The 288,358-nt window shown below is 39.7% G+C and overlaps 6 protein-coding genes across 35 annotated transcripts in view; 4 read left to right on the plus strand and 2 right to left on the minus strand.

Moving 5' to 3' along the window:
* The first annotated feature begins 24,502 nt into the window (after nucleotides 1-24,502).
* SYTL2 (synaptotagmin like 2) lies at nucleotides 24,503-144,244 on the plus strand. Of its 18 annotated transcripts, none has more exons than XM_044258385.1 (20): nucleotides 24,503-24,585; nucleotides 74,210-74,729; nucleotides 91,832-91,983; nucleotides 93,613-93,745; nucleotides 104,780-104,861; nucleotides 105,763-105,877; nucleotides 107,484-108,287; nucleotides 113,325-113,393; nucleotides 120,200-120,313; nucleotides 122,310-122,363; nucleotides 123,631-123,678; nucleotides 126,636-126,730; nucleotides 129,785-129,904; nucleotides 131,384-131,553; nucleotides 132,647-132,749; nucleotides 134,834-135,004; nucleotides 137,262-137,340; nucleotides 140,404-140,503; nucleotides 142,081-142,286; nucleotides 143,178-144,244. In XM_044258385.1, exons 2-20 carry the CDS (start codon nucleotides 74,617-74,619, stop codon nucleotides 143,321-143,323), a joined length of 2,874 nt encoding a protein of 957 aa, XP_044114320.1. In that variant the 5' UTR covers nucleotides 24,503-24,585; nucleotides 74,210-74,616; the 3' UTR covers nucleotides 143,324-144,244. The 18 variants fall into 18 exon arrangements, with proteins under 18 accessions (XP_044114320.1, XP_044114321.1, XP_044114323.1 ...); XM_044258386.1 differs by having other exon boundaries at nucleotides 120,200-120,301; XM_044258388.1 differs by lacking the exon at nucleotides 129,785-129,904 and having other exon boundaries at nucleotides 120,200-120,301.
* A 4,399-nt stretch (nucleotides 144,245-148,643) lies between these two features.
* CCDC89 (coiled-coil domain containing 89) lies at nucleotides 148,644-150,098 on the plus strand. Its single transcript, XM_044260710.1, has one exon. It carries the CDS (start codon nucleotides 148,683-148,685, stop codon nucleotides 149,793-149,795), a length of 1,113 nt encoding a protein of 370 aa, XP_044116645.1. The 5' UTR covers nucleotides 148,644-148,682; the 3' UTR covers nucleotides 149,796-150,098.
* Nucleotides 150,099-164,167: 14,069 nt separating this feature from the next.
* CREBZF (CREB/ATF bZIP transcription factor) lies at nucleotides 164,168-169,924 on the plus strand. 6 transcript variants are annotated; one of them, XR_006385645.1, is made up of 4 exons: nucleotides 164,168-165,562; nucleotides 165,772-165,849; nucleotides 166,928-166,996; nucleotides 168,782-169,924. XR_006385645.1 is itself a non-coding variant. In XM_044258395.1 (2 exons), exons 1-2 carry the CDS (start codon nucleotides 164,490-164,492, stop codon nucleotides 165,785-165,787), a joined length of 1,089 nt encoding a protein of 362 aa, XP_044114330.1. In that variant the 5' UTR covers nucleotides 164,168-164,489; the 3' UTR covers nucleotides 165,788-169,924. The 6 variants fall into 6 exon arrangements, 1 of the variants encoding a protein (XP_044114330.1); XR_006385644.1 differs by having other exon boundaries at nucleotides 165,772-166,996; XR_006385643.1 differs by having other exon boundaries at nucleotides 165,772-166,207; nucleotides 166,928-169,924.
* Nucleotides 169,925-173,328: 3,404 nt separating this feature from the next.
* On the minus strand, nucleotides 173,329-181,903 carry TMEM126A (transmembrane protein 126A). 2 transcript variants are annotated; one of them, XM_044258398.1, is made up of 6 exons: nucleotides 181,785-181,903; nucleotides 180,371-180,491; nucleotides 179,540-179,665; nucleotides 176,054-176,247; nucleotides 174,188-174,302; nucleotides 173,329-173,567 (listed from the first exon to the last, which is right to left on the minus strand). In XM_044258398.1, the coding sequence occupies exons 3-6, from the start codon at nucleotides 179,629-179,631 to the stop codon at nucleotides 173,375-173,377; spliced, it is 594 nt and encodes a 197-aa protein (XP_044114333.1). In that variant the 5' UTR covers nucleotides 179,632-179,665; nucleotides 180,371-180,491; nucleotides 181,785-181,903; the 3' UTR covers nucleotides 173,329-173,374. The 2 variants fall into 2 exon arrangements, with proteins under 2 accessions (XP_044114333.1, XP_044114332.1); XM_044258397.1 differs by lacking the exon at nucleotides 180,371-180,491.
* An 18,270-nt stretch (nucleotides 181,904-200,173) lies between these two features.
* On the minus strand, nucleotides 200,174-206,935 carry TMEM126B (transmembrane protein 126B). Its single transcript, XM_044258424.1, has 5 exons — nucleotides 206,767-206,935; nucleotides 203,343-203,464; nucleotides 202,143-202,336; nucleotides 200,979-201,090; nucleotides 200,174-200,512 (listed from the first exon to the last, which is right to left on the minus strand). Exons 1-5 carry the CDS (start codon nucleotides 206,845-206,847, stop codon nucleotides 200,332-200,334), a joined length of 690 nt encoding a protein of 229 aa, XP_044114359.1. The 5' UTR covers nucleotides 206,848-206,935; the 3' UTR covers nucleotides 200,174-200,331.
* Nucleotides 206,936-208,610: 1,675 nt separating this feature from the next.
* Nucleotides 208,611-288,358, plus strand: part of DLG2 (discs large MAGUK scaffold protein 2) — a 2,052,576-nt gene continuing 1,972,828 nt past the window's right edge. The window contains exons 1-2 of one of the 7 annotated variants that reach the window (XM_044258404.1): nucleotides 208,611-208,842; nucleotides 223,421-223,552. In XM_044258404.1, coding sequence (XP_044114339.1) covers nucleotides 208,824-208,842; nucleotides 223,421-223,552 — 151 coding nt within the window. In that variant the 5' untranslated portion in view covers nucleotides 208,611-208,823. The remainder of the gene's footprint in view (nucleotides 208,843-223,420; nucleotides 223,553-288,358) is intronic. The other 6 variants (XM_044258405.1, XM_044258399.1, XM_044258400.1 and 3 more) reach the window with 6 other exon arrangements.

The following is a 288,358-nucleotide window of genomic DNA, read 5'->3' on the forward strand; positions in this document are numbered from 1 at the left end:
AGCAGGAGAACTTGAGATTTCTGAGGGAGAGATTGCGGGGAGGGGGGGGGGGAAGGAACAGAGAGATTATTTGATATATTTTAGTGTCTGGAAAATCATAACAATAGGTGTTTGACAAGTCCAATCAAGCATTTGAGTAGATTCCTAGGAAACTTTGCAACTGAAAATAACAAAAAGATTGTTAATTCCTAGAAAAACAAAAAGTTGTTCAAGAAAGGAAACATAATCATAGTAATCACCTGCCTCATCAGTATAATATTTGCATGCTTTTTTATTATACAAAAAGGGACTGATGATTTAACCCGAAGTTGGAAGGATGGGGGGAGAATAAGTAAGGTCAGAAGTCGTAAGAGAGAGCGCCTGGGTGGCTCAGTGGGTTTGGCCTCTGCCTTCGGCTCAGGTCATGATCTCCGGGTCCTGGGATCAAGCCCGCATCCGGCTTTCTGGTCAGTGGGGAGCCTGCTTCCCCTTCTCTCTCTGCCTACTTGTGATCTCTTGTCTGTCAAATAAATAAATAAAATCTTAAAAAAAAAGTCGTAAGAGAACTAAATTCTCACTGACTTGAACAAGAAATTGATTTATGTTAAAAGTGGTATTTCACATTAGTGAGAGAAAAATCTATTTAAGAAAGCATCAGAATTTCCAAATGTAATCTGTTAAAAATAATATTAAAATTATATGTGTTAATATAAAATCCAAATTAAAATAAATTAATAAACATTAAAAAATAAGGGCTCTTAAAGTAAGTTTGGAGTAGGAAGCAGGAGGCAAACTGCAAAAGCCATAAAGGCAAATGATGGACAGATTTGACCTTGAAACAACAAAGAATATAGATGTGAGTGACAAGGATCACCACAAATTAAGTTAAACAGAAGCAACAAACCTGGAAGAAAATAGGCACAACATATTTAAGAGAGAAAGGATTAATGCTGTCTATCTATCTATATAATTTCTAGTAGTTCTCTGTTCTTTTTTTAAATCTATTTGATTAGTCAGTTCGTAAATACCTTTTTTGTTTTGTTTTGTTTTCAGAGGTAGAATTTAGTGATTCATTAGTTGTAAATAATGCCCAGTGCTCATTCCGTCATGTGCTGTCCTTAATGCCCGTCACCTAATTATCCCATCCCCCCCCACTCCTTCCCCTCCAGCAACCCTGTTTGTATCCTAGGGTTAAGAGTCTCTTAGGGTTTGTCTCCCTCTCTGATTTCATCAGACTTTATTTTTCCATCCCTTCCCTGATGATCCTCTGTTTTGTTTCTCAAATTCCAGATATGAATGAAATCATATGTAAAATATCTTGCTTCTTAATTATACTTTTGATGTTCTCATTTCTTTTTTGTTGTTGTTGTTAAAGATTTTATTTATTTATCTGACAGAGAGAGGGAGAGACAGCGAGAGAGAGGGAACACAAGCTTGGGGAGTGGGAGAGGGAGAAGCAGGCTTCTCGGCAATCAGGGAGCCCAATGCAGGACTCGATCCCAGAACCCTGAGATCATGACCTGAGCCGAAGGCAGATGCTTAACGACTGAGCCACCCAGGTACCCAATGTTCTTATTTCTTTAAATATATCAAAGGAACTTATTTTATATTCTGAATCTGATAGTTCTAACCCTACCTGCCGTCTCTGCAATTCTGACTTCGGTACACTTCATTGTTTCTGCCAGTGCCCGCTCATGGAAGCTTGTTTCATGTCCGTGGGGTTTTGATTGGGAGTTCATGTTCATTGAAAGCTTATATGGGTGAACTTTTAATTTTTAAAAATTTTTAAAAGATTTTATTTATTTATTTGACAGAGATCACAAATAGGTATAGAGGCAGGCAGAGAGAGAGAGAAAGAGAGAGAGAGAGAGAGAGGAGGAAGCAGGTTCCCTGCTGAGCAGAGAGCCCAATGCGGGGCTTGATCCCAGGACTCTGAGATCATGACCTGAGCTAAAGGCAGAGGCTTTAACCCACTGAGCCACATAGGCGCCCCTGGGTGAGCTTTTTAAAAGATGTTTTTTTTTAATTTATTTTTTTTTCAATTTATTTATTTTCAGAAAAACATTATTCATTATTTTTTCACCACACCCAGTGCTCCATGCAAGCCGTGCCCTCTATAATACCCACCACCTGGTACCCCAACCTCCCACCCCACCCTGCCACTTCAAACCCCTCAGATTGTTTTTCAGAGTTCATAGTCTCTCATGGTTCACCTCCCCTTCCAATTTACCCAAATTCCCTACTCCTCTCTAACACCCCTTGTCCTCCATGCTATTTGTTATGCTCCACAAATAAGTAAAACCATATGATAATTGAGTCTCTCTGCTTGACTTATTTCACTCAGCATAATCTCTTCCAGTCCCGTCCATGTTGCTGTAAAAGTTGGGTATTCATCCTTTCTGATGGAGACATAATACTCCATAGTGTATATGGACCACATCTTCCTTATCCATTTATCCGTTGAAGGGCATCTTGGTTCTTTCCATAGTTTGGCGACCGTGGCCATTGCTGCTATAAACATTGGGGTACAGATGGCCCTTCATTTCACGATATCTGTGTCTTTGGGGTAAATACCCAGGAGTGCAATTGCAGGGTCATAGGGAAGCTCTATTTTTAATTTCTTGAGGAATCTCCACACTGTTCTCCAAAGAGGCTGCACCAACTTGCATTCCCACCAACAGTATAAGAGGGTTGCCCTTTCTCCACATCCTCCCCAACACATGTTGTTTCCTGTTTTGTTAATAAAAGATGGTTTAAAGGTGATTTTTTTTATTTTTCCTGGAAGTTTGCTTTTACTAACCTAAATACCCGAGAGCATTAAGTAACCCTGAGCCACTTTGGAAAATATTTAGATATGATGAAGTGTTCTTGTGCTACACAGGCAAGTAGGTTCTGGTTCCAACCCTGCCTGAGGATTGAGCTCGCAGTTGCCTCAAGGAAGACATTTTTCCCTCCTTCACTTCCCACTACTGTGTGAGTGGCTTTTCCATAAGTACTCCTGCAAATCAGATCATGTCACTTCCCCTGCTTAAAAAAACATAGATCCACTCATTTCTTGAGTCTTAGCTTAAACATTACTTCCTTATGATTGCCTCCTCTAACTGCCTGCCCCCAAACTAGATCAGGACCCCAGTTCATGCTCTTACAGAACCTCCTACTTCTCTCCATAGGCATTCATAAGAATTGTAATTGATTATTTGTGTAATATTTCAATGAAATAGTAAATTTCTTCATCACTGGCTATAACTATGATGTTGGGAACCATACCAATCACCTCTACTGTTGTATCTTCAGCATCTAACTTAGGGTCTGGTGTGTATTTGTTGAATAAATAAAAAACAAATGAACAGTTTGGGAATATTACCTAGTGGAGCAAATCTAGTACCCAGCTCCATCATGTTCTAAGACATCTCGAAGTCTCAGTTGCTCAATAGTAAAATAGAATTGATAACACTTACCTCGTGGGATTGTTGTACGTGTTACAAATGGTATATCTAAAGAGCTACAAAATGGCCCTTGGCAATGATAGATATTCATTAAGTGGTAGCTTTTATTATTATTTGTCAGTTATTTCTAAGTTCTAGGGAATTCTGCCAATCTGTTATTTTCAGCATACAGTAGCCAATTCAAATAAGGAGTAATGTAAAGAACTTTTAGCCCACAATGAATCACTGGATCAATATGATAATTAATGGGTTATTCAATGGGAATATCCAATGGGAATTTGGATTTCAAAATAATATACTTAAAACTCAATAATATTGCTTTCAAAAGTAAGTCAGCATGATGGTTTCATGGGTGCATATATATGTCAAAATTTATTAAGTTGTACACTTTATTTTTTTAAATATTTTATTTATTTATTTAGAGACCACATAAACAGGGAGAGAGGCAGAGGGAGAGGGAAAAGCAGGCTCCCCGCTGAGCAGGGAGCTGGACGTGGGGCTTGATCCCAGGACCCAGAGATCATGACCTGAACCAAAGGCAGACTTAACAGATTGAGCCACCCAGGTTTCCCCTAAGTTGTACACTTTATATATGTCAATTATCCCACAATAGGACTATTTTTTAAATAAAAAAATTAAGCCATCACCAATAAGTGGAATGAAATGCAGGTAATAGCTCTATTATTTAGGATGGAGTTTGATTCATTTCACTGTTTATTTAACCAAGGATCTGTCTTTTTTCTTTTTTTTACTTAATTTAAGAACAACTTAATTGTTTCTCACATAGTCCTTTTCTTTTCATTGAGAGTTCCACTACAGTTTGACAAAGGTCAATGCCATCACTGCTGCAATTCCACGCCTCAAATGTAAATATTTGGTGAAGGTTAATTTTGCTTTAACCGTAGAAAAGGAAATTAACCTCCATTTCAGAATGAACTGTTTTTGAAATATTTACATTTATAGTAATGCCCTGAAAAATATGCATAATGCCACTTTTTTAAAAAGCTGGCATCCTTCACAGATCTGACTGATGAACTTGGGCCTCTTTCTGAAGAGTAACTACTTCAGTATACAGTTAATGAAGGGTGAGTGTCCACACATTCAACCGTGTATATCTGTTCCTGCTAAGACAGCAAGAGTCAGTATATCATTTGCTTATTAACACCTATCTAGTACAACGTAACTTTGTGTCATTGGTGTTATTGAAAGACCTGTGGACAAAACCCCAGGGCCTAGATCTGTAAGGTGATCAGGAACAGGTGTGGGTCAGCTAGGAGGAGATACTTCTGTGAATTTGGTGAGAGAGGTGTCTTGGTTTGAGATAGAATGTCTTGGTGTGTGTTTCCCCAAAAGCAGACTTAAGACAAGAACGTGGGTTGCAGGTAGTTTATATAGGAAGTGATCTCAGGAAGCGCAAATGAGGAAGTGGTGGAAGTGGATGGGAAAGGGAGAAATGCCAGGAAAGGGTGATGAATGAGTGAGTTCCTGCTATGTAAAACTGGGGCATAGTCTCACTAGGGACCGTTTGAGGAGACACTTGAGCAAGCTCCAAAATTATCCCACCAACAGATAGCTTGAGCTGGAGTATATATATCTGCAGATTCATGTCCTCATTGTTTGAAGGATGACTTGAAAATGGGCATTAATTACACACACACACACACACACACACACACATATGAGCTGAACAAGCTCCTGTTGGCTAAAGAAAAGTCCTCAGACAGAGATACTAAAGAGATGCAACCCATTGAGATAGAAAGCTGGTTGGGCGCATGGAAACTGCCTACTGTAGGAGCCAGTGGGCTCAGAGATTGGATGAGGGAGTATGAGCTGGTACATCAACGTCATCTTCTACACAGAGGTTTTGGGATCTTGATGTGATAGAATAGCAACACTAGGTGTTCATGAATGTGTAGCAGCATGGTTAAAGCCACGGGTTTATAAATTCTGGAGGAGAAATTTCCCTTCACCGCTTTTTTTCCAGAGTGAAATAATATTGAGGAAATGCACAATTAACTGGTCAATTCAGTAGACTCTTCAGTTGTTTTGTATCCTGTAGATAGGTGGTTCAGCTGTATTAGCACGATCTGGAAATCTGTTAGGAGTGCAAATTCCCAGGCCCCAACTCAACTCTATTGAATCAGAACCTCTGGAGGCGGGATCCAGAAATCTGTGACAAGCCCTCTAGGTGATCCTGATACACACTCAGCTTGGGGAGCTTCAGCTGGAGACAACCATATGCTGTCTGATCTTAGTTGGGCATGTAGCTGGACAAATTATGTCATCTTTTTTTTTTTTATATTTTATTTATTTATTTGATAGACAGAGCTCACAAGTAGGCAGACAGGCAGGAAGAGAGAGGGAGAGGAGGAAGCAGGCTCCCTGCAGAGCAGAGAGCCCGATGTAGGACTCGATCCCAGGACCCTGAGATAATGACCCGAGCTGAAGGCAGCAGCTCAACCCATTGAACCACCCAGATGCCAAAATTATGTCATCTTTATGGGTCTTTTCCAATATATAAAATGAGAAGTTTGGAGTAGTATACTGGAGTTTCAAAAAAAATTTTAAACAGAGGAATACTTTCTTCCAAAGAAATTTTACTTGGAACATAAGTATATGAGACAGGAAAACAGAGCTCCTTTTTTAGAGAAGATGTTATTTATCTATTTGAGAGAGAGAGTGTGTGTGTGTGTGTGAGAGAGAGAGAGAGAAGGAGAAGGGGAATGGGCAGAAGGAGAGGGAGAAACAGAGTCTCCGCTGAGCAGAGAGCCCTACATGGGGCTCGATCCCAGAACTCCTGGATCATGACCTGAGCCAAAAGCAGAGACTTAACCGACCGAGCCACCCAGGGGCACAACAAAGCTCCTTGACTGGGCTATGAACCCAGGATCCTGTCTTCTCATTCTCCCTATGGTGGCTTCCTAAGCATCACTATGGATTTGTGGGGCTCTAAGAAGTGTAGTTTGAGAACCACAGCAACAAGAAGACCTTCAAGGGGTCTCTACGATATGATCTAAGACATCAGACAGACTTAATCACAGTTTACCTGCTGATGATAGCTCTGAGATAGACCCGTGATCACAAACCTTGGATTCAAAGCCTGGCCAAACCCCTCCTAGTTCGGTGACCATGAGCAAGTCTCAAAGCTCCCATGGCTTCCATGGCATCCTCATTTCTAAACTGAAGTTAACGCTAGTTCTTGTCATATCTGCCATACAGGGCTGTTGACAGGAACAAATGAAATCTTGTATGGGAATATACTTTATCAGTTACTAAGTCCTGTCTAACTGGAAGGAATTATTGTGGGAGAAATTATCCTTCCAGGTAGTTTTCCTTTGTAACTGGTGCCAAAGATAAGTAGAGATAGAGAGTGTAGATAATGAAATAGTCTGTAGTTTCTCCTGTATCTTCGAGGGATGCAAATGTAATTTTCCTTTTTAATTAAAACCTGTTTACCAGGAAGTGTCATTTTAAATAAAATGATGCTTAAGCAGGGAGTTGAGTTACCCTGTTGACTCATTCTATAAAACTTGTAAAAATAATGTTTGGGTTAATACTATCTGAAGAGATAATTAGGGGTGCCTGGGTGGCTCAGTCAGTTAAGCATCTGCCTTCAGCTCAGGCCATGCTTCAGGGTCTTGGGATCACGCCCTGCATCAGGCTTCCTGCTCAGTGGGGAGTCTGTTTCTCCCTCCCTCTGCCTACTGCTCCCCTGCTTGTGCTCTCTCTCTCTGTCAAATAAATAAATTTTTAATAAATAAATAGATAGATAATTAGTTCTTCTTAACAGTTTACTGCTCACATACTAATAGGAAGAGCCAATTTTGGAATATGTTGACTTAGCATTTGTAGCTGCTTGCACACTCAGAAAAATTTTAGTGCATCATTACCTCATATTTATTTGGCTTTTAAAAAAAATCATCAAATGGGTGTTGCAGGAGAGATTCATGCATCTACAACAGAAACACCCGAGATACACCAGGTAGCATGTTTTATGGCTGTAGTTTGTCATCAGCGAAGTTGTGAATAATTTCTTCTTTTTTATTAACATGTAATGTATTATTTGTTTCAGGGGTATGGGTCTGCGATTCGTCAGTCTTATACAACTCACAGCACTCAGCACAGCACATAACCTCCCCAATGTCCGTCACCCAGCCACCCTATCCCTACCACCCCCAACCCTTCCAGCAGCCCTCAACTTGTTTCCTGAGATTAAGAGTTTCTTATGGTTTGTCTATGGAACTTTTAGAAGATTCTCTACTAGTAGTGTCAAATACAGGTCCAAGTGTTAGAAGGTAGTCTGATTTAAGATGTTTTATTATTCTTATTTTTTCCTAAACCTCCAAGGTGGCAGGTCAGGATGGTATCTGAAAACTGTCATCATAAGAAACAGATTTCTGCCATTAACTTGGCAGAAATAATGGCCACTTTGAAGGCCACTATCCCGTGGACCTACTAGTATTTTCTAACTGTGTCTCACTTTGCACTTCCTTCACATTTTTCCCATTCCTTGGCTCTTCAGCCTCACCCTGTTGTACACCAGTCAGAACTCCCCAAGTAGGAATGGATGAGGATTTGCTCTCAGCCACCCTGTGTTGGGATGGAGGGTCTGTCAGCATTCCTGCCTCTTGGAGCTGGAGAAGCAGCTGTGGGGCAAGGCTCCTACACGTGTGCTCATTCACTTCTTAGACAAAGAGAAGTACTGACTTCTCTAGTACTGACTACCGATCTGGCACCGTGCTGGGCGCAGTGAGAAGAGCAAACAGGCTTTTGCTGGGATCTGCAGGTTACTGAGGGGTGGGGCAAGCAGGAGGGGAGTTGGAAGACAAGGAGGCATGTGGAGGAGAAGAGAGTGTTTCAAGCAGAGAAGAGTATATAGAGGGGCCCAGAAGAGAGAGCATGGCATGATCTGAGAACGGAAAAAAGTCCACAATGGCTAAACCGTAGGGAGTCCTGTGGATGGTGAGGTGAGCCAGTGCCAGGTCAAGGGAGATCTTGTCAGCATGGGCCTCCTTCTCGTCGTGTGTGTAACAGGAGGACTGGTGCTTCTCAAACCGCCTGTGGAACCAAGGGGGTTCCACCCAGAAGCTTCAGAGGGTCTTGAGATATGAGGTGGGGGGAGTCGCTCTGGGCTCCAGTTTCTGCTTCAGTAAGAGTAGCTTCATTCATATCCGTTTTAATGTTGGGGATCCAACGGTGTTAGCAAATGGGGTTCCATGGATTAAAAAGTGATTGAAAACTACCAAGTCCCCTCTAGCTCTGACATCCTCGGATAGGAAGATTCTGGGCTGCTCCCCTCGAGAGGAGGCTATCCAGGTTACTAGAGGTGTGGGCGTATTGTCTCTTGAGGAGTGGCCCATTCCTTACTGAAAACACACAAGACTGTGGTGTGGGCAAAAAGTTCTGGGATTTCCTGTCCACTGTTTCACAGAACTTTCCAAAACAGTCCCTGAAATTTCCACTTTCCCACAGTGACTGATATCTCTGTGTTGACAGGTCAGAGGAACTTTCCAGCAAGTGTCTTATCTGCCTTCCCAAGAAGCAAGTGCGTTGTATTTCTGAATCTCCCTCAGCTATAAGTGGCACCATAAGTACGGGTCGAATAGTTTGCTTTTTCTTCCAGACTCTTATTCTTTAGACTCTTATTCTGTAGACCAGCATCACCCATTTTAACGTCTCACTTACCTGAGTCCCCTGGGCTTGGCTTCTTGCCTCCTTGACTTCTTGCCTTCGAGTCTAGGCAGAGGCTCTGAAAGTCAACCTTTGCTCATACATCGATGGAATCTGTACCCTATCCCTGCCCAGCCAGCCTGGGGTCCCTGCTCCTCTGAAGCAGAACAGCCTGGCCCTCTGCTCAAACCCTGAGAGAAGGTGGTTACAGTTTAAAGAATCGCTTTGAATACTTGCTGTGGGGTCCTGCCCTCCCGGGCCCCTCCCAACTGGAGCCTGGAGAAGCCATCGGCTGGAAGACTCAGACTTCCTCATTCCTCCAGTCAATGTGGACTGAGCAGTACTTCTTAAAGTTTAACGCGCAGACAACTCACCTGGGAACCAGGCCAAAGTGGAAATCTGGTATTTGGGTCTGGGTGGGGTCAGAGAGCCTACATTTCTGAGAAGTTCCCAGGTCATGTCAGTGGTTCATGGGCTTCACTTGGAGTCGCAGAATGAGATGGTGTAGACTAGCAACCTCAGTCTCACCTGGACATAATATCTGGAATGCAAATTTCCCCCCATTTGTTAGCAAGCATTTATCGAGCACACTCTCTCTTTGTGGTCCTTGCTGTGCTGCTAAGATCTTTTCTTTGCTTTCAAGAACAGACTAAAAGCCTATATATTTGGGGCCTCTATACTTTATAAAATTTAATTCTCACAACATCCTTGTAATGTTCCTGTCTTACACCTGAGGAACCTGCATCTTAGAGAAGTTAAGAAGCTTCTCAAAGGCTGCGCTCATGGGAAACGACAGCCCGGATCCCAGCTTACTTCTCTGGCTCTGAGCCTTCCTGCTTTCTGGGATATCTCAAGCATCTCTTCCTTAATCTTCTTGTGTTGCCATAATCCATATAGTTGGACATCTGCCTCTGCTTCCTTGCCTAGCACTTGAGTTTCTGGCTTAGGCTGAGTCCTGCTCCAAACCCCGGCCAGCTTGACTAGTGATCACCCATCCCAGCTCTTTCCAGTCCCTCCTCACCCACCATCTCCTAGTTGGGATTTGGCTACAGATAGTCCAGTTGCCTGGAAACACAAAGCATTGCTCCATGTTGTAAAACAGCTTCTAGGAACTAGAATGTTTCCTTTGCTCTATAACTCACCCTCATGGTGGTTGGAAGTTTCACACCCAGCATAAGCCCTTCAGAAAGTAAATAAGCTACAAAAGAGACACAGTGAAGAAAGGAGAAAGTGGCACTCATTTATGCAAATTTCATTTTCTGACTCTTAAGCCCAGGGCCGTATTCCTAATGGTCCCGGCATCGTTCTAGAGATAGATGTAGCAGCTGGTAGAGCTCATGATTTGACCTGTCCCAAACCCTTTCTCTGCTCTGCTGAGGCTCTAGGGCAAGCAGAAAGAGTGGGGGGGTTGTCTGCACGGAATGGATGTTACATAGACCACAGAAACTCTGGCGTGTGGTCATGGCTTTGACTTCTCCTAGGGTTCCCCACTCCCTCCCCACCTGCCCCTTTGAGCTGGGCCAGCTTTAAGCAAGGAGCTGACTTCATATTGGCTCATTCACTCCCATTTAATTACACCGCGCAGGGGAAGGGGAAACATGCTATGGCTTCAACTGCTTCGTCTTTCTTAGAGTGGCAGAATCTAGTAAGAATTAGAAACTGAAAAGTGTCACGGTCCGTTCTCACTGACCCATGCAGTGTTTCTCTCTTTGTTACTCAGTGAAACCCATTCTACCCCAGCCACTGCGACTTTTAGTGAAAAATCTTTAACAGCATTTTGTAAACCATTCCCTGTGCTCAGACTGATGCTTTCGATGATCATACACCAAACTTTAGGCAATCTTCTGCCGGCCCTATATCATTTTAAGTGACATCTGTTACTTGTTTACGTGTTCCTTCCCTCTGCCCACATACCCAGCCAATGGCAGTCCCTACCCAACCCAAGCCCAAGATTGTCATGGGGTTTCTGACCCTCTGACTGCGTGTAGCTGGGTCCCCTGATGCATATTCCTGGCGCTCTTCCCCTGGACACTGTGTGGCAACTTTAACCACCTCCCGCAGCAGCTCTGTCAGTCACCAAACTCCTCCTGCCCCGCCCCCAGTCAGACGGAATGTAAACATGTTCCTGGTCAGTGGTGTGGTGACTTGCGGTTTCCTTTAATTCAAAGTTCGAGTCCCCCTCAGGGTTTGCCACGGTTTCTGTGCAAGTCCCAGAACTGTTTTTTGTTTACTCTGAGCATGTGGACGGCAGACGGAGCTCGGCAGGACTAACCACAGTATCCTGCAGTCAGCATGGAGAGTTTACATGCATCTTGAAAACTTTGAGTGCTATTTGATCCAGTGCCCTAAGAAATTTCAAAGCTTTGCATCAATATTTTCCTTTTGGGTCTAGAAATTGTGTGATCAAACGCCATTTTTTTTTTTTTTAACCTCCAATGGTGACTGTGTAATTTTTGGCAATCTTCAGGCGTTCTTTGTTGCAAATTCTTTTGAAACCAGTGGCAAATGCTTAGTAATAGTGAGAGTAGTGACCAAAAACTAGTTTGGAAATTTAATAAAAGGAAAACATGAATTAGTTAATGTTCTACAACCTGACTTAGCTGTATTTTTACCTTAAGTCTACACGCTCTTTCTTGCCTTAGAAAGTTTTAAATGATCTTAGCATAAGGTATGTCTGATTACAAACTTGACATGCGGACAGTGAAAGCCCGTTTTGTTGTTGGAAAATACAAGCAGACAGCATGTGTCTGGCACTCTATCTGAGGTTACTGCTGCAACTTGGAAGATGCTCTAGGACACTAAACATTTTTTTTTTTATCATTTATCAGTTATTCATTCATTCAACTCATATATATCTAGTGCTTACTATGTGACAAAAATTGTTCTGGATTTTAGATCTTAAAATGATGAAAAAGATAGATAGCACTTCTGCCTCCAAGGAGCTCATATCCTAGTGGGGGCTCGAATGTTTTTTAATTAAGTAAATGAATGAATGTGGGTGCAGTGAGGGCAGAGGCTGGGGTTGGACTGGGTGGTGTTCGGGGTACCTAGCAATCCTGGTAGTGCCCGAGGGCTTAGAGAGAGCCAGGGGGAGGTTGGTGCCAGGTGTGAATCAGCGTCCTGACCTCGCCCATCCTCTCCCTACTCATAGACCCTGTAAGAAGTCCTGCCCCATATTCAGGTGCTTGGGAAGTCGGTGCTGCCTGCACCTCTATCTTTTCTTCTCCACCCACTTGCTCCTTACTGTTGGCTCTAGTGACAGCCTTCTTCCCTGTTGGCTTGTTCGCCCTCTCTGCCAGCTTCCTCTGGATTGATGGTTTTGGGCCCGGATGTTGGTTCTGCTCCTTGCCTTCCTTCCTAGTTTCTCTCCTCAGATTCTCCACATCCCAAACTATGGGCCAGCTGTACCTCAATCTGAGCCTAGCTCTAGTTTCTAAGCCTTAGACACCTACTGACCTAGCTGGCAAATGGGACTTCAGGGATTTGGAGCGTAGTAGCAGGAATTTTCAGACAGGGCTGGTGCTCAAACCAGGCAGGCAACAAGGCTGGGGGTACAGAATTTATCTAGTTCAGATGAGGACCATGATTGGGGGAAGAGACAGGAGAGAGAAGGTCAAGTGTTTAGGGATTCGGGGTAGGCGCTCTTTGTGGCAGAGTAACTGAAGTGCAAAGCAAAGAATTAAGGAAATTTCCGGTCTTACAGAAAGGCAAGCATGTTCCTGACAGAGGGTTAGGGACAAGCCTGTAATGTGGTGGGCACAGACTCTATATCTGGGGGTCAGAAACATGGATCTGCAGTAGGGTTAGGGGCAAGACTCATAGAGAATATGGGTTCAAAGAGCAGACTTTGAGAGAAGACAGAAGAGGGTATGAATCCCAACTCTGCTACTGACTAACTCTGTGACCTTGGGCAAATTGCCTCACCCTTGAGCCCTAGTCTCCTTACTTGTAAAATGGGCTTGGGAGCATACTTCACCTGGATGTAGCAAGGATTAAATGACGACTTTGGGAGGACTTTGCGGCTTCTTCAAAAAGAAGACAAGTCTTTGAGCAGCTAGGGCTCTCCATGAGGCCCAAGGGGTGAGGGGGTGACGGTCAGCAGCCCAGCACTGGTGCGGCCGGCTCTGGGGACACAGTAGTCATTCAGGTTTGGCAGCTCGAGAGCAATAATATCCAGGGGGTGTGCTCGCCCCCTAGGTCTGGGGGAGTGGTGGGGCGTTGGCTCATTCACCTCTGCCACATGCTCATGTGTGTGTGGTTCTCCTACTTGCTGTGGCTCTGCCAGGAGCTCATCAACTCTGAGTCTTGAGTCAGGGCATCTCCTTCCTTTAAGCTCAAGCAGTGGTGACCAAAAATTGGAAAAAAAAAAACCATATAGATAGATAGATATAGATATAGATATAGATCTATCTCCCCTGTTGCTGAGTCCATTTCACATACCAATTTTGGACTTAACCTTTCATTCTTCTGCTCAGAAATCTTTCATCACTCCTTTTTTTTTTTTTTAAAGGTTTTATTTATTTATTTGACAGAGAGAGACAGTGAGAGAGGGAACACAAGCAAGGGGAGAGGGAGAGGGAGAAGCAGGCTCCCCGCTGACCAGGAAGCCCAACACGGGGCTCAATCTCAGGACCCTGTGATCATGTCCTGAGCCGAAGGGAGACGCTTCACAACTGAGCCACCCAGGCGCTCCTGCTCCTTACTTTTAACTGCATCATTTGCTTAATTTTCTGGGCTTTTTATAATCTGATTTCAACTTATTAGCCACTCAGCTCCCTTGCTTCCTAACATCCCCTTCTCTGTCCTACCCAGGCCTGTGCCTTTCAGTTACAGGTTCTTCTTCCCTTTGGAAGCTCCACCTCCACTTGCTCTGTTGTTCCTCCTCTTAACATCCAACTCTTTCTTCCACGTGGCTCAGGTCTCACCGTACCCTTGAAGCCCTGTTTGACCCTTGGAATGCTTACAGATCTCCATATCCCGAATATGTTTAGAATATGTCAAGTTTCACAAACTCTTAAAAGGCCATCGATGGAAGATGCACCATCATTTTATGTACCATTAAGACCCTTCTAATAAAACTGGCAACCATGGAATGTAGGATACTTCCTTATTTTGGAAAGATTCAGCTATGAAAAAGTTTGCCTTGGGCTTGGTGAAATGTCACAGTTATTTGGTCATAGTTCTGATGGACATTACCACTGTTTTATAATCACCTGTTTATTTTCTGACTCCTCCACTAGAATGTGTACTTCATGAGGACAGATTTCACACCTGGCTCATTCACTGTTGCAGCCCTAACCATCCAGAACACTGTCTGGTCCTCAAGAAATGACCAAAAAAGCAGACTTTTAACCTGAATGGAAAGTTCCTCGAAGGCAGGGATTATGTATTACATGCTTATGTATAGTTATTTTTTATTTTTTTTACAAGATTTTATTTATTTATTTGCTAGAGAGAGAGATCACAAGTAGGCAGAGAGGCAGGCAGAGAGAGAGAGGGAGAAGCAGGCTCCCTGCAGAGCAGAGAGCCCGATGCAGGCCTTGATCCCAGGACCCTGAGATTATGACCTGAGCCGAAGGCAGAGGCTTAACCCACTGAGCTACCCAGGCGCCCATGTATAGTTATTTTTAAAATTAACATGTAACATACATATCGTAAAGTGTGCTAATATTAAGGGTTCAGACTAAAGTCTTTTTTTTTTTTTTTAAGAAATTTTTTCCCCAAGATTTTATTTATTTATTTGACAGGAAGAGACACGAAGAGGGAACACAAGCAGAGAGAGAGGGAGAAGCAGGCTTCCTGCCAAGCAGGGATGCCTGATGTGGGGCTCGATCCCAGGACCCTGAGATCACAACCTGAGCTAAAGGCAGGCGCCCCTGAAGTCTTTTTATCTATGTATATCACTGGTTATACATATGTATATGGATATACATATACGTACCGGATATACATTGGAATCACTGAAATTAGGATACAGAGCATCTTCCTATAGGACTTTTCCCAGTGCTGAGGAAATTGGAGACATCCATCAGTATTTATCTATACTCACTGACTGGTGAAATGGTCTCCAGCTACACTGTATATAGCTCAGTTTCAATTCACTCCTGTTTATCCCGGTTCAGTGGTTCTCAAATTCTCTCCTGCATCAGAATCACCTACAAGGCTTGTAGAAACACAGATTACTGGGCCCCACCCCTGAACTTCCTGATTTACAAGGTCTGTGGTAGAGCCTGAGAGCTTGCTTTTCAAACAAGATATGTTAATGTGGCTCTAGTGAGGTGGGGAGGGAGGGTCTTCCCACGACTATTAAATGTCTCATTCTAATCAGGTGTTCTTTCCCTTTTCTTTCCAAAAGACAGCCTGGATGGTGTGGTAAAACCCATGTACTCCCTAGAAGAATATTTCTCAATGGAATAAAATAGAACACCTAGGACTACAAAGAAAACCGATTACCTTAAAATGGATTGTTTGAACTATTTTAAAGTTATTTTATTTTGTTTTAAAGATTTTATTTATTTATTTGACAGACAGAGATCACAAGTAGGCAGAGAGGCAGAGAGAGAGGAGGAAGCAGGCTCCCTGCTGAGCAGAGAGCCCGATGTGGGGCTCTATCCCAGGACCCTGGGATCATGACCTGAGGCGAAGGCAGAGGCTTTAACCCACCGAGCCACCCAGGCACCCCTTAAAGTTATTTTATAATTGTAGTATTTACAGTATCTGCATGGCATCTGTATTGTGATATGAAAAGTTTGTGGTTTCCATCAGCGGTAAGCTCACACATCTACTGGTAACATTGCTGTGGTCGCTGCTTGCATTTATAACCGGAGGAAATGACAAATTGCTGGTAGAAGTTAGTGAAAATAAAGAGCCTAGGTTAGGAATCCTTCCCCTAGTGCAGTCTGAAATGAGATGCTCTACTTCTGGCCCTGGCTGGAGTTTCAAAGAATTCAAGTCTCTGTCTTTCACTGTTATTAACTAAATGCCTTCTATGTGGAGACCCGTGATGGATGTTTGCTATTCGGAGAGGACTAAGACACCTTCTCTTCCTTTACTCACCTTCACTTCCTTTACTCAATGTCCCATTCGGAGAAGGGAAGATCGAAATAGAAACTGATTATTAAAGTAGAGCGTGCCATATGCAGAAAGGGAAGGACGCACAAAGCACAGGAGAAAAGAATGGAATGACACTTGCAGGAGCACGAGACAAGGGGGTGAGCTCTCCGCTGACTAGAACTCAGTTGAATGGAAGTTGTGGCGCTAGACTGTGACACTGGTTGTCCCCAGCGACACATGCCTCAGGGTCCCCCATATTGACTCTGAACTTGGCCACGAAGCTTGCTTTGGCCAAAGGCACAATAGCCAGCTTGGCACGGATGTTTGCACCTTGGGGCTTGCCTCTTGTCATGCCTGGGTTTCAGCAGCCGTGGAAGGAGTTCAGGCTTGATTGCCAAATGCAGGGAGGTCACCTGGACCACAGCCCTGAAGGATGAGGGGCCATCTCCGATGTTCCAGCCTCAGCTGAGCACTCGGCTCAATGCAGCGGCATAAGGAGCCCCAGCCAGTGAGTGAGAAGCGGCAGAACCACCAACCCACAGAATCATGAGAAGTAATAAATTGTTGTTTTCAACACTGTGTTTTAGAGTGGTTTGCTACCCACCAAACAGTTGTTTTCATTTCTTTACATTTTTTTACTCTTGTATTTGGTTTTTTAAAATGCAGAGGGCAAAACACCCTGTGAAATAAGCCAATGCAGAAATTCTTCTGCAAACAGATAAGCATGATTCCCAGAGAAGCTTTCCGTGTTCCATACACTTAAATCTTTTAAGATCTATGGCTAGAAAATGGTTATAATTATGACTCTAGTAAACTGAAATCTCTGATCTTCAGAGAATGATTACTTTAAAATCATAAACTTCTAAAACCTGGAATTTTCAGCTGGAAGAGATCTTGGAATCTATGTACCCTAACCACTTAACTTCATTTTATTTTTAAGTTTACTTATCTTTTTTAGTAATCTCTACACCCAGCGTGGGGCTCAAACTCATCACTCTGAGGTCAAGAGTCCCATGCTCTTCTGACTAAGCCAACCAGGTGCCCCAACCTCTTAATTTTAGAGACGAGGACACCAAGGCATGAGAGGTGAAAGCTACAGTGTATTTTGTTAGTAGGGTCCAAAAGGGAAACCAAATCTTCTGACTTCTGATACACTGTCTGATTCTGACTAATAAGTCAGAAATAGCATTTTGTAGATTATCATTTCCATTATTTTATTTTTGCAATAGGCAAAGTAGATATTTTTATCCTTTCTAATTTTGTGAGCGAGTTACATTAGAAAAGACCTGCTTATTTCACAAAACTCATAAAACCAGGACTAGACTGTGGGTCTTATGTCCCCTGGGCCAGGGGACATAGTTTTCATTATATCAGGCTGCCTGTGATGACAGCATAAAAAACAAGGAAATAAACTAATACACTTTTGAAAGAGAATCAGCAGTGGACACTAATCTGGTTCATCTCTGAATTTCTCATAGCCCTGTACCATGTACATAATGTGTCACTCAATAAATATTTATAAATGGAATGAATACATGAATGAATAACTAAATAAATAAGGGATAGAACAAGATTATGTTTTATTCTTACCAGGCATTCCATTCTTGAATTGTATGTTTAATCAAGATTCCTCTGCACCTAAAAAAAGAATAGGGGATAAAAATGCCACTCGGGGGGCACCTGGATCAGCTCGGGTCATGATCTCAGGGTCCTGGAATTGAGCCTCACATTGGGCTCTCTGCTCAGCAGGGAGCCTCCTTCCTCTTCCCTCTGCCTGCCTCTCTGCCTACTTGTGATCTCTCTTTCTGTCAAATAAATATGTGGCTCTCATTATATTTCTATTGGACAAGGCTGCTCAAGGCTGCCTGAGTCACTTTCTTTACCTCAGTTTCCCCCTTGGAAGAAGGAGCAGATAACTTTTGAGTTACTACATACAGGAGAGGAGACACATATGGATAGACCCTGCCTTTGTATTCATCACTCGTTTTCAAAGCACAGTAATTGCAAAATGTTTTCAGTACTACTGAGTGGCATTTAAAAAAAATTTTATTTATTAAAATTAAATTTATTAAATTTATTAAAATTAAAATAAATAAAATTTTATTTATTAAATTTAAGTTTACTTATCTTTTTTAGTAATCTCTACACCCAGCGTGGGGCTCAAACTCATCACTCTGAGGTCAAGAGTCCCATGCTCTTCTGACTAAGCCAACCAGGTGCCCCAACCTCTTAATTTTAGAGATGAGGACACCAAATTTATTAAAATTAAATTTATTAAAATTAAAATTAAAAATTATTTATTAAATTAAATTAAAAGAAAGTAAAAAGAAATAGATAAAATGAATTTTGATACTATATGTACTTAATTATGTCCAAAATATTATCTTTCAACATGTAATCAATACAGAAATTGTTGATGAGATATTTTACTTTCCTTTTTTTCCCTTCCTTTCTTTTTTTTAGTGGGTGTTTCACACTCATAGTACATCTCAATCCAGATGAGCTACATTTCTAGTGCTCAACAGCCACATGTGGCTAGTGGCTTCCATTTTGGACAGCACATAGAACACCATAATTCTGTAAAGAGAAGGTAACAATAATTACAGCCCAGAGGAAGTAGTAGTGTTTCAAGCATTACTTGAGGAAATTGCCCTGCATAATGAAATGCACTGTACCTTATGGAGGATTCTGTTACACCCTGGGAAGTCAGTTCCAGAGTTTTGACAGCCTTTTGGGAAGATGTAAGTAAACTAGTCTTCGTATAACTTGGTTTCCCATCTGTTACCAGTTAGAGCTGTCCCACGATTATAGGAAATAATAGGAAAAAGCATTTGGTCAATACAGTAGGTAGGAGGCACTTGACTAATAGGAGCTCTGATAATCTACTAGGATCTCACGTTATCACACAAAACTTAACCCCATTTTGGATTTTTTAAAAAAAGTTTGGGGACATCTGGGTGGCTCAGTCGGTTAAGCAGCTGCCTTTGTCTCAAGTCATGATCCCAGGGTCCTGGGATCAAGTCCTACTTAGGGCTCCTTGCTCAGTGGGGAGCCTGCTTCTCTCTCTGCCTCTGCCTGCCGCTCTGCCTGCTTGGGCACTCTCTCTCTCTTTCTCTGACAAATAAATAAAATCTAAAAAAAAAAAAAAAAAAAAAAAAGGTTGGTAGGACTCCCTCCAGACCACTATCTTTTCTTCCAAGCAAGTGTAAAGGGGTTCTTAGGTATGGTAAATTTCCGAAAGACAAAGTAAAACAAAAAAGGCCATGAGTTACATTATAACTAGCCTTTTTCTACTAGAGGGAATCTTATTAATAAAACCAGATGGTCTTCTACTTTTTTTTTTTTTACAAGATTATATATTTATTTGTCAGAGAGAGAGACAGAGCACAAGTAGAGGGAGAAGCACGCAGAGGGAAAAGCAGGCTCCCCACTGAGCAGGGAGCCAGATGTAGGACTTGATTCCAGGAAGCTGGGATCATGACCTGAGCAGAAGGTAGACGGTTAACCGGTTAACCCACTGAGCCCCACTGAGCCTCCCAGGCATCCCTACACTTTTACTGTGGTAAAGTATCACAACATAAGATTTTCCACTTTAACCATTTTGAAATGTGCTGTTCTGTGTCATTAAGTGCATTCACATTGTTCTGCAACCATCCCTATCATACAACTCCAGGACTTTTCCAACATCCCACAGTGAAACTCTGTACCCAGTAACTCCCCCACTAGCCCCATCACCCCCTTTCTGCAGCCCCTGGTAAACCCTACTTTCTATCTCTTTGTTTTTGACTATTCTAGGAATCTCATGTAAATAGAGGTCTTCTGCTTTTGGAAGTAACCTTTGTTCTTTCTTTAAACATTACAATAAGAAAATTTGTTTAAAAATACTGACAGTAAACCTAGAGGTTTTTAAAAAAAGAATAATTAAATGTTGGAATGCATATTGATATGTGCAGATGAAAGGCACTGAAGAAATAAGTCACAATTTTTGCACATAGGTATCTGAGGGAGATGATCACTACAAAGGTTTTTCCTCACTTTGTAAAAGGTACTCTGCATGAAAATGTATATATGTGAATATAAATGAAGATGTGTCTTCATAAGATTACTGCTCCTAAAGGCCATAAATAATGATGTCAAAATTTTTCATGGATATCAGAAATCTCGCTGATTTAGTACATCCTTGAGTTTGTCCTAGCTTGCCATTTGGCCTGGACTTAGTGCCTGATCCTCTGAAGCCCCTCCTATCTTCATCGATAAAATGCAGATTTAAATAAAAGCAGCCCTTCCTACATCATAGAGTTGATGGGAAGATCAAACAAGATAATTAAAGTGAAAGGGCTTTGAAAAATACGAAGCCTTGTGGAAAGGCAGGGCATTATTAAAGACTGTGGAGAGATTGCTAACACAATTTGATTCAAGGCCAAAGTTTTGTACTTCCAAAAGTTAAAAAGATATTCAGTATCTGCAAATTATTTAGAAAACCAAATTCCTGCTTTGGTGACCCAGTACCATGACTGAATTGTATTCTAAATGCCGTACATTTGATACCTACTGCTCTATGTCAGCTAACCACATTACCACACTAGATGTAATTGTACAGCATTTCAGCAGTATCTTCAGTTTTTGGTGGGTAAGAAGTTATAAATCCACATAGTTTAAAAATAAAGTCATGTCTCCACAGGAAGTTGTTTTTGTTTTTGTTTTTTGACTTTTCCATGGTGGCAACAGTGCGGCTCTCTGTAAGTTATCTACTATGAGAAACCGACCCACAATGTGATTGAACAAGCATTTACTGAGTGCCTGTAGTGTGCAAGGCATTTGTGGTAGAGAGGGTTGCCAGGGGAAGGATGGAGGTAGTAAGAAAAAATACAGAGAGAAAAGGGGTAGCCCTGAATTGGGTGAGTTTTAAAGCTGGTGGTGAGTGGCATCCTGTGACAAATAACTAGAAAGAAAATGAAATCAATGCCAAGAAAAGTCTCAAGGACTATACCATGGGAGTTCCAGAGGATTAATTCATTCAACCTAGGAAGGCAGAACATGACATTTATCCTACACCCTGATACAAGAGAAGGATCCTTGGTTCTCAAATAGAGGGGAGGATATTTCAAGCCCGAAGGAACCACACTTAGTGTCCCACAAATAAATACTTACCTGCTAACTGACTGGTAAAACCAAATGACTTGGGTGATGTGCCCAAGACTCTACAAAGTCACAGCTGGGGGGTACTAGAGGTTAAATCCCAGAGTCTCAAGTGAAAGCACCAGTCTAATGGGTTTTCACTGTTCCAGGAGTGAGCAGTCATACACACCCTGGCAAACAGCACTCATTTTTAGTTCAGGTCGATAGAGTTGAAAAATTAACAAGACCAGGGTTCCAGATTTAAACACCCCATGTCTAGCTAGACAACTTTTCCAGACAGTGTTCCACCTGCATGTTTCTAAGCTCACTTCTATTTCTGTCCCAGTTTTCACAGATCCAGCATCAATCTTTCCATTCAGGTTTTGTTTTTTTCTGGGATTACATTTTCCCCTTCCAGTGCATTACTATTAGATTATTTCCCCCTTTCCCAAGTGTATAAGACCGTTCTTCTAACTATGATCCTACTGTTAGCTGACATTTATTGAGGTCTCACCTTGGGCCAGGCAATGTGTTTTATATATTGTAGCATGTCCCTTACATGGGGCAGGTAATATGACTACAGTTGACCAGTTGACCCTTGAACGACTCGGGGATTAAGGCACTTATACTTCCCCCTCCTCTCTGCAGAGTCAAAAATCCACCTGTAACTTTTGACTCCTCCCAGGCTTAATTACTAATAGCTCTATTGACTGAAAGCCTTTCCAATAACATAAATGGTGGTTTCACACACATTTCGTACATGTATTGTATACTGTATTCTTACTGTAAAGTAAGCTAGAGAAAAAAATGTTAATGGGAAAATTGTAAGGAAGAGAAAATACATTTATCTATACTAATACTGTATTAATAAAAAAAATTCACGTATTAGTGAACCTGTGCAGTTCAAACCCATGATGTTCAAAGACCAACTATATTTCCATTTTATTAAGAGGAACAGAGGCCTACAGAGTTCAAGTGACTTGTCCCAAGTCAATTGGCTAGTTCAGCGGTGGAGTCCAGGCTTAAGAGTACAGGCACACAGCATCTGTACACTAAACCCTGTACTGCATTATCCCTATGCCCTTGGTTTTCTCCTTCAATTTTTGTGAAATTTGCATGTCACTTACATGCAAACTATTTTGAAGAATGACAATCTACTCAACGGGTTAAGAGAAACAAGCTTCTGGGGCGCCTGGATGGCTCAGTGGGTTAAGCCTCTGCCTTCTGCTCAGGTCATGATCTCAGGGTCCTGGGATCAAGCCCCACATCGGGCTCTCCCCTTAGCAGGGAGCCTGCTTTCCCGCTGTCTCTCAGCCTACTTGTGATCTCTCTCAGTCTGTCAAATAAATAAAATCTTAAAAAAAAAAAAAAAAGAAAGAAAGAAACAAGGTCCCACTGACTTGATAGGATCATGTTAACTAAGATTTATTCAGTACTTCTTCTGTGTAAGGAACTCTGCTGTGTATACATGCACTTTCTCATTTTAACCTGCACAGTACCTCAGAGAGGAGAATTGTTACCATCTCTTTTACAAATGAGCCAAGTGAGGCACAGAGAGGTAAAGCTACTGGCTGAAGGTCCTGTTAGGAAGTGGGGAGAGGGGCAGTATTAGAATTTTTGCCATCTAACGTCTGGGCTCTCGCTTTTAACCTCTGAGCTTTCTGACTTTTGCAATGAGGGGCCCAGCAAGATTCTCCCTCAAAATTTCTCCCCCACCTGTCTTGTGCAGATCCTGAAGGGAGACTCCCTACACCCTCCCTAGCAGGCGCTGCTGTTTCTCTTCTGGGAGGGGTGACGCTTGGAATAGGGAGAACTGAGTTCCTTTAAAGCCTTATACCAAGAACACAGGGCCCCCAAAAGTCTGCAGATCCAGGGCCTGCCTTCCCCATTGGAGATGGGCAGGAAGGAGATAACCAAGGCAGACACAAACAACGCTGAAAGCCAGGTATCAGACAAATGAGGTCAGACTACTCCGCTGCGTAAAATCATTCACCCACCGCCTTCACCAACAGCACCGTCCTGCTTCTGCGTCTAACCTCTTTAGCCGCCTCTCTGCCTCAAGGTCACACAGCCTGTGCAACATAGGACAGGCATCTGTATGCGCTTGCCTGCTTCTCTGCAGCCCTTCCATCTAACTTACAACCTTCCTTCAAGACTTACTTGCTCACATCTGTATTTAAACTTGCCCTCTTCCCCCAGGGTTTGTGACGCTACAACACTCGGCACACCTATTCTAGCTCTTATTATACTAAATTGAAATTATTTGCAAATATGTCTCCTCAAAGGCACGAGGAGTGGCTATTCCTCTTTTGCATCCCCAGTCCCCCCCCCCCCCCCCCAGCACAGGGGCAGAGGAGACTCTCAAAGCTTGGCTGAAAGCCAGAATACACACATGAGGCAGCGCAAGGATTCCCGGGCCAGGTGAGCATCCCAGCACCCAGCACCGAATGAAGTCCTTGGGGATCAGCACTTGCAAGTTTGAGAGAAGGAAGATTTTTGGAAGCACAGAAGGCGAACCTGGGCCACCCTCAGTTGGCTGGGCACCACAAACGGGGGAGATGAGGAGAAAAAAGAAGGCCTTAAGGTTTACCTCTTCCAGAAGTTTGATTGAGCTGGCCCCACCATCGGTAACTTTTTAAAATTGGCCCTGATGTAATGCCTTCCAGCACCTTCCCAGAGCGAACCTGTCCTCATTGCACACCCATGGGGTGGCTCAGGCAGGAAACAGGGCTCACAACTTATCTAGGTATTATGGGCTACTTTTCAAGCACCACTTCAATTAGTCTTCTTAACAACTTGTGAAGTATTTTTACCTATTTTACACATTCGAGCGGTTAAAGCATCTTGATCCCACCCCCTTTCCCGGTGGCTGACCTCGTTCTCTGAACGGAGGGTTCCTTGCCCGCCACCTTTTTGGGGTTCAGGGACTCCTAACGCACAGTGGTCAAAAAGTAAGTGCTGAACTCTTTCTCTGCACGGTGAAAAAAGTTGAGGGCAAGGTGCACTTGAGGAGGCCCGGGCGGGGTGGGCCAAGGCGGGAGCGAAGAAACAGGAGGGGAGCAGGGCAGTGGGAGAAGGGCTGGGGAGCCGGCGAGAGCGCCCGGGCGCCGGGGGCGGGGCGGGGCGAGGCACTGGCGCCACGCCATTGGTCCGCGCTCCCGGGAACCGCCCCTGCGTGCACGCCCGCCGCCCGCAGAGGGGAGCCTGCGCCCGCAGCCGGGCGCGGACAGCGGTGGGGCAACACCTGGACCGGTGCGGGCCGCGGCGCCCCGCGCGCTTTCTGGGGAGAGGAGGCTCGCCGAGCCGCGTCTGGAGGAAGGTAACGCGCCGCGCCGCGAGTTTCGGGGTTTGCACCACTCCGCTGGGTCTGCGGACCTGGGGACGCGGGAGGTGGCGAGAAGCTCTCCCTGCCCGGCTGCGACTGACAGCGGCGGGGTTCCAGTCTCGATTTCTCTGCCCGCTCGGCCAACTTTCTTGCCCTCTCCGGGTCTCTCGTAAATGAGGAAGGTGTTGCTGTTGACGATGCTCTGTAGTGTTCTGAGTTCTAAAACGCGAGGAGCGTTTCGGCACCCGGCAAGCTCCCTCCTTCAAAACCCCTCCTGTAAGAGCCAGCTCCGCGGAGCCGAGGCTTCAGGAAACCGAGGTACCGGGTAGGCGGGGGTTTTGCTGTTCTGTCGCGTTTCTTGGGACTTTTGAGGACTGACCCTGGGCTTTGGGCTGGCTGTTGGAGGGACCTGGCCGCAGAGGTACTGCCCCCAGATTGCTCAGGTGAAGTCAAGTACGGCGTTAGGACCTATCTACAGGTGGGGTGTTGGGAAGGGGAATTTGCGAACTGATGATTTTTACTTGAAAGCAAGCAGTTTTTGTTTTGGAATTATGTTCCCGCACTCAGACCTGGTCCCGTCGTGAGTTCTAAATCACAGGATTTATCATCCTCCAGGATCAGCAACCAGAGCTCCATCCACAGTGGGCCTCTCTCTCCGCACCCATCCTGTTACCTCCCTCTTCCCTTTCCCCCCTCCCGCCTTTATAAGTCCCCTTGGACTTTGAGGGGCTCCATTTTCTGTCCGAATGCGAAGTCCTTATTTTTATTTAGTGCTGGTTTGTGACCAGCGGCCTTTAGAGTTTTGGGCTCTGGGTTAAGATGGAAGCCTGGAAGAATAGAGGGTCAGCCTCCTGACCCATACAGCCTGGCAGGGATGTGCGGAGAAAGCCCAGTGGGCTGGACACAGACAGACATGGGAAGGTGGGATGGATTCAAATTGCTGTCCAGCTTCCCTTCTTGGCAGTCATTCCCAGTGAGGGAATGGTGGCCCAGCTGTCAGTTGGATGCAGCAGCCAAACAGAAGATAATTGAGAGGAGGTGAGGTCTTTGATAGGGTGTGTGTGGTTGGGGGGGGGGATACTGTGGAAGGTCTCCAGGTGCTCCCTCCCCTCCCTTTACCCCTGTAGTGCTTCTGTCCCCTTAGCGTGGTGTCTGGATGAAATCAGATGCCAGGACCTGCCCAGAGTGGTAGGGAAGGAGGCAGGGCAGTGACAATACTGACTGTCTTTTTGGGGCATTTATGGGCCATTCTTCTTTGCATATCATATGTCTTTAGTTCTCACAAAGCCACATGAGGAGAGGTATACTGACATTTACCCCATTTTACAAATGAGAAACTGAGGCTCAGAAAGTTTGCTTCCCTTAGTCACATAGCTAGTAAGCAACATAGCTGGGATTCAAATCTAGTCTCTCTGATTCTAAAACCTGTGTTTTTTTCCCACCTTTTCTGGTGCTGCTTGAGTAAGAGCAAGTTGGAATTGTAACAGCAAAAATGACTATTACTGAGCTCTTAGTAGGTGCCAGACACGTTTAAAGCATTTTAGAGGAGTCATGTCATTTATGGTGCAGGAGTTTCAGTCATTCTGGTGGGAATTAGTGACTGCCTTAGCCTCTCTCAAACAGCAGTCCTTTTCCAGAATGCCTGCCTGATTCCCCCCAGCTGCTAGTAAGTGAGTGGGGCAGGAGCCCTGTTTGCTTTATCCTAGAAGTGGTTTGAGGTCTAATAAAAGATTGATTGTCCACATCTGATCCGTTAGACATGACCGTTGGCTTGTGAATGATCCCTCTGTCCCCTAAGAGGCCTTTCTCAGGCTTTGCTCAATAAACATTTGTGGAATGAATGAATTAGCACCTTGTGCAGAGTGGTCTGCTGTCCTGTCGAAATGGGGCAGCCTGGGCCAAGGGTGCCAGGCCAGGCAGTTCTCCCCTCTAGGCAAGGGAGGCAGAGTGAGCTATGCCCCCTGTGGGTTTCCAGATTTGCCTGGTAATGTGTTTTCTGCCACCTGTTTTATAAAGAATTTGAAAGTTATTATAGATGAAAAAAAAAAGATTTTTTTTTTTTTGGACTGACAGGTCTCTCCCAAAAAAGAATGTAGATAAGATGGTAGTGTTTGCCTTAGGGTTTCCCAACATCTCTGTAGAAGAATCTCCAATAATGAAACTGACACGGGGTTAGGGTATAGTTCAGATTGATCCCAGCAAGCTTGAAAATTATTTTAAGAATTTATGTGATTTTTTCCATGCAATTTCATACATTGAACTTGGTTTCAATATATAAAACAAGTTTTTCCCCTAAAATATTTATGTAAAATTGGTGTCCTGACATATTGTTTTCTATTCTTGGGGGCTGACAGTATTCAAATGGAGAGGTAGGGAAAAGATACTGGTCTGGGGGTCTGGATACTATTTACGTTTTTCATGCACATAGTTTTCTCTAATAGAGCTTCCCAATCCCTTGTGGAGACAGACTTTTTCCTATTTATCCAAACGAAGAGTGTGTTTTAAAAATAAAAAGTTCTTTATTGTTTGATCCCCCCACCAGCTTTATTAAGATGTAAGTGGAATATAACATTTTATAAGCCCATGATGGTTTCATATGTATATATATTGCTACTATTTTTTTTTGCAATGAGAACATTTAAAAGTTACTCTCTTAGAAAATTTCAAATATATATATATATATATATATATATATATAGTGTTGCTAGCAACAGTCACCATGTTTTCTATTATATCTTCAGAACTTAAGTCATCTTTTAACTGGAAGTTTGTACCCTTTGACCAACATCTCCCCATTTCTCCCACTCCCTGATCTCTATAAACCACCATTCTATTCCCTGGTTCTGTGAGTTCAGCTCTTTTTAGATTACACATACAAGTGATGAGATCATTATTTGTTTTCTTATTACCAGTGGGGTGTGTGTGTATGTGTATATATATATAAATAAATATATTTTCACTGTAGAAAAAGACAAAATACAGAATAATAATAACTATTATTATTATTCAGAAACACCCAAGGCAAACCTTGGGAGCTAGCCTTCCGGATCTTTTTCTCTGTATCTATATGAATACAATTAAAAAAAAAATGAAATAATGATGGGGCACCTGGCTGGCTCAGTCAGAAGAGCAGGTAACTCTTGATCTTGGGGTTGTGAGGTTGAGCCCTATGTTGGGTGTAGAGATTGCTAATAAATAAATAAATAAATAAACTTAAAAAAAAAAAAAAGTCATCTCAAACTCCCTGGGTGGCTCAGTCAGTTAAGCATCTGCCTTCAGCTCCGGTCGTGATCTCAGGGTCCTGGGATTGAGTCCCACATCAGGCTCCTTGCTCAGCGGGGAACCTGCTTCTCCCTTTGCCTGCCTCCTCCTGCTTGTGCTCTTTCTCTCTTTCTGACAAATAAATAAAATATTTAAAAAAGAACTTATAAAAAATATTTAAAGTCATCATAATGTTAATCTCGTTTGTGAACCCCAAAGTCTACCCCGCCCCATAGTTAATTCCCTGGTGTCATAGAGTTTCCAGCAGAGGGAAGTGCCTGCCAGCGGGTGGCGGGGGAAATGTTACTGGCCGTCAGGATCAAGCTGTGTTTCTTGTGAAATGACTCATGTGTCTCAAGTGTCTTAAAGATCTCAAATGTAACCAAAAAGGTAGCTCTTCAGTGTTGTTGAAGTGCAAAATGTGAGCAGAAAACTCCAAAACTAAACTGTGCAAGAAGAAGCCTTCGATAAGGTCATTGCTTCCGCAATGCATTTTATGACTTGTGTAACTTTGGGTAACACAGGTAGCTTCTCTGAACCCGTTTTCCCTTCTGTAAATGGGGGATAATGACACCTGCTCTATCTTCCCTTACCAGAGTCACTTTCGAGGACCACGGGTCAGGTGTGATTATTACTTGAATTGTGTGCAAGTGTATATGCTATTTAAAAAAAAAAAGATGTTTAAATGTAGAAAGATCAAAAGTATTAGAGGTCTTTATAAAATGCTGGAATCCAGCTCAGGGGTTAACATTTCCGTAGGACTTAACTACAGTGTAAATGCTCTATTGGATTCCTACTCTAAGTTTTCTTCAAAGAATATGATACCTTGATGGCTAGCATCTCGTTGATCATCATCACAGTTCTAAACTGAAGAAAAGGACAGGAAATAGTCCCATCTCACAGAATAAAAGGTAGGCTTGCCATTCATGAGAGCTCTTCATTGGCACAGAGAATCCTAGAGTCCCAGGGCTGTCTCTAGTTGCCTTTAGCAAGGGCAGAGGTGTACAAGGAAGAAACAGGGAGAGTAACTGGAAAGGCGGGGTGCCTGTAGGGGTGTGGCTGAACACGGAAGCCACTGCCTCAAGGGCTGCTCCCCTCATGCAAGCACTCAGCTCCTGGCAGTTCTGGGAGGGTCCCTGTATTGGGAGGCAGGCTTCTCGGCTTCTTTTCCTGCCCCAAAGACAAGCTGTGTAATCTTAGTTATGCCTTCTCCTGGAGCCTTGGTTTCTTTGTAAAGTAAGGAATTAGGACCAGGGGAGGGAACTTTGAGCCTTAAAAATCTATGATCCTGTTTATTTTTTCATCTATATCTGCCCACATGGAACTTTGGTAGAGAATTACCACATCAGATAAATCACATGTGGGGAAAATGTTTCCAATTCCTGTTGCTTCCAGCTTTTAATGCCCCTTATAATATTCTAAGCGTCTCCCCCGTTGACACCCTCACCCAGAACACATGATCCATAGATCAATGAGAGAAGAATTGTTTCTGCTCATCTCTTTATTACTATTAATCTAGAACCTTCTTAGATTTGGGGGAGGGAGAACTGCTTTCGGTAACTTTGGGGAAGATTGGTTGACAGAAGTGTATAGTAAAAGGTTATTTCTGGTTATGAGGCTGTATGTGTCACTACGTACTGGGTACTTGGCCTTGTGCTGTGACTTCTGCAGAATGTGGGAGAAGCACACTCTTGAATGTCTCGGAACTCAAGGAGAGGGAGATACAGGGAAGGAGGAGGGAGAGGGAGAGAGACAGGAGAGAGCAGAGAGTACTGGGTGGGGTTGGAATATGATGGAGATGAAAAGACCAATTTGGGAAAAGACTGAGCTCCCACAGACTTGGATGGGCTGGTTTCATTCTGCATCTACATTGCCTAACACTCAATGGGAACTTAGTAAAGTGTTTTTAATGAATTACTAAATGAACAAATGAAAGAATGAATGATTCTTCTGAAATGAAATTTTTGCTGAAATATGGTACAGTGACTGTCAGGTAGTTGCGCTGATGTCTTTATATATGTGAAATGCATACTTTCAACTTACAAAAACACTGTCCTATGCACTATCCTGCATAATAACAAGATTTTTTTTAAAGGCCAAAATAAAGCCTTTCCTAATGCCACACTTTTTAGACACTTCACAGCTACTACTAATAGAAATGGACTTGGTTTATTATTTTTACTTAAGTCCTCTTTCTGTAAAAGCACCAAGAAATACTTGAGGGGTAGGAGTATAAGAACCAGTAAACAGTTCCACAAATTTGCGTTCCAAGTCAGAGGGAGAAAGACTGGCATTGTTAAACTTCTGGGTGACTAGACATTTCTTTTTTCCCTTGCAGAAGCATTCTTTTACCCTAAGTCTTGACAGAACAGATGCCATCAGCTTCTGATTAGACAGATGTGTTTTGTGCCACCATTACTCATGGCCACAGGCGCCTGGGCTCTCCTGCCACTGACTGAGTCAGCTGATTAAAACACAGGGCTTCGGGGTTGAGGGCAGGGGCTGGATCCCAGGCCAAGCCATGTGGCTCAGTCAGATCTGTGCCTGCCCCACTCCTGCCCCTTCTACCAGCAATCTGCCCTGGGAGAAAGGCTGGACTTTGGCATGTTAGATTTATTAGGGAAGATTCTTTACCATTGCTTGTTTTAGACTAGTCATTTGAGTTTTAGGAGTTAGGAGTCTGGGTTTTCAGTTTAATTCTTGGACTCTCGTTAGAGTGGTTCTCCGGTTGTTTCAGGCTTCCCATCTTGGCACCTGGTCACGGTGTGCATCCTGAGACCTTTGCTACCCCAAGTCTGTGACTGTCGCCATGGCATTTCATTTCTCCAGTGTGTCTAAAATGGGAATGATCACACCTGCCTCATAAAGTCGCTCTGAACATTAAATGAGGTCACTTTGAATCAATGAAACCAGCAAAAACGTCTTGAGATACTGTTGCTGGGTGTTTGGTCAAAGACTCATCAATTAAGGACTCACCTGTCTGGTGCCATTTTTGATATAACTACAGTTTCTCTGTGTCATGTATTCGAGGTGCCTTGTGAATAGTTGAAACCTCAAGCATTCAGGGCAAATGTTACTTGTCTACTGTACTGAAGCCCCTGGGGTCAGTAATGGGTTAGGTAGGACTCATCTTCCTCAAAAGTCATTTCAAAAGTATTTTTGGCATGTTTGAAATTCTGGTATGTCCTTTATTGCTAATATAATATTGCATTATCGCTCTTTGCTTCAGATTGCTTTTTAAAACCTGTGAGGCAAGTAAATGATGATGATGATGTCTGCGCCGTCACTCTGTACTAGGCAGTGTTCTAAGTACTGTACCTATGTCCATTTATTTAATCCTCAGGGTAGTCTCTTATCGATACTATTTTGAGTACTGTTGTTTTCCCCCTTTGATGATGATGAAATTAAGGCACAGATAAGTTGAATAAGTTATCCAAGATGGCATAGCCAGTAAGAGGGCGACTAGGGATTTGAACCCTGGTAGTCTGACTCCAGAGTCCATGCTTTCGATCATCAGAGAATAATCTTTCCAAACAAAAATGTCACTTTCATTGTAAAATATGGGGACCTCACATTCACCCACAGAGTGTCTGCCTGTACCCTCGTAGCATTCCCATTCCACTCTGTCGTTCATGGAAGGAAGACGCTGAAAACAGTTCTATAGGCAGAATGAGGATACGTAGCTTGGCAGATGCTTTGACCTTACAAGATAATACTTGAAAATGAGCCTGTTGCATGATATTCAGGAAATTTTATTACCTAGAGACAGCGGTAATTAAGTTTAAGTCTTGCAGGAAATATCTGGGGGTGAGACTAGGTTACAAAGTGATGAGTCAGCAACTCAACGCCCCATTTCAGTATCAGTACTGGGCTGTAATATAGTAGCTGAAGTGCTACGTCTTAGGAAGTAAAGTAGTAGCTCTGTTTCCATCAGGTAGATCACAGCATTTATGGTCTTTGCTTATAAGTGCGAAATTGGGGGTGCCTGGGTGGCTTAGAGGGTTAAAGCCTCTGCCTTCAGCTCAGGTCATGATCCCATGGTCCTGGGATTGAGCCCTGCATCAGGCTCTCTCCTCGGCAGGGAGCCTGCTTCCTCCTTTCTCTCCGCCTGCCTCTCTGCCTACTTGTGATCTCTGTCTGTCAAATAAATAAATAAAATCTTTAAAAAAAAGTGCAAAATTGTATTTTTCTTTTCCATTCCTTTTAGGGATGTTATGAATAGCAAGAATATGGTGATAAAAAGAATGTTTACTGTCAACTGAGTATGTCCTATGTGTCAGCCCCTTGCCAGGCCTTTGCTCATCTAATTGGAAGGACGGTTCTCTGAACTAGACGATGATTACCCATTTTACTGATGAGGAAATAGAAGCACGGAAGTTAAGTACATTGCCCAAGGTCAACAGTTAGTGAGTGGCAAAACAAACACTTGAATTCTGGTTATTTACCTTCACTGGAAGCCTAAGCTCTGTCCCTCAGCCAGTACTGCCTCTTTTGGGGAACTTCTGTAGAGTGAGGATGTTAGATCCACATTTACTCAATGCTGGGTTGAAGCAAATTGCTTGGCATGAGGCTCATAACAGATTATTATATTTGAAATTTGGACTGTTCTAGGAAACTGGGAACATTTCTGTTACCATAGAAGCAGTAATGATGGACTTGATATAAGTCTTTCAGGAGAAAAATCTGGTTTTCCCAACATACCATAGTCTAAGAGGTCAGGTGCCTACTTGGCAATTACAAAGCAGGATTGCCCGGGACAAGAATAAGTGAAATATGATCTAGAGAACTGGCAAGTAATTACTTCTTTATGCTTAATTTCTGGAAGACCCCAGTTACATTTTATTTGGGGGTATTACAACTTGATAAGTGAGAAGGAATATGTGAAGAACGGGAGTAAAAACAAAGTTGGTCCTCGTGTTGTAGAGATTTATGACAGAATTCTTTGTACCAGTAACCCTACTCAGACCACTTGAATATGATCCTTTTTTTACTCTGATAGCATGCACCTATAGGTGTTTTTCAACTAGCATAATACCCCACCTTTCTGCAAATATAATCCCTATGTTTTTGCTAGAATCCTGCAGATACGTTGCCCTCTGATGGTTAGTAACAGATGGTTGTGAGGTACAGTCACAGGTGGAACGTCAGATGCTAGAATCTTGTGAAGCGTAGTGGCTGGCAGGGTGGGAGGGGAGGGGCTATAGTGAGGCAAGTGTTTCTGGATTGTGTCCTTGGGCAAGTGTGAGTCTGAAAGTGCATGTTCCCTATGGAGGCCACAGTAGTGGAATCAAGTTGGCTTTGCAGTCAGACAGCTGTGAGTCTAAACCTCGGATCCATTTATTAATTGTGTGATTGAACAAATAACTTACCCCCTCGGAATCTGAGTTTTCTTTTCTGAAAAAATTGCACCTGTCTTCCATTTCTCACAAAGTGGCTCTGAGGAATCAATGAGATAATGGATGTATTAAAGTGGCTTACATGGTGTCTTGCACAGGATGGCTGTTGAGCACCCGTTTCCTTCCCTCTCTCCTCCTCCTCCTTTCTTCTTGGTTGCCTCTGTTGGCTCATGAGGAACTCTCATGAGTTTGCCATAATCCAACTGTATTTCATCAAATCCTTTAATTTTACAGATGCTTCCATTTCCCTAGAGAAAATAGGAGCTGATGATATTTGCCCCACTCTTTTATAGGGTTTTTATCTCATCATTAAGTTGACAGCTAGATTCTGTGGATTAAAAAAAGAACAAGAAAATGCCCATGATAAGGCAACAAAGGTAAAGAGTGCTTACAGTTCAGTGGAAATGTTCTGGTGGAGATACATACAGCTCGTTGTGCAGAAAGCACTGCCTGGGAACGTTGTGGGCAGCAGAGAAGGTGGAACCATGGCCCAGGAGGAGTTTGCTAGATTGAGAAGGGGATGGGGTAGAAAGGACAGGTTCAAGGACTTTCATGTTCGATGGCACCGAGGCAGGAAGGGTGTGGGACACCAGGGGACAAACCATGGTGTTGGCGTATAGGGCCGAGAAGTTGTGGCTGGAGGGACTGCTCAGGTGGTGGGTGGAAGCCCAACAGTGAAACCAGGCCATAAACTTGCCCTTTGCCTTGCAGGCTTCAAGGAACTAATGAAAGTGTCTCAATCTTGTGAATGAGATAACTGGATTTCTTTTTAGGATGAACAGCCTAAATTATGGAAATGATTAATACTGCCCAAGCTATGGAAGATGGATTGACTGAAGGCACATTTCTTTGGACTTAGGGGTACAGATAAAATATATTTTAAGGCTTTCTGCAAAAGATGCCTGTAGAGATGGGGCTACTATTTATTTCAAGACTTCAATAGGAAGGTATATATGTATAGGAAAATAGTGACTCCATATACTAATCTATGGGCTGGACCACTTGGAGCCATATTATTCCAAGAGAATAAATATGCCCTGCTTTGGACCTAAGCATATTAACCATTTTTCAGTAAAGGACCAGATATGCTTTTGGCAAATGATTGAGGCTTATATCCAGAAAGATATTAATATATATTTTTTCAAATCTCTGGAATTGACTTTAAGATGCAAGGAGCAGTTGACACCGAGTGCATGCTGAATTTGGGTAGTGGTTTGTTCAATGTCTTGTGCTCAGCAAGTGTCGCTGTGATTAGCAGTCCCTGGTTTTCCTCAGTGGACGAGCAGATTGTTTTGCGCCACAAAACAATCATTTATGGGCAAATTGCAAGAAACTGGGTGGCCTTTTACCTTCAGCAGTCAGGTCAAACACAAGTGTGCACAACTGTGTTTGTGTGTTTCTAGGTCTGTGTTTATGTTTTCCTGAGTATTGTCTGCTTTATCCATACCAGAGGGAAAACCTGATATATGCCCAGAGTTCCTTGGGGAGAGCCATTGGGGAGGTTCATCTTGGTTGCTAGAGATACCTATATGTAGAGAAGACACTTGCTTCCCCACAGTGGCTGGGCAGTGGCTGGGAACCAAGGGTGTGGGGAGATGTGGCTCCAGGTGCCAGATTCTGCGGGGACACATGTGACCTTACCATGGAGCTGAGCACCAGGGTTTGCTTGGTGTTTGAGGAAGTAAGGATGGAGTGGATGAGCTTGCTTTTTCCTTCTCTGTTAAGTTTTCCCCAGGATCACTCTCTGGAAAGTCAAGAACTGGAAGCAAGTCTTGGGTTGACATATGGTGCTCAGGGAGCAATATGTAACCAAAAACTCCTGAAGACATCCCTCCTGGGAGTGTTAGGATGAGTCTTTGAACCTGTCTTCTTCTTCGGCCAAGTGCAGGTCCTTCTCACTGGGTTAATGGAGCCTAGGCAGAATCCTTTGATAGATTTGGGATTAGTCTCTTTCCTTTGTGACCAAAGGCACAGGGGCTGAGGAACTGTGGGTGGGAGGGGTCAGGTCTTTGAATGGTGTATTTGTGTGTTTCCCTATTTCTAGTTACAATGACCTAGTGTTAGTTTTAATATTTAAATACTGTATGATTGGTTGGTTTTTGTTTCTCCTCTTTTTAGACTATTACTAAATAGTGAACATTTGTTAATGAAAGGTGAGGTATGCTCTAGGGGGAAAAATATCAGATTTTGAGGCGAGAGTTCATTAGACAAACACATGCTGATTGTTTATCATATGCCAGAAATTGTTTTAGGCTCAGAAATCAGTGGGGAAGGCAGACCTCTGTGATTACCATGCAATGTGATGTTAATAGATATAAGCACAGAGGAAGGAGGTGGGGTCATGAGGGAAGGGAGATCAAGTGCCAAGGGCTCCCTGGAAGAGGCAGCACTTGAGAGGAGATTGATGGCTGACCAAGGATTAGAAAGTTAAGAAGGGCAGGAAATTGTGTGGTGGGCACAATTTTATGTTCAAAACAAGACTGGAAGGAGCTGAGGCCAGAGAGATAGGTAGTAAGCTGATCAAAGAGAGCTTTGTGTAACTTGTTGAGGAGACTTTTTAAGATCCTGCCTTGTGTCCTGTTCTGTGTGAAAATTATTCACATTATTTCTTCTCTGAGCCTCAGTGTCCTTGTTAGTAATAAGAGATGTTAATGATTACCTGGCTTTACTTCATGGAATTATAGTGAGACTCAAATGAGATAGAACAGCTAACGGTTATTGAAAACTTAAACAAATTAGCTCATTTAATCCTCACCATGACTTTAGGAGATAGGTACTATTGCTAAGCCCATTTTAAGTGATGTCTCAGATCATAAAGCTAATAAGTGGAAGAGTCAGGATTTGAACTGAAGTAGTCTATCTAAAGAGAACTTCTCAGTGTGTGTGTGTCTGTGCTCTTTGTCAAGCTCGAGAGCCAAGTTCTGTTGGCTTGAGGTAAAAGAGATGCATAGCTGTGGACTTGCCATGTATAGTCTTTTCCAAAATGCTTTTCCAAAATGGCCTTTCCAAAATGCTGATTACCAGTGGGTCTGTGTGTTGGGTGAAAAATATTGTGCCTGCTGCTGGATACCCAACAGGTAAGCTTCTAACAGTGGAGAGGATCACTTTTCCCCAAGAGGGACATTTAGTGACCGGCAAATGATTAATTCTGGAGTGAAATGAACCATCTGCCTCTGATAGGGAGGTTTTTCTGTTGACACATGTGTTACTGAAAATGGAGTCTCCACCACTTTCACACCAGTGTCCCATTGGAAGATCCAGGGCAGTGTTCTGCCCTTGGTGTCCCCCTTCATTCTGCCATTATCCACTGTGGCTGGCTGAGGACAATCATCACTGCCCTTTTGGCCTGTGAGGAGCACCGTTGACTATCCCTGAGCATCTCCTTTCTGCCCATTGAAAGAGAAGGAGCAGGCAGCCACTCCTAGCACCATAGCCAATGGCACTGTTGCTCAAACGTCATGTCTCCACAATCATCTCTTCTTTCTACTACTCTCTTTCCCCTTTCTACTACTTTCTCTAGTCTCCAGAGCTTCATCTCACCTTCTTTTTCACAGTGACAAGAGGCCTTAGTTCTCACACAGTTTTCTGTGGGACAGTTTTCTGTTCCTCCCTGTCTTTGATTGGCAAAGGTCCCTGGTGACATGCCCATTGCCAAGTCTAGGGCTATTTTCTCTGCTCCACTCTGCCTCTGCTCCTTGCGGGACTTGGCTAGGTGGACAGCTCCCTCTTTCCTGAAACTCGTTCCCCAGCTTTGTGACAGACTACTGTCTTGTTTTTCCAACCTGACTGCTCTTTCTCTTTTCACTCGACAAGTACAATATCATCTGCTTTCCTCTCTGTGCTTCCCCCCGCCCCACTTCTCTGTGCTTTTTCATTGCATTCTTTCCCTTGCTGAGTTCAACCACACCCAGCTGAGACTCTAGGTTGGCAACTGCCATGTTTGTAGTTCCAGCCACAGCCTCTCTCCTGAGCACTGGTTCCTCATCTCACTCTGAGTTCTAGATATGTCCTCTGAGTTGTCTGCCATGTTATTAGTTTTTACCTTTAACCTGCCTATATTTCTGAGCATTCTTGGTTTGGTGCACAAATTAACTCTGTTGAAGAAGTCTTGAGTCTTTTTTGATTCATGCTTGTTGCCTGAGGCAAGTTGTTACTGCTTCCTTCCCCGTGTTCTTCCCAAATGATATCTATATTTCACCTCCTTTGCTTCTTCTAGCCTTCATTGGGTATTGTCAAGTTTACTGAAAAAGTCTTGGCCCTATGGCTTATAGTCACTAGCCATGCTAAATTTGCATGATTGAAAAAGTAAACACGCACACACAACACGTGCTCCCCATTACATCACATAAAGGACAATCTCAGTCTGACATTTGAGACCTTCACTGATCTGATACCAGCCTTTGTTTTTATTTTATTTTTTTATTTTTTTAAGATTTTGAGAGACAGCAAGAGAGCACATGAGCAGGGGAAGACATAGGGGGAGAGGAAGAATCTTTTTTTTTTTTTTTAAAGATTTTATTTATTTATTTGACAGAGAAATCACAAGTAGGCGGAGAGGCAGGCAGAGAGAAAAGGGGAAGCAGGCTCCCTGCTGAGCAGAGAGCCCGATGTGGGGCTCAATCCCAGGACCCTGGGATCATGACCTGGGCCGAAGGCAGAGGCTTAAACCACTGAGCCACCTAGGCAACCCCCCTTTTTAAAAAAAGATTTTATTTATTTTTTTGAGAGAGAGAGAGAATACAAGTTTGGGGAAGGACAGAGGGAGAAGCAGACTCCCTGCTGAGCAAGGAGCTTGATGTGGGGCTCAATCCCAAGACCCTGACATCATGGCCTGAGTCAAAGGCAGATGCTTAGCTAACTGAGCCACACAGGTGCCCAGGAGAGGGAGAATCTTAAGCAGACTCCCCAACCATTGTGGAACCTGGTGGGGCTCGATCTCACAACACTGTGATCATGACCCAAGCCAAAAACCGAGCCTGATGCTTAGCTGACTGTGCCACCCAGTCCCTTCCAGCCTCCGCTTTTAATTCTTATCTTCTGTTACCTCTTTCAATGAACTCTGTCTTCTATTCAAATCATAGTCCCCTTTCTCTCTAGCTGTACTTTTTTCGCGTATCTTCCTGTACCTGGAGTAATACACTCCCCACCCCCATTGAGTTCTTACTAGCCTGTCACTTACTCCCAAATCCTACCTGTCCTTAAAACTGCAGCTCAATGGCAATTCTTACCAGAATCTTCCTGGTTCATCATACAGGAAATTTCCTCTCCCTTCTCTACCTGGCCCAGTTTCTACCTCTTTTGTGGCCATCATCTCATGCCAACTTGTGCTATTACTCTTTACCTACTCCTCTTATCTTCCCTCTTGGTCTGAAAGTTCTTAAAGGAGGGAGACTAAGAAACTTGTTATTTCCTTAATGCCTGGGGCACAGCAGGCTGACACAGTACAAATAATGCTGAATGAATATATTTTGAAGCACTGAATTACGTTCACTATTCTGTTTTTGAAGGATTTCAATACATCAGTTGCTTCTGAGAATTTAGTGGTCAGTGGATGGCTCTTCGATAGATATTTGGAGATTTGTTCCCCTGTGTGCCAGAAAGAATTCACACCACAAGCCTGAGACTGCTTATCCTTAGATAGGCCTGCTTGCAAGCTTGGTCCTTTACTGGTGGCTGGGAACTTGGATTTAAGAAGGGTTCATACCACTCAAAATTATAAGAATAACTCACCCTACCTAAATGGTTTGTGCAAACCATGCAGTTGATGCCAAACACCTGCTTTCCTCCTGGGAGTCTGGAATTTGGGGAGTGTTTACCTGACTAGTCTCCAATAAAAATCCTGGGTGCTGAATCTCTAATGAGATCCCTTGTTGGTAACATTTCACACATGTTGTTGGAACTTGTGTTCCTGGGTGACTCTTTTGGGAGAGGACTCTTAGAAGCTTATTCTTGGTTCTCCCCAGACTTCACCTCATCTGCCTTTTTTCTTTGCTGTTTGTGCTTTGTATCCTTTCAGTGTAACCAGTTGTAACTGTGAGGATGGCTGTATGCTGCCTTATGAGTCCTCTTAGTAAAGAGCAAAACCTGGGACTGCTCTTAGGGATCCCCTCAACACACTACGAAATTATTACAGGATTTTTGTTCCCTTAGTGCCTGGGTTCTTGGTCACACTCCTTTGAAGAATGAAGAGGTAGACCAGACGGTCAGCAGCAAAGCAAAGTTTACTGAGCAAGAGTACAAGGCTCCCAGAGAGGGAGGAGGGCCCGAGTGGGTTGCCCCCAGAGTTTCTAAGTTTGGGGGTTTTCATGAGCTCTTTTGCAGAACTTTCTTAAGCAATCAGGGAGTGCAGAGTCGTGCCAATCAGGGCTTTGGTCACATATCTGTCTACCTATTGGGTTAATGTCCATGTGCTGATGGTTTTTTCTTGTTGACATCTGGGGGCTTAGGTCTTGCCTGCCCCTTGCCCGTGATAGTAACAAATGCTTTTGTGGTTAATTGTCTTATTTTAGGATGTTTTGCAGAAGTCATTTCTGCAAAGGCTGCAAAGCAGAATGTCGTTGCAGTCCTGTCTAAGCTGAAAAACGAGAGGTCAGTGCTGTTTTATCTTCGCTGTCCTGACTGTGTGTTCTTGTTGGGGACGCCGACCTTGACTACCTAACTGTCAAACTCCCCAAAAATGCTACAGATACAGAACCAATCCATCCATCCACCCTTTCTTTCTCTCTCTCTCTCTCTCTGTTTCTTTCTTTGCCGAGACATCAGAGATATGAAAGACTCAGAGAGTCTTACTTTTTACGTAAGAGAATCCCGGTTTGTAAGACCAGTGTGTACATGGCCTTGTGAATGCATATGGTGCTCGGAAGAATAGAGCTGAAGGCTTCTTGATGGCCCACTGTAAAATTTGGGCGAGAAAGAGCTATTCAGAAGATTTTGTTGAGTTTTTGTTTTTAATAGCTGTCAGAGTCCCAAAAATTTCAGTTATCAGAACTAGGCTCTTAAAAAATTCTGAGCAATATTTGCCTGGGATCCATTCTCATTACTCCTGTAAATCAAGAGTCGAGTTCCTTGGGACATTTTTCCTGCCTGAAAATAAAGGGTGGGCGGAGTGTCCATCGTGTTGGGTTTCTAGTGTGTCAGACATGAGCTAGGTGTGTGGTGCAAATCCCTTTAATCCCCACAAAGACTCTCAAAGGCAGGAATTTTGACCCATATACTATAGATAAGGAAAGGAAACTTAGAGAAGTTACTCTTTTCCCAGAGTCACACAGCTATGAAATAGCCCTGGAGCTCAACCCCAGGTCTGACTCCCAAAGGAGTGGTTTTTTTTTTGTTTTTGTTTTTTCATCTCTGTGCTGCCTGACCACATGGTGTGACTTTATAAAATGATAATTAATCATCAAATCATTTCATCATTCTATCACATTTACAAGTGGCTCAATTTTTTTTTTAAAGATTTTATTTATTTATTTGACAGAGAGAAATCACAAGTAGATGGAGAGGCAGGCAGAGAGAGAGAGAGAGGGAAGCAGGCTCCCTGCTGGGCAGAGAGCCCGATGCGGGACTCGATCCCAGGACCCTGAGATCATGACCTGAGCCGAAGGCAGCGGCTTAACCCACTGAGCCACCCAGGCGCCCCCAAGTGGCTCAATCTTAACTGGGCCTCTGTCAGGGTTAAAATTTGAGAAGCGTTCACCACTAGTGCCCAGCAGGTAGTTTGAGAGGAAGGTAGCTTTCGCGCATGCGCCATACAGGTGCGTGCCCTTCCTACCCAGTCCTGGGGTCTCGGGGCGCAGCCTTCTTGCCTCTGTTCATGTGCCTGCCAGGGAAGGCCAGGGAGGGTCTGCTCCGTCGTTTTGCCAAGTCTGCCGCCTCCACAGGTTTTGGGCAAAAACTTATCTGGGAACATTTGGCTTTATTAGAGTTGAAAGTAAATAGAGAGTTGGTTTTTCTTTAAATTATTATTAATAGGACTACAGGAAGGAAAATAGAAACATACAAGTGCGGGCCTCTTGTATTCTTGTTAATTTCATTCTGGGAAATGCTTTTATACAACATTTCTTTCCGATGATTAGCGCACTTCAATAAGGAAACAAGGGCTTGGGTTCCAGAGACGGCCTTGCCAGGTGCTGAACATGAGCAAATAAAATCAGCATCTTATAGGATGCTCGGTGCAGAAAAGGTACACGGTTAACGTTTGCTGAGTGAATGTGATTGGGCGTAGGTAGCTTCCTTCTCTTGCTGTCCAAAGGACAGTTCCCACGAGTGTGCTCTGGCTGAGGAAGAGAATATTCAGTTACTGTTCAATCAGATGTTGAATCTGGGGCCATGCCATCCACCATCTTTCAGAGAATGAAATGCAAATGATTTGTTCTTGGTAGGACACAATTTTATTTAGATTGTGGAGAATAGATTTAGTGGTGGTGATAGTAACAACAGTGAATATGTAGTGTTTACTCCTCTAGGCTAAGTACTTTATACAAGCAAACTCATCTCATCCTCACCTCACAAGTTCAAGTAGATATTTTGCCGGTGAGAAAGCTGACTCTAAGAGAGTCTAAGTCACTTGCCCAAGGTCACAGAGTGGGTGGTAATTCGGGAACATGAATATGGATACCTGACAGCTACTTGACCTCTCCCTAGTGGTATTATAAGGATATAGGAACGTAGGCATTTCCCCCATTTTTCTTAAATTTTGGTAAAATACACATAAAATTTCCCATTGTAACATTTTCTGCCTATACAGTGGCATCACATTCAAAGTGTTGTGTAGCCATCGTCATCATCCCATTTCTATAACTCTGTCACCGGTTAGTCCCCAGGACCTGACCTTACTGCCCACCTGCTTGTACTCACTAACCTTTGTCTTAAGGTTTATCCTAAAACTCTTCTTTCCAGTTTTCCTCTTACCTCAGGCAAATGAAACCTGAAAGCACCTTCAGGTGATGCCGACTGCCTTGATGACACCTGCTAGCTCAGACCTTTGGATCTAAACCCCTGACTCTGGTGGAGTGACCCCTGGAATGACCAGCAGTTGCCCTTCACCTCATTGTAATACTAAACTCTCTGCCCAAAGAGGATCCCTGATCTCATTTACATAATATGAAATATATGTATAGGCATGTTTCCTTAAGGGACAGGTACACCCATATGCCCGCCTCTGCATATGATGACAGAGCTTCCCTTATCTGAATATTCATCCTAACCCTAAACTAAGGTACCCATTCTCTCTCTCTCTCTCTCTCTCTCTCAAGTTATGGCTTTAAAAGCTATTCCACGTGATCTTCTCATTTGCTGCAAATAAAGTTTTTTCCTTTGTGTGACAACTCACCTTGTGTAGTTTCTGTGACTCACCAAGGAGTGAACTCACATTGGTTCAGTTACACTTGCACTGAAATTCTATAGCCACTAAATAATAATTCCCTGTTTTCTTCCTACACCCAGCCCCTGGCAACTACCCTTCTACTTTCTCCTTCTGTGATCTGACGAAGTACCTCATAGAAGTGGAGTCATACAGTATTTCTGCTTTTGTGACTGGCTTATTTCACTTAGTACAGTGTCTTCAAATTCATCTATGTTGTAGCATATACCAAAATTTCCTTCCTTTTTAAGGTTCAGTAATATTCAGTTGTATGTATATACCACATTTTGCTTATCCGTTCATCCATCAGTGGACACTTGAGTTGCTTTCGTGTGTTAGCTCTTGCGAATAATACTATGAACAGGAGTGTACACATATGTCTTTGAGACCCTGCTTTCAATTCTTTTGGGTACGTACCTGGAAATGAGACTGCAGGATCATATGGTACTTCAGTTTTTAATTTTTTTGAGAATTTGCCTTTCTGTGCCACAGTAGCTCTACCATTTTAGACCCACCAAAGTGCTGAAACAGTGCTGAAACTGAAACAAGGGTTTCAGTTTCTCTATATTCTTGCCAACACTTTGTTATTTTATGTTTTTTTGTTTTGTTTTGTTTTTTGTTTTTAATAGTAACCATTCAAATGGATGTGAGGTGGGTAGTCACCCTTTCTCATGGCTGAATAATATTCCATTTTGCACATGGACCACATCTTTTTTGTCCATTCGTCTGTTGAAGGGCATCTTGGCTCCTTCCACAGTTTGGCTATTGTGGACTTCGTTGCTATGATCCTGGGAAACAAACTGAAGGTTTCAAATGGCAGAGGGGTTGGGGGATTGGGTAACAAGATGATGGGTATTAAGGAGGGCATGTGTTGTGATGAACACTGGGTGTTATATGTAATTAATGAATCATTGAACACTATATCAAAAACTAAAGATGTACTATTATACAGTGGCTAACTGAACATAATAAAAAAATTAAAAAAAACACAAATGGATGTGAGGTGATATCTCACTTGATTTCTCAAGTGATTAGTAATGTTGAGTATCTTTTCATGTGCTTATTGGCCATTTGTAGGTCTCATTTAGAGAAATGTCCCTTCAAGTACTTTGCTCACTTTGAATCAGGATTTGTTGTTGCTGTTGAATTTTAGGAGTTATCTTTATATCCTAGATATTAATCCCCTATCAGATACATGATTTTCAGTATTTTCTCCCATTCTTTGGGTTGCCTTTTTACTTTGTTGGTAGTGGGTAGCGTCTTTTGGTACACAAAATGTTTTACTTTCATGAATCCAATTTGTCTGTTTTTTTTTTTCTTTCGTTGCTTGTCCTTTGGTGTCATAGCCAAGAGATCATTGGCAAATCCAATATTATGAAGCTTTTCCCCTGTGTTTTCTTCTAAGAGTTTTTAGTTTTAGGTCTTATACTTAGGCCTTTGATTCATTTTGAGTTAATTTTTGTATATGGTGTTAGGTAAGGGCCCAACTTCATTCTTTTGCATGTGGATATCCTGTTTTCTCAAGACATTTGTTGAAAAGTCTGTCCTTTCCCCACTGAATGGTCTTGGTACTCATGTCAAATGTCATTAGAGGGAATCTAGGCATTTTAAAAGGCCATCTATTTCTTGGTATTTCTTGATTTTATTTATTAAAAGGAAAGTGCAGATGAAGGACTCTACTTTTCATGAGTTCCTGGAGCAATTTCTGGAAATTCTGCTTTTTTCTTTTGCCTCTATGTAAACTTCAAATAATTATTTAAAATTTTATAGAAAGAAATGGGAATTCATGACTGTGTCTTGTCCTCCCCACTAATAGTATGGTTTTTTTCTTTTCCTAAAATTATGAAATTGTAGAACTCAAACCCACATAAATAGGTTAGACTTTGTAAACTTAAGTTCCCTCATTGAGGAACCAGTTCATGGAGATCCATGATGACTGTTTGGGAATTTGGATTCTTCTGAGTTTGGAGCTATGGAAGTCCACTCTGTGACACTGAGGAAGTAGAAGGTTTACTGCTTGTTCTATTGTCCTTCAGAGTTTAAATCTGTACTTTTGAGTCATTGGAGCATGGGGATTGAGAAACTGTGAGCTCTTTTCTCTAATGAGTTGTAAAGCACCATCACTTAAAGATGGCAAAGCATTAACTTCTCATTTGACATGTTTCCAGTTGTGCTGGATGTGTTTTTTAGACCACATAGTTATTTTTAATTAAATATTTTCAGGGTTCATATTTGTATTGAGGAAGCGTATTGAATAAAACAATGTGAAAATGCAATTACTTGCCAACTTCCAGCCACAGATTCTCCAGGCTTTTTTTGGTAATAGGATTTTTCATTTGTGCAGAACTAAATAATCTGACAGCTGTGAGCCCTTAGCCATGGAAATGCCTATTTATTTGCCCATTGGAACACTTTCCATGACAGAAAATGTTGGGAACATGCCCTTGATTTTTAAGGACAAGTTTATAAAACACTGGTTATGAGATATATCAGTTTACATTTCATGGATGTTATCAAACTTTGAGGAGACTGAGACTTTTCTCCATGTCTGTCTATTAGAGAAGGTTTTTAATTCAGTCTCAAAAGAAAACAACTCATCTCAAAAACATTGACTTTGATTAATAACAATTCTCAAATGACTTCCTTCCTTACAAAGTATTTATATTTTGTAATGAAGAGGAAAGGTAAAAACAAACTCTGAAACTAAGAATCTGGGTGTGGGGAGATACAGTTTATTAACAGTTCTCTTTTATGATTGCTTTTCTCGTGAAATCATTTTGTCTTTTTGATTTACTGTTTCTAAAAGGTATTTAAAGAGGAAAAAAAATCCTTTTGGAGACTTTTCATAGGAGACATTTCATAGGAGCCCCATTTAAAAATGGTTTGGATTAAATGGACTAGAAAATTAAGCTACAGTTTAAGAGAGAAATGAGTAACCCTGACTTGGACTAGAAGACAGAAAGGCAAAGACCATTTGGCCGTCAGCTGCCTCCACTGCTCTGTGAGATAGCTGACTCTGAACTATGCCAGAAGAGTGCATTTGGGGGAGTTCTACTGGCAGAGTCTGGGGTCACAGCTAATTTGAAAACCACTCCCCACTAGAGGCTGGGTTGTTGTCACGGTTTCCCTGGCAAGTTAAGTCTTTTTTTATGATTCGGAGAGTTTAATCTTCTACAGAGCAATAGGCTTTCCCTGGAGCAGACTGTACCCCTCATCTGACCTTGTTCAGTTGACTTTCTTTGACTCTTACTGTGTATACACCTAAATTTAGTGCATAATAATAATCTGTCCTATAGAATTCCCCAGTTACATACTGTGTGTACATTTGATCTCAGCTAGACTGTCAGCATGTCAGGGTTATTAATCCCCTTCTCTTCTACATGCAGCTTTTGTATTCCTGTAACAGTTGGTAGAACTCCTGGGGAATGAGGTTGAGAGTGTTGGGTCTCAGTTTGAAGAAGCTGAGAAAGCAAACAGTATTTGCTGCATGTATTCTCTTCCTTATGAGCTCAAGAGTTTAGGCATGTGACCCCACATGAGTTACTCTCAATATCTTGCTAACCCTACTTCATCCAGGACTTTGAATTAGGCCAGAGGTGAGACAATGAAGTGGGCACTCTTAAGAGTATTCAAGTGTGTATTTGAAGAGCTATTGTAGGCGTGGTGGAAAACAGCTGTTTGCTGTGTCCACAGTGGACAGTACAAAGGGAGCAGATGGCAGATTAGATGGTAAAAACATTGATAAAGGGCTGGTCAACCTTTAGAATAGGAAAGATGTGAGGAGATCATTTATCCTGATCTTTCCTCTGCAGATGAGGAAACTGAGGTAGAGGCAAGTTGAATGATAAGCAGAGGCTAGTAGGTAGCACAGCCAGGTATGGAGTCAGCCCCCAGGCCTGCAGTGGCTGTTTCTGAAACCCTCCTCTCCCAGTCCTCAGTCACTGCAAAGGTGGGAACTAGGAGCTTCAGTGCTCCATCCAGCAAAGCTGAGGGCTCTTCCTTCCTGGAGTTTTTGTTTGCTTGATTTTTTTTTTTTTTGAGATTTTATTTAATTATTTGACACAGAGAGAGAGAGAGATCACAAGTAGGCAGAGAGGCAGGCAGAGAGAGAGGGGGAAGCAGGCTCCCTGCTGAGCAGACAGTCCAATGTGGGGCTCGATCCTAGGACCCTGAGATCATGACCTGAGCAGAAGGTAGAGGCTTAACCCACGAGCCACCCAGGTGCTCCTTGTCTGCTCTTTTGTTTTAAACCTAAATTTAATTTAAACTTAAATGTCTTCCTGAAAAGGTGCAAGTCAAGTTCCAAAAGGAGTGGAATTTTTTAAAAAAATTTATTTATTTATTTATTTGACAGAGAGGCAGGCAGAGAGAGAGGGGGAAGCAGGCTCCCTGCTGAGCAGAGAACCCGATGTGGGGCTCGATTCTGGACCCTGGGATCATGACCTGAGCCAAGGAGTGGAATATTTTTCAGAAGTTCCTTTGAGCCAGAGTGCTTACTGAGTGTTCTTTGCCTTGGAAGATACACATTTGCTCACATGTCCCATTTCTTCTCCTACATCATACTTCATCTCTCTATCCTAAAGCGCTTTCTAGGTCCTTTGGTTTTCTCTTCTGCTGTGGAAGTGTGATGGGGCAGGAGCTGCCAACACCACAGGGCACACCTCAGTTTCCCTAAATAGCAGACTAGCAAGGATCGTCAAACTTTTCTTTCTCTCTAACATGTGGGAACCCAGGGATCAGAGGAACCTGCTGGGAGACTGTTCTTGCAATGTAGGTGAATTTAGAAAGAGAAAGCACAGTGTTAGGCAGTAGCCATTTAATAAATAATTGTTGGACTGATGGATTACGGTGCTTCTCTCCCTTCTTCCTTTGTAATTATAGAACAGAAAGGGACTAAAGATGCACTCAGCTCAATCTCCTCATTTTATGTGGTCAAGCAAGTGAAGACCACAAATCTTAAATGATTTGCCCAAAGTCCTACAGCTAGTTAGGGTCTGTGTTGGGGCTGGCACATGCCATTCTGTGTGTTCATATTATATTAGGTTGAACCTAGTGAAATTGCCAATTCTGTGAGACAGAACATTTGTATATCGACAGTTTGTGCGGTGCAACCTAAATATGTTTGAAAGATCAATACTGTATTCTTTCTTAGTTCAGTAATAGCAATAATAACATTGGCCTTCTCTAAAACAAGCAAGCATATAGTAGTGGAGCTTATTGTAAAGGTCAAGAATACTGGTTCTGAATCAGGTGATTCTGGTTTTATATCCTTGGTGTTTGTAAGCTGAAGTTTCCTTGTCTGCAAAACAGGAAAAGTGTGAAGTAAATCACTTTTGATTGTTTTAAAAGTTGAAAGAGCTGATTCTTTGAAGGGCTTAGTATAGTGCCTGGCACATAGTAATTACTTAGTAAGTTTATGCTATCATTCATTGTATAAATAAGGAAAAGAATAAAAATCAGAAAGTTTAAAAATGTATAATTCTTCTGAACCATTGTTTAAGATGGACATACCTTTATATACATACCTTTACATTCTATTTCATGTAGAGAATGTGCTTCGAATGACTTTCAGTTTTTAAGACCTTTGCTTTCACAGAATGTGCTGTCGTGTCATGTGAGATCATTATGGTAGAAGTTAAGCAAACACGTGTGAATATGCAGACTCGGACACAAGCTCCATAAAGGAAGGGGACCTTTTCTATCACAGTCATACATGACTCTTCCTCAGTTTTTAGCAGAGGCCAAGTATTTGCTCGAGGCTCAAAATGTTGTTGACTGACCAGTTGAGCTAGTATATTCTTTTAAAACCTGTACCCTGGAACCATATCCAGTGTTTGTCCATCTCTGCCTCATGGATCAGCAAATATCTCTACTGCCTGGGCTTGGAGACACCCATGTGTAAAGTATTTCTCAGAGAACTCCTCCTGACCCAGTGACACATCCAGAACAAATACGCTTTCAGACAGCTGCACACTTAGGGTAAAAGTTATTACTCTCAGGGTAAGACTGGACCAAGGCACTCCCAGCCCTGAGAAGGAAGCGGTAGACTTACCCTGAAAACAAACACTTCCCCAGAAGAGAAAATAAACATAGGTAGTCCCTCCTTGCCTTCAGGACCACCAGCCTACCATTCTTGTCTGCAGGTGCTGTGGGTGTCTTCCCCAAGTATCTAAGCTGCCTTTGGGCAGGATCACTGCCTAGAACCGTGGGGGAGGGGAACCAGCCCAAGACAAGCCTTCTGTAGTCATTTACAGGGAGAGGGCCTTGTGCTACACTGACAGCTGCCCATAACTGCCCTGATTAGCTTCCACTCAAACTGGCCTCTTCCCATTTAGTGTCCCCTTTAGCTCCATTTACTTTGTCCACGTGCCTTCTGCCCTTGTAAATGGAAGCAAAGTCTGATCTTCAGAGAAAGGTGTGATGTGAAGGGAACACTGCTTACTTATTTAAAAAGACATCAACTTACTCAGAATTGGCTACCATTTTGAAGTATGAGGTGAACACTAGTGTGTAGAAGTATCTGTGGAAGAATGTAAACATTTCTTGAATTTCTACGTAGGTTGACATTGGCTGTTTATGTACGACATGTCTCAGTCACATAGCCACCTTGTAAAAAGAAGTATTATCCTCCATTTTCCTAATGGGAAGACTGAGGTTTAGAGAAATGAGCTGCCACAAGATCATACAGCAAATAATCAGTGCAGCTCTGACAAAAGCTATGTATGTATTAGCTACTATTGTCGCCCAGCTACAGATGACCTTTAATTTTGTGAGGCCTCTAAGGTAGTGGGCACAGCTGTCCCTGACCTCATAATGTTCGGAAAATTGGAGCAGAAGCATTGTGAATTTCTGGTTTGTCCAGCTTGACTATGGGCAGTAGAAAATGTATGCATTCTTTCGTTCATTTACTCATTTATTAAAAACACTTCTATTCAGTCTCTAGGCTCAGCATCGTGCTAGGCACGGAGAGGGTATCAAAAATGGTTTAGGACATGGGCCCTATCTCAAGAGCTTTTAAGTACGGTGAGAAGAGAAGAGTGCTGAAATAGTTACCCTTAATGTAAGAGCAGGTGTTAGATTGGATGATAAAAAAACAGTTGGTACATTGGGAGTTTAGAGGTGGAGAAATCTGTGTAGGTGGTTAGGAAAGGTTTCATGTGTTACCCCACCACACACACATATACACACAGTTTCAAATTAGTGGTGCCGATGGTCGCAGAGGAGAGATTGCTTGAAGATTTTTTTTTTAATTAAACTTTTTATTTTGAGATAACTGTAGATTCCCATGCTGTTATAAGAAATCCCTCAGTGGTATAACATGATGCACAGCTATAGTACAGTAATCACATCCAGGATATTGACGCCCATATCATGTGTGTACCTGTGCCCCTGTGTATTCTTTTCTGTATAATTTTATCACAGGTATCCAGTGCTATTACCAAGATAATTATCGTTTCCATCCCCACAGGGATCACTCCCATTTTTCTTTTATAACCATATCCATCCCCTGCTTACCTCCCCTATCTGCATCCTTAACCCCTGGCAACGATTTATCTGTTCTCCATTTCTGTAATTTTACCGTTTCAAGAATGTCATATAGATGGAACAATACAGTCTGTAACCTTTGAGTCTTAATCTCAGATCAGGTCTTGATCTCAGCTCAGGTCCTGATCTCAGGGTTCCACGTTCAAGCTCCTCACTGGGCTCCATGCTGGGTGTGGAGCCTACTTCATAAAAAATGATCTTAAAAAACAGTCTTTTGCATTATTTCAGAAACAGAAGAATAGAAGAAGTTTCTGCAAAAATTGTTTAAGGATCTGCTTTTCTTTTTATAAAAATGGTAGACAAGGACTTTTATGCCTAGGAGGATATTCAACATTTGCCAGATGATGCCCATTTAAGGAAGAAATGAAATCCCACTTTTCCTTCTATTTTCTTTCCCTAAAGCGGGTTTTTATTTCTAGCTGCACTCCAACAAACTGTGTTGCTTGCTTGAGCTCATAATGAAACTCTGTCCTGTCTACTCTGGTATTTAGTCAATATCTTTTTGTTTTCATCTTGTTTCAAATTACAAAAACCTCTATCCTCAGTTGAGATGGAGTCCCACAGAGTAGACCTTCCTGGTCTACTTTGGTGTTTTGTCTTCCAGCTTTCAGGGGCATTCTGTGCTTTTCACTGCGTGGGGGAGCCTGCAGAGACTGCAGTGTGGAGTGGGTGTGGGATTTCTCCTGGCTTCAGTTGCCCTTTCCTCACCTCCCCCTTCTTCCCAACCTACCTTGACATCTGGTTGGCTCAAATGAGAAGTAACACCCAAATAAGAAGATGCTGCCTTCAGTACATGCAGATGTTACATGTTACGGCAGGCAGAGAGCTGTGGTATGAGTAACTTCTCATTCCCACGGCTGATGGAAACTGGTTTATAAACCCAGATGATGGAAACATGGTTTTCCTCACCAGCTCTGTAGGATGGTAGGAAGAAATGAAAACTAAGATTTAAGATGATGGGGTTTTCTTGGGTAGTTCTTTTCTTTTTATTTATTTTTTAATTAATTAATTTTTAAAAAAAGATTTAATTTTTTACTTGAGAGAGAGATTACAGGTAGACAGAGAGGTAGGTAGAGAGAGAAAGGGGGAAGCAGGCTCCCCGCTGAGCAGAGAGCCTGATGCAGGGCTTGATCCCAGTACCCTGAGACCATGACCTGAGCCAAAGGTAGAGGCTTAACCCGCTGAGCCACCCTGGTGCCCCAGTTCTTTTCTTTTTCTTTTTCTTTATTATTATTATTTTTTAGTTCTTTTCTTTTTAAATGAATGTTGGAGTCTGGTTAATTTTCTGTGCTTCATGTGCATAAATTTAATAAAATGAACATGTAATAAAGTTAAACTTCACGATGGTATCATTTATTTCCTTTGTATCTCAGCCTAGGTAGTAGTGGCATATGAAAGCCATTAATTTTGGGGGGGGTAATATAATTATGGGCCCAGTATTGGAAATGAAAAACCATTGCTGGCTGATGAGTTTTCCTTGATCTTCTTGGTATTTTCTTTCACTTCCCACCGCCCCCCGCCCCCACACCTTTCTCTTATATCTAAGATGAAAAAAAAAAATGAGCAAGGCAGAGAATGTATTTTTAGAGAAGATTTTTGTCTTCACATTTCTATTGATTTACTTACTCCTTTTTTCAGTACATTTGTGAGGTTCACCACGCTCTTCTTTTTCCTTTTGGTGGCTTTGGCCTTCCTAATGGAAGAATAAGGCAGGAGGAAATTGAGGGTTAGCGGTTAAGCAACTCACCAAGCCTGAGCTCCTATTTTCAGAACACTGTGTTGCACCATCTCTGCCATTAAACTTTTACAAAAGCCTAATCTCAATCTATCTGACTTCATCAAATGCTTTTCTTGGGGCAAATGTTTCTTTCTCCTTTGGCTGGGTCAAGTTTTCCCTGGATTTAAGAAAGACGATCCCTTTACTTTCTTTGCAGGGGGTTGATTATAGGACATTGTCTCAGGCCACACCAAGAAGTTTGCCCAGGGGCACATGGCTGTTGAGGCTGAGGAATGACCATCTGGAGCTGGAGGAGGCTGGAGGAGGCTGGAGGAGGCTGGAGGAGGCTGGAGGAGGCTGGAGGAGGCTTCCACTACCTCATCTCTTTGGGCTGTTGCGGAGCTGTTCAGAAGAAATCTGTGGGCTGAATCTGCCAGAGATTAGAAAATGAGCCAAGCCAGAGGGTCTGAGAGGATCAAAGAGAAAGAAGTAGGAAGAGCCAGAGACTTAAAAATAAAGCTACCTCTGAGACCATCTAGAGAATGACTCTGTGCTTTGTGATGCCATTATCCAAGAGAGATGGGGGGTGTGAGGGCCAAAGTGTGGACCCTGGAGCTGGGCTGCCTTTGTAGAGTCCTGCACTGCCACTTACTAATTATTTCATTTCTCTATGCCTGTTTCCTAAGCTGTAAAATCCTTGTCATGTTGTGAGAAAACATTGAGTGAATGATGTAAAGTGCTTAGAACAATGCCTAGCATATATATAGTAAGTGCTATGTAGTAATTTTTCAATATTGTTACGATTAACTAATAATAACTAATTTCTCTCAGTTTGCTGTTTACTGTCAAGAATTGGGGTACTTAATTTAATTGTACAGTACCACACTCTTTAGAGGAGTTTGCGTACTACGGAAGGGCTGGCTCTGTTAACTTGGTCCTGCGTGGTTGGGATGGAATTATCCAGGCTTTGAGGTGAAACGAAAGTAGTACTCATGAGGTACTGGGCTGTAGTCCCCATAGCCCAGTGGACATGGTCCATTGTAGCCAAATTCTGCTGTGGTCTGAATTTTGCTCTTTCACCAATATGAACCTGAGCATTGTATTATTGGCAGGGATCTTTGAGAAAGCTCATCTTCTTGACCCTCATTTTGCAAATGATAACAAAGTTCTAGAAGTTAAGTGATTTGCCCCAAATCATAGCGAGGGAGCAACTGAACTGGGAGTAAAATGGACCCTGCCTAAGCCCCAGGATGTTCTTTCTCTGACCCACACGAGTTTTCCACCATCATGGCCCAGTGCCCTGATGGGTCTCTCTCACCCAGCATGTCTTTAGGAGATATTTATGGTGGATTTTTGTTGATTAAAAATTTGAGAGTTTATCTTCTTCTGACATCAAAGTTATGGATAAAGTGTTTTGTCTAAATATTTTCAGTTTTCTGTTATAGACTTACCTCCACTAGGAGGAAAAAAAAGAAAGAATAATGAGATTTTATGAGTATTACCTGACCTATCTGTTTTTAGTTTTTGAAATGAAAACTTGAATTCTGTTATCTCAGTTTGTAATTGATATCTATAATATAGAGATATACACAAACATGACATAGTATTTAAGAAGACAGACAGGGGTAAAGTTACTTCACTTCTCTGACCCCAGTTCCTCTCCTATAAAGAAGAATGATAATGGCATCTTCCTTCCAATGTGGACCAGAGGGTTTGATGTGGTAGCTATGGAAACCTTCCAGCCTGGCAGATCTGCGTAGAGATGACAGCAATAGCAGTGACTTTGCATATAATTCCTTCTAGTCCCTCCCAATGAACAACTACATCTGGACCGAAATAAGCCTTTTTAGGACATCTTTTATGGGGGAGGGTGCCTGGTTTTACCTATTACTTAGGCACTAAAACCCTGGTTTTACAGTCACTCACTTAGCAACCACACTGCTTAGCTTTCTCTATGTAACTTTAGAGCAAAAATTCTCAGGATTTCACAAATTGATTGCAAATGACTGGAAACTCAATATATCTTATCTGTATTATTACATATATCTCTGTATGTATATATATCTATATCCATCTTCAGTGTTCAGAATATATGTAGTGACAGGTAGAGTCTCTGTGTGTCTTTCCTGTTCCTCTTCACTTAGTCATCATTAGGCCCTTGCCTAAGGACAAGTCTTCAAATCTCCATCAGTGGATGTCTATGGAAGGCTTTGCTGCCTCCTGATGAGGGCCTCAAGATGCCAGAAAATCTGAAAAGATGCTGGAAAAGGTTCTGCACTCTGACATGGTAGCTTGCTTCTCTTTGGTCATTATATTTGTTCTGCAAATAGCACTAGATTCTGATGTGATGGAAAAGAAGGTTTAAATTCCCTTTGGTGGGGGTGCTGGGATGGTTCAGTCAGTTAAGTGTCTGCCTTCGGCTCAGGTCATCATCCCAGGGTCTTGGAATCAAACCCCACGTGTTTCTCCCTCTCCTTCTGCCCCTGCTCATGTGACTTCTCTCTCTCTCTCTCTCTCCCTCCTTCTCTCAAATAAATAAATAAAATCTTAAAAAAAAAATTCCCTTTGGTGGAGTCACTTCCAGCTTCGAGTCCAACCTACAACCCCTTCTTGGGCACTACCATCAATAGTCCCTGCTTTCACCTCCTCACTACTGCTTGTCAGTTACCTGAGTTTGGGGGTGAGACAGGATTGTTATTCTCATCCTATCCTGTATCTTGTGAATTTCATCTCAGAACCTTTGATAAAATAGATATTGTTTGAAATGTTGCCTGTTTAAAAAAAAAAAAAATGGAACCAGAATTCTCTAGGGTTGACTGAAGTCTCACTAGTCAGACCTATAATTCTGCCGGGAGTAACCCTTAGAATCCCACAGACCTGCAGGTCTGTGGTTTAACTTAAATCTCACTCTTCTTTGTGCCTGAGGCTTCCCCTCTCAAGGACATCAGCCTAATCTCCCCAGTTCCTGTTTTTTTGGATTAAATCCCATTCTTTATGAGGTACAGAGCTTGGGCCTGCTTTATTAAGTCCTTCTGTAATTTTAAGGCTCCATCATCACCTTGAAATCTTTCCCAGCCATTTTCTTCTTCTCTTCCCACCTTAGGAACAGGTCCAGGTTGGTCATTAATTACATTCTTGAGCCTTGGTAGCAATGAATGCAGTCTGGGAAGGCCGGCTTGCTGTACAAGCATGTGATTAGTCACACCCACAGAGAAAAATACTTGACTGAGTCCAGTTAGCTCAGGTAGCTAGAGTAATGGTCAAGAGTACCAAGGTCAGGGATTTTCACCCTAGCTCAGTGGGGACAGATCACATATCCCTAGCACCATGTGGCCCTCTCCGTGCTCCCCACAATGAGTGCCAAAGGACAAGGCCCAGAGCCACTCATTCCCACTCCTGGGAAAAAGTACTCAGAGCACACACATGCTGTTTACTGATGACAGCTAAAGAATGTCTACTTCTTAAAAGAGAGACAATGTGCTTCTGTGTGTGTATAAATAGAGACATCCTTATGTTTTTCTGCACTCCACCCTCTAAAGTAGTCCTGTGTTGTCTTCTGCATTGAAACCAGTGAGCACAGGGTGTGAACGGTCTAAATCTTCCCTCATTTTCAAAGCTCACCGCAAGTCTTGCTTCTTCCCGGTTCTTGCTCTGATCTCTTCACTTACCCACTTACCATATGATTGATGTTGAAGTATGCCCCCTGTGTCTGTAGTCTTTTTCCACTTTTGGAAACGTATTCTCTTCCCAGTTCTGTCACTCAGCTGCATGACCTTAGACAAGCCACTTGACCTTGTGGAACCTCAGTTTTCATGTTAGTGAGGGGGGATTATGAGGATGCTTACTCTTAGCCGCCTTCCCTACCCACCAAGGTTGTTGTGAAGAGTACATGCGCCCTGCGTATAGTGTAAACGCCCAGTGTGGGACACATGGGAGCCATTATTATTGCTATGAGCCAAAGTCTTCTTGACAACACAAGACAGGTCTTAGTCCCTAATAGCTGTCTCAGTAGTGCCTAGCCCAGTCCCTGAAGCAGGAGATACTCTCAGTGACAAAGGAAGGGAAGGAGGGAGCAACAGAAAGGAGAGAAACGCTTTTTTCAGTTTTTGTATTTTATTTTCCTCCCTTAACTTACCTCTATCTTTCAAAACGTTGAGTTTCTAAAAGGAATTTGCTCTGGACAGCAGAATAACTTTTTTTTCCTCCAGTTGTCCCCCTCTGTGTCTCCTTCCCCCTTAGCTAGCTTGGTTGTGGTGTTGGAATTCATTCTGGCTGTTTGCTTTTATGCTCATGAGGAAAAATTTATACATTTGGAAGATGTCTGAGTGATTAGAGACCACAGGCTTTGTTTCACAGGTGAGGGCACTGTAACAGATGAGTGACACCAAAGGGTTTCAGTCACTTGTGGCAGAGCAAGGACCTGCATGCTGGTCTTCAGCTGTTCCTCCAGGCAGGGCACAGGCTGACCCCAACTAACAATGTGTTGATGATCATCTTTTAGCTTTGGCTAATCCTCTAAAGCTCTTTCTTAGATCAGTGCAAGGATTTTTTGTTGCTCATGAGGGTTTAGGAAAATAGATTTGCTGATGCTACACCATCATATCTCTGCCTGCTCTACACAATTCAGGAGTTTGTTGTATGCTGATAAATTGGGATCAATATAGAGAATAAAAATCCCTTTGTAACTGGTTGCTTCACACATCAAATTTCATAGCATTCTGTACTGCCAAGCTCAGTGTTTTGTGTCTACACAAAGAAGAAACTGGGTTTTCTCCTGGGTTGGAAGGGAAATCCCGGCTCCTCTTTGCATCTTTGGGTTCCTTCTCAGGACACTGTGTGCATGGCCCTTCTTTTCTTCTTCACTTTTACCAGAACTCTTCATGGTGTGTTGGCTAGAACTCAGAGCTAGGCAGCCCTGGTTCAAATCCCAACTCTGCAGCTTAGAGACAAGTCCCTTAAACTCCAGGAACTTCAACCCCCTCATCTGCAAAACACAGATGACATTGCCTACTTTGCTGGTTTCCTAATGCTCTAGAAAGAACGTGTATAAAGATGCAAGAAGGTATTGGAGGAAGATAAAATGTCTGTTTCATCTACTCTTCCATCAAGTCTAACTCCTACCTCTTAATTTTATTAATTAACTGTTTTTAAATCTTCTATAATACATGCACATATATGTGCCTTTTAATGTTATTAGTGGTTAATAAGGCATTTTGCTTTTCTGATACAGGATCACATTCTTTCTTGCTGCTTTTCTTTTCTGCTGATTTCTCAGAGCTTGGTTGAGAATTTTCAGAAAGTTTAGTGTATAATTTATCCCTTTTGAAAATTTTCCTTCCTTTTGGTAAACACACACACACACACACACAAAACCCCAAAACCCACCAAGCTGCACATCATTTCTAAATTTGAATCTCCTTTTTTTTTTTTTTTAAATTGTGGTTCAGATGGTTAAAAGAGAATTTTCTCAGGGAAAATGTAATGTATATTTTTCTACTCTGCAGAGATGATATCACAGTTCCTAACAGCTGTATGTGTTTTTTCCTAATAAGGCAAGGGTTTAGAGATAGTTTATTTTCTTGCCTTTTGAATAGAGAAAACAGTACTTAAAAAATTAATTTCTGGTCTTTTGGACTAACACTGTAAAATCATGTGGTACTCTGGTGGAATGCAGTACAGTATCAGCAAGGAGGCCGGTACAGGGTCAGATAGTGGGAATATGGAGAAGAACATGTAGTCTCTACTTTCAAGAGGCACTGAAGCTTGTAAGGCTGGTAGATAAGTAAATAGACAATTGTTACAGAATACAGAGCTTGGTGAGACCACAGAGGCCAACACTGTAACCCAGCTTCTGAGGAAAGGGCTAAACTTACCTTCCCAGAGGAGGTGATACCTGGACTGATTTGAAAGATGACTAGGTGTTTATGAAACTGGGGAAAAGCTGTATAGGCAGAGAGGGGTCCATATTCTGAAGATACAAAATTTAAGCAACATCTAGGTATAGTGTAGGAGGAAATGGAGAGGAAGCAGGGGGCAGATCTGTGGGGGCTTATGTAACAATGAGGGGTGTGAATGAGGAGCCATGGAATGTACCTTCCAGGGAGTCTTACACCAGGAAAAGGCCTTAGAGGTCAGAACCCAACATTTTATTTCACAGATTTGGAAACTGAGGCTAAGGAAGGGCAAGTGTCCCACTCTTGGCCACAGAGGTAGCTAGTGGCTAATAGTGTTCATCTTTATATAGACTCGGTGGTACCTGGGAAGTGGGGCAGGGGGAGCCTTGACTATGAAATTTCAGTGCAGACCTTGTAAAGCAGATTCTCATAGGAACATTTGGCCAAGGATCTATCATGGGGACTGTATGGTTTAGGCTAATGACCCCAGCATGCCTTTTTGCATATTATGTCCTTTAAAGGAAAGCCCATCATCAGTAGCTAGAAATGCTCTTTGGCTATTTTTAGGCTGTGTGGTAGGGGGAATTAGTGGAATTCCTAAGGTCAGCTCCAGCTGTTTTTCTCCAAAAGACCAGCTGAATTTTTCATGAGATTTGCTCATTAGAGTTTTTATCCTTCTGTGAGGCATTGCACTGAGTCTGAGTCAGGCTGTCTTTGGAAATAAGTAAAGGGACCAGAGTTTGGGGAAGACTAAACTGGGATTAGGAGAGTTGCTGTCCTTTTTAATGTTAAGTGCTTTCTTAGATGTGGTTGGTCATCTCTCACACCTTCTCAATCATAGTGAAGGTCCTCCTGGATTACAGCAACTAGCTTGAAGGATGGCTGGATTTTGAAGATTTTAAGGATTTAGGGATGCCATATATGTAAAGAGTCTGGCATGATGCCTGGGCAGAGGTGATATTGACTCTATGATAGTTACACTAAATAGCACCTCCCATTCAGCAATGTCAACTCAAAACACTTAATGAATATCAAGATAGATATTCCTTAGAACTCCTATGAGTGGAGCTTACCTTATTTTATTCTCCTGTAGTTATTTGGCATCTAGTTACAATACTACTGTCTGTTGTGTCTCAGGGCAGGCGAAGTGTCTATATGAAGGCAGGCTGAGTGAATACATTCTTCATTTCTTCTAGACTGCACTATGCCCCCTTTCCTCTTTAGTCTAATGGGGTCTGATGGTGCTCATGCTGTGTTAGACAGTGAGTGGATAAATACAATTGTACGGCATTTTGCAGTTCATAAAATGTCTTTCTGTATATGTTGTCATTGGCCCTCTGTGGGGATTTAGTGAGGGAGATGGGCAGTTGTTAGTCTCAATTTGAGAAATGAGGAAACTATGACTCAAGTAAGTGCCACGTTTATGGCCATCAAGCTATTAAGTAGGTAACTAGATTTCAAACCACTTCTTAAGACTTTAAATCTCACGTTCTTTCTCCTTCATGATGCTGCCAACTGAATTGAGAAATAAAGGGCCAAGTTTCCCCTCCATAAAAGGGGTTTGCGGGATGCTTTTAAAGGAACATGATTCTGTTGTATACCTGACTGAGGAAGGAAGGAGTATCTCCATCATGAGGAATCTGAACATGATGGAGTAAATATGGGCTCTGTCTCACTAGCTCTGGAACAACCACTGTTTTCTGAGCTAGAGTTCAAGGACATAAAAATAACAATGTGTAATTTATGCTACTGCAAACAGTGCTTCCTCTGCTTGTGTTCTGTCTCTCTTGGTCAAATAAATAAATAAAAATCTTGAAAAGAAAAGAAAAGAATGCTCTTTGAGTGTTGTTAGTTGGGATGAATAGTAGTTTAGAGGCATTAAATAAAGAAAGTGGGCCTTGCAAAGTTTCCATCTTAAGAAGTCTAACACTGATAATGGTTCTCTCTCAAATGGAAAAAAAAAAAGTGAGGCTGTCCTTACTCTCCCCAGAACAGGAAGACTGCAGAGATGCTCCTAACATTTTAGTGACTTACTCCGTATTTGAAAGTTTCTTCACTGCTACACGCAAGGTACTATGTGGCTACAAAAGGAAGTAGACGTACATATTTCTCTTAAAGAGATGATGGGAATTTGATATGTGTATAAATTACTATAGTGTTGATGTAATTATTGAATACTTACTGTGCTGGGTACCTAGATACAAATTTATAGAGGGCACAGCTTGCATGGAGCACTGGGTGTGGTGAAAAAATAATGAATACTGTTTTTCTGAAAATAAATAAATTGGAAAAAAAAAAACAAATTTTAATCTCAACAACCCGGTGAGATAGGTAGGATACCCATTAATGATGCTCAGAGAGAAATTAATAACTTGCACAAGAGGGTCACACTGTACCAAGGTCTATCTCACTTTAGAGACTGAGCTCTTTCTAACTTCAGATGGGAGATGTACAAGTAAGTATCATAAGGGCTCAGTGAGAGAAGTAATTATTGCCAGCATGTGGAAGGGATATTGGTGAGGTGGAAGGAGACTGCAGGAGCAGCTTCATGGAGGAGGAAGTATCATTTAAGCTGGGACTTGGGTGAGGGCTAAGGTTTGGATATATGCAAGTATAAAGGTGGTAGACCAGAAGGAACAGAGGTGTGGTGGTGTCGAGATGCTATTGAGCAATGCTTTGGCTGGGATTCATGTGGGAGGAAAGGCTCCATGTGAAATTAGGTTGATAGGGAGCTGGGAATGAGAAGAAATTTGGACTTACTCTGCCATTGGGGAAGAGCTGGGAAAAGTTTTTAAATTGTGGTATGGCATCCTCAAAGTAGGGCTTTGGACTATAAATCTAGCTGGATTGACCTGACCCAGTGAGGGAGAACCAGGAATGAGAGAAGCTGTGTTTGGAGACCATTGCAGCCTTCTCAGTGAGTGATAGAAAAGGAAAGAAAGGGTCAATCCAGAGGCAAATGGTAGAGGTTTGGTCAATGGAAACTGGCACCTGATTGGCTGGAGGGCAAGGAGAGAAAGTGTTTATTCAGTGTTGTTGATGAGGAAGTATGCAGTCCACAGAGTTCCAGGCAAGAAGCTGGAGATTCAGAGATGAACGAGGACATTATCTGTCCTCCCACTGTGTCTAAGTTCCCTATTTATGCTGTAACAAGTTACAGATAGTTACTGTCCACAAAGTTACTGGATTGAAATAACACAAATTTATTATCTAACAAATTTATTATCTTACAGTCCTAGAGGACAGAAGTCTGAAATGGGTCTTACAGGGCAAAATCAAAGAGTTGGCAGAGTTGAGTTCCTGTTGGAGGCTCCAGGGAAGACTCTGTTTCCTTGTCTGTTCCAGCTATCAGAGGCTGCCTTTGTTCCTTGGTTTATGGCCCCTGCCTCCATCTTCAAAGCACATCACTACAACGTGTCTTCATTTTCAAGACTGCCCCCTTTCCTCCTGATCATTCTGCTTCCTCCTCTTGAGGATTTTGTGTGTGCGCTTGGTCTGCTTAAATGATTCAGGATCATCTGCATATCACAGGATCCTTCACTTAAACATATCCATGAAGTCCCTTTCACCATGTACCCTATTCATGTGTTCCAGGAAGTAGGATGTAAACATCTTTGGAGACCATGATTTTTTTTTTTTTTTTATGTTCAGTTAACCACTGTATAGTACATAATTAGTCCTTGATGCAGTGTTCAGTGATTCAGTAGTTAAGTATAACACCCAGGGTTCATCATAGCGTGTGACCTCCTCAATACCCATCACCCTGTTACCCCCTCCTCCACCCTCCTCCTTTCTGAAACTCCCAGATTCTTTCTTGGAGTCTGCAGCTTCTAGTGGTTCATCTCCCTCCCTGATTTCTCTCTCTTTGGATTTCCCTCCTTTCCTATTGCTTATGTTCCACATATGAGTAAAACCATATGATAATTGTTTTTCTCTGCTTGACTTACTTCACTTAACATAATCCCCTCCAATTCTATCCATGTCAATGCAGATGGTGGGTATTCATCGTTTCTGATAGCAAAATAACATTCCATTGTGTATATGGACCACATCTTCTTTATCCATTCATCTATTGAAGGGCATCTCAGCTCCTTCCACAGTTTGGCTGTGGATATTGTGGACATTGCAGCTATGAACATTGGGGTGCATGTGGCCCTTCTTTTCACTAATCTGTATCTTTGGGGTAAATACTCAGTAGTGCAATTGCTGGGTTGTAGGGTAGCTCTATTCTTAACATCTTAAGGAACCTCCATACTGTTTTCCAAAGTGGCTGTACTAACTTGCTTTCCCAGCAACAGTGCAAGAGGATTCCCCTTTCTCCACATCCTCACCAACATTTGTTGTTTCCTGTCTTGTTAATTCTTGCCATTCTCACTGGTGTAAGGTGGTATCTCATTGTGGTTTAGATTTGCATTTCTTTGATGGTTAGTGATGTAGAACATTTTTTCATGTTTCTGTTAGCCATTTGTATGTCTTTTTAAAAGAAGTGTCTATTCATGTCTTTTTGCCCATTTTGGGCTTTTAGTTTTTTTGAGTGTTAAGTTTGAGAAATTCTTTATAGATCTTGGATATTAGCTCATTTTCTGTAATGTCATTTGCAAACATCTTCCATTTTGTGGACTGCCTCTTAGTGTTTTGACTGTTTCCTTTGCTGTGCAGAAGCTTTTTATCTTGATGAAGTCCCAAAAGTTTATTTTTGCTTTTGTTTCACTTGCCTTTGGAGACATCTCTTGAACGAAGTTATTGTGGCTGATGTCAAAGAGGTAACTGCTTATGTTCTCCTCTAGGATTTTGAGGGATGGAGGATGATGATTTTGCCAACCTCAGAGAGTTGACAAATAGATCCATAAAAGATAACTTGTTATAGTTTTGTTGTGCCACTCTTGTAAACTTTCTTGGCTTTTTCTCTATGCTGTTAATTGTCTTGCTTTTCTTTCCTAACACCCTTCTTCTTTTCTTCATCCACAAAATGGGGCACCTGTTGTGTGCCAGGCACCATGCTAGGTGCTGGGGCACAGGGATGCCTCTGTCTGCCACCAGAGGAAGCAGAATTAGATGAGGGATGTTAATGCAGACCCAGAGACCAAGATGTCAGACTGTTGACTTTTGGTTTTCTAAAGCTGAGGTCCAGACCCAAGATGAGAAGATTCAGAAGAATTTTTGGTAATTGAAAAATGAGATCCTCCCATCTACCTTCCCTCCCATTCCCATTATTTCCTTTGGGGCCCCCTCAGAGGGAGGTTTCCTTTGGAAACCAGGAATTTGATTCCTTAACATGGGGTGGGAAGTCAGAAGATGGGAAACAGTCTAATGAGGAAAAGAGAAAAACAGCAGTAGTAACACTCTACCTCAAATGAGCATGGAAAGGTGGCTGAGTTGGTGAAACATGGTTATTGTCAATAGGTATTTATGGAGCATGTACTGTGTTTCAGACTGTTTCACTTATAGCCCAATGTCGCACTTGCTGTGACCCCATAAGGTGGATCTTGCTGCCACATAGTACAGAGCAAGCAACAGTATAGACAGAGTCCTCAGGGAGCTGCCAAGGAGCTAATCAAAGGTCAGTCCCCTTCCAGGCATCTCCTGATGCCCAGACCAGTGGGCTCCACTCCATCACAGCAGCATCTGGTATTGAGCAAACGGACATCCATAGTCAATGGATATGGTAGACATTATTCACAGTTTCAAAATAAGTGTCTCTGTAGAGGATGGAGAGGAGTGAGGAAGACCTTGTATGTGGTGGGAACTTGATGTATCTTTGATCAGATAACTAATGGCCCGACCAGAGGGATCTGAACAGGCCCCGGGACTGGGGTGAGGTGCTCAGGGCACACATCTGTGGGCCTATGGACATGAGATTATGAAAGTACCAACCCTAGATGTGTGGGCCCTGAGAGTGAGTGTCTTCTTGCAGTTTGTGCCCTCGGTGCCTCACTTGATAAGGAGACCTCTCTTGGGAGGCTGCAGCGATGGAGTGCTGAGCTCACACAACCATGCCTCCTTGAATTTTGTGCCCTGAACCTCTTGTTTGCCTCTCCCCAAGGTCTTGGAGTTGAGCGGGGGCCAGAGAGATGGAGGACATGTTAGTTCGAGGGTCTCATCTCTGGCTGCACCTTACAATCACCTGGGCGGCTGGGGACTGACCCCAGACCAGTTACATCAGTGTCATAGGGGGAGTTAGAGAAGGAAGAGAACTGGGCATGGCTAATTTTTTTTTTTTTTTAAGTTTTTCAGGTTGATGCTAATGTATAGTCAGTTTTGGGAGTCCCTGAGTTAGTATACTTGCAGAGAACCCCTCACTTTCCCAAGTAGGAATGTACATGATTGTACAGGAGGTGAGGCTTTATGTCGTCCTTCTTCAAGTCTGAGTTGCTGATTGCTCCAGTTCAGTTAACTTTACGATCCTGGTTTAACTCCAGCCTAGTTAATAAATCAGCTTGTTGCTGCACTACCTTCCTCTGAATTTGAAACCTAGAAAATTATTAAATCTGGAATTTACCTGGAGTGCCTGCTGTTATCAGCGTGCCAGTTTAAGGGGCACTCTGAACTGGGGCTCAATCCAATTCTTAGTCCATTTGCAAGGTCTTATTCAGGTGGAAGATGCCCCTGTCCTGGAGGATAGAGGAGGCCCGCTTTGGGTGTCCCAGCTCTCACAATGGATAGCTGTGTGACCATAGGCTGTTGGTCTGACCTCTTCTGCTAAGCTTCCTCATCTGCACAGAGAACTTGTGATGACTATATTCAGCTATTACTTCCATTTTCAGGTTTGTTGTTGTCACAGCCAGAAAACAACTGATATACAATGAACATGTTTCACTTTGACTAGATGCTGTGCTCTTTAACCAGTCATAAGTGGTTTCTGACCTATCGGGAGTCCTTCAAGCTGTGATTCCCAGACCTGGCCAAGCATCTGGCAGCATGTGGGAACATTCTAGAAAATGCAGATTAATGGGCCTCGCCCCTGATTTTGATTCTATAGGTCTTGAGCAAAGTCTGGGAATCTGCTACTCCTCAGCTACATTTGGATACAGACGATGATGAAGTTAATTAAAGTAACTGACCTCCCAAATTTAGAGGTCACTATAGAGCTTAAAGTCGATAGAGGTTGTGTTTCTTCATGGAGACTTTCCCCGGCCCTCAAAACTACATTAAGCCCCCCCTGGTTAAGAGTTTTATAGCTTCCTGCTCTTCTGCATTGTAGACATCTCCAGCTTGTTCAACATCTACCCTCCTTTCCAGAACATCGATGTTCTGAGGGCAGGGACTGGGTATACTATCAGAACTTTCAGAGCATACAATTTACCCTTTCCCAGAAGTGATATCTTGGATTGTGGAGGGTGCTGCCCTTTTGAGGGGAGAGGGTGTTTCTCTAGCATTTTGAACTTAGACGAGCCTCGTGGTGCTTCCCAAGCTGGATAATCAATAAAAACCCGTGGATATGTTGGCTTTTACTGCAGGTCTGTGCAACATCAGATGAAGCTTGTTCTACTGTGTCTTTTTATGATTATGATTATTATTTTAATTGTGTTATGTTAGTCACCATACAATACATCATTAGTTCTTGATATAGTGTTCTAGGATTCATTGTTCACGTGTAACACCCAGTGCTCCATGCAATCCATATCTTAATGCTTCCTATTGATAGGTTGTCAAAGGTAAATCATCCCTTTTGTAGAATGCCATCCTGTTTTACAGACTTGAGTTTTCTGCCCAAATATGAAGTTTATTTTTTTAAAGATTTTATTCATTTATTTATTTGAGAGAGAGAGCAAGAGAAAACACAAGTAGGAGAGAGAGGGGTAGAAGGAGAAGCAAGGAGTCCAACGTGGGGCTCGCCAGGATTATGACCTAAGCTGAAAGCAGATGCAACTGACTGAGCCACCCACATGCCCCCAAATACGAAGTTTAAAATGAATTTCAGCTACCCATTTCCCCAGCTCCTTTCTTTCTTCACTGTTTTCATCTTTTGGAATCCTGCTATACAAAGAAAATACAGATTTAGCGGGTGGTTCTGGAACACTTATCAAGACTGGAAAATGTAAAAAATTCAGGTTCAAATTTCTCTTCCCTGGCATTTCAGGCCCTGTGGGGTCTGACCCCAGGTACTGTTTCCTTGTTCATACCCTATACTCTGGTTACCAGCCTTTTTTTTGAGTCACTTCATGGTTTTGTGGCCCAGCACACTGGCCCAGAATTCCTACTCTCCTCTCTAATTCAGCCTTCAAGGCTCACCTCACTTTATTTCCTTCCTAAACCCCTTGGTTTGGGCCTCCTTTATTAGTACTTCACATGGTACTTGGAGGACGGTTAGTTGTGTGTGACCTTGTCTTCCTCACGTGGCTCGTTATCTTGTCCTTGGTTGGGGCTTGATGAAAATATTTTGTTCCTGTGGATACAAGTCCAAACTTTCCTAGGAGTGGCAGAAGTGGGTTTTCAGAAATATGGGGACATTGTCATTAGGTTTGAGTGTGAGATTAAGGGGTGGGGGAGTTGTCACATATAAGGAGTCATTCCTTCTCTCTGTCTCTTTCATTCTTAATTTGAGGTCACCAAGTTAGTCTGTGGGAAACATGAGCTGTCAGCCACATCAACCTGGAGCTGGAGGAGAAGAACAAACTAAAAAAAATGGCTTCTACCTTTAGAATAATCCTCATGATAGCAAAAGCTTTGTATGTTGAAGATGTCTATCAATTTTGATCTTTCGGTTGTTCCTCTAAGAAAAAACAAAACACATTTGTGATTGGAAAACAAGCTAACATATTCTTTCTTATTCCATTTGTATCATTTGCTCTTTTTTTTTTCCCAATTTATTTATTTTCAGAAAAACAGTATTCATTATTTTTTCACCACACCCAGTGCTCCATGCAAGCTGTGCCCTCTATAATACCCACCACCTGGTACCCCAACCTCATTTGCTCTTTTATTCAGAGGCTCATTTCATTTAATCATTTTATTTATTCACTCAATTTACATTTTTAGAAAAAGATTTTATTTATTTATTTATTTGTCAGAAAGAGAAAGAGAGCACAAGCAGGAGGAACAGCAGAAGCAGAGGGAGAAGCAGGCTCCTCGATGAGCAAGGAGTCTGATGCAGGGCTCAAACCCAGGACGCTGGGATCATGACCTGAACCAAAGGCAGATGCTTAAGCAACTGCTTAAGCATCCCTCAATTTACATTTCTGAGCAGTTACCATGTATCAGTCATAAGACAATGAATTATGCTTTCCCTTCAAGAAGCCCAATGTAGGCAACATATTGGGTTGAGTAATTTGCATATTTTAAAATAGCATGATAAAGGCCCTGACCACACACAAAATTATTCATGTAGCATTGTTTCTAGAAAGTGCTGTGGACAGTTTGCTTTTCATGGAAACACATCGCTATGTAAGTATAGGAGAATGCATTCTGATTGAGTTTAAACACATAAAGGTAGGTTCTTTTAGTAACAATGTCTGGTTCCTAAGGTCTCTATCATTCTAAGGGACTCAGGGCCATGTTATAAATTCCTTCATGTTGACACAGGTGCGTTTCTCCCTCCTTCCTGTGCTTTTGCTCCTTTCCGTGTCTGTGCATAAAACAAATTGAAAGGGCTCAGTCATTTTTCTGTTCTTACAAGTTGTTCTTAGAGGAGCCTGCCCTGCTTTGAGGGCCAATGCATGTTGTTCATAGCAGATGACAAAGAAGAAAATAGAGCATGTGTGGAAAGAGGAAAGCAAGGTGAAAACAGACCTGGACTGGGGATCAGGAAACTGGGGTCTAGTCTCATCTTTGTCCCTGACTAGTTGTGTGATCTTTCTGGGAATAAGGGGGTGGTTAGGTAGTGAAAGACGAAAAACAATGGCTTTGGAACCTTCCAGCTCTGGCATCATATCACATTCTGCTTGAGTGACTATAAACAAGTGATTTAACTCCTTGAGCCCAATGTTATCTGCATGAGATAGAGAATCCCTGCCTCGCTGGGTGGGCAGAGAGATTTGTTGGGATCTTGGAGGTAAAACACGTAGCACCACCTGCTCATTTTTCAGTTCAGAGAAAAAAGAACAAGATCATAAAAAGCTTAGATGACATCATGTGAGGAACAGCTGAGAGAGGAAGGAAGCTCATCTTCCCCTCAGCGAAGGAAACTCAGGAAGAACAAGAAAGCTACTGTTCTTTTAAATGGCTCTTTGAAAAGGAGAGTGAGGGACATCTGGGTGGCTCAGTGGGTTAAGCATCTGCCTTAAGTGGGACTGAAGGGTCTGGGGATCAAGCCCCATATCAGGTGCCCTGCTCAGTGGGGAACATGCTTCTCCCTCTCCCTCTGCTCCTCCCCCTGCTTGTGCTCTATCTCACTATCTCTGTTGCTATCTTTGTCTCAAATAAATAAATAAAATCTTAAAAAGAATCTTAAAAGATTTTAAGAGATAGAGCACACTTACTTGTGAAGCATAAGGAATAACATGGAGGACATTGGGAGATGGAGAGGAGAAGTGAGTTGGGGGAAATCGGAGGGGGAATCAAACCATGAGACATTGTGGACTCTGAGAAACAAACTGAGGGTTTTGGAGGGGAGGGAGGTGAGGGGATGGGTGAGCCTAGTGAGTATTATGGAGGGCATGTATTGCATGGAGCACTGGGTGTGGTGCATAAACAATGAATTTTGGAACACTGAAAATAAAATAAAATTTTTAAAAAAGAATCTTAAAATCTTAAAAAAATTTTTTAGAAAGCAATAAAGCAAGCAAACAAGAAAGAAAGAAAAAGAGAAAAGAAGAAAGAAAGGGTGAGCTGAAGGGGCCAGGGCTAATTGAAGGCAAAGGGTAAAAATTATGGGCAAGTTCAACCATAGGGCCAACTAAGTCTGAGAAGTGGAGCATCCCCGCTGGGGAGTTAGGACTTTGGGCATGGGTGCCCTGGCACAGTGGATTGCTGGTCTGATGACACCAGTGTGGTATGCAGCTAGGAGATCTTCGCGCTGCACAGGAGGTGAGCAAAGGTTCTCTGATTGTTCCACTCCACTTGTTCCTTCCTAGGCATCCTCTGAGCAATCTGTGGGTTATTCCATCTATTCCTTGATGCCACTATGATCTAGGAAGCTTACAGAATACTTGGTTTGATGCATGATGGTTTGTCCCTGCTGGGAGTGAGTCCCTTCATTGATCAAGGCTGTTTCTCTCCAACGTTGTTTTCCCCAACCCCACCCGGACTCTGGCATATTTATGCCTGCTCTCCTTCTGCTTCCCAGATTTTTCTTTCCAGCCTTCATTCTAGATATCATGGGACTGTCAGGACAATTTGCTTCTATTCTCAAAACCTCATCATGTGAGAGTCACTACTTACTTGAGGTTTCCTCCCCTCGCTTGGGGTCTGCAGGCTTTGGTACAAACAACAACAGTCATCTGGGGAAGGAAGAGGTGTTCTGTGGGCCTGCCCTTGCACTAGAGCACAGTGGGGGAACAGGCTTTAAGTGGGGTTTGGCCGGGCACCATGATTGGGATTAGGCCTATATGTCTAACTCTTCTAGTTGTGATCACCAGCAGGCGCCAACTGTTTGGGGCCTTGGTTTTCATCTCTTGCTTAACTCTGGACACTTGACAAGGAGAAGAGTATTGGCTTTCGTAGATGTGGCATAATAGGGCTGACACATGGAAAGCTTGAATTCAGCACTATCTGCACTTGGAGCCTGTAAATTTCCCTTTCATGCTGCTGTTCCCACAACTGCTCACTCCTTATTTTTTCTCCACAGTGTCCTACCTTCTCACCATAGCTTCAGATAATCTCTGTAAGAAAAGGGAAAGCAGGAGTAATTACACCCATCACATAGTTGAGAAAACTGAGACTTGGGGAAGTCATAAGAAAGATCTGGAGCTGGAACTCCTTGAATCATTTGGACCTGGTTTTTCAGTCTGGCCCCAGAGCCAGCTTCATGTGAAAGGAGAGTTGGAAGCTCAGGCCTCTTCCATCTGTGTTCATGTATTAAGTATGTGAGTGCCTAGGAGATGCGAGGCACAGTGCAAGGTACTGGGGTCCCAAAGCTCTCAGGTGCCCAGGCCTTGCTTATAAGCAAGTGGAAAATAAGCATGAGTAGATACAGATTCGAGACAGTGTGATGAATATCCTGACTCAGGAAGTCAGGTGCTAATGAACACACCAGAGTGATGCCTAACCTGACCTTGAGAAGTTAGGAAAGACTTCTGTTCAGAAAGTGACATCTAACCTGAGGTCCAAGAGGTGTCAACCCAGGAAAGGTATGCCAAAAGGAAGGAATAGCATATACAAAGGCCTGGGAGGCCAAAGGAACTGAAGAGTTGTGTGTGGGGAGCCTCAGGCAAAGCACTTTGAGAAGAAAGCTGGTGCCATTTCACGTGAGTCCCACAGGCCATGGTAAGGAGCTTGAGCATTAGCCAATGGGCAATGGGAAATAGTGGAAGGTTTTAAACCTGGGAATATGGCTTAGTCAGATCTCACTTTTAGAAAGTCACTCAGTAGGGTGGTGAGAATGGATGGGAGGGAAGCCGAAGCTTAGAACTTTTTGCTCACTCTGGAAGCTACTCCTTCTGTGAACACTTCGGGAATCCTCGCGGCCAAAATTTATCCCTCCCAATTTTTCCATAGAAATTGCCCTGATTGCTGACTGCCAACTGTGGGCCACTAGTTTTTCTATGCGTAAGCAGAGAATGAAGGTCCATAGTCAGAAGAATTTTGTTCTGCTTCCCAGTTTGAGGAATCTGTGGATGGGAGAATCAAAGGACAGGTCAGCACTGGGGTGGATTAAACTGACAAAACTCCTGGAAGGGGGCACTTGGGTGGCTCAGTCAGCTAAGCATCTGCTTTGGCTCAGGTCTTGATGTCAGGATCCTGGGATGGAGCCCTAGGTCAGACTCCCTGCTCAGCAGGGAGTCTGCTTCTCCCTCTGACCTTCCCAGTTTGTGTGCACTCTCTCTCTCTCTCTCTCGCTCACTCTCTCAAATAAATAAAATCTTAAAAAAAAAAGGGGGGGGTCCCCTGAGTGTTTCAGTGGGTTAAGCCTCTGCCTTCGGCTCAGGTCATGATCCCAGGGTCCTGGGATTGAGTCCCGCGTTGGGCTCTTTGCTCAGCAGGGAACCTGCTTCCCCCCCCACCCCATCTGACTCTCTGCCTACTTGATCTCTCTCTCTCTATCAAATAAATAAATAAAATTTAAAAAAAAAAAGAAGAAGAAAAGCTACTGGCAAATATCAGCCCTACCACACAAGGGTAGTGGTCGACACTTCCCTGAGCCCTACTCTCCTCATTTGAAAAACACAGATCATAAAATGCTTGCCTTCGATCTCTGTGAGGATCCCATGAAATGATGTTAAGTGCCAGGCATATAGGACATACCCAGTAAATATTTACTTCCTTCTCTTTTTTCCTGTCTTTCCTTAATGCTGCTCCATCTCAGAGTAAAAGCTGGAAATCGTACGGCACTAATGTAAGGCCTAATATGGATGATCTACTTTCTGACCTGCTCTCTCCTATCCTCTTCCTGGCACACTCTGCTGTCCCAGCTTTGACTTCTTTGATGTTCTTCAAACACACCAGACCTGCTTCCACCTCTGGACCCCTGAGAGCAGTGTGGTTTGTTTCCTCACCTCTGTCAAGTTTTTGTTTCCGTGTCATCTTCTCCACAAGACCAACCCTAACCACTCTCTCTCAAACTCCCAACTCCCCCACTCCTTCCCTTCTATGCTCTGTTATATCACCTTCTGGCAAGTTATAGAATTTAATTATTTAGGCGTTTTAAAATTATTATTATAAAACTATTATTTTAAAATTATTATTTAATAATTATATAAATTATTATTTATATCCTCTGAGGGTCATGTAGGCTCCACAAAGACAGGACTTTTTCTCTGTCCTATGTATTGCTGTGTCTCCAGTGCTTGCAACAGTACCAGGCACATACTAAGCTCTCAGTAAATGTTTGCAGAATGAAGTGCGTGATTAGCTTCCATGACAGATAACATCCAGAGTACTGGGAACTGGGAAAGCAGCTGGTATTGAAGAGTCTTGACTGCCATCCAAGGGTTCGCTGCTCTCTCTCACAATTAGGAGTCAGAGGTTTCAGCCCCTCCCTCCTTTCTGTGTAAAATGAAGACATTGCCCTTTGTCTCACTGATTTTGGGGAAAAACCTTTAACTTATGCAGAAGCACTGGTTAGCTTGTGGTTGTACATGAAGGTGTAGAAACCAGCATTTCCTCCTTCAGCAATGCTCCTAGTTACCACCGCTGGACAACCTGAGTTGTTTCTCTCCTTTTATCTCTTCCTGTCCTGCACTCGTTGACTTTAAAAACAGTCTTTCACTGAACCGTATGTCATCATCTATGGTTCTCCAAAAGTGGCCTAAATTCAGGTCCTTGCCGGCCTCTGAGGTCTAAGGAAGTTACTATGCATCAAAGAAGCTATTCTGCAGGAAAGAATAGCCATCCGCTGGTGAACTTGTATACTTGGATGAGGTTCATTCATTTACTTACATTCAGAGACTCCCAGTCAAATGGGAGTGACTGAAGGAAGATAAATAATTATATCGGTGGAGGTGGGTATATGGAGAAGAAAGTGTTTATGTTAGTCAGGCTTCCACAACAGAAGTATTATAGAACAATCCCAAACTTCAGTGGCTTCCAACAACAAATATTTATTTCTTCCCATAATCTCCAGGTCCACAGGGGTGGCCTTACATACTCCGCGCGGCTCAGGTTCTGGTCTGACCTTACATCTCCTTTGCTGGGACTCAGACTGGAAAGGCAGGAGCTACCTGGGGCAGGCTCTTCTTGGAGCCGGTGGCAGGAGTATAAGCAGCCAAGCCAACCCACACAAACCTATGCTTGTATCACATTTGTAGCATTCCATTGACCAAAGTCCCAAATCAAGCTCAACAACAGCAAGGTAGGGATGAATAATCTGCTTACTCTCGTGGCATCATGGTTGCATGGCTATTTCAGGGAGGGAGTGAAGAGTTAGGAGGAATAAGTGAATCTACTTTTAATTCTAGCTGAGGTAGTTAAGGAAGTCTTCCTGGAGATGGTAACTTTCATCTTTGAAGGGTGAGTATTTTTCAAGATGAACAAACAGGCACCGACTTATATAAATGTGTGTACATTTTAGTACATTCTTAATATTTGAGTAGTCAGTGTGAGCTACACACAGAGAGCCTCAGGAATACAAAACCAAGTTCATCAGAGTACCTGTTTTTGAAGTCTGTACTTCATGGGGGAGATTGAAGAGAAATATAACACAAAAGAGAAAAGGGAATGCCATGACCAAGTACACTCTTATTTGGGGGGATAGATCAAAAGTGTGAACTCAGAAAGGAAGCTAGAATATATTTTTAGTTGCTATTTTTGGTAGAGGATGCAAGATATGTACTGTTTGATTTTCATTATTTCACTTCGTCTTTACAATCTGGGAGGGACATCCTCCTGGTAGGCAAGTGGGGATGAGAAAACTGAGCCTCCGAGTGGGGGGGGTCACTTGCTAACGTGACCGAGGGGATACTTCCCAGGGGTTCTATTTTGCCAAAGTGAGGAACTTATTCATAAAAAGGACTCAGTGGTACACATACTGTTTTATTCTTAAATGAGACTGCCTAAAACTTACTGAATACTTGATTCTTAGTGTCTGCTGTCTGTGAAGCACTGTGTTTGTTAAAGGGCCCCCATTCTGGAGTAGGGGACCTCTGAAGCCCCAAACAGCTGTGAAATTCTGCATGTCACCTTCTCATTGCACATGGGTTTGAGTGGCCTCAAAGGAAATAGGATTCTTGCCCAAAGTCCTACTTAAAATTCTCACTTTGGTTGGGGGAGGTTGCCTCTTTCTTTCCCCCAGTTTGTTTACCTGTACCAGTAAGTGTTCTTCGTCCTCAGAAATGAAGGGAGCAATCTTGGGGAGTTGCTCTAGATCCAGCAAGAGTGAGAGGTGGGACCAGGTGAAGAATAACAGTCCGCCCTTTGTGCACATTACCTTTACGTGATACCAGCTCATGACCTGTCATTACAGAGCCCAGATATGTTCCCGTGCAACATTCCTACTCACGGAGATGTGAGTGCTTGTGAATTTTTATTTCTAGTTTCTTATCCATGATCCACTTGACAGCTGGAATCACGTCTTCCTGGTCTTACTGACCTTGAGTGTGACTTTTTAGCCTAAAATCCCATGATTTTGGAGAGTGAGAACCAGCTCCTTTTTGCAGCCATTGCTTTCCTCAGTGAGTTGTCAAACATCAATAGGCATTTTGTGTGCTCTCCATCTTGGCGTTCTAGAATTGAGTAGAAGCGTGTTTCATGACCTGTTTGCTCAAGAAGCTGACCAAACTGGTTTCCTTGATCTCGGAGACCATCTCACTGGTCATCTTCTTTCCCCAGGCACGTTTTAAATCTTGTAAAAACGAGCAATGCTTACAGAACTGCCTCGCACTGTCTCACGTTTCACTGTCTCCTGATTCCCCAGGTATCATGAGATGCTGAGATGTTGCTCTCCTCGAGTTGATGATCCGGATGCAAGAGGAATGAACGGAGTCTGATAATAAACTGAGTCTAAGACTGGTCCAGAGTGGGAGTGTGAGTAGGAATGCCACTGTGGGAACAAGTGACCTGGCTGGTAAGGAATGCAACGTCCTTCTGAGAGCCTCCTCTCTACGTCATCCCACAGACCACTGCTTCCTCACTGGAAAGGGCGCGGAGGACTTTGCAATCAGGCACCTAAAATTTGGCCGAGCCAACATAAGACTTTTGCTGCAGAACTGAACAAGACATTACTTCATTTAATTTTTTTTGCATCTTCTAATCATTGAGCAACAGTCATAGTCATTTTGCTTTGAGAACTGTAAGCCAGATTCATTGCTCTTCATTTTGTGTATGATTTTCAAAATGATTGACTTGAGCTTCCTGACAGAGGAGGAGCAAGAAGCCATCATGAAGGTGCTGCAGCGGGATGCTGCCCTGAAGAGAGTTGAAGAGGAGAGAGTCAGGTAAGGGGCTGGGAGGTCCCCTGGCATGGGGGAAGGAGTGACAGTCTGTCAGAAGATGGGACACATTCTCTTCTCAGCCATAAGTGGAAATTCTGACTTAGAACTTGAACTTACAGGTTTTAGGTTTTAGGTTACTCCCTGGATGGGGAGTTCTTTCCTTCTTGGTATCTGTTAATTAATCCCTTAGGACTCCTGCCAGAAATAGTCTTTTTTTTTTTTAAAGATTTTATTTATTTAAATAAAGATCACAGAGATCACAAGTAGGCAGAGAGGCAGGCAGAGAGGGGAAAGCAGGCTCCCTGCTGAGCAGAGAGCCCAATATGGGGCTTGATCCCAGGACCCTGGGATTGTGACCCGAGCCGAAGGCAGAGTCTTAACCCACTGAGCCACCCAGATGCCCCCTGCCAGAAATAGTCTTAAACGAAACCCCTGTAATTAAATACTGAATTAAAAATGAAGTCTAGGGACGCCTGGGTGGCTCAATTGGTTAAGTAGCTGCCTTCGGCTCAGGTCATGATCCCAGCGTCCTGGGATCGAGTCCCACATCGGGCTCCTTGCTCGGCAGAGAGCCTGCTTCTCCCTCTGTCTCTGCCTGCCTCTCTGTCTGCCTGTGCTCACTCTCACTCCCCCTCTCTCTCTCTAACGAATAAAAATGAAGTCTATACAAACACATACATACATCTACATACATATATTTTAATATGTGCGTATTTATATCTACCTTTTAAAAAACTGAATCATGAGCTAAATTAAAAATTTTTTAAAGATTTTATTTATTTATTTGACAGTCAGAGATCACAAGTAGGCAGAGAGGCAGGCAGAGAGACAGGGGGAAAGCAGGCTCCCCACTGAGCAGAGAGCCCGATATGGGGCTCAATCCCAGGTCCCTGAGATTATGGCCTGAGCCGAAGGCAGAGGCTTTAACCCACTGAGCCATCCAGGTGCCCCTGAAATAATTTTTTAATTCCTAAGATTTTTAAAAGAAAATAAATCAGGAAGTAGCTCACATTTCTGCATACTTTGAGAAATGTTTGAATTGGTTTCAACAGCAATTGAAATTGGCTCTGACTGAGCCACTCTTTCATCTGTGTCTCACAAGAAGGAGTGGCAGCTTCGACATGTGCTTGCTGAGAGGAGCCCACATGTTCCATGTCAACATTCCCTCCACTTTCCACTCACCTACAGGGTTGGTAGAAGGAGAGTGAGAGCAGATGCCAAAGGAGTGGGCTTGAGCCCAGGCCCTGCCATCTGTTACCTGTGTAACCTCGGGCTTTGAAGACCTTGAAAGGCTTCTGGAATGTGAGTTGGTGTATTAACTGCATAATCCCCATCCCAGGAGTTATCTGAAAGGAGCATAAGCCATGTTCCAATTTCCTGGGACACAGGGCCATGAGTAATGGATCTATTGGCACCATTTCCCATATTTTGACCCTAATCAAACATGCTGAAATTCACTCTAAGCCCTTCAGAGCCTCTATTTATGGCTAATAATAGCTCATAGAGACAGTGCTTAACAAACTAATGATTCACAAATGACAGCAATGAACAGATTGCAAAGGGCATTTTTCTGAGCTCAAACACACATGTGCAGTTGGTAGGGGCTCAGGGTGGGATATAATTATGCCTCCTTGATGTGTGAGGAAGTTGACTTTGAGACAGGTCAGGTGACTTGCTCAAGCTCATACAACCCATAGGTGTCAGGATTGAGAGTCACATTCTGGTCTTCAGGTCCTCATGCACTAACTCTACCACTTTTTTTCTGAGAAAACAGTAGCAGACCGGCCATCCTGGCACCTGGCCATGGAGAACGGGGCGGCTGCTTGGTATGAGGTAGGACGCTGAACTGTGATGGTGACAGGTGCTGGAGAGCCTGAGAATGGGACTCTTTACTAGTCATGCACCTCCCTATAAGCTGCCTGTAGTCCTCTATACACCGGGATATTGGGGGGGGGCGGCTGTTCTCCATTCTTAGCAAGTGTGGTGTCTTGAGTATTTTTATCCATGAGGGGCAAAATTTACCCTAATCCTCCCTCAGAACCTTTTTGGTAACACTGATCCTTTACCCAAATACAGTTTATAAAGCTCTTTCATGAATGATGTCCTACGTTTCCTCACAACCACGCTGAGAGTTGGTGAGGCAGGACTGTTACACCCATTTTAAAAAATAAGGAGTGAGGACAGCACAGAGACAATACTAGCTGATTCTTAAAGCATGGTGGGAATTCCTTTATCCTCTCAGGAGATAAGACAGGGAGACTTGGAAAGAAAGTGGTGGAGCAAAGATGGCCCTGGGCCCCTCTTCCTATGACGTCAGGATGTGGGGACTGTAACTACTGGGTTGCTGAATTCCTTTCATTCCTCCACTCATCAGTTGTCATGTGTGGTCTGCAATTCTGTGTCCCTCTGGGTTGGGGAGAGAGCTTTGTCCTCCCCCCTCTTTTAAATGCACTTGGCCCTAGGGACTGCAGGCTACTGAGTCTTCCCTGGAGTTGTGTGTTTGAGTGGAGGTGTTTTATAGGCATCTGCGTGGCTGATAGAAAAATCCTCCAGAAATGCCAAATTCTGGCAGGAACTGGGCTTTGTATGGGGTGTAAGCATATAGCCTCTGGTACCAGCTGTCAGCGGCCCCAGTGACAGGGAGTCCCTTAGTTAAAGCAGTGGGTTTGCAGATTCCCCTTCTGTTCACTGTTTCTAAGGGTGCCCCAGCAGCTACTGCTGCTTTTTTTTTTTTTTTTAAAGGATTATTTATTTATTTATTTGAGAGAGAGTGAGAGAGCATGAGAGCGGGGCAGACTCAATCCTAGGACTCCAGGATCATGACCTGAGTCGAAGGCAGTCGCTTAACCAACGGAGCCACCTAGGTGCCCCACAGCTGATGCTTCTGTAAACTGATAGCGAGAAGTCTTGGGATGGCAAAAAAAAATTAAGTGTGAGTCAAGCCCTGTGTACTACCACCACGCTGGAGACGGCATCAAGCACCTGACGTAGACTCAGCCACAGATAGGTTTAGGACTCTGGTTCTGGGGAGGAGTGTGATGGTGCATGGTGGATGGGGAATGGGGCAGCCGGAGAGTGTGAAGCCCGTAGCGGGTGGACACAAAGAGGTGTAGCCCGTGGCCTGGCCTGCTTCACATAAAGAGGATGGCGCTCTGACCCCTCTTTGATTTAGGACTGAGGGACTTGTGGTTATGGGTTTGAGGCTTTCTGCCCCTAGGCTGGTGGAACTGGATCTCTGGTCTTTGAAAATACTGTTCCGTAGGCTTTTGCTTGCAGCCCCTTTGCCAGCCTCTGGCTGGTTGTCTTTGACTATGGATTAGCTTTCCCTATAGCCTGACAGCTCTGGAAAGATTTTTTGGTCCCTCTCAGTCATTTTACAGAGGAAGAAGGTAAAGCCCAGAGAGGGAAAGTGATTAGCCCAGGGCCAAATAATCCCTGCCAGAGCCGTGGTAAGACAAAGCTCTCATTCCGGTGCTATTCCCTCCACCCCATGCTGCTATTATTGCCCTTTGCAGTTTGGGAAGCTGCAAGCTGTCTTTGTTAATCATTTGTTAATTTGTGAAGCACTGTCTAGGAGGTATTATTAGTAGCCGTAATCAGACACTCCAGTGTGCTTGAAGTGAATCTCAGTGGGTTCACAAAGCATCATGTTCAGTTAGGGTCAAAATCATTGGTATTCTTTCTTCACGAGACTAGGGAAGAAGTCCCTTGCTTAACCTTGGAGTCAAAAGTGACATGAGTCTGAATCCTCTTCTCACCACTGATCAATTGTGGTTCACTGGACAAATAACTTAACCTCTCTGAGCCTTAACCCAGAGACTGAGAATGACCGTTAACACCAAACCCAAAGGATTAGCGTGAGGATGAAGTAAGATAATTCTTAATCTTAGCATGTAAGAAGTGATAGACATATTTCCATTCCCTTATTCCCCACTTCACCTCTGCTTCTAAAAAAGGGCAGAATTCTATGCTTGATAATCTGACTCCTTAGGAGGAAATTACTCCCCAAACTCTCCATTATTTAATGCAGTGAAGTTTAATCGAGCATCTACTAAGTATAGGGAACTTCTCTGGACAATGATATGAAGAGAATTCTATGGTAATTAAAATACGGTTCCTGTCCTTAAGGAAACTGACCTTTATCAATAAATTATTCATTATCAATAAATTATTTATTATATATTTATATATAGTATATAAATATTATCAATTTTTTATTATCAATAAATTGATAACCCACTAAGTGGATAATCCACTTAGAGGATTATCAATTGCACATTTAAAATCTCAGTTTTATTTCCCTAACACGATTTTACAGTTTCCCAATACTTCTCCCTAGCTGGTGTGTGGTTTTAGAAACACAAATCATAATTCTGATATTGGCCTAAGCAAAACATCATTAGAAAGGCAAACCTACCACTATAAATTAGTCTGATCTTTCGAATGCTAATTTTTTATGGACTGTGGAGTATGATTCCCCTGCAGCTCTGAAAGGATCTCACTAATGCAGTGAAGCACTATTGCCCACGAAGAGCAGGTGCTGCCTCCCAGTGCCTTTCAGCCCGGCTCTAGGTGAGATTTCACGTTCACGCTGAAATCCGTTTGCCTTTCCTGACATATCCAGGGCTTCCAGTTGTTCCCAATCTTGCTCATCTGAAACATTGTGCAGGTGACTTCATCTCTGTGTTACCTCCGGTCTGATTTCATGAATGAGAAAGAGGAGTGTCACCCAGGGGAAGTAAATGTTCAGTTCCCAAATCACTCTACCTGTTTGTGGTAGAACATGGGCTCAACCCAAGGGAACAGCCACTGTGATATCTCAAGAGGCAGCTGGAAGATACCCGCCCCAGGTCACGGCCGCCCCACAGCTGTGTTTCCCGCTGCATCTCTGGGCACACTCTTTACCATGCATGGATATTCAGCTCGCTCCCTAACTGCTGGAGACATTCCACAGACCAGCAGGGAGGCAGATATCGGGTTAGATTCTTTCTCTCTTCCTACCGCTTCTTTTTAAGAAACATCCTACTGCATACACATATGTAATTTTAGTCTTTTATGGTTTGAAAATGAGACACTCTAAAGGTGGTGTTTCCTGTGCTTGGCGTCATACTGTCAGCAGGATATCCCAGCACCACGCCTCCCACCCCCGTGCACAGAGAGCCACATCGCCAAGACGGGCATTCTTGCCATAGATAGCATCTCAACCGTGACCACATCTTATGATTCTTAGCTGTTCCCCTAAGACCTAGTTTTTTATTTTTATTTTTTTCCTAAGTAAAGGCAGTTGGCATTGAAGAACTGCTTCCCAGGACCTCTGGGGTGTTTTCTGTCAAAGCCAAGAGTAGAGGAACCAACATTTGTCAAGAAACCATATTGTATACAGAGCTCCACATGCATTTGCTTCTTTCATCTGCATAGCAGTAGTAGCTGAACCTGCTTAACAGTGAAGAAGTGAGGTAGAAGAGGTCAAGCTCCCCACACGATTGAAGCCTTGTGCCTCACACTGCAATGCCTGTGCTTTCCACCTGCTGTGCTGCCTCTCAGCAGATGGTAGGGATTTACGATGTGTCCACAACACAAGGGACATATGTGTCCTCCCCTCTTCCACTGTGAGGAACATATGCAATTTATTTCATTCTCACATGTGTTGGTTTTCAGATTCTCTTTCAAAGGTTAATTCCTTTGTAGAGTGAAGTGTGATGGTCATCTTAGACACCAACATCATGTTTGGCTCATTCAGGATGGAGTAGCAGAAACAGCCTTGACCAGGAGCCTGCATGGCTTTTGGTCCTGGCTCTCTGTGACTTTGGGCAAACCTCCTAACTTCTTTGGCCCTGGAGTACTTTCAATTCACACAGTGTAGCCATCTAGTCTAGAATATACTGAGGGGTTAAAAAAAAAAAATGGCTGGGGAGTGGGCCAGTTAGCCTCTCTGGACAGCCTGCTGGTTCTTATCTAGTTGACTAGATGACATCAACCAGGTAGGCCTTTGCCAAATCATGATGAGTAGCTGAAAGCTGGGGAATGTTGTGTAAAAAAAAGGTGGGGAAAGAGGATAGGCTGAGGGAAAACTGTTGAGGCCAGCCTGGAGCGTATCCCTGCTTTTCTGGCTTTCCTCTGGAAGTACTTACACTCTCTCTCTGCAACACAGGAATTGAGACAGGCATTGGGCTGTCTAAAATGTTGAATTTTTAAAAAAAGATTTTATTTATTTATTTGACAGAGATTACAAGTAGGCAGAGAGGCAGGCAGAGAGAGAGGAGGAAGCAGGCTCACGGCCGAGCAGAGAGCTTGATGCAGGGCTCGATCCCAGGACCCTGGGATCATGACCCGAGCTGAAGGCAGAGGCCTTAACCCACTGAGCCACCCAAGCTCCCCTAAAATGTTGAATTTTTTATGCAAAATTCTGAGAATATGGCTGGTATTAGTGGGGATTAATGAACTGTGAGCTATGAACTATAAAAGGGATTAATGAACTAATGAACAAATGAACAGATATGGCCTTTAGCATAAGGAGGAGACAGATGGCTGTCTTTTACAATTGACTACATTCTTTGTATGTGATGGTGAAATTGTGGGTATTAAATGAGATGATGCATGTTAGGTGACAGGGCTAGTACAAAACATGCTTTGTGTGTATTAGCCAAAAAGAATGGAGGCATGTCGTGCCTGGAGGGCCAGCAGGACCCTGTCCTGTCTGGTACGAGGGCTCTTCCTCTAGCTTCACTTAAGCCCACCAGCCTGTAGGTGTTAAGTGGACCTCTTCTCCAGCCTCAGCTCTCTCCTATACTCCGTGTGCCTATGTACATAGGATGGTAAGGGATGAAAACTGGGATCTTAAGAAACATCTTTTTCTCACTTCAACTAAATGGTATAAGAATTAGAGAATCAAATGCCATTTTTTTTTAAAGATTTTATTTATTTATTTGTCAGAGAGAGCGAGCGAGCACAGGCAGAGTGGCAGGCAGAGTCAGAGGGAGAGGCAGAGTCAGAGGGAGAGGCAGGCTCCCCGCGGAGCAAGGAGCCCGATGCGGGACTCGATCCCAGGACGCTGGGATCATGACCTGAGCCAAAGGCAGCTGCTCAACCAACTGAGCCACCCAGGTTTCCCTCAAATGCCATTTTTTATTGGTACAATTAGAGTTGATGAAAAATGAGACATCAACCCGGGCTGATGGAGAAGATTGTAAGAGCACCATCTAGATGGTGGGATTTTTTTTTTAATGATTCTATATCTTTATAAAACCTGGGTTTTAATGTCACACATACATATTCATCTATGAAATATTCCAAATGACTAAGATCAAAAAAGAAACTGATTGATTAAACCTAGCAGGGATTATCATGTGAGGGAAGACATAAATGGCACTTAGTGAATTGGAGTAGTTTCTTATTCTTTTGCCATTTCAGTGATAAGCTAGAAACCCCCTCCTAATTCCATACTGTAATGGCTCCCAGCCTTCCAAGGGACCACGTGTTTCGGCGGGCCTCTCTCAGCTAGCATTTGCTCACGGTGCACTGAGAGCTTTGCACCATCAGGGCTTCCAGACAGTTGTTTGGGCAGGAGCAGGTCCAGAGTAGCACAGGGGCACCTACAAAATGCCTCTCAGCCAAACACCAAAAATAAGTAAATAAACAGCCTCCTGAAGAGGAATTGAGAGCTGTTAGGTTAGGAAGGTTTGTGGTCTCTTTCAGCAAGATGATGGCTGATGCCTGATTTCATGTTCGTTCCTATTCTGCCGAGAGTGAGGTGCCCTGCCTCGTCAGGAGAAGTCACTGCCGTTGTGACGGGTATGGTTCACTTAACCCCAGCAGTGGTAGGATCACTCTTATCTCTTGCCTGACTCAGACTGGGGTGGCCATTGAGCATTTATGTGTTCTTTAATTTACCCACTTGCCAAACAATTGTTGGGTATCAGCTTTGCGCCAGGCTCAGTGCTGGGTGCTGGCCTGACAAAGGTGATTAAGACGTCCTCACCTACAGGGAATTTGCAGAGTTGACAGATTAGTGGGTGAGACAGATGTGCAAATAGATCATTGGAATATGGTGTGGTCAGTGCTGGGAGTACATGGGGAAGGGCAATCTGTTGCCCTGTGCCTTGGCAGTCAGGGAAGACTTCCCCCTGGCGGTGGCATATGAGCTGGGTCTGAAGCAATGTGCTGCTCAGTGAAGTTAGGACAGAGATCCTGAGAGACTTCAGGGTATAGTGGCCTCCTACCAAGATGGAGGCACTGCTAGGGGCTTTTAGGTAAACACCTATTTAATCACCTCAGAAGTCCTGTCGAGTAGGTCATATTTCTCCCTGTCTTTACAAAGAACAGAAGCTTTGAGAGCTGCACTAACCTGCCCAGGTAGCATATAGGAAGGACCTGTTTGGGAGAGTCTAAAGCTCATAGTCTTTCTGCCAGGCCTTTCTGTTTCTAATGTTTAGGGAGGTCAGAAAGAGCAATCTGGAGAATAGTAAGAAGTCTAGAGTACTGGCAAGTAGAGTCTGAGGGTAAGTGCTGGAAAATGAACCTGAAAAGGCAGCCTGAAGCCAGGTGGTCAGGGGCCTCATATGAAATGCATTCACTCCACAAGTACTAAATAAAATCCCACTATTTTCCAGAGACAACAAGCAAAGATATATGGAATACAGGCTATGCTGCTAGGGCTCATTTTCTAATCAGGGAACATGGGAAGGACTTCTCTCTTCTGGAATTGAAATCAAACTTGGTCCTTTGGTTGGAGAAGGCAAAAGCTCCATCAGCAGCCCACAGGGGATTTTTTGCCCCACGGAAAGCCATAGGCAATTAGAAACCATTAGAAATGTTTAGTTAGAACCAGGACCTCTCTGGTGATTCCAAATCATGAAGTTATGACTCTCTTTGTCAGGGTTTGGTGATGACAATGTGTGTCCAAGTGTTGTGATTGGGTGTGTTTGGAATGGAGTCACTTCTTCCCAGGTAATTGGGAGAGGAGAGAAGGTTCCAGCAGAGAGTTGAACTCTGGGTAAAAAGACGCTCCTCAGGCACACTTAGGAGAGAGGAAATGTACTTGCTAGAATCCCTCCTTTTGCCCCACTCCCAGGTATGTCAGTGTGCAGTGCTCACACACGGCCCTGATGTCACCTTGGTGTGGCCATAAAACATGTTCTCTGGCTAAGACACATAGATTTGCTACTTTAGGAAGGGTGCATATTAGCTTGAATGACAATCATGAAACCTTCTTGGACTTCATAGTGTAATACCTTCCAGAAGTTCAAAGTCAGCTTACGGCTTTTATACCCCCATTATTCTATGACTATGTTCTAGAGTTTGTGATTCTCATTTTATTGAGATGGATGGAGAGATGTGAAGTTTAAAAGACTTGTCAAGTAGAGGGCTGGCTGAGAAGATTGCAGAGTAGGAGGACCCCAAGCCTGCCTCTTCCCAAGGATACAAGTAGATAACACTTCCATCTGAAGACTGGCAGAACAAATTCTACAACTAAATGGTGAAGAGGCCAGCTCAAAGAAGGTAGAAAGGGCCAAAACCTGGTCTCAGAGTGAAGTGGACTGGGGCCATCTGCAGTGCAGAGGGAGCTGGTGGCACAGAAAAGGGTGAAAAACAGACTTTCACACTGGAGAACCCACAAACTGAAGGATGAATCCCCATAATATTTGCCTTTGAAAGTGAGAGGAGCTGAATTTGTGAGTTCTTAAAGTCAGTGGGATTTAAAGCCTGGAATGTTAGAAATCAGGGGCTTGGATTGGGGGAGAGCCTGGAGGGCATTAGGAAGCTGAGGCCCCAGCATTAAAGAAACAGCACACAAACAGCTAAAACATACAGCTGGAACCAGCAGTTTGAAAAATACTGAAGGAAGACAAGAGGGAGTGATTTGCTCATCTCAGAGCGTGGCTTGTGGCTCCAAGAGACCAGAATCATGGGGTAACCCCTCCAGGAACAAAGGAGCTGGCAGGTGCCATTTACCTCCCCTGCTCCCCAGCATAAACAACAGCCACCTGCAGGAACCAGCCTGGCTCTGACACTTGTTTACCTAGCTTGTTTAAACCAAGACACACCACCCTGTGCTTTGCTGGATCCTCCCTTTTCAGTCACACTTGCTGTGGTTTCAGCACTGTGGGCCCCTCCCCAGGAAGACCAGTGCAAATCTGGCCAACAATACATCTCCCCACCCAGGCATTGTGTGGGACATCTTTTCCAGCTACAGAGGGAGCAGGTCTCATTATGCAAACAGACAACCACACACTTTGTTAAAATGTGCCCCACTCCTGCTGGGGACCAAACACTGCCCATGATAGGCAAAGAGAGCCTCTGCAGACAACTGGACTAAAGGAAAAAGAGGTCAAGACTCAATAGCAGAGGATACCAACACACCTAGGAAACATTCCCTTTGCCAGGCCCTGGGGAATAGGACATGCAGTGTGGGTCAGACAGGATCTCTTCTTTATAAGGCTACTATTATTAAGAGCAAGAGAAGTAGGGGCACCTGGGTGGCTCAGTAGGTTAAGTCGCTGCCTTCAGCTCAGGTCATGATCTCAGGGTCCTGGGATTGAGCCCCACATCTGGCTCTCTGCTCAGAGGGGAGCCTGCTTCCTCCTCTCTCTCTGCCTGCCTCTCTGTCTGCTTGTGATCTCTCTCTGTCAAATAAATAAATAAAATCTTTAAAAAAAAAAAGAGCAAGAGAAGTAGCTGACATATCTAACACAGAAACAGACACAGAAAATCAGTCAAAATGAAGCAGAGAGATATCTTTCAAATGAAAGAAGAGGACCAAACCATAGCAAGAGTTGAGTGTGAAATGGGTAAAAGTAATATGCCTGATAGAGAATTTAAATTAATTATTATAAAGATATTTACTGGAGAAAAAGAGCGGGGGACATCAGTGAAACTCTTAACAGAGCTAAAGAATCAGATCGAGAACACAACAAATGAAATTAAAAATACATTTGATGGAATAAAAAACAGGCTAGATGAAGCAGAGGAATAAATTAATGACACGTAGACAGAGTAATGGAAAGTCACCAAGCAGAGCAAAGGAGACGAGAGAAAATTATGCAAATCGAGAACAGTCTTAGGGACCTCAATGATTCCGTGAAGTATAATAACATTCACATGGTAAGGATCTCAGAAGAAGAAGAGAGAGAGAAGGAGGTAGAAAATTTATTTGAAGAAATATCTGAAATTTCCCTAATCTGGTGAAGGAAAGAGATATCCAGGTCTGGGAGGCACAGAAATCCCCCCAAAATTTCAACTCAAGGAGGTCCACACCAAGGCACATAGTAATTAAAATGGCAAAAAATAACTCTTAAAAAAATGTTAAAAACAGAGAAAAGATGACAGTTACATACAAGGGGAAATCCCATAAAGCTGTCAGTGGATTTTTCAGCAGAAACTTTGCAGGCCAGAAGAGAGAGGCAGGATGTATTCAAAGTGCTGAAAGGGGAAAATCTGCAGCCAAGAATACTCTATCAAGCAAGGCTGCCATTCAGAATAGAAGAAGCGATAAAGAGTTTCTTAGACCAAGAAACTAAAGGGGTTCATGATCATTAAACCAGCCCTGTGATAAATATTAAAGGGGGCTCTTTGAGTGGAAAGGAAGGACCATAAGTGAGAGTATGAAAAGTAAAAAAACCACAAAAGTGGTAAAAATAAATATTTCTTTAAGAATTAGACAAAGGATTCATAAAAGGATGTAAAATATACCATATACCTAAAACATGGCAGAGAGAGGAGCAAAGAATGGGCTTAAGCTTAAGTGTGTATCAACTTAATATAGATTGCTATGTGAAGAAGATGTATACAAAACAGTAACCACAAATCAAAAACCAGTAATAGATATACAAGGAATAAAGAGAGAGGAATGCAAATATATCACTAAGGAAAGCAATAAGCCATGAGAGAGAACAAGAGAAGAAAAATCAGACAAAGTCTGTAGAAACAACCACAAAACCGCTAACAAAATGGCAGTAGATACATATCTATCAATAATTACTCTGAATATAAATGAACACCCAACAAAACACAGGGTGACAGAATGGATAGAAAAAGAAGACCCATCTGTATGCTACCTACTGGTGACTTGTTTCCGACTGAAACCATAAGAAAAAAAAAATCTGGAAAGAGCACAAATACATGAAGGTTAAATAACATGCTACTAAAAAATATAATAATAACAAATAAGATACGAATAAAGAATGAATCGGTCAACCAAGAAATCAAAGAATAAATAAAAAATAACATGGAGACAAATGAGAATGAAAACACAATAGTCTAAAATCTTTGGGATGCAACAATAGTGGGAGTAAGAGGAAAGTTTATAGCAAAACAGGCCTACCTCCAGAAGCAAAAAAAAAAAAAAATCTCAACCTAACTCTATACCAAAAGGGGCTAGAAAAAGAACAAATAAAACACAAACTCACCAAATGGAAGGAAATAATAAAGACTAGAGCAGAAACAAATGACATAGAAACTAAAAAAAAAACAAAAAAAACCACAAAAAAGAAACCAAACAAAAAACCCACCTCAGTAGAACAGATCAATGAAACCAGGTGGTTTTAGGTCTTTGAAAAGATTAAAACAAAATTGATAAACCTCTAGCCAGACTTTAAAAAAAAAAGTACCCAAAGAAACAAAATCACTAATGAAAAAGGAGAAATAACAATCAACACAACAGAAGTACAAACAAATGTAAAAGAATATTATGAAAACTTGGGGTGCCTGGGTGGCTCAGTTAGTTAAGCATTTGACTCTTGATTTCGGCTCAGGTCATGATCTCAGATTTGTATGGTTGAGCCAGGAGTCAGGCTCCACGCTGGGCCTGGAACCTGCTTAAGATTCTCTCTCTCCCTTTCCCCCGCTCTCTGCTCGCTCATTCTCTTTCTCTCCCTCAAACAACAACAAAAAGAGTATTATGAAAACCTATATGACAATGAATTGGATAACTTAGAAGAAATGGATAAATTCCTAGAAACATATAACCAACCAAAACTAAAGCAGGAAGAAATAGAAAAGAGACCAATTGCCAGCAGCAGAATTGAATCAGTAATAAAAAACCTCCCAGCAAAGAGGAGTCCAGGACCAGATGGCTTCACAAGTGAATTCTACCAAACATTCAAAGAAGAGTTAGAGCCGATTCTTCTCAAACTATTCCAAAAAAATAGAAGAGGAAGGGAAATTTCTAAATGTATTCTTTGAGGCCAGTATCACCCTCTTATCAAAGCCAGATAAGAACACCACAAAAAGTGGTGCCCAGGAGGCTCAGTCTGTTAAGCAGCTGCTGTCTGCTCAGGTCATGATCTCAGGGTCCTGGGATTGAGCCCCACATTGGGCTGCCAGCTCAGTGGGGAGTCTGCTTCTCCCTCTGCCTCTGCCCCCTACTTTTTCCTCTCTCTGTGTCTCTCAAATAAATAAAATCTTAAAAAAAAATCAGAACACCACAAAAAAGAGAACTACAGGCCAATATTTCTCATTAATATAAGTGCAAAAATCCCCAACAAAATAGTAACAAACAAAATGCAACAATACAGGATGCCTGGGTGGCTCAGTGGGTTAAGCCACTGCCTTCGGCTCAGGTCATGATCCCAGGGTCCTGGGATCGAGTCCCGCATTGGGCTCCTTGCTCAGCGGGGAGCCTGCCTCTCTCTCCGCCTCTGTCTGCCTCTCTGCTTGCTTGTGTGCTTTCTCTCTTTCTCTTTTTGACAAATAAGTAAATAAAATCTTTAAAAAAATGCAATAATACATTAAAAAATCATGCACCATAATCAAACGGAATTTTTCCTGGGATACAAGCATGATTCACTATTCACAAAACAATCAACGTGATATGTCACACCAATAAGAGGAAAGGATAAAAACCATATAATTTCAATAGATGCAGGAAAAGCACTGGACAAAGTATAATATCCATTCATGATAAAAACTTACTGTAATGTAGGTCTAGAGGGAACATACCTCAACATAATAAAGATCTTATATGAAAAACCCACATCCAACATCATACTCAATGGTGAAAACCTGAGAACTTTTCCCCTAAGGTCAGGAACAAGACAAGCATGTCCATTATCAGCATTTGTTATTTAACATAATACTGGAAGTCCTAACCACAGCAATTAGACAACATAAAGGCATCCACATTGTTAAGGAGGAAGTAAAACTCTCACTATTTGCAAATGACATGATACTGTATATACAAAACTGCTAGAATTGATAAATGGATTCAGTAGAGTCACAGGATACTAAATCAATGTACAGAAATCTGTTGCTTTCCTATACATAATGATGAAGCAGCAGAAAGAGAAACTAAGAAAACAATCCCATTTACAATTAAACCCAAATCAATAAAATATCTAGGAATAAACTTAACCAAACAGGTGAAAGACCTGTACTCTGAAAATTATAAAACACTGATGAAAGAAATTCAAGATAATTCAAAGAAATAGAAAGACATGCTGTGCTCATGCGTTGGAAGAATAAAGATTGTTAAAATGTCTATACTACTCAAAACAATCTACATATTTAATATAATACCTATCAAAATACAACAGCACTTTTCACAGAACTAAAACAAATAATCCTAAAATTTGTGTGGAACCACAAATGACCACAACTAGCCAAAGCAGCCTTGGGAAAAAAAACAAAAACAAATAAAACAGAACTGGAGGTATCACAAATTCCAGATTTCAAGTTGTATTACAAAGCAGTAATAATTTAAACAGTATGATACTGTCATAAAAATAGACATGTAGATCAGTAGAATAGAACAGAAATCTAAAAACAAACCCACAGTTTGCTCAATTAATCTTCAGCAAAGGAGGAATGAATATCCAATGGGAAAAAGACTTTTCAGCAAATTGTGTTGTGAAAACTAGACAGCCACATGCAAAGTAATGAAACTGGACCACTTCTTACACCATACACAAAAATAAACTCAAAATGGATTAAAAGGTCTAAATGTGAGACATGGAATCATAAAAATCCTTGAAGAGAGCACAGGTGGTAATATCTCTGATACTGGCGATAGCAGCATTTTTCTAGGTATGTCTCCGGAGGCAAAAGAAATAAAAGCAAAAATAAACTGTTGGGACTACATTAAAAGAAAAAGAAAAAAGTTTCTGCACAGTGAAGGAAACAATGAAACTAAAAGACAACCTATGAAATGAGAGAAGATATTTGCAAATGACATAAATGGTTAGTATCCAAAATATATAAAGAACTGATACAACTCAACACCACAAAAAAACAAACAAAAAAATGAGCAGAAGACATGATTTAAATTTAAAAATGGGCAGAAGACATGAACAGACATTTCTTCAAAGAAGACATGCAGAAGGGCATCAGACGCATGAAAAGATGCTCAACATCATTCATCATCAGGGAAATGCAAATCAAAAGTACAATGAGATATCACCTCACACCTGTCAGAATGGTGAAAATTGAAACACAAGAAACATCAAGTATTGGTGAGGATGTGGAGAAAAAGGAATCCTCTTGCACTGTTGGTGGGAATGCAGTTGGAACAGCCTCTGTGGAAAACAGTATGGAGCTTCCTCAAAAAATGAAAAATAGAACTACCCTACAACCCAGTAATTGCTTTACTAAGTATTTACCCCAAAAGTACAAAACACTCAGTCAAAAGGATACATGCATCCCTATGTTTGTTACAGTGTTATTTACAATAGCCAAGCTCTGGAAGGAGCCAGGTATCCATTGGTAGATGAATGGATACAGAAGAAGTAATAAATATATATAATGGAATATTATTCAGCCATAAAAAGAATGAAATCTTGCCATTTACAACAACATGTATAGAGCTAGAGAATATAATACTGAACAGATTAAGTCAGAGAAAAAAATGCCATATGATCTCACCTACATGTGGAATATCTATACAAAAGAAATGAGCAAAGAAAAAAAAGAGATAGAGGAAAAAAAAAAAAAAGAAAGAAACCAAGACACAGACTCTTAACTACAGAGAACAAATTGGTGGTTACCAGAGGGGATGTGGGAGGGATGGGGAAATTAGGGGATGTGGATTAAAGAGTACACTTATCATGATGGGGAGAAAAACAACAAAAATAATGACAACACTTGTCAAGTAGAACACTTTTTTTTTTAAAGATTTTATTTATTTATCTGACAGAGAGATATCACAAGCAGATGGAGAGGCAGGCAGAGAGAGGGAGAGAGAGAAGCAGGCTCCCCGCTGAGCAGAGAGCCCGATACGGAACTCGATCCCAGGACCCTGAGATCACGACCCGAGCCGAAGGCAGCAGCCCAACCCACTGAGCCACCCAGGTGCCCCACTTTTTTTTTTTTTTAAGCAAGTGTAGATTTAAGGCTATATTTGTTGGTCCTACAGGTGTTAGCTTTTCAGTGAACATGAATGATTGTGGAAACCTTGAAAGCAAGTAATTGCACAATCGGAATTTGCCTCTGCCTCTATACCTCCCATCCCCCTACTTCCATAAATTTGATCTTGCCTGCCTCTAGCCTACTTTTTCAGTATTCATTTACCTGGCATTAAGAATCAGGGACATCATTCACCACCACCCCCGCCTCCTTCTCCCTCCCACTTCCCCTACCACCATCCCTCCTCCTACCAGCATGTCTCTGACATACTCATTTCACTAAAACGGAAAGGATTGATAAGCTGACAACTCCTCCACCAGGTATTCATTGGGTATTAGCTGCCAGGCATTGGCAAAGGGCAGTTTTGCATGCATTAGCTAATTTAATCCTCAAAGCAATCCCATGAAGTAGATCAGTATGATGAACCTCTTTTTATAGATACAGGGACGAAGGCTTAGAGACACTTAATATACCATCTTTCTCTCGGGTATTTGCATTTAAACAGTAGACACAGAAGACTGCAGCCAAAAAGTGAACTGGAAAATTCCAAGCATCATGTGGAGGTCATGGGTGAATTCTTTGATTTTTAAAAAGTGTTAGCCTTCCATCAAAGAGGAATATAAATATTTCTTGGTCTTCTAGGAGATGTGTGATGTCTTCTAAAATATTGAGAGCTTTATTTGCGTGTTTACAGATTTCTTAATGCACTGTCCCAGTGAACTCATTTATTTACTGTAGGCTCTCAGCAAAGTAAAGCTCTTTTCCTTTTGTAGACATTTGCCTGAAAAAATTAAGGATGACCAAGAGTTGAAGAACATGAGTGGCCAATGGTTTTATGAAGCCAAGGCAAAAAGGCACAGAGACAGAATTCATGGTGCAGATATCATCAGAGCATCCATGAGAAAGAAGAAACCTCCGGTAGCAGGTGAGTTAATTTGGCTAGGACATTTTGAGCCAGCATTTGTTTGGGAAGTCATTGTCAGGAGTTGGGAAGGGTGTTAGAATCATTACTGAAATCTGCGGAGGGAAGTCATTTAGGGGTATGCTTTGCGTATGATTAGTCCTCCAACTCAATACCTTCTTGCCCTGGATTCAGATGGATGAAGGCAGGGCCAAGGGACTCAGGGTAATATAGAAAAACATCGGAAGTCCTTTAGACACTGTGTTGAGTTGTAGTGGTATAGACAGATGGGTTTATAAGGCATTCCTTTGCTTTTAACTGAAGATTTAGAACCATTTCCTCTGAGTAGGATGACAGGAAGAGATTAGCTTCCCTTTCAACAACTTTGACATCTGGTACATCTTTAATCAGCCAAGTGTATCATTTGAGGGACTGTAAAGACAGTATTTTGAGAGCTTCTTTAGAATTCTGTTGGTTTTTTTTTTAAATAGGTATGGTATGCCCTCTCTTTTACTCTGTGCTAGGCTGTCTAAACTTCTGTCCCTGAGAAGAGCCCCTGTTTATATCTAGTCTGTACCCAATGAGGAAAATAGCTGTCACCTTTTGAACATTTGATACATGATAGGAATTTGCTCTCTATTATTTGTAACTATAGCAGCTATCTTAAAAAAGTAGGTAGCATTACTCACATCCCTCTTCATTTTCAAGACCATCCAGGCCTTCAGAAATCTCGGGAGGTAAAGGTTAGTATTGTGGATTCTATTATGTGACAGAAGAAAGTAGACTTCTGTGTAAAGAGACCTGTGGGGGAATATCACCCTGGAATGTGAATATTTGGGAATCGGGAGCCCTCGTATTGCTTCATCTTAACATCAATGTAAAAGCATTCCCGGCACTTACTACTTACTTACTGGGGTCCTGAGCCTCAGTTTCCAAATCTGTAAACTTGGAAAATAGCAACTTCCTCACAAGGTAGTGCAGGCACAAGAAAATGCTGTGCCTGGCACTTAGCATAATTACTTAATGCTGATTATTTGAAAGGTGCTGGTAAAGACTCCTGGATGTTCAGAGGCAAAAAGAAGTCACTTCCTGAAGAGGGAGCATGGAGGTTTTATTGGGAGGGCCTTGGCTGGGTATTGAGGAGTATGTAGAATTAGAGACTGGGGGAAGGAAGAGACAGTGGAGAAGAACATTCCAGGCTAGAAACAGTTGTTCCCCTCTGCATTCCAGAGCCCAGCCTCAAGTCGGACACATTGTTGACATTCAGTAAGTGCTTGGTAATGATGGTATCTCTGTCCCAAAGAGGACTAGCTGCTCTGAGCATCCCCTGGCCATACATGTTTAGTCCTGACCCCAATTCAGGTGAAATTCACCTAGTAGTGGTCACTATTTTGCTGGAGTGGTCTCTGGAGTTACCTGCACATTTAAAGGTCCACTCTTAGTCTCAGGAGATTCTGCTTGGGGGAAGCCAAAATCAGGTATAATTTTGCAATTATAATTCTGACCCTGAGGACTCAGACTCATGAGTGATTGCCTTGGCACTGCAGGAAGACCTTAAGTTCAGGTTTGAGCCTCAGCAATAAGAGCTTTAAGAGTGTTATAGGTCATGGAGGTGAGAGATGACCTTCCTGTCTTCACTGTTTCTTCTTTCAGCCGAGCAGAGTAAGGAGAGAGCAAATGAGGCAAAGGAAAGTTGGGTAAATAACGTCAACAAGGATGCTTTCCTCCCTCCAGAGCTAACTGGTGCTGTGGGAGAGCCAGAGGATGTAGCCCCAGCAAGCCCAAGGTAAGACCAAGCTCACAAGGACAGTCACTGCATGTGGGATTCATGGCTCAGTGTACTACGAGCACCAACACCAGACGATTCTCACAGGTACTGTGAAGTACATATGAGAGAAATCTGGGCCTTAACGTGGATAAAGCGGAGTACTACTCTTCCAGCTTCCAGAATTTCTAATAAATCAGAACATTAAGTAAAACTAAAATGTTGAGGGGGGATTTCTTCTAGCACCAAGAATAGCTGGTTTTCCTTTGTATTAATGATTTTACCCTAGAGTAGAATGAAGAGATACTTCAAAATAAATATAGTCATTTCAGAGAAGAGGTGAATTATGATCAAATTGTCATAACATGGTGTGATGGCAAAAGCTCAAACACGGGAACCAGACGTGAATTCAAATCCTAAATATGCCATTTATTAGCCATTTAATGATGGGCAAGTCATTTAACCTCTCTTTTCTTAACTATGGATAGGAATGATAATATAAACCAGGAAAGGCTGTAGTGAGAATTAGTGGTAACATATGTAGAATACCTGACACATAGTAGGTGCTAAGTAAATGGCTCTTCAGGATGCAGGTTGTCCTCAATATTTCAATCTGATCGTGTTGGTGTTTTCCAAACCTGTTACCATCTGTCCGGTCAAAGTGTACATTTGAACCTGATCGTGGAGCTACATTGCCACAGATGTTTTGATGATTTGCTTTTAGGTATGTAGAGATCTTCCCATTAGTGTTCATCCCTTGGGACTGTGGTTGTTACCCTTTGGTGGGAAGGCAGATTCATTTTCTCTGTAGCTCCTCAGTGGAGATGATTCAATTCAGAGTCTCCAGCAGGGCTGAAGCCCACAATTTTCCTGGCACTGAGTCAAGTGCCAAGTCTGAGGCACCTGGGGAACAGAGGTGTTCCCAACATAGTTTACAGGTGAGGGAGAAGGTCTGTAATATAGGCATCAGTAGACATTTCAGAGCTGAATATGACTAAAGTTACATCACATAGACAAGGGAATACTGATTCTATTAAGGCACCCATTGTCTAGTTCCCTGTTGGAGAGGACTCACTTTGTTTTCCATGGGTGGTAGACTGGACTGTTCCCCCTCTGGGCTGATTTGTAATGTTCTGTTATGTCTGTAGAGGCCATGTTGGCTAGAAGTTAAACAGTAAGTAGCCACCATTTAGCTACTTACTAAAGAGTAAGTAGTCACTATTTTGTGACCTTGTACTAGAAGTGACTTAACTTCTTGGGCCTTTGGTTCCTCAACTGTAAGATGGGATGATAATGATTTGCCAGCAGGATTATTGAGAATTTAATTAGCTAGTAAATGTAGAATTCCTAACATGGTCCACAGCACATAGTAGGCATTCAGTGAATGGGAAGTAGGGGCTCTCACAGAGAGTGAGAGCCTACCCCTGCCACCTCCCTTTGGTGACTCCCCATTCACCAGCAATCCCCCAGTGGGATAAAGGATATCCTTCCATAGGGAAAGATCAGACCTGAAGTATTAGAAACTCCAGGAGTGAGAATGAGAGCACAGTCATTTAGAATCACCATCACGGAGCTGACAGAAGCTCCTAAGAGCCAGTTTGATAGGGGACAAGGATATCAGAACACTGACTGACTAGGTGAGGTGGATACAAGTCCCACAGAAGGAGGAAGGAGATTTGGGGATATCAGAAGACCAACTTAGCTCACTGAACAGTTTTGTGTGGGTCAGACTTCCTGTCCTTCTCCCAAGAACTCATTTCTACTCAAAGATCCTGGGGGACAGAGACACCACTGCCCTCCTAGCCCAGCTCATTTTCTTCATGACCTCAGGCAGTCTGATGGGCCTATCTCCCCTCTTCCTCAGTTTGAAGCTACTAATACAGCTTCCGCAATTCATGTCTCCAGTATTTCCTGCATTCCTTTTGTGACCTCAGACGAGTCTTTCTGGTCTCATCTATAAATCAGAGCAGAGCTGCCTCACCAGGATATTATGAGATTAAATGAAATGAGATGTGGGAACCACTTTGCATTTCACAGGAAGAAAGAAAATTGGCAATTTCCAGTGGCTTTATAATTATGAGATTGTAACATAGATGAGGTATGGTCGAGAAGGCAAGAATAAAAATGTCAGATGCATCTAGTTTGCTTCCCTCATTACGTGACCTGGGTGGTAATCATCCAGAACTGTGGAAGGGGCTGATGTATGCTTCCTCCTTCCCATGTCAGAAACTACTACTTGACTCAGTGTCAGGTCCTTGCAGTGTTTCTCACTTACACTTTAACCTTTGAGAACTGGGTGTGTTAAGTGTATTTTGGGGCTTGTGCTTTTAGAGGAATTGAACTTCAATAGAATGACTCAGTACCTGTCAATATTTTCTTAGCTAGGAGTCAGGTGTCTGGGAGTGTTGTGAGGCAACAGTGACTAGAAATTGAAGTTTCTGAAGGAGTTTTTCTTTCTTTTTTTTTTTTTAATTTAAATTCAATTAGCCAACATATAGTACACGTAGTGTTCAATAATTCATCAGTTGCATGTAACACCCAGTGCTCATTGCGTCACATGCCCTCCTTAATGCCCATCATCTAGTTACCCCTCCCCCCAACTCACCTCCCCTGCAGCAACGCCCAGTTTGTTTCCCATCATTAAGAGTCTCTCATGGTTTTTCTTCCTTTTCTCATGACTTCCCATTCAGTTTTCCTCCCCTCCCTAATGATCCTCTGCTCTGAAACTAAAAGGTAGTATGATGAGTGAAATAAGTCAATTGGAAAAAGGCAATTATCATATGGTTTCACTCATATGTGGAATATATGAAGGAGTTTTTCTAATAGACTCTGTGGCAAGATTCCTTCTTTCTATGAGCACAATTCTGTGTGGTCCTGCCTGGGAAGAACTGAACCACTGTGGGTGCCCACCATGAACTCAACTACCATCCCATACCTGTGTTTTTCACAACTCATCTTTGTTTGCACCTGTCACATGAGGAAGCAGAGAGAGGCTTGATGAACAAAGGATCAGAGAGTGCGGTTTTCTTTAGATTGGCAAAGGAAGGACTCCAAATGCTTACAGTTCCAATGCTGGTTGCTGAATTTTAAGGGCAGTGTTGGTGTCAACTGTGGTAAAAGACAAGTGAATTCATTTCCTAAAAAGTGCGTATTTCTAGTCATCACAGATTAGTACCTTTTATAAAATATAACAGAAAAAAAATACAGAAAGCAACAAAGGCATGCAAAATATAAACCCTTGATCATGTCCTAGGATGTCTCAGCAAATTGCTATAAATGTTTCTAAATGAATACTCTCAATTTCTGTATTTAGCTCATTGTGAACCAGTAACAATTCTCGGACTGGCACTGGTCCATGAACCACGCCTTATAGCACATGTCCTTTCCATAATAGTCCACAGGGCATGGCTGAGCCAAAGTGGGGAGTACACCATAAAGATGTGAGAAGCTCTTCCTATGGGGTCAGGACCCTACCATAAAGAAGGTATAACATGTCTTGACTATGGAGGGAGACCGGCTCTGGAATGAGAAGACCTTCTTTTGCTACTTGAGATCACATGTTCTATGAAACAAGGTTGGGTGCCCTGGGCAACGCTGAAAGTCTAGTAGCATCTCTACTGACAAGGCCCATGGATGTCCTTACTGTTGGTGCTTCTTTGGTCTGAAGAAACCTGGAAATGGACTGGTCTTATAGTTTCTGTCTCTCTCTCTAACCTCTTCCTTGAAGATAGTATCTATGAAAACTGGAATAGTTTATATTGTCAGCTCTGTGGCCTCACATGGGGCCAGTACTCTAAAAAGGAAAAAAAAAAAAAAAGATAGTTTCTCAAGTGTGTCCCAAGCTTCCCAATTCTTTCTTCCTTCTGATTCCTCTTCCCACACCCTTCCCCCTCCCACATCCCTCAGTTGCCTGGTAGCCTCTCCTTTCTCCTCTGAAGGGATACATTCCACTTAAAGGAATACTTGACATTGTAATAACTTAAGCCTGTGTGGATGGAAATGTTGAGCTTCTTGTCTTTTCTCAGTGGCCACCCTACTGAAACATGAGTCTGAGCATGTTTGTGGCATCCTAACACACAGACCAAGTCATTCTTATCATGTGTGTAATGCAAATGAGGGCATTTCATTGAAACGAAGCAGAGGTCTGTCACGTGCCTGTCTCCAACACTGTGTGGATTTTCCGCTGGGAGGACTTCCAGTTCCTCAGGGTTCTGAAGATTAAAGAAGTACTTTTTGAATACAGAAAGGCCAGAGACTTCAACCATGGGAAGCAAGGTGTTAGATGCTGAGAAGACTATGTTAGGGGCTGTGGGCATCTGAGTCAGGGAAGCTTCTAGAGATAGTTACATGTAGGGCAGCTCTTGAAAGATGAGAAGGATCATGGCAGATAGGCATGGGGAAAGAACAATACAGGCAGACAGGATGATGTGGGGGTCTGGCATGTTGGAAATGTGGAAAGGGTCTAGTCTGATGGGTCTGCTATGTGAGTGGTGGGCAGTCAGGCTGGAGGAAGAGGCTGGGCCCAGATTGTCAAGAGCCCTGTGTTGGCCAAAATGCTGGACTTTTTCCTTAAGTCACAAGAAGCCATTAAATGACTTTTTGATCAAGTTTACTTTTTAGAGTAATCATTCTGGGAACTCTGTGGAAGATGAGGTTAGAAAGTTCAATTAGAACATTGTAACAGAATGGGTGCCTGGGTGGCTCAGTGGGTTAAGCCTCTGCCTTCGGCTCCAGTCATGGTCTCGGAGTCCTGGGATCAAGCCCTGCATCTGGCTCTCTGCTCAGCAGGGAGCCTGTTTCCCTCTCTCTGCCTGCCTCTCTGCCTACTTGTGATCTCTCTCTCTGTCAAATAAATAAATAAAATCTTAAAGAGAAAAAAGAAGATTATAACAGAAGCTTAGGTGAGAGATATAAGAACCTAATGAAGGGAATGGAGCAAAGAGGAAATGTATGGTGGAGCTTTAGAGATGAAATTAGAAGAAATTTGAAGGGTTGGTAGGATACAGATATCTGATAATCCATAAAGGATATGTGGGTCATTTGATGAGAAGTTCTCAACTCGGATCTGTAGATCAGAACTGCTCAAGGAACATTTAAAAATCCAGATTCCCAAGGCTGAGTGTCCCTGCATTTCTTTCTCAGGGCTGAGGACATAGGTACTATTTACTACCATGTCCCAAGCATCTAACTTAGGAATAAGTACCTGTAGAATGAATGAATGAATGAATGCCAGCACCCTCTCTTACTGTCCTTCAGCACACTTCTCACTACCTGACATCGTGTTATGTATTTATTGTGTGTATGTATTTTCTCTTTCCCCCAGATCCATGAGGAAAGGACCTTTTGTTTATTGCTGATTGTTTCACTATACTATTCCTAGCACCTATAACAGTGCCCAACAAGTGTCTTGTGGAATGAGTGAATGAATGAATGAATGAATGAAGAATAGTGAGAGTCCAACCAACTAAATGAAAATAGTAAATGAGATAATTATGAAATAAAGAATAATGGTGAATAGGGTTAACGAACAACAAATGAATAAATGAATGATTGGATGAAGCAGTTTGCAGCTCAGGAAGTGAGTAGAAAGAGGAGAAAGGAAAACGTTAAACTCCAAGAACGGGACTGACAGCCTCCAGTCTTCATTGCTGTGCGTTACTGAGAATTTCTCAGTTCATTGGGCTCTGGTGGTTATACCGTGATGATCTACTGTGAGCTCCGGTGATTATAAAAGATGGAAGAGATTGGGAGGGGTATTCTCACGTTTGGGCGACTACAAGAAAGGGAAGGGCATTCAGGATAGAGAACTGGAGGTCACGGAGGCAGGAGGGGGCTTGGCTGCTCCAGAGGTTTGTGACGTCCATTAATCAAAAACATCCCTAGAGAATGAATGTCTCCAAAATGAGTTCAGGTAGAACAAGGCAAAGCCTTCCCTGCGGTATTTCTCTCCATGACATCAGCACTTCCCTGTAACGTGGAGAAAGCAATGAGTTTTCTTACAAGGGAAGCTGGGCGTCCTCACATCACTTTGTTTTTGGTGGAATTAAAACACTGTTTTGTTGTACATTTTAATGAATAAAAAGGCTAGTCTTCAAGCTTCACTGCCCGTGCTTCAGTAGTACTCCTGCCGCTGATCTCCCTCTTCCCTTCTGCTGAATGGGAGCCAAGCAATTCAAACCATGTCTTTAGTTCTGAAATAGTATTATTTTTTTTCTACTAATGTTCTTTTCCCTGGAAGGCTTTTGTTTATCTCTCTCTCAATCTCAATCCCTGTCTTTCTGCCTCTCCCCCGCATCTCTTTCTTACAGAAGGATTAGCTATTTACCTCCATCACCTCAATAACAAGATCAATGTGAGCCTCTTGTCTTGCTCCCAGGGGCAAGGTAGAGGTGAGCTGATCTATGGACAGCACATTTGATCTTTTGTTCTTGGATGCACTGCATATCCAGGGAGTGACTGTGGTTCTGCCCCACAGAACCACTTCTATGGAGCTCTTTAAAACAATCTTTCTTTATCCTGTAGGATTTGGGATTTACTCAAATCACTTTTGGTGGAAATAGTTGCACTGTGACATCCGTGTGAGAGCAATGTGTAGCATGCAGGGTGGTGGCCCCACACAAGTCATGTTTTACTTCAGAAACTATCGACTTGAAAGGCTTGGCCCAGCATATTTTCTAATTTACTTCTCTCCCTTTATCCCCAAGCCATTTCTTTTGTTTATTCACGTGATGGAGCTTCACTGAGTGTCACTTGGCCAGCATGGTGCTGGGCGCAGGGGGTGTGACATCGTCACAAGGGAGGTTCACATCCCTTGGTTCACAAGGTTCACATCGTCCAAAGGGAGAGGTCAACAACAATGATGACGACACATGACAAAAATCACTTGCAGAATTTGCTTCTGGTTCAATACTGTTAATATGTAAGCTGCAAAATACCTCAAAAGAAGGCATAAGATGTCAGCTGTTATTTTTAACTTTTTTTTTTTTTTTTTAGAGGGAAAGGCCTGTTAAGGTTCAAAAGTCCTTAAAAGTTGCTTTCATGGGGTGTGTGGGTGGCTCAGAGGGCTAAGCCTCTGCCTTCGGCTCAGGTCATTGTCTCAGGGTCCTGGGATCGAACCCTGCATCAGGCTCCCTACTCAGTGGGGGGCCTGCTTCTCCCTCTCTCTCTGCCTTTCTGCCTACTTGTGATCTCTCTCTCTCTATCTCTGTCAAATAAATAAATAAATAAAATCTTAAAAAAAAATTTGCTTTCATGTGCTTTGAAGCACTTTAGGGCTGGACAGAGAAGCAGATGGGGTATCTAGCTGCCTAAGTGGTGTGATCGAAAACCCCACCTCTTTCCCCAGCGTCCCTGCCGCAGTACCGAACATGATTATTCTGTAGAGCTGAGTCTTCAGAGACTCGTGTTAAAAAAGCAGATACTTTGAACCTTAATGCTAATATCACAATTTAATACTTTAATAGTTCTCCCAACAAAGTGAGCACATTTTGTCTAAGTGTTCCTTCTGGTATTGCAGGTAGTTTTTGAAGGGTGCCTGAGGGAAGAATTACAAGCACAGGGTGTGGAATTTGGCTTGCTCTGGTTTAAAAAGCTCATCTTGTGGAATGTATTGGATATCTTTTATATGCAGGACACAGTCTCCTGCCTCCGAGAGGGATTCCAAGAAACAAAGACACAGTATCTGGCTATAAAGCAACTATACTCTCTTAGGATAAATTATGGATCCTTTATGTGAAAATCTGATCACATGATAATAAATAGCGCCAGGCAGAGAGCACATTCCTGATCCAAAGTACCAAGGAAATGTGGTGCAAGATTGGAGACAAGGAGACCCACTTCCAGTTGGGCTGATAGAGGAGGAGCATTGCATGAGGGTGAAATTTGGCCTGGGCTTGGGCGGAGAGCCCAGCAAATACACAAGGGCAGGGCTAGGGGATAGGCTGAGTGCAGATAGCAACCAGGCAAGGAAGTTTTGGGGATAATGAGTAGACAGACAACTTCATTTGGCATGAAGGGTCAACAGGAAAGAAGAGGGGGAAAGTACATTGGGTAGATGGCAGAACATCTCCCTTCTTCTGGACAAATTCAGACTTCATTCCACAGGCCTTGGGGATCCAGGGATAGGTAAGGAGCAGTAGAGGGACATGGTGGTCAAAGTTGTGTTTAAGACCATCCCAGCTTAGTGGCAGAATGCTGAGTAGGTTAGAAAAACAGGACTTCAGTATCAGGAGGTCAGATGTGAACCTAATCGAGTCAACAGAAATACAGGAGGTGACAGCAGAAGTGGAAAGGAAGTGATGGATGTGAGAGTCACTGGGAAGGAAGAATCACCTGGACCCCAGTCCCCTTGCTATGAACTATTGCTTTATTAATGTGAGAAGTCAGAGGCGGGATAGCCTCGCCATGACAATGTGTGTTTTGAGGTCACGGTCAGATACCTGCCTCAGATCCCCAGCTCTTCATTAATTCATTTTGTGACATTGAACAGATTCCTTAGCCTCCCCAAGCCTCAGTTTTCTCATGAGTAAAAGGGGGAGAAGGGTACATACCTCATAGAGGTCTTGCAGAAAGCAGTTGAAAATTCAATGTTTGCTGTAATGGTTCTTGCCAAATAATAGGCAGGCGTGCGAAACATTGCTGTATTCCTCAAGAGAAGCAAAGCCAGACCTTAATGTAAGAAGTCGCTGTATTTTCACAGACAAACTTGGAGGTCTAAGACTCTTATTTTCATTTTTTCAAAGTCAGCAGACTAACCAAGTAGCTAACCCTCTGTCCCACCCCCATTTCACTTTCCCCTCTCCCAGCCACACGGTAACAGCGAATACTGTGTGTTTCTGTATTTAGTGACTGGCCCTGTGCTCTGAACGTGTCATTTCTTCCTCTTTTGCTTTCTGAGCAAATAGAAACAAAGGCATTTAAAAAAAAAAATCTAAATAATGTGCCTCCTTGTTGCTTGGCAAATAACATGAATTTTAAAAGGAAGAGTCATGGTTCCTTACGGCTGCTGCCTTCCCTGGTGCTGGCTCAGTGGCCTTCATCTTTTCAGTCGGTCACTGGTTGTAGTTTTGCACGAGCTGCTCTACACGGCATTGCAGGGGGTTATAACGACGGTCAAGATGGTACTCCTGGAGGATCTCCTGTTTACTGTGAGAGATGATATGGACACACAGAACGAGGTTGCACAGTAGACATGAGGCACATGGCTGGGTGGAGTCTAGTGAGAGAGAGAGACTGGTTTCATGTGGGGTTTTATGATGTGTAATATACACATTCAGAGCTGAGGCCCGGGAGGCCCAGGAACTGGGTTTCCTAGGAGCAGAGAGGGCAAAGCGTCGTGTCCCTGCTTATTCTCTGTTCTTGCTGAGTGGGAGGAGAAAGGAGGACAGTGGTAGGAGAAGATGGGTGTTCCATGGACTGCCCCAACCAGCAACACTGGGCTCAGGTCCTCTGATCATGTGATTGCTTTATGTAAAATGTTCTGAGACAGCCTGCCATGTGCTATAAAGTTCCTTATGTCCCTCCATGGTTCCTTAAAATGGCAGTCAAGAGAAATTGCTTTCTAGTCCTGGGCTCTTGGCTGTGCATTCTCTTAGTGACCAGATCTTTTTTTTTTTTTTTTTTTTTAAACATTGGTTGCTAGATGACTTGATAGAAATGTGTGCCCACCTGTTGTGAGAATTGCCTTCTGTAATGTGTTTTTCTATTAGTCTTAATTCTGGCTCCACTGTAAATTCCCATTCTTCTTCCCTGCCCTTCCCCTCCCCATCCTTTTTCCCTCTTATTCACACCCATGTGATCAAGATGTATCTTACACACATCTGCCTCAGCTGCTGTAATTCCTTTCTGGAACAATGAGGAAGGTAATGGAAGGAAGAACGACTCCTTCTGAAGTTCACCCTCTTCCCGGGATTAAGTCTGTGCAAAAAGAACAACTGAAGTGCAAAAGGAAGGAAGGGAAACAAAGCCGCAGGGAAGTGGAGCTCACGACTGCAGCCACCATATTCTTGGGCCGGGCTCTGTGGCCTGGGGGCAGATTGTGTCCTCCCCAAACTCCAGTTCGTTTGCTGCATGGTGGAAAGCCAGTGCCTTCCTAGGTATTTTCCAAGTTGTTGACTCTGTGAGGTCACTAAGAGAACAGGTCTAAGTGGGCACAGTGGTTTCAGCCCATAGTGACTTCACCTGTCATGCCTGAGGCAAGGCCACTGGAGCAGGACGTGGAGCAGATGGTTCTCCTCCCCCTCTAGAGCCCCTCTGTCTCTCCTCGTCACTTCTTCCTCGGTAGCTATGGGCGTGTCAGCTCAGGAGGCAGCCCTGTGAAACTCACTCTTCTCCATTTACTCTTACCCTGCTCTCATCCTGGGGCTTGGGTAGACACTGTTCTTCCTTCTTCTGAGCCAGCGGCTGCAGTGCTTGGCCTTATCCCTCTTGTGTGTGGACAAGAACTTGCTGGCCAGCCTGGAGGGTGGGGTTGAGAGTCCTCAGCAAGTTGTCGGCACACACCAGCCTCCCTGCGCGGCATCCCTTAGATCTGCTGTCAAGTCACTGGTCTCATCTGAATCTTTTCTTCAGGTACTTCCTCCTGAGTTAGAGTAAGCACTGCCATTCTGTGAAATCATGCCATAAAAGTCTTTGGGGCTTTATTTAAGCAACGGTGTCTGCCGCTGCACCACCCCCCAACACCTCCCCCACCCCCACCCCTGCCTTGAGATGAGTTCCTCCCTGTCATCCACATCTGATTAGATTCTGACTTGGAGATGAGCCATTTCTACAAATTTACACTGTGCACCTCTTGTGTGCTTGGTACCATGATAAAAACTGGACAGCTTCTGCTGGATGGTTTTGCTTGTCTCATGCCTATCTTTTTTTTCTTTCTGCTCTGCCCCTGCCTTTGCTTTGCTGCTTACTCATCTCTAGGCCCCAACTCCCTCTCCCATCCTGGTGTTTGGTTTTACAGATTTCCTCTACTGTCCTGTATTAAGAGCTTTCAGCTTCAGTGGCACAATTTAGTCTTTCTCAAAGGCTGAGGGTTTATTCTCTGAATTGTTTCTTTTGCAGTGCTAGCGTGGTCAGTCCAGCCTCAACCGTGATGGATATATCACAGGAAAACATGAGGAAGTCAGCTGTGTCTCCGGCTAAGGTAGACTGAGCTCAGACTCCGAAGATCTCATCTTTGGCAAGAATGCCATTTTTCTCGCTTTGGCAAAGTACCATGAAATAAAGGGGATTTTTTTTTTTTTTGCACCAAATGCAGATGATTTTTACTATTTAATGTAAGAAGACTCTCTTGTGGTGGAAAAGTTGATGAATACCATGTTTCTGCATTGCTGAAGACTCTAATTTCTTGCCCCGGAGAATAAAAAGTCTCAAGCTACTGGGGGGTGTTTCTTTTTAAGCATTCGCAACGTGACTTGTTAGTCCCATATCAATCCAAATTCTTCTTCTTGACTTCCTGAATCTCTGTTAGAGGTCTGCTTGTGGAAGGGGATTGCCAATTTTTGAAACTCTAGACAGCAAACATTGATACTCAGTTTTATATTAATAAAAAATTCTATTTACTGATCCCCTTTCTGTCATTGGAATTGATGATCATAATAGTGATAATGAAACACTTCAAATACTTTGATAAGTGTCTTTTAATTCTTTAATAGGAAAGGTCATTTACAATTATATTTAGTTCAGCTTCAGTCTAGCACAGCAAGAGTCTCATGTGGTAGAAAGAGCACACATGAGGCGGGGCGGGCGTGGGGGTATGGGGATTCCGCCCTTATTAGTCCCAGGTTTACCCTAACCTTGATGATTCTATAATTTGTCTAACTTTCTAAGACTCTGGATTATGAGTATATTTTATATAGTTTATTTTTCTCTGGCATCTATGGTAACTCTTAGCCAGCCACATTAACCAGGACAGTAATTTTTCAAACAGGCCAGATAGAGTTTACTGGATAAAACTATCAATACTGGAGATAATTAGCATTTGCTAACACTGAGTTGCTGCTATGACATTTAAAATGAGTTTAATAAGCAATATTTTTCCCCAGCAAAGGAAGAATCCATTTAATAGCTCCAAGTTGCCAGAAGATCAGTTATCTCAACAAACCAAAAGTGAGCCATCAACAAATGGAAAGGCTGATTTCTTTCAGACTCCAAAAGAAGGTAAATATTATTTTTATGGACTAGATATTTTTATCTTTGTTATCTGTGGACTAAGGGAAATTCTTAGAGTTCCTTTAACTAAAATAACTTCCAAGGGAAAGTGAAAAGTCCTGATGGTTTTCTTATTTTACTATGCCCATTGGTTCCCTGCCTGAGGGAAGGAAGCAGAAATTTTAGAAACTGGAAGTTCATGCATTCCAGTCTTGGAACTGACACTTGTTGTTTGACCTCCTGGCCTTGGGTTCCCCCTCAGTGAACGAGGCAATTTTTGACCAGAGGCATTCAGTCATTCATTTCATGGCACATATTGGATATCTCCCACATGCAGACACACTTCGTGTGAAATTAAGACTTTGCCTCAAGAAAAAAAAAAAAAGCCACTTGACAACGTTGTGATTCTCTGATCTGTAATTATCAGCCTGGTCTCTGAGGAGGCATTTGGTCAGGTTTGTGGCTTAATTGATTTAAGTCTGTGTCTTAAGGAATTTTACCATTATCCTATGCCATTATGAATAAATACTAGAAAATTCAGTCTCTTCCAAAGCAACTGTAAAAAGATTCCACAGGCATTAAATATTGGACAAGGGGTAGAAAATTAACATTGAGTAGTGGAGTTGGAGTTGGAGTTATCTTGTTTTAATATTAGCATTTTTCCCTCTCTATTGGATACATATTATGTTATATAGAATATTTTACAGAAAAAAAAGGGCACTGGAACATGCTACCTATTTTTTTTAACTTTCTGAGAAAATTAATTTTTGTTTTTATTTTAAATATTTACTTATTTTGAGAGAAAGAGAAAGAGAAAGAAAGCAGGAAGGTAGGGGTGGAGGGAAAGGAGAGAGAGCCTCAAGCAGCCTCCATGCAGAGCACAGAGCCCGACTCGGGGCTTGATCTCACCACCCAGAGATCATGACCAGAGCTGAAACCAAAAGTCAGACACTTCTAACCAACTGCACCGCCCAAGAGTCCCTGAAAAAAATTAATTTTTTGTTTTAGAGATTTTCTTTTTAAAAATATTAATTTTTTTTTTTTTTTTTTAGAAAATTAAGTTCCTTAGGGTGCCTGGGTGGCTCAGTCGGTTAAGCATCTGCCTTTAGCTCAGGTCATGATCCGGGGGTCCTGGGATAGAGACCCACATTGACTCCCTGATCAGCAGGGAACCTGCTTCTCCTTCCCCCTCTTGGCCTCCCCGTGCCCTCTATCTCTCTCTCTCTCTCTCAAAAAAATAAATAAAATCTTAAAAAAAAAAAAAAAGAAAAGAAGTTCCTTTTTCTGGTTTCCATATATAAATTTTTAAAGTGCCTTCTATGTTTTTCCTTAGCCTCCTTAAGGAGTTTTAAAAATCTTTTCTAAAATTATTTTGTTGAATATAAAAATACCACAAAGTATGTATGTAAAACACAGTAATCTTAAATGTATGGTTCAATGAAGCTCGTACCTGAATTTTTAAATGTTTTTTAATTAGGTCTGCACTTATGATAATACTTTATTGTCTTTAATATTTTACTACTTTTGCTACATGTAGATTAAGTTTATGTTAGGTGTTTTAAATTATATAGCTATTCTCCATTTGACATGTCATCTAATGTGTTTTAATTTACAGGTGAATTGTCAGAGTCCAAAGAAGACTCATCTACCCCAGAAACTTCAAGCCAAAATTTAGAGAAAACAAAACAGACATTTCCAGGCCCCGAGAATAGATCTCAGGTCAAAGCTCCAATCCCCAAAGCCAGGAAAATGCTCCCCAAATCACATGAGTTAAAGCTCGATGATAACCAGTCTTTTCCCCGACAAAGGACAGACTCCCTGAGCACAAGGGGGGCTCCCAGAGGGATCCTGAAACGCAACTCCAGTTCCAGCAGCACAGACTCAGAAACAGTGCGTTTTCATCAGAACTTGGAACCCAAAACCAAAATGGTGGCCCCTGGCCTCACCATCCATGAAAGAATTTCTGAGAAGGAGCATTCTTTAGAAGGTGACTCCTCCTCAAACTCCCTGGAGCCATTAAAGCATGTGAGATTCTCTGCAGTGAAGGATGAACTCCCCCAGAGACCAGGGCTAAGCCGTGGCTGGGAAGTAGGAGAATTCAGTGTTTTAGAATCTGACAGGTTAAAGAATGGAACAGAAGATGATGTGGATGTCGATGAGTTTTGCAATGACCCTCAGCCTTCTCAATACAGGAAGCCTTTGCCTTTACATCAGTCAGCCTCAAGCCTGACAGCATCCAAAAATGAAAAACATCAGCCAATGGCTTCTGATTCTTTTCCAGTTAATGAACATCATTCTCCCTCAGAAGCTTTAGCTACAAGACCAGAGTCCATTGAAAATTCACCCACCATCAATGAACACAAAGCTAAACCATCAGAATTATCACAACTTGAATCAGAATTGTCCAAAAGCCCTGCTGGTAAGAAAGTTGTTACTACTAGACTATAAAAACCAACCCATGGACTTAGAATGGCCAGGCCAGCCCTGTAGAAGCCCTGTTTGACCTCCTAGACATTCCAGCTACAATTCAGACAGGTGCCACTGGGGAATGATTATAGTACCTCTTTTTTTTTTTTTTAAAGATTTTATTTATTTGTGAGAGAGAGGAAGCATGCGCCCAAGCAGGGGGAGTGGCAGACAGAGGGAGAAGCAAGCTTCCTGGTGAGCAAGGAGCCTAATGTGGGACTCAGTCCTATGACCCTGGAGATCATGACCTGAGCTGAAGGCAGAGGCTTAACTGACTGAGCCTCCCACGCATCCCGATTATACTATCTATTAATGGGTTTGGAAGTTTTCCTCAATCATCAATAGCTGAGGGGCTAACTAAAACCAAAACCAGGATAGCATAGTTTCTGCCCATTATGCTTTTCCCTAAAAAATGTAACTATAAATTATTTAACCAAATTACAGTGTTTTGAATTAAATCAAGGTATGTATATAGAGTAAGAATTAAATATATACTAATACCTTTGTACAAAATATATTATCCACGTAATGCATATTTATTAATTACCATTCAATTAAACTTTGGGTTTTTTGAAAGATTTTAAGTAATTGCTACATCCAGTGTGAGGCTGGGATTCACAACCCCAAGATCCAGAGTTGCACACCCCACTGGTAGGCCAACTGGGCCCCCCAGATTTTTTTTAGTCTCAGAAAAACCTTTTTTTTTTTTTCTTTTTAAATTTGAGAGAGAGACAGAGCGTGAGTAGGGGGAGGAGCAGAGGGAAAGGGACAAGTAGCCTCTTTGATGAGCACAGAGCCCAGTGCTGGGGTCAATCCAAGGACCCTGAGATCATGACCTGAGCCAGAATCAGATGCTTAACCAACTGAGCCACGCAGGTGCCCCAAACCTTCATTTTCTTAGCCATTTATTCTTAGATGTTAAAAGTGCTGAAGGAGGGGCGCCTGGGTGGCTCAGTGGGTTAAGCCTCTGCCTTCAGCCTGGGTCATGATCCCAGAGTCCTGGGATCAAGCCCCGCGTCAGGCTCTCTGTTCAGCGGGGAGCCTGATTCCCTTCCTCTCTCTCTGCCTGCCTCTCAGCCTACTTGTGGTCTCTGTCTGTCAAATAAATAAATAATAATAAAATCTTAAAAAAAAAAAAAAGTGCTGAAGGAACTTTCTCCTTCAGCTGCTGTGAACTGAGAGGAAAAGAGAACACTGCTTTTCCCTGCTGCCTAGCTCACTAGGTCTTGAAGATCTTACACCTCTCAAGGGATGAGACACTGTTTTCCCATACGACGATTTCATAATTCTTATGCTTTAAAAAACAAAAAATGGAAGAAATCATGCTGTGTATTCTCTCCCATCTTCAATAAGTGTTCCTCCGGCCCTATGATAATTTCTTTATAGTCAGGAGAATTTACAATGGCAGCAGTCACATGTCTGATGTACTTGTTCTCCCCCTTCCTTACTAGTCAGCATTAAGTGAACCCTACGTCACTTTGCTTGGCCCTACAGTTCTATACTTGTTCAGATCAATCCTCTTCTTAAAGAGCAAAGCACTTTCAATTACCCATCCCTGCGCTCCAGACATTTTAATCATTTGAACACAAAGGAATTTTTTTTAAATTAAAAATTAGTAGGTGCTTGTTCAATGAAAAAAAAAACCTTCATATTAAAGGAACTTACTGAAGTTTGATGAACATAGACAAATAACTGGATGGTGGTCACTTAAGTGTTTATTCAAAAGATGAAAAAAATTCTTTAATATTTTCCTTTATTATCATCCACAGAAAAAATTTGGTAAACCTTTCCTGTTTTTTGAACTGTACCTACTTTCCCATGGACTACAGACTATCTTTATACTTTTATATTAACTACTTATTTATGCTTTCTGATTTTTATTTTCAAATATTTATTTATTTTAGGGGCACCTGGGTGGCTCAGTGGGTTAAAGCCTCTGCCTTTGGCTCAGGTCATGATCTCAGGGTCCTCGGATCGAGCCCTGCATCGGGCTCTCTGCTCAGTGAGGAGCCTGCTTCCTCCTCTCTCTTTATCTGCCTGCCTCTCTGCCTACTTGTGATCTCTGTCTGTCAAATAAATAAATAAAATCTTTTAAAAAAAAGATTTATTTATTTTAGGGAGAGTGAGCACATGAGTGGGGGAGGGGCAGAGAGAGAGGGAGAGAATCTCAGGCAGACTCCTCACTGCGTGCTGAACTCAAAATGGGGTTCAGATTCCGTGACCCTGAGATCATGACCTGCGTGGAATTCAAGAGTGGGAGTTTAACCACCTGAGCCATCCAGGCATCCCTGCGCTTTCTGATTTTTAAGTCCCAGCTGACCATGAAATTTGGGAGGAAGGCATCATCAGCTACACGTATTTTTTTTTCCTCTTTGCGGGAGAGAAAGAGCAGGGGCAGAGGGAAAAGCAGACACCTGCTGAGCTGGGAAACCCCCCCCCACCCGAACATGGGGTTTGATCCCAGGACCCCAGGATCACAACCAGATCCCAAGGTAGAAGCTCAACTGACTGAGCCACACAGGCATCCCCAGCTACACCTGTTTTGATTGACAGGACTTCTCGCCTTAGAGCTTATGCACAAAGGTCTGCTTACTTTTTAATTCCCTGCTTACCACAAAAATATATACAAGTAAATAATGAAGCATAAAAAGAAAATCAGGCCCCAAAAGTGGTAAATGCGAAGTATGTGAATTATAAGGGTTTGACTTTAGCTCTGACCTCCAGGGCAGTCAATATCACATTCATTACTACACCGCAGAATACAGAAGAATTCCTCAGAGAAAATGGAACACTACCTTGCATCAAATCTTTAATATAACTCTTCTTATTTTAAAAGAAATACGCTTTTGTTGTAAAACATTATAAAAGAAGAAATGGATATGGAATAAAACAAATACTGTCTGTGATGTCATCATGCAGCACTAACTACAGTATTGATAACCTTTAATTGTAGACCTTTTCAATAATTTTCAATATAATCTTAAATTATGTTTATACTGCCAGAGTGTTTTTACTAGTAGTATATTATAATCATTTTTTCATCACTGTCTTCTGTTAAACAAATGAACACAGACTTCTTCAAGATTTCTCAAAAGAGCTTCACAGTTATTGAATCTATTCAATAGTAAAATGTGTAGTTAAGTGAATCAAGATCTATCACATGCCCATTAGTGTATAACACTTTGTTTTTTTCATTTAGCCAGAGTTGATGATTAAAATTAAAGATAGAATTTTATTAACTGAATTGTCCTCTAGTGCATTGAAATGTAGCTGACTTCCTAAAAATTCAGCTGACATAATTTTCAGGAACATGCTTTGTACAGCTTAGCATCTGTAAGGAAGAAGGAATGCAGAAACACCTGGTGTTAACTTAAGGGGCAAGTGCCTGAACTCCCTTATCAAAGTCTCCCATGTGCCCTTTGATTAAGGCTCAGAAAGGATTCTTTGCTTTCTTTTTTATTTTTTTAAATAATTTCTTTAAAATATTTTATTTATTTATTTGACAGATCACAAGTAGGCAGAGAGGCAGGCAGAGAGAGGGGCGGGGGAAGCAGGCTCCCTGTTGAGCAGAGAGCCCGATGTGGGGCTGGATCCCAGGACCCCGAGATCATGACCTGAGCCGAAGGCAGAGGCTTAACCCACTGAGACACCTAGGCGCCCCAGATTCTCTGCTTTCTTGATAGTTTAGAGCTTAAATAATCTTGTTTAGGTTCTTAGCCATTGGTCAGCCAACATCAGGGAATGGGTGGAGATCACATAATGCATCAGTTTGTTTAGTTTATTTGACTCACAGAAACTACTTCGAAACTCACAGACTGTAGAGGGGAAGTGGGGAGTAACAGAGGAGCCCCTTGAGATCATGGTCCTCAAACTGCAGTATGCAGATCAATCACTGATAGTTGTTAGTAAAGATTCCTGGGCCCCTCTTCAGAGATTCTGGTTTAATCTATTAAGAGGAAGGCCCAGAAATACAAATACCATCATTGTACCATTCTAATGTTCCGGAAGGAACTCCAGAAGGTTGTTTTCCCTACTCCTGAAATTCTCCTTGGTCTGTGTTCCTCAAAGTTGGTATAAGCCCGTCTAGTGTTTATTAGTATGCCAGTGGGTGGGTGGAGTCATAAAATCAACATGGTGTATCTTCCTACAGTGTAAAGTTCTATGCATAGATTTGAGAGTAGAAGGGAAGTAATACTTAAAATGTAACATGGATCACAGGTGCCTGGGTCGCTCAGTTGGTTAAGCGTCCAACTCGTGGTTTCTTCTGAGGTCGTGATCTCAGGCTCATAAGATCCAGTCCCACGTTGGGCTCCATGCTCAGCAGAGAGTCTCTCTCTTTCCCTCTGCCTCTCCTCCCATTATTGCGTACCCGTGTGTGCTCTCTCTCTCAAATAAATAAAATCTTTTTAAAAAATGCAACATGCATCAGAATACAAAATCCGCATGAATTTTTTTTAAGTAAGCTCTACACCCCATGTGGGGCTTGAACTCTTGACCCTGAGATCAAATGTTGCATGCTCTACTGACCAAGCCAGCCAGGTGGGCCCATATGAATTTTCAGGATAAATCAGAGACTTCAGAAGAATTTCTCAATTAGGTCCATACCCCATACCTCAGAAGTCTATATTTACCTTCCTTTACTGTCAGAGCAACTCTAGTAGAATATCTTAATTAGGATGGTTTATATTATAGCCTCTGAAAAACGCTGATAGAAACAGTTAATGGTCTGGAAAGTATAAATACAAAGTGCCTATTTAAAAGATCATGTGAGTGATTAATAATAATTCTTTTTTAAAAATTATTTATTTATTTATTTGACAAACAGCAAGGGGAGTGGGAGAGGGAGAAGTAGGCTTCCTGCTCAGTGGGGCTCTATCCCATGACCAGAGCCCAAGGCAAAGGCTTAATGGCTGAGCCGCTCAGGTGCCCCTGAATAATAATTCCTTGAGCATTCTCTTTCCTTATTTAGAAAAGCATTTCTGTGTTGCAGACGGACTGTCTTGTGTTGAGCCTGAGCCATTTCAGGTGCCAGATCACAGTTCTAGAGACCGTCAGCAAGGTAAGCCCCCTCTTCTCAAGGCCCTACAAGCTAGGACGTCCTCCTACTCTGGTCCATTTGCCACTGAGATAAGGAAGACAACTGATGATTCCATATCTAAAGTTCTAGACTGGTTTAATCGAAGTTCTCATTCAGAAGACAATAAGTTACCTCTCCAACATCCCCAGAGAATAGAGCTGAAGGAAGAGACAGACTCAGAATCACCGATTGCTACTGCCTTGGTGAGAGATGACACCATTCTAAAAGAACATGGCTCGAAGGCTCTATTGCCCACCAAAGTTAAACTGAGGTCTATGGAATCTGATTCACCATTCCAGGGAAAGGGAAATACATTGCCTTCTAGAACTTGCCAAAATAATAATGTGAATATCAATCCCAAATCCATTATTTTGTCCCAACAAGGCAAGGAAGATCCAGGCATATTGCAACCATGTGAAATCTATGGCCCACATCAAGGGAATAAAACTATGTATTCTAGCCATGGTTCAAAAAACAGAGGAGAAGGAAACTGGGCACTTTCCCCAATCAACTATCCTTACAGTGCTCTCAAAGGACCTGAGAGAGAAGACCAGGTTCCATGCAACATTAAGAATGTTGGCAGCTTAAGTGAAGAAGAGCCTAAGCTTCATGTTTATGAAAAAAATAGAAGAAACTCAGAAGTGAATTTTGACTCTTCAACACTTGTCAAAGAACCAAGTTTGAAAGAAAAGATGAAGGCAGAGCAAGAGAGCAAAGAAGGAGATCCATGCATCCTGAAAACTCCTTTAGAGACAGAGAATATTGAGTCACTACATGGGGCTACCAAAAACAAGTATTGGAAGAAGCCGGAGGTCCAGTTACAAGAAACTGCTGAGGTTCCCAAGAACCAAGTGCAAAGAGAAAAATACAAAAGAGTAAGTGAAAGAATATCTTTCTGGGAAGGCGAGAAAGCTGCTGCTACGTTAACTCATAAAGAACCCACATCGTCATGCTGTCAAGGGAAACCTCCTGCTAAAGAATATCAGCCTGTGAAGTCCGTGGACAGTTTATCTACAGGCCAGCGTGAATATAATCAAGCTACTAGCAGACAAGTGGTCCTAGATGAGAATGGCCACACAGCCCATCTCTCCAGTTTTTATTCCTCAAATAAACCTGAAGAGACCAGACCCCAGATATCAGGTCCATCCAAAAACTATCCTTCTGTTGACCAATCAGGTGAAGTGTCTCCATTTCAGAATAAGATAAATGAACATATAAAAAGATCGCCAGTGGCAGAGAGTTGCCATTATGAAAGGGACAGTACTTTACCGGCTTGGCAACATTCTTTGAATACTGGGAGTGCAGCGCATTCGCCTTTGGAGAAAGACAAACCTCTAATCAGTGAATCAAATCCCAACTTTAAAGTTATGTCCCTAAAACAGAGAATGGATGAACCCAATACAGAACAGGTCTATAATCACTCTCAATTTGAGAATTTAAGAAAGTTTTGGGACTTAGGAGCCAATCCAAACAGTCAAGAAAATGTTGGGAAGAATACTAACACAGTAAGCCAAAAATATGTGGAGCCTTTTTATAGCCAGAAACACAAACAATTCAGTGACATTAAATCATCAGGAAAGCATATCCACGAAATAGGGATGCTTCCAGGTAAAAAAAAAATTCTGGCAAGAGAGGAAATAGAGAAATTAAATTCAAAGCATACACTCCAGGTGTTACCAGATGAAACCACATTTCCATTGGGACCATCCAGAAAGTCTACTCATCATTTGCCAGGAAACGAGTCATCAAAGGAAAATGTGGGAAAGAATATGAAATGGCTTGTTACACCAGTGTTCAAGGAAGAAAAGGATTACTCCGACCAAGAGGTTCAAGAATCCATAGTTAAAACAAGTGCTTTGTCTAAAGACTACAAAGACACTTTTAATGACAGCTTACAGAAGCTACTTTCAGAAGCTTCATCACTAGCCATGCATCCTTCGGGTGGAAAAGTTCATGGAAAACAAAAGTCTGAACCAGATATTTCTGGAAATAAAACATGGCCTCAAGATACAGGTTTTGCTGAGACTGAGGGAGAAGACAAAGGACATAAGGAGAGCATTTATGAGCATGTAGACAAAACAGTAGCTCCTCCGAAGGCTAAGCTGAACACTTTGACTGCTAGTCTAGACAAACTCCTAAAGGAAGCGACTGGAACTTCACCCTGTGCCTTGCCAAGTGTGTTGGAACCTGTTACCACTAGGATCAGCTCTGAACCTGAAGAGGGTAGAGTTTATGAAAAAGGGATAGAAGGGACAGAATGGAGTCACAGCACATCAGCCTATCAGAAAGAGCTAATAGCTCCTTTTCCAAAGGGAAGCGAAACTTTGGTAAATACAGCTCTCTCCCAGAAATCTGGAAGTGGCGAATGCCAGCCAAGCGCGGAGGATGGGTGTCAGGTAGCTGCGGAAGGTTCTCATCCATCGGGTCCGTCTTCCCATCTTTACAGAAAAGATTCTTTTGGGAATGTGGCCAACTCTCCCCAAGAGAGGCCTTCTTTCAGGGATGCTCATCTTGCTCCCCAGGATGAGGCATTACCTTCACGAAGGGAAATTTCAGAGACTGTAGAAAAAGTCATTCTGTCACCTAAACCTGCCTTGAATGATATAAATGTTGTATTAGAAAAGCTACTGAGAGAAGCTGGCTATCCAGTGGGGAGGGAAGTAGTGCCTGGGGAAGTAAAAGCAGAATTTCTTGAAGGAGTCCAGGCAGCAGGTAGCCCCCCAAATTCTACACCAGGGACTACAATGGACGTTACAGTTCCAGACAGAGATGATTTTTGTTCCTTCAATGTAGTCCCTGATAAAACTCACAACGCTGGATCTTATTTAGCTGCTCGAGTGCCTGCATCAGAGCAAACCCGTCGCTCATGTGATTCCCCTGTTACTCAGTGTGGCAAAGAGTTACCTCAGGAAGTGGCAGAAATTGTGAGGGAAACAGTTATTCAACCTAAATCAGAGTTCCTAGAATTCAGTGCTGGCTTAGAAAAACTACTGAAGGAAGCAGCTGAACCCCCTTCCTCAAAATACGAAAGTGACCCAGGAACTCTTTCTTCATCAAAGTTAACAGGTAGGACTGAGGTGTCCAGGCAAGCTGCTTCGGAATTCCATCCTGAGGAAATCAGAGAAACAGTAAAAAAGTCTGAGGCTCCATCAAGAACGGAGAGTGCTTTTGAAATTGGTTTTGAGAAACTTTTTAGAGAAACAACTGAAGCTCCTCCTTACCAGCTCCAGGTGTCAGTGAAGGAAGAAACTCCTGAGAAGGAGGCTTCCCAGTCAGAGCAGGCCAGTTTCTTGAGGACAGTAACCCATCTTGACTGGACAGCCTCAGAGGCCTCTGAAATGAAGTTTAAGAGTAATGTTTTCCAATCACAAGTCAACCAGTGTGATGAAGTGCTGGGAGGTAACAAAGGTGTGACTGATTTATCAGTAGATTTTTGTGGTTCTGAAAGTTGGGTCGAGATCCCTGGAACCCCGCAGTTCTGTGTGGAATGTAAAATAGGGATCACTAAAACTATAAACCCCGTAGAGGACAAGGAGAGTGAAAGTGAGGTTGCAGGGGTTCGAGAAAAGTCTTCTCAGGAGCCTGGCTTGGAAGAGGTTCCTAAAGCAATTAGTGTATCCAGACGTAGGCAACCCATTCCTCTCCTGACAAACAGAGAAAACCCTCCAGAAACAAGTAATGTCAAATTGATTCTGGCATCGCCATGTAAGAGAATAGAGAAAGAAGAAGAAAAAGGAGGTTTCTCTGACTCTGATTTTTCAGGTAGAGACTTGAGTTCCAATACAGACAGCTGGAGAAAAACCTCCAGTGAGCATTCTGAATTTTTTGGTTTAATGAAATGATTTAGGGAATGCTGATGTAAAAGATGATATGGTTTTTAAAACTGGGAGTAATTTGACACACGGAAATAGTGGTAAATTATTATCATTTTAGGTCTTCCTAGCCTTTCTTAATAAAAAGCTACATTTCCTTTTATGTTCTTTAGTCAATGCATTACATAGAGAAGTTTTACCCACGAGGGAGTGTTTCAGAATCTGACTTTATTCTCAGTAACAGAATTGTTAGGTTTTAAGAGTTGTGGTTTTTTTTTTTTTTTTAATTTGGGGTTTAGAAAGCACTTCTGAAATGTTCAAGCCAGTTTTCCTCCTAGAAATAATTTATCCTGGAAATAATTTTTTTTCTTAATTGACAATGTGCACAGGAGTCTCTAGTAAGATTTGTGGCAAGAAAGTGCCACACACAAATGGGCACAAATTTCCCTTTTAGGATGAATATTTTACCACAGTAGTGGCTAAATTCCAGAAACAGAGGGCAAGACTGGAACCTTCTTTCCTCAGAAAACTTGTGCTGTGGTGTTTTGTTGCCATCCTTTTCCTCTTGTTTTCAGTTATCTGCAGAAATCTGCAGAATCTTCTCTAGAGTATGACTTAGGTCAGATGACTTCATCTGACACCACCTGAGGGCATCGCCTGGCTGGCTGCATTTCTTTGGCTCCAGCCTTTGCTAGGTGAATGAAGAACTTACTCGATTACCACATTCATCTAAGTGGGCTTCGCGTTACTGGTTTCAGCCAGGCTGGGAGCTACAGACCTTGTCTCAGTTTGCTATGGTGATCAATATGGGCATTTTAGCAGAGAAACCCAGAAGCAAATAGGAATGCACAACTCCCCGATTATAGGGATGAATGATAATAGATGCCTTCTGGCTGGGACATTTTAACCACAGTTGCAAAACAGCTGGTGTTGGTCATCCTCCTAGCAGTTTAGAAAATTTGTCATTTTCTAGCACCCCTCAGCATTGAGGAGAATGAATAAGCTTTTCTGAGTGGATGACTCAGGAGGTTTGGTTTCCTTTGCAAGTAACTATAGGGTGTCTTCTTGAAAATGAGCCGAAGGATCCAACTTTAATCCTGATTAATCGAATTGAAGCCCCTGTTACAAAGGTTGCTGGTTAGAGGAGGAAAAGTGGAGTATCAGTCTCTGAAACAGGAGTATACATCACCATGTTCAACTTGCTGAAGTAGACTTTCACTAAACCACCCCGTGAGTGAGGAGGGTAGACTGACCCATAGGAGAGCTTGTACATTTATCCTTACTCTGGAGACTTGCCCCTGATGTATATAGCTTTGTTTATAGGGTATCAGCATAACTGATTGAATAGTAAAAGCCTGTCTAAAAATGAAATCATCAGTATTAAATAACCACCCAGTGAGAGTTCAGAGAAGATATTTAAAAGTTATAAGCGAATAAGAGGTACAAAATGGTTCAACTGTAGTTTTATATACTCTAACCTAAATTTTTATTTTTAAACAATTGGCTGGTGGTGGACTGGAGGAGGGAGGAATTTGCTTACAATGTACCACAATTTTGGTGAGCAACCTAACATATTTCACTTGGGGCTGAGCTCTTATTCAACCAATACCTCAATATGTTCCTTAAAAATTTTTTTTAATTCTTTATACATTAATTCTTTTTTTTTAATTTTTTTATTTTTTATAAACATATATTTTTATCCCCAGGGGTACAGGCTTAAAAATTTTTTAAAAAATGCTCCATTGTCAAGTACTTAATGTGCTGGGAAATTATGCACATTATTAGCATATTAATGTCTCCAAGAAGATCTATAGTAAGAAACCTTTAAATTGGAACACAGAGCATCCCAAATGCAATTCATCTTAGAGACCATTTGCTCTAGAATGCCTATTAACACTGGGGAGAACTGGGATGCATTTCAGGAAAGTGTTGTGTATAGAAGTGGTTCCCATATTCATTGACTCATTAATGGAGTCATTCATTGATTTAGCAACTTTTTTTTTTTTTTTTAAGTAGGCTCCATGCCCAACATGGGGCTTCAACTCATGACCCTGAGATCAAGAGTCAAATGCTGTATCAGCTGAGCCAGCGAGGCCCCCCCAGCAAACATTTTTGAAGTGCCTATTGCCAGCCACTGTTCTAGGCACTAATAATGTAACAGTGATGAATGATCATATTCAGACCAGAGCTAATCCATGATGGAGTTTTAACTGTCAAAATGAAAAAGTTAAGATATCTAGAGATTTTTTTTTGTAACATTAGATATATTTAATTTAAAAGACTGTCCTTATTTTGAGGATATGCCCCCCCTTCTTTTTTCCTTTGGTCCTAACATGCCTTTTTTTTCCCTAACATGCCTTTAAAAAAATATGTAGTTATTAGTACATGATAGAACCCCCCTACACACTTTAAAATTACATAATAAAATAAAAAGTTGACTACCTCATATCATTTCCCAACATTTTGTTGGAAATTTTAGTAGCTCATGAATCCCCAAGGGCCTGCAATCGTTGATTTGGAGAATTCACCCATCTGTGTACCTGATTATACACAGATGTTAAACATCTGAATCCTGCCTTCTATGGTTTTCAGCTAATTGTTTTAATGCTCCTAAAACCACTTTGTGGTTGTCTTCAAAAGCTAGAAGTGAAGTGGAAAGATTCAAAGTCTGGCATAGAACAAATCATGCGCCTAAAATAGAGGTGTGGATGGCTCAGAGATCACTTTTCTATTCATGTGGTTATCTTGTTCCTTTATGATTTATGCTTGCAAATACTTCTTGACTAGGAAAATGGTTTTTAAAGGATCTGCAAAGAGTGGAGAAATTTTGCTTTTTTTTCTGAGAAGTGTTTCATAGTACAGAGGCTTCTGACTCTCCACCTACAACACCAACGTCCATTGATTGGTTCTTAAGAGTTAGGATTTTGGGGATCTTTTTTGTATTGCGCAGTGTTCAACAATTTTGTCTCATAACAGGTTCAGAAGAAGAACCCAGTCCTGTCTTGAAAACTTTGGAAAGGAGTGCTGCTAGGAAAATGCCTTCCAAAAGTCTAGAAGACATTTCATCAGATTCACCAAGTGAGAATAAAGGTTGCCCCCATTGTTCACGCCCCCCGTCTAAGCTTTAAAATGCTCATGTGCTTTTCTGTGGCCTCACTGCATGCTTTCGTGCACTGAAGCCCCTGAGGCGGGGGTTAACAGATGACCGTAACCTTTCCAGAGTGAGCAGAAGAAGCTCATCCTACAGTGACTGGAACCTTCAACATAGTGCCTGAGGTTTGGTTACTAGAACACTAGGTTTCCTTGGATTGAAGAATCCCAGCTCAAGCGTTTCAAGTCCAGTGAGTTTTAAATGACTGGGGTAGCTGGTAGTTCTAGGAAGAATAGCTAACCTTTATTGAGCACTGTGTGCCAAGATGCGGCTAAGGATTTCACATGCATTATTTCATGTAACTGGCATACAGAACCCTGTGAGAGATGATGGTTATTCCCATTTTACAGATGAGGCAAATGAAGCTCAGAGAGGTAAAGTACCTTGTTTAATGTCACGCAGCAGAGCTGTGAATCCGAATCAATAGTCTGCTATCAAGAACATTTATGAGGTGACCGTCTTATATATGACAGTATTGGATGTCTGATGAGTTTTGCATGATATGGAGATGAGTTGGTCCCTAGCTTCAAGGACTGTCCTTTCTCTTTTATCCCTTCTCTTCACACATTTCTTTTGGATACTGGAACTAGAAGCCCAAAGACTACCTGGCTTGCAACACATTAGGCACACTGTACCCCCCAACTGTTGCTGTAATTGGTGAAGGACTTCTTGAGTACTAACATAAAGCATTATACACACACACACACACACACATATGTATGACTTGCAAGTTGACTTAGAAATCCTGACTTTTAGAGGGTTTGCTCTTAATCATTTTTAAGCTAAGAGGCACCCCTGGGAGTGCAGAGGGTCATGAGAAAAGTTACTGAATGAAAGTTAATCACTGCCACACTCATATGCTGGAAAGTTGAACATTGTCATGTTTAGTATATTCTTCGGCTATCTGCATTTGAAACTAAAAAGTCAGAATTTTAAAAGAAAGGGGGGAAAGCCACTCTATTAAATAATTCCTAAAAATCAGAGATTTTCAGGACTCTGAGGACAGTATTCCCATTTTGGAATGCAGTTCTATCCCTACCAGAGATCTTGGAATCTCAGGGTTGGAAGTGACCTTGAAGGTCATCCATTTTAAACACCCCCCAATGCAGGAATTCCCTATAAAGCCTCCTCAACAGGTGGCCAACCTCCCCACATCCGCCTGAATGCTCCCACAGAAAGCGAATCCTGCCCTTTGTTGGACCGCCCTAATTGTTCTTCCTGATGTTGGTGATGGGTCCCAAGGGGGGGGTACCCAAAAAACAAAAAACTCAGCAAAAACTGTCCAGTTTGGCAAACCTTGCCTGTGAAGCATGGGGCTATTTCCATGGTGCAGCTTTAAAATACTCAGGAATGTGCAGGGTTAAAAAAAAAATCACCATCAGCTGACGGGTATTCCTGCACGCTCCTTTCCAAATACCGATACCCACTCTCACACTAGCCTGCCAAGATTCCACTTAGCAGCTGGTCCCCAGTTACATCTCTTCAGTTGACTTCCCAAGCAAGGCTCCCAGAGGCATACACAAACGATGATGCATGCACAGAAATATTTGCTAATGACCATGGGTTTGAGAAGGTGTTAGTCATGGCTAGCATCTTACCCTTTCCAGAAGAATAGAGAGGCTGTTGTTGCCGCCCTGTGTTTTCTCCTGCTGCTGGCCGACTGCTTGCTCTTAGCTAACCCTCTAACCCTGGGGAGTCCGTGTGCAGCAGTGTGCTGATGTAAGCTGCATCGGGGCTGAAATGGGAGCTCCCGCTATGGCACTGGTTCAAGTAGCTAATCTAAAGAGAAAGTATTTTGGGGAAGACATCTTGGTTGCACCCCTCACTGCATCTTGACTAATTGCTTCCAACTCCGGGGGCTTCCAGGGACAGTCTCATTGTTCTCTCTCGCCAAGGGTCAGCCGTGTTAACCATTTGTTAATTTCTCCTGAACAGATCAAGCAAAAGTAGATAATCTGCCAGAAGAATTAGTACGTAGTGCTGAAGATGGTAAATATCTTTATGTATTTGCATGTCTGTCTGTGTATTAGGTTCTGGGGCGGTTTGGGCAGTCACTGGGACGCAGCTGTTGGATAAATAGAAGAACGTCATTTGCCACTATGTGATGAATGGTGCCTAAGTTATTATAAAATGGTTCTGACTCGATGCATTTAATACTAACTGTTTATATTCTCAAGTCTTCTGCTGGTGATACTGTTGTAAGGATCGCATCAGAGACCTTTGGGAAGCGAGGGTTTCTATAAATAGGAAATTGTGTTTCTATGGGTATGAGCTGATTTTTGCTACTCTGACTTGCAGAACTCCTTGTGAGGGCAGGAAGCGTCGGGTGGGTTCTGGGTTAAGTTATTCCTGTATTTTTCTCATGTCTCAACATTTGGAGCTCTCTGGGCATAGCTGGTAAAGCTTTAACTTCAAAGGGAAGAGTCCCAGAACCAGAGTCAGGATCCTGCCTTGGCTCATTTAAATAGCTAAATATAGACTGAGGTAAAATTAACTGGTTCAGAATATTAAGGAGCCCAGAAGATCTTGAAGTTTGTCAGTGGATTGAGTATTACGTGGTTCACTTACAAAATATACAGGGTAATAGTGGTATAGTGGGGGAAGGGATGGAAATGAGCCTGATTTTTATAGTTGAGCATTTATGCAAATGTGTAATTTATATTTGTACACCGGAATTGTGTTTTCTAAATTCCCTTTACTATAATAATAAAAAATGTCTATGAACTAAGCTTCCCTTATAAAATGTAGCATTAGAACTCCTCAAAGGTCATTGCTTACTTTTGTGTCATAGTTTTGTCTTTCTCATTTTATGCTTACAACAACTTCGTGGAAGTGGGTGGGGCAGGGATTTCCATTTGCAGATAAGAAAAGCTCAGAGAAATGAGGTGACTTGTCCAAGATCCTATAGCTAGTTGGTCAGTGGGGGCAGGGGGTTGAGGGGGTGGTAGCAACTAGAAGTGCAGCTTTGTTACTCCTAATGCAGTGCTCCTTCCATCCCCCAAGCTATATGGGCTCAGTGACTTAGTAGAAAGATGCCAGACATCACCTATACTGGATGTTGGATTTTTAGTTGAATAGAAGACCCCTAAAGGAGGTAATGAAGAGTCACTCTGGGGAATAGATAAAAGCACGCTGAAAACCTGTCAGATGTATCCTGCAGTCTCTGTTGTGAAACTGACATGTGAGCCTTACTTTCATGTCTCTTTAATCCTTCTTGTAAAATGGTATTTATTCTCAATGTTGCTTTTCTGAGTAGATCAAAAAACAGATCAGGAACCAGACACAAATGAGTGCATACCAGGAAGTGAGTAGCAGGATCTTTCTCACAAATGACTAAATGTTGCCACTTTACATGGTGTTAAATATACTGAAATAACTAACACTATTAATCATGCAGTATTTGTTATTGGTACTAAAACTCCTGCAGCTTACAAAACTATTTCATTCTGACAAGGGTTTTATGAAAAAACATTTTCCTGCCACCAGTGTTGAAAGATTAATCTGTGGTTTCGCTATGGGGGAGTTACATATTTAAAAATTTTTTATGCAAACATATATATGTACTATATATGTGTGTAATTGCTGGATAGTATTATACTTCTGTAAGGCTCTCTGCCCTTTGAGTCTTTTCTTAAAATGAAGTTGGCACCTTCTGTTATCACTTGGCTTTATGTTGCAGTCTGGTCTCAAGTACTCGATTTCTTGTGGCCTTTACATAAGACTGTAGACATGAAACAATTTATAATGTATTTGGACCTAAGAAAGAATTGTGCTTTTACAGTGTGCATTATGGTTGTGTATGCCTCTTTCCATACCTATGGAAGCAAATTGTATCATGTCCAGGGTTTAAGCTCTGAGGTTCAAAGCAGGATTCAGTCTATATTCAATCTATAAAGCAAGTGAATATCTGAATCTTAAGAAATAAGTATATACTTGTGGTGGCTAATGTCTGTCCACTAATTTATACTCACCACCAGCCAAAGATAATGATTGTTTACTCTTTTCTGTTCCATCTTAAGATTGCTGTACTTAACACTGACTTCTGTCTCTGGGACAAATAGCACATTAAGAATGTGTCTGTGGGGCCCAGCAAAGCATGCAGATATGCGTATGTGTCTTCTTGGCTTCCCAGTTTCAGCCCAGTTGCATAATGCTGGGCGCTGGAGGTATGAAGATAATGATACACATGTCTGCCCTTAGGAGATCACGAGATTTATATTAATAGTTGCCCAGTAGTCTGGATGTGCTAATACATCTTAATGAGAAGAGCAGCTAAATGAGGGAGCCATTTGATAGAGAAACAAGGTGCTTTTGCTAGAAGACGGTGACATCCAGCCTGAAATCTGAAACTTTGCTCAAGAGGTCTGCCTGCCAGAGATGAAGGTGCTGAGCTTTGGCCCATGACCTGAGCAGTTCTGAAGAAGTACATAGGCAAAAAGACAATCCAGGTTTCAGCCCCTGTTGCATGTTCTCTGCCCAGCTGCTGCAGAGGAGCCAAGACTTGTGTCCCTCGGGGCTGTTGGGTACAGAGGTTTCTCCAGTTGCTTTTTTTTTTTTTTTTTTCTCCAGTTGCTTTTGAACTGGCAGATACTCAAGTTCGGTCATCTTGTTTTTATCTTGTTAGGTTTTGTTCAACATTTAGCCCGAGGAGTGAAAACAATGCATGGACATGGACATATATGCCAATGTATCTGTGTCTTTGCTCATGACCGAGCTTAGTTAAATCAGGCCACAGAGGCTATCATGTACTGAATTCTGGGTGGATTAATTTCTCTCTCTTTTTTTATGGTATTTTCCAAGATGACTCTTAATGTATGGGCTGAGATTATTTCTTTCCTCTACTGAAGAGTGTATTTTTACCATAAAACAAAATTGAAATACATGATCAAGACATAAATTACTAGAGCCTAATATTTGTAAAACTGGCTACATTTGAGTAGCAGATATACATTTTGAAAATAATAGGCAGCAGTACTATGATAAAAAGTTTTTGCATCCTCATTGGGCTCTACTGTGTCCTCATGGGACCTAACTTTATACTCCTGCAGTGCAAGTCACCCAAATATACCCACATACACATTACTGTTTAATGGGTTGTGATTAAAGTAGGTATCATCTTGTGAGTCACTGTAAATGGATTTTGATACATCTGAGAGCCAAAGGCTAGAGGAGAACTACTATGTGAATAAACAAATATTTATTATGTATAGTTCAATTTTCAGTTTTCCTTCATTAATTTTCTTTTAACTGAAGATGAATTTAGCTAATGCTTAGGGCTGAATTTGAGCCTCTTGAGTTATATATAGAAATATAATTTTATTTTTATTTATTTTTCTGGTATCTGTTTCACTGGTAAAAACCAAGACAGTATATTTGTATCACATCGAAAAGGTAACTTAAACATTATCAGATAATATTAATTTTTAGCACATAATTATATAGAGCATGCTCTGTGCTGGACACTGTTCTAAGGGCCTTGAAACATACTAACTCATTCAGTATGCAAGCTCTGATTCACCATAAGAAAAGCTTAGACACCAATTTTTAGATAAGGAAGGAAATAGGTTTCTAACTAGTTATGCAAATGAGGAATACAATTCATCATCTCATTGTGACTTCCACACATATCCTTACTGTATTGAAAGGTATCTAAATAAGGTGTCTGATACCTTTCTATCACAAAAGTATCTAAATAATCTGTTTTCGAAAGATAGTTTGAGCTCATAGTCTTTCATAATTCTGAGTGAGAAACATTATCAGAGAAGTAATCCCCACAATCACTGAACAAACAAGCCTTCCCTTCCATACTCAATAGCCAGGACACTGTTATGATTGAGTTGTGTCCGGAGATCCTTGCTGTCCAATGAAATAGTTTTCCAGCCTGTGGCATGTTTTAAAAATACATCCCAAGGAGATGAACCAATAAATCACACATCTTGTGGTTCCAATCTCTGGTGTGGGAAATAAGTGAGTGCCCATTCACAATGGCAGTATGTTTTAATATAATTCAAATCCAGCTCCAGATTAATGAAACTAACGGTCTTGATTGTTACTTTCCATTGGTTCAACTCCTTGCCAGTTCTCTGTATAATTTATGAAAACTGCATGTTGCTTATCTTATCCTGTGCATGTAAACTATTGTACCTTTAACCTTTTTGCAAAAATATCTCGTTCATAGAAGAAAGAAAAGTGTTTTAAACTTATGCTTTATGTTTGTTTGATAATGTGAGGATAATTTTGAATGGAAATGCTGCTGTTTAGTTTCCACAGTGCCTTCACCACCTGATAATCCATTTTCCCACCCTGACAAACTCAAAAGGATGAGCAAGTCCGTTCCAGCATTTCTCCAAGATGAGGCAAGTCTGTCTTCTGTAATTTCAGAAAAATAGAACCAAATAGGTGGATTTGCTATGCCAAGGTTGGTGTGTTTATATTCAGCGGTGGCAGAGACCAAAGAGGTCAGCAGGACTGACCCCTGCCTTTCCTATCAATAGAGGCAGTGTTGTTGATCCTGGAACAAGGCAAGGCATGTCTCATTTGACTCAAACAGTAAGTCATTTTGGTGGTGAAGTCAAGTTGCATTGATTTTCAGAATGTGACTTTTGTTTCAAAGTGGGTACAAAATAAGAAATCCAGGCAGAAATATGTTGGCATGAGCTGACCACTCTGTAGTTTCCAGTAGAGCTGATCTGTGAGAGCTTCATCTAGGTAGCATGAATAGCTTGGAAGCATTTGTTAAACTGGTAAAGTGACAAGGACACAACAGACTTTAAGGATATCTGTTGGGTGTAGGCAGTTGACGTACATTATCTCATTTCATCATCCAACATGCCTGGAAGGTAGGCACCATCATTGTTACCAGGTATTACAGATAAGGAGGTACTGCGAGAGGTGAGTAAACTCACTCAGCTAGAAAGGGGTCAAGTGGTTAGCCATTATACCTGCTGTCTCAGGCTGGAGCAGGATTATTATCTTGCTATTCACTCAGTACTTTGTAAACACCAGACACTTAATATTCCTTCTGACATCTAACTCTCACCAACTAAACGTTGTTGGTACAATTTTCTCCATTTTTTATAAGTGGGAAGTGCTTGCGAGAGCTTTCCCCCACTTTCCCCCAAATCCAACAGCTGCTAAGAAGTAGATCTAGGACTTTAACTCAGGTCCTTTGACTTAATTAAGATTCCATGTTATGGGTGGAGGGATGGGGAAGGAGTGCACTTATAATGAGCCCCGGGTGATGTATGGAATTGTTGAATCACTATATTGAACACCCGAAACTAATATAACACTGGATGTTAACTAATCAGAATTAAATAAAAACTTAAAAAGAAAAAAAAATTTTTTAAAATTCCATCTTCTAGCCAGAGTAGTTAGGATCTTAGAGTCAGACATTCCTAGCACTGGCTGTGCTACTAATTTGGTGTGTGTGACTCCAGGCGAGTTCCTTAATGTCCCTGAGACTGGTTTCCTAGTCCTGTCTCATTAGGCTATGAGGAGTCAGCAAGATAATGTGGGGGAAACATACAGAGGAGTGCCTGACACAGGGTGAATACCAGTAAATCCTAGCTCTTACTATTTGCAGTTTGGGTCTGATTTTTGAGGGTGAAGTAAAAAGCATTATCCTCAAACATTCTCTTAGTAGATGAAAGGTGAAGAAAGTTCTAGACAGCACACAAATCAGGTACCACCTCCCTGACCTCCCGGGCAACCCTCTGTCTATTCTTGGGCCTTAGAGGAGCTATACCTGCAAATGCATAGCCTTCCATATGCTTACCAGCCCAGGTTACAGTTCCTTTGAAACGAATCCCTCATTCTTTGAAACTAAATCATTAGTTGGAAGCCAACAGTAGGCAGCCTCAATGAGTTCCTGCTTTCACACCTTTGTAAATAGGCTTTGGTCTTGGTTGGCCATATGAACAAGGTGTGTAAGTACTTAAAAGGCAAGCGACCCCAGTTCCTGGTCTTCCATCTTTCTCCTCTTTCAGTTTTAATGTGCCACCTCATAGCTCCACACAATAGAGAGTCCAAATTGAGTTTGTGTATCAGAGATGCCAAATGAAGCTGTAGAATTTTACCTTTCAAAGCACGTGGGTCAGACTGAATGTTAAAGGAAATGGTCATGAAGCCAGGCCTTGCTCCTCCGTCCACTCTTTCTTCGAGGCTGAGCATCAGTCACGTTCATTGAATTCCTGCTACGTGGATATCGGTGTTCCAGCTCAACAAGACAGGATTCCATCCCTCAGTAATTTACTCGTGTCCTGATACACTAGGTAGAGCATAGTACATGCTGTAATAGAGGGAAACAGTACGGGCTGCCAGCATGTAGGGAGAGAAGGTGATAATGGACACATGGTGATGTGGGGTTTTTTAATCCTTGAGGGAGGGTTTCTTATCCATATAAGTGATAAATTTTATTTTTCTTTAACTCCTTCCTTAATCTGCATTAGAATTAGCATCTGTTTTATGATACATAATTGCATGGCCCTGGGAGACGTTGGCATGTACTAACTCCTCCATAAAGGTATTTCCCTAACTCCACTGAACTGCTCCAAAAACCCTCTAACCCCCAAAGGAGCTCATTCTGAATCATAGATTTTTAAAGCTACCATCTAGTAAACTTTAGCTCTAAAGATAATTAAATATATTATTGCCCCCCCCCTTTTTTTTGAACTAGGAAAATATTTCCTGGGACATATTTAAAATAAGTACCTTTTTTTTTTTTCAAAAAATGTGTTAAAATCTACTGTAGAAATGAATATACTTGAATAAATATAATTTAGTATATACTTCCTTATAGCACTAAAAATATAAACACAATAGCACTATAGAATTACATAAGAGGTGGTTTAAAATTTTTAAAATTTGTGTGTATATAACTTAGTTTAAACAGGTCACACTAGCATTTAGTTTTTCTAGTTTAATAGTGTCTCCAGTAAAAGATTTGATTTTTAGGGATGTTAAGGCTGTGTTAATAACAAGAGGAATTAAGCATGACATTTTATATTTTGACAGTAAATCTTAGACCGTTTGTTGTCTGGGTAAAGTTAATTTCTCATATATATCAATAAAGTTCTTGACGTAACAGAAATGCACAATATTAAGAGAGTGACAAGAAAGCTCACAGCAGTGCTGACTTCTATAGCGTCCTGGGCCCACTTGGAGGTAAAAAAACAAATCACTTTGTTCTTTGCATAGCAAAGCCCTGCTGTGCTCCTTGGGTGAGGTCCACGATAGACCACCACTTCATCCCGACTCCCATTTCCTGGTGATTAGCACGAGAGTCCTTTGAGCTTCAGAAATGTTCATAGATCTCTGGGATACCAAGGTATCATGTTTTTCCAAGGAGAGATGCTGACCTTCGCTCATTCTGAATTTAAATTTTGTGTATCTTATATGATGTTTTGTAGAGTGATGACAGAGAAACAGATACAGCCTCAGAGAGCAGTTACCAGTTCAGCAGACACAAGAAGAGCCCGAGCTCTTTAACCAATCTTAGCAGCTCCTCTGGCATGACGTCCCTGTCTTCTGTATGTAAACAAAGCCTCTGTGTTAATATCTCTCTGCTTCTCTGAACCTTGCTCTGCCATGCTCCATGCTTGCTATAAAGTAGCCTCCTGTTGTATTTCCCAGATTCCAAGGGCACAAGCTTTTTCTCTAACCTGCAATTAGCTTTTGGCTAGCTAAATCTTTGTTTTTCTTTTTTTAAGCACAAAAAGAGTTCATATCCCTTATAAATGAATTTTTTTTATGTAAGTACTTCAAAAATAAACCCAAATCTCTAACAAGATGAACAGCTACTTTTTTCCGTGCAACAAATGGGGTAACTTTTGGAAAGTCTACTTGTATCAGATATGTTTTGTATTTCTGTTTGCAGGTATAGAATTGTGCCTGTCTTTTGGCAAACCTGATGAATAAAAGCACTGATTCACATAAGAATAGAAGTGATTCTTTGCCTTATGGAAGGATTCAGAACAGGATTTGTATTTTTATTAATATTTTTAAGATTTGTTTCTATTGATTTGACAAAGAAAGACACAGTGAAAGAAGAAACACAAGCAGGGGGAGTGAGAGAGGGAGAAGCAGGCTTCCCACCAAGCAGGTCCCAGGACCCTGGGATCATGACCTGAGCCAGAGTCAGACGCTTAACTACTGAGCCACTCAGGCGCCCCTCACAAAAGGATTTTAAAAGGAAAGCTCCTTAACTATAGTTTTTCAAGTTCAATGTAGAAAATTTGACTTTACCTGGAACTTCTTTCATAACATGAGGTCATCGTGTGCATGGAGTATCTGTGTAGAAATATATGTGAAATATACCCACCTACACTTATCCAGATAGTTCTCTGATATACACACCATCTCACAAGGTATGCTAACCAAATGATAAAGCTGCCCTAAAATTTTACTAGCCTGCCGTTTTTCAAACTTTAAAAAAAAAATCTGTTTAAACTGAATTTCTGCTGATGATCCTTAAATGTATGGCCTTGGGAAGGTTTTCAACTGTCTTCATCAATCATCCATTCTTTACCCTTCCTGACCTCTAAAGGCATATGGTCCACTAAGCATTTTCCTAGATTCACTGGACGGGTAACATAGGAAGATTCCTTTTTAGTGCCTTGGAAATTTGATAAAGCAATGTGTCACTGTGATCTGTGTCCCTGGGGTTTCTCACATCCTCTTTCTTTACGATCTTAAATACTAAGCATGCCTAAACATGGAACTCTGAATGCCCCCTACTATAAAATCCCCCTGCTTTGGAAATGAGCCAGCATCTAAATAACTTTGCATTTTCACTTGTCATCTGTATCTTTTACAGGCAACCTTTTCTTAAAACATTAGTCATGTCATATATCACGTCAGGTTGTTGGTTTTGGTCTATCTTTATGCCCTATCACCTGCTTTAAATGCAAACTAGAGAAATAGTAGCAAGCCCACATCATATTTGTGATCCTTGCACTGGGTCCATGAACAAGATAGGAAAAAACACTGCATGTTTCTGATGCCTTCAGGTAAGCGGCAGTGTGATGAGTGTTTACAGTGGAGACTTTGGCAATCTGGAAGTGAAAGGAAATATTCAGTTTGCAATCGACTATGTGGACTCACTGAAGGAGTTACACGTCTTTGTGGCCCAGTGTAAGGACTTAGCAGCAGCGGATGTTAAAAAACAGCGCTCAGACCCGTAAGTACAATTTGGAGTCACTGTTTTCTCTCAGTTATTCATAATCTTATAGAAATTGAGAAAGAAAGAAATTAAAGAGTGGATATGTGTGGGACTGTGCCAAAAAGAAATGTTTGAGAAGAAAAATTGGGGGAAATGATGTTTTATTTACTCTATAAATATGCCAAACTTAATAAGCTATAAAAATGTCAGAGAAGCAGAAAATATTTCAAGTGGAGGGGACCTTTGAGGCCATCTTGTCCCATTCATTCTTCTAACAGATAAGGAAACCAGGGCCAGAGAAGATAAATGACTTATTTACATAAATTCAGAGAGTCAGCTTCAAAATGGAGAATGAGGGCTTGAACCCCAATCTCTTTCCATGACTCTCAAACTTCTCTAAAATTAGAGACATGTCAGGCCATACGTGAAAATGTTCAGTGGTGTGGAAACAGTTAAGATTCTAGAATGAGGTAGTTTCTAAATTTAAATTACATTTTACAGAAGAACTTTAGGGGGAATTACCAGCTCATCTTTTAGATCACAGACTTAATTGAATTTCAGTTTATTTGCAAAAGTTAAATGGTATTCTTTGCTTTCCCTGTGCAGAAGTCAGATTCTTAGTTATTTTTCTAGCATAGGCCCAATCCTTTATGCTTTTATTATCAAAACAGCTGGGGTCAGTATCCTTTTCTTCCCCATTGAATATGGCTTGCTTATGTGTTTGCTGAGATCAATTTGTTTTCAAAAATCAGTAACAATACTTTTTAAATAAGTTCTTCAAGCACCAAAGCCTTTTCTCAATAGGAAACAAGCCAGTATAATTAAGCACTACATTAGAGGTCTGTCCGCCTCACCCCCTACGTCAGGTAAGGCCAGAGGAAGAAAGGGTTCAGGAAATAGTCTTTAAAACTTTTCAAAACAGTATAAAATGACCAGTTCTGTTGCATGTGTTTATAATTTTAAGTATAAAAGGTATTGCATTACTTAACTGCTCTTCTTACTGTCATGAGATAATTATTTCTGTCAATTACCAATGCATTTTTCAAGGCAGAGATGGAAACATCACTTTTATTTTCTCTGACCTTCTTGTCTGTCTACTTCTACTTTTTAGATATGTGAAGACCTATTTGTTACCAGACAAGGGCAAAATGGGCAAGAAGAAAACACTTGTAGTGAAGAAGACTTTGAATCCTGTGTATAACGAGATACTGAGGGTATCTATGAACTGTCTGTCTAGGAAAATCCTAAATGACGGGCTGTCACTGTGATTTTCATGTCGATAGCTGTGTCTTCTTGGGTAGTATCTCTACAGATGAAGTCAGTCATGGAGAGGGAAGAAGGGAAAGGATAAACATGTTCTGAGACACTGCTTTGCATGAGACCATACACCATGAACGTTGTATGCCTTCTCTCCCTCACTCCCTCCATACCCACCAGGAGGGTATATTACCTGCCCCTCACACATGAGACTTAGAGAAACAAAGGAGTTTGCTCGAAGATACATAACTGAAAACATGGACCACTATAACTAAAAGAGCTACCAGAATTGTAATTCTGATCATGTTATTGCTCTGCCTACAATCGTTTAGGATTTCCATTGCCCTTAGAAGCAAGTCCCAGTTTACCGTGCCCCCAGTCCCTTCACAACCCAAGCTCTGGCCTCCTCTTTCCATTTTCAGAGTCTCAGTTCAGGTCACCCTGATTGCTTTCTGTTCTTTGGAGGAACGAAGCACATTTTCTCACACTCCTGGCCCTGGCGTTCTATCAGACTGGAGAACTCTTTCCCACATTCTATCCTGAACTCCCTCCTCCAGCCTTAAATGCCTCTTCCTGTGAGAGGCTGTCCTTAACCCCTCCTCAAGCACCTTGTTTTATATAAGGCTTTGTTAACACTCCGCACTTTAACTACTGGCTTCATTGTCTGTTTTCCCTTTAAACTGTAAGTTCCAGGCAGGCGGACAGGGACCAGCTCCATGTCATTTATCAGCTGTGTGCTTTTGGGCAAATGACTTAACCTGTCTGTTCTTCAGATCTGCCAAAAGCAAGTAATATTAGTACCTGCCTTTGTGCTTCAGTAGTTGTGAACATTAAGAGTTAATAGGTGGAAAGTGATTAGGATACATTAAACACATGAACATTGACCTTTAATACAGTGTCTAGAAAGATACTCAAAAAATGTTTCTTGGAAGGAGAGATGGATGGATAGATGCATAGAAAGTATGCCTGGCTCAAATACCCATATTCCTTTTTCCCCCAGACTGCTTAAGGCTGCCTTAGTCATGATAATGTAAAACTACAAATATATGAAGTGCTCCTCATTTCCCCTGTCTGAAAAGTCTGTCCCACTATTTGATTATCCTCTGAGAAAAGAGTCAGAATTAAATTAATTTTCAGTCCTTCATGGGTCAGTTTTTTATGGATTTCCTTTAGCCACTTTTTAGTTACAGTTTGACTATGATATACCTCAGTACCCTAGCTATTTCTGGGTCAGCTACTTCAACCCTATACTCAGCAAAAGCCAGCTAATTTAACTGGTAAACTCAGAGAAAGGCAAGCCCGCTACAACCAAAATGGATATTCAAGTAGTACATCATAAAGCCAAATAGAGATTATTTTTAGATTAGAAGTACTATTATCCCTCCCATGATTATATATAATCTAGGATTGACTGTATTTTAGATAAAAACTGTAAGGATGCCAAATATTTTCCACTTAACCATATGAAGCGGGAAAAAACAAATATATCTTCTCTTAAAAAAAATACCTTGTTGTTGCAGGATATCTATAGTGGGAGAGGTTGTGTGTAAATGGAAGCAAGTGGTAAATGGGAATTCTCTGTACTTTCTGTTTAATTTTGCTGTAAATCTAAAACTGTTTTAAAAAATAGAATCTATTAGAAAAAATACCTTGTCCTTAGGTAGAAAACAGACCACAGGATTAAACTTCATTAGTGTTTTTAGGCTGAATTGGGTTTATGTTATATCTAGTTTGAACTAAAAACATCCAGCAAAAATGAATAGTTGGCTTTTGTTTTCAGAGAGCTATTACTGGCTATGATATTTGAACTGTGGTTTGCTTTTCCAGAAGCAGAAAGAAAATCAGCTTTTGTGAAAGATGGATTTAGCTCTTTGAAACAAGATACTTAGAATAAGATGACTTTGCAATGTTTTTGAGACTTGAAACCTAACAAATGAGAAAACCTGATCTGCGCAGATGATTTTTCTCTTCATCTCTGTGTCGTAACTTTGGTTATAAAATAATAATATTCACCACTTTAATTTCCTTCTTTGATCTGCAGTATAAAATCGAAAAACAAATCTTAAAAACACAAAAGTTGAACCTCTCTGTTTGGCATCGGGATACATTTAAGCGCAATAGTTTTCTAGGGGAAGTGGAACTTGACTTGGAAACTTGGGACTGGGACAACAAACAAAATAAACAACTGAAATGGTACCCTCTGAAGCGAAAGGTATGTGCAGACTTGGTTGGTTGGCTGGTTGGCTGGTTGGGGATTTAATGTATAAGAGAAAGCTACTATAATTGCATTTTAATTCACAATGGTTATCCATAGTTTGGTTTGATTGTATCTTTTCACTTTGTACCATATGTCTCTCTCTCTTTTTTTTTTTTTTTAAAGATTTTATATGCCTCTCTTTTTATTTTGTTGTTTTTTTAAAGAGAGAGAGCCTGTGCAAGTGTGTGGAGCTAAGAGGGAAAGGGGAGAGAGAGAATCTTAAGCGGGTTTCACGCTCACTGTGGAACCCTACACAGGACTCAGTCTCACAGCCCTGAGATCATGACCTGAGCCAAAATCTAGAGTGGGATGCTTAGCTGACTGAGCCACCCAGACACCCCTGTACCATATGTCTGTTATGCTCTTTCCGATATTTTCTATTCTTTTTCTTTTTTCCTCTCTAGATTTCAGGCTAGATTTCCTCTCTAGATTTCTAGATTTTTGCTAACTTATCTTTCAGTTTAATAATTTTCTTATCTGCTATGTCTAAAACACCCATCTTACAAGTTCTCAACATTATATTTTACAGATTTATATTTTCATTTGATTTTTTATAGACTTCTTTTCTGCTAAAATTCTCCATCTTTATATTAATCAGTTATTTAAGGTATATATCTGAAAACCCAGTATCTTAAACATTTGCAAGTTTCTTTTATCTAATTTTTTTATCTTGGTTTGGTCATTTGGTCCTTTATCCTGGTATGCCTGTTTATTTTTTATTGCACACTAGACATTGTATATTAAAAACTTTAGGCATATTTTGAGAGGATTTTCTTTTGTTTCTGACACACAGAGTAGGGATAGACAATCTAGTCTGAGAATGAACTGACTGAAAGCTGGGGTTCAGTTTTCATGTGGTCCAATGTAGTTTTTGCTTGCCCATATTCCTAGGCTACGACCCTTCAGAGCTTCTAAGTGAAAGCCTAGAGAAGTAGTTCTCAAATTTTACCATCCATCCAGTTCTACTGAAGGACTTACTAGAGCACAGATTTTCAGGCCCTATTCCCAAGGTGTCTGAGTTGATAAGACCTGGGCCCAAGAATATGCATTTCCAAGAAGTTCCTAGGCATTGCTGATAGCTGATGTAGAGTATGGCTTGGGGACCATACGTTGAGAGCGGCTGATCAGGGGTATTTTCTAAGACTATTCCTTGCTGGCTGCGAACTCCAATTTTGGTCTCCCCAGCCCTACAAGACAGGCAAAAGCTCTGCTTGAGCTTATTTGTCTCTTTCATTAGGCTTTTTTCTAGTTTGGCACTACTTAAAAATAGCTGATGCCTCAACATGAAAAGCAGAGAATGTCAGGCTCAAAGATTTTGTCCACTTGAGTCCTGTCTATATTAATAATTCTTCAACTCCTTCCAATAAATTTGTTTAATCCAGTTTTTAAAAATATTCTCAGTGTGAGGGTGAGTTTGAGCCTAGCTAGAAGTCATAAATAGCAACAATACAAATCATTGTTTAGTATCTACATAATATAGCGCCTTGACTTAAGAAATGGCTCCCAAATATTGCATCAAAATCACCTGAAGCACTTATTTCTAGTCTTACCCAAGATTCATTGGGTGTGAATTCCTTAGAAGATGTCAAGACCTTTTCCTTTTAAACTAATGTCAGTTGCATTTCTGATTCATGACCATGCTTTGACAATAAGGCTCTAAAGAACCAGAATCTGAAAATAAAACCATCTCTCTTATACTCAAAAACAATAGAAATATGTTTTTAAAATTATTGTCCAGTCTTTGTTATTTTTAGAGACCTCACATCGTGTGATCTGAAATAATCAGGTTAATGCAGCTTTGAAAATGTAATGTTTGGCTTTTCTTCACCCTACTTTCCCACATTCATCTTACTCAAAGAGAATAATACAAATAAATAGTTTTATGTGCTGGCTGGGTGACCAATAAAAAAATGTGTGTTTTTATAAAAACCAAAGCATCCCAGAACATTTCTCCTCTCCCCAAGAAAGCCATTCTGATTTCTCTACTATCTGTGAGACTAAAGGCTAAGAGCTGTTTTTTCAAGATACACAACATAGCTTTCCCAGATATAAAAGCAACAGTTTAGCTCTGTTAGGGAAGGAAATTTTAATCCAGGGCACTCATGGTTAATACATAGTTGCAGAATTGGGGCAGTTATGCTCTCATAACAGAACATCAACAAATAGTAAAGTCGTTTGTGTCTTACACCTACTAACAGCCTTCATTTTCCAGACAGCACCAACTGCCCTTGAAGCGGAAAACAGAGGTGAAATGAAGTTAGCTCTCCAGTACGTCCCAGAGCCAATTCCTGGTAAGTAATGACTTTCATCCAGGTTTGTGCCCCTTCCTGATTCTTTCCCTCTCCAAGGATTTCTTTGGACTCTGTGATATTTTCAAAGGTGAAACCCTAAGCAAATTTGTTAACTTAGTAATACTGTGGACCAAATGAGTTAATTTACAGTAGATAATTTCATTTTTTTTTTATTGTGGCAAAAACACAAAACATAAAATTTGCCATCTAAGCCATTTTTAAGTGTACCTTTTGTGGTCAACAACAATGTGTTACGTATATTCACATTGCTATGAAGCAGGGCTCTAGAAATTTTTCACCTTGCATATCTGAAACTCTGTACCCATTAAATTATACCCTCACCTTGTCCTTCTCCCAACCCCCTCCCAACTACTATTCTACCTTCTGTTTCCATGAAAAACAAAATCCTCATCTTACAAAATTCTCTAGTTTACAGATCTTGTTTTAATTTTCACCTCACTCTCCAAAAAGTTGGTATCTGCACAAAGTGAGTGGCCTTTTCCATATTCAGAATTTGGACCTATTGGTAGTGTTAGGGTAAGAATGGTCACTGAGTGTTTCTTACAGGTGAGAATTAGAAAGATTCTTACAGAGCCCCTAGGAAATTAGAACTCATTGGTTCTCTGTTCTCAAGGCCTCAGCAGGGCAGAAATCTTTTTCCTCAAGGTTACCAATTGTACCTTAATGTAAGGACCTTGGGTCTACAGCCCCATTAAAGAGCAAGAGACTAGAAAGAAATGCATGCCAGCCCCCTCTCACTTCCCAAGAAGTTCTACAAGTTTTTCTCCTTAAGAATCTATATGAATGGGGTGCCTGGGTGACTCAGATGGTTAAGCATCTGCCTTTGGCTCAGGTTGTGATCCCAGGGTCCTGCGATCGAAACCTTGCATCGGGCTCCTGCTCAGCGGAAAGCCTGCTTTCCCTCTTCCACTCCCCCTGCTTGTGTTCCTGCTCCCACTATCTCTCTCTCTCTGTCAAATAAATAAATAAAATCTTAAAAAAAAAAAAAAAGAATCTATATGAATGTTATGACTGAAATCAGAGGTTGCAACTCATATGTTTTCAGTAACCAAACAGTGAAACTTGTAGGATGAAAAAAATAATGGATGGTAAAGGCAGTGATTGAACTGGAGAAAGGCATTCTAATTCGGTTAAAAAAAAAAAAAAAAAAGAATTGGCGGGTAAGCAAAACCTATCTTTAGGCCCATATGGCTGCCAAACCACCTTGTTGTTACTTCTGGATCTTCCTAAAAGGCAGATTTCCTTAATATATATAATTTGTATCCTATCATTTATGGTCCACATGCATAGAAATACTGCCAATATCTTTTCCTCTACTATCATTTCTTGGTTGGGGAGAGGGCAAAGGGGACCATGTGTTGTGATGGGCTCTACCTTGTCTGACCTTTTGCTCATGAAGATTTTCTACACTGGAATGGCTTCCTTTTCTCCAGATCTTTGGAGAGCTTGATAAGAAGTCCCATCTTTTCCATAAAGCTTTTCCTAGCTATATCCTTTCACCCTCGCTGATTGCATCATTATTTAGAATATTACAGTGAGGGGCGCCTGGGTGGCTCAGTGGGTTAAAGCCTCTGCCTTTGGCTCAGGTCATGATCCCAGGGTTCTGGGATAGAGCCCTACATCGGGCTCTCTGCTCAGCAGGGAACCTGCTTCCCCCTCTCTCTCTGCCTCCCTCTCTGCCTACTTGTCATCTCTGTCAAATAAATAAATAAAATCTTTAAAAAACAAAAAAACATTACAGTGAGAACTTGGCATTTCATTCTGTATTACATTTTGTAGTTCTTATATGAATTACTCTGTTTAGTAATTTGATGAGACATAGATTTCTCATATCTCTTGTATATCCAGTGACATTCCTAGCATAGGCCTGAGTACATCAGAGATACTCATTAAATTCTGATTGGTCGACCAGGTTAAACTATTCAGAAAAATATGGCAGTGGCCCTCTGTCCATGTGCACCCATTCTAGTCAACAAGTGAAGAGTAAGCCAACTTCTCAGGAATTCCCTGTGCATATCATTAGTTGCTATTTGTATGTATACAATGTTCCCATAAAGTATGTAACCACATTTAACAAGAGTGGTACCTTAGCCAGTACTTATTTTGATTACTTTATATTCAGTAGGTTTCAAATGCCTCCCATTAACAGCAATTGAAGTTAGTATTAATATTTGAAAGGGAGATGCATTTCATTGAGATGTATTGAATATGACTATAACTGGATGATTTACATACTTGATATCTTTAATTTGTCCTGAAACAAGCCAAACCCAGAAAGAATGATACAGTATTCTGTACTTAGAACCAAGATGATTTTTTTCTTTTTTTTTTAATTTTTAAAAGATTTTATTTATTTATTTATTTATTTACTTAGAGAGAGAGCATGAGCCAGGGGAAAGGCAGAGTTAGAGGGAGAGAGAGAATCTTAAGCAGACTCCACACTGAGCAGAGAGCCCAGTGCCATGACTCTGAGATCATGACCTAAGCTGAAATCAAGAGTCAGATCCTCATCCAAGTGAGCCACCCAGGCACCTCTGGGCTGGCTTTAAGTACTGTATGATACAGGAGTTCAAATGATATCCCTAAACCTTCTTCCTTTCTCTCTCTCTCTCTCCATTTCTCAATTCACTTCCTTTGGGTTTTTACCATTCTTTTTTTTAAAGGTTTATTTATTTATTTGACAGAGAGCACAAGCAAGGGGAGTGGGAGAAAGAGAAGCAGGCTCCCCACTGAGCAGGGAGCCCAATGTAGGCTCGATCCTAAAACCCGAGGATCATGACCTGAGCCAAAAGCAAGTGCTTAACCAACTGAGGCTCCCATCTTCCCCAATGTAAATTATTTCATAGAACTTTCTGAGCACAATGTAGCCAGACTATAGAGGATTTAGTTAAGAATGTATAGATTTAACCAATTAGGATCATATCCTCAAGCTCTAGCTAGTATCAATGTGCCAGACCATTTTTAGATTGGCATTTTTGGATGTAGTATTATCAAGAGAAGAATGGCAGTGAAATTTTATTTTCTGTGCTTTTCCCATTACAGGTAAAAAGCTTCCGACAACGGGAGAGGTGCACATCTGGGTGAAGGAATGTGTTGATCTACCACAGCTAAGGGGCAGCCATCTAAATTCTTTTGTTAAATGGTAACACCATCTGTAACTCTGCTTCTCTCAGTTCTACCAGAGCCTGGTCTTTGCTCATTGTTTTAGGTCTCAATATCTGTGATGGTGAAACTCATCATTCATGGTTTAAATGACATAACTTGAGACAGTAGTGACATGAACTAGAGGAATCTTTGACATGAACCCCTAAGCATTTGCTTAGTTTGAAAACCATAAAGAGGGCATACATACAAATGAAACTGGGACCATGTACTCGGATATGGAATGTCTTCTAGGAGATATATTTGCTGGTGGATAATAGTCAGTATAAAAAAACTCATCAGATTTCTAATGGTGAGATGCCATACCCCTGACTCCTTTGTGGTGCAGGGTGAATTCTTCCTTCTGTCCCTTGTCCCACCTTTGTGAACTATTTGCAAAAGTTCTTTTGCCTCATCTTGCAAATATGTAGAAAATGACTTGCTAAAAGACCCTTACTAATAGTTTGTCATAGGACCTTAAGACAATTTGAGTTTAAAGTGGCAAACTTTTTTTCTCTGTTCTATATATAAATGCCTGGCATCTGTCAGTTGTAACTCAACAGATATTAGTGAATGTTCTCTTAGCTCCCCCTGACTAATTTCATCTACATAGATTCTCCCAGAAGATCAGTTATAGCTGTTTAGATTTTTATGGCAGTATTTGTGATTTTCCCTATACGAATTATTCATAGATGTCAACTGGCAAGATTTTTCAGCTCAGGTCAGTCTCTCATTCTGAGACTGCTCGCAGACCTTCTTGTGTTTATAAGAGATATCATAGGTTAAAAGCAGAAAACAGATAATCAAGAATGTTTCCAAATGCTAAAGGAATCCTCAAGCAATTGCTACCATATTAAGCATTTACTAAATGAAAGCACTAAACTAAGTTGGTTCCTTCATATGTAATTCTAATATTAACCTTATGAAATAGGCATCAGCATTCTCATTTTAAAGATGAAGAAGCAAGAGTCTGAGAAATTATGTGACTTCCCCTGTAATACACAGCCAATGAGTAACAGAGTCAGGATTCAAAGCAAGTCTGGTCCACTGTAATACAGAGTCTCTCCAGCAGGATGCTGCTGTTAATCACCACCGTCACTGCCATTATCACCACCACCAACACATCAACATCATCACAACCGTTACCACCATCATCACTACTGCCACCACCACTGCCATCACCACAACCATCATTACCACCATCGCCGCCATTATCACCAACACCGTCGCCATCACTGCCATCATCACTACCACCACCACTGTGCCACCATCACCACCATCACCGCTGCCACCACTATCATGGCTGCCACCCCTGCCACCATCACCACCACCACCACCAACATCACCATTACTATTACCGCCATCATCACTACCACCATCACCGCAGCCGCTGCCACGCCCACCACCACCATCTCCACCACCATCACCCACCACCACCACCACCACCACCACTGCCTCTCTATACTCTACACTTCCATTTCCTTCAGCCAGTCTTCAGTAGTTGTATTGAAGTTCAATGAAAGCATAAATGTTCACCATCTTATTAAAATGCTTTCACAATAATGATTCCTTTTATAGTATCATCCTTCCAGATACAAGTAGGAAAAGTCGTCAAAAAACCAGAGCTGTAGGGAAAACCACCAATCCTGTCTTCAACCACACCATGGTGTATGACGGGTTCAGGCCTGAAGATCTGACAGAAGCCTGTGTAGAGCTTACTGTCTGGGACCATTACAAATTAACCAACCAGTTTTTGGGAGGTCTTCGGATTGGCTTTGGAACAGGTAATATTTGCTACACTTTTAATCCTCTATGAGCCAAGTGCTTCTGGGGATGCTTGGGGTTTGTCTGTTTTTTCCTAATGAAAACAGATACTCTATTTCTATTAAGTATAATGAAATGAATGAGTGAAGGAATGTCAGGCTGTATGCCAAGGGCTCTAGATATGAAGATTAACAGGATGTAGTATCTGTCCACACAGAGCTTAAGTTATTGTGTGTGGGAGGCACAGAAAAGCCTTCTTCACTACTCTTCCCTGAAAAAACATTTATATCTTTTCATGACTAAAAGTGTGCTTTAAATAATCATAGTAAATAGTATTTATGGGGCACTAGTCACTGTACTGAGTGCTTCATTTATATTATTTTGTTGAATCCTCACAGAAATCTTGTAATTACTGTTGTTATCCCCAGAGGAACTGATGTTCCAAGAAATGATGTAACAGAACTTATCAGTATGAGGGCCAAGATTCAAAGCTGAGTCTGTTAGACACTAAACCCCAAACTACACTTTCTTAGAGATCATCTGGTGTTACTTTCCACCCAATGCCAGGCTTTACCCCTACTACCTCATTGTGTCCCTGACAGATTGTCAGCCAGCTTTTCTATGAACACGAAGAGAGATCATTACTCTCTGACTAGAGGGAATAGTCCCAATTATGGACTCCTCTGTTAACAGACATTTCAGGTGATTAAACAATTCTTTCTTATAATGAGCCCCACATATGCCCTTCTGGTGATATTAAAACTATCCCTTGCTGTCTTCCACTGATGATTGTAATTAGGGGATGATCCATTTTTTCCCTCCAATGAACTATTCCTTTCTAACTGCAAAGCTTTTGTTTGTTTGTTTGTTTTCTTTCTTTCTTTCTTTCTTTCTTTTTTTTCCTTTTGCAGGTAAAAGCTATGGTACTGAAGTGGATTGGATGGACTCTACTTCAGAGGAAGTTGCTCTCTGGGAAAAGATGGTAAATTCCCCCAACACTTGGATTGAAGCCACTCTGCCTCTCAGAATGCTGCTGATTGCCAAGATTTCAAAATGAACCCAAAGTCGACTGGCTCCCACTGAAAACTACTAAGCAGGTGGAATCTGATCTTGCAAATCTGACTGTGCAGATTCTCGTCTGCTGCCTCTTGCCACTAATGGAGGCTACACAGCATGTTAAAGTCAACCTGCATATGGTTCTTTGGTTAGAAGTCCCAAAAGATTTAAGCAAGAATAACGTGTGTAACTTACTCGTGACTTCAGCATGAGAGAAGATATTTGAGAAAGTTAGGAAAATCAAACAGTTGCTGCTGCTTCAGAGAAAAAGCGATAAAAAAATATTAAATGTGGGGTGTTTCTACCCAGCAAAATATTCTAGTTTGCCGTCCTGTGTTTCACACCACATGCCATGCAGTTAGAAGGGCCTACTTGCTACTCAGTGGTTGAAAACCCTCGCAGGAACTGAAAATATGCAGTTTTTGGAAGAGAGGGACAGGAAAAAAACTCCTAGAAGGGGGGTAAAGGCAGAATATCGGTGATAGTAAAGAACTGACCATAGGAAAACTATTTACTCTGTAATCTCTGTTAAAATACGGAATTCCGGGTTAGGGCCGGAAGACTCAATCTACTGCATGTATTCCTGCCTCTGAAAGTGCTTTCCCTGTCCCACTGTCAAAGTCTCGTTTGTGCTTTGGTGCCACCCACTGGCTCATCGGTGGAATTCAGCTTTTGGCTTAATTTTCTCCTAAGATCTCAAGCCTGTATTTTGTAATAGACTGTGTAAAACTAAACCAAAAACAAAAACCTTGCACATATAAGATTCTGTCGTTCCTGTAACTCTATGAAATTAGCATGAGAGTGTTCACAGAGAAGCTTTGCAATGAAGTTTTAATTAGAATGTAAACTGTACTTCCTTATGTATGTAAAATTTCATGAAGTATTTTGTAAAAACCCTCACAGTAAATTACTATATGATTTAGTTGTGTTGTCCAATTAATCTGACTTCTTATTTTGAATGAAATACTTTATGGTAGGAATCCTCAGATTTAAATTTCCTAGCAAGGCTAAAGAACCGCTTAGCTAATATTTCTCAAGTCTTTACTGGAACTCTGGATATCATTTCCTCTAAGTGAGAAGCTCTGACTATGTTATTGAAACTGGAATTTTTATTTTTAAGAAGTAGTTGAAAAGCATTGAAGGGAAGTAAACATTTATTTTTGGAAAGTTTCCCATGGAGGCATTTTTGGGCTTATTTTAATATATAAAGCATTACATCCTCCTTAGGACCCAACTTGCTTGCCTTCCTCAAAACAAGCAGTGATTTTAATGTAGGTTAGGGGGAGCCTGGATGGTCAGGAGTGTGAGAACTTACAATAGGTGTCTATCAAATGTCACTGAAAATGACTAGACTGCTTGCCTCCTCTAAAGATGTTAGAATCTTCTACCCATTTGCCAGTAAGAGTGCTAACCTAGAACAATGTCCTTCCCATTGTCTCGCAAGGTCTTTTAGGAAGACGTGTAGTCCAGCTCTATGCCCCGATTCTCTTCTGGCCACAGAGGAGGGGCAAGATTAGCTGAGTGGAGACACACCTCCTAGGTCGGCCAGGGATAGTAGCCAAAGTCCAAATCTTGTTCCAGCTCCTGCACATCAAGGTACAAGCTCCTTTCTCAGCCCTTCTTTCAGTTACCTGCTCTGCCACCTTCCAACATCCAGCCAGCTATGAAATAGTGTGATTGGTTCTAGTATCTCCCTCTGGGATTGCCTGCCTCCTCCTGTTCTCAAATCCCTGGCATTTGGAACACCAGAGTGAACAATAGAACCACCTTTGGTATCAAAATGATTTGGGTTTGAGTTCTGGCTCTATCACTCTCTGGGTGACATGAGATAACTTGCTTAACTGCTCTGTGCCTTGGTTTCTTTGTTCCCTATAAAGTATAAAATGTAGATAACAATGCCTACCTTTCAAGAATGTTGTTAGAGTTAAATGACAGAAGATGTAGAAATGCCCAGTACTGCTGTATAGACAAACTCTGTAAGTAGTAGCTTCAAAGAAAGAGACATCAAAAGACTCAACAAAGGCAAGTTGGGGGGACTCTGGTCATCACTAGGGAGAGCATCGGCCCAGTTTTATGCCTCAGATGCCTGGGGAGGAAGTATACTGGATATATTCAGATTCAATAGTAGGTGGGGGAAAATGATAGAACAAGAAAAACAACCATGCAGAGAGGAGCCCAAAGTCTTTACTACTAAACTGCAAATTCTCTAAGACAGATGTTATCTAACTTATTTGTTAGCATCTTACACCACATTATACATAGTAACTGTTTGTTGAGTAAATCAGTGAATGTATATTGATTAGGGTCTTGGGAGATTAGAGTCGGGAGAGTCTTAGATTTGACAAGTAATCTATGGACATACTTATTTAAAATAATTTTAACATTTAGGGGTGTCTGGGTGGCTCAGTGGGCTAGGCCTCTGCCTTCAGCTCAGTTCATGATCTCAGGGTCCTGGGATCGAGCCCTGAATTGGGCTCTCTGCTCAGCAGGGAGCCTGCTTCCTCCTCTCTCTCTGCCTGCCTCTCTGCCTACTTGTGATCTCTCTCTCTCGCTCGCTCTCTCTCTCTCTGTGTCAAATAAATAAATAAAATATTTAAATAAAATAATTTTAACATTTAATGTAAAATATTTTTAGTGTGGAAAATCTGTTTAATCAACAAGTATCATCGAGCATCCACCACGCATAAAGGACATAGAAAGGTGGTGAGAGAGGAGAAAACATCCAGAAGCTCATCCCTCAAGAAGCAACTGCTGTTAACACTTGCAGTACTTTTCCTGTTATCTTTTTCTTTTCTTAGGAAATATGCTCTGTGAATTCACTTTAGCACATCAGACAACTCTATGTGGTAATCAGCAAATAATACATTCAATATATGTGAGACCCTTTATGCTTAAATGAAGAGGACTGTTCTAATTTTATAGTCGCTTGTCTCACCTTTACAAGTTTCATTTTAGTATACGAGCTTGAAATTTAAGGAAAAGAAGAGAAATGAGGGGAAAATACAGGTAAGTTTAATCATATTTTTGAAGTCTTTGGAATCCACTTTCATAAAACTTCAATATCCTATAATTTCAGAAGTTATTAAAATTTAAGTTCAAAAAATTTCCCCAGTCTTCCAACATCACTTTCCTTTTGTAGACATGAGACCCAGATCTTTGAGACCAAAGCGAAAACCTGAAACTTCTTTCTGATCTGTTTGCTTCCAGTGAAATCTGAGGCATTGAAAATCCACCCAACATCTGTAATGACACCCAGACTTCTTCCTTTTCATCATGACTTGAGAGACTAAGTCTGAACATCAGAAACAGTGCCTGTGGGAATAGTCAACTTTTCATTCTGTGCTTAAGTTTTCCCAGCATTTAAGATCATTCTGAATTTTAAATTTTTTTAACCTTTTTTCAGTTCTCTTTTCAGCATAAAATTAAATTCCATTGCCATTAAATTCCTTATAAACATGATAATGTTTAATGGCTGCATAATATTCTAAGAAAATATAATTTCTTAACATTTTCTCTTTTTTGGACATTTAGGTTTCCAGCTTTAAGTTGTTATAAACCAAAGTGCCATGAAAAGCTTTGAGCAACATTTTTACTTTGGGATTATTTCCTAAACAAAACTCTTCCCCAGAAGGGCAATCATTAGTTCAAAAGGCATAAACATGTTTCAAGTCCTTAATACCTACTATCAACTCACTTTCACTAAGAGTATGAGAGAGCACCTATTTTGCTGTACCCTCGTCAGTCCTGGGTAGTTTTAAAATAGGGGGAAATTTTTGACTAGACTGGTAGATGAAATGATATCTAATTTTAACTTATATTTATCAGATCACTGATAGCATTCAATACTTGGCCATTTCCATCCTCTTACCTGTGAACTTAATTGTTCATTTCTCTTTTATGATGTTAATGCTTTATTGACTTGTTCAGGCTCTCTACAAAAATATAAATCTATTGTCTGTCATCTTTATGGTGGGTATTTTTCCCAGTTTGAAATTCAACACATGTTTAAAGTGCCAGGCACTGGTCAAGAATCAAGGATGGCCCAGACGCAACTCCTGCCCTTAATGATCTCAGGGCTTAATAAAGGGAGGCAGGCAGGTGACCACGGAGTACAATAAGGCTTTCACAGTTTCCATTAGAAATGTGAGCAGTCTACAGCAGATGCACTCAAAGTGAGTGGTCAGTTCTTATGTAAATGCAGGGAAAGGCTTCACAGAGGAGATGATTCTGAGTATTGATGCTAAGTAAATTAGTGCAGCAACAAGGGACAAGGGGGGGAAAAGGCTTTCCAGGCAGAGAGAATGCCTCAGAGGAGAGAGAGCTGGTCCCTTCGGGGAACTTCAGTAGTTGGTTTGGACTAAGGCGTAAAATGTCAGGTCCTGAGACATAAGAGGCTGGAGAGACCTCAGAGCTCACAATTTCAAAAAGTGAAAATAACTTGAGCTGTTCAGCAAAGTCAAATTAAGCTTTTCCTTACTCATCTTTTACATAATGTTTAAGCTGAGAAAGTCCCTTCTGACCCAGGGTTTTTATGCTTAATTTTCTTCTCGTTTCGATTTTTTAATACTTTAATTTTACTCGTGACATGTAACTGTTTAATACCTCCAGAATTGACCTTGGTATATGACCGTAAGCCTCATTTGGATCTTTTTTCAGTTGTAATGTTTATCACATCTTTGCTGTTCGTTAAGCTTCTTTCTGTAACCTTATTTGGCTAATGGGTAAAAACAGGGAATGCTACATATCTAGTAAGAGGTATTCCAAGCCGAGGACCATGGTAAGGGAAACGAAAGAAATTTCGTTGGGGTTTGGTCTTTTACTGAGCTGTGTTGAACACTGGAGGTACAACTCACAAAGCACTTAGGATCCTGACTCCCCCGGGTAGAGCTGCTGTTTTGTTTTTATAGATTGCAGATTTTTTAAGGAGCAAACGTGTTTCCACATGACAGCTGGAGTGGGGAGAGGGAGGAAAAATACGTCCCCGCAGCTTAATTTGTTTACTCCTCCCAGAAATTAGGTAGAGTCGGGTTTTCTTCCCCCGAGGCTGTGTGGAAACCCAGTGGGGTTGGCATATCCTCTCTGTCCAGTACAGGCAAGACCCCGGGCTGGAGCTGAGAGCTGAGAGCTGTGATTGGTGATTTTTTAAAAGGCAAGCGTAACCCGACTGGATTGGTTCTGGACTCCCCCAGACCCCCCTGTTACTTCACAGCAGTCTGGAGACCTGCCCACCAATCACAGGGCTCCTTACTGGAAAAAGCACCTGCTGGAGCGTGCTGGGAGTCCCTAGCAACACCCTGAGAATTTTGAATCTGACAGGGAAGGAGTGTGCAGTCAGCCGATGGTGGAGGAGAGCAGCGCCTATGCCTCAGGAAGAGGAGCCTCTCAGCATGGATCCTCCACCCCCGGAAGAGCCCTTAGAGGAGCAAACAAAAAAACTAGAAAAGCAGGAAGAGGAGATGGAGTTTAAGGAACTGGATGGTCTCAGGGACGCCTTGGCAAACCTCCGGGGTCTGTCCGAGGAGGAGAAGAGCGAGAAGGCGATGCTTTGCTCCCGCATCCAAGAGCAGTCCCAGCTCATCTGCATCCTGAAGCGGAGGTCAGACGAGGCCCTGGAGCGCTGCCAGATCCTGGAGCTGCTCAACACAGAGCTGGAGGAGAAGATGGTGCTGGAGGCTGAGAAGCTGAAGGCCAAGAGCGCGCACGCCCAGCAGCTGGAGGAACGCTTTATGACCTTGGCAGCCAACCACGAGTTGATGATCCGCTTCAAGGACGAACACAAGAGTCAGAACGTGAAGCTCAGGGAGGAGAATGAGAAGCTGAGGCTGGAGAACAGCAACCTCTTCAGCCAGGCTCTGAAGGACCAGGAGGCCAAAGTGTCGCAGCTCACCGCGCGGAGCGAGGCCCTGTCCAAGGAGCTGGAGACGGTGAAAGAGAGATGCGCTCAGGAGGCCCACCAGGCGCAAGCCAGAGAGAAGGAGCTGCTGGAGCTGCAGAGCCAGCGGGCTGGCGCCCACACCAAGGAGATGGAGCAGCTGTGCAGCCAGCTGCAGAGCCTCAAGCAGAAGCACCGGCAGGCCGTGGAGCAGCTGGCCAAGGCCGAGCAGGCGCACGGCAGCCTGAACCAGGAGCTGCAGGCCAGGCTGCAGACAGTCACTCGCGAGAAAGATGAGCTGTTGCAGCTGGCCATGGAAAGGGGCCGGGTGCTTCAGAACAAGCAAGCAGAGATCCGGCAGCTCGAGGAGAAGCTGGAGACAGCCGAAGTGGCCCGGAGGCATGCCCTGGAGAGGTTTGAACAAGAGGCAATGACCGTGGACAGTAACTTGAGAGTCCGAGAACTTCAGCGCAGGGTCGACGGGATCCAGAAGGCCTATGATGAACTCAGGCTGCAGTCTGAAGCCTTCAAAAAGCACAGCCTGGATCTTTTAAGCAAGGAGAGAGAACTCAATGCCAAACTCCGCCATCTCTTTCCATAGGAAGCTTCTGTTTCCTATTTCCTATTTCCTCTAATTTAGAATTTAACTCTTTGTGCCTTAGCATTATGACAAGAGTAAAGTTGGTTTTCCATTTATTATACTTTTAAGCACAAAAGGCAATTCAAAGAAAAGCTATTTTACTGTGGTGATGTGGTTGTTACTGTTGTAAGGCTAGCACTAACTTTCAGCCCTACCACCTAAAATACACAGGTGCCTTTCTGTGCCTTGGAATTCCTCCTAAGTTTGCTATCATTAACTCCATCTTCCCCATAACTTATTCATTCTCAACCCCAGATATCTTCAAACAGCCCGAGACTTTAAATTAGCAGCTCCTGTGGACTTAAATCTTAAAAGTGCAAGGAGATGTACTATTGTGAAAACAGTTTTGCATAGTTCCCCTTTGTAGCAAGGCAGGTCTGTAGTCTCCCTTAGTTGAAAATAGAAACTCTAACAGTTTAATAGCATAGAGAGCTTGCAGAAGAAAGTGTCCAATTTTGCAACTGACAAACAATTGCTTGCTTCACCTGCTTTACAGCAGTATCCTTTTGATTTTTATTTTACTTGTACTAGCTTGGAAAAACAAAGATTGAAATCATTAAATTTTTCACCAAAATGGGCAAACTTTATTACAGTCATTCTATATGAGCAGTAAGATTCAAATAAGTGAAATCATCCAGTGTTTATGTTTCCTGCAAGCTTAGATCACATTCCATTTTCTTGCTTTTTTTTCTTAATAAAAACAGGATTTAGTGGTGCAAGTATGCAAGTATCAGTATGCATAATATGCTAATAGGCAAAAGGCCCCAATTTAGGGTAACAAGTCAGAGCAGACCAGCTATGATACATAAAGCAACACATAGTGATTGTTTTGTTTCTATTAGCATTATTTCTTTGCAATTACCTTTTCCTTTTTAATTTTTTAAAACTTTTCCTTATTTAAAAAAACATCTAAATGAAATATATATGTATAATTACAGCATGGTTTCTAGGAATACCTAAATAGCTATTTAAAAACATTATAGTTATTACATCTATTTATAGAAAGTTTTTAAAGAGGCAATTATAAAAAACACTTTATGCTTCCTTATTTCTGTATTTTTAGTCAATACATAAACATTATAAATATCTCTCAAAATAGATTGTAATTCTGTATTTTTCTTACCCATTTGGTGCCGAGGGTCCCAAGAGTTACCTAATAATTTGGATGTATTAACTCTACTTGGTATCTTTTTGATAAACAATTTTTGAGGGTTACTCTACCTCGGGCAGTTTTTTAAACCTATTTTCTCACAGTCCTATTAAGATTGTGGTATTAAATACAAATTCCAAGAAACCATGATTTTGGCTCAAAAAGACTATTTACTTCCTCTTACACATTCAAGAATCAGAATATAGGAGCTAATTTAATTACAGTTATCTCTTATTGGGGTCATACTATTTATCATTGTGCTGAAGCAGTTTGGATGGCTTGTTTACTTATTTAATCTGTAGGGCCATGTGAGAAGGTAATTATGTTTATTTCTGTCGCAAAGAAGAGGAAACTGGGATTCAATAATTTGAGGCCATTTGATCCCTGGGGGTGCTGGGATTTTGATGACAACATCCCACTGAGATTCCTTGACTATTTACGGAGTGCCAAGCTCAGGGTTTAGGCACTAAGAAGAACCATGAAGAAGCACTTTTTCTACCCTGGCAGAGCTCCCACACAGTCTAGTCTAGGAGCAAAAAAAAAACAAGTACATACAATGTGATATGTCTTCCTGAAGGTGTTACCAGATCGCGGTAGGTAAAACACACACACACACACACACACACACACACACACACACACAGCAGCTAACTCACCCTGGGGTAAAGGTCAGGAAGGTAAAGAGGATTAATTGGCAGGGATGAGTAACACAAGAGTTGATATGTAAGTCGGTTCTTAAATAACTAGAGTTTCATCCGTGTAGAAAGGGATCGTGTAGAAAGTCATGGTGTTTTTTTAAAAATGTACAGGATATTTGTGGACATAATAGGTAGCTGGGAGGAGGTTCGGAGAAACATTATCTACAGATAAGACTAGAAGATTAAGTTGTGGACAGAACACAGGGAGCCTCAAAGGCTAGGCAGACCCCTTATAATGGAGGGTGAAAAGGGATAGAGGGGCAAACGTACAAAGGCAGCCACAAAAACCCTCCTTTCCCCAGCCAGGTTTGGGCTGCTTCGCCTGTGGTCTGGTGCGCATGCGTGCCTGGTGGGCATGTGTGCATAGAGCATCCTTGCCTTTATCCCATCGTTGCCCCCCAACCCTTTCTGCCTGTCCAAGCTCCACCCACTGGGCCCAACCCATGTCTGGAGGTGGGGTAGTTCGCCCAGATTTTACGCCCAACCTCCGTGGAGGAAGCATCTCCTGGGCAGAGACAATGTGGGTCTTATAAACGGGCTAAGAGCAGTTTGGGCAACGAATCTTGGCGTCCTCGTACTGAAATGTGGTCTAGTGGAGGATTTAGCCCATGGTACTTCCTTTAGATGGGGAAAGGTGTATCTGGAAGAGTGCGGGGGTAGGTAAGGTAGGGGGACACGGGCATGTGTCCCCTAAAACGTGGGCACAAAGGCATGGTCTCAGGTGCCCGGGTCTGAGGACAGTCCTGTTCAGTCATGCTAAGGCTTTTGTATTAGGTTGTATGACATGAAATTGCCACTCTGTGGGTTATAAATGATTAGATAGTGACTGTTTTGTGATGTTCACTCTAATACTTCTTTGAAAGATATTAAAAGGATAGGATAGTGCGTAATGAGAAGATGGATGCCTACAGAATTGATAGAGGAGACTGATGTGGAGAACAAAGATAAAAGAAATGTAGGAAAAATTAAATTTCCTTACAACTTAGAACCCATTGACAAGTACTTGGGATAGGCAGAATAACTTTCTTCCAGGAATTCAACTGCCTCAAAACTTTGCTGAAGGCAGAAGGTAACCTTAGCTTGACAGTAGTCCGACCTCCAGGATCCTGTAAGTCTTCTTTAACATATAAAAATCCCTTTGGAAACCTCCTTTATATCTACACCGCCTTTTGCCCATGCCAAGATATATGTTAGCAATCATCCTCCAAGCATATGGTCCACTGATAAATATCTGAAGGGTCTCATGATTAAGATTTTACTAGACAGTAATGAATGACATTATCCTAGGGGCAGCTAGCTCCTCGAGGTCCTGGAAGCCTTGCTTCCAAATTCCTTGGAGACTTAAGCTATCTCTAACACACTCCAAACTTAGAAGTATATAATCAGTCTCTTATCATGATCTCAGTGCAGCTTTTTGCCCATGGTCCTGTCTCGTGCTTTAATAAAACCACATATTTTTGCACCAAAGACATCTCAAGAATCCTTTCTTAACCTTTAGTTTCTGAACCCTAATATTTCACATCAGAGCCCACAATACAGAATAGAAAGTAAGAGGATTGTGAACCTATCCTGTGTCAAGTGCTTTTCATTTCAGCCATGTACCAACGCCAGAAGGGAGGTTCATTTATCACTGTTTTACAGATGAGAAAAGTGAGACTCAGGAAAGTGACTTGCTCAAAAAACAGAAGGCTTTGGTGGGGGCAGAGGGGGCAGGGACAGGAGAAAGGTTTGAACCCAAGCTCCTCCGGCAGGCTCAGCTTCATATGTGTGTCACCTGCATGGAGGCCCCACATTTGGTTAAATGCTCTGCTGTCAGTGTCTTGAGATTGGTTTTTGTTGTTGTTGTTGTTGTTTTTAGAGAGAGTGAGCGGGACTAGGGGTAGTTGAGGGGCAAATGGAGGGAGAGAGGCTTCAACTGACTGGACACCCACTGAGAGCCCGACTTGTGGCTCAGTCTCACGACCCTGAGATCATGATCTGAGCCAAATCAAGAGTTGGATGCTTAACCGACTGAGCCATCCAGGTGCCCCAAGATTCCTAATAATTGTGACAAGGAGTTCCACGTTCTTCTTTTGTGCTGGGCACTGCACATTATGTGGCTGGGCCTGTTTTCTGGCTCAAAAGTCCGTGCTTTCTCCCACTATACAGACTACCTTCTAAATGGCCACAAAAAAGCATTATTGTTTACCCCCTCCAAGCTCCACAGCACTTTGCATTCCACTGTCTCAGTGCTTATCTTGTTTTAATCTGTGACCCACTGTCAGATTTGGGGATGAGTGACAAGTGTAGTTATTGTGGTATGTTGACGTATAAAATGATGCTTATCACTGGAACAAATTTAAAAAGTAAAAAGTGGCCACCTCTAGACTACTGCCCTTGAGGGGAAATTTGAAAAACAACAAAACTCTTTTCCAAAGCAGACCTGTAACCCTGGTGAATTTTTTCTGCAACATCCACAACGAGTAACCCAAAAGTGAAAGTCAGCAGGACAGAGACTCTAAAAACAAATAGTGTATGAATAGTATTGTGTAGATAGTGTGATCTTTTGTGTTATGTTTTTGTAATCTCAGTGTGCCTCTAAGGAACTTCTTTAGTTAAAAAACAAAACAAAACAAACAAAAAAAACATGGTGAAAGAGGGCTAGAAAAGGAAGGAGAGCTATAGGAAAGGTGAACTGACCAGGCTGATGTTTTCATACTCACTCTGCTTCCATTAGGGAATATTCATTCAGGTTAATTTGTTTTTAGTAAGGTATTAATAAAAAATTTATTTCTTCCCAACTCCAACTCCACTATATAAAACAGCTATTTATTTATTTATTTATAGGCTCCACACCCAGCATGGAGCCCAATGAGGGGCTTGAATTCATGATACTGAGATCAAAAGTTTGATGCTCACCAGACTGAGCCACCCAGGCACCCCAGGTTAAGTAGTTCTTTAAAGAACACTGAAGGTGTACCTGCCTGGGCACTTGCTGTTCTATACAGGCCTTATTGACCCAGATACCTCTGGGTGGAAAGGGATGCCTATTGGGTAAGCCATTGACAGTGCCTGCTGCACTACATCTACTGAGATGAATAAAACCTTATCAACCAGGGAGTCTTTTTTTTATCTTGGTCTCCTAAAAAAAGTTGGAATTTTGGGGAGGTGGCCAAGAATTGGCTTTTCTAATCATGTGTCCATCTCCCTAAGGAGAAGCTCAATTTTATTTTCTAAACACTAAAAACATCTGATTAAATTTAAGGGCCTAAGGCTGTACAGATGAGTCTTGCTACCTGATGTAGTTCTCTCTAAGCCTTCTGTTTATTTCACTTTGAAAAAATTAATCCAAGAAAACTTTTCTCTTGGACAGATCTCCCTGGTCATTCATTACACATTCAACTGACCACAGTGCCGCCTTCCTCAACCACCTCACTCCTCAGTTCTATAAAGGGACTCATCTTAGCTATTTGCCAGACTGTGCCTATTGAATGCTCTAATCCACTCCTATTTATATTAGTTTAAAATAATCTTCTCTTTCATGTTTGAGATTGCTCATTACAGCATTGTTTGTAATTGCAAAATATTGGAAACAGCTTAAATACCATCAATAAAGCACTGGTTAAATAAACCGTGGGCCCTTTATACTAGAAAATATATTGCAAATGTATTTTTTTAATAAAAGAAAACAGGGGCGCCTGGGTGGCTCAGTGGTTTATAGCCCCTGCCTTTGGCTCAGGTCATGATCCCAGGGTCCCAGAATCGAGTCCCACATCGGGCTCTCTGCTCAGCAGGGAGCCTGCTTCCCCCTCTCTCTCTTCCTGCCTCTCTGCCTACTTGTGATCTCTCTCTCTCTGTCAAATAAATAAATAAAATCTTTAAAAAAAAAAAAAGGAAAAGGAAAGCTCTTTGTATATGGATATGAAAATATCTCCAGGATACAAGTAGGGGAAAAAACCAAACCGCGTACAGAATAATACCTGTAGCAACCTGTAGCATAGTGTCTTCCACATAAGGGGAAAAGAGGAATAAGAATGCAAACACAGGGGCGCCTGGGTGGCTCAGTGGTTTAAGTCTCTGCCTTCAGCTCAGGTCATGATCTCAGGGTCCTGGGATCGAGCCCCACATCGGGCTCTCTGCTTAGCAGGGAGCCTGCTTCCCCCTCTCTCTCTGCCTGCCTCTCTGCCTACTTGTGATCTCTCTCTGTCTATCAAATAAATAAATAAATAAAAATCTTAAAAAAAAAAGAATGCAAACATATATTTAATTCCTTGTGCTTAAATACATACTGAAAATAATAAATACTAATAAAAGTGGTTATTAGTAGTATGGAGGGGTATGGGGACTGGAATGGTGAGGTATAGGACTGGGAAGGAAACTCAGTATATACTGTTTTATGTCATTTGACTTTTTTTTTTTTAACATGTATTATTTGTTTCAGGGTACGGGCCTGTGATTCATCAGTCTTACACAATTCACAGTGCTCACCATAGCTCATACCCTCCACAGTGCCCATCACCAGCCACCCCATCCCTCCCACTCCTCTCCCCTCCAGCAAACTTTAATTTGTTTCTTGAGATTAAGGGTCACTTCTGGGTTTTCTCCCTCTCTGGTTTTGTCTTGTTTCATTTTCCCCTCCCCTCCCCTAGGATCCTCTGTCTTGTTATTCAAATTCCTTATATCAGTGATATGATACATGCATCATATGATAATTGTCCCTCTCAGACTTATTTCACTTAGCATAATACCCTCTAGTTCCATCCACATCATTGCAAATGGCAAGATTTCAATTGTTTTGATGGCTGTATAATATCCCATTGTATATATATACCACATCTTCTTTATCCATTCATCTGCTAATGGACATCTAGGCTCTTTCCACAGGTTAGTTATGTGGACATTGTTGCTATAAACATTTGGGTGCATGTGCCCCTTCGGATCACTACATTTGTATCTTTAGGGTAAATACACAGTAGTGCGATTGCTGGGTCATAGGGTAGCTCTATTTTCAACTTTCTGAGGAACCTCCATGCTGTTGTCCAGAGTGGCTGCACCAGCTTGCATTCCCACCAACAGTGTAGGAGGGTTCCCCTTTATCCACATCCTCACCAACATCTGTCGTTTCCTGACTTGTTAATTTTAGCTATTTTGACTGGTATGGGGTAGTATCTCATTGTGGTTTTGATTTGTATTTCCCTGTATATCATTTGACTTTTAAGCGGTCTGAATGTATTACCTATTCAAAAAGACAACATAATTAAAAACAAAGAATCTTCCATTTAAATGTTTAACTTCCTAGTAAGCTCTCTTTCTGTGTAGATGACTTAGAAGGCCTGCAGATTTTTCTCTCCAAGAGTTAAGTAGACAAGACATATTTTATATAGAGCCAGATATGGCCTGACAGATTTAGGTCAGGCCATTCAGTTGAAAGCTGCTGCATTTACAAATGTTCAACAACATATGGCTAATAACAATTTCATTTCCCACCCTGAATGCCATCTAAAGATGACTATTTCTCTCCTGAATTTAAAGATTTGAATGTATTAACTTTTCTCATGGATTTTCTTGTGTCTGTGTGACATGAATTTTAGATCTTAGAGAGAGTATTTTCTCATATATTAAAGCCTTTAGGCTGGTGTTGGTTTTGCCCTAACAGACAAACAAGAGATGGTAGAGGGTAGGTCAAGCTAAGCAATTCTGATCTTTCCGTTTTAATAAGTTATTCATCTAATGTACCTCATTATTTATTGAAAGCCGTTAATTGGCCAGGTACTGTACCAGGTTCTGGGACACAATGTGAGCAAGGCAGAGACCTTATCCTCCTGATTTTCCCTCCTGCTGGGTGAAGTGGCAGTTAAGCTAAAGCCTGTTGAATGTGGTAAGAATTGCCCAAAACAAGAGATGGGGAAAACAGTAGACTATGGTAGCTCGGCAGCCTTCAGAGCATGTCCTGTTGCTGGTAAGAAACTGCCTTTCCCAGGAGTCATGCCACCCAGGGCTGCAGACCAAGCAGTCGCAGTAGACTCTTACCACAGACCCTGCAGTCAGATTAATCTCATTATACTCACATCCGTGTTTACCTCCGTCCCTGGCAGAAGTCTGAGCCTTCATAATCTGACCCAGTCCTCCCCCCGCCTCCATCCCCACTCAAATCCTGCCACTAGGTCCTTTGAAAACCTAGATCTGTGATCAGCAAACTACCAAGGTATTAGAGCAGTGAATGAAGGAGTGTACTGGCATCAGACCATCTGGTCATTTACTGGGGGAGCTCATACTGGACGAAGCTAGAGAACAGAGCTAAAACTTTCAGTGAATGAGAGATATGACCAGAAGATGGCATGAATTTCACACTGGTGTAGCCATAAAGAGAAAAAATTATCTGAATTTAGGAAAGAGGTTTTTGTTTTTGTTTTTTTAAGATTTTATTTATTTATCAGAGAGAGGAGTAATAGCACAAAGAGAGAATGAGAGGGAGAAGCAGACTCCCTGCTGAGTGCAGAGAGCCTGATGTGGGGCTCTATCCCAGGACCCTGAGATTATGACAGGAGCTGAAGGCAGATGCTTCACCAACTGAGCCACCCAGGCATCCTAGAAAACAGCTTTTTTAAAGGAATATTTTTAATAGGCAATATTCCAAGGAAAACTAGAATCACAACCAAATCATTAGTTTTATGGTTAGTTGTAATATTGACATTATTTTAAAACTATTATATTTTTAAAGTATTTTTTAAACTATCATATATATGAGTTTTGTATATCATATGTATGAGAGAGAATGAGAGAGGCTAAAGCAAAACTAATTATATTCGTGTTACTAGGCACAAAATTTTCAGTGTGCCTGTTAAGATAGTAAAAAGTAGAGTAAAGCATTTGATGTTAAATTTGAATAAAAAATATCAGTCTAAATCTATGGGCAGTTTTTCTTTGAAAAAATAGATATGGCCCAGCTCTGTCAACTGAAAGGCCTAATTTCAGTGACGGTCTGATATGAGCATCCCTCAGGCCCAGTTTGTGGCCTCCAAAAACTCTTTTCCATTAAAATGAAGAAGGACTCTTAGGAGAAAGGGCTAATTCCATATCTGTAGCTGGAAACGTACACAATGAACCTGATACAGTTAGTTGTACCAGAAAGCAAGTAAACTGTGGTAGACTAACACAGTTCTCTCAACAACACCTGAGAGCCAGGTTGGAGAGGTTCCCAATGGCTAAAAATGAATAATTCGAGTACAAAAACAACTGCAATTGAGTGAAACATAACTGAATATTTTAAAATCTGTGAGTTCATTATGATACATAAAAAAGACAAACAGTAGCAATAATAAAAACAACAACAAATGCAAAGCTCATTCGTTACTAACTGAAAAGTCACTATTAAAAGGAATTAATTGATCATTTACCTTCCTTTTCCTGTTCCCTGTATTTTAGGGTGACAAAATGGCCCCTATGTGATGAAACATAGTTGTTTTTCAGAGAATCCCAGGTAATTAAAGGAATAAAAGAAGTTAAAAGGCATTATTTTATAACCCGTAGTGAAATAATTTATTCAGGCACTGATCATCATTAGGTGAAACTATTAGGAGAAAGGTTAACGGAGACTTTTAAATGGGAAGAGGAATTAGAGTGTCACCATTTGAAAACTCCATCATTCTTAGTATCACTAAAAACAGGAAAGCTAAACATGCATGTGCTGTCGGATGCCTGAGAATGTGCACCTTTTCTTCTAGGAAGTGTTCTGGCCATAAATGTGTGAAGCGAATTAGGCCTGGAAGTAATTTCCCACTTACAGGACCAATGGGGCTAATGGGAGAAGTAAAATGGCACCACAAGAAGGTAAACAAACAAATCTAGAATATGGGACATTCAGTAAAACAACTGGCCTGATTTCTTCAGTCAAATGGCACTGGGGAAAAGGGGTGGAGGGGATGCCGTCCTAGAACAAAAGAGAACTAAGAGACATACGAGGAAATGGAATGCATGGAATTGTTTGGATCCTGATTTAACCAAGCCATCTGTAGATAGAAATTGTGGAACAACTGAATATTGACTGGGTTCAAATGATACCAAGAAATCCATAGTAATGTTATTGGTTGCAATCATGACATTGTGGTTATAGGAAAAAATGACCTTAGAGTTAAAAATGTGTAGTGACACATGAAAGGATAAAAATGACATGATTTCTAGGGGAGCCTGGGTGGCTCAGTTAGGTCATGATCCTGGGATTGAGCCCTGCATCGGGCTCTCTGCTCGGCCGGAAGCCTGCTTCCCCTCCACCCTCCCTGCCTGTCTGGTCTGCCTACTTGTGATCTCTGTCTGTCAAGTAAATAAATAAAATCTTTTTTTAAAAATGACATGATGTCTAGAATTTTTACCTTAAAATACTTGAGCAAAAAGAGGCAGGGAGATTACACAAGTGTGGCAAAATCTTGATAGTACTTAAACCTGGATGAGGAATATATAGGGATTCGGTATACCCTTTACTTTTGCCTATGATTGCAAATTTTAAATATTTAAAAAAAGATTTTAAAAGGGCTGAGGTTTCTAAGGAATGAAGAAGAGAAATAATTTGGAATTGGCAATAGGAAACTAGGGGAGCTCAGCCAAGTTTCAGCTCTGGGGTGCCTGGGGTGAGATGAGGAGTGGAGTCTTTCCTATCAGCACATGAAAAGTCCTGCTTTTGCCCTTCCACATCTCTATCCCTGAAACTTCTACACCTGCTGTCCCTTCCCCCAAAGCAGTAATTCTCAACTTCAGTGGCAGCAACTGTGGGGCTTGATTAATTGGGAGACATCCCAGTACTTTACTATTTAGGTTGATTATAAATGTTGGTCATTTTTAAAGAAAACAAATCTGATTCCAAGATTAGTCCACGATAGTGTTACTTTCATCCATTTGCATTTAGAAATGCTCTCTTGAGAGGAGGACAAAGGATTGGAAATATAGCTAGCACACTGGGGATTGCACATAAACCATGTGAATATGCAGTGCTTGTGAACATAATCCTGCAATGCCCAAACACTGTCAATCCCACAGTCTTCAATTTTCATTCAGTAAGAGCTTCTCATGGTTTTACTTCTTGCTCCTCACAGATTATACTTTCATGGACAAATAGGCAAACTAGATTAAATTGAGCGTTTGGGCCTCTGTAGCGCTATTATCCAATTCTGATTTACCTGCATTCCCTACCATCTCTGCTCCAATCCTCTGCCATAGAAAATCCAGTAAATGCAGGCATTAGTGCTGAAGTCATGGTCTTCATAGAGGACTTGATAGATCGGTATTCATCATTTATTTCAATCCCTCTTTTAATGTGCTTTCCCCCCATTACAAAAATGGAAAAGCTGTAACAAAAGAAACACAGGAGCAAACTCTATTTGCCAGACTTCTCTGCAGTGCAGTTATATTTGGAAGATGCAAATGAGGTAGGGGCCCTCCCCCTGGCCCCCCTCCCTCCCTGCTTTGGCTCTTGTTGCTGCCAGGCATATTCTTAGAAACACTGGGTATTTCTGCAACAACATCCCTATATTCATTCACTAGTTTTATGGGATAGAGTTTTATATACAGCTAGCCCCCAAGATAGTACCTAATGATTCTTGTCTCCTAGTATTCAATCCACGTGTAGTCCCCTTTCACAGGAAGTAAGGTCTGTGTGACCAATAGATTACTAAAGAAGTGATTGCATGTGACTTCTAAGGCCAGGTCATAAAAGACATTGCTGCCTCTTCCTTGGTGTCTGGGACCATTCACTCTGGGGAAAGCCAGCCACCATGCAGTGTTGACATTCACGCAACCAATGGAGAGGCCCACATTGGAAGAGGACCTGAAGTTTCCTCCAGCCATCTCAGAGGTGGATATCTAACCCCAGTCAAACCCACAGATGACTGCCTCTCCAGACAAAATCTGAATTCCATGAAAATTCCAGAGCCAAACTGCATAACAAAAGCACTTGAAAATTTCTGACCAACAGAAACTTCAGGAGATAATGTTTATAATGAGTTTAAGCCACAGCCATAAGCAAATACCTACTGTTGTTTTAGGATTTTGGGTAATTTGTTAGGCTGCAATAGATAATACAGGGGGTGGAGAGTGTGGGCTGTAGTCATGCACTTGGATCCAAATCCCAGTTTTCTATTTTACCACTTTCCCAACTGGGGCAGAGATAGCAGGTCCCTATCAGGCCTGTTTGGCTACTTTGTACTGAGAAGCATTCTTGGTCATGCAGCATAGTATCTACTCCTCCAGTCCTCCCAATGACTTTATGTGCACACATTCTCAGCATTACTAAGTTTTCTGCTTAAAATAGCCAGGTTGGTTTCTCCATCTGAAATTAACAGCGAGACACTAGAGACATTCCTGTTAAAGTCAGAAATAAGACAATTGACAGTATTATTTAACATCAAGGCAGAAGTATTTCATGATCAGTCAAGATAATAAAAAGAGTATTGCAAAGGAGGAGGCAAAATTGTTATTATATATAATAAGGTGATGTAACTGTCTACCAGGAAAACTTGAATGAATAAATTGTAAATAAAAAGTATCAAGAGTTTTCAGTGGAATAATCAGTAAAAAATTTAACAAGGAAGATTAAAAAGATTTCCTATACAGCAACAATAACCACTTAGAAAATATAAAGAAATAATGCAGCCCAGTAGCAAAAAGTGCATAAAATAACTTGGAAAAATAAACTAATAAGTTCAATGCAATGTCCATGAAAATTCCAGCTCTTTTTAAACTTGGAAAAGTTCATGTTATGATGTTATCTGGAAGGTTCTTTCTTTATTCTTCTAGATACCATAGGCTTTTTTTTTTTTTTTTTTTTTTTTTTTGCCCTTTGCGGAATTGTTGTCTTTTAGTTGAGCTTTGTGTTATGTCTTCCACTGAAACTGGAGACCTTCATTTATTCATTCAACAAAATATTTATTGAAGTCTAAGCTGTGGCAGGTACTATTCCAGATATTTGGGATCTATCAGAGTCCAACTTCCCTGGCATTTGATTTCTATCTAAGAAACAACCATATAAACATAGCTATTTGTTGAGGCTATTTGCTACTTTATTCATTAACCCAAAGAGAAGTTTCTTAAGATCGTAGAACTGGAAAAGTGGCTAAGGAATTCATATAAAGTTTACTCATGAGCAAACAAAGTAAAATTTCTTCTTTTGATTTGCCATGGAAGCTTAGTTTATTATTAGCTCAACTTGAGTAACTATAAGATTTTATGTCTATCTTATTCCAATACAAACTTTCGCCTCTTTGGAACTCCTTATCTTCCTATTTCATCTAGATTTTCACTAGCCTTGCTTTTTAAAATTTTGAATTTTTTTGTTTCATTGTATTTTACTGTACTTCTGAACTGCTTCAAGTCTCAAATACCTTGTGCAATTAGAGGAACAATATTACACCAAGAAGAAACAGAAATATCCAGAATGTGGTGTGTGTGTGTGTGTGTGTGTTTTTAAAGATTTTATTTATTGGGGCACCTGGGTGGCTCAGTGGGTTAAGCCGCTGCCTTCGGCTCAGGTCATGATCTCAGGGTCCTGGGATCAAGTCCTGCATCGGGCTCTCTGCTCAGCAGGGGGCCTGGTTCCTTTGATAACCCGTGGTTATCAAAACTAAGCACGTTCATAAAATGGCCAACGCAACACAGAAAAGAATACAGCAGAGCTGTTCAACCTGGCCGCGGGGTTTTTAAGGGTACTCTTTTTACCCTGATAGATGAAAAACAGCAACAAAATCAGGCTTATTCAGGAAAAACCAGAAACTATTCTATTTAGAATGTAATTAATAGTCCTTTTCAGGAAAACAAAACAAAACAAAACAAAAAAACATGTCGGTTTCATGACACCCGCCCCCCAGCCCCCGCCATACAGCAAACAGGAAAAAAGTCACACACACCATTCAGTCAACAAAACGACCTCTGTTAACACAACCGGCAATACAACCATCACTCACACCGTGAGATGGTGGCAGTACAAAGACTGGCACGCATGTGCGCACCCACGCGTGCTCACGATCACGCCCACTACAGAACACACACAGAAAATAGGTTTGCAATATTATCACAGACAAGGACAAGACGATTTTTTGGTTGTTGTTTAGAAAATGCATAGAAATGGCTTAGACATTTTAATAAAATTAGTATGATAAAAATTTGGAAAAATTATGTTGAATGACTTATTTACCTCTCTTTTTTCCCCCTAGTACTCTGTTGAGTGAAAGAATTGCGCATTACAAACGGAAAGGGAAAGGAGCAATTTCAGGCGGTATCTGATCACCAGTCGTAAAATTCCAGGGAAATGCAGGATAACTTTAAGATTATTCGTAAATTTGGTATTTAAAAGTTCAATTCTGAGAGAGAGTGGTTTCACTTGAAGTTGGAAGCCTGAATACGGAAGCTCGAAAAGCGAAGGCGGAGAGAGTAGACTGTCTCTCAATAAACTCAGGTTTTGTTATTTTTGCCTCTTGCGGACTATGACATCACTGGAAAGCTGAAATGACTCCCATTCCAGACCTCACTGAACTCTCGCGATACTAGAGCCCTGTGGAGCGCGAAACGCCGTGGGAGGGGCTGGGGTGAGATCGACTGACTTCCGGCCAGGCCGTTGTCTGGGTGGCGCGGTCGAGTCATCGCTGGGCCTCGCAGCTTCGATCTCCCATCCCTCCCCCCCGCCCCGGCGCGGGGGGTCGACCAGCCAAGTGGGGTGGGAGGTGACTCGGACCTTCCCCTTCGTTCCGCTCTGGCCAGCTCCCTGGCCCCCCGCGCTGGGGTCCCTGGGGCCCGCGAGGCCCGGTCTGAGGGGCCGGGGCCTACGTGGGCCCGCCGCTGGGCCCCATGAGGCATAGCCTGACCAAACTGCTGGCGGCCTCGGGCAGCGACTCCCCAACCCGCAGCGAGAGCCCGGCTCCAGCCGCGACCTGCTTGCTGCCCCCGGACCTGACCCGGGCGGCGGCGGCGGCGGCAGCGGCAGAGGAGGAAGAGACGGCGGCGGCCGGATCTCCCGGCCGCGAACAGCCGTGCGGCGACGAGCGCGAGTTGGAGGCCGGGAGGGGGGGCCGCGGCGGCGTGGCCGTGCGCGCGCCCTCGCCCGAGGAGATGGAGGAGGAGGCGATCGCCAGCGTCCCGGGGGAGGAGACGGAGGACATGGACTTTCTCTCCGGGCTGGAACTGGCAGATCTGCTGGATCCCCGGCAGCCGGACTGGCACCTGGAGCCCGGGCTTAGCTCGCCCGGGCCTCTCTCCTCGTCCGGCGGAGGCTCGGATAGCGGCGGCCTGTGGAGAGGGGACGACGACGACGAGGCCGCGGCTGCCGAGATGCAGCGCTTTTCCGACCTGCTGCAGAGGCTGTTAAACGGCATCGGAGGCTGCAGCAGCGGCAGTGACAGTGGCAGCGGCGAAAAGAGGCGGAGAAAGTCCCCAGGAGGAGGCGGCGGCAGCAGCGGCAACGACAGCAACCAGGCGGCGACAAAGAGTCCCCGGAAGGCGGCGGCGGCTGCTGCCCGTCTTAATCGGCTGAAGAAGAAGGAGTACGTGATGGGGCTGGAAAGTCGAGTCCGGGGTCTGGCAGCCGAGAACCAGGAGCTGCGGGCCGAGAATCGGGAGCTGGGCAAGCGCGTGCAGGCACTGCAGGAGGAGAGTCGCTATCTACGGGCCGTCTTAGCCAACGAGACCGGACTGGCTCGCTTGCTGAGCCGGCTGAGCGGCGTGGGACTGCGGCTGACTACCTCGCTCTTCAGAGACTCGCCCGCCGGTGACCATGACTACGCTCTGCCCGTGGGAAAGCAGCAGCAGGACCTGCTGGAAGAGGACGACTCAGCGGGAGGAGTGTGTCTTCATGTGGACAAGGATAAGGTGTCGGTGGAGTTCTGCTCGGCGTGCGCCCGGAAGGCGTCGTCTTCTCTTAAAATGTAGGGTCAAGTAATCTGCTCTTTATCCGCGTTTACCCCTTTCAACTCCCTTACACCATGTAAAACACCTTAGTGGGACATCTTCACTGGACACATTTCAGAGGAGGAAAAAGTAATATTGAATCTTTAAGTGTTTAGCTAAAAAGCATGAATGTGACACTGTAACCAACTCCTAATGATAACATGTGACTATTAAATCTCTCTGACAGTTTCTTTTTTAGGTGATTTCCTTCCTGCCAGGCTCCGTTGTAGGGGTTACAGAACAGTCGTTCCCGCCTCACAACCTGGTAAGGATCCATCTCTTCACGTAACGCTCATGCTCTGCTGCTTAGTCTACTTTAATGGGCAACATCTCAATTTGTGTGCGTGTGGGTTTTTTTTTTTTTTTTTTTCTTTTTTCTTTTTTGGAAGGTGGGAGGGGAAATCTAATTTGGGCCCTGTCCACCCTGGAAACAGACTTGTGCTGGTCAGTAATGTATTTAAGATGCTTCTTATGGTTGAAATAGCTGTTAATGTGTCCCCTTGTTCAGACTTGCGTGTACCTAGCTCTTCTGTCCCCAGTGTGGACATGGCCTTGGATGACATCGGTTCCAACTGTACACTGAAAGCTGCTAATAGAGATACAGTTTGGAGACAGTGAAACAGGTGAAGTTGAATGGAAGTTCCGAGTTGTACAAGGTGCAAATTGGAATTCCAATTTTAGAGCAACTTTTTAGAGGTTGACAATAAGTATTTGGGCTTGCACAAATGTGATAGTTATTTTGCTGGAGATGACAGAAATATCTTAAAATATTTGGGTATGCCTTTTAGTTTTCAGTAGGAGATCTAGAAATACAATCTAGAGTAAAAGATTTTAATATCTCACCACTCAAGAAGTTGGAAAATAACATGCATCTCTGTTAATTAATTGAAGGAGAATAAGAATGGTTAATGAAATGTTTCTTTGAGGACCAGCACAGTGATTACCCTATCACTGACTATAAATAAATTGTTGAACACCTTTACTTTTGTTGTATTAAAATTTAGGTTAAATTTATGTATGATTAGATATTGAAGGTTGTGAAATGTGAATGAAAACGTGTAAAGTGAGGCTTCACAAAGAATCTTACTCTCCTTATTTCAAAGGTTTTTGTCCTATTTAAAAATAATTTTTGAAATTGAGTGGTTCTGGCTACCTAAGGACACGATTGACACTTTTTCCAAAGATGGGACATACTCTTCCCTTGAAGTACTGTATTATTCATTGTCCAATTGTATAGATTTAGTGTCCTTCAGTGTAAGAGGCATTAAGAAATTCTTTGTGAAACATCACTGTTTGATAAAGTATATACATATTTAGCATCCTTGTTTTTCTTTGTGCTAAAGTGGATACAGCTGTTGGGGCAGAAGAGACGGGACCAGCTGCTGGCCACATTTCCTGCTTTATTTTAAAAGGTAGTATAAGAAATGAGGAAAAAGAGGTAATATCAGGGCTTCTGCTGTCTTTTATTTTAAAATGTTCATAATTAAAAAGTATTTTCCAGCAGTCCAAAGATGTAAGTTATCTTACACATGTTTTATTTTGTTGTTATTTGGTTATAAAAATGGAATCCTTGTTCTTGCACAACTGTAAATGTTTCGTTGCTAGATAACACAATTTGAGACCTAACTCGGTCTCTGGTTTCCAGTGCATTACAGCATATTTTGTAAAATCACCTACTGCACTTGAGCATGAATGGGTAGTAGCCAAATTCACAACCTGGAGTGATGAACCTGCTTATACCTAAGTGCAGGAGCAAGCCCCTCACAATGCAGCTGCATGGATTTTTAGTGCCTACTGAATTATATATATATATATATATATATAAACCAAAAGTAGTTGGAAAAATTATTTGAAATGACTAATTTGTGCTATCTCTATGGAATATGTTAAATGTAGCTTTTTGAAACAGAAGCCTTGAATTGAAATTTAATTAATACTTGAACGAACATTTTTGTATATATTTCTTTGTATATAATTTTGTGCAGTACCAATGACAAAAATATGGTGTCATAATAAAACCAGGTTTGTTGATCTTTCAGTTATGGGCTCAAAGAATTTATTCATCTCTAACATGATATTGGAAAATAATGGATGAAAATAGGAAAAATGATTGTTGTTAATGCTGACTGTGGGTCTTAAAAGGTTCTAGAAGCAGTAAGTGTGTTTTTCTAAAACCATTCCCTTGGAATAATTTCTTCTAATGTCAGTGCTTTTCCTGCATTATTTGAAGTTCGGGGCTGGGGAGAAACAGTAGTCAAAGCTTTCTGAATTGGGATGCTTTGAAAATTCCAAGTGTAGATTTTTAGGATGTCATTTTATAAATGGCAGTTTTTGGAATTACTTGATTAAGAACTTTTGAAAATGGAGATTAGTATTGCCTATTTTTAAAGCTGCTTTGTTAGGCTCCTTGTTTTAACTGTCTTTTCTTAGTTTCCATTTCATTCTATTTTTTTTTTTTCTTTTTCTAATTTTGGTGACTTAGTGATTTTGTCATTTTTTACATCAACTTCATGGTCTTGTTTTTACATGGTATTGCATGTATTTAGGACCTATCTAACAGGGGGTTTAAATAAATTTGATCATATTTATGTGTAAGCACATTTTACTGTAAATGTTTGGGTTTCTGAATTTACAACAGATCTGTTTATTTCAGAATGTAGTAAACAATATCTTAAAGTGTCCTATTCACTACTTGTTAATTAAAAAAAGTTATGATTAATATGAAACTGTTGTCTTACTATTTTTAGAAAATTGTGTTCTGAATGATTAGTAGTTGGATAAAGGAGATTTCTGGAATATATGGATTGCGTTGAAATTTTAAGGTTTGGCTCTATTTACTGTAGAGGTTGAAAACATCTTAGTATTTGGGGAACTTTTTTTTTTTTCATCATCTTCCCTAATTGCCTCTATGGCAAAATGATACAGAATTAGTGTAAAGAGGGTAGCTTTTTGATATTTGTTTTCTGATGGTGACAGGAATTCATACATTAATTGAACTAACACACCATATTGACCTCCTATTTCTATCATATTGACTTACTGTTTCTGCACTTTCTTGACCAGTTCTAACTAAAAAGGTCCACGTTTGTTAAAATGTCACACCTCTGATATAATCCGGCAAAAAGTGTTCGAAATATTTTAAATATTTGTGCATTTTGTAATCACTAAATTAATCTCTTTCTCTTCTCTTTAAACAGCTTAGCAGTGTCTGCAAAAACGAATCTTTTCCTACAACCTGTTAACTGACTGGACTGATGGTAACAAAGTAATTGTGGGAGCCATGTCGGTCAAAAATTTGGCATCTGCTGAAAAAAAAATGAATGCCATTTTCAAGTTCCCAAATTACTTCTATACTGATTTCACTTTCCAGATTTCACTTTCCAGAAATGGAGATATGAAAAGATTCTCTGGAATCCTTGAAAGACTTACTAGAAATACATGAGACTAAGTTAATTTTGGAACAAAATTATACTTTTTTTTTTTTTTTTTTTTGGTCTTTCATGGGAGTGATGATCAGTTCTTTGCATAACTTAAAAATTGTAACTGTTGGAGAAGAGAATTGCAGTATTTCATCAAGGAATATTAGATTCTTTACATAATCAAGAACACATTCTATGGAATAACATTCAGTGGTGTAGAATTACATAAACAGGCCATCAGGGATCACAAAGCATATCACGAGTCTGTATTTATTTCCTGGAACTTGAGAGCTAATCTTCAGTATAGGCAGACCTTGCTGAGTAGAATATAAAAGTTAATGTAAAGTCCTTAACTATAAAGAGTAGTCTTTTTAAAATAGATGCATTGATGTGTCATGTGTATCTTTGAAAAAATTATGACTGAATATGTGAGTAGTTATTTGCAATTCAGGGTAATAGGATGTTCGCATTCTGAGGTTTTGGCTTCTCGAGTTTTCTCTGAGTACTTGACACTTTTTGACTATTTTGAGGTTTCTAATGAATGGTATCCTAGTTTCTGATGTTATATATTAAAATGTCTCCAGTGTTTTGTAAGGGCTTTAGTATTTTGGATGATGGGAGTGTTTTTTTTCCACATAATATGGTTGTTTTACTTAATTGAAACATTTTTCCAGTTTATTACAAGTGTGAAAAAACACTCAACTCTGGATTGTTTATTTCATTTTTGTTGGATTATGTTAATGCATTCTTTCGTCTGGTCTAGACTGAGTCATTTTATCTTAATTGACTCATTGGGAAGTGTGCAGATGAGAGGTGGGAGGGGTAGGAGATTGGCCCAGAATGATTTATCATTATAACTATACAGTTTGGTTATTGTATGATCCTATACTAAACCTATTAAACCCACTCTGTTTCTTATAATCTAAATTTAGTCAGTGTCTGTGATGCAAGGCAGCAAAGAGCATGCCCACTGGCTTATACTTAGCTGATGGATGCTTCTAGGATACAAACGCTACAGCTAGTTGTAATTCTACAACCAAAGATTTGGCATTAACAATAGTTGATGACAATTAAGAATGGAGTGATTCACTGACAATGAGTAATTACCTTTAAAAAATTTGTGATCACCTAGTTCAGCATTTTGAAGTACTAGTTTAAGGTCTCACTAATTTAATCAGATTTTTAAAGCTAACTAATCTGATTCTTGAAAGTTGAATAGGCAGTAAAATACTTTGAAGTGTTTTTTTCCCCCACACTCATTGTCAACACAAAGTTTTGAGACCTTCCCAAATGTTTATATTTCTATATTTTACTGTGCAGTTTTTCCTTCAGAAACCAGTTAGTTACCACCTAAGCAAGGGACAAAATGGGGAGGTCTTACACTAGAAACTTGGAAAATGTTTTGTGTGGCCAACACAGTATTTTTCACATATTTGAATTTGACTATCTCAGTCCTCTCTGGCAGCTACTTGTTATTGTCTTACCATACCATACTGTTCTCAGCTATGACCTAGACTACAATGGTCATTTATTTCCAGTTTTGAAATGGAGAAAAATGAAACTGGAAGTAGTTTAAATTCAGAAAGTAAATGACTATTATTAGGAATATAGATTCAATATTAGAGAAAAATAAATATTAAAAAAAACACATAGATTATAATAGTTGCTTGTGAACTTGGCTTTGCCCCTTTCATTGCTTTGGTTACTAATAAGTGTTTTTATTCCTTTTTTACCTTTCCCGGATTTGTACACTCAAGATTTCTTAGAGCCATTTTCCCCACTTTTTTAAAAGGAAACCAATTCACAGTGGACTTTGGTAATTTTTATAGTTTTGTTGAACCAAAATAATTTTTGTTGAAAATTATTCTGCTTAATTTTCAACCTAATTTAAAAACGTAGTCTTTAGTGGTGTTTTGAAAAATTGTGTAATTATGTTAATATGCAGATTTGATTTTTATTGGTAGCCCAACTTTTTTTAACACTGCCTCTGAATTTTGCATCTTTGCTGTATACCCACAGAGGTCAGTTTCCTAGACCCCTCTGGCTTCTAATGTCCTGCATGCAGTTTGGGGTTTACAAATTATATCAGTATCTGAAGTACAATATAATGAGTCCTCCTAAAGCCAGATAACTACACCACGTAAATTGTAAGATGGATTTAAATAGTTTGTTTAGTATGACTGGACTATTAAAAGCTGTCTTCCTGACTGAGGTTGTGTTCTTTAGGTCTTAGCTACAAATGACTTCCCTAAATTGTATTGCAGATCACAGTAAGTTTACATGTATTTACCTGCCCCCAGGCAAAAATTTTGGTCTACAAGAAGACTTGTAGCAATAGATGTAAAATAATATGGTCTTTTGCTTACATTGCCCATTTACTAATTGGAAAGATGATTTTAAAAATACATGGTAGAGGACAGATTCTAGAATCCTTTTTAGTTACAGAAACCATTGCAAACTCTTCTCTTTATAGATGGTAATATGCTAGGAATGTATCAGGATAGGAAAACAATTTGTACTGAATTACCAACTTAGTTTTTTATCAGTGGTTTTTTAATTGTCCAAGTTGATAGCACCATTCTTAAGGAATCTAATTTAGTAATTTGGGTTTCTTACTTTTGAAGTCAGAAACTACTTTTTCATGTTTTTCTCTGCTGTGATAAGTAGAGCTTTCCTTTAAATAAAAATGATAGACTATACATATAAATGTATAATTTTGGGTCAGAGAGCTTTAAGTAAAGCATATCCATTATAGAAAGGAGAAAATTCAGCAGGAAATCAAAACATAAAAATCACCCCTAATTCTCTAACCAAGAGAATATTTTCAGCAAAATAAAAATTTTTTTTGCTCATAATTGGGATCATTTCATATATAAACTTGCTAGGGAATACATTTCAAGGCACTTGTTGAATATCAGCTTCTTGAAAAATTTTAAATGTATTTTGTTAATTTCATTTAATTTTAAAATCTTTAGCTGGACTGCTTTCTCTTCGAACAGACCCTGAAAGCCTCACTCATGAGGCTGCCTCTTCTAGGTGACAAGCTAAATTAAATTCTCCTTTCATATAATGAAGTAGCATAAGATTATTTAACAAGTATGTCACTGTACTTGAATAATGAAGATGCTTGTCAATATGATCTGGGATAGTACTTATTTTATTTGGTATGATTGGCTTATTTCACTAGAAAGTGTTGATCTAAATCTGTGTTGTTGTCCAATATTGTACCTCTTAGCCATATGTAGCTAAAAAATTTAATTTAAAAAATTCATTTATTTAGTTGGAGTAGCTACATTTCAGGTGCTCAGTAGCCACATACCGCTAGTAGCTAACACTGTCAGTCATGTATAGAACATTTATTTGCATCATCACATAGAGTTCTGTTGGGCAATGCTGATTTAGATGTTGTCACATAAGAAAATGGTTCTAAGAACTGAAATGAAAAGTTTTACAAAGGGGAACACAAAAAGTCACTTCAAAAATTTAAATGATCTGTCTTGGGAAATGAAGGCTATTAGACTAGGCTATTTTAGAAAACAAAAGCAGGAATATAGGAAGAGTATAGCTTCCATTTAAGCGCTACCATTTAGTCAAGTGCTATGTTAGTCAACTTCCCTTTATTATGTAATACCAGTCCTGAGTGAGGTTACTGAGGACCAGAGAAGAGAGGTTAACTTGCTTAATTAACATCACACAGCTGAAAAGAAGAGTTCTAGGTATGTGATCCCAAAGAACTGTCCCAACTAATGGAAGCTTCAAAAATAGAATTTGCCTTAATTTTCCAAGAATATAGCTTTCCAAAGACATAAAGAGGACTCTTGAAGTAGGTAACTGTATCATTGTACCACTGCATCAGCTTTATCAGTCAGTATATCGGCTCTAGCTGAGCCTACCATTTTTCAGGACTATTGGAATTGATTCCTCTGTGAGGAAGGTTGTTATATATGTTCTAAATTTCTATTAATAAGAGATTAATAATATCTATGAAAACAGTGAATTAGGAAAACATAGTGAACATCTGCTTAGTGAACTGATCCTCATCCCTACCTCCCATTTTCATTCCTGCTTGGATTCATTGAGGTTTTCAGTAAAAACTGCTGTATGGTTATTTTTCCTGTTACCAAAATATGCTTAATGTAAAGGAGTGAACAAGCAAAGTAGAAGAGACTATTGGGCAAACTAGAGAAGTTAAGCTCTTGTTTAAAGCGATAGGCCTTACTAATATTCACCCTTTGGTTGCTGCCCTGTGTAGCCATATGTTAAAGGTCCCAGAACTATACCTCATATGATTAAAAGTCTACATTTATTCATACACTAAACACTTATTCATACATCATAATTTTATTTTTGTGTACACATTTGTTTTAACAGTCACTGAATTTCTAGGCCAGGTTCAGGTAACTGAAGGGCCTTTATAAATAGTTTATATTGTTTAGATCCAAGGTATCCTGCGAACATAGTCTGGAGCAAAATGGGAAATAACATCTTTCTAAAGATAGGCTTAGAAACTCTAGTCCAGTAAGTTAAGATGTTTCCTTTCTCTGGTAGCGGCGCTGACTCATACCTATGAGAAAAGATTGAGACAGTTCTATAAAGATATTTGTATCAAATGGCAAATCCATGTACAATATATATTAATCCCAGAAGTCTTAAGATAAAAGTAGTTAGGTAAAGATAAAGTTAATCCAGTTACTCTCTTTGATAAATATTGGTTGGTCCTGAAAACTCTACTTTTGTTTTCTTTTGTCCCTTTCTCCACTTCACCTCTGAAGGCTCATACAGCTTAGGTTGCTTGGTAAGGTTCTATCAGAAAATAACTGAATTCTACTTTATAGCCAACCATTTTGTGATGGAATTTTCCTATAGTGGAATTGCTCAAACTCTAAACACGGAGCATATAATTAGCTATCATGTTAGGCACAGTACTGTTTGTAGCTTGTAGATGGCATTCAATACACAAATTAAGGTAAAGAACGTGAACTACACATGCAAGAGGTATGATGGGATCAATTTCTAGAACCGTTTTCAAATTCTTAAGTAATACTATAAGAAAAAAAAAGCCCAACTCTTTCAAATTAAAAAACATTGCCTTAAAAGCAAAAAATGTATCTATGTTAATTTGTGCATTTTCTAGGTAATCATTTAAATATTGAAGTTTTTCATTGATTATGAGAATAATCTTACCTGGCTGCTAAGCCACCATTCACAGGTATAGCCAAGATAATAGGGTACAGACCACCCAGAACAAGACCAACTAGTCCACCCCGTGTTATGGTACAGGTTTCACAATTCAAATCACCTAGGAAATAAATCAGTTCTGAAAATGAAGGTCATGATAGTCAAGCAAACATGATTTAAAGAATGCAAGGTCATCTTAAACGTATCACAGATACTCAATTTTTAGGCAGCAAGTGCAAATCTATAAGGCATGTTAGAAGGTACAATTATATGTACAGATAACCTAAAACAGCCAGGAATAACTGCTAGAGGATTTTTAATCTCAGTTTGCACTGCTTTTATCTTTCTGCACTTGTATTGGCAAACCTGAGCTAATATTTTTCTGTCTGCAGAAAACGTTTCACCCATGGGAATTTATTTATTTATTTATTTATTTGACAGAGAGCACAAGCAGGCAGAGAGGCAGGCACAGATAGGGTGGGTTGGGGGGGGGCGGGCTCCCTGCCAAGCAGAGAGCCCGATGCGGGGCTCGATCCCAGAACCCCCGGGATCACGACCCAAGCCGAAGGCAGAGGCTTTAACCCACTGAGCCACCCAGGGGCCCCAACCCATGGGAATTTTTAAAAAAATTTGTACTTCATCTTATGTTTTTACATTATATAGTGTGACTATTTTTATAAAATTATGTATTTCCAAGTTAGTGTAAGCTGCATTAAGAGTAGAAAGCTAAGTTAATAACATGTTTTACTCAATCTGTTCAGTTGACTGGGTGGTAGCTTTCCCTAGATCATAAAAATTTCTACAGTGATCATGGGGATTCAAGCAAAATATTCATCCAGTTTTGAAACCAATTTGGAACAGCACTTCAGAGAATTTAAATGGACTGTCTTCCTGCTATCCCACCATCACCTGTGGTAATATTTTTCTGTGAAATCCGTCAGATTTTTCATGTTTCCCTGTGCTGCACTACTGCCCTTCACAGATTATGCATTTTTTTTTTTTTTTTAATTGAAGATATGTGGTAGCCTTGTTTTGGTCAAGTGTGTAGGCACCAATTTGCAAGCAGCATTTGCCCACGTCCTGTCTCTTGTCACATTTTGGTAATTCTCGTATTTCAAACTTTTTCATTATTACTATATTTGTAACCATGATCTGTAATAAGTGATTACCACACACTGGAAATCGAAATGATGGTTAGCACTTTTTAGCAATATTTTTTAAGGTATGTACATTGGTTTTTTAGACATAATACTATTATTGTACCCTTTAAACAGACCATAGCATATTTTAAACATAACTTTTATATGCACTGGGAAATCAAAAAATTAATATAACTTTACTGCGACACTTTATTGCAGTAGTGTGGCAAACCTGCAGTATCTCCAAGGTATGCCTGGACTCAAAGCACTCAGCATATATGGTAAACTGTCGAAAGGAAATCAGGTCTCCATATATTTGGTAATTCTTGTATATATATTTAGTGCTTTGAGAGATTTACTATGTAAGTAGACTCCTCTTCCCGTAACTGTTTTCTCTTATGAGGGACTTAACTAAATTTTTTTTTTTTTAAAAACCCAAGGCAGTCATCTTTAAAAAAAAAAAAAAAAGTTTGCAAATACTTCTTTAAGTACTGTGGGAAAGATAAGTTAGATTACGTATTTAGAACTGTCATGTATGTGTATTTTACTTGTACAAAAGATTTTGCTAATATGAGCTGCCACTTTACATAGGCTAGCAAGTTTCAGTCTTAACCATGCATTCACTACGATATAGCATAATAGCTAGCTACCTGATGTTAATATTTAAGGATTAGTGAAAGGTGCAAATAATATATACTAAAGCAAATTCTGGTGATAGTGAAATAGAATTTACCTGTAATCAAAGGTAAACTTACAAAACCTCTGTAAGATAAGTCTGCAGTCAAAAATGGGATCACTGACATTGGTAAGCCAGCAGCTATACGAGCCTGGGTCACATTTAAGACGCGTCGAAAAAGACTATTTGCTATTAGACCACAGAGACCAGCGTTAAGTCCAACATATGCTGATCCATGTTCGAGCAGATTCCTGAGTGGAGACAAAAAAAGAGAATATTTTGGGAGGTACTATATTTTGTGTGTGAGTTGTCCAGCAATTCTGGTGTATGTCTGAAGAGTCTGATATGAATGCCTCTCCTTTGGGTGCCCACAGTACCCAGTATCCTCTCTAGCACAATAGATAATAAGGTGGTACTATCTTATAATCACTGATTTTTATGTCAGGCTTCTCCACTAGTCTTTAAGTGAATAACCTGAAGATAGTGGATACAAAGATACATTCATCTTGTGGTTTCAGTAGCACCTGACACCTAAAAGGCATTCAGTAAGGTGGAGTTAATTATGTTTCCTTTCACTTTACTCTGAAGCATTAGTCAGGATAGGGGGGTGGAGGAGTCCTAACATTTAAGGGATGCTTTATGCTAGGTACTTTAAACAACTCACTGAAATAAAGAATAAATTGATGTTTGAGTTACTAAGTGGTTTTTAGTCAAGGTATATATGAGTTTTAAAATGCATGTTCTGTGCTTGCTTTAGTTTTGGAAAAAATAATACCTAAACTTAATGCTAGATACTGAAAGTATTCTAAACTCTTCAGCCAAGTACTTAACTTGATTTTACTACCTGCCTTGCTATCTGCAACACAAGCATCAGTCTCTTAAATTCTCATTACTTACTAGCCAGAATAGCCACACAATATCCCCCTAACTTCTATGGTTAACACTTAAAACAGCTTTTCTAGGAATTCCTAACTGAGCTTCCTGCATTGCATAAAGCATTACTTTTCTTACCTGTCACTTTGCAATCATAATGGTGCTTGTCATTCAATCACTGACCACTACTACATGCAGCAGACTTGATGCTGAAGTCACAAAAAATTTTCTACCTTCAGTGTTTTCATAGTTTATTATTGGAGGATGAAAGACATGTGAGCATGAGATACCACAAATCTACTGAAATGGTAATGGAAGTACAAAAGAGAGTTTAAAAACTTAGGGTACACAAGATAGTATTTACAAAGTGAGGAGAGCCTACAGAACCTACCAAACAGTAACAACAGAAAACATGAATGTGAAAGACCTGTATGTTTTTGGTGTTTGTTTTTAAGATTTTATTTATTTGTCAGAGAGAGAGAGTGAGCGAGCACAGGCAGACAGAGTGGCAGGCAGAGACAGAGAGAGAAGCAGGCTCCCTGACAAGCAAGAAGCCCGATGCGGGACTCAATTCTGAGACCCTGGGATCACGTCCTGAGCCGAAGGCAGCCGCTTAACCAAGTGAGCCACCCAGGTGTCCCAAGACCTGTATGTTTTTGTGGGCACTGAGGGAATGGGAAACTTGAGCGTATCTTCTGAAATACTTTTATCTTTATAACAATCTGGTGAAGTATATATTATCTCCACTTTAGTTCTAGCAACCAAATGCTCAAAGGTAAACAGTTTGCCCATATATATTTTTATATATTATCACAATTATTTTGAATATATAAATTAGGCTATAGGCTGATGTGAAGTATTTTAAAAACTTAAAAAATATGTAAATAAAAAGGAGTGCAACTAGAATCTGAACAGCAGTTTGTGGTCTCCCAAATTTTAATTTCCTATGGCTTAGAGTCACATTTTTTTAGTTAATAATTCAGTAGGTACAAAACTTACTATCTAATAGCTCCTTTCCAAGTCAGTTTTCCAAAAAAGTGCCTTTACTGATAGAGCCTCATGATTGTTTGGCAACACACACACACATTCAAAACTAGACAGATGAGTGAAACACAACTATAATATATTTAACAAGTGGCAATGAAATATATGGTACATAAAATTATTTTATAGATCAGAAAGGTTTTTGATATTAAAGTTTCATACACCTAAGGGCTTTTCAAATAACTACTAAGTATATCAAATGATAATGCAAGAAGGGATGAGGATTCAAACCTGGGAGGACAAGGATAATAGGAACAAAGGAAAATAGGGAGTAAGGCAAAGATGAGACACTATCATCTGCTCTGTTTAGGTACCAGTGTTTGAGAGCAATTTACTATTTCCAAACCAAAGCTTACTTTGCAGTTCCAGCTTGCTTCCCCACTGCTTGTTGATTCTAATTTGGTTAAAGTACCGGTGATATAGCCTGCTCTTTTCTCTTCAAAGCTGCCACCATCTACTCTATTCCTTGTGTCAGTCTTTCTGGCGCTTTACCTTACTGACCTCGCAACATGGACACAGGCCCTTTGGGGCTTGAAAAGTTTTTCTGTTATCTACCTCAGGAAAATAACAAAAAGGATGTATAATGTGTGTGCGGTGGGGGAAGAGGTGTAGGATATACAGCTTATGAAGTCTCACCAAGTTCTTATTGCATCCTGGGTTTATAGGTTCTCTCTTGTTCAGAGGGTAAGTGGCAGCAAGGCTGAAATTTACTCAGGACAGTTAAGATTATAATTCTAAAACATATTCCTTACCATCACCACTTCCAGACTACCATGCCAGTTTTCCTACGGTCTTCTTTTTTTTTTTTTCTCTGCTACCTTAAATCTATTTCCCAAAAGCAACTGGAATGTTCTTTAGAAATGTTAGCTGGATCATCTCATTTCTGGCTTAAAATTCTTCCTGTTCCTTCAGCCTTATGCTTACTTCCCTGTACTTCAGTAACACTGGTTCCTCAGATATGATCAACTCTTTGCTATCCTGTGGCTTAGGCATATGCCAACCAGTCTGCCTGTGACAATTGTCCCCTTACCCACTCCCTAGGCTGGCTCTTTTTTTTTTTTTTTTAATCCTTTTTGGCCTCATAATTTCTCTTTAAACGGAACCTAGTCAGAGAGGTCTTCTTGCTAAGGAAGTGCACTATAGTTCACTCAGTGTTGTCCTCAAAGATCAGTATGGTTCCTATATAGCATTTTTCTATTTAATGATAAAGATCTTTTAGCCATGATCCCATTTCTGTGGCATTCCTTGTCTATTATATGTGTTACAAAGCACTCTCTTGGACTGTTAGACATAATAGAAATGCACTGACAGGACAATTTAAAAGCCATCTTAAAGGACTGTTACTTAAATGAGTCCATAAATGTTCACATTTAACAGTACTCTAAGCCAAATGGAAAAACTGAGAATGATCATATAATTTGATCCAAAGACATGAATTCTACCCTCAACTTTCAGCAAAATGGTTTAATCTCTTGGTCTCAGGTTTTCTCAATAAGACAAGAAAAAAAGCTCAGTTTCCTTCTGATATTCTATGTTTATATTCAAACCAAATAAATGTGGGATAATGAACCAATGATGAAAATCTACCTGGTAAAAAATATTTTTAAGTTATGAAGGGAGTCTTACCTTTCTGCTTCTGGGAGTTGGTTAATTTTTCTGGTTATGATATTGAAGATTAAGTTTTCCTTGACAGTATCATGTGGTTCATGATTTTCCATCTTGAGCCTTAAAATATTTTTCAATAATATATATCTATAGAAAAACAAAAGGGCTCATAAAAGCTTTCTAAATACCATGAACAGTTCATTTAAAAAAATTAGCTATAGCTTGATTCATAATCTGAAAAATCAATGCATACACATACACCAAAAAAATATATTGTAAGTGAAACAGAAACCAGAACATGAAAAACACCCCATAAGGCTTCTAAGAAATACAGAATATCTTTATAAGCCTTAAAAATATTTCTTAATTTACAAAAAGCACTGAACATAAAACTAATATTAACTAATTAAAATTAAGAACTTGTGTTGATCAATAAATACTATAAAGGTAAGCCAGTGTGGGAGAAAATGTCTGCAGTATAACTGACAAAGGAGCAGTTAGTACCCAGAAAATGTAAAGAAGAGCACATCATCAAGAAGAAGGCAAGCAACCCAACAGAAAAACTGGCAAAAGGTTTGAACAGGTACTTTCCCAAAGAGGGAAGCAAATAGCCAATAAACAGAAAATATGCTTAGCCTCATTATAATCAAGGGGAAAAAAAACCAAAACAAAACAGTGAGATATCCATACGTAGGTTAGCTAAATTAAAACCTGACAATTTCAGTTTCTGGCAAAAATGTTAGGGTAACTCAAACTCTGGTGTGCTGCTGGTAGAAGTATATGGATACAAACACTTTGGAAGAGAATTTGTTATTTAGTAGGTAGAAGAAACATAGTACCAATTTCACTTACAGGTATACCCTGAAATAGGAATCAGCAAAATTTCTCCGAAGGGCCACAAAGTAAATATTTTAGGCTTTGCATGTCAAACGTGTTCTTCATCAAATAGCCCAGTAGTTTCTTGATCCTTGCACTAGTTGGAATGAATGCAGAGTAGGCGCAGGATGGGGGATGATGAGTTTTAACCCAAAGATTTAGCTCATTAAGATTTCAGGGTAGGAAAGTTAAGGAAAGCACAAGTTTCAGAAATAACAGCAAAATACATGATCTTACGAAATTAGATTTTCATGGTTATCTATTTGCTATAAGGTTAATTTACAACACTGATTTACTGCTGGGTAATGTCATTGGGAACATGTTAAGTGAGATTTCATATCCTTAGACTCAAAATTAAAAAGTACAATGTAGGCTTAGAAATTTACATGTAGGTTTCCTGGACTCAAACTTAAGAGCCTTGGTTACCATATCATGACAGACACAATCTCTGCCCTACGTGTGTGTGTGTGTGTGTGTGTGTGTAGATACAAAATCCAGTATACACAGAAAGTCTACAGTGTACATACTGGAGGCAGGTGTGTGCGCACGTATGTGTATAGAGCCATAAATTCAGGATAGAGACAAAGTGTATGGTGTATATATCTGAAATAAAAGTTACTTCCTAAGAAAATCCTGCCTAATACTATCACTAATTTTCTGCTCTACGCTCTGCATACTGGTGAGGTTCCGAGTTCTGTGAACTTTTTTTTTTTTTTTTAAAGATTTTATTTATTTGACAGATCACAAGTAGGCAGAGAGGCAGGCAGAGACTGAGGAGGAAGCAGGCTCCCTGCTGAGCAGAGAGCCCAATTCGGGGCTCGATCTCAAGATCCTGAGATCATGACCTGAGCCCAAGGCAGAGGCTTTAACCCACTGAGCCACCCAGGCACCCCAATGAACTAGCTATGTCTAAAGTGTACCTATTAAAAGTCTCCCTTAATTCGGTAAAAGTTTGACACGGCAACCTGCAGTAAGACGTTGTGTGTCTGTTACTAATAATAAATCCTAATCCAAGATAAAACCCGTATCTAAGATAATGTATTTAAATACTACAAACATTTCAAAAGGCGCTTGCATTAGCTAGCTCACGTCCCTCAGGTTAACCATGAAACAAGTCAAGTGGGGACTCTGAAAATTAAATTAGGCCAAGGTCACTTTGGATATTGGTAGTAAAACCTGGGTTAAACCCAAGCGCAGACATTTATTTTCTCTCTTGGCTTAAATATAAGATCTTTTCTTCTGGGTGGAAAGTGAAGAGACCGTAGGTGCCGTCTCCCCTCCCCCGCTTCCGACCCAGTCCCGGGATCTCATTCCCGCACTGCCGGCAGACAGCGTGTCACCGCGCTTTACTTCTCTGGATACCCGGCCACTTTTTCAGGGATGCCCGTACCTTATGGTCTCCTCACAGCATTCGATGCCTGCACCGGTCCTCTGCAGGCCACGCTGGGAGCTCACTCCAACTTTTGCTCTCCTACGCTGAACGCGGCCATCTTTGGCTGGCACGTGACTCGATCCAGGCAGGCGCGGGGGCGCGGCCGCTGATTGGGCTGCCAGAGCGCAGGCTGCCTGCCCGGGCGACGCCCTGCGGAGGTGTTTCCCGCCGAGAAAGTGCTGGGCTCCTGGGTGAGGAGTTTCGGCGAGCGCGGAGGGTACTCTTTACACCCTCCCCGCTGCTTTCGAGGACTGAGCTTGTGGAAATTGTGAAGTGTTGATCTCCTGTTCCTTCCCTGAAAAGTAACTTTAGACGCATTACCTCAGTGCCTGGCCCATAGAGCCTCTCTACCTCCTGTGCTGACATGTGGGGCAGACGGAAACTGCACAGCCGTCCGCGTTCAATGGGGATGCGGTTAAAGAGAAGTCGGAACCAGCTGAGGTTTCTTTGCTCCGTCAGTTTTTCATTCTCCCTACCATCTTGAGCTCCGTGTGCTATTTTATAATCTGGCTAGTTGTCCTGAGACCCTCAAGAGTAAGCAAGAGCTTTTTCTGAGGATCGCTCGTGCTCTGCCAAGTACTGCTTATAGAAACAGGTTTGGGTGAATGTGGTTAAAGAAAAACCTGAGAGCGAAGGAGCTGGTGGCTTCGTAAATCGGAACAATTGAGAACCAAAGTTTTGGAACAAGCCTCTGAAGCCCTCTCAGTTCTCATTCCCACAGCTTCCTTTATCATCTATAAAACCGGGGGAGGGGGGGTCGGGGGGGCGCAACTACCCTCTCTTTGATTATTGTGTAAAGTTGTGAGGATCCTAAAAGAGCTTATCCGGGTTTCTTTGGAAATCACTGAGCTTTGTCCAGGAGAAAGAGGTATTTCAGGTAGAGGGGGAAATTTTCACTGGCGAGGTGAGCAGTAGAGCACCCCAAACTGCTCTGGCTGCGAGGAATTTATCCCATATCAAATCGTCACTTGTCCGTAAACCCGAAAATTAGAACAGATCCTCAGATTCCGAGGAAAGTCAGCATACGCCCCCCTGGAAAGTTTCCGAGGTAAATGCAGGGACGGTTTGAGAAAACCAGTTTATTAAGATGCTAACTATAACATGTGTCCGTGCGCATGTGAATATTTTGTTTCCATTTCATAATCTTATTCCAATTTAATTTTTAATGGTTTGAAGCTTATTTTGAGATTTATTAATATTCATTGTACAGTATTTGTAGCATGCCTTTCTGGAGTAATAAAAGCAATTTAGTATATTGAGATTTTATTTAAAAAATCAGTTCTTCACAAGACAAGAAAAAATGTCCATTTCATCTAAGTTCTCAAATTACAAGCTTAAATTGTTCACAGTTATTTCCTTATTAGTCTTTAAAACCTGTAGAATCTGTAGTGAGGTCACATCTCTCATGATACCTGTCATTTGTATCTTCTCTTTTTTTATATTGGATCAGTTTGGCTAATGGTTTATTATTTGATTTTCTCAAGTAACCGGGCTTTTTTATTGCTTTTTTTCTGTTGTTTTCTGCTCTGATCTATATTATTTGTTTTCCTTTTCCTACCTGGAATTTAAGTTTCTCCTCTATTTGTAATTTCTAAGGAAGAAGCTGAGGTCATTTGATGTAAGATCTCCCCCCCCCATCCCAGCATGTGTCTAGTGGTGTGAATTTCCCTCCAATGACGGTTTTAACTCTGTCCGACAGATTTTGAAATGTTTATTATTTTGATTTGGTTCAAAACACTTTCTAATTTCTCTTTGCTTTTTTCTTTGACCCATGAGTTACTTAGAAGTGTGTTAGTTTTCTAATAGTTACAATTTTCTGGATAACTTTCTGTTACAGATTTCGAATTTAATTCCATTGTGGTCACAGGATATAGTTTATATGACTTGAATTCTTTAAAATTTATTGGTATTTATAGCCCAGATTCTGGTCCATGTTGATACATGTTCCATATATAATCAAACAGAATGTTATGTGCTGCTGTTGTTGTGCCAAGTGTTCTAAAACATCAATTATCACAAGTTGGTTCATAGTACTGTTTAAGACTTTTTTATCCTTTCTGAATTGCTACCGACTTGTTCTATCAATTACCGAGAGGTTATTGAAATCAACTATAATGAACATTTTCCTACTTCTCCTTTCATTTCTAACAGCTCTTGCTTCATGTATTCTGAAGATCCATATGAAATGATTAAACATTTAGGATAAACTGATCCATCATTGATTAGGAAATAACCTTCTTATATCTTGGTAATACCTTTCTCTTTGCAATTTACTTTTTCTAATATGAATATACCCACTACAATAGCTTTTTTTGATTAGTGTTAGCATAACATAGCTTTTTCCGTCCTTTTAACTTATTTGCGTCTTTATCTTTAATGCAGGTTTCTTTTTTTTTTAAAAGAAGATGTTATTTATTTAATTGAGAGAGAGAGTGAGTGAGAGAGACAGAGAGAGAGAATGAGCAGGAGCAGGGGGAGAGGGTAGGGCAGAGGAGAAGCAGACTCCCCACTGAGCAGGGAGCTCTATGCAGGGTTCAATGCCAGGACTCTGGCATCATGACCTGAGCCAAAGACAGCTGCTTAACTGACTAAGCCACCCAGGTACCTTAATGCAGGCTTCTTATAGGCAGTATATGACTGGATTTTTTAAAATCTGAATTGACAATTTCTGACTTTTAATGAAGGAGGTGTTTAGATCATTTATATTTAATGTGATTTTTATATCCCAGGGTTTAAAATCTATCATCTTGAGATCTGTTTTCTGTTTTCCCCATCTGTTCTACATTTCCCTTTGCCTTCTATTTCTTTTTGTTTTGTTTTGACTAATTGAATTTTTTTATTCCATTTGATTCATTTTTGTTGGCCTATTAGCTACAATTCTTAATAATAATTACAATGATTGCTTTAGTATTTATAATATACATCTGTTTTAGTTTCCTCATGCTACTCTAAGAAAAGACCAGAAACTGGGTGGCTTACAACAACAAATTTATTTGCTCACTGTTTTGGAGGCAAGAAGTCTGAAATCAACATATTGGTAGGATTGGTTTCTACTGGAGGTGTTGAAGGACAATTTGTTCTTTGATTCTCTCCTAGCTTCTGGTGGTTTCTGACAATCCTTGGTGGCTCTTGGTGGCTCTTGTCAATGCATTGCTCCAATATCATCTTCTGTCTTAATATGGCATTTAATGCTGTGTCTTTGTGCCTTCACAGAGCCATTTTCCCTCTGTCTGTGTCTGTGTACCAAATTTCTGTAGTCTTATGAGTACACCAGTTGTTCATCAAGGGCTTGTCCTAATCGAATATACCTCATCTTAACTTGATTACATCTGCAAAACCCCTATTTGCAAATAAGGTACATTCACGGGTATGGAGGATTAGAACGTGCAAATATGTTTTGGAGGAACCAAGTTATACCTGCAACAATATCTTTAATTTATCACAATCTATCTTCAAGTAATATTATACCATTTTATGTATGGTAAAAGAGTGTTACAACAGTATACTTTCCTATCTTCTTGGTCTTTATGTTATTATTATCATACATTTACTTCTAAGAATGTTATAAACCACACAATACATAGTTACTTTTTTTTTTATTTCGATAGTCATTTGTCTCTGAAAGAATTTTTAAAACTAAGAAAATTTATATTTATCCACATATTTTCAGTCTCTGGTACTTTTCATTTTTTTTATAGATCAATATTCCATCTGGTATCATTTTCTTTCTACCTGAATTATTCTGTAACATTTCTTAGAATGCAAATCTTCTGGTAATGAATTCTTTCATATTTTTCCAACTCTATAAAGTATTTAGCCTTAGTTTTAAAATTGTGGTTAAAAACACATAACATTAAATTTACCATGTTAACCATTTTTAAATGAATGGTTCAGTAATGTTAAGTATATTCATAGTGTTATACAACAGATCTCTATAACTTTTCTTCTTGCAGCATTGAAACTCTTTATCCACTAAATACTAATTACTCCTTTCCACACCCCCAGCCTTTGGTAACCAACTTTCTATTTTCTGCATCTGTGGGGTTGGCTTCTTTAGACACTTGATATAAGTGAAGTCATACATTATTTGTTCTTTTGTGACTGGCTTATTTTATTTAACAAATGTTCATTTGTTTTGTAGCTTGTTACAGGGTTTCCTGCTTTTTAAAGAATGCACAATATCCCAATATATGTATATGTATATATTACATTTTCTTTACCTGTTTATTTGATCATGAAGATCTGGATTGCTTCCATCACTCAGCTATTGTGAATAATGCTGCAATGAACATGGGTGTGCAAATAGCATTTCAAGAGTCTCTTTTGAGTGCTATTGGATACATACCCAGAAGTGAGATTGTTGGATCATGTGGTACTGTTTTCCATGATGGTACTGTTTTCCATACTGTTTTCCATGATGGCTGTACCATTTTACACTCTTACCAATGGGGCGGTAAGTGTTCCAACTTCTTTTCCTCACCAGCACTTTTTATTTTCTGTTCTTTTGATAGTTGCCATCCTGATGAGTATGAGAGGGTGTCTCATAGTGATTTTGATTTGTATGTCCCTGATGATTAGTGATGTTGAGCATCATTTTGTGTGCTTCTTGGCCATTTGTGTATATTCTGTAGAAAAATGTCTATTCAAGTCATTTGCCCACATTTTAATTGGATTTATTTGTTGTTACTGAGTTGGAGAAGTTCCTTATATATTCTGGATTAGCCCCGTATCACCTATATGATTTGCAGATATTTTCTCCCATTCCATAGGTTGCCTTTTTATTCTGTTGTTTTATTGACATGTAGAAGATTTTAAGTTTGATGTACTTCTGTTTATCTACTTTTATTTTGCTGCCTGTGATTTTGATGTCATAGTCAAGGAGTCATTGCCAAACACAATGTACTGAAGTGTTTTTCTGTCTCCTTCTAGGAGTTGTGTAGTTTCCGTCTTATATTATTAGGTCTTTAATCCATTTTGAGTTAGCTGCGGACATGTAGTATGGAACAAATCCAACTTTATTTATTTATCTATTTTTGTATGTGGATATCCAGTTTTCAAAACACCATTTGTTGAAGAGACCATCCTTTTTCCCATTATGTAGTTTTGGCACCCTTGTCAATAATCATTTGTGCATATATGCAAGGATTTATTGCTGAACTATCTATATTATTCTATTAGTTGATAGATCTATGTTTGTGACAGTGCATCATCTTAATGACTCTTGCTTTGTACCATGTTTTAAGATCAAGAAGTGTGAGGCTTCCAGCCTTGTTCTTTCCCAAGAATGTTTTGGCTAGTCAGGTTACCTTGAGATTCCTATGAATCTTAAGATTTTTTTTCCTGTTTCTATAAAAAATGCCATTGGGATTTTGATAGCAATTGCATTAAATCTATAGATCAATTTGGGTCATATTGGCATTTGAACAATACTGAGTCTTACAACCCACAAGCACAGGGTCTCTTTCCATGTGTCTTCTTTGGTACTTTTAGCAGTGTTTTGTAGTTTTGAGTCTGAGTCTTTTACCTCCTTGGGTAAGTGTATTCCTAAGTATTTTATCCTTTTTGGTGCCATAGTAAATGTGTTTGTTTTCTTAATTTCTTGTTTTGGCATTGCTAGTGTAGAGAAAAACAACTAATTCTTGTGTGTAGATTTTGTATCCTGCAACTTTGTTTAAATAGTTTTTAGTTGTAACAGATCCCCCCTGCCCTTCCTGGGATTTTAGGGGTTTTATGTATATAAGGTTATGTAAGGTTATGTCATTTGAGAACAGAGGTAATTTTACTTTTTTTTCCAATTTCTTTTCTTATCTAATTACTTTTGCTAGAACTCTCAGTACTATATTGAATAGTATTGTCAAGCGTGGACTTGGTTACCTTGTTCATCTCAGTGAAGAAGCTTTCAATCTTCTGCCATTGAATATGTTAGCTATGGACTTTTCATGTGTGGCTTTTATTAAACTGAGGTAGTTTCCTTTTCCCCCCCAAGGTTTATTTATTTATTTGAGAAAGAGAAAGAGAGAGAACATGGGGTGGGTGGGGAGTGGGGGCAGGCAGAGGGAGAAGGATAGAGAGTCCCAAGCAGACTCTGCGCTAAACACTGACCTGGACATCATGACTGGAGCCGAAACCAAGAGTCAGGCACTCAACCAACTACACAACCCAGGCACCCTGAGATAGTTTCCTTTATTTCTAAGTTGTTGAGTAACTTTCATCATAAAAGGCAGTTAATTTTTCTGTAATTGAGATGATCAATGGTTTTATCCTTAATTTTGTTAATGAGGTATATTACATTAATTGATATTTTTATATTGAACCATCCTTGCTTTCCAAGTATAAATTCCACTTGGTTACTGTAGATGATCTTTTTAATGTTCTGTTGAATTCAGTTTTCTAGTATTTTGTTTAGGATCTTTGCATCAATATTAATCAAGAATACTAGTATATAGTTTTCTTTTCTGGGATCATTAACTTTCTTGGTTTTGATATCAGGATAATGCTGTAATGCTGGCCTTATAAAGTGACTTTGGGAGTATTCCATCCTCCTAAATTCATAAGCAGAGTTTGAGGGGGATTGGTGTTAATTCCTTAAATGTTTGGTACAATTCTTCAGTGGACCCATTTGGTTCTAAGCTTTTCTTTGTGGGGAGCTTTTCAATTACAGCTTGAATTGCCTTATAAGTTATAAGTATGTTTGGATTTTTATTTCTTTGTGATTCAGTCTTGTTGGGTTAAATGTTTCTAGGAATTTGTCCATTTTTTCTAGGTTACCCAATTTGTTGGCATATAATTATTGATAGTAGTTTCTTAGGTTCCTTTTTATTTCTGGGACATCAGTTATAAAAAACCTGCTTTCATTTCTAATTTTAGCTATTTGGGTCTTCTTTCTTATTTTCTTAGTTAATCTAGCACCATCATCAACCAGGCTCAGAAAGAGCACCTCAGGAAATTATGCAAGTGTAAGAAGTACAAGCCCTTGGATCTGCAACCCAAGAAGGCAGGTGCCATGTGCTGTGACTGAACGAGCACCAGGGAACCTGAAGACCAAGGAAAGGCTATAACCACTGCAGAAGTACCTGGTTAAGGCCCAAACATCAGCATCAATAAAACAAAATGGGAAAAAAAATATAACTACCATATGATCTGACAATTCTACTTCTTGGTATTTTTCTGAAGGAAACAAAAATGCTATCTCCAAAAGAGATATGCATCACCGTGTTCATTGCAAAGCTTCATAATAGCCAAGACATGGACTCAACCTAAATGTTTACTGATGGATGAATGGATAAAGAAAATGTGATATATATATATATATTCAATGGATATTATTCAGCCACAAAAAGATGGAAATCTTGCCATTTATGACATGGATGGGCCTTGAGGGCATTATGCGAAATGAAGTAAGTCAGACAAAGAAAGACAAATACCACTGATCTCACTTATATGGGGTATCTACAAACAAACAGCAACAGCAACATCAAAACCAAGTCATAGATACAAATAACGGATTGCTGATTGCCAGAGGTGGGGGATAAAGGATGGGTGAAATGGTGACAGTGATAGAAAGGTACAAACATTTAGATACAAATAAGTAAGTCGTGGGGCTATAATGTGACCACATGATGACCACAGTTAATAACACTGTGTAGTATATTGAAAGTTGCTAACACGTTAAATCTTGAAAGATTTAACAAGAAAAAGATGTTTGTAATTATGTGTGGTGATAAATGTTAATTCAGCTTACTGTGATTGTTTTGAAATACACGCATATATTTAATCATTATGTTATATACCTGAAACTAATTTATGTTAATTATTACTCAGCAAAAAAGAAACCAACATATAAATACCTAAAAATAATTAAAACTTTGCATTTTATAAAAAGAATCTAAATAAATAGGCTTTTTTATGTGTGAAAAAAACGAAGGGAGTTGTATGATAGTCAACTGTGTTGGACTTGACATTAATTTGCTGTGTGACTGACTACAGAAAGGGTGCAGGTCAAAGGGCTGTAACGGTTGCAGTCTGACACACTCAGCAAGGACTTGCAGGAGGACATATAGGAGGACCAGTAGTGGTCTGACTTTTCTGACACTGATGTCAATTGAGTCTAAACATAGAGGGATTTGGTTTTACTAACTGAATTGAATATATTTGAACTGTAATCTGAGGGATTTTAGTTATGCCTATTGAGGTAACAGTTTTAGTTACTATATGGAATAATATATATTTGAGTAATAATTTAAAAAGAATGCATTGTTTAGTTTCCACATATTTTGGATTGTCTGGTTTTCCTTCTATTTCTAATTTCATTGTGGTTAGAGAAGATAGTTTGAATGATTTGAATCTTCTTGAATTTTTAAGACTTGTTTTGTGGTCTAACATGTCTCCCTTGGGGGTATGTTTCAAACTTTGGTTTTCTTTTCCTATTCCTTTGTGTGTATTATGTGGATATTTTCTTTGTGACTACCACCACAATAACATGAAACATTTTGAAGTTATAACAGTCTATTTTAAACTGATCACTGGAAGTATGATAATCATTTCAGTCATGTGTAGAATCTACTCCTTTACATCTTCACTTTTCCCGTTATATGTTACTGATGATATATAGTTACATCTTTTTGTATTTCATATTCATTAACATAAATTTATAGCTGTTATGTTTTTCTTAAATTCTATATTAGATTGTAAAATGATTTGCATATAAACTTAAAGATTCTGTATTTGTCTAAATATTTACCTTTACCAGGGAGTTTCACATTTTTGTGTTACTGTTTATTTTTTGCTTTTGTATTTTATCTTTTAAAAAGATTTATTTTAGAGAGAAAGGGGGAGAAGAGAGAGAGCAAGAGCAGGAGGAGGGGCAGAGGGAGAAAGAGTGAGGGAATCCTGAAGCAGGCTCCCCTCTCAGTGTGGAGCACTTTGCGGCATTTGATCTTACAACCCTGAGATCATGACCTGAGCCAGAATCAAGAGTTGGTTACATAACTGACTGAACCACCTAGGCACCCCTGTGATACTCTTTATAGTACTCTTGCTTCAATTTGAAGGATCCCTTCAGCATATCTTATAGGGCAAGTCTAGGGATGATGAATTCCTTCAACTTATGTTTGTCTGAGAAATTCTTAATTACTTGTAATTGTAATTATGTGTGGTAATAAATGTTAATTCAGCTTATTGTGAAGGGTTCTGGCAGGGTTCTCTTGGGAGCCAGCCATGAAGCCCAGGATGAGGACCTTCTCAGGCCGTGTGTTTTTGAAGGACAGATTTTCCAGATATAATACCCTTGGTTGCCATTTTTTTTCTTTCAATACTTTGAACATGTCATCCTATTCCCTTCCAGCTTACAAGGTTTCCACTGAGAAATCTGCTAATAATCTAGTAGTAGCTCTTTTGTACATAATGATTGCTTTCAAGATTCTCTCTTCATGACTCTTGACAGTTTGATTATGATGTCTTTTGGTTCCCAAACTGGCTTCTGTACATGAAGGGCAAGGAGAGACCAAAGCAAGAAGCAGACCACTCCAGATTTCTAGGTAGAAGTTTTAATAAGGAACTTACATAAAAGGTTGGTCTGGGTGGCCACAAGACAAGCAGATCTCTGCCCTCAATCACCAGAAACTTAATTGGTTCAGTCACATAGACTGTCCAGGTGGTCTCAGTAACACATTTCTCTCTCAAGGCTGTGTCCTTGAAGAAAGCTCCCACTATGAGAATTGTGGATAGAATGTATATTCTAGGGACAGGGGAGGGTATAAGGAGCTTCTGATTGTCCAGATCCAGCTTGCAGGTCAACCGGTGATCACATCTTCTTGATTACTTCCTTCAGCAATTTATCTCATTGTAAATCCCGTTGGATTTTTCTTCATTGGAGTTCCTTAAGCTTCTTGAATTTGTATGTCCATTCTTTTCTCAGATTTGAGAAGATTTTGGCAATTATTTCCTCAAAGAGTTTCTCTTTCTTTTCATTCTGGGACTCACATAATGCATATATGGTTCCATTTGATGATATTCCAAAAGTGCCTTAAGCTTGCTTCGTTTGTTTTCATTCTTTTTTCTTTTTGCTATTCTGCCACAATAATTTTAAAAGTCTTGTCTTTGATTTCATTGATTCTTTCTTCAGACTGTTATTATCTTTAGTGAGTTTTTCAATCCAGATATTATATTCCTAAGTTCCAGATTTCTATTTGGTTCTTCTTCATAGTTTCTATCTCTGTTGATATTCTCATTTTATTCATGTATTATTTTCTTGATTTCCTCTTGTCTATTGGTGCTGTCTTTTAATTCATTGAGCATCTTTATGACAATAATTTGTAATTGTTTTTCTGGTATATCTCTATTTCTTGAGGGTTAATTTCTGGAGATAATTTTTTTTCCTTTAAATGTGCAATTTTTCTTGTTTCTCTATTGGTCGTTGTTTTTTGTTGGGATTTCAGCATTTGAAGAATCACTCCATGCTCCCAGGTTTTTCAATTTGCTTTTTTGATACTCTGTCCTTTTTGGTGCTGTGGTAGGCTGCAATATTGAAGTTTTACCTAATGTTTCTGTGGTAAACAGAAACTGCATGTTTATGGTTTTTTTTTTTTTTTTTTTCCTCAGACATCCCTATCCTGGCACTCCATTCCTGTCAGTATTTGGATTCAGGTAAGAGAAAATGGTTCCTTGTGCAGCCCCCTGAAAGTCAGAATGATGGACATAGGTTTCACTCCTTTTTCTCGAAAGGGAAAAGGAAGTTGGGGGTTTTCTCCTAATTGTGCCACACGATGTTGGAGTAATAGTTTCTGGATTTCTTATAAAGGTACTTGGACTGTATTTTATTAAATCTCTGTCTTCATGGTTGACTTTTTAAAAAGTAATTACGGGCTCTCTGCTCAGCAGGAAGCCTGCTTCCTCCTCTCTCTCTCTGCCTGCCTCTCTGCCTACTTGTGATCTCTCTCTGTCAAATAAATAAATAAAATCTTAAAAAAAAAAAAGTAATCTCTATGCCCAACATAGGGCTTGAACTTATAACCCTGAGACCAAGAGTCTCATGCTCCACTACCTGAGGCAGCCAGGTGCCCTGACTTTTTTCTTCTTTTTTAATGTTAGTACTTAATTTTTTTTTAAAGATTTTATTTATTTGAGAGAGAGAGAGAGAGAGAGAGAGAGAGGCAGCACACAAGCAGGGGGCAGGGCAGGGGGAGAGGGACAAGCTCACTCCCTGCTGAGAAGGGAGCCTGATGTGGAACTCCCTCCCAAGATCCTGAGATCATGACCTGAGCCAAAGTCAGATACTTAACTGACTGAGCCATCCAGGCACCCCTTAAAGTTAGTACTTTATAAGTTTTGTTCTACTGTTTTCTGGCTAGCACTGTTACCAGTGAGAGGTCTACTGTCATTCTTATTTCTGTGGGTATTTCTCAGGCTTCTACAAAGATTCTCTTTTTCTTACTGGTTTTAAGGAAGTTGTTTATGACGTAGTGTGGGGATATATTTTCTGGATTTCTTTTGGTTGGAATTCATTGAACTTGAATTGGGGTTTTTAAAAATTTCAGTTTTTCTGTGGTATAATTAACATATAAAATTATAAGATATTTAAAGTGTCCATTATGGTGACTTGATATATGTATATGTTGTAAGAGGATTTCCTTCCATCTATTTAATTGACATATCCATCAGCTCACATAATAACTCTTTTGTGTGTGAGAACATTTAAGTTCTAATCACTTAGCAAGTTTCAATTATATAGTATAGTATTATCAATTATAGTCTCTAGGTTTTACATTAGATCATCAGATCTATTCATATTTTAGCTGCAGGTTTGTACCCTTTTACACACTGCTCCCTATTTTCCCACCCTAGCCCCTGGCAATGACTTCTCTTTTTCTCTTCTTTTCTTCTTCTTTTTAAAAAAATCTTATTTATTTAGGGGCGCCTAGGTGGCTCAGATGGTTAAGTATCTGCTGTTGGCTCAGGTCATGATCCTGGGGTCCTGGGATTGAGCCCTGCATCAGACTCCCTGCTCTGTGGGGAGCCTGCTTCTCCCACCCCTTTGCCTTTCTCCCTACTTGTGCTCTTGTTCTCTCTCTCTCCCTTCTCTCAAATAAATAAAACTTCAAAAAAAGATTTTATTTATTTGATAGTGCATACATGTGTGCCCATGAGAGAGAGAGAGGGAGAGTGAGTGCACATGTGCAGGGGGAGGGGTAGAGGGAGAGGGAGAACAGACTCCCTCCTGAGCAGAAAGCCTGACCTGAGGCTCCATCCCTTGGATCATGACATGAGCAGAAGGGCAGAAGCTTAACTGACTGAGCCACCCAGGTGCCCAGTAACCACTTTTCTACTCTACAATTTATGAGTTTGACTTTTTTTTTTTAAAAAAAAGATTCCAGTTATAAATATCATGATACCATGAAGTATTTTTCTTTTTCTGTCTTATTTCATTTAACATAATGCCCATAATTAGGTCCACCCATGTTGTTGCATATAGCAGGATTTCCTCCTTTCTCATGGCTGAAGAAGATTACTATATATATGTATATAGACACATATATAGTATATTATTCGTATGTTATTATTTATAATATTATTATTCAATGATAATTGTATATATTAGTTTGAAAGATTTGTTTAGAGAGAGAGTGCGAGCACGAGTTGGGGCGGGCAGAGGGAGAGAGAGGGAGATAATCTCAAGCATAGTCCACACTGAGTGTAGAGCCTGATGCAGGGTTTGATCTCATGACTCAGAGATCATGACCTGAGCCAAAATTGAGAGTGGGATGCTTAATGGACTGAGCCACCCAGGTGCAGTCCAATATTCCAATAATATTCCAATATTATTATATTGGAACATATATTATACATTATTGTACATTATATACAATGTATATAGAAAAAAATAGAGTGCATATCTCTCTCACATCTTAATCCATTCATCCACTGATGGACATTAAAGTTGTTTCTATATTTTGACTCTTGTGAATAATGCTGCAATAAACATGGGAATATAGATCCCTTTAATATCACGTTTTCAATTGCTTTGGATATATATCTAGAAGTGGGGTTGCTGGATAATATGGTAGTTCTATTTTTAATTTTTTGAGAAAACTCCATACGGTTTTCCATAGTGGCTGCACTAATTTACATACCCACCAACACTGCACAAGGATTCCCTTTTCTCTACATCCTCACCAACAATTTTTTTTTTTTTACTTCATAATTTTTATTATTAATTCGATCCCACTATTCTGGTTCATTTTTAAAATATGGTTAATTTTTTATTATTATATAGATAATTTTTTAACCTATTTACCATCACAGTGAGATGTCCAGTACATCAAATTCCATAATAACCTTCTCACCTGAACTTTTTGATACATACACCTGTGTTTTCCTTTTGCATTTCTATTTTTTTTCAATTTATTTATTTTCAGAAAAACAGTATTCATTATTTTTTCACCACATCCAGTGCTCCATGCAAGCCGTGCCCTCTATAATACCCACCACCTGGTACCCCAACCTCCCACCGCCATTTCATACAAATAGCATGGAGGACAAGGGGCGTTAGAGAGGAGTAGGGAATTTGGGTGAATTGGAAGGGGAGGTGAACCATGAGAGACTATGGACTCTGAATCACCAACATTTTTTAACTCTTGTCTTTATTTTTTTTTTTTTAAAGATTTTATTTATTTGCCAGAGGGAGAGAGAGCGAGCACAGGCAGACAGAGAGGCAGGCAGAGGCAGAGGGAGAAGCAGGCTCCCTGCTGAGCAAGGAGCCCGATGTGGGACTCAATCCCAGGACGCTGGGATCATGACCTGAGTCGAAGGCAGCTGCTCAACCAGCTGAGCCACCCAGGCGTCCCTTAACTCTTGTCTTTTTGATGGTAGTCATTCTAATAAGTATGAGTTGCTACCTCATTGTGATTTGGGTTTGCATTTCCCTGATGATTAGTGATGTTGAGCACCTTTTTGGGTACCTGCTGGCCATTTATGTCTTTCTGGAAAAATATATATTAGGTTCCTTTGCCCATTTAAAAAATCATATCATTTGCTTTTTGCTTTGAGTTGTATGAATTCCTTATATACTTTGGATGTTAGCTTACCAGATACATGGTTTGCAAATATTTTCTACTCAGTAGGTTGCTTTTTCGTTTTGTTGATAGTTTACTTTGTTGTGTAGAAACTTTCCAATTTGATATGGTCCCTTTTTAAAATTTTTCCTTTTGCTTGCCTTTGCTTAAGGTATCAAATAGAAGAAAAAAATCATTGCCAAGATTGTCATGAACTTTACCCCCTGTGTTTTCTTCTAAGAGTTTTAGGACTTTAGGTCTTAAGTCTTTAATCTCTTTGAATTGATTTCTTTTTATGTGGTGTGAGAGAGGGGTCCAGTTTTATTCTTTTGCACGTGGCTTTCCATGGTCCTGTGTAGGAGATGAATCTCATCAATTGACCTGGCTTGTTTTCCTCGTTGTTTCTGAAATCTGTGATTTTCCAAGTCACCTTCCTTGTTCTTAGTGGTTTCCAGGTGTTGAACCTGTGTCGAAATCCATCAGTGTCTCAGGTGAGGATTTCAGTCCTAAATGTAGGTTGTTTGAAGGCTGGACCTCATAGGCAGGAGCTAGAAAAATATATAGACTATCTCAGGAAGAAAGTGGTAGTCTGAGTTTTTGCCCATTTCCCCAGCACTGGGCTGGGGTATACAGCCACAGGAGATGTTTGTGAGCTCATTAAGAACTTCTTTGTTTACTACAATCCTTTGAGACTACTGAATGCAAGTCCCATTGGCTCTCTGAGCAAGGCAATCAGGTGCCCATATCTTTGGTGGCAACTGATAAAAGCAGAGAGAAAATCAATACAATACATTGAAGGCAATGCAATGTGATACAATCCAATACAAAGCAGGAGGGAAAATCACATGGTTAAGGCAGTTGGGGGAAATGGAGGAGAAAAGGGAAGAAAGAAGGTAACTTCCCACAGTAGGAACCGTATCTTATTTATGTTTTTTAAATTTAAGTTTTTCCAGTGTTCCAATATTGTTTATGCACCACACCCAGTGCTCCACGCAATACATACCCTCCTTGATACCCACAACCAGGCTCACCCATCCCCCCACCCCCTTCTCTTCCAACCTCCTCAGTTTGATTCTGAGTCCAGTCTCTCATGGTTCATCTCCCCCTCTGATTCCCCCAAGTTTGCTTTTCCTTTCCTTCTCCTAATGTCCTCCATGTTATTCCTTACGTTCCACAAGTGAGTGAAATCATATGATAATTGACTTTCTCTGCTTGACTTATTTCACTCAGCATAATCTCCTCAGTCCCGTCCATGTTGATAACAAAAGTTGGGTATTCATCCTTTCTGATGGAGGTGTAATATTCCGTTGTACATGCGAACCGTATCTTTATCCATTTCGTCTGTTGAAGGTCATCTTGTCTCTTTCCATAGTTTGGCTATTGTGGTCATTGCTGCTATGAACATTGGGGTACCTATGGCCCATCTTTTCAATGTATCTGTATCTTTGAGGTAAATATCCGGTAGTGCAATTGCAGGGTCATAGGAAGCTCTATTTTTAATTTCTTAAGGAATCTCCACACTATTTTCCAAACTGGCTGCACCAACTAGCATTCCCACCAACAGTATCTTAGTCATTGTTATATACCAAGCAGGGAAAAACAATGTAAACACATTTATTGAGCACCACCTATAGTCAGTTATCGGATGGTATTGTTCCATGTACTTTAATCTTTGTAATCTCAGTGCAAAGTGGTTATTAGTATATCTTGAGGAAACATAGGTTAGATAACTTGCCCAATGTGTGATATACAATGTGTTTCATATACTAGGTCTTGAATCAATATAAGCTGAATAAATGAATATATATTTATTCATATGAGAGAGATCTTGTGGATTTTTTTTTTTTTTTCTGTGCTTCTTCTTTCTAGTCTTTCCTAGAAAAATGCTAAAATCTCTAACTGCAGCTAGGGAAAGGATTGTGATCATTGGTATGATATCCCAGCAACAATAACAGTGGCAGCAGTAACACATGTAGACTTCCTGTGAGTGGGCCACTGTTTCAATTTATATATATTAACTCATTTAATCTCAACAACACTGTAAAGTCAGTAAAATCTTTATTCTTTATTTTATAGATGAGGAAATAGAGGTCCAGAGAGGTGAAATAGCTTGTTAAAATCATCCTGTTGGTAAGTAGTAAAACCGAGATTTGAACCTGAGAGATGAGCCGAGGCTGTACTTAACACTTCTGACCTATCTTATCTCTAGATACTGCCTTTTACCTAGTGTCAACTTTGGGTTCAAGCCTGGATCAAGGTTTCCCTAATTTCCTCCTTCAGGCCTCTTACAGCCACTTTGGCAAGTTACTGCTTTCCAACACTGGAGGAAATTATCAGTAGACTTCCCAACTTCTTCTATTGTAAGAAAGGCAAAGTGAAGTCATGGAGTAAGGTACCGATCTCCTCAGCTTTCAGGTGGCAGGGAAGGGGAAAGAAGTTAACCTCCCAGATTACTATCTCATCATATGAACAAATAAAAAACAATTTATAGAGCTTCTGCAAATCAAATGTGCCAAAGACATGAACAGAGAACTCAAAAATGAAGCCAATATTTTTATTTAAAAGTGAATTTTAACTACATTTTTATTTTTTAATTTTTGCCTTGCGATTGGTAACCTTTAAAAAGATTGATGTGCCTGAATCCAGGGAACAACAGTGAAGATGTGAAGGGCATGATGGGTAGTAAGAAGGTAGTAGAATTGATGGACTATAGGTTCTGGTGAGGTCAAAGTAATGCTAGAGTTGTAGAAAGTGAATGAACAGGAAGAACAGGAGGTAGTGATCAGAAAATGAGATTTTAAAATTGAGAATGTAGAGAATTTGATCTTAATGATAATGACTAAAGCTACAGCAACATAGTCCAATAAAAATATATAAATCATGTATGAAATATTTTAATATTTAACTTTTTTACATAGTTCTTCAAAACTTGTGTATTTTACACTTACAACGCATCTTAACTTAAACTAGTCACATTTCAAATGTTCAGTTGCCACAAGTGGTCTAGTGACTATTATATCGGATGGCGCAGTTCTAGAGTATGACCATGGGAGTTAAGTGGTTGGGTAGATAGACCAGGGTATTAGAAAGATCACCTATGTGAATACTGGAATCACCAAGAATGTTTCTCAGGCACTAAAAAAACCATGTTAGACCTATACATAATGAGTTGGAAATACCTCCAAGACACTGAAGTGAAAATTAATTTGCAGTATACAAAAAAGTACTGCAAGGAAAGAGGCATGCTAACTTGATAGTGGTGCCCTCTGGAGAAGAGGATGTGGGAGTGAAGGGGGACTTTCAAATCTTGCTCTATATATTTCTGGGTCAATCGAGTATGTTACATTGAGATGGTATTCATGTATCATCTTTGTATTAGAATTTTTTTAAAGAGTTGAAATATGGATACCATTGATCCAGTTATCGGTTTGACTTAGTTCCCCTTTAGTCATTTGCCCTTTCCTCAGTTTTGTGAATTATTCTGAGAACACAAAGTTGGACACCTAACTAGCTAGTTTTATTTTTTTCATAAGCACTAAGGTATATCCCACTTTGTTATCTATGATGTCATAAAGCACCTTGGTTAAGACTTCCATTTTGCTTTGTGTTGTTTGGAGCCTCAGATGACTGAATCTTATCTCAAGTTATACATGGTTAAGACAAGGAGAATGAACTGCGGTGCTCCATTCTGTGCCTTATTCATCAGACAGTGCTCATTTCCTGAACTAAGATAAAGGAATGTTCTCAAAGACTTAAAGTGTTGTAATCTCTTTCATTAAATTTTGAGCTTCTTGAGGGTAGGGACTGAATCTTTGGACCCCTGGTATCTATAATAATGCACAGCATAATAGGCACCCAATAAAGTTCCTTTAACAGCACATTTGTTAATGATAAGAGGCTAGAAAGTATACAGAATAAGAATGCAGGAGAGAGGAATGGGCTGTATGCTAATTTCTGTGTTACTTTCTTATGAACTGTCAACTACTCCTTCAAAATATAGGTCAAATGTCACTTTCTTCCTTTAGTTTTTACCACTAACCAAGTAGTTAAAAGCCATATCCTCTATGTGCCCACAGAATTATTTGTGTACTTCTCAAACCTTCTCTTGCTATGTGTTCACATTTTAAATTTCTCTTCTAATTATGAGTTCCTTCTGGGTTAAGGACCATTCCTTAATACATGTTACACGGTACTTGAGATATAAGGTACATTTATGTCTCATGAATATATAAATTTGTAGGGTAGACCTTGATGTCTCAAACCCATTTCCACACATAATAAAGAAAGATGAAACTTACATTTAAATATTGAATTACTGAATATTTATTGAGTACGCTGTATACCAGGCAAAGGAACAGAAACAAATTGTCCAGTTACTTGTAACTGCTTCAGCAATGCCTGAGTCCTCATCATAAAAAAACCCCATTGTGCTGATTTAGTATCCATTCACTCTTTGATTAATCTTCATGACAGTTTTCTCGTCTACTTTCAAATCTTGCATAATGCTGTAGACCATTAAATATTCCAAAGGCCGTCTCTAAGACTAGAGGAATCATCATTGCTTTTATTTCTGTCTGACAAAGCAGCAGCCAGTAAAGTAAAACCCTTCCTTTTGGTGGCAATGGAACAGTATGATACCTAAAAAGGAAAGATAATCAAGAGCTTCTTTTGGATGTATTTTCTATGAAAAGTTCATTGATTTCCCCCAAATGGATAATTTCTATTCTATGGTCTTTCATATACATAGCAAAAAGGTTTAAAGCCAGCTATTTGAAGTACCAAACTACATTATAATTAAAGTGTGTCATTGGCAGCTAAAGAATAAGAAAAGTTTATGTACACTAAAAAAAAAAAAAAAAAAATGGGGGTGTCCGGGTGGCTCAGTCGTTATGCATCTGCCTTCTGCTCAGGTCATAACCCCAGGATGCTAGGATCAAGCCCCACATCAGGCTCCCTGCTTGGCGGGAGCCTGCTTCTCCCTCTTCCACTCTCCCTGCTTGTGTTCTCTCTCTCGCTGTGTCTCTTTCTGTCAAATAAATAAATAAATAAAATCTTTAAAAAAAAAATGGAGAAAGGAAGGTAGAAAAGGAACAAATAGACTTACTTGACTGCAAGGCGTCCATTTTTAGAGAAAGCCAAACCACAGGGATATAAAACACCACATACTATGCTAATCAGTGAACTTCTCAGAACACAATTTTCCTGGCTTATATTGCCTGGAAAACAAAAGTAAATTTGGTTTCTTTTTAAAATTCAGGATAAGAGTTATTAAGACAGTCTTGTATCCTCACAGAGTAGTTATCTGTACTGTCCTCAATCACAGTGAAACAACAGAAAGAATATTAGAAATTCAGTCTAAGGCACATGATAGACTAAATACACCATGTTTAAAAAAATGCTTTTATTATACTTAAGTTATCTCTTATATATATAATTGTTGCAGAAAGCAATTTCATAAGGAAAATATTAAACAAGTAGACCCAGACATCTGGATTCTAGGTTAATACATTTTTATTGCTATGTGTCAGGCATGTATTAGTGATATGTTGCAAAAAAGAGACCCTTTAAGTGAGTCCACAAGGAAAGAAGGACTAGGACAAATATTTAAATACATAATTTTTAATTGTGCACAATGCTTTGAACGTAAAATGAACAGAAGATTTATCTAGAAACCTAACCTACCCTGAGGGAATCAGAGATTTTCCTGGGAAAGAGATACTTGAGCAGGGACCTGATAAATAGGATTCAGAGGTTCCATCAATGACTAGTTATAAAAGTTAAGGTAAGAGGAGGCGGCAGGAAATAACATTAGAAGCCCACAATAGGCTAGCTACCTCATTAGGCATTTAAAATACAGTATTTTAATCATCACAGCAGTCCTGAGAGGTAGGTATTGGTAGTCCTGATTTATAGAATGGAGTCTCAGATATTCAATGACTTGTGCATTGTCACAAAACTTAAGTGGGGGGAAGCAGAATCTGAAATCATGTGTGCAGTATGCCAAAACTTGCTTTTTCTCCAGTATGTTGTCTCTTAGCATACATGAATATGTCTTACCTTTGGTTGTGTATCTGTAAAGAGGACATGACACGACGTGCCCTGCCTAATCATGAGGACTGTGGTGGGGATGAATTAGGATATGTTTGTGAAGGTACTTTTTAAGTGGCAAAGCAATATACGAGCATTAGTGATCATTATCAACAGTATATATTAATGTCTAATTTTACTTAAACATAAACACATTATATATTAATGAATTTAAATTTACCCAAATACAAAGCATCTGTTACAAGGAGCTTATAAGTGACTACAGTAGACAAAAATGGAAGTGTAGTCAGTGATGCATATGTCTTCAAAGCATCATGTTTAACCTTGAAGCAATGTCTGAAAATGAAGTTGGCCATTATTCCAGAGAAACTAGCTGCTGTTCCAAGGAATGCTGTGCCATATATATTTAAAGTCCTATAGGAAAAACAAAGAGAAAAATTACATTCAACATAATATTCTCTTAATGGAGATATCCTTTCCTGGGTAGTGATTTATTTTTATGTATTTACTCAACATCAAGTATTTCTTCAACGCTTACTATGCAAAAGACATCTTCTATGTGTTGAGGATGGGGCAGTGAATAAAGAAAAAACATCCCCCCTCTCATGGAATTTGCATTCTAATGAGAGGATAGAAGCCTCTTTCTGAAATCACTTAGAGTAGTCCTAAAATGGAACTCTTTTAAGAGATAAAATTTTGGCCACAAATAAAAATGAATATGTTCCAATATAGCCAAATTTATGAGATACCTAAGAATACTGCTTTTGCTACTAAAAAAATTAATTTGCTTAAGTCAAAGTTGTTTACATTTGGTTAGGCCCTTTAACAAATAACTATTTCTTAATTAGGGCAAATATATTTAAAACAATTTGTCTAGGATATGCAAAGAGATTTGACACATCTAGTTTTACTGATTCTGACTCAAACCTAAATTCAAAATGTCTGAGGTCTAAGATTAATGTCCTTTTATTTTATTCTTGAGCTCTGTTAATCTAAGTTGAAATGGTAATATGAAACTATACGTACATCATGGAATCTATATTTCTTTTTGAATTCAGCACTGTGCTGAGTTAATCAATTTTAAACTGAATGTAATTACAATTAAATACCAATTAAATATATGTAGCTCCCAAAATGGTATTCTCCTAATTGCTTTTAATTTAAAAATGTTTACTGTATAAATAACATTTCAACAATAGTTTTGGACATTTTCTTTTTAAGAAGCAAAAGAAATTATCCACGGTCCCAATATTCCAACAAACTACTATTTTCATCTGTGTATTTTTTCCCTCAAGTTTTTTCATAAATTCTCTATAACCAACTCAATAAAGTTAATAGGATCTTAGATACTCAGAAACAATGGCAATATAGAAGATGTGCAAATAAAGTTAGAGACTTTCAGTCTGGGTATGTCTCTTACTTTTCTTTTCTAAGATATTCAATTTTTTTTTCTAGGATTTCGATGATCATTGGTTTTCTGAGTTTTGGATCTTCCAGAGAAAGACTGGGCTGACCAGGTGTGTATGTTGCCATTCTGATGTCCTGGAAAACACAAAATTTCAGAACCATAATAGCTAATGATATTAATAATAAATCTTATAAATTTTAGGTTCAGATTAAAAACGATTTAGAGCCTAGTAAAACTGTCATCTGCTTTCACATACTTTGTCAATGATTCAATCAATATTTAGTAGCTCTTATTATCTGCTAGATAATGACTTTTTGTGAAATTTGTAGAATACTGATCATCTCTATTTTTACACTTTTATAGATGAGAAAAATAAGGTTCAGAAAGATTGACTTGCCTTAGGACCTAGTGTAGAAGGATAACTTACTGAGATACAGAATTTTTGTTTGTTCTTACAGTTTTCCCCAAAGGTAGACAAACTTTGTATTCTTGCTCTAGCTTTTTCAGAGCTAGAAGGAAACAATAGCACTTGTTAACAACTGTCTCATGAAAGCCTGAGATCATTTTGGAGAGTATGTTGAGTTTCCTGGAGAAGGAGGAGAGCAGGGATTGCCTCACTTAGTGGGATAGAATATTAGAGAGAGGGATACTCTTCCAGGCTAGGAAGAGGTAATGCTTATGGATACCCTGGATTATGTAAATTATATATCCAGCTCCCTAGGAGCACCTGCGGCAGAAGCACAGCCTTTGCTGGAAACTATATGTAGTAAACCAGGGAACCTGGACCCATGGCACTGGGCTCCAGTGTGGGAAGGTTCCTGTGTCCCAACTGTGATGTCTGAATAGACAGTTGCCAATGTCAAGGGACCACAACAATTTATACAGCAGCACCTTAAAAGAAAGTAAAAAACAGTGATAAAGAAAACAAAACAAAATTGGATCTTAAGAAAGGATCCTTTCTGAATCTTTTGCTCTGGGTAAGACTCTTGCGTCTCTGTGAAAACTCTTAACAATAACATTTGTTAAAACTTTTGCCATGCTAGCATTATGGGAGTCCAGATTAGCCAACAAATAGATTAAAAAAATTATGGCCCTTCACGGTTTATACTGACCTCCACTTTAACATTTATAATAAGGGCATAGACTAGATCTCAAATTTCAAGAGTCCCGGGCAAAAGAATTAGAGTGGAATAAGCATAATGAACTCAGAAGATAATAAATCAGTGATTCTCAACCTTTAGTTTGCACCAGAATCACACGCAGGGTTTATTTGAATTGCAGTTTTGTGAGCTCCCTCCTGATATCTGGATTCAACAGGAGTAGGATGAAGTCTAGAAATCTGCATTTTAATAAACCAAGTGATTCTGACACTGGTAATTAGTGGACACACGCTGTAATTGTTAAACACCGTAATACTCATTTGTTGAATAAGTGATATGTACCAATCTTAACCCTAACTAATGAAAGGTTAAGTTATCCACGGCATAAACATTCTGAAGGTGTTGGGCTTCTTTAACTTTCATACATTATTACAAAATGAGTAATAATGGACAAGCTTCTTTCCCTGCATCATTGTAGAAATGGACTCCGGCCAGTACTATTTTTTTCTTTAAAATATCTGAGGGGACAGGTAAAAAATGATAAATTATACTTTCTTATGGATTAGATTTAATCTTCTGGCTCTTCTGGACATCTAAATGGAAAACGGAAGATATAGTAGTATCTAAGGGAGACTCTGTATCTAATCCATCTAATATACTATGAAGGCAGATACCAGTACCATGGTAATTTATCATATGTTTATTTAAAATAAATGTTTATTTTGCTGTCATCCAATTCCTTTAATTCCCTTATTCCCCACAAAGAAAACTCTAAGGCAATGCCTTGTACCAACCTTATACCTGTCTACACTATCAATACAGACGGAACCCAGACACCCAGTATTATGATTCTAAAACACTGAAACAGGACAAATGCTTACTGAGTGCAAACATTAATCTTCCATCTAGAAGGCACTGTTACTAAAGCAGAGAAAGAGATTAGTAATTAGTAATTTTTTGATAGCCTTTTTTTAAAAAAAATATTTTATTTATTTATTTCACAGACAGAGATCACAAGTAGGCAGAGAAGCAGGCAGAGAGAGAATGAGGGGAAGCAGGCTCCCTGCTGAGCAGAGAGCCCGATGCAGGGCTCGATCCCATAACCCTGGGATCATGACCTGAGCTGAAGCCAGAGGCTTTAACCCTTGAGCCACCCACGTGCCCCTTGATAGACTTTTTTTTTTTTTTAAGATTTTATTTATTTATTTATTTGACAGAGAGAGAGAGAGAGATCACAAGTAGACGGAGAGAGAGGCAGTTAGAGAGAGAGAGAGAGGGAAGCAGGCTCCCTGCTGAGCAGAGAGCCTGATGCGGGACTCGATCCCACGACCCCGAGATCATGACCTGAGCTGAAGGCAGCAGCCCAACCCACTGAGCCACCCAGGCGCCCCCTTGATAGACTTTTTAACAAGTACTGAAATGTAAAGACTTTGTGATAACTGACTTTTTTAAATTTTAATTTTTTTTCAAAATTTTTATTTAAATTCCAGTTAGTTAACACAGAGTCTAATATTGATTTCAGAAGAATTTAGTGATCCATCAGTTACATTTAACATCCTATGCTCATCATAATTAGTGCCCTCCTTAATACGCATTACTTATTTAGCCCATCTCCCACCCACCTTCCTCCATCAACTATAACAAGCATTTTATCTAAAAATTGACTTGTCCAAGGCCACTCAACTGGTCACCACGATTATCCCAGTGCGAGTGTTATGTATTCAAGTTTATAGTCTGCAAAGTAGTTCTGTACTGCTTTTATGTGTATTATTTTACCTGGCTTTTCAGAATTTTATTTAATATCCATCATTTACATAGCACCTGGTATCTGAAAGACCTTAGGATAATTAAAAAGCAGTTGTGTCCTCTGGAATCCATAACCCGACGGAGGTCAGGACAAAAAGGTAGGTAATTTAAAGGCAGAATTAGTGTGCCATAAAAATGAAACCAAACCAGACAAAAAAACATGAGAAAAGCCTTAACCTAGCCAGAAGAAGTGTGGGAAGGTTTCCCAGAGTAGTGACGTTTAAAGGAATATCTAAAAGAGAGTTTGGTAGAGGTGGGGTAAGGTGTGGAAGAAACTACACGGAAGTAATTCAAGTTGAAAGCCAGCGAAAGGCCTGGAGACAAGAGAAAAGAAACTGCAAGCAATCGGGACTAGACTTTAAGTCTCCTATTTTCTCTCCGCCTCCTTCCATAACAACTGGGGGCTTCACTGCGTCCCGCATGGGCTTGGAGACTGTTCTCTTTAGGTTTTAAAATTCCATCATTTCAGAAGAGCCCGTCAATAGAGGCTGCAGAAATCACGACTCATACGGCCCCGGGTTTCCGCCTACCTTGGGCGCTTCCCCGGGTCTCGCCGGCACCACACCTGCATCCTTCAGGTCAGTCCCAGCCTCACGCCCGAGCGCCGCCATTTTGGTGGTTCACATGACTAGCGGTGGGCGGGGACCCAGAGCGCCCGGAGCGGGAAGTGGTGCCGGCTCACGCCTCTAGCCTGCAGCCTCGGCCCTCCCCGGGCCAGTCAAAAGCCGCGCCCTCCATCCCGGCTGTGATTGGGCGTGGCGTCCAGAAATGAGGGCCGGTCATTGGCTTCGAGGAGGTCCAGAGGGCCGTGGGCCCGCCTTCTTGCCAGCCCTACATTCCCTTACCCTGCTATTTGTTAACCTAGCTCCCTCTTCACTCATGCTGAGGGCGTCCGTGGGGCTGTCCGAGCCCAGGGATGTTGCTGCGCGCTTTCCTCTCTTCTGGGCACCTCTAGCTGGGGCCGACCTGCCGGCCCTTTCACTCCTTGAAGTTCTCCCCTTTGGCCTGGTTCGTGTGTTAAGGCTTCGGCTTCCTGGGCCGCCTCCCTTGAGCCCCCAACCGGCCGCCCGAGCAGCCCCGACTACCTCCTCCCCCCGCAGCGGTCTGACTCCTCTCCCAGTCTCTAGTTCCCTGGTATTCCATCCTTTCACCCCGCTTGGAAAGGGACCAGAGAGAAAATTCCCCCCACTTCCCAAGAAGAGCCCTCTGCCAGCCGATATTTCGAGGTGGGGGCGCTGCGAGGAGGCCTGGCGCCCTTTTGTGCGCGTTCAGTGCCCAGCTGTATCTCCCAGACCAGCAACCCCCGACCCTCCAGTCTCCATGTCTTAGAGAAGCCAAATTCGAGAGTTATATAATTTCTAGTGCTGCTGTTTCTCCTGCCTGAGGAAACACTTCATCGCGTGGAGGGTGCAGGACATTTCTGTGCACTTCTATATAAGAACGGGGTGTGGGCAGGGGTGGCCAGCGGTAGCAGAGAGATTTCTTGTCTTTTCTGCAAAAGGAAGGTGGGTAGCTTGGAGAGAGATTGAGAGAAAGGGTGGATGTGGAAGCCAAGCAGCAGAACTCTCATTTAGGAAATCGCGAACCGTTTGCACAGCTTGTGCTCACATGCCTAATACTACTACATCGTCTCAGAAAACACCTTTGGGGGAAGGTTTGACTTCTCTTGAACAGTCTCGGTGTTTTTCCTCGCCGGCTAGGGAGCTGCTCGGATGCGAAGAGATGGCATGATGTGAATGATTCCAGTGTGAAGAAATCTGCTTCGCCAACTCATCCTGCATCAAGTGCCCATTGAGTAGCACTGTCACTTTAATGTCTCCATGCCAAGGGATTGCTTTCCTTCTTTTCAATCCTCTCGTTAATACACGGGAGGATCAGAATCAGAGGGGCATAAAGGATTAAGCCCGAGGGGCTTGGAGAGCACAGAAGAAAAAAATGAAAGTGACAACAAGCTGGATCCTGTCTTACTGAGGGGGTGAGATCTGGAACTTCTGGTCCAGTAAATAAAAAGGGGCCTTTCAGTCAGTCTGTGTTCTGCCCCAGAAAACTGTTCAAACTCACCCACCTTTCTAGAGACCAGAGGCAAAAAGGTTTTTAAAAGTATTTTTGTTGTTGTTGTTGGGGAGGGGGTTACATTTTTCTTTAAAGAATTGAGGATCTTTATCATCAACCAGTTCATCTTTGAATTTGATCATGTACGGAGTAATGAGAGCTGTGTAAATTTGGTTTGTGCCTTAATTGAGTTAGTCACTGAATTCCAAAAATGTTGATGTCTGAAGAGGCGTTTTAATAACATTTTCTATACTTACAATAATTTTCTCAGTTTTTTTTAACAGAATAAATATTTTATAAAAATTGAAAAACTCAAGGTTATTTTTCTCTGAACTCTGTGGGCAGTGTCAAAAGTTTAATTGTGGGAAAAAACACACAATTTTTTTCTCTATCTGGAGGAGAAGACAGCCTGGATTTCAAAATTGAGCAGTGAAGTGGTTTGCAACAGTTACCTGGCTCTTGGCCTCAGTCCAGCTGAATCAAGTTGAGACCTGAAAAGAGATCTTGGATCCTGTGGCAGTGCAAAGACCCAAGAATGCCAGTCAAGAAGAAAGGTGGGCTATGAGGCTTCATATATAATATATGTTTCTCCCTTTTCTTGGTTCTGGTGTTTGCTATTTAAACTGTATTCCATTTGAGAGTAAAATTTTGTTTGGGTTTTGGGAAATATTTATTGTGATACTGTCTTTTTTCTGTGGTACTCATTCAGTAATATTTTGCTAAAGTATAATGAAGTAAGACTATAGTATTTAATTATAGACATTGTGATTTCATAACTCAGGTTGTCTAAATTACTGTTTATAATCAGCATAGATTTGATACCATAGATTTGAGCTTTTGTTTTGCTTGTTTTTTTTTAGCTTGTCAACGGATACTTTTGAACAGACTTTAAAAATGAAACTTGTACAGTGGAGCTCTTCTTCATGGACTTAATATTTACTTATTTAAAGGTTTTATTTATTTATTTGAGATAGTGAGAAGAGAGCATGAGCGAGGGCGGTGGGGCAGAGGGAGAGGGAGAAGCAGACTCCCTGCTGAGCAAGGAGCCCAACGACGTGGGGCCTGATCCCAGAACCCTAGAATCATGACCTGAGCTGAAGGCAGACACCTAACTGACTGAGATGCTCAGGCATCCTGGACTTAATATTTATCAGGTGAATCACATAGTTGTAAAAGATAACAAAATTGTACTGAACACAGTTGCAGACTTGCTAATCATTTGATTAGAAATAAATTTCATATTTGGGTTTGCTCTAGGGTAAATATTCACTTTTGTGATAAAGCACAATTGGTAAGCTGCCGTGCTTTTCCAAATTCATGCATTGGCGAGTTTCCCAAGTCAGGTAAACCCCTGATTCCCTCCTCTCTCCCCAGAATTGATCAAGATCCAGTGGCTTTCTAAAGTATAGTTTGTTACAGGTTGGACCATGGAATTCACTTTAACCTAGATCTATCCCAGGTTAACTTTGGGATCCTAATGAAATCAGTTTTGTTTTTTTTTCTTGTTTCTGTTCCCCCCCCCACCGACATGGTGTGGAAAATCAGACCAACTATAAAGACTTTTCTCAAGAGTTTTGAACAAAAATTTTTTCACAGTTATATGAATTTGCTACAAACTGAAACTAAAGTTCAGGGTAAATGTTTAAGGGCAACCTCACTCTGCATGATGTTTACTCTTTCTACCTGTGGATTTGGAAGGTGCATTGAGGAAACTTATTATTAGTGAGATGCTTTATCCAACAGGTTTCTGTAGAGATGGACAGTGATATATATAAAACCTCAGAAACACAGAAACGTTCCTTTGTACATTGGATTTGAGACTGGGATTGTTTCCTTCTCCTGCTCTCTCCTGTAATATCACTGAGATAAATAAACTGTCTGTCAGATTTTGGAGCCATACCTGTCTAGACCTGACACAGGTGGTTTATCTGGATCAAGAATGGTTTTGGCGATATAGCCAATAAATGGCATGGCTCTTAGACTAACTTACCATGTGTTTTTATTCTCTCTACCACTTATTGTTCTCTGGATGTTGTCCCTTCTGGACTGCCTTATTTTAGATTAATAATTGATTTTAAACACATTGTGTATGTGTGTATGTAGCAGGGAGAGAAGATGAGGAGGAGAGAGAAAGGAGAGAGGCGGGGAGAGAATTGGAAAAAAAGTTACCTGGGAAGGAGGTGGAGGATGAACAATTGATATTCTAGGTATCACTTAACTAAGCAGGTGTCTTTTTTAAATGAAGTCCTTAAAAAATATTATTGAAGTAAAATTGATAACACGATGTTACATTAGTTTCAGGTTCACAACATAGTGACTGGACAAGTCTATACATCATGCTATGTTCATAAGTGTGGCTACTATCAGTCACCGTACAAAGCTATTATAATACCGTTGACTATATTCCCTGTGCTGTACCTTTTTTCCTCGTGACTTCCTCATTCCATAGCTGGAAGCCTGTACCTCCTACTCACTATTTCCTATTTTGTCCATTGTCCCTACCCCCCCCACCTGTCTGGCAACCATCAGTTTGTTCTCTGTATTTATGGGTCTCTTTCTGTTTTTTGTTTGTTTATTCAATTGTTTTGTTTTTAAGATTCCACTTATTAGTGAAATCATATGGTATTTGTCTTTTTCTCTGACTTATTCACTGAGCATAGTACTCTCTAAATCCATTCATGTTGTCACAGATGGCAAGATTTCATTCTTTTTATGGCTGCATAGTATTCTAGTTTGTGCATGTGTGTGTGTGTATGTGTGTGTGTGTGTCTGTATACTATATCTTCTCCATCCATTCATGTACTGATGAATACTTGGGTTGCTTCCCTATCTTGGGTATTATAAATAATGCTGCAATAAGCATAGGAGTGCATATATCTTCTTGAATTAGTTTTTTTGTTTCCCTTGAGTACACACCCAGTAGTGGAATTCCTGGATCATATAGTATTTCTGTTTTTAAATTTTGAGGAACCTCCATAATGTTTTCCATAGTGACTGTACCTGTTTGCACTCCTACCAACAGGAAGCAGGTTGATCTTAAGGTTTCTAGCCCCAACAGGCTGAGTTTCTTAAAACGTTCCTACCCTTGAAGGATGTTTTAAAAATTGCAGTGACATGATTGAAAATTATAAATTATGAGAAATAATTTAATGTTTATTTCCTTCCATATTTCTTCCTTCTTTTTCTCCCTCTTTTTCCCTTCCCTCTTGCTTCCTCCATCTCTTCTTTCCTTCTTTAATAATGGATTGATGGTAATGGTCAACTTTTTAAAGGAATCAACAAGTTCTAATTAGCAAGGCAAGTATATATTTGGGTTGTGCTAAAATCTATGTATTATGTAATTTGTGAACTGATCGACTTAGAAAAACAATTTATGTTGTTTTTAATCTTTTAAAACTACTTAGCATCAATATATATATTTTTGAATCTTATAGTAAACTAGCCAAATAAATTATGACATGCATTATATTTTTAATTGGCTAAACTTACTATTTGTATTACATGTAAAATATAAGTAAAACAAAAATTTTAAAGTATAACCTAGATTTTTTCTTCAGAGATTAGTGTCTTTTGTAATTTTTTAAAAAGATTTTTATTTATTTATTTGACAGACAGATTATAAGTAGGCAGAGAGACAGGCAGAGAGGCAGGCAGAGAGAGAGAGAGGAGGAAGCAGCTCCCTGCCGAGCAGAGAGCCCAATGTAGGACTCAATCCTAGGACCCTGAGATCATGACCTGAGCCAAAGGCAAAGGCTTTAACCCACTGATCCACCCAGATGCCCAGTATCTTTTGTAATCTTGAATCATTTTTCTTTCTTCATTGTTACATGGGGTAGATATGGTGAAGGAATTAAATTAAATGTAATTTTAACAGTAGCTATCCATTTGAACCAAGTGTTTATTCATTGCTGAATATGTTCTTATTAAAACATAAATTTTCATAAGATATTCATCTGGTTTTTATTTTATACTTTACTGTAAAAGTAGAGAGGAGACTGGTCTGGGTAGCAACATAAAACCGTGGTGGGAAGTGAGAATGGGTGTGACACCTTACTAAGTCCATTTTTAGGTTCTTTCCTTGAACTAGGTCTTAGATAAGCTGAAACCCTCATATTCACTGCTTTTTTGGTTTAAGACATTATTTCCTATCTCTTCTACTCCATTCTCCATGTTTTTATAGAATTCAGGGTGTTTTTTTTTTTTTTTTTAAAGATTCTTCATTTCTTCATTAGAGATTTTTTCCCCCAACAGTTGCTTTTCATTCAGGATTCTCTTATCTATTGTAATATCTTGATTTTCTCCCATCTGAACCTTTAGGACATTTTTGACCTATCTGTGAGAATTCAGGGCCAATCCAAGATATATTGTATTAGCATTGTCTCACGTGATGCAGGATCATGGAGTATCAGATGGGGCTAATTTGACAAGACTTGTTGAATTGCTCCAATCTGATTTCATGTTGGATTAATGTAAGAAATAAAAGTTAATGATAGATGAGTCCCTCTCAATGTTTTCAGTAGGAAATTGCTATTTTAATGATAAAATACACTTCAACAGAATTTTCTTAGTATATTGCAGTTTTTTTCTCTGTAATATCATTAAATGTGGGTAAGAAATCTTGCTTTTAATACATTGAGGTTGATGTTCACTTTATTTCTGTGCTTAAAAACCCATCTTATTAACTATCCTCTAGCTTCTTTTAAAGTCATATAGAAGTTTGTCTGTTGTTTTTAATTTATATAACACTTTATTTACTTTAAATTATTTTTATAGCTATTTCAGTAATATAATAGAGTATGTATAAACTTATTTTTATCAAGTACCTAAAGTTAAATACTATCATTTTCATAATCATATGTTTTGACATTATTCTTTTTAAAGGAATCCAAAGAGTGTTGTGTAATTAGAATTCTAAGACTTCATATTGCCATGTATCTCACTGGAATCCTTGAAATTGAGATTATTGTTTACTGAGTTCACAGTCTTTCCTTTTGGTTGACCATACAATTTAAAAAGTGACAGTTTTTTCTTCCTCTTTTAAAACTCTCTTGTTCATTCCTTCCTCATTCAAAGTTTTCTTCTTTCATTATCTGTTTTTTGTACTTTGTGGCTTAATTTCTTTTTTATAGTATCTTAATAATTTATATTTACCTTTTGTTATCTGGATACATTCTCTTCACAGCTCTAGCTGTACTTAAATTCCTAGAGTATTTTTTTTTCAGTTTCTTTAAAGGGGAAGATGTGTGCCTGAATGACTGTACCTGAGTGGCTATTTTATTTCTTTTGCAGCATATATTTTACTAAATTTGTTTGAACTTTCATATTTGCCATACCAGTATTACCTCTAGACACTTTTTCCATTTCACAAAACTTTGCGTTTTTTTCCAGCCAATAAAACTCAAAAGAGTTAAGAACTGAATCTTCCCAGAGAGGCATAGGAAAAAATAGTTTTCAAACTTTTCCAATTTCTGTAATTTAAAGTAAAATAGGTAATTTACTAAAGATTTTGTTAGATTTAAAAACCCCTCAAAAGGGTCATATTGGCCTTGGTTATGAGAGTTATTGGAAATCATGACACTACAGACTCTTGATGTTGGAAAATACTCATCAATCCAGGATGCATAAAGAGAAAGCAATCTGGAGGGAGAAACAGCAGAATGCTTTTTGTATTCCATGACTGATTAAGAGTATACCGTGAAGCAAACAATATACATGGTATTAAAATGATCTGTTAATTGAATTTATTTTACAAATCTTATGTTTTGGGAAAGTGTGAAAATGATAAGCTAATTACTTGATACCACAAAATATTTGAACTGTTAGGTTTTTGGGAAACTGCACGAGTGTTCCATATATGGTAGAATATTTTCTCCTTTAGGCCTATCCTTGGTTACTTCTTGAATAAAAGAGTCTAGTCAGTGGGACGATGTACACAAGATACTGGATTTTTTTTTTAAAGATTTTATTTATTTATTTGACAGAGAGAGAGAGAGAGATCACAAGTAGTCAGAGCAGCAGGCAGAGAGAAGGGGAAGCAGGCTCCCTGCTGAACAGAGAGCCCGATGGAGGGCTCGATGCAGGGCTCGATCCCATGACCCTGGGATCATGACCTGAGCTGAAGGCAGAAGCTTAACCCACTGAGCCACCCAGGCGCCCCAAGATACTGGATTTTTAAAACATGGATTTTTACTTCAGTCATGCCTTTGATCAGCCAATCAATCAATTGCTCATTTATTTTATTTTACTTTTTCAGTGTTCCAAGATTCATTGTTTATGCAATTGCTCACTCTTTTATAACAATATATTCACTAAACTACAAGAATGTCCTTTATTCTTAATTATATACTCTCATTATATGCTTGCATTAAAATTTACTGTATAATCATTTTAGTGATTATGAAATATTTTTTACTATGAGCATAAGATGTATAAAATCTTTTTTTTTTTTAACTGGTGGAGGAGGACCTCTTCTCCAGCTAGAATTCCTGCTCAGAAATTTGTATCTGTCAAGGCACGAGGACTCTGTATCCTCAATGTAGGTTGCTTTGTCAGCAAAGGGTCATGAGTTTTACCCGGTCTCTTCTGTCCAGTCAGTCATTCTGAATTCCAAGTAGTAAGCTTTCTGCATAGGTTCAGTTTTTAATAAATTTCTCAAAGCTATTTCAAGAATTATGGCCAAACTACCTATATTATGAAACAGTTCTCCTGACCTGATTTGTTTTAGAATTTAAGACCAAGAGGAATGATGTACTATAAAGTAGAAAGTCCTATGAAAATGAACTAAGTTAAAACTTTCAAAGATTATGGGTAAGTATGGCAAGATTATGTATCCTATTTCTTCTGATGACTTTATTTTACTAGCCACTGAGGCCCTAACTCGGTTAGATAAGATTTTGAAGTTTCTGTAGGGGACCTATCATTTTGGAGAGCTATGACATCTTCATCATCTACAATGTGATAAGACTTGGAATAAAGTTCTGTTCTATTTAAATTCCTTATAGGTAAGCAACCACAAATTCTTTTAAAATCTAAGTGTGTATGTATTTAAGGCAATAGCTTTTCTTTCATTTTTTATTCTATCATTTATCCACTCACCAAAGATTTCTGAGTGCCTGCAATATACCAGACACCATGCTAGGTGTGTTTTTTCCAGTCAGAAATGATATTTAGTGTATCCTTTATGATGTTTAAAATTATTAAGGAGGTAAATGTGGAAACAGGCAATTTCATTGTTGTGCAGCGAGGTTAACACACTGTCATGTCATAGAGCACCCAACATCATCTAGAGGAATCAGGGAATTCTTTCTGGAGAGGTGACAATTAAGATGAGACACAGAAGACCAGTAGAGGTTTACCAATGTGGGAGATGGTAAGATGCTGTTTCAGGTCATTATTTATTTTCTTTGCCTTCAACTTACCATCATGACCTCTATCATCATCATCGGCAGCAGCAGCAGCAGCAGCAGCAGTGATTGTGAGAAAAACCTAGACCAGCAGTCAGACTAACTTCTAGAAGGGACAAGATTAGATAATCATTGAGATGGGTTCTTAGTCTATAAATTCAGTCTTGTAAGGAATATCCATTTTCTGTAGCTTAACTTTATTTTTTAAATTTTTAATTATTTATTAAAAAGATTTTATTTATTTATTTGAGGGAGAGAGAGTGTGAGAGAGAGCAGGAGGAGAGGGAGAAGCAGACCCCCTGCCAAGCTGGGAGCCTGATACAGAACTCCATCCCAGGAACCCAGGACCATGACCAGAGCTGAAGGCAGATCATCAACGGACCAAGCCACGCGGGCGCCTGGTCAACTTTATTTTTGATTCTTGGTCACTGAGTAGTGGACAAAGTCACTCTAGTCACTTTTGAGGTTTCCCTACTTTTCTGGGATTGTGGTAGAGTTCCACCTGGAAAGACAGTATAATCTGGTCATTGATCATCCTATATATAACAGCTTACCTCTAAGACATGAGTTGTGTCTGGATAGTTCTTTCTGGTCTGGTAGTGATTTGCTACTTCCCAGACATGTTTTTTTTTTTTTTTTTTAAGAGAGAGAGATCACAAGTAGGCAGAGAGGCAGGCAGAGAGAGAGGGGGAAGCAGACTCCCTGCTATGCAGACAGCCCGACGTGAGGCTCGATCCCAGGACCCCGAGATCATGACCTGAGCCAAAGGGAGAGGATTAACCCACTGAGCCACCCAGGTGCCCCCAGACATGGGTTTTTTACTCCAGAATTTCAGTATTTCTCTTTACCTAGATGGAAGTATGATGCCATTCCTTGCTGGGTTCTTTCTGCCTTCCAGGCAATGGTATAAGGAAGCAGAGCCTAGATCCCTGCTGCCTTGGAAACCAGAGACTTCTCTCTCTCTCCTTCCACTAAGGAAACCTTTTTCTAGACTGGGGAGGAGCTAAAATATCTCTCTGTGTCTCTCTGTAAATACATGTGAATCTTTCTTTCATCTCTGTAGCAAACCCTTTTATTCTGAGAGTTTAGGCTATAGGAAAGCAAAATGGGAATGATTTAAAAATCTTTCTGTTTTTTTCCTGGCACATACCTGCCTTGAGGTAATCAAATACAGGACCAGTTACCTGCTTAGATGAGAAGAAAGAAAATGGGCAAGTTTAGGGAGAGAATAAAATTGATATCTCAAAGTGCCAGTCTCCCACATGTACAAAAGAGTTTACATGCCTCCTTATGATGATGCTACCAGGTGACCTTGTGAAAATCAAGTAATTCTCCTGAATTTCAGTTTCCTTTTCTGAAAGGGGTTTAATATGTTCCCTATCTCTTAATGTGTGTTATTTCTTTTCTACATCAAATAAGGTAATGTATCTGAACTTTACTTTTATAAAGTTGGTTAGTGATAGAATTAGGACCAGAAGCTCTTCCAATGTTCTTTTCATTGTATGAGTGTGGTGTTCCTGGAACAAATGAATGGCATCGTAGTGCAGTAGAGAAGAGCCCAGGGATGGAATCCAGTCTTTACCATTGGCTGGCTAAGTTATCTAAAGAAAGTTAACCGACTGAGCTTCAAATTCCTTATCTTAAAACATAACTGTACTAATAATATTCACCTCTTAGGATTAATGTGTTGGCCAAATAAAAACATGTAGTCCATGTAAAAGTTGTAAGTAGGAAAGTGCTACAGAAATGCTTATTATCAGAATAATTTTTTTCTTTGGTCGACTGAAGAGGAAAGGTGGGTTCAGAGTCAGTCCCCTTCTGTTAGTGGTCTAGGTCTAGCTTCCTGGTCAGCTTTTGGAGCAAGCCTGCTCAGATATGTCAAGGACACATCTGCTTGCAGACACAAATGCCATACTATGCTTTTTAAAAATATTTTTTGGTTACACTTCTTATGGGTATTATCTCTTTCATTGGTGCTAAAATAATTTGTAAACCTTCCTTTATCTGCAGAATGGTTATAATCTTTAGATTTGCTATAAGTCTGGTACCATTTTTTCCACTATTCAAATTTGAAGTTTTATCTATTTTTTCATTTTCGTTTTCTAGTTTGTTACAACTGGAATATTTCAATATTCAGCTGTAGGTGAAATTTGCTCCAGTCTTGCTTTCTATTTATTACTACTTAACCTTGCAATTTCCCTGTTTCTCTTTAACAATTCTATAGAACTGAACAATTATAGAATTTAACAATTCTATAGAAAATCTGAAAATATGGCTTATTTGAAAGGTAGTAATAAAAATTTGCCTCTCTGTATAGTATCTTTTTGTTTCAACAGTGGAAATACCATATCAACAGGTGTTTGTTGAAGTATATTAAAACAGTTTTTTGGGGGGAGGGAGAAAAGTGTAATTGCCAAAATTACAGAAAGAAGAAATACTATGATCTTTCCCAGTAAGTCAGGTTTCATTAGGGCATAATATTTTAAAATAGGCTTTGGTGCTGGATTGATTAGGATTTGAATCCTGATTTCAGCACTTACTGGTTGTGTAGCCTTGGACAAGTTACCACATTTCTCTCAGTTTATGTTTCTTAATTTGCAAAATGTCTAAAATATTATTTCTTAGGTTGTAGCTGGGTGGCTTCGGTTAAGCTTCTGACCTTTGGTTTGGGCTCAGGTCATGACCTCAGGGTCCTGAGATCCAGCCCCAGGCTTCATGCTTGACAGGGAGTCTGCTTGAGGATTCTCTCTGTCCCTCCTCCTGCTTGCATGCATACTTTCTCTCGAAAAATACATAAAATCTTAAAAAAAATTCTTCCAGGGCTTATTACTCTTCCTTGGGTAGAAGGCCAAATTTAACATGGTCTCTATTGACATCAGCTTCTCTCCTCTCATGATACCTGGTACCTCATCATAGCATTCTTACACTCTATTTTATCTTTTACTTTGTTGAAATTTCCTGTTGAATTACCTTCACTTTCATTCAGAAACCTTTGCGAGTGTAGAATATTGCCTATATTGAGTTTCCAATATCTGGAGCATAGTAAGATACTCACTAAATAGCTGATTGGGGTGCCTGCGTGGCTCAGTTGGTTGAGTCATTGCCTTTGGCTCAGGTCATGATCCCAGCATCCTGAGATAAAGTCCTGCATTGGACTCTCTGCTTAGCATGGAGTCTGCTCCTCTCTCTGCCTCTGCCCATCTTGCCTGCTCATGATTTCTCTCTTTCAAATAAAGAAAATCTTTTAAAAAATAAAAAAATAAATAGCTGATTAATGAAAGAAAGAACTTATTATTTTGATCTGCCAGACTTCTAAAGGTAAGGCTATTTATATGTTATAAATACAATTTTTACATTAATTAAACTTGGAAAATTAGTAATTCAACATTTAATGCTAGATTCTAAAATTCACTGATATGATTTATGTCTGATTCCAAGTTCCCTTTTTTTCCCCCAATAAAAAATTACTCAATTCTTTTTCTGGAGGATTAAGGGTGGTAGTATGGAGAGAAGGCTCTACTTGCAATCAAAGGTTTTAGCATTAAGTTCTAAATGTGTTATTTAGTAGCTCTGTGCTCTTGGTCAAGCTACTATGGATTTCAGTTTCATGTGTAATAGACATGAAATGAGTTCTCAATGGTGAGAATCAGAGAAGATAATGCATGTAGAATTTCTTTTTAAACTGTAAAAAATGTTGCATACATTTATGTAAAGAAATTTCATTATTCTAACAGCTTTGTTCTCTGAGATTTGTGTATTAAGTTCGCCTTTTCTTCTACTATACTTTCATCTTTTTTTTCTTAACAACACTATATATTCAAAAATTGTTCCATTTTTCAGTTGTTGCAAATAATTTTATGTGTCATCTTTTCCTTGTTTTTTTTTCTTTTTTAAAAATTTTAAAAAAATTTTAAAATAAACATATAATATGTTTTTAGCCCCAGGGGTACAGGTCTATGAATCGCCAGGTTTATATACTTCACAGCACTCACCACAGCACACACCGCCCCCCACCCAATGTTCATAACCCCACCACCCTCTGCCAACTTTTCCTTGTTTTTAAAATTCATTTGTTAGCACTATTGCCATTCACTGTTTCAGATTTAAATTACATGTCTCAAATTATTTATAACTTCTGGCAATGTTATTCTTAAACCAAAGAGTTGAACCTTAATTAAGAGACACATGACTACCCACAATTCCAATTATGTAACAGTCACCATATCCTTTGCATTGCGTATTTCCTGCAAAAAAATTTATTTTAATAAATTATTTCCCCCTTTCCCCATTTCTTCCTGTGCCTGCCTTCAGGTAATCCAAATTTACTTTCCTTCTTTCAGTAGTTGAGGAGTCCTATGAAAATAGATTTGTTTAAGAAAGAAGAAAATAGGAGATGGGGCACCTGGGTAGCTCAGTCAGTTAAGTGTCTGCTTTCAGCTCAGGTGATGATCCCAGAGTCCTGGAATCAAGCCCCGTGTCAGGCTCCCTGCTCAGCAGGGAGTCTGCTTCTCCCTCTCCTTCCTTCTGCTTTCTCTCTCTTACTTTCTCTTTCAAATGAATAAATAAAATCCTTAAAAAAAAAAGAAAATAGGAGAATTGAGGTCATTACATTGGCAATTCAAGTGAAAAATTCTCCACTTATAACTGGTTACTGGAATATCAATTAAAATATTAGTGCTGACTTGGATAATGATCTCAACTTTCCACTTTATTCAAATTGTCAACATCTGTCTAGGGATTTTTGTCCTGTACAACAGGATCCTTGTTATTTTATCTTTTTAATTTTTTTATTTTTTGTTTAATTTTTCGTCTGTACAAAGGTATCTAGTTTTATATAACCCTCAGGCTCTAGCTTTGATTAATCAGAAATAAGAATTTAAGTAGAGATAGATAAAGGGCATAATGGAATTGACACAAGAATGTGATCATTACTGATAATCAAAAGAAGCAAGAAGGGCAGCCATAATTCCAGTGCTAGATACTGGCATGCAAAAGTCTAAATTGTCTAAGAGACACTTGACCATATTGACCACTTGTTTTTTTCTTATATTCTTAGCATCTTATTTTATGTGTCAGATTTTTCTTATACAGAGACGAGAAGCATAATAAGCTCTGTTGGTTTGGAGAACACCTAGCTGCTCTAATCAATACAATGTCTTCCTTGGGTAGTTAGTAGGTAAATATGTATTGAATGAATTAGTGAAAGTCCTCTTATCTAGCAAATTACATTTATAGATATGATTATGGAAATGCTGTTGATACATTTTTAAGAATTGTCACTCATAAGCATAAAAGAATCAGAGTATGTGAATACCTACAAAGGTGACACAGAAGTGAAAAAGAGCTTAAAAATGATAATTGTTGGGGCCTGTGGGTGGGTCAGTAGGTTAATGCCTCTGCCTTTGGCTCAGGTCATGGTTTCAGGGTCCTGGGATCGAGCCTGCTTCCCCCCCTCTCTGCCTGCCTCTCTGCCTCCTTGTGATCTCTCTCTGTCAAATAAATAAATAAAAAATCTTTAAAAAAATTATAATTGGGGGTGCCTCGGTGACTCAGTGGGTTAAAGCCTCTGCCTTCAGCTCAGGTCATGATCTCAGGGTCCTGGGATCGAGCCCCGCCTTGGGCTCTCTGCTCAGTGGCAAGCCTGCTTCCTCCTCCTTCTCTCTCTGCCTCCATCTCTGCCTAGTTGTGATCTCTCTCTGTCAAATAAATAAATAAATAAATAAATAAAATCTTTTAAAAAATTATAATTGTTAAAGAGAGAGAATAAAAAGAAAAAGATGTCTGGTACTTAGTGGATTTTCAAAACTAATGAATGAAGGGATAAAAAACACTGAATCATGATGCATTAGAGATAACAGAACTTTAGAGCCCAAAGATACATGTAAGTACTGAGGAAGACATATGATAATTATGGTATTGTTCATTATTTATATTAGTGATTAGGAATGGGTTCAAAAGTGAGGTCAGTAAGCCATAATCATTTCAGGGAAATTACTGATTTTTTAACCTGGTCAAAAATGTGAATTCAAATAGTTGTTTTTTACTCAAAGAGTCTAAATATTATATTTAAATGAAGTATTTTACCATGCAAAGTATGAAAAATTTTAAAAAGTTAAAGTTCTGCCCAATGTATTAGCATATGTTTATATCTTGTTCTAAAATTGGAGAAGGCTCCCTTTGTATCCACATTCATTTATGTTTATAACCTTTTTAGGTAAAAAATTGATTACATGACATTCTTCTCCATTTATTATTGCCTATTGAAATTCTCCTTTCTTTCAATGGAGTAAGCTTGAGTTTTGCTATGTTATATAGGAAAACTGGGGAAGGCCTCATTTGTACAGTGGTATAAGAAGTGTTTCTTCCAAGTCTGTGTTCAATGACATCATGTTGGCATCTTGAAATTGGCCATGATGGGAATATTTACACCTTGGAAATTGCACATGCTACAAATCAGGGCTTGATTTATTATTTTGCTAAAAATGTGGTAAAGAAAATGTTAATAATGTGAGTGTAAGTTAAAAGTATATTCCTTTGGGCCGCCTGGGTGGCTTAGTCAGTTAAGCATCCAGCTCTTAGTCTGGGCTCAGCTCACAATCTCAGATCAGGCTCATGAAATCGAGTCCCACATCAGATTCAGCATTGGGCCTGGAGGCTGCCTGAGATTCTCTTTCCCTGGGGTGCCTGGGTGGCTCAGCTGCTTAAGCAGCTGCCTTTGGCTCAGGTTATGTCCCACTCTGTGCTCAGCGGGGAGTCTGCTTCTTTCTTTCCCTGCTTATGTCTGATCTCTCTCTCTCAAAAAAATAAATACGATTTTTTAAAAAAGATTGTATTTATTTATTTGACAGAGAGAAAAAGAGCAAGAGCAGAAACACAAGCGGGAGGAGTGGGAGAGGGAGAAGCTGGCTTCTCCCCGAGCAGGGAGCCCAATGCAGGGCTTGATCCCAGGACTCTGAGATCATGACCTGAGCCAAAGGCAGATGCTTAACGACTGAGCCACGCAGGCGCCCCATTATATAATCTTAATTGTCTTAAAAAAAGATTCTTTTTCTTTCTGTCTCCCTCTGCTCCCCCCCAACTCATATGTGCATGCACTCTCTTTCTCTCTCAAAAAGCAAAACTATATTATGTCTCTAGCAGTTATACTGTGATTAGCATAGAAGTTGAGGAAGTATTTGTCCACTCTTCAAAAATTATTTGATTCAGTACAGAAATCACAAAATTGACGAAGGAGTGAGTGAAGGTTTATCACATAAGCCATCTTGTTTCATTTTCATCTTATTAATGTAACAAAAAAAATCAACCAATATTTATGTCAGAACTACTCATTCATCAATTATATCTGTAAGTTGGCTATTATTATAAGAACTGGGCAAAAATCAATAAAATATTCTTTTTTTTAAAAATTTTTATTTATCAGAGAGAGAGAGGGAGAGAGAGCGAGCACAGGCAGACAGAATGGCAGGCAGAGGCAGAGGGAGAAGCAGGCTCCTCGCCGAGCAAGGAGCCCGATGTGGGACTCGATCCCCGGACGCTGGGATCATGACCTGAGCTGAAGGCAGCCGCTTAACCAACTGAGCCACCCAGGCGTTCCTCAACAAAATATTCTTAAGAATCACTTGATTATATGGAATTTATAATGGACAGTTACATATTTTATTTTTTGTACATTTCATGTTAAATACTATGTTTCAATTTTAAGATAGAATTTTAAAATCATGTTTTTCAGATACTGACCGGGCTTTATCATTACTGGAAGAATACTGCAAAAAATTAAGGAAACCAGAGGAACAACAGTTGAAAAATGCTGTTAAAAAGGTGATGGGTATCTTTAAGAGCAGCTTATTCCAAGCTTTGCTAGGTATGTGTTACAAATTTATTTATCATCTTAATGGTCAGAATGTGCTTAACAGTTTGAGTAATGACCTAATGTTAACTATATTAAAAACTGGAATAATTTTCCTTTTTGGTGGAAAGAATGATTTTTTTTCTTACTTAAGGCTAACCTAAAGAAGAACTGTGATGAAATAGAAAAAAAAGTGTAGGTTATTAAAAATATAAATATTGAGGGGTACTTGAGTGGCTCAGTTAAGTGTCTGCCTTCAGCTCAGGTCATAACCCCAGGGTTCTTGGATTGAGCTCCACACTGGGCTCTCTGCTTAGCCGGCAGCCTGCTTCTCCCTCTCGCTCTCCCTCTGCCTGCTGCTCCCTGTACTTGTAGGGAAATAAATCTTTAGACATAAAATCTTTAAATAAATAAATATTGAAGAAATGTTTTATATAGGAAAAAGTTTACACAGGAATAAACCTGAACAGTCAGTGGTAAAAAAAATTGAAGACAAATGCCTTCCTTTAGGGAAGGAATTGGCTAGCACAAAAAACAATGGGCCATTTCTGTTCAGAATCATAGTTCTACTTTTACTCTCCTCTTAAAACAAAATTAAAATATTCCTTTCATGTTTTGCTTCTCTTGTGAAGGTTTATGATCCATATTGAAAAGTTTATTGGTGAGAATCTCAGTGCTCTGGGGTGCCTGGGGTGGCTCAGTTGGTTAAGCGACTGCGTTCGGCTCTGGTCATGATCCTGGAGAACTGGGATTGAGTCCTGAGTCGGGCTCCCAGCTCCGCGGGGAGTCTTCTTCTCCTGGTTCACCTTCTCCCCTCTCATGTTTTCTCTCACTTTCTCTCTCTCTCTCAAATTAAAAAAAAAAAAATACTTAAAAAAAAATCTCAATGCTTTGGAATTTTAGTCAGTTTGTCATAAATTTCATCATATAATGTCAAGCTTAGTTTAATCTCTCATATTAAAAATTGTGAAGAAATTCAAGGATTTAGCTTATGTATCTGTGTCTTTTTATATGTGTCTTTTGTATTTATGCAGATAACTTAATTCTTCACATAATATTTTGTTAGTCAAAGTAAACTAACAAAAGATATAAACAAATACCTCCCCTCAACAAAAAAATCAACTAAACAATTAAAAAAAAACCCCACTCAATTATACTATAGTTTACTAAACTTAAACAGTACTTTTTTTTTAACAGTACATTTAAAAGAGTAACTGAGTCTACTAGACATTATTACTTTCTCAGGTCTGGTGGTTTATATATAAAATATAAAAATGGGAACTTATGAGGATTAATTTTGAAAATATTTTTTCTATGGTTTTATTATGTCGACACTTGACAAAAACTCCAAACTTAGAGTGTGACTATAAAAAACATTAAATTTTGAAAATTTAAAATTTATCTGTTGAATAAAAATAGAAGTAAAATGCTTTAAAGGATTGTTTTGCCTGTGGATTAATTTCTTTAAAATATTTTTCTGTGGCTGGTAAGATTTAATGACACAAATAACTGTAATCATCTTAGTTGGTTTTAAATAAAAACAACTCTAAATGGAGTCTTACAGAATTTAAATAAATCCTGTCATTAGAGAATAGTATTTTAGAGAACATTTTTAAGCCCCAAGTTTCTCAATTAAAAGTTAAGTAGTAGGGAATTTGGGTAAATTAGAAGGGGAGGTGATCCATGAGAGACTATGGACTCTGAAAAACAGTCTGAGGGGTTTGAAGTGGCGGGGGGGTGGGAGGTTGGGGTACCAGGTGGTGGGTATTACAGAGGGCACAGCTTGCATGGAGCACTGGGTGTGGTGAAAAAATAATGAATACTGTTTTTCTGAAAATAAATAAATTGGGAAAAAAAATAAAAATTACTGGCAAAGATAAAAAAAAAAGTTAATGGTTTCATCTAGTTGATAATTAGTAAAGGCTGTTAACTGAACAGCAGTATCTCTGAGTAGATTTGTGTGATGTGCTTAGTTGAGACTGACCAAGTCTTTTGAGAGCTTGAATTTCTGAGAGCTTGATTTAGGAAGAACATTGTTGGATGCTTTAGATAATTTTACTATATTTCAGTAATGTTGCCATTTGGTATCACAATATCATTACATGGGAAATAAAAGGGCAAATGAATGACAAAGAATTGCATTTTGCTATTGTTTTGGGTGAATTATAAATATCTTGGCAAAAAGCCTATAGCATAGTTTGAATTTCTCTAACAAGATGAAAGGCAACAATAATCTGTAAAAAGCTGTTATATAAGTAATCCTGGTATCCAGCTTTGAATGGATAGATTTGCTCTGGCTGGTCTTTAGAAGTCATTTTGGAATAAACCAGACCACAAAGAATGGAGCAACATTATACAACAAAACGTAATTTTCATTTCAGTTCCATGTGTGTTGCTAAATACTGATAACTAATTTATTATTGTTGAATGTTTGAGTGTTCTCACTGTTTTTCTTTAAGCACTCAAAAGAAGAAAAGCTATATAGCCCTCTGCATCCTGGAAGGGATTATATTATTATAAAAAGATAAGCAGAGAGCTATTGATAAATAGAGTATTATTTATGGTCTACAACTTCCTATTTGGACCAACTACCTCCTACCCCACCACCTGCCCTTTTTTCTGTTACAAGTAATGGAACATAGTGGCTTTACCCATTGTTCTGATATTCAGATAGCCAGTATATTGAAGTAACACCTTTTATGAATCTCAGTTGACTAGAAATAGAAGGGAATCATAATGCAGAAAAACCAGTAGAAATACATAGTAAAGTAAAATATTATTATTGCAAGATATACTGTAATATTTACATATCACTAGGCAACCAACTCTCTTGACAGATGAAAAGCATCACTTCAAAAATTAACGCAGCCTCCTTCAGTGATCCTTCCATCATATTGCTTAAAAAAACCCCAAACACTGTTATGTCTTAGTTGTGTAATCTGTGAGGGCAGAATTCTGTCTACGTAATTTTGACCATTATTATAGTGCATTAAAGCATTTTATAAATGAGTTCTGTAATAGTAGGGTAGAAAGTGATGGCAAAGATATTGTGTTTTTTAGTTTTTAAAATAGAACTTTACCTGATTACAAAAATAATATATGTTCATTCTTTAAAAATTAAAAATAAAGTGGGACACCTGGGTGGCTCAGTTGGTTGAGCAGCTGCCTTCGGCTCTGGTCATGATCCCAGCGTCCTGGGATCGAGTCCCACATCGGGCTCCTTGCTCGGCGGGGAGCCTGCTTCTCCCTCTGCCTCTGCCTGCCTCTCTGTCTGCCTGTGCTCGCTCTCTCTCCCTCTCTCTCTGACAAATAAATAAATAAAATCTTAAAAAAAATTAAAAATAAAGTAAAAGAAGAATATAAAATTTTATGGTAAGACACATTCCTCTTATGGTAAATAGCAGGATATACGATACAGAGAATGGTGAATACTTTGATTAACTTTCTCCCTCTTTCCTCCTACAGTTTCTGTATTTTTTGCTTTAATTTCCCATTTATCAACAACTGACAGTGAAAAAAGACACTTAACTTTTAAAAAGTTAGTAATTAATGTTCATCAATATACAAAAAAGGGAAAAATACCTAAAATAGCAATGCACATTTCGATGTTGGGCTTAGGGTGACATCTTGTGGTGAAACTAAGGAAAAAGTTTTGTCCAATGGATAATTACATTACATTACATTATTAATAGTACAGATTTTGAATATAAGTGAATTGGAATTCTGTGGTATTTTACAAAATAATTTAGCTCTGTCTTATTTAGTATGGCTAAAACATTTAGATTTTCAAGATACGCTGGTTATTACTCTTCATTTAGGTAATGAAGAAGCAAGATGGAAATGTTTTTATTATTTTGAAATTTCTCTTCCAGATCTCCTTTGAATAGTTAAAGATTTATATTACCACCATAATATTTATAAAAATTATTTTATTAATATAATGGGCCAGCTCATTTTCAGATATATACCACAAATATTCTTTGTTTTTATACCTTATTGAATTTTTATTATCTTTTTTAAAAAAGATTTTACTTATTTGAGAGAGAGAGAGAGAGACAGAGAGTGAGCATGAGGGGGGAAGGTCAGAGGGAGAAGCAGACTCCTACTGAAGCAGGGACCCCGATGAGGGATTCGATCCCTGGACCCCAGGATCATGACCCGAGCTGAAGGCAGTCACTCAACCAACTGAGCCACCCAGGCGCCCTTTATTTTTATTCTTTATTCTTATATGATTGTGGACAGAACTATGTATATATTAATGAGTTTGAACTCCTTTCAAAAATCTTGTTAATCTTGTTTCTGATTTCATTTCCTTTTATTTCTTTTTTAAAATTTATTTTTAAAAATTCAATTAATTAACATGGAGTGTATTATTAGTTTCAGAGGTAGAGGTCAGTGATTCATCAGTCTTATATAACACCCAGTGCTCATTACATCACGTGCCCTCCTTTTTTTTAAAAGATTTTATTTATTTATTTGACAGAGAGAGAGATCACAAGTAGGCAGAGCAGCAGGCCGAGAGAGAGAGGGAGAAGCAGGCTCTGTGCTGAGCAGAGAGCCTGATGCCAGGCTCGATCCCAGGACCCTGAGTTCATGACCTGAACTGAAAGCAGAGGCTTTAACCCACTGAGCCACCCAGGTGTCCCATCACGTGCCCTCCTTAATGCCCATCACCCAGTTACCCCATCCCTCTAGCCCCACCCCTCAGCAACTTTTAGTTTGTTTCCTATGATTAAGAGTCTCTTATGGTTTTTCTCCCTCTCTGATTTTTTCTTAGTTTATTCCCCCCACTTCCCTTATAATCCTCTGTTTTATTTCTTAAATTCCACCTGTATACTACAACTTCTTTTTCTATTCATCTGTCAATGGACATCTGGGCTCTTTTCATATTTCCTTTTGTTTCACTGCAGTGTTTGAGGGGGACTTTTGGGGAAAGATTTAGGACAGAATGGTCAGTAAAGTGGTATTTTCCTTAAAACCTTGCCAGCAGTAAAATCTTAGAAAAATGTATATCTCTTGCATGTCAGACTTTGCGTTAGAGTAGAATACTTTCATTTCCATAAATTTTAATGTAGAACCCTATGGACTCATAGGGGTGATATAGTAGATAGAATATATATTGGAATATATTGGATATTGGGATATAGAGGAGATATACTACTGTATTGATAATTATCACCTCCTTGTTGAAGCCTTCTCTCATATCCATATCTGATAGCAGCTTTAGCCAGTCCTTTTATTATGTCTCACAGGGTTTTTTCAGATTACTATGAAACATTTGTTGTATTGCCTTTCGATACTCCCAGTATATGGGCCTTAATAATAGTAGACCTTCAATACATTTTCCTTGTTCATTTACTCAGTAATTATTTTAAAAATATCTGGTATGTATTAGACATTGTGCTAGGAAATGGGGATATAACGGTAAACTATAGAGGAGAGGATAGTCCTTGCCCTTATGGAGAAGTCAGAGAACTCAAGTGGGCAAAAGATATATTAGCTATATGATTAGGTAATTATTTAAATGTAATGCTGGGAAGTGCTCTAAAATCAGTGTGTTTAAAAGTTTTATCACATTTACTTTGAGTAAAAAAGAAGCCCCACATATTTTTCCAATACAGTAATTTCAATTTAATATTTTATTTCAAATAACATTTATGTGAAAACATCATGGCTATTTTGGTCTTAATCATTCATCATAATGTATAATTTTTACCAGGTGATCATAAGGTAGTCATAGGATTTTTTTAATAGATTATAGTGAATGTGAAAGTCCACATAGTTATGAATTTGGGAAAACTTGGCTCTAATCCTCCAAAGAAGATGTTCTCAAAGTGTGGTTTTTGGACCAGCAGCATCAGCATCACGTGGAAACTTGCTAACATTGTAAATTCTTGGGCCTTACTCCAAACCTACTGAGTCAGAAACTCAGGAAGTAGGGCTCAGCAAATAGTGTTTTACTAAAACTTCCAGGTGATTCTGAGGCATGCTTAAGTTTGAGAACATATTCAAAATGATTAGATACTTGGCTACTAAGGAGAGTAATGTAGTTTGTGAATATTATTAATAAATTTGGTGAGATAGGACTGTGGCATTTCTATATTCCTGGGTTTAATAAAGATTTGATTTGGTCTTTAATGAGTATAATGAGCCATTATTATTCTGGGATATAATTTGAGTACTTTAAAAACCCAAATTAAAGAATATAATTATGGCATCTAATTTTCTTTTTAAAGTACAATGATATATCTTAAACACTTAAGTGATTTTTTTTTCACTTGGATACTTGATGATAGTATCTACTTATGAGGCTATGGATAGAGAACAGCAAAGCTACACTGAGATGTTGCTATTGGCATACACGAGGCTCACTCAGTAGGTAAGCGCTTACTGCCACTTACAGCCTCAAAGCAGGTGCTCGAGTAAAACAAATACATTACTGCATGTCATGCACCTTCAAATAAGTCTTAACTAGTGCAAGCAGTGCACGTTAGATTCTTAGTCACTAAGTTCTACTATGTTTGTACTTACTTGCTTACAGGACCTATTTACATAAAAGAATGCAAGTATTCCAGCTATTACAATTGAGTAATTAATAATTAATAAAGTATTTATGACATGTTTAATTTACATGGGTATATACAGATGGATGTTACTAGAATCAAAGTTCCTACCCTTAAGAAGGTTAAGCAATTGGGAAGGTAACATTCATATGCATACAAGGACAAGATAGGATATAATCAAGGGCTAAATTTTGAAGGCTAGACCAAACTATTATAGGAGTTCAGAGAAACATGGGGTCATTGCAGATTGATGTTACTAGGAAAACTTTTCTGTGAAAGGTAAGCTTGATCTGGTCTTGTCAGTGATAGGATTTGGGTAAGAAGAGGACAGAAAAGGATGTTTTTTTTCCCATCCATCCATTCATTCAAAAGATGTATACTGAACGCTGAGCTAGGCATTGTAATATATACTGGGGAGAAAAGCATTAAACAAAATTGCATAAAGAGTTTATATTTACAATTGTGATAAATGTTACAAAGGGGAAGGAGAGGGTGCTATGAGCAAGAGGCTTAACCTTCACAGTGGAATCAGGGAAAGCTTTCTTAGGGAAGTGGCATTTGAGATGATAAAAATTGTACTGATTGACAGAGGTCAGAAGGAGAGTAAGAAAATGGATACAACAAAAACAAGGGTGCAGGATGCTCTTGATACTTAGTTTTTAAAATGTCTTATAGGAATTAGATAAAGCATCACATTAAACTTAAGTCTTTTCCAAAGACTTGTTTAAATTTGAAGGTAAACTTGAAGGGCACCTGAATGACTCCATTAAGCGTCTGCCTTCCTCTCAGGTCATGATCCCAGGACCATGGGATCGAGCCCTGTGTTGGACTCTCTTTCCCTTTGCCCCTCCTCTCTACTGTGCTCTCTCTCTGCTCTCACTTTATTTCTCAAATAACCAAATAAATAAAAATAAATATGAAGGTAAACTTGAGAAACAAGAGTGGTATGCATAAAAATGCGGCCCTTGTGGGGTGCCTGGGTGGCTCACTGGGTTAAGCCTCTGCCTTTGGCTCAGGTCACAATCCCAGGGTCCTGGGATCGAGCCATGCATCAGACTCCCTGCTCAGCGGGGAGCCTGCTTCCTCCTCTCTCTCTGCCTCTCTGCCTACTTGTGATCTGTCTGCCAAATAAATAAATAAAATCTGTAAAAAAAGAAAAAAAAATGTGGCCCTCGTAATCCTTATCATCGCCCTTTGTTAAACTGTTGCGTACTGAGTGTGATTAGTTGTGTTTCATGTCATGTGGAATCAGTATATCTTAAGTTAAATTTGACACTTTACATCGGATGCCATCAAAAGGGTTGGATGCCATTCTTGGCTCTGGACTTTGTGTACTTGCTGCAGGATTTATGTCACCAGATGGCACCATTTAACTAAATTTATGTACTTTGGATGCTTATAAGCCTGGTTGTTTTTAAATGAAAGATGCTTTTATTTGTGCTAAAGCTGAATTAGAAAAAAATTAATTTATTTTGGTGGCATATGAGACTTCTATACAGAGTAAGGTAATGAAACCCCATAAGTTTCTTGAGAACATGAAAGGATTGGGCTGTTTCTGCTAAGTACATAATAAATAAAAGTTTGGTAATAATCACTGTCACTAATATATGGCAGCTGGCAAAAAAGCAGAACACAATAGGTTTCCCCATCTAGGTTTTTGTATAGCCAGCATAATGATAATATGAATATTTTAAACTTAAATGTAATTTATAGATGTAGGGATTTTATTTACATATATAAATATTTATACATTATATTATATATAATATATATTATATAATATATAAATTTATATATAAATATTTATATATTATATATATTTTAAAATACAAATATATATATTTTATTTATATATATTTTCTATATATATATATAAAATACAAACATGGAGAAAATTCTAAAAGATTATTTTAGGAACAGGCCTTTCAAGATGTCTTCAAATATTATGATAATAATATGTTAAAAATGTTGTCAATAGGGTATATGTTCTATTGAACCATGGAACTAAATATTAATAGAACATCATATAGATTTTTTTTTAGTGTAAATATTCATCTAAAGGAAATGAGTATTTATTACTTTCTTGGTTAAAAACTTCCTTAATATTTTCCTCATCTTTAAGCAGAATTAGTCACTTTCTTCCTTATGTTCCTGTATTTGTTCATATTTATGGTACAGTAGTTTTTACAGTGTATTATTGTTAATTAATTACATGTTAGTTTTCTCAGTAGACTGTGAACTTCTTGAATGCAGGCACAGATTCTAATTCAGACTGATTCTAATTGTGTAGCACATTGTCATGGAATATTCTATCATTAAATTTCTTTCACTTGACAAAATATATTTTGAACTCCTACTGTCCAAGAAGTACTGTATTAGGCTCTGGGAATTAGGTGACAAGAGACATGTGGTCCTGTTTTTGTGGAGTTCATGATCTGCTGTGAGAGAGAGACATTAAACAAATATGTACAATAATGATAAGTACTTTGAAAAGTTATTTGGATTAAACAGTAAAATCATAAGCAATTACTTGAACTGGCCAAATTCATAGTATTGTACTGTGTGTGTTTAAAAATGTTTATTCTTTTTTAAAAAAAGTTATTCATTTAAGTATTCTTTACATCCAACATGGGGCTTGACCTCATGACTCTGACATCAAGATTCACAAACACTACCAACTGAACCAGCCAGGTGCCCCATTAAAAATGTTTAAATTCTGTATATTTAAGGTACCTGACTGGCTCAGTCAGTTAAGCATCTGACTCTTGATTTTGGGTTGGGTCATGATCTAATCGTGAGATTGAACTTCCTGTCATGCTGGATGCTCAGCAGGGAGTCTGCTGGAGATTCTCTCCCTTGCCCTCACCATCTGCCCCGCCCCCCAATAAATAAATAAATTTTTATTTTTTTAACCATTTTTAAAAATTATATTCAATTAGCCAACATATCATTTATCATTAGTTTTTGATGTAGTTTTCAATGATTCATTAGTTGTGTGTAATAACACCCAGTACTCATCACAACACATGCCTTCCTTAATACCCATCACCTGGTTACCCTTTCCTTCCATCCCCCTCCCTTCTGTAACCCTCAGATTGTTTCCCAGGGTCCAGTCTCTCATGATTTGTCTCCCTCTCTGATTTCTTCCCATTCAGTTTTCCCTCCCTTTCCAAGCAGTCCTCTATGCTCTTCTTTATAGTCCATGTATGAGTGAAATCATATGATAATTGTCTTTCTCTGCTTGACTTAGTTCATTTAGCATAATACCCTCCAGTTCGACACATTTCAATGTAAATAATAGATATATTTCCTTTCCGTTGGCTGAGAAATACTCCATCCATCTCCTTCTTAATCTATTCACCTGTTGAAGGACATCTTGGCTCCTTCCATAGTTTGGCTATTATGGACACTGCTGCTAAGAACATTGGGGTGCATGTGCCCCTTCTTTTCACTATATCTGTATCTTTCAGGTAAATACCTAGTAGTGCAATTGCTGGGTCATAGGGTAGCTCTATTTTTAAAGTCTTGAGGAACCTCCATACTGTTTTCAGAGTGGCTGTACCAGCTTGCATTCCTACCAACAGTGTAAGAGGTTTTCCTTTTCTCCACATCCTCACCAACATTTGTTGTTTCTTGACTTAATTTTACCCATTCTGACTGGTGTGAGGTGATATCTCATTGTGGTTTTGATTTGAATTTCCCTGATGGCTAGTGATGTTGAACCTTTTTTCATGTGTCTTTTAGCCATTCGCATATCTTCTTTGGAGAGGTGTCTGTTCATGTTGTCTCTGCCCATTTCTTGACTGGATTCTTTGTTTTTTGGATGTTGAGTTTGAGATGTTCTTTATAGATCATGGATATCAGCCCTTTATCTGGCATGTCTTTTTTTTTTTTTTTTTTAAGGATTTTATTTATTCATTTGACAGAGAGAGAGAGAGAGAGAGAGAGAGATAGATAGATAGATCACAAATAGGCAGAGAGGTAGGCAGAGGGGGAGGGGGAAGCAGGTCCCCTGCTGAGCAGGGAGCCTGATGCGGGGCTCGATCCAAGGACCCTGAGATCATGACCTGAGCTGAAGGCAGAGGCTTAACCCACTGAGCCACCCAGGTGCCCCTGTCTGGTATATCTTAAGAACAAGTTTAAATACTGTGTATTTATTGAAACCTTCTAGTAATATCTATTATTGTTGGAATTTCAAACTTCTCACCTGTGAGATTCTCCATCTCCTCTGCCTACCTCTCATCTCATCTCTTCCCCACTCACTATACTCCAGCCACATGGCCTTCTTTCTTTTCCTAGATGACATTTTCACTTGCTTTTCTTTTGTTTGGAAGTACCTTTCTACCTAAATCTACCCAAATCTGCCTTACTGGCTTATGTCATCATTTAGGTCCAGTGCCTCTAAAGTGCCTTTCTGTTTCACTCCCCATTTCCCCCCCCATCCCCAAGTCACATCTATCACATTTCCTGCTTTATTTTTGTGACTATATGGATCACAATAAGAAATTCTGTTTATGAGTTTTTTAAAAAATTTTTTATTTCTTTTCAGCATAACAGTATTCATTGTTTTTGCACCACACCCAGTGCTCCATGCAATCCATGCCCTCCCTAATACCCACCACCTGGTTCTCCCAACCTCCTAGCCCCTGCCCCTTCAAAACCCTCAGATTATTTTTCAGAGTCCATAGTCTCTCATGGTTCACCTCCCCTTCCAATTTCCCTCAACTCCCTTCTCCTCTCCATCTCCCCTTGTTCTCCATGTTATTTGTTATGCTCCACAAATAAGCAAAACCATATGATAATTGACTCTCTCAGCTTGACTTATTTCACTCAGCATAATCTCTTCCAGTCCCGTCCATGTTGCTACAAAAGTTGGGTATTCATCCTTTCTGATGGAGGCATAATACTCCATAGTGTATATGGACCACATCTTCCTTATCCATTCATCTGTTGAAGGGCATCTTGGTTCTTTCCACAGTTTGGCGACTGTGGCCGTTGCTGCTATAAACATTGGGGTACAGATGGCCCTTCTTTTCACTACATCAGTATGTTTGGGGTAAATACCCAGTAGTGCAATCAGGGTCATAGGGAAGCTCTATTTTTAATTTCTTGAGGAATCTCCACATTGTTCTCCAAAGTGGCTGCACCAACTTGCATTCCCACCAACAGTATAAGAGGGTTCCCCTTTTTCCATATCCTCTCCAACACACATTGTTTCCCGTTTTGCTAATTTTGGCCATTCTAACTGGTGTAAGGTGGTATCTCAATGTGGTTTTAGTTTGAATCTCCCTGATGGCTAGTGATGATGAACATTTTGTCATGTGTCTGATAGCCATTTGTATGTCTTCATTGGAGGAGTGTCTGTTCATTTCTTCTGCCCTTTTTTTTTTATATATGATTGTCCGTTTTGTATGTGTTGAGTTTGAGAAGTTCTTTATAGGTCCTGGATATCAACCTTTTGTCTGTACTGTCATTTGCAAATATCTTCTTCCATTCCGTGGGTTGCCTCTTTGTTTTCTTGACTGTTTCCTTTGCTGTGCAGAAGCTTTTGATTTTGATGAAGTCCCAAAAGTTCATCTTTGCTTTTGTTTCCTTTGCCTTTGGAGACGTATCTTGAAAGAAGTTGCTGTGGCTGATATCGAAGAGATTACTGCCTATATTCTCCTCTAGGATTCTGATGGATTCCTGTTTCATGTTGAGGTCTTTTACCCTTTTTGAGTTTATCTTTGTGTACAGTGTAAGAGAATGGTCAAGTTTCATTCTTCTACATATAGCTGTCCAGTTTTCCCAGCACCATTTATTGAAGAGACTGTCTTTTATCCACTGTATGTTTTTTCCTGTTTTGTTGAAGATTATTATTTTTTTCCAATTTATTTATTTTCAGAAAAACATTATTCATTATTTTTTCACCACACCCAGTGCTCCATGCAAGCCGTGCCCTCTATAATACCCACCACCTGGTACCCCATCCTCCCACCCCCCCACCACTTCAAACCCCTCAGATTGTTTTTCAGAGTCCATAGTCTCTCATGGTTCACCTCCCCTTCCAATTTACCCAAATTCCCTTCTCCTCTCTAATGCCCCTTGTCCTCCATGCTATTTGTTATGCTCCACAAATAAGTGAAACCATATGATAATTGACTCTCTCAGCTTGACTTATTTCACTCAGCATAATCTCTTCCAGTCCCGTCCATGTTGCTACAAAAGTTGGGTATTCATCCTTTCTGATGGAGGCATAATACTCCATAGTGTATATGGACCACATCTTCCTTATCCATTCATCTGTTGAAGGGCATCTTGGTTCTTTCCATAGTTTGGCGACCATGGCCATTGCTGCTATAAACATTGGGGTACAGATGGCCCTTCTTTTCACGACATCTGTGTCTTTGGGGTAAATACCCAGGAGTGCAATTGCAGGGTCGTAGGGAAGCTCTATTTTCAATTTCTTGAGGAATCTCCACACTGTTCTCCAAAGAGGCTGCACCAACCTGCATTCCCACCAACAGTGTAAGAGGGTTCCCCTTTCTCCACATCCTCTCCAACACATGTTGTTCCCTGTTTTGTTAATTTTGGCCATTCTAACTGGTGTAAGGTGATATCTCAATGTGGTTTTAATTTGAATCTCCCTGAGGGCTAATGATGATGAACATGTTTTCATGTGTCTGATAGCCATTTGTATGTCTTCATTGGAGAAGTGTCTGTTCATATCTTCTGCCCATTTTTTTGATGTGTTTGCCTGTTTTGTGTGTGTTGAGTTTGAGGAGTTCATTATAGATCCTGGATATCAACCTTTTGCCTGTACTGTCATTTGCAAATATCTTCTCCCATTCCGTGGGTTGCCTCTTTGTTTTGTTGACTGTTTCCTTTGCTGTGCAGAAGCTTTTGATTTTGATGAAGTCCCAGAAGTTTATTTTCGCTTTTGTTTCCTTTGCCTTTGGAGACGTATCTTGAAAGAAGTTGCTGTGGCTGATATCGAAGAGATTACTGCCTATGTTCTCTTCTAGGATTCTGATGGATTCCTGTCTCACGTTGAGGTCTTTTATCCATTTTGAGTTTATCTTTGTGTACGGTGTAAGAGAATGGTTGAGTTTCATTCTTCTACATATAGCTGTCCAGTTTTCCCAGCACCATTTATTGAAGAGACTGTCTTTTATCCACTGTATGTTTTTTCCTGTTTTGTTGAAGATTATTTGACCATAGAGTTGAGGGTCCATATCTGGGCTCTCTACTCTGTTCCACTGGTCTATGTGTCTGTTTTTAATGCCAGTACCATACAGTCTTTGTGATCACAGCTTTGTAGTAAAGCTTGAAATCAGGTAACATGATGCCCCCAGTTTTGTTTTCGTTTTTCAACATTTCCTTAGCGATTCAGGGTCTCTTCTGATTCCATACAAATTTTTGGATTATTTGCTCCAGCTCTTTGAAAAATACCGGTGGAATTTTGATCGGAATGGCATTAAAAGTATCAATTGCTCTAGGCAGTATAGACATTTTAACAATGTTTATTCTTCTGATCCAAGAGCATGGAATGGTCTTCCATCTTTTTGTGTCTTCTTCAATTTCTTTCATGAGTGTTCTGTAGTTCCTCGAGTACAGATCCTTTACCTCTTTGGTTAGGTTTATTCCCAGGTATCTTATGGTTCTTGGTGCTATAGTAAATGGAATTGATTCTCTAATTTCCCTTTCTGTATTTTCATTGTTAGTGTATAAGAAAGCCACTGATTTCTGTAAATTGACTTTGTATCCTGCCACGTTACTGAATTGCTGTATGAGTTCTAGTAGTTTGGGGGTGGAATCATGTCATCTGCGAAGAGAGAGAGTTTGACTTCTTCATTGCCAATTTGGATACCTTTTATTTCTCTTTGTTGTCTGATTGCTGTTGCTAGGACTTCTAATACTATGTTGAACAAGAGTGGTGAGAGTGGGCATCCTTGTCGTGTTCCTGATCTCAACGGGAAGGCTGCAAGCTTTTTCCCGTTGAGGATGATATTTGCTGTGGGTGTTTCATAGATAGATTTGAGGAAGTTCAGGAATGTTCCCTCTATCCCTACACTTTGAAGCGTTTTAATCAGGAACGGATGCTGGATTTTGTCAAATGCTTTTTCTGCATCAATTGAGAGTACCATGTGGCTCTTCTCTCTTCTCTTATTAATTTGTTCTATCACATTGATTGATTTGCAAATATTGAGCCATCCTTGTAACCCAGGGATGAATCCCACCTGGTCATGGTAGATAATCTTTTTAATGTGCTGTTGGATCCTGTTTGCTAGGATCTTGTTGAGAATCTTAGCATCTATATCCATCAGTGATATTGGTCTGAAATTCTCCTTTTTGGTAGGGTCTTTGCCTGGTTTGGGGATCAGGGTAATGCTGGCTTCATAGAAAGAGTCTGGAAGTTTTCCTTCTGCTTTAATTTAAAAAATTTTTTAAAACAGCTTCAGGAGAATAGGTGTTATTTCTTCTTTGAAAGTTTGGTAGAATTCCCCAGGGAATCCGTCAGGTCCTGGGCTTTTGTTTTTTGGGCGGTTTTTGATCACTGCTTCAATCTTGTTACTAGGTATCAGTCTATTCAGGTTGTCAATTTCTTCCTGGTTCTTTATAGTGTCCAGGAATGCATCCATTTCATCTAGGTTGCTTAGCTTATTGGCATATAACTGTTGATAATAACTTCTGATGATTGTTTCTTCTTCCTTGGTGTTAGTTGTGATCTCTCCCTTTTCATTCATAATTTTATTATTTTGGGCATTCTCTCTTTTCTTTTGGATTAGTGTGGCCAATGGTTTATCGATTTTATTGATTCCTTCAAAAAACCAGCTTCTAGTTTCATTGATATGTTCTACTATATCTCTGGTTTCTGCCTCATTGATCTCTGGTCTTACCTTGATTATTTCCCTTATGTGTGGAGTTGGTTTGATTTGTTGTTGATTCTCCAGTTCATTAAGGTGTAGAGACAGCTGGTGTATTCTGGATTTTTCAATTTTTTTGAGGGAGGCTTGGATGGCTATGTATTCCCCCTTAGGACCGCCTTTGCTGTATCCCATAGGTTTGGACTGAAGTGTCTTCATTCTCATTGGTTTCCAAGAATTGTTTAAGTTCTTCTTTGATCTCCTGGTTGATCCAAGCATTCTTAAGCAAGGTGGTCTTTAGCTTACAGGTGTTTGAGTTCCTTCCGAACTTTTCCTTGTGATTGAGCTCCAGTTTCTTTTTATGAGTTTTTTGCAGGCGTTTCTCCACCAGAGTGTAAATTCTGTAAAGCAACCATATTGCCTGTCTTATTCATTGCTATATCTGTTATATTAGCTTAGTGTCTATCACATAAAGCCACTAAATAAATATTTATTAAATGAATGGATGAATAAGTGAGTGTTGTTGCATGCCTGATACTATGCTAGATTCTTTTTTTTTTTTTTTTAAGATTTTATCTATTTATTTGACAGGCAGAGATTATAAGCAGGAAGAGAGGCAGGCAGAGAGAGAGAGAGAAGCAGGCTCTGCACTGAGCAGAGAGCCCGATGCGGGGCTCGATCCCAGGACCCTGAGATCATGACCTGAGCTGATGGCAGAGGCTTTAACCCACTGAGCCACCCAGGCATCCCTATGCTAGAATCTTAAGTTAAAAATGTCCTCATTTGAAAAGAATAGTGTAGGAGGCTACGGCTTGGTTGGAGTTGAGGATCAAACCAGGCCCTGACTTGTGTCTCCTTTAAAGTCCAGACACCTTGATAAGGGGTTAAGGACAGGAAATTTGAGTAACACTGAAAAAGGGTCTGTGCTATGTGTCGTGCGCTCGCCTATGTGACTTCCCACATGCTCTTCCTACTGAAGGGAATAATGTGGTCAGGGTCCTGATTCTTAGTTGGTCCTTGTTGTACCTGTACCTCCCATAACCCACTCCCTGGTTGACTGTCTTGCTAATGGCTTTAGCTGAGACTACCTGGCATCACGAGGTTTGCTTGTAGTTAATGTAAACTTGTTATAGAAACTTGTGGTCATCTGACTAGATACTGATGTATTACTCCTTCTACTGTGATCTGCCTTATAAATGCTTGTAAGATGTGGAATAAAATTGGCACTGTTGGACATCCTCCTCAGTGTTCCTCCTGTCCCCATCTCTTTGTCTCTTAATTTCTTTTCACCATCCTCTTAGCCCTCACGTTTCCTGTTCGTTTGTCACGCCAGCCGCCACAGAATAGAAAGCTTAAGCAAGTAGGATTTTTTTTTTTACTGCTTAAGAAGAAATCTGAAGGTAGGCTGTTGCTGGCCTTAGGTCAGCATCTCAGTAATGTTCTGATTAAATGCCTCTGCTGAATAGAAATTATAACAAGTCCTTAGGGAAGAATGTAGGAATATAGTGCAAGGAGAGCCCAAGGCAAGTGTTGTCAGCAGGGCAGAGACCTTGGAGCTTCCCTTGAGATAAGAGAATGGACTCCAGGTTCCACCAAACAGATTCCTCCATGAGAACCCATTAGTATGCTCATTGACCAGATGACAGGGACATTGCTCTGGGACCAGAGGAGACAAAGAACAGCATTTACATCCAGTGAACCCAACTGATTTCTGCCCCTAAGACTATGATGGCTATGATGGCAGATAAACCATATGCCCCCTCTGCCCACCGCCAGAACTATCTACTCCCATATAACTGGGCATTATTTTAGTGAGAAATAAGCAGGGTTTGTGAAACAGCTGGATAAGCCACAGACACAGTAAATAAAGATTTATACATTTTGCTTGCTGATCATGGTGTAGTGGAAGTTTTATGTGTGACCCCATTATACTGAGCATAGATCTCAATGTAGATTCTAACTTCTTCATACTCTTTTCAGATTTGTTATTGAATGTTGAAAAGGATTAACCACAAGAAGGAGCAATGGAAAAGGAATTATCTGACAAGTATCTCATAGAAGAGGCTTTCCTTCCATCCTGTTAGTTCTGGTTCCTGGAAAATGATGGAAGTGGTGGAGAATGAGGAACACTGACCTACTTAATTTTATTTACATTTGTTGGTCCTAAGAGTTGCTTAAGAAACCCCATAGCTGGGGCACCTGGGTGGCTCAGTTGTTAAGTGTCTGCCTTCGGCTCAGGTCATGATCCCAGGGTCCAAGACTACTCCCTCTCCCATTCCCCCTGTTTCTGTTCCCTCTCTCCCCGTGGCACTCTCTGTCAAAAAAAAAAAAAAGGAAAGAAAGAAACCCCGTGGCTTTTTATTTATTTATGAGAGAGAATGAGTGTGCATGGGGTGGGGGAAGGGGCAGAGAAATAGGGAGAAGGAGAAGGAGACTTCCTGCTGAGAAAGGAGCCCAAAGCAGGGTTCAATCCCAGGACCCTGAGATCATGACCTGAGCCAAAGGCAGATTTTAACCAACTAAGCCATCCAGGTGCCCAGCCCTGGAACTTTCTAAAGTATGTGAGGAATTCCAAACGTTCCAGTAGTAACCAACAGATATACCATGTAGCGTAAATTTCCCTGATTTCTAGTTTCTGAGTCTCTGGGTTCTATTTTATATCAGTTTCCAGTTTGTTGTCAAAATGATAAATCTTCATGAAACCATAAGATTAACATTCTCTTTACAAGGCTGTATGTATATATTCAAATTAAGTCATAAAATGTACCTAGAACCACTTAACTCCAGGGGGCATGCCAGTTCTTATGAACTGCCTTAATCATGACTCCCTAGAAGTTTAAAGCACTTTTAAGTTCACAGAAACAAATTATACTGAATATCAAATAATACTTTCACAAAAACCTTGAGTTACAAAAATAAGCCACTTGAAAATAAACAATTAATACAGCAATAAGCTTCAAACTTTAGAGGTAGATGTTGCAAAAGTTTTTTGAAAAAGAGTTTAAGAGCTCTTCAACTGATCAAAATAGGACAATAATTATAAGTATAAAGGTGAATTTTGGATTTCATTAATTGAGATAATTAATACATGAACAAAACCTGATTATCTTAGGTGCAGGGCTCTATTAACGTTTTTCAGGATATTTTTTTTTTTTTAAGATTTTATTGTTATATTTAACAGAGAGAAAGACACAGCAGGAGAGGGAACACAAGCAGGAAGAGCAGGAGAGGGACAAGCAGACTTCCCGCCAAGCAGGGAGCCCTATGTGGGGCCCAATCCCAGGACCCTGGGGTCATGACCCGAGCTGAAGGCAGATGCCCAATGACTGAGCCACACGGGCACCCCATCAGGATACATGTTTATGTTCTTTTTGCCATTTTTCTCAGAAAACCCAATTTTTAAAAAACTTTCCCTAGAAGGGGAGACCCTAGAAGTATGGAATATTGAACATATTTAACAACTTTCTGCAAGTTCTAAGCCAATTTTGGTGCTGGATACTTCCATTTCCCAAATTTGAGTATTTATAACTGTAACATGGATGAAGGTGAGGTAATTGAATGACTTTCTTTATAAACATAGATAATTATGGAGAGAAATAATGACTGCATATTGAATGAAGGACAATAGTAATGTAACTGAATTGAAATTCATATGCCCCAATATGCAGTAGAACTAATACTAATGCTTAGATGTTGAGTATGCAGTAAGGAAAGGATTTATTTGAGAGACAGTCAAATGAGGAGACAGTAGGCTGTCTCAAATTTGTTACCCTTGACTGAGATTAGAACACATTTTTATAATCATAGACATTGAGATTACATATATACTGCTGAAAGGGGCAGGGAAATTTATCACTATTCATAAGGAAAGATGGAACATGCATATTGAGCAAACATAGTAACATACATCCCATGTTCACTTCGGGATGCAGATTTATCATTAAAATGAAGCAGAATTTGACTCCTGACATCAGGAGGTCATCTGCAGGATAAGAAGAGGCGCTGTGTGAATGTTCAGAGCTGACATAAAGTAGATAGGGTCTTGGGCTTGTTACCTCTGGTGAGAAATGCAGAGACTTGCTTATCTGTTGGATGGAACCATATCTGCAGCCTTCATTTCTGTCAGGCCAGGTTTCTGTGGAAACATCAAGTGGATTTGTTAAGAGTGTCTGAAAAACAGGGTGCTTGGGTGGCTCAGTTGGTTAAGCAACTGCTTTTGGCTCAGGTCATGATTCTGAAGTCCCCAGATTGAGTCCCACATCAGGCTCCCTGCTCTGCAGGGAGTCTGCTTCTCCTGCTGACCTCTCTCCTCATGCTCTCTCTCTCTCATTAATAGATAAAAATCTTTTTTTTTTTTAAAGTGTCTGAAAAACAATAGGTGTTCAAGGAGAAATAGGTCTCTGAAACTGACTTTTAAGTTTTCTGTTAGTCTTAACCTTATTTACCCTAGGAGGCACTGTTTCAGGAGTATTCTACATGATAATTTTGTATTTCAAATTTGAGTTATTATAATTATTTTGGCTTTGTTTGTGGACAAGCAATGCCTTGGATTAGTTCTTTGATCTCCTTTTTAGCAATAATTTCTTCCTCTATAACCTGTCAGCCACTTACTCCTTTGTTTTACTTTATATCTTACCATTATTAATAACTACACCCCTCTAAAATCTCCATTCTGACCACCTCTCATCACCCTCTATTGATCTCATGTTTTTCTTTCTTCATCCCTTCCACTCTCTCTCTTTCTTTCTCTTGCCTTCTTTCTTGTTTAAAGTAGTCTCCATGCCCAACATGGGGTCGATCTCACCACCCTGAGATTAAGACCTGAGCTGAAATCAAGAGACGGACACATAACTTACTGAGCCACCCAGCTGCCCCAATGCCATTTGTTTCTTTATTTCCCATATCATTATTCTTTGATCCTTTAAGCTCTGCTAAACCATCAGCCCTGTGCATTTTAATGATCTGTAGCTACCACGATAAGTCTTCATGTTTCTCCTTACTTTACTCCTTAACTCCTTATCCTTAGAATATATGATTCATTGCTATAATTAGCCATTTGTATACATCTTCAATTTCTTTGTTGTTTCTGCCATCTGCTGGCAGAGTCAGGCCTCCGGTTAAGTCCATCTCTGTCTATGCCATACCTGTCCCATTGCAGCCAAATGTAGCTGAAGAAATACATACAACCTTGTTAACTGGTTTCACTTTTAAATTTGTGACCAGAAAGCCCATTATTTTCTTGGGCAGTTCACTTTCTTGTTCCAACAGGGAACATTTCATACCTTCTTTCTCCTCATATGCAATACACCTCACATTCTTCAATGTTATCTTCTGACTTTTTTTCATACTTATTCGAGACAATAAAAATAAAAGAGAATTTGCTTATATTTTTACCAGCTGGTCTACTAACCTACCTCTATTTGTATCCTTATATTCTGCTTTCCCTTTTATTAGAGTGGATAAACTGTCCCTCCTCTTATCTAATGCTAAATCCTCTTCTTGGGTAGAGTATTGAGTCAGGAGTCATAGAATGTAACAGAAAGCCTTCTCAGAGTTTAATGAAGGATCTGTTTATAAAAGTATGGGCAGAGTTAAGGGAACTATTCACGGATGAAAACACTTGGGGACTAGGAATAGTGGAAATCCTGAAGGAGGAGGGAAAACAAGCTGTTACTGTAACATAGAGAGAACAGTAAGCACTGGAGGGGTGGCCTGATAGAAGCTATGGCTTTAGGAAGAGAAACCCAGCCACAGCCGATCTGTGGCCCCCAAAATGAGAGAGCTGGGGGAATAAACATCCCAACTCTTCTCCCCTCTCTTCCTTGATCTTCTTCTGGTGCCTCCCATTAGTGGACCCCAACTGGAAGTCAGAGGGCAAGGTTAACACGGGTTCTTGAGGTCAGCCTCCTAGGGCACAGAGCCACATAGATAAGAGATAAAAGATGATCTGGAAGGGCAAATGGAGCAGATTCTTGACAGGTTTTATCCTGGTTTTCCTCATTTATATAAAAAATATGCTACTGTAAATGTTCTTTTTCTCTTTGCAATTAATTTCCTTCCTATTCAATTTTGTTAGCGCATAAACACCTCTTCTTAGAAGAAGAGTTCAGAGTAAGGATTAAGAGGATATTTGGGTTTATATCCTAGCTCCTCTGCCACTTGGTATTTGTGTGGCTCTGGGCAAGTTTCAGAACCATACTGTGTCCCAACTTCTCAGTCTATAAAATGAGGATAATAATAGAAATACCTGTGTTGTTGGGTTGTCGTGAGGACAGATAATCTAATAGATGTATTGCATTTCACACAGTGCCTAATACATAGTGAATATTTGCTACTGCTGTCATCTTTTAAAATCTCTTCATCTGTCCCTTCCCATCTGAGTTTGGCCAATGGAAGGTATAACAGAGGATCAGAAGACAGAGAGGAAAGGGGCCCTTTCTTCTGGGCCGTAATTTAGCAGTGACTGCATACTTCGCTTAAGGCCACAGTTTTAATATGTAGCCCCTTTTCCATTTCACTAATCCCTTTCAGAGCAAAGTTTATTGTAAGAATTGTTTACATTCCCAGTCAGCACGTTTTTTATCTCCCATTTTCTCTTGAAGCTACTATAGATTAGGCTCTTGTTCTTTTCACCCTAAAGAAATTGTAGTTGTCCAGGTTATTGTGGTACTGTGATTTATAAGAAATATATATTTGGTCATTCAAATACAAATACGTATTTCTCATATATGTATGTGGTCTTTCTTCATTGTTCTGAACTCACAGGGCCTAAAACCCTTAGAATTTCTTTCAATAAGAGCAATAAAGGTATCTTTTGTTATGTTAATCAGGTGACTTTTGGAAAGCCCTTAGGTAGCCAAAGGCTGGAGGGCTTGTTGCCAGGAGAACCAACCATGTGATTGGAGAACTGAAACTTTAAAACTCTCCATTCCCCCCAACTTTTGGAAGAGGGGATTTTATTCCACCGTTAGGGATCAGTGCTTTAATCAGTCATGCCCACATAATGAAGCCTCCATGAAAACCCAAAAAGACAGGGTTAGATCCTCTAGGTTCGGTAACTTGTGGAGATTTGAGGTGACTGGTGTTCCTGGAGAGGGCATGGAAGCTCAGCATCTTGTCTCCATACCTTGCCCTATGTATCTTTTTAATCTGTGACTGAATTATATCTTTTTTTTTTAAAGATTTTATTTATTTATTTGACAGACAGAGATCACAAGTAGGCAGAGAGGCAGGCAGAGAGAGGAAAGGAAACGGGCTTCCTGATGAGCAGAGAGCCCGATGCAGGGCTCGATCCCAGAACCCTGGGATCATGACTTGAGCTGAAGGTGGAGGCTTTAACCCACTGAGCTACCCAGACGCCCTTGAATTATATCTTTTTTTTTTTTTAAAGATTTTATTTATTTATTTGACAGAGAGAGCACAAGCAGGGGGAACAGCAGGCAGAGGGAGAGGGAGAAGCAGGCTCCCTTCTGAGTAAGGAGCCCGATGTGGGGCTTGATCCCAGGACTCTGGGATCATGACCTGATCTAAAGGCAGACACTTAAACCGTTGGAGCCATCCAGGTGCCCCTGAATTACATCTTTTTATAATAAACCTGTGATCTAGTTAGTGAAAGGATGCTCGGAGTTCTGTGAGTCCCTCCAGCAAATAAATGGAACGTGAGGAGGAGGATGTAAGAACTTGCAGTTTGAGTTGGTGGGTCCAGAGCACAAGAAACAGCCTGGGCTTGCCACTGGCGCTGAAGTGGGCTGGGCTGGGGCGGATAGTGGCCGTCCTATCTGACTGAGCCCATAAACCTCTGGAATCTGACATTATCTCCAGGTAGATTTTATCAGAATTGAGTTAAATTCCTAGACATCCTGCTGTAAGGCCTTGGGTAACAGGACTCCTGGCTACTTCTCCCACCAGTTTTACTACTGCTCTAAGCATTTCTCACTCTGTTCCAATACTTGGCCTTGGACTTTTCCTTGAACGTGCATTCTACTTCAAGGCATTTGTAATTGCTGTTTTCTCTGCAAATGTTTGCCTGCTTTCTCATGTGTTCAAGTACCTGTCCAGTTGTCACCTCCTCAGGATGTTCCTGGTCACTCTGTCCAAAATAACCACCCTTTACCCATTACTCTTTTTCTCTTACTTTATTTAGTTCTTCTTTATTGTACTTATCAACATATATTTACTTGTGCTATTTATTTGTGGTCTTTTCTTCCCATCTATAATGTAATCTCCTTGAGGGTAGGGACTTGCTTGTCTTTTTCACTCCTTTATTCCCAGCACTTAGTAGAGTTCATGGAATATAACAGAAGCTAATATAATTTGGTGAATGAGGGGAAAGCTAACTTACTACTGATGATCAAATTTTAGATTTTGACAAGATAACTGCATTTATATTTTGTTTTTCCTTTTTCTATAAAATCAAAATCATTGGATTCTTAGATGAACAGTGTTGAAGAAAATATTCATTTAAAAAAAGATTCTTATGTTTGCAACGTTTTATCGTTAATACAGCAGGAATTTTGCACTTGTTTTCAGGGTCTTTGTGCCAAGAGCTCGGGGCATTGAAGAATGTGATTTATGAGGTCAAGAAAGTACATTAGGTTAATTATTCTACTGCATTGCCAGGCAATCTCTTGGAGTTTGCTGCTATGAAATTATCAAAACAGCATCATTTAAAATTGCTAGTCCTATTAAAACATGTTAATTTTACTTGTTTATGTGTCCTGCTTCTTTTTGAGGTTACTGCTGTTAATATGAAAAGACATTATGATATGCAATACTTTGAAAGCTTAATGGAATAAAAATATGGATCTCTGTTAATAATATGACTTAGCTTCTAGTATTTAATATAGAAGAGTTCATAGATATCTTTTTTCTATTATGAACTTGAAGCTTTCTCTTCTTGATTCCATCTCAGCTGTTTTGAGAAATTTAAAACTACCACTTAAAAAATATGTTGTTGGGGCACCTGGGTGGCTCAGTGGGTTAAAGCCTCTGCCTTTGGCTCAGGTCATGATCCCTGGGATCTAGCCCTGCATTGGGCTCTCTGCTCAGCAGGGAGCCTGCTTCCTCCTCTCTCTCTGCCTGCCTCTCTGCCTACCTGTGATCTCTGTCTGTCAAATAAATAAATAAAATCTTTTAAAAAAAGTATGTTGTTACTCATACAATTATTCTTTATGATGTCTTTTCTGAAGCTTTTCATTAATTTGTTAATTGAACAGATATTTATGGAACAGCTACAATGTGTCAAACACTGATAAAGCTGCTGGGTATGCATTGGTAAACAAGAGATATATTCCAGCTCTCATGGAATTTATAGTTAAGTGGTGGATATCAGCAATATACAAACATAGTATGGACAAAAATAGGGTGGGGAAGGGGAATAGAGAGTACCATGGAGGGGAAGCCTTGCTATTTTTAATGAAGTAGTTTGTATAGTCCTGTCTAAGAAGACATTTGAGTAAAGACTTGAGAGAGCTGAAGGAATGAATCATATGGCTCTTTGTGGAGGAAAGAGCAAGTACAAAGGCCCTGAAGTATTATCATGTCTAGGTTATTCCAGGAATAATAGGAATCTAGTGTGATGGACTCAATCACTCTTGGTTGAGAGACAGTAGCAGGAAATGAGCTTGGTTATGGTAGGAGGACAGAGTGTGTAAGGATTTATTGGTCATTATAAATGCTTTAACCTTTGTTATGAATGAGCTAAGAATATGTTGAAGGGTTTAGAGAATGATATGGTGTGGCTTATTCTGGAACGATCAACTCTGCATTATTAGAATCGACTGAAATGATGCAAGGAAGAAAATGGAGGAGATGAGTTAGGAGTTTATTGTAATATTCCAGGTAGACATGATTGTGGTGTGGCAGCAATGAAAGTGGTGAGAAGTGGCTAGATTCTAGATATTGGGGATAAATCCAGTGGGATTTACTAATAGATTGGGTGTCAGGGATGAGAAAAATAGAGGCGTTAGGAGGACTAATTTTTTTCTTTTTCCTTTGAGCATCTGGAAGTATAGCATTCCCATTTTTAGAGAAGGGAAGGTCTCGGAAAGTAGTATATTTGGTGCTGGGGTGGAAGATCAGACATTTGGTTTTGGAAGTGTGAAATTTGAGATAGCCATGTGATATGTTTAGTACATAGTTGTATGCAGGAATCTGGGGATTGAAGTTCAAATTTGGGAAAAGTTAGAGTATTAATGTTTTTTAAAACCAGGAGACTGGAGGGAGAAGCAAGAGGTCATAACATGCACAGTACTATGAAAATATTGTTAAATTCTCTGAAGCTGGTAATGTTTGGAATTGAGGTATTAGAATTACTTTCTTGCCCAATTTTATGCACAAGCTTTCATTAAAATTTTGTATAGAGGGGTGCCTGGGTGGCTCAGTGGATTTGATAAAGCCATATATATATATATATATATATATATATATATATATATATATGGCTTTCTGGAATACTGGCTCAAAAGGCTTACTTTTATTTCACCTAACTCAGAAGGTACCCATTACTAAAATGGCTCTTGTCAAAGTGTTTACAAACAAATGTTTTAGTTGTTGATATTGGATGTAGTGGTTAATAGTTGGTACAAACTGTAATCAATAAACTTCAGAGGAAAGCCTGGGGAATAAGATACTTCATACAATAAGGGCTTTGAAATGCTCCGACGTATTCCTATAAAACAGAAGATCATGTGTGTGTGTGTGTGTGTGTGTGTGTGACTGTGCATTTACTCAGGAATGATCTGAGTAGAGTCTAAGGTCTAACTTCTGCAAAATTAGGAAGTGAAGGCTAATGCGCATCTTGCCTTTGGTGGTTGAGTCCTGCCACTTGGCCCCTACTGCCTGGGGATTCCATTATTCCCATTGCATTCAGGTTTCCCAGTTCAATGGCTGCAGTTCCCACTTTGAGGTCTGGCCTCATAGAAGAGCAATTATAGAGCTCTTCAAGGATGCAGGGGTTCCCATCACAAATTTATTCCTCCCAGTATTGGTGAGAGGTGTATCTTCTGAACACTCCCAGTGTGGATGCGTAGGTTTTACATGACTAATCTACTCTAACATTTCAATTTTCCTAAACCTTTGAGTCCCTTCTACATTAAACCAAGACATGTCTGGCACTTTCAGTGGGCTCATAGTGGGCCACCTTTTGGTCTATGTTTCAGCCAACCAACCCAAATAAACACACACACACAGACACACTATATATATATGAAGTGTGTATTATGAAGAATTGTTTCATTGGATTATGGAGACTGAGAAATCTCATGATCTGTTGTTTATAAGCTGAAATCTTAGGAAAGCAATTGGTATAATTCATTCCAGCTTCAAAGGCCTGAGAACCAGGGGAATTGATGTTGTAAATCCCAATACAAGGGCAGAAGATGAGGTGTCCCAGCCCAATCAGTGGGGCAGAAAAAAGGGGTAAATTCCTCCTTCTTCTGCCTTTTATTCCGTTCAGGCTCTTAACAGATTAGATGATGCCCACCCACACAGTTAATATTGAGTCCATTGAACTAATCTCATACAGAAATACCCTCATGGATGTACCCAGAAATAATATTTAATCTGGGTGTCCTGTGGCCAGTTAGTTGACACATAAAACTTATCATTCACATTCAGTAAGCACGTGAAAAGATGTTCTACATTATTAGTCACTAGGGAAATACAAATCAAAAGCACAGGGAGAAAGGCAAATACCATATGATTTTACTTACATGTGGAATCTAAAAAAATAAAAAATGGAAACAGACTCATAAAACAGACAACAAACAAGTGGTTGCCAGAGGGGAGAGGGGAGGAGCATGTGTGAAATAGAGGAAGGGATTAAGAGCTACAAACTTACAGTTACCAGATGAATAAATCATGGAGATTAAAATATAGCATAGGGAAAATAGTCAAGAATATTATAATAACATTGTATGTTAATAGATGGTAACTACACTTATGATGAGCTTTGTGAGATGTATAGAATTGTCATCACTATGCTGTATACCTAAAACTAATATATTGTATACAAACTATATTTAAATAATAAACAATTCTGTAAGAAATACTGTGAGATCCCACTTCACACCATAAGGATGACAGTAATAAAACAAATAAAAAACAATTGTTGACAAGGATGTAGAGAAATTGGAGCCTTCATATATTGCTGTTGGGAATACAAGGTGGTGTAGCTATTGTAAGAAACAGTTTGGCAGTTCCTCAAAAAGTTAAAAATAGAGTTATTATCTGACCCCAAAATTTTCCTTCATAGAGTATACCCAAGAGATTGAAAAGATGTATTTATACAACTTGTAGGAGAATGTTCATAGCAGTGATATTTATAATAGGCAAAAAGTAGAAGCAACCTAAGTAACTGATTTATTATGATAATATAATATATATAATTACTTATTATATATTTACATGACTGGTTTATTATAATTTATTATTTATAAATAAATTCACTGATGAATGGATTAAACAAAATGTGGTATATCCATAAAATGGAATAGTAGTCAACCATATAAAGGAATGAAATATAGATACATTTCTATAACATGGGTAAACATTGAAAACATTATGCTAGGGGAACCTGGGTAACTCAGTCGTTTAAGCATCTGCTTTTGGCTCAGGTCATGATCTCGGGGTGCTGGGATCAAGCCCTGCATCAGGCTCCTTGCTCAGTGGGGAGCCCTCATCTCTCTTTCTCTGCAGTTCTCCCTACTTGTGCTCTCTCTCTCTCTGACAAATAAATAAAATCGTAAAAAAAAGAAAACATTATGCTAAAGGGGAGAAGCCAATTATAAAAGGTTATGTATTATATGATCTCAGTTAAGTGAAATGTCTGCAGTAGGCAAATCTATAGAGGAAAAAAGATTAGTGTTTGCCAGGGGCTGGGGGAAAGAGGAATGGTAAATGACTCCTTAAGGAATATGGAGTTTCTCTTGGGGATGATGAAAATGTTCTGGAATCAGATAGTTGTGATGGTTGTTCAACATTGTGAATATATGAAAAATAGGAATTATATGCTTTAAAATGATTATAATGGTGAATTTTATTTATGTGAATTTTATCTCCAGCCCTGCCCTCCCCCACATGTACATTATACTTAATCATAAAATGTTATAAACTTTTACCCTAAACAAGGATATTTGCTGTCACCACTTCTAATCCTTCATTATACTGAACAACCTAGCCATTGTACTAAAGGAAGGAAAAAAAAAAACCTATAGATTGTAAAAAAAGAAGTAAAACTTTAATTCATAGGAGATTGGTTTTTATAGAGAATCCTATGGAATCTACAAAAATGTTCATAGAAATAATAAATGAGCTTAGAAATATCATGGATATAAGAAAATATTCAAAAATCAATTGTATTTCATATACTAACAGTGAACAATTAGGTGTTAAAAAAAGTATAATTTATCAAAATACAAAATCCTTAGGGATAAATGTAGCAAATTTGTTGCAGAAGACCTTTCTTGGACAAAGAATTATGAATCTTATTTTTCATCAAAAGACCTGTATATAGAAGTCATAGATCTGGAATCAGTTTCTTAAATCAAAAGAACATAAATTGAACTGTATACTTAGGGGGTAAATTAGTTGGAAGTGGCTCCTGATGGAGGATTCAATGTGATTTTTCTTGGCTTTATTTGAGGTATGGCTGATAAATAATATTATAAAATATTTAAAGTGTACAATGTGATGATTTGATATACATATAGTTTGTGAAAATATTCCCAATTAACCCAATTAATACATCCATCACCTTACCTATTTACCCTACCCCCTTTTTTCCTAGTGAGAACAGTGCTGCTTTCTTAGCAAATTTCAATTATATGATGCAGTGTTATCAACAATATTCTTCTTCTTCTTCGTCTTTTTTTTTGTAAAGTTTTATTCATTTATTTTACAGAGAGAGATCACAAGTAGGCAGGCAGGCAGAGAGAGGAGGAAGCAGGCTCCCTGCTGAGCAGAGAGCCCGATGCGGGGCTTTATCCCAGGACCCTGAGATCATGACCTGAGCCGAAGGCAGAGGCTTTAACCCACTGAGCCATCCAACTGCCCCAACATTATTCTTCTTTTTAAAGGATGAATAATATTCCATTGTATATTCCTATATGTATATATATATTTTCTTAGTTCTCTCTCTTTCTGTTCCCCTTCCATCCCCCCCTTAATGCTCCTTCTTTCTCTCTCTAAAAACAAACAAAAAAAAGTACACTTAAGCTGAAGGAGGTAAAGCTACTTGCTCAAGTTTACAAAGCTAGTAAGTGACAGATTATAGACTGAAACTCTTGCCTACTTTACTCCAAGTTCATTCTCTTTCCATTATGTTATGCAGCATTTTTGTACCCACAACAGGTACTCAGTAAATATTGAATGGAAAATAAATGTGAGCAGAGGAATTAAAGGCCTTAAAGGCCTTCATCTGAAAGATATTATAGATAGGAAAGAATAGGAGAAATAATTTAGACAGTCTATTGTCCATGTTGGTATTGTGCGGGCTTATTTATGACGTTTTATTGTAATTACACAAATATCTCTTTTCCACTCAACTGTCATTTCCCTAAAGTTTTCATCTAACTCATATTTTATCTAGTTCTGTCTGGTATGTAAAAGGGCTAAACAGGGACACCTGGGTCGTGTAGTAAGTTAAGCATCCAATTCTTGGTTTCAGCTCAGGTCATGATCTCAGGGTCTTGAGATCGAGCCCCACATCAGGCTCTGTGCTGAGCAGAGCTGGCTGAAGTTTCTCTCTCCCCCTCTTTCTGCTCCTCCCCACCATGTGCTCGTGCTCTCTCTCTCTCTCTCTCTCAAATAAATAAATAAATAAATCTTTTTAAAAAAAGCACTAAACAAATGAGGATAAATGAGTGAAAGAAAATAACATGATAGAGCTTTAAAGAATTCTAATTGTTTGATGGAAGGCATTAAAAATAGGTCATTTTTGGGGATGCCTGTTGGCTCAGTTGGTTAAGCGGCTGCCTTCGGCTCAGGTCATGATCCCAGCATCCTGGGATCGAGTCCCACATTGGGCTCCTTGCTCGGCGGGGAGACTGCTTCTCCCTCTGCCTCTGCCTGCCTCTCTGTCTGCCTGTGCTCGCTCTCTCCCCCTCTCTCTCTCTGATAAGTAAATAAAAAATCTTAAAAAAAAATAGGTCATTTTTGGATTGGAGGAAAGCAGTTTTAAAATAAGGACTGGAAGAATGGGCCTTGGGCATGGTATGGTGAAAGGAATAGACTTTTTAGATTAGAACCTGGCTTTGCAGCTTATAACTGTGTGATTTGCGGCAAGCTACTTGACTTCTCAGAGTCCTATAGTTTTTATTTGCAAATTGAACATAGTAATACTTATGGAGTTAGTTTGGAGGGTATATAAAATAAGATATATAAAGAATGTAGAATATTCTCTGACCAAAAACAGAATGTCAGTAAAATGACAAACATTTCCCTTGTCACTGGTATCCAGGAATTCTTAGCTCTAATTGAACATTGATCTTAAACCTGGTCTCAGGTTTACTTGGCTGGAATAATTCAAAGTCATTTATAAATTGCCTGAATCAGGTTTTCACCCACTGCTGGTGGCTCTTTTATGTTGGACTCTCAAATTCTTGGTAGAATTTTGCTAGCACTAGTGTGTATTCTTGCTTGTAAGCAGGAGCGTTGCATGTTCTGCTAATATAGTTCCTCTTTTAAAGCAAAGGTGTTTTGCTTTTTTTTAAGAGTAGAAAGCATAGTTCTGTGGTTAAGCAAATGGATTTCTAAATCAACTTGGAGATAAGTTGCTTCCTCAGTGTGTAACCTTAAGCCTTCACTCAGGGTCTCTGAGCCTCAATTTCCATATCTGTAAAATAGAACTAACAATATATGATGAAATTACTGTAAGTTTTTTAAAAAGATTTTATTTATTTATTAGAGAGCAAAACGAGAAAGAGAGAATGAATGGGGTTGGTATAGAGGGAGAGGAAGAAGCAGGCTGTCTGCTGAGCAAGGAGCCCAATGTGGCACTTGATCCCAGGACCTTGGGAACATGACCTTAGCTGAAGGCACACAGTTAACTGACTGAGCCACCCAGGTGCCCAGAGATTATTGTGTTTTAAATGATATTTTATTTTATTTTTGATTTTATTTATTTATTTGTCAGAGAAAGAGAGAGAGCACAAGCAGGCAGAGTGGCAGGCAGAGGCAGAGAGAGAAGCAGGCTCCCCACTGAGCAAGGAGCCCAATGTGGGACTAGATCCCAGGACCCTGGGATCATGACCTGAGCCGAAGGCAGTGGCTTAACCAACTGAGCCACCCACGTGCCCCTTAAATGAGATTTTAAATGTGACAGTACTTATCAAGTAACTGGCATAGTGTAAGTGCTCAATAGAATCATTGCTATAGGCATCATTTTAAAATTACTCAGGAGAGAAACTCAATGAGAATATTTACAGATTAAAGGACTGTGTCAAAAAAAAAAGGACTGCATCAGAGACTGACTGAAACATTTGTAACATTTATATATATGTGTGTATGTATACATATATATATATATATATATACATACTGTTCTGCAATTTGCCTTTACTTTTTAAAATTTAAATTCAATTAATATACAGTGTATTATTAATTTCAGAGGGAGTGTTCAGTGATTCATCCTTTCTATATAACACCTAGTGCTCATTACATCCTGTGCCCTCTTCAATGTCCATTACCCAGTTATCCCATCCCTCCAACCCTCTCTTCTCCAGCAACCTTCAGTTTGTTTCCTATGATTGAGAACCTCTTATGATATGTCTCCCTTTCTGATTTTGTCTTGTTTTATTACCCCCTCCCCTATGTTCCTCTATTTCTTAAATTCCACACATGAGTGAAATCATATGATAATTTTCTTTCTCTGACTGATGTATTTTCTTTAGCATAAAGACCCTCTGGTTCCATCCATGTCTTTGCAAATGGCAAGATTTCATTTTTTGATGGCTGCATAGTATTCCATTGTATATGTGTGTGTGTGTGTATACACACACACACACCCCACATCTTCTTTTTTTGACGGCTGAGTAGTATTCGTTGTGTGTGTGTATGTGTGTGTGTGTGTGTGTATACCATATCTGTTTATTCATCTGTTAATGGACATCTGGGCTCTTTCCATAGTTTGGCTATTATGGAAATTGTTGCTACAAACATTGGAGTACATGTGTCCCTTTGGGTCACTACATTTGTATCTTTGGGGTAAATACCCAGTAGTGCAACTGCTGAGTCATAGGGTAGGTCTATTTTTAACATCTTAAGGAAACTGCATACTGTTTTCTAGAGTGGCTGTACTGGCTGCAAGATTTATATTATAGTGAGGTTAGTATCAATGCTGTCTATCAGCATAGAACCACATGCGCTAACATTTCTTATGGCACTGATTTGACAAGAGTCTTCTTTTACATTCTATCCATTTAAATAATTATTGCCAAATATCTTCTTGCTTTTATTACTCTGTTAGTCTAGCTTGCTCACTGCCAAATCCAAGGGAAATCTTGAAAACTGTTGAACAGTAGCTTAATCCTTAATTTGAAAATCATGTATATAGTTTCCCTATTGTAATATTGGCAGGAATTTCAGGGTTTTGGAAAGTATTTTTGTCACTCACTGTCAGCAAAAGCAAAGAAAAGAATGGAAGTTTGGAGAGCTTTTTAAAAAAAAGCAGCTTTATGGAAGTTTAATTTACATACCATAACATTTATCCATCATAATTGCACAATTCAACAATTCTCAGTAAATTTATAGAATTGTGAAACCATCATCATAATCCAGTTTTAGAACATTCCCATCACTGTAAAAATTGCCTCACTACCATCCCCAGTCCACAAATGAACTGCTTTCTGCCTATAAATGTGCCTTTTCTGGACATTTCATATAAATTAAATCTTACCATATGTAATCTTTTCATGTTGTGTCTCACTGAGCATAATATTTTCAAGGCTCATCCATGTTGTAGCCTCTATCAGTATGTTCAGTCCTTTTTATTGCCAAGTAGTGTTCTATACTATGGATGTATCACATTTAAAAATTCCATTCACCACTTGATGGACTTTTGGATAGTTTCCAGCTTGGGCTATTATCAATCATGTTGCTATTAACATTTGTAAAAATGTCTTGCTGTAGGCATGTGTAGTCATTTCTTTTGGGTGGATTCTTAGATATGAAATTGATAGGTCATATGGTAGGTTTATACAGAACTTTTAAAAACACTGCGAAATTATTTTTCAGATTGGCATTGCCACTTCACATTCGCATCAGCAATGTATGATGGTTCCAGTTTCTCCATATCCTTGCTAACATTTGGTATTGTGTCACTCTTTGATTTTAGATATTTTAGTAGGTACATAGTGTTATCTTATTTTAATCTTAATTTGCATTTCCCTAGTGACCAATGATGCTGAGCATCTTTTATTATGCTTACTAGCCATTTAAAAAAGAATGGATTCCACATATAAGTGATTCTGTACAGTATTTGTCTTTCTCTGTTTGGCTTATTTCAACTAGCCTAATGCCCTCATGTTTATCTATGTTGTCACAAATGGAAGGATTTCCTTCCTATTTAAGGCTGAATAATATTCTTTCTTTCTGTCTGTCTGTCTATCTATCTCACATTTTTCTCCACTCAACTGTTGATGAATACCTCAGTTATTTCCTATTCTTGCCTACTTTGAAAAATACTATAATGAACATGGGAGTACAGATATTTTGTTGATATTCTGTTTTCATTTCCTTTGGATATATATCCAGAGGTGGGAATGTTGAATCATGTGGTAGTTCTATTTCAACTTTTTAAGGAACCTCCATACGATTTTCCACAGTAGCTGCATGAATTTACATTCCCACTACCAGTGCACAAGGATTCCCTTTTCTTCATCTTTGTAAATGTAGAAAACTTGTCTCTAGATGTAAAACTTATCTCTTGTTGTTATTTATTTACTTATTATTTTAAAAGATTTTTATTTATTTGAGAGAGAGAGGGAGAGAGAGCACAAACAGTGGAAAGGGGCAGAAGCAGACTCCCCACTGAGCAGGGAGTCTGACATGGGGCTCAATCCTAGGACCTTGGGATCATGACCTGAACCGACGGCAGATGCTTAACTGACTGAGCCACCCAAGTGCCCAAACGTACCATTGTCTTTTTGATGATAGGTATGCTAGCAGGTGTGGGGTGATATTTCATTGTGTTTTTTATTTGCACTTTACTGATAATTAGTGATGCTGAGCACCTTTCAATACCTGTTGGCCATTTGTATTTCTTCTTAGGAAAAATGTCTATTCAGTTTCTCTGTCCATTTTTTAATCAGGTTGTTTATTTTTCTCTTGAGTTGTGTGAGTTCTTTATATATTTTAGATATTAACCTCTTATCAAATATATGATTTACAAGTATTTTCTCCCGTTCTGTTGATGGCTTCCTTTGCTGTACAGATGCTTTTTAGTTTGATGTAGCCCCACTTGTATATTTTTGCTTTTGTTGCCTTTGTTTTTGGTGTTAAATCCTCAAATCATTGCCAAGACTGTTGTCAAGGAGCTTATCCCCCATGTTTTCCTCTAGGAGTTTTACAATTTCAGGTCTTAAGTCTTTAATTTGTTTTGAGTTGATTTTTTGGGTATGACATAAGATAAGGGTGATCTTATGAAAGGGTTCTCTAGAAAACCCTCTCTGTGGGTTTTCTAGTTTCATTCTTTTGTATGTGTCTGTCCAGTTTTCTCAGCACCATTTATTTTTTTTTATTTTTAAAGATTTTATTTATTTATTTGACAGAGAGAGAGATCACAAGTAGGCAGAGAGGCAGGCAGAGAGAGAGAGGGGAAGCAGGCTCCCCAATGAGCAAAGAGCCCGATGCGGGGCTTGATCCCAGGACCCTGAGATCATGACATGAGCAGAAGGCAGAGGCCTAACTCAATGAGCCACAAGGCGCCCCTCAGCACCATTTATTGAAGAGACTATCCTTTCCCCAGAATATATTCTTGGCTCCTTTGTCCTTACTATTGCCATTTGGTTTATTTTCTGGCTATGTGTAATTCCTTTGTTTCTACTTTTTAGCTCTTCCTTTGTGATTCGATGATTTCATGTAGGTGGTATGTATGTAGATTCCTTTCTGTATCTATTGTAGGTTTTTAGCTTTTGTGATTACCATGAGGCTTATATAAAACATATTTATCTAAATCCATTTTAAGCTGATAATAACTTAATTTCAAAACTCATCCTAAAACTCTGTTTTCACTCTATTCCACCCCATGTTTTATGTTTTAGTTATAACATTTTACAACTTTTTACCTTTGTATCCATTCACAAATTATTGCATTAAATATTTGTACTAATTTTGACTTTTAACCTTCATATTGGAGTTATAAGAGATTACCTGCTACTGTTTTAACAACGGAGTGGTTCTGAATTTAACGATGTATTTACCTTTCTGAGTGAGATATATATTTTCGTGTATTTTGCTGTTACTAATTAATGTGTTTTCATTTTAGCATGAAGAAGTCCTTTTAGCATATCTTGGAAGGCTGTTCTAGTGGTGATGGATTTCTTTAGCTTTCGCTAGTCTGAAAAACTGGTTTTTTTCTCCTTCAGTCCTAAAGGACAACTTTGCTGGCTAGAGTATTCTTGAATGGCAGTGTTTTTTCCCCCCAATACTTTGCTTAGATCATATCACTCCCTTCTGGCTTGCAGTTTGTACTGCAGTGGCTGCTGATATCCTCATGGGGGTTCCCTTGTATATAGCAATTATTTTTCCCTTGCTACTTTTACAAATCTCTCCTTGTCTTTAACTTTTGACAATTTAATTATAATGTGTCTTCATGTGCATTTCTTTAGATTCATCTTATTTGGAATTCTCTGTGGGTTTTCTGGATCTGGATGTCTATTTATTTCCCCAGTGGAGAGAAGTTTTACAAACATGTACTAAAACTCTGTATTTTTACTCTATCCCCCACACTTTACTTTTTTGATGTCACAATTTACATCTTTTTTGTCTTGTATATTCATTGGCAGATTTTTGTGGTTTATATTTTTTACCAGTTTTGTCTTTTAACCTTCATATTAGGGTTATAAGTTGTTCACCCACCAACATTGTAGCATTAGAGTGTCCTGAATTAACTATATCTTTGCCTTTACAAGTGAGATATATACTTATATAAGCCATATTTATACTTTTATACTTATGTAAGCCATTAGTTCTTTAAATAAACTTCTTGTCCCATTCTCTTTCTCTTTTCCTTGTTCTTAGTGGCTCCCACCAATTAAGAGTATGCCAAGACCTGTTAAGTGTCACAAAGGTGAGGATCTCAGTCAGCACTGAGATTTAGGCTGATTAGAGGCTGTACCCTCTGGCAGCCAGTTTTAAAGTATATAGGTAGATCTCTTTCAGGGAAAGACTGGGAAATGGGCATTTCTTTCTCCACAGATGGAGAGTCCTGAGGGCATATCAGGTTAAGAACAGTTTCTTTGTTTTTACAGCTTGAGGAACCCACCAAAGAACACAATCCCTGTTGTCCACCATAGCTTTGCAATCAAGGGTTGTGTCCCCTGGCCCGCAGCTGCAAAAGCTAGGGTTCCAGATGTATACAAACTCCTTCCAGGGTGATTTGGACCTGGCCAGAAGGAGAATGCAGAGTGATGTCTGCTGGCTTTTTAGGTCTCCAGGCAGGATCTAGTGTGACTCTAGATGCACGCTAAGTAAGAAGCCTGATCCTCAGCTAGCATCTTTCTAAGTGTGCTAATAGGCCTCTTTCAGGGAAAGAGTGTGAGATGGATGTTTCTCTGTTTGCTTTCTCTGCACTGAAGACTGTGAGGATAGCTGGTTAAGAAGTGATTCTTTGCTATTGTCTTATAGAACCTGGAACTCAAACTTCACTTGCCACCAGAGTAAGGCAGTCAAGGAGCATGTCCCCTTGACAGCAGCTGTGAAAGCCAGGGTGTTAGACATGCACACAAGCTCCTTTCAGGGAAACACTGGAGACCCATGTCAGTATAGGTTTTTTCCCATTTGCCTGACGTGTAGTAGTCACTCAGCTAATTTCTGAGTATTTTTCAAAAGGGGATTGTTTCATGTGTAGCTATAGATTTAGTGAGCCCGTGGGAGGAAGTAAATTCCGGAGCCTTCTGTGTCATTATCTTGGACTGAAATCCTTATGTTCATTTTAAAATTGGGTTGTCTGTCCTCTTATTATTTTAAGAATTACTTTATATTTTGACACAAGTACTTTATAAGATATATTAATTACAAACACCTACCACAGACTTTTGCTTGTCTTTAATTTTTTAAAATAATGCCCATTGAAAAATAGCTTATAGTTTTTCTTGTGCAATTTGTTGATTTTTTTTTTAAGGTTCATACTTTGGTGTCATACCTAAAAAGTCTTTCCAAACCCCAAATGATGAATAGTCTCTTAAGGCTTTCTTCTAGACACTTTATACTACATTTTTAGCTTTTACATTTAGGTCTGTGATCCATTTTGGGTTAAGTTTTATGTATCATGTGAGGTAAGAATTTAAGTCTGTTTTGTTTATTTTGCTGTTTTGTGTGGATTTCCAAGAGTCTCAGCCCCATTTATTGAAAAGACTGCCTTTTCCTTATTGAATTGTTTGGGTACCTGGTGCAATAGACAACTATTTTAGTTCCTTCAGAAATGAGAAAATATTTTATAATCTTTTCCATATCTTGACAACTAATTCTGCAATTTAAAGGTTTTTCCCTTTCCAAGGAAATCAGTTTTTTACCAGCCAAATTATGGTGTCTTTAGGAAATATAGTACAGACAGTCACAACTGCATGAAAATTTAACAATTAATTTGTCAACTAGTTGGAAAAACTAGTTGCTCTTTTTTGACTTACATAAGAATTTAGCCTCTAAAAACCTCGTATTAAGAGGATATTTTTCTTAAGAGCAAAGTGAACCTATTCATATTTAATCAAAAGAAGAATTTGAGGTTGGGAACAATATGATTCTGTGAATATATTTTTTTAATGATGTTCTCTAAAAAGAGAATTCCTATACTCTTTAGAATACAGATCAGCAGTATTAGTAACTTCACATTTTTCTATGTTCATTATTTATGTAAGTTAATAAAACATCCAGCAAGCAATTCTTAAAACTGACAATAATTAGCTGTGTCACATAATAATTTTGTAAAACTTTGTTGTTCACTTAGAGGTGAGGTTTATGTGGAAATATGTATGTATGTGTCACACACACATATAACACATATAATATTATAATATTATATATATAATTATAATTATATAATATAGTATGTATATAACATATGTAATATATTACTTGACATAGCTGTTTGTCTTTTAGGTAGATACTTCCATGTATGTCTTTTAGATTCATTTTCTGATATGCAAACTTGTGCCATCTTGTGCTACATTTATGAGAAGAGATCCCTTTATTTTTTTACATTGGTCCTCTTATGGTTTGTGTTACTGCTAACTCATGGTGCCCTATCTACATTTTATCCTTATGTTTCTTAAATGGGTTCTGGTTCATTCTATTTCTTATATTAAGTTTTGAAGCTGATTAAAAAACTTTCCACTGCAACACAGGGCTTTTTAAAAAAAACTTAGAGATTTTGAGATTTGATCCACCTTGCATTTTTGCTGAGGTTGGTTTTCTACATGCCCAGCAACTTCAGTGCTTAAAATATATTTTATGTGATATGTACCTATTTTTTTTTTAAAGATTTTATTTATTTATTTGAGAGAGAGAGAGACAGTGAGAGAGAGCATGAGCGAGGAGAAGGTCAGAGAGCGAAGCAGACTCCCCATGGAGCTGGGAGCCCGATGTGGGACTCGATCCCGGGACTCCAGGATCACGCCCTGAGCCGAAGGCAGTCGTCCAACCAACTGAGCCACCCAGGCGTCCCGATATGTACCTATTTTAAGTAGTTTGCCCAAGTTTTATATTTCTGTCGTATCAAACTTGTTTTTTCAGAGGACAGGCACCACACAAATTTAATCATGTAATGAAATGTGTTTTCTTTATATTGGAGAACTGTATGTAAGAATTAGCTTTGTAGCAAAGTTGTGATTGAAATCAGGCATTTAAAGAAAAATTCCGAGTGCTATACTATGATATTGTGAGGGTTTCTTTGTTATTTTGCTGTCATTCTGATTACCTGGTACATATGGCAGAGAGTATAATATTTTCTGAGTTGTTAAATCTGATCAGCTGTCCAGCTTATCACATCTGCTACCACATCTGTGCTCTAGATTTCCCTAGGCTTTGGATTTTAGAGAAATGATTCTATCTTAGTAAGAACATTAGTTATACAAAAAATAATGTAAACCCCTATTAGTCTGAGGAAATGATTTCAAGTCAAAAGGACTTCTGATGTATTTATAAAATTAAATTAATTTTCAAATTCTTAGAAGATTATGTCTAGAATGATAACCAACTTGACTATGAAGAACAATAATTCCAGACAGATAATATGCTTATATTATAGGCCTGGGTATATCAAATAGGTTATAAATTATGAAGAAACTACAATATAATGTTCAAAGTACTCCTGATCATTTACAGTGGTTTTCAAAATCCATTTTTTGGAGTATTGGGGTCACCAGAAAGGGAAGAATCCTAAGCCATTGAGGTTCCCTGTAGGGTTCTCCATTCATTTCAACCAGAGTAGCTCTGCTTGGGTTTTACCTAAAGAGATCTCATGGGAATGTAATAGTAAACACATGAGTAAAGAGACTTCTTATATTTGATTCTTAGAACATTGTATCAGATATGCATATGATAACCATTTAAACCATATTGCCACATAAACCTTGCCTCTAAGTGAACAACAAAGTTTTACAAAATTATTATGTGACAGTTTGTTATTATTAGTTTTAAGAATTGCTTGCTGGATGTTTTTGTTAACTAAGTTAAATAACAAACTTAGAAAAATTTGAAGTTACTAATGTTATTGATCTGTATATTGAAGGGTATAGGAATTCTCTGATGTAATATAAAAAATACTATCCTGAAGCTTGCTAATGTCTCATTTAGAATTTTGGTGTCTATTATAAGTAAGGCTAGACTAATTTTCTTTTCTTATGTTGGTCTTGTCCAGTTTTGTATCAACTTTGCATTGGCTTCATAAAGAATTAGGGAAGCTCTTTCTCATTTTCTGTTCTCTAGAACAATTTGTATAAGAAAAGGGTTGTTAGTTGCCTGAGGGTGTGATAAAACTTGTCTGTGAAACCATCTGTGCATGGTGCTTTTTTTGTAGGTTGATTTTGTGACTTCTGATTCAGTTTCTTAAATGGTTATAGATCTATTCCAGTTGTATATTTTATCAATTTAAGTAAATTATATTGTTCAAGGAAATTGTCCATTATGTCTTTTTTCAAATTTATTGGCTTAGGGTAGCTTATACTATTCACTTAAGGTTCTTAAATCTTTACTTGTAATTATGTCTATTTCTCATTTCTGGTATTATTTTTGTTTTCTTTCATGATCATTATTGTCAGAAGTTTGACAACCTTATTATTGTTTTTAAAGACCCAATTTTTGTTTTTGTTAGTGTGCTCTATAGTATTGTTTGCTTTCTCTGTTATTAAATTTGATTCACATCTTTATTTTTTCTTTCCTTCTGCTTTTTTTGGTTTAATCTGTTGTCCTTTTAAAAAGTTCTTGAATTGAAATCTTGGCTATTAGCTGAAGAAAATTATTGTTTTCTTTGTTGTTTTTTCTTCTCTGATATATGTATTTGCAACTATAACTTGCCCTGTTAAGTTCTAAGTTATCTGCAACCCACATAGTTTCATGTTATGTTAATTTCTAAATACTTGAGGTATCTGCTAAAAAATGAAAATTTAAATGATGAATTATTTAGCAGTGTAATTTTCATTTTTAATTTAATTTCATTTAATTTTTTAGAAAGTAAGCTTTATTCCTAACATTGGACTTGAACTCATGACCTTGAGATTAAGAGTCATGTGCTCTACTAACTGAGCCAGCCAGGTGCCCCAGTATAATTTTTATGTAATATAGTTTTATGTAAAATTTAAGGTAATTTTTAAATTGACTTTTTTCCTTTTTATTTATTTATTTTTTGGTTTGTTTTGGGGGGAGAAGCTTTCCTTTTTTTTTTCTGAGTATAGTTTATACCCAGTGTTATATTAATTTCAGATGTACAACATAGTGATTCAGCTTCTCTATATGTTATACTATACTGATCACAAGTGTAGCTATCATCTGTCACTATACAAAACTTTTACAATATCATTGACTATTTTCCCTCTGCTGTGCTTTTTATTTTCATAACTTAATCATTCCATAATCACAAACCTGTATTTCCCAGTCCCCTACCCATTTTGCCTCCCTTTACCCCCTTGCCTCTGACACCCATCAGTTCTCTGTATTTATTGGTCTGATTCTGCTTTTTGCTTATTCATATGTTTTATTTTTTAGATTCCAACATATGAATGAAATCATATGGTATTTGTCTTTTTCAGTCTGACTTATTTCACTTAGTATAAAATACTCTAGGTCCATCCATGTTGCAGATTTCACAATCTCATTTTTTATGGCTATGTAATATTCCATAGTGTGAGAGTGTGTGTGTGTGTGTGTGTGTACCCCATGTCTTATCCATTCATTTATCAGTGGTGCTTAGGTTGCTTTTATATTTTGGTTATTGTATATAATGTTGCAGTAAAAATAGGGCCATGTATATCTTTTTGAAATCGTGTTTTCATTTTCTTTGGATAAATACCCAGTAGTGGAATTATTAGATCATATGTTATTTCTATTGAACTTTTGACCTCTATACTATGTATTCCATAGTGGCTGTACCAATTTACATTCCCACCAACAGTTCAGTTTCTCAATAATGCATCTAGGTGTTGATTTCTTTTTAAATTTTTCCATGAGATCATTTCTTCCTTAATCTGATCATTTTTTAAATCAGTAATGGCAAATTTATAGCTATTTTTAATATTTACTTTTTCTTATCTTCTCTTGGAACTTCTATTTAAATAGACATATGATTATTTTTCTCATTTTGTCCTTTATGACTCTCATGTCTCATTTGTATTTTTTGTTTCTTTATTGCGTTGCATTCTTGGTAATTTTCTCAAGTGTATCTTCCCAAATAATAATTTCCTCTTCACCTATATCTAATCTGCTGATTGTTCCATACATTGAGATTTTTAAATTTTGGTCATTTTTTTATTTTTAGATGTTCTGTTTTTAAGAAATCTGTTATTCTTTATCTTGAGTTTCTTTTCTTGGTATATTTCTGTTTCTTCTTTTACCTTTTAATTTAATTCCAAGAATATTTATTTTAAAAATCTCAGGTTGTTGTTTTCTATTTTTTTCTCTTTTTTGGGAGGGAGTGCTGTTTTAACTATTTGTTATGTCTGTTGACTCTATTTTGGTGAATAGAGTTCTCATATGATTTATAAACTTTATGAGTTAATCTTTATCAGGAGTCTGTTTTTCCAAATGAGTCATATGTGTTGTGGAAGAATCCCTAGAGATGAGTTTTATATCTACTTTTATGGGAACTTCAGGAGTTCTGCTGGTTTGAGGCCAGTTTTTAAAAACTTCTTGGTTTGGGAGTCTTGCTGCTTGTGGGTGATATGGGATTGGAGTTTTGATTTCTCACAGCAGACTTCTTTTTTCCATTCACAGAATTTAGCAGTGATGAACATTCTTACCATTGTCTTGAGCTCTAAGATACAGGCTTTTTTAAATTAAAAAAACCAAAACCAAAAACAAAAAACCCTGTTTCTTAAATAGGAAACTTTTCATTTGTGGTAAAGGGACTTTTATTTTCAGATTCTGCTTCAGTCCCTGCCTGGGCATTAAAATTGTGATCCCAAGGCTTTAGGACTATATATATCTGGGTTTGGTACCCCTTTTGGCCATTGAAGTCTCAGCTTTTATGCTTATTGGTATAATTTGAGTTCCTTCTGCTTTTCTCCTGCATGGAGATTCCTATTCTTTCTTTTTAGCTTTGATATGCATTCAGTATTTGGGGGCTACATTTTATGCAGCATTCCCTGTATGTTTGTAGTGGGACAAAATCTTCAGTTGCTCATGTGGCATTTTATTACACTGGAAGTCTTGATAGGAACACTCTATTATTGAAACAAAAATTCAGAAATAAATATAAATCTAAATTTGTTTTTGATGCTATAGCTCCCTAGTATTATATGTTCCACCAGCACTTTATAAAGATTTTATTTATTTATTTATTTGACAGTCAGAGATCACAAGTAGGCAGAGAGGCAGACAGAGAGAGAGAAAGGGGAGGAAGCAGGCTCCCCACTGAGTGGAGAGCCCGATGCAGGGCTCCATCCCAGGACCCTGGGATCATGACCTGAGCCAAAGGCAGAGGCTTTAACCCACTGAGCCACCCAGGCACCCCAAGTACCACCAACACTTTAGTTTCAGAAAAACAGTAGCATCTGTTTCATAAAATTAATGTTATTACTTTCAGTGTTAAAAGTTTTCAATTATGTAATTTTTACATTTGTATTAACTTTATAGCTTTTAAAGGAACACTGTACCCAATATTTTGAGTCTAATTTTGTTTGTATGTATTTAAATTGCATTATAACATGAATATTTAAAAGTACATGAGGAGTCCATTATAATTATTTTTTTCATTAAAAATATCCCAAGTCTCAGAAATGTTGAACTAGTCATGACTGGAAAATTTACATTATATTCTGGTACATATTAAACTTAGTTTTTTCTCTTAACTTTAACTGTTGACTGTATATTCATATTGATTCATCTTTTTGGGTAACATAATGGCTTAATCATTAATCTTCTTTATTACCTAAAACAAATTTATCTTTATGCTATACACTATCTAGTAGTTACAGTATATTTGGTATATGCAAATATTACCTACCTCAGTAAGTTTCCATAGGAATGGGCACAGTACCTTGAAATAATTTGGGAATGTTTTTGAAAATACACATGTTCACCTCCCCCAGACATTCTGATAATGCCATCTGAATTTAATTTTTTTAAAAGTTTTTATGTATGTATGTATGTGTGTATGTATTTATATAGCACAAGTGAAGGGAGGGACAGAGGAAAAGGGAGAGAGAGACTCTCAAGCAGACTCTGTGCTGAGCACAGAGCTTTACATGGGGTTCCATTCCATGACCTGAGCCGAAATCAAGAGTCAGGCCCTTAACTGACTGAGTCACCCAGGTACCCCTCTGTATTTTATTTTGGAAGTAACAAGGTCTCGGGATCGAGCCCCATGTCAGGCTCTGTGCTCAGTGTGGAGTCTGCTTGAGATTCTTTCTCTCTCTCCTCATCTGTCCCTCCTCTCACTTGTGCTCTCTAAATAAATAAGAAATAAAATCTCTGAAGAAAAAGTAACAAGCAGATACTGAAGATTTAAAGCAGTAATACTTGTGCCAATTCTATTTCTGTATTTTATTTTTAAAATAAAATACCATTGTTTTTGAAAAGTTTTTCTCAGGACACTTGTCCCTTCTCTGTTTGGACATGTGTTAGTTAAGAGCCTGATGTGCATCATGTCAGAGGCTGTGGTCTTAAATGTGACAGGGAATTTGGTCTAAGGAAAGAGTTCTTATTGATTACATAAAGAGGAACCAACCTTGAACCTGGGAATTACCCAGAGTAGGCCTCTTATGATACAGAATAGCAGGGTTGTGATTTGCCTTACCCAGACCAGTCTGATGCCACTCTTGGTAGGAAAACTGTTATATATATGTTCCAGCTTGGATCCATTGCCACCTCTGTGAGCCATCTATTTAGCGGATCCATTTACATCTCTAAACACGATTCGGAGGGACTTTTGTTGTTTCTGCATTTGACAATGTGCCAGAGAGCCCCTAGAAGGCCACAGGGGTACTCACTGGCTTTTGTCCTCTATCCCCAACCTATCACATATCCAAGAGACACTGTCAAGATTAACCACATTACCAGCCATCTCTGTCTCATGGACAAAATAAATCTTGGTGTTGTTGGATATGTTCACCAAAGATAGCACACTGCCCTGTACTACCTTCCTTTTTTAGTCGTTTTTATATTTTAGATTGGAAATGCTTTTTTCCCCACACTTAAAAATATATTTTTTTATTGTGAAATATTCAGATATAGAAAAACATAGGGAATCATTTATAGCTATACTTAGCAATAACGTCATCTAGAAATAGTTACATTTTGAGGGATATTCTTGTAAACTTTTAAATTTACACACACATAAACAAAACACATATGTAGCACATATCTTACATGTTTCTGACTGATAAATTTGACTATTTTCATTTCTTATTAAATGTCCTTGGGCTGGGACTGACTTTTACTCTTTAAAACATTAATTCAGTGTTGAAATTATTTACTTTGACATTTTAGGCTATGAAATGTCATGTAAGATGATTGTGCTATGACACAGAAAGGAGGAATAAAGAATCATAGAACTATAGAATTTAAGATCTAAAAGAGACCTTTAAAAACTTTAAATACTACTCTGAAACTCAGAGCTAATGAAGAGGTCAGTTTTCTTTCCACTTTCTGTGTTGCCATATATTATGCAGACTTACAAAGGAAAGAAGCTGATATTGAAGATCTAAGCATTTACTTACAAAGCTGAAGTCTCACTCATAAATCTCTTTTCCAATAAACTGAAATTTCTTATTTTATACAATTTTAGCTTCATAGGACCTTTTATGGTTCATTGACTAGCCAAATATATAGGTGTCATTTCATTTGTTTGCAAGTCAATTTGTACACACAGTTTTGTGCAGATCTGTGATGGAGGTTCTTCTATATAATGTATTTCCAGGAGATAGCATAACAGTGGAGGTGATGCCTCATTCCTTTTGGTGTAATTCTTAGTTAGATTGAACTCAGAAATAAATTTAGATTTGTAACTAAAATCTTATTGAAGTTACCTAAAATGAGGAGAATAGAAAGGAAAAAGAGATGAGAAGAAAGTACCAGCAGGACAAAAAAATAGCTGCTGCTTTGAAAATAATTTATTTCTCTTTCTCTGTGGACATATACGTTTTGGTGGGTTTTCTCAATTCTGAAGTTGTTGTAAATAAATTAGCTGTAAAACAGTCACAGGTTTTTTTTTTCCCCCTTAGTCTTCTAAATTACTTCAGGTATCAAGCTGAGAAGTCTGTAGGGCTTTCAGTAATAGCACACTATTTCATATTATGTTTTTTTAAAAGCAAAGACAGAAACAACCCAAATAATTCCATTTACATCTGAATTAAATTTCTTAGGCATTTCTTGGAGTTTATTAGCAATTCAACAAGAAGCCTAATATTAGGAGATATGGAATAACTACAAAAGAATGGTAGGGATAGAACTAAAGGGGTACTGAATTCATAATGCAGAGTTTGGCTGAAGTGCTCATCCTTTAAAGTAATTTTCTTTGAATTCAAATCTGTATTTTTATACCTACTCTAGTAATTGTTCCATTGCAAATGTCAAATCAATAATTGTTTTGTAAGCTGTCCCAAGGGATTTGATGGACATTTTCTAAGTCATTTACTGACCCAGTTTCCATATAATCCATTGCATATATTATAGTAATAGATATTTGTTAAAGATAAACCATATTGGGGTGCTTGGGTGGCTTGGTCAGTTAAACGTCTGCCTTCAGCTCAGGCATGGCTGGGAAAAAGTTCCAGGTCAGGTCCCTGCTCAGCAGGAGCCTGCTTCTCCCTCTGCGCTTCCTCCCCCACCCCTGCTTGTGCTCTCTCTGTCTCTCAAATAAATAAATATAATTTTTTTTAAAAAGATAAAACATAGTTATGAACAGTGATGCCCATTAGCAATATGACAGTGAATAAAGAAGTTACTTTTCTAGGCCCAGTTAAACGAGGAAATTGACCTGTATTATTTCTGTATACTTTTTAGTTCTAAATTCTGTGAGGTCATTAAAAATGAGAAAAATAGGTGAATATGTAAATGAAAGTCATATATTGTAATTGAAAATTATACATACATAAATATTAGTTATATCATTTCTACTCAGATTAACAATGGTCTCAATAATTTATCTTTCTGAATCTGTTATGAATATTTTTTTTCTTTGTTTCCCACCACTCATGGGACAAAGTCAAGACTTCTCAGGATGGCACATTAGAGCAATTATGCTTTTTTTTGTAATATAGTCCCAACCTGTCTTTCTTGCTTCCTCTCTCATAACCCCTGTACTAAAGGTGTATCAAACTCTTTTTAATTGACTATTTTTTGAGTAAGAGCTTATTGTGATATAATTCACAATCCATGAGATTCATCTTTTTAAAGTGTACAATTCAGTCATTTTTAGTATATTTACAGAGGGGTAGCCATCATCACTATATAATTCCAGTACATTTTTATAACCCCCAAAGAAGTCCTATACCTATTAAGCAGGAACTTCCCACTTCCCCCTTCACCCAGCTGCTGGAAACTGTTATGCTCTCTGTCTTTACAGATTTGCCCATTTTGAACATTTTATATAGAAAGAGCCATAAAATATGTGGCCTTTTGTGACTGGCCTCTTTCACTTAAGCTAATATTTTCAGGGTTCACCTGTGTTGTATTATGTATTGGTTCTTCATTCCTTTTTATGACCAAATAATATTTGATGATGATGATAGTATGCCACGTTTTATTTAACCTTTCATCAGTTGATGGACATTTGGGTTGTTCCCATATTTTGGCTATTATGAATTTGGATGCTATGAACATTCTTGTCAGATTTTTGTAAGAACTTATGTTTCCTTTTCTCTTGGGTATATTCCTGGGAGTGGAATTGCTGATTCATATGGTAAGTCCATGTTTAACTTTTTAAGGACCTGCGAAACCGTTTTGTAAATAGTTTCACCATTGTATAATCCTACTAGCAATGTATGGCAGTTCCAGTTTCTCCACATGCAAACGTTTAAAATATGAAATTGTGATAAAATATCTCTTCATTCATACAGTTTACTCAATAGAAATTACTAAGAGCAGACCACTGTGTACTTGATGTGGTTTTCACAGAAGTAAAAACAAAGTGATACCTGCGATACTGTAATGTTTATAGTATCTACAATGTCTCGAATGATTCTTGTCTTTACCATCACAAAACCCAGCTACCTACACTACAGCACCATACTGGAATGCAGACAAAAAAGTAAATTCCTTAGCACAGTCTACACAGCTTCCTATGATCTACTCCCCTTTTCTTACCATCTCCTGCTGTGAATCACAGCCTCTTTCTTTCTTTCTTTTTTTTTTTAAAGATTTTATTTATTTATTTGACAGAGAGAGATCACAAGTAGACAGAGAGGCAGGCAGAGAGAGAAAGGAAAGCAGGCTCCCCGCTGAGCAGAAAGCCCGATGTGGGACTCGATCCCAGGACCCTGAGATCATGACCTGAGCCGAAGGCAGCGGCTTAACCCACTGAGCCACCCAGGCGCCCTCACAGCCTCTTTTTTTTTTTTAAGATTTTATTTATTTATGTGACAGACAGAGATTACAAGCAGGCAGAGAGGCAGGCAGAGAGAGGGGAGGAAGCAGGCTCCCCGCTGACCTCTACTCAAAAGCAGGTGAAACCAGAAGCCAATTAAACCCTAGCCAATTAAAAATAAAATCATAGGAAGGCATTTTTGGCATCTCTAAAGTTGAGCCGTGCAATTTATTTTTATAAACTCCAAGATAACCTGGTTGTAAAATATATATTCTTTTTTTTTTTAAGATTTTATTTATTTATTTGACAGAGAGAGATCACAAGTAGACGGAGAGGCAGGCAGAGGGTGGGGGGGAAGCAGGCTCCCTGCCGAGCAAAGAGCCCGATGCGGGACTCGATCCCAGGACCCCGAGATCATGACCTGAGCCGAAGGCAGCGGCTTAACCCACTGAGCCACCCAGGCGCCCATAAAATGTATATTCTAAAAAACAAAATGAAACGTGGAACTTTTCCTGTGGAACTTAAGATAAAGTTGGGAAGAGATGTGGGACATTGAAAGGATGACTCATGATTTCAGGATAATTTATTTGTAATCCTTTCTGACAGAAATTAATTATTGGAGTCTGTAACCTATTAAGGACCCTCCTTAATAGGGTCATTAGTATGTAAAAGGATGTTTATCTTTTTGCTCTTTAAGATGGGAAGAGTGTTCTTTTCCAAAAGTGATATTAACACACCAGTTTAAAAAGAAAGGGGCTGGGGTATGGCAGTACTGCCTATCTGAATATTTCTGCAATTGGAATTATGATCTTTTTCATCTGTCAACCATTCCTTACTGGTATCAATGTCTAGTTTATGATGCTCATGTAACTTCAGCCTATAACTGTTTCTGCTCAAAGGTGGAGGAAAGGGATATAAAAGCAAATGAATACGTAGTATTTCTGAAGGAGAATTACTGCAAGGAGACCTAGAGGTTGGCAGTAGGTGATCTGTGGCAGAATCCCTAAGCCTGAAGCCTGCCTGCTCTTCATAAAGACAGGGAAGCTAGTCTTGGAAAATCTCCCATGAAGCTCTGCTAAAGCTAGCTCCCACTAACTTCCAGCTTTCTGCTTTTCTGGGGGTTTCAATCTCTGAAGGAATAACAACAGTGAAAAAGTATACTAACCATTAGTTTGCTTTTTAACTTGTGCTTGTATTTCATACTTTGGAGCAATTTTTCATATATTGCCTCATGTAGAGGACCATGTAAGTGAGAACTTAGAAAAATTAAGGATTCTGACATTTAGAAATGACCTCTTACTGTAGGTAAATTAAAACTCAATGAATCAAAACACTTTTCTTCCGTTTATTAGATCTCTTTTTGGATGCAGTGAGTGGAGTAGTGTGGTTAAATACCTAGGTTCTGGCATCAGATTTCCTGGGTTTGTGATGGCCAGGTGTTTTAAAATTCTACCTTTGTGGCTTTGGGAAAGTTGATTAGCATTTCTGTACCTTAGTTTATTCATTTATGCTATAGGAAAATTTTAACATCTTTCTTAAAGGGTTATTGTGACATCAAACATAATCCATTCAAAGATTGTTTAATGTTATTATTATCTACACCAGGTTGAGGAAGAAGTCTTCCTTTCTAAGTCTGTCTCTCACTGTGTGCCTCGCCCTATCCCTCCAGCCCCATGAAATCTGACTTAGTAACAGACTCACTTTATTACACTTCGTGCTTTCACAGGTGACCACTCCTTCTTTTCTTCCTGTCAGAGATAGTCTCAGACTTTGTCTCTCTCCCTGCCAGATCTTATCCCTCTGGCCTTCTTAAGTATTTTCTCTGCTTTAGAAAAATTTCTGCTTCTGGGGCACCTGGGTGGCTCAGTTGGTTAAGCTACTGCCTTTGGCTCAGGTCATGATCCCAGAGTCCTGGGATAGAGTCCTGAATCAGGCTCCCAGCTCCATAGGGAGTCTGCTTCTCCCTCTGACCTTCTCCTCTCTCATGCTCTGTCTCACTGTCTCTCTCTCAAATAAATAAATAAAGCCTTTAGAAAAAAAAATCTGCTTCTATAACAACAAACAGTGCACTTTTTTTTTGCTCTCTTGGATTGTGAGCAAATCCAATCCAATTAGAGCCTCTGATACAAGAGCCTCTCTTGTATCAGAGGCTCTAATTTTTCAGGTGTGATTCATTTTTGAGCATCCAGAAGTGTTGGTATAAAGCAGATACTTAAAAAGAAAATTTTTTTTTAAAAAAAAATACTGGCTTGGGTCACTGAGATTGCAGAAATTAGGGGTGGTAGTTCTTATTGTTCTCAGTTCACTGTGTATGACACAGTCTTACCTTGTGCTCCTGGACTGAGAACCTGGTGATGATTTGCATGCCAAACACTTGAAAAAGCCACCAACAGGAAGTCTTTTTTTTTTTTAAAAGATTTTATTTATTTATTTGACAGTCAGAGATCACAAGTAGGCAGAGAGGCAGACAGAGAGAGAGAAAGAGGAGGAAGCAGGCTCCCCTCCATTCCAGGACCCTGGGATCATGACCTGAGCCGAAGGCAGAGGCTTTAACCCACTGAGCCACCCAGGCACCCCCACCAACAGGAAGTCTTAATTATGCTGCTTATTTTGGAATCCAGGATACTGGAGTAATAGCATTGTCATTGTTTTGAGATTCTTGTTTTAAAATTTGGGTCAAAAATTGGTATTGCTTCTTATATTTATAACAACCATAATGATTTCATACTCTTGGCATTTAAAAATAATTGCATCAGTTTTTTATAAGGGATTTTAATGAGCATTAAGTAAAGAGGACCTTATTTTAAAAGTTATCTTAATTATATTTGTAGAAAATCTTGGTCTGATTTTTAAAATTTATATATATAATGGCAGTAAAGGGAGGGCAGGAAGTCTCTGAAGATAAAGAAGTTCTGAGTTGTCCCCCAGTCCTTTACCCTTGGGAGATCAAGTTTAGGAAATTGTAATATAATGGAGTTCAAGTGAAGGGATTTAAAATGGTAATGTATCAGAGTTGTGCAATGCACAGAGGGACAAAGCAGTCTTATTGCGTCTAACAAATAGCCTCAGGCAAATATACTCAAGAAAGTCATTTTGGCAATGAACTATTGAGGCCCAAAAAAGAAGTGTGAGAATTGTAGCTAAAACTAAGCCAAACCAAAGCCAACTTTAAAGAAAGGCAAACTCGGGGATTCTGCTAGTCTGAGTGTGTCTATTAGAAAAACACACTCTCTGGGCAATTCTACCCATTAGGGTACTTGGCTTAAAGAGATGGTGATAGCTATGTCGAAAGAAAATGGATCATAGTCCTCCTGCCACAGTCTCATGTGAGGATGCATTATTTTGGGTAATAGAAAAAGTCCAGCTCATCTCCTTTTCTGGGAGCATAACATACATAACTGTATGTGTGGCCCTGGAAAAGCTAGACCTAACTTGGTTGAGAAAAGGACAACTAGCAAAATAAAGGGATGGAGGATTTTATATATAAAAGAGTACCTGAGATTAAGATAATTTTATACTGGGTTGCCTGGGTAGCTCAGTCGGTTAAAAGTCTGCCTTCGGCTCAGGTAATGATTCCAGGGTCCTGGGACTGAGTCCCACATCTGGCTCTCTGCTCAGCAGGGTGCCTGCTTCTCCTGTCTGACTCCCCCTGCTTGTGCACGCTCTTTCTTTCTGATAAATAAATAAAGATAATCTTAAAAAAAAGATAATTTCATAAAGTAATAGAAAGGTAAAGGTAGACATGATCATAATCAATAATATTGTAAGGGGTATGAAGTAGACTTGTTCACCAAAGTCAAGAATACTATAACTATGGGAAATTTTTATTTTTATTTTATTTTATTTTTAAATTTTATTTAAATTCTAGTTTTAACATATAGTGTATTATTGTTTTCAGAACTAGAATTTAGTGATTCATGACTTACATATAACACCTAAACCTTGACATGACAAGTGCCATTCTTAATACTCATCACCAATTTGGGCCATCCCCCAACCCTCAGTTTATTCTCTATCATTAAGGATCTCTAAGGGTTTATTTCTCTCTCTCTCTACTCCCCATATGTTCACTTGTTTCTTGAATTCCACATATGAGTGAAATCATATGGGATTTCTTTTCTCTGAATGACTTATTTTGCTTAGCATAATACTAGCTCCACCCACATCATGGCAATGGCAAGATTTCTTTCCTTTTGATGGCTGAGTATTTTTCCATTGTGTGTACACACACCACATCTTCTTTATCCATTCCTCAGTTGATGGGTGTTAGGGCTTTTCCCATGGTTTGGCTGTTGTTGATAATGCTGCTATAAACATCGGGGTTCATGCACCTGTTTGAATCTATATTTTTATATTCTTTGGATAAATACATAGTAGTGTAATTGCTGGGTTTTAGGGTAGTTCTATTTTTAACTTTTTGAGGAACCTCCATATTGTTCTCCAGAATGGCTGTACCACTTTGCATTCCCACCAGCAGTGTGAAAGGGTTCCCTTTTCTCTGCATCCTTGCCAAGATCCGTTGTTTCTTGAGTTGTGAATTTTAGCCATTCTGACCGATACGAAGTGGTATCTCATTGCGGTTTTGATTTGTATTTCACTGATGCTAAGTAATGTTGAACATTTTTTTCGCATATCTGTTAGCTATCCGGAGGTCTTCTTTGGAGAAATGTCTTTTCATGTCTTTTGCCCATTTCTTAATAGGATTATTTGTTATTTGGGTGTTGAATTTGATAAGTTCTTTCTAGATTTTGGATACTAACTCTTTATCCTATGTATCATTTGTAAATACCTTCTCCTATTCCTTAGGCTGCCTTTTAGTTTTGTTGATTGTTTCTTGTGTGTGCAGAAGCTTTTTATCTTGATGAAGTCCTAATAGTTCAGTTTTACTTTTGTTTTCCTGTCTCTGGAAAATTTGCTCTGGCCAAGGTCAAAGTGGCTACTGCCTGTATCCTCCTCTAGGATTTTGGTAGTTTCCTGTCTCAAATTTAGGTCTTTCATCCATTTTGAATTTTTTTGTATGTATTTTTATATGAAAGTGGTTATGTTTCATTCTTCTGCATGCAGCTGTTCATTTTTCCCAACATCATTTGTTGAAGAGACTGTCATTTTTTCCACTGAATTTTGTTTCCTGGTTTGTCGAAGATTGGTTGACATATAGTTGTGGGTCCATTTCTGGGTTTTCTATGCTGTTCCACTGATCTATGTGTCTGTTTTTGTGCCACTACCAAACTGTCTTGATGACTACAACTTTGTAATATAGTTTGAAGGCCAAATTGTAATGCCCCTAGATTTGCTTTTCTTTTTCAGGGTTGTTTTGGCTATTTGGGCACTTCTGTAGTTCCACACAAACTTTAAGATTATTTGTTCTAGCTCTGTGAGAAATGCTGTTGATATTTTGATAGGGATTACATTAAGTGTGTAGATTGCTCTTGGTAGCATAGATATTTTAACAGTGTTTGCTCTTCTAAGCCACAAGCATGGAATGTTTTTCCATTTCTTTGTGTGCCCTTCAATTTCTTTCATAAGTGTTCTGTAGTTTTCAGAGCACAGATCTTTTACCTCTTTGGTTAGATATGTTCCTAGATATCTTATTTTTTTGTTTGTTTGTAAGTGGCATCAATTTCTTTTTTTTTTTTTAAAGATTTTATTTATTTATTTGACAGAGAGAGATCACAAGTAGGCAGAGAGGCAGGCAGAGAGAGAGGAAGGAAAGCAGGCTCCCTGCTGAGCAGAGAGCCCGATGCGGGACTCGATCCCAGACCCTGAGATCATGACCTGAGCCGAAGGCAGCAGCTTAACCCACTGAGCCACCTAGGTGCCTGGCATCAATTTCTTGATATTTTTTCTTCTGCTTTGATATAAAGAAATACAATAGATTTCTGTATTTTGATTTTATATTGAAAGTTTGACTTCTTCCTTGCTGATTTGGATGCCTTTTCTTTCTTTCTTTCTTTTTTTTTTTTAAAGATTTTGTTTATTTATTTGACAGACAGATTACATGTAGGCAGAGAGGCAGGCAGAGAGAGAGGAGGAAGCAGGCTCCCCGCCGAGCAGAAAGCCCGATGCGGGGCTCGAACCCAGGACCCTGAGATCCTGACCCGAGCCGAAGACAGAGGCTTAACCCACTGAGCCACCCAGGCGCCCCCTTTTATTTCTTTTTATTGTCTTATTGCTAAAGCTAACTTTCAGTACTATGTTAAATAAGTAATGTGGACATTCCCCTGACTATGAAAGAAAAGTTCTCAGTTTTTCCCCATTGAGAATGACATTAGCTGTGGGTCTTTTGTACACAGCGTTTATGATGTTTAGGTATGTTCCATCTGTCCCTACTTTGTTTATCAAGAGTTTGTGCTATATTTTTTAATTGCTTTTTCTGAATCTATTGAGAAGATCATATAGTTCTTATCCTTTTCTTAATGTGGTATATCATGTTGATTGACTTGTGAATATTGAGTCACCCCTGAAGCCCAGGAATATATCTCACTTGATGGGGTGAATGATTCTTTTCATGTACTTGAATTCGATTTGCTAGTAGCTTGTTGAGAATTTTGCATCCATGTTCATCAGGGACATTGGCCTGGAATTCTCCTTTTTAATGGGGTCTTTGTCTGGTTTTGGAATCAAGGCAATGCTGGCTTCATAGAATGAGTTTGGCGGGGCGCCTGGGTGGCTCAGTGGGTTAAAGCATCTGCTTTCGGCTTGGGTCATGATCCTGGGGTCCTGGGATCAGGCCTCACATCAGGTTCTTTGCCAGGCGGGGATCCTGCTTCCTCCTCTCTCTCTGCCCGCCTCTCTGCCTACTTGTGATCTCTGTCTGTCAAATAAATAAATAAAATCTTAAAAGAAATGAGTTTGGCTTCCATTTCTATTTTTGGAACAGTTTGAGAATTATAGATATTAACTCTTCTTTAAATGTCTGATAGAATTCCCCCTGGGAAGCCAGCTGACCAAGAACTACCAGGAATTTTTAAAGCATCATGAAAATCATTCTAGAAAAATTAAAAAAACAGAATATTTCTGTATCAAATTAATGGTAGATGCCATGGGACTTAATTCTTCTGGCTGATGAAAAAGATTAAAACAGGTTTTTTTTTTTTTCCTGGATGGAATTTAAATAGATAATAGTAATGGTAATGGTAATTGTCATCAGATGAATTTTATATAGTAGTTACATTAGGCTGATGACCCTGTGGCAATAAATAATTGCCCAAATCCCAGCAATTTTAAACACCAAAGGCTTATTTTTTTTGCTTATAATACAAGTTTATAATGTGTTAGACGGTGAAAGTATGGGTGCTTCTTTACATTGACCTTCCTCAAGTATATAGATGGAAGGAAGCACCAGCTAGCTCTATGCTTCTACGTTTGTTAAAGCAGAAAAAAAAAATGATGACTTGGAAACTACCTCTCAACAATTGTGTGTATGTATGTGTGTATGAAAGTGGCAAGTTGACTCTAAGATGTATATGAATCACAGACCTGTATCCCTGAAACCAATAATATGTTATATGTTAGTTAAATGAATTTAAATAAAAAAATAAAATATATCTGAAAAATACAAAGGGTATAATACCAAGACAACTCTTTGAAAAAAGGATAAAGTTATAGCACTTCTTCTACTAGGCATAAAGACTAATTAAAAATTATACTAATGAAAACATATAATGTTGGTACAAGTACAGATAAATTAGTAGAATTGAAGACCTGATTTATGGCAAAATTTGGCATTACAGAATAATGGGTAAGGAAAATCCTTTTCTTTTTTTTTAAATTTTATTTATTTATTTGACAGACAAAGATCACAAGTAGGCAGAGAGGCAGGCAGAGAGAAAGAGGAGGAATCAGGCTCCCCGCTGAGCAGAGAGCCTGATGTGGGGCTCGATCCTAGGACCCCGGGATCATGACCCGAGCTGAAGGAAGAGGCTTTAATCCATTGAACCACCCAGGCACCCCAAGGAATATCCTTTTCGACTAATTGGTTGGCATATGGAAAAATGTAACCTTGATCCCTACCTCACAACATGCGTAAAATAAATTTCAGTTTTTTTCTTCTACTTCTCCTTTTTTTTTTTTTAATGCTGAATAAAAATTGATTTTTCTATAGTGTGAAGTAATGGTCAAGTTTAATAGGGGTTACCAGAATGTAGAACATTGATCAAGTTTAATAGAACATTGCCAGATCCCAGAAATCTTCCTTGTGCATCTTCCCAGTCATTACTGTCCCCCCCCCCCACCAAATGACCACCATCCTTTTTTTTTAAATTTTAAATTTTTTATAAACATATAATATATTTTTACCCCCCAGGGTACAGGTCTGTGAATCGCCAGGTTTACATACTTCACAGCACTCACCATAGCACATACCCTCCCCAATGTCCATAACCCCACCCCCCTTCTCCCAACCCCCCTCCCCTCAGCAACCCTCAGTTTGTTTTGTGAGATTAAGAGTCACTTATGGTTTGTCTCCCTCCCAATCCCATTTTGTTTCATTTATTCTTCTCCTACCCACTTAAGCCCCCATGTTGCATCACCTCTTCCTCATATCAGGGAGATCATATGATAGATGTCTTTCTCCGCTTGACTTATTTCGCTAAGCATGATACGCTCTAGTTCCATCCACGTTGTCGCAAATGGCAAGATTTCATTTCTTTTGATGGCTGCATAGTATTCCATTGTGTATATATACCACATCTTCTTGATCCATTCATCTGTTGATGGACATCTAGGTTCTTTCCATAGTTTGGCTATTGTGGACATTGCTGCTATAAACATTTGGGTGCACGTGCCCCTTTGGATCACTACATTTGTATCTTTAGGGTAAATACCCAGTAGTGCAATTGCTGAATCATAGGGTAGTTCTGTTTTCAACATTTTGAGGAAACTGCATGCTATTTTCTAGAGTGGTTGCACAAGCTTTCATTCCCACCAACAGTGTAGGAGGGTTCCCCTTTCTCCACATCCTCGCCAGCATCTGTCATTTCCTGACTTGTTAATTTTAGCCATTCTGACTGGTGTGAGGTGGTATCTCATTGTGGTTTTGATTTGTATTTCCCTGATGCCGAGTGATATGGAGCACTTTTTCATGTGTCTGTTGGCCATCTGGATGTCTTCTTTGCAGAAATGTCTGTTCATGTCCTCTGCCCATTTCTTGATTGGATTGTTTGTTTTTTGGGTGTTGAGTTTGCTAAGTTCTTTATAGATTTTGGACACTAGCCCTTTATCTGATATGTCGTTTGCAAATATCTTCTCCCATTCTGTCAGTTGTCTTTTGGTTTTGTTAACTGTTTCCTTTGCTGTGCAAAAGCTTTTGATCTTGATAAAATCCCAATAGTTCATTTTTGCCCTTGCTACCCTTGCCTTTGGTGATGTTCCTAAGAAGATGTTGCTGCGGCTGAGGTCGAAGAGGTTGCTGCCTGTGTTCTCCTCAAGGATTTTGATGGATTCCTTTCTCACATTGAGATCCTTCAACCATTTTGAGTCTATTTTTGTGTGTGGTGTAAGGAAATGGTCCAATTTCATTTTTCTGCATGTGGCTGTCCAATTTTCCCAACACCATTTATTGAAGAGGCTGTCTTTTTTCCGTTGGACATTCTTTCCTGCTTTGTCGAAGATTAGTTGACCATAGAGTTGAGGGTCTATTTCTGGGCTCTCTATTCTGTTCCATTGATCTTTGTGTCTGTTTTTGTGCCAGTACCATGCTGTCTTGATGATGACAGCTTTGTAATAGAGCTTGAAGTCCGAAATTGTGATGCCACCAACTTTGACTTTCTTTTTTAGTATTCCTTTGGCTATTTGAGGTCTTTTCTAGTTTCCTATAAATTTTAGGATTATTTGTTCCATTTCTTTGAAAAAGATGGATGGTACTTTGATAGGAATTGCATTAAATGTGTAGATTGCTTTAGGTAGCATAGACATTTTCATAATATTTATTCTTCCAATCCAGGAGCATGGAACATTTTTCCATTTCTTTGTGTCTTCCTCAATTTCTTTCATGAGTACTTTATAGTTTTCTGAGTATAGATTCTTAGCCTCTTTGGTTAGGTTTATTCCTAGGTATCTTATGGTTTTGGGTGCAATGGTAAATGGGATTGACTCCTTAATTTCTCTTTCTTCTGTCTTGTTGTTAGTGTAGAGAAATGCAACTGATTTCTGTGCATTGATTTTATATCCTGACACTTTACTGAATTCCTGTACAAGTTCTAGCAGTTTTGGAGGGATTCTTTTGGGTTTTCCACATATAGTATCATATCATCTACGAAGAGTGATAGTTTGACTTTTTCTTTGCCGATTTGGATGCCTTTAATTTCCTTTTGTTGTCTGTTTTCTGAGGCTAGGACTTCTAGTACTATGTTGAATAGCAGTGGTGATAATGGACATCCCTGCCGTGTTCCTGACCTTAGCGGAAAACCTTTCAGTTTTTCTCCATTGAGAATGATATTTGCGGTGGGTTTTTCCCTAGATGGCTTTGATAATATTGAGGTATGTGACTTCTATGCCTACACTTTGAAGAGTTTTATTCAGGAAGGGATGCTGTACTTTGTCAAATGCTTTTTCAGCATCTATTGAGAGTATCATATGGTTCTTGTTCTTTCTTTTAATGATGTGTTATATCACATTGATTGATTTGCAGATGTTGAACCAACCTTGCAGCCTGGAATAAATCCTACTTGGTCGTGGTGAATAATCCTTTTAATGTACTGTTGAATCCTATTGGCTAGTATTTTGGTGTGAATTTTTGCATCTGTGTTCATCAAGGATATTGGTCTATAGCTCTCTTTTTTGATGGGATCCTTGTCTGGTTTTGGGATCAAGGTGATGATGGCTTCAAAAAACGAGTTTGGAAGTTTTCCTTCCATTTCTATTTTTTGGAGCAGTTTCAAGAGAATAGGAATTAGTTCTTCTTTAAATGTTTGGTAGAATTCCCCCGGGAAGCCGTCTGGCCCTGGGCTTTTGTTTGTTGGAGATTTTTGATGGCTGTTTCAATCTCCTTACTGGTTATGGGTCTGTTCAGGCTTTCTCTTTCTTCCTGGTTCAGTTGTGGTAGTTTATATGTTTCTAGGAATGCATCCATTTCTTCCAGATTGTCAAATTTGTTGGTGTATAGTTGCTTATAGTATGTTTTTATAATTGTTTGTATTTCTTTGGTGTTAGTTGTGATCTCTCCCCTTTCATTCTTGATTTTATTTATTTGGGTCCTTTCTCTTTTCTTTTTGATAAGTCTGGCCAGGGGTTTATCAATCTTATTAATTCTTTCAAAGAACCAGCTCCTAGTTTCGTTGATTTGTTCTATTGTTTTTATGGTTTCTATTTCATTGATTTCTGCTCTGATCTTTATGATTTCTCTTCTCCTGCTGGATTTAGGGTTTCTTTCTTGTTCTTTCTCTAGCTCCTTTAGGTATAGGGTTAGGTTGTGTACCTGAGACCTTTCTTGTTTCTTGAGAAAGGCTTGTATCGCAATATATTTTCCTCTCAGGACTGCCTTTGTTGTGTCCCACAGATTTTGAACCGTTGTGTTTTCATTATCATTTGTTTCCATGATTTTTTTCAATTCTTCTTTAATTTCCCGGTTGACCCATTCATTCTTTAGAAGGATGCTGTTTAGTCTCCATGTATTTGGGTTCTTTCCAGATTTCCTCTTGTGGTTGAGTTCTAGCTTCAGAGCATTGTGGTCTGAAAATATGCAGGGAATGATCCCAATCTTTTGATACCGGTTGAGACCTGATTTAGGACCGAGGATGTGATCTATTCTGGAGAATGTTCCATGTGCACTAGAGAAGAATGTGTATTCTGTTGCTTTGGGATGTAATGTTCTGAATATATCTGTGATGTCCATCTGGTCCAGTGTGTCATTTAAGGCCTTTATTTCCTTGTTGATCTTTTGCTTGGATGATCTGTCCATTTCAGTGAGGGGAGTGTTAAAGTCCCCTACTATTATTGTATTATTGTTGATGTGTTTCTTTGATTTTGTTATTAATTGGTTTATATAGTTGGCTGCTCCCATGTTGGGGGCATAGATATTTAAAATTTTTAGATCTTCTTATTGGACAGACCCTTTGAGTATGATATAGTGTCCTTCCTCATCTCTTATTATAGTCTTTGGCTTAAAATCTAATTGATCTGGTATAAGGATTGCCACTCCTGCTTTCTTCTGATGTCCATTAGCATGGTAAATTCTTTTCCACCCCCTCACTTTAAATCTGGAGGTGTCTTCGGGCTTAAAATGAGTTTCTTGTAGGCAACATATAGATGGGTTTTGTTTTTTTTTTTTTACCATTCTTATACCCTATGTCTTTTGATTGGGGCATTTAGCCCATTAACATTCAGGGTAACTATTGAGAGAGATGAATTTAGTGCCATTGTATTGCCTGTAACGTGACTGTTACTGTATATTGTCTCTGTTCCTTTCTGATCTACTACTTTTAGCTCTGTCTTTGCTTGGAGGACCCCTTTCAATATTTCCTGTAGAGCTGGTTTGGTGTTTGCAAATTCTTTCAGTTTTTGTTTGTCCTGGAAGCTTTTAATCTCTCCTTCTATTTTCAATGATAGCCTAGCTGGATATAGTATTCTTGGCTGCATGTTTTTCTCGATTAGTGCTCTGAAAATATCATGCCAGCTCTTTCTGGCCTGCCAGGTCTCTGTGGATAAGTCAGCTGCCAATCTAATATTTTTACCATTGTTTGTTACAGACTTCTTTTCCCGGGCTCTTTTAAGGATTTTCTCTTTGTCACTAAGACTTGTAAATTTTACTATTAGGTGATGGGGTGTGGACCTATTCTTATTGATTTTGAGGGGCGTTCTCTGCATCTCCTAAATTTTGATATTTTGATGCTTGTTCCCTTTGCCATATTGGGGAAATTCTTCCAATAATTCTGTCCAGTATACCCTCTGCTCCCCTCTCTCTTTCTTCTCTTCTGAAATCCCAATTATTCTAATGTTGTTTTGTCTTATGGTGTCACTTATCTCTCGAATTCTCCACTTGTGGTCCAGTAGTTATTTGTCCCTCTTTTGCTCAGCTTCTTTATTCTCTGTCATTTGGTCTTCTATATCGCTATTTCTTTCCTCTGCCTCATTTATCCTAGCAGTGAGAGCCTCCATTTTTTATTCCACCTCATTAATAGCTTTTTAGATTTCAACTTGGTTAGATTTTAGTTCTTTTATTTCTCCAGAAAGGGCTTTTATATCTCCCGAGAGGGTTTCTCTAATATCTTCCATGCCTTTTTTGAGCCCTGCTAGAATCTTGAGAATCGTCATTCTGAACTCTAGATCTGACATATTACCAATGTCTGTACTGATTAGGTCCCTAGCCTTCGGTACTGCCTCTTGTTCTTTTTTTTGTGGTGAATTTTTCTGCTTTGTCATTTTGTCCAGATAGGAGTATATGAAGGAACAAGTAAAATACTAAAAGGGTGGCAACAACCCCAGGAAAATATGTTTTAACCAAATCAGAAGAGATCCCAAATCGTGAGGGGGGAGAAAGGGGAGAAAAAGAGGTTCAGAAAGAAGAAGAAGAAAAGCAAAGAAACAATTAAAAAAAGAAAACCAATAAAGAAAAAGCATAAAAAAGAAAAACATATATATTAGATAAACTAGTTAAAAAACGTTAAAAAAGAAAAGGGTAAAGTTAAAAAAAATTTTAGGAGAAGAGAAAAAAAAATTGAGGAAAAAGAGAAAAAATTTAAATTAACTCCAAGACTAAAGAATCATGGGGAGAAAGCCATGAGTTCCGTGCTTTGCTTTGTCCTCCTCTGGAATTCTGCAGCTCTCCTTGGTATTGAAACTGTACTCCTTGGTAGGTGAACTTGGTCTTGGCTGGATTTCTTGTTGATCTTCTGGGGAAAGGGCCTGTTGTATTGATTCTCAAATGTCTTTGCCCCAGGCGGAATTGCACCACCCTTACCAGGGGCCGGGCTGAGTAATTCGCTCGGGTTCGCTTTCAGGAGCTTTTGTTCCCTGAGCTATTTCCGTAGAGTTCCAGAGGATGGTAATAAGAATGGCGGCCTCCTGGTCTCCGGCCTGGAGGAGCCAGAGCCCGGGGCCCCACTCCTCAGTGCGCCTTCAGAGAACAGCACCCAGTAACTCCCGTCAGCCTGACCTCTGTCCGCGCTCTGAGCTCACCGGGACTGCGACCCTTTCAAGGTAACCCCGAGCTGTGAGCTCACTCTCGGCTCTGTCTCTGTAGCCGGCCTCCCCGTTCTAATACCTGCAATCTCTGCAACACTCAGACACCCCCGATCTCTCTGTGGCCCTGTGGGATTTGAGGCCACGCTGACCCCGCGTGCGCTTCACCCCGGTTTAGCCTCTGGAGCAATGTCCCTCAGCGGAACAGACTTTTAAAAGTCCTGATTTTGTGCTCCGTTGCTCCGCCGCTTGCCGGGAGCCGGCCCCTCCCTCCGGGGTCTATCTTCCTGTCGCTTTGGATTCACTTTTCTGCCAGTCCTACCTTTCCGAAAGTGGTTGATTTTCTGTTTCTAGAATTGCTGTTTTTCTCTTTGATCTGCGATGGATTTATAGGTGTTTGCAATCTTTAGATAAGCTATCTAGCTGATCTCCTGCCAGCTGAAGTAGTCTCAGCCTGCTACTTCTCTGCCATCTTGACTCCTCCTCCCACCATCCTGACCTTTAAGACTATATGTTAGTTTTGCTTATTTTTGTACATTACAAATAAACAGAAGTTATAGAAGATACTCTAATGTACATTGCTTCTTTCTCTTGACATGTTTGTGAGATTATTTTGTGTAGTTGCATACATCTATATTTCATTTATTTTCATTACCATATAGTATTTCATGGTATGAATAGCTTACAGTTTATCCATTGTCTTTTTTTAAAATTTATTTTAATTTTTTTCAGTGTCCCAAAATTCATTGTTTATGCACCACACCCAGTGTCTTGTTAAAAAATGTAAATTGTTTCTAGTTTAATTGCTATGCATATTCTTGTCTGTGTTCCTTGGTACTTTCATGCACACATTTCTGTTAATTATATGCCTAGAAACAGGACCAGATGCATAATTTGTGAGGCCCAGTGCAAAATGATAATGTGTAATCACTTGTTTAACATTTTTTAAGAATTTCAAGATAGTTGCAATAGAACTTTATACTAAGCATGGTGCCCTTCTAAGTTCAAGGCCCTTACGCAGTTGCACAGGTTACATGTCCACAAAACTACTGGGATTTGGGGAATTATTTACTACTGTAGTATTACTCATGGGGGAGTCTTGGGATGAAATTGTTAGTTTATAGGTTGTGCATAAATTCAACTTTAGGATTAAATGACAAATTATTTTCCAAAGTATACCAATTTACAGTATTGCCAGCAGTGTATGAGAATTCCTATTGCTCCACACTGTTGACAGCATTATAAGCCTTATTAATATGTTACTCTTATGTAGGTGTGATTATATCTCATTTACTTTATCTTGCCTTTCCTTACATTTTATTATCTTTTCACATGTTTATTGCCCATTTGAGTATCTATCCTGGTAAATCCCTATTTAAGATTCTTGTCCATATGTTTATATTTGTTTGACAGTGTCAATTAGGAAAATTACAGAATGAACAATAGATAAAATAAATACATTTTGTTTGTCTCCTATCAGCTTTAATTATGTTATTAAAAAGTGATTTACTTCCTGGTGATATAGGGGCCTAAATTAGAATCAATGAATATTATTATATTTACATGTTGTGCTTTTGATGTTTAGTATTTATTTTGGGCTTCTTTCTTGTTCCTAAGCATAGGAAACAATAAATACAAAAGCCCTGAAGGCAGAGGTGTGATTGTCTGTTTTGGGGAAGCAAGAAGGTCACTGTGGCTAGAGAATGGAGAAGAGTGTGGTAGGAGATGAGATCAGATAGGCAGTTGAGTAAGATACTGTAGGGTCTTAAAGATTATTAAAAAGACATTTGTTTTTATCTGAAAAAGTCCTGGAAATTTCTGGGAGGTTTTAACAGAAGTCTCATGATCAGACTTAAGTTTTGAATGGATCACTCTGGTTCCTCTTTTGAGAATATAAAGTAGG

This window comes from Neovison vison, chromosome 7 (assembly GCF_020171115.1).
Source record: "Neovison vison isolate M4711 chromosome 7, ASM_NN_V1, whole genome shotgun sequence".
Classification (NCBI taxonomy): Eukaryota; Metazoa; Chordata; class Mammalia; order Carnivora; family Mustelidae; genus Neogale; species Neogale vison.

What these genes read in the sequence shown, in the direction of transcription:
- SYTL2 (XM_044258376.1), top strand. Translation starts at nt 113,687, where the DNA reads ATGGAATCTGATTCACCATTCCAGGGAAAGGGAAATACATTGCCTTCT. An exon ending in AAAAAACAGCGCTCAGACCC is followed by an intron (nt 131,554 to 132,646) that starts GTAAGTACAATT and finishes TCTACTTTTTAG; the next exon opens with ATATGTGAAGACCTATTTGT. An exon ending in TGTATAACGAGATACTGAGG is followed by an intron (nt 132,750 to 134,833) that starts GTATCTATGAAC and finishes TTTGATCTGCAG; the next exon opens with TATAAAATCGAAAAACAAAT.
- CCDC89 (XM_044260710.1), top strand. Translation starts at nt 148,683, where the DNA reads ATGCCTCAGGAAGAGGAGCCTCTCAGCATGGATCCTCCACCCCCGGAA.
- CREBZF (XM_044258395.1), top strand. Translation starts at nt 164,490, where the DNA reads ATGAGGCATAGCCTGACCAAACTGCTGGCGGCCTCGGGCAGCGACTCC.
- TMEM126A (XM_044258397.1), bottom strand. Translation starts at nt 179,631, where the DNA reads ATGGAAAATCATGAACCACATGATACTGTCAAGGAAAACTTAATCTTC. An exon ending in CAACTCCCAGAAGCAGAAAG is followed by an intron (nt 176,248 to 179,539) that starts GTAAGACTCCCT and finishes GTCTCCACTCAG; the next exon opens with GAATCTGCTCGAACATGGAT. An exon ending in AATGGTGGCTTAGCAGCCAG is followed by an intron (nt 173,568 to 174,187) that starts GTAAGATTATTC and finishes CTTTTCTCATAG; the next exon opens with GTATGAGTCAGCGCCGCTAC.
- TMEM126B (XM_044258424.1), bottom strand. Translation starts at nt 206,847, where the DNA reads ATGGCGGCGCTCGGGCGTGAGGCTGGGACTGACCTGAAGGATGCAGGT. An exon ending in AACAGATGCTTTGTATTTGG is followed by an intron (nt 201,091 to 202,142) that starts GTAAATTTAAAT and finishes TTTGTTTTCCAG; the next exon opens with GCAATATAAGCCAGGAAAAT. An exon ending in AATGGACGCCTTGCAGTCAA is followed by an intron (nt 200,513 to 200,978) that starts GTAAGTCTATTT and finishes TTTCCTTTTTAG; the next exon opens with GTATCATACTGTTCCATTGC.